Source organism: Loxodonta africana, chromosome 9, assembly GCF_030014295.1.
Source record: "Loxodonta africana isolate mLoxAfr1 chromosome 9, mLoxAfr1.hap2, whole genome shotgun sequence".
Lineage (NCBI taxonomy): Eukaryota > Metazoa > Chordata > Mammalia > Proboscidea > Elephantidae > Loxodonta > Loxodonta africana.
The window spans coordinates 62,466,122-62,754,479 of record NC_087350.1 but is presented as its reverse complement, the minus strand read 5'-3'; the positions used below and the strand labels follow the sequence as shown (position 1 = coordinate 62,754,479).

Genomic DNA, 288,358 nt, shown 5'->3' with positions numbered 1-288,358 from the left:
AGTCAGAACCAACTCCAAGGCACCTAACAACAACAATGTGTTAATATGGCAGGACTCAATCTACAAGATTAGGATGTGTCTTAAGTCAATCTCTTTTGAGATGTAAAAGAGAGACTTGAGCAGAGAGACAGGGGAACCTCACACCACCAAGAAAGTAGTGCCAGGAGCGAATGTGCCCTTTGGACTTGGGGTCCCTGCAATGAGAAACTCCTAGACCTGGGGAAAATTGACGACAAGGACCTTCCTTCAGAGCTGACAGAGAGAGAAAGCCTTCCCCTGGAGCTGGCGTCCTGAATTTGGAAGTCTAGCTTCCTAGGCTGTGAGAGAATACACTTCTGTTTGTGAGAGCCATCCATTTGTGGTATTTCTGTTACAGCAGCACTAGATAACTGAGACAGAAACCCTATAGGGTCAAAATGAGTAGGAATCGACCCAACAGCAGTGGGTTTAGTATGGTACACTTAGACTATTTTTAACTTTTACTATCAACATAGCTATTATCAACAATTTTTTTAATCTGACTAGCCCTTCAGATAAATTCATAGAAATATAACTACTAGGTCAAAGGATATATTCTTTTTTAAAGGCTGTCACTGATACATTTTGCCAATTAACTTTTCAGAAAGATTATGCAAGTAAAGTCTCCCATCAGCAGGGTATATGAGTGCCAATTGCCCACCCCTTCATGAATATTTTGCTAAGCGGAGGGGAAGCATTATTCTTTTTATTGTTTTCCAATGTGAAAAGTAAAAAACAATACTATGTTACTTTTTGTTTTTTGATTACTGATAAAAATGAATATTTTTTCATGTATGCTTTTCTACAGGGTATTTGTCTTTTCCTTATCGATTTACAAGAACTCTTTATGTAATAAAGATACTCATACTTAGATCCCAGACTTTTTTTTTCCCCTTTAGCTCAACTTCAAATTTAGGAAGATCTGTCTGGATTTTGGTATGCTTGTAAAACAGTCCAAGTGTGTGGCAAAAAGTCAGAAATTTTCTTCCGCAGTACCACTGGGTGAAGGAGCCCTGGTGGCGCAATTGTCAAGAACTTGGCTGCTAACTGAAAGGTCAGCAGTTCAAACCCACCAGCCACTCTAAAGGAGAAAAGGCCTGGCAATCTCCCATAAAGATGGCAGCCTAGGAAACCCTACAGGGCAATTCTACTCTGTCCTGTAAACCAAAACCAAACCCATTGCTGTCGAGTGGATTCAGACTCACAGCAACCATAGAGGGTTTTCAAGGCTGTAAATCTTAACAGAAGCAGACTACTCGGTTGTCCCACAGAGCAGGTGGTAAGTTCAAACCGCTGACCTTTTGGTTAGCAGCTGACCTCTTTAGCCACTGCACCATCATGGCTCCTTACTCTGTCCTATAAAAAAAAAACAAAAAATTTGTTTTGTATAGGGTTGCTTTAAATCATAATCAACTCGATGGCACACAGCAACAACAACTGTTTGGTGGGTTCAAACTGCCAACCTTTAGGTTAGCGGTTGAACAAAAACTATTTGTGCCACCCAGGGACCTCTTAACAAGTTGTAGAAGGACCAAAAAGTCCCAGGAGAACAGTGAGGTAACAGGGAGAGTAACTGCAGTAGGCGAAGGCTGCCCCTATGACTAGGCGGAGCAAACTGAAGAGGTTGGAGTTATCAGAGCCTAATAACCCAGAGGAGGGGCCACACAGTAGGTCCCAGAGCCCTGAGGAGGAGATGCTGCTCTGCTGCCGCTGGCACCTCACAGGAGGTGCGATAAGGCTGGTTCTGGCAGGGCTGGAAGAAGCTGGAAACTGGAACCAACTCTTATTTCTAGGATGAAGCGCTGTTGCTGTGGTGACACAGACAAGATTGGCAGGCAGACAGGAGTAAGCAAGACCCTTCTTCCTCCTCCAGCCTTGCATCCTTCCCCAAAACCCACTCACACAAACCCTAAGCCAACTAGCTGGCAAAGGGGCCCTAGCATCACAGAGTCGAGCATATACTGTGCATTTGGAGGCCATATTGGCACAGCCACTCTAATGACAGAGGGAAAAGGGGCATGATGGTCTGAAGACCTCTACCAGAGGTGACACCCTTCACATCCCACTGGCCAGACAGAGCAAGTCATGACACCAATGTGGTAGGAGAGGATTATTCTCCCCCATGAAGGGGTATCCAATATTTGTGGACAATAAGTACAAAACAATCTATCACAACTTCTAATTCAGCTCCCAGGTTTGAGCAGGCTTTTACCTGGTGAATATCAGATTGTGTCTTCCTCCTTCATCAGCACCTGGTTCTAAAGTACTCTAATGCCTTGTTACCCCAGCATCTGGTTATGAGGTACTCTAAGACCTTGTAACCCCAGCACCTGGTTCTGAGATATCCTAAGGCCTTGTTACCTTAACACCTGGTTCTCAGGTACTCTGAGGCCTTTGTGATGGTTAAGGTTGTGTGTGAACTTGGCTGAGCCATGATTCTCAGTGGTTTGGCAGCCATATGATGTTGCAATCACTTCCATGATGAGATAAGATATAAGCCATGATGGAATCTGCTGTGAATAGCCAGTTAGCTGAAAGGCAGTTTCCTTGGGTGTGTGGTCTGCATCAAATATAAGTGGATATTCTGGCAAGGCTCATGGGCTTTTGCTAGCTCTGGATCCTATAACTGGCTCCCGTTCTTCTTACCTCCACTTCTTGGGACTTACGCTAGCAGCTTACCTGCAGTCTTGCCTGCTGATTTTGGGATTCGTCGATCTTCACAACCTGTGAGCAAGAGCCCTGCTCTCTGACCTTAGGGTCCCCAGCCCCTGCCATTACGTGAATCAGAAAAAGCCTCTATCCTGACCCACACAGACTTGGGACATTCCAGCCTCTACAACCGCATAAGTCATTGCCTTGGTATAAATCTCTCTACATATACATTTATACACCGTACTGGTTTTCCTTCTCTAGAGAACCTTGCCTAAGACAGCCTTGGTACCCCAGTACCTGGTTCTGAGGTACTCTAAGTCTTTGTTACCTTTATACCTGGTTCTGAGGTACCCTAAGGTCTTGTTACCTCAGCACCCAGTTCTGAGGTACTCTAAGGCCTTGTTACCCAAGCACCTGGTTCTAAGTTATCCAAACTGTGGCCCAGAGCATCCATCATCTAGGAATCCATTAGAAATGCAGAATCTCAGCCCCTACCCCAGACCTCCGGATTCAGAATCTGCATTTTAACAAGGTCCCCAGGTAATTTGTTTGCATTAAGTTTGAGAAGCTCTTCTCTAAGGCATAACTTGTCCGGTACTCTTTCTTTCCTGAAACAAAAGGATAGTTTGCCTTGAGTTTAAGCCTGGATAGGTTTTCCTCAAGAAGCCCTGGTGATGCAGTGTTTAAGCTCTCTGCTACTAACTGAAAGGTCAGCAGTTCAGGTCACTATGAGTTAGAATTGACTCAACAGCGATGGGTAAATGGGAGATTTTCCTCAATTCATCTGCATTAACATTGAATTAGTGTCAGTTCCTCTTAGATTCTGCCCTTAATTTGAGAGTCCATCCTAGTTTCCAAGTTGGTGGGAATTTTCTTTTTCTCCTTTTTTCTGCCAAGTCATAAGGATTTAGTGAGAAGTTGGGAGGGACCCCACCAGGGGTTGCTAGCCAATTGCCATGTTTTTGCAATTTCTTGACTCCCAGTCCATAGCTCTCACTTGCCTGGCCTCTGACTGGTAACCTTGTTTGAACATCCTTTCTATAACCCTTTTAAGAAGCTTGGCAGTGAAGGTGGGGGTCCCTGGGACTTACTCCAAGACCGAAATCCCTTGTTGGCTCCATGTTTTCTCTGCACCTGTGCCCAAGCACCCTGTTCTATCCTGGCCCTACACAGGCAGTGCAGTGACAAGAGGCAAGTATGCCCCCTGGAGGTGGGATTGCACTAACCCTCAAACCCAAACACTGTAAGGTAAGTTAAATAAGAACAAATCTCTTTGCCTTTACAGCATGTAAGCCCACAGATGTCTGCAGCAGTTGACTGTACAAAGCCAATTTAAAAAGAAAAAAAAAATGCTTTTAATTTCTCATATGTTATGGATTCTCCTCAAAGCAGCAGACTTGGGCAGCTTTCAGTAGCAAGGCTGTTGAGGCCAGTCAATTGAGCATTAGGGTGAGCTTTTCTCTTCCTCAGGGCTATGTCCAGACTATGTCCAGAGGTGGCTCGGTTATTTACAGAGGAAGGACCTAGAACCCCGTGGTCCCACCAGACTGTGAACTCTTGGAGGACAGAGACTAGGTCTTACTCTTTCTGTACACATGGAACAGTTTCTAGTACTGAGCAATTACTCGGCTCTCTTCAGTTAGGTTTCCCACAAACAGATCCTGAGGTGAAAATTCCTTGGCACGTGGTTTAATACAGAAGTAGTTCCAGCAGAAACCTATAAGGGACTAGGGGAAACAGGGAAGAGGAGGAAGATAATCAAGCAGGGCCAGGACTAGAGGATGACAAGGGAGGAACCTAGGCTGCAGAATTTAAGGAGCTTCACTAATGAGCCTAAGAATGAGTGTCTCTTTAAATTTTGCTCCCTAGGTGTGTCGCTTGCCTCTTCCTAGTCCCAGCTCTGTGAGCAAAAATGTGATTTCAGACAGAATCCCTCAGAGAGCAGCTTCGCTTGATCCTGCAGGTGAGGTCTGGAATGTAAACTACACCTCAAGTTTTCCAGATCAGAGGTCAGGTCTGGAACTTTCTTACTCCTGCATTCCTCATTCTCTAGCTAAAGGCACCCTGGGGGTCAGGAGAAGGTCCCTGGTGGCATAGATGGCTTGTGCTTGACTACTAACCCAAAGGTTGTCAGTCCGAACGCACTCACCCATGAAAGAAAGACAGGTGATCTGATTCTGTAAAGATTCTAGCCAAGAAGACCCTATGATGCAGTTCTACTTTGTAACATATGGGGTCACCATGAGTTGGAATCAATTCAACCACAGCAGGTTTGGTTTTTTGGTTCTGGGGGTCGGGACAAAGTAAATTTCCAAGAACAGGCCACCTAGAAAAAAATCACAGTGTCAGCCGTTGGAAGGGAAAGCACACCTAAGAGGGAGAGGGGCACAGAAATAGTAAAAAAGGGTCTGGGTGGAGCACCAATTATAGGCCTCGCCAAGGTTTGTTGAATGAATGAGTGAATAGAAGTAGTAAGGAATTTATGAGTGAATTAATAATTGAACAAATGAATGAATACATTAAAAGATGAGAATGTGAATTAAAATTTTGTCCTTCAACCAACAAGCTCCTATCCCACTCAGCTAGAGACTTGCATGGAGCTAATGTTGGTCTGGAGCTCTGGTGATACAGTGGTTAAGAGATATGGCTGGTAACCAAAAGGTCAGCAGTTCAAATCCACCAGCCACCCCTTGGAAAGCCTATGGTGCAGTTCTACTCTGTCCTATAGGGTCTCTATGAGTCGGAATCAACTCAACAGCAACAGGGTTTTTTGGTTTTTAATGTTTGTTTAACACTTAGTGGCAAGGGTGGTGGTAGGTATTCTTTTAACAGTGTCTGACATTTTCTGTCGCTGATGGATACTTGCAACGTCCACTGACCCCATTTAAATGCAGGTAGACATAGCAGCCAAAAACAGAACAGGGTAAAGTGTCCTTCCATTCCCTGGGAGCATCCCCTGAGAGAGAAGAAGGAAATGTGGAATGAAGTCTCTGGCTTGTTAGGGCCCTAGCCCAAGTACTTGGCCCCCTAAATCCCTCTGTTTGGCCCATTAACTAAAAGATTGAAACCTTTTGCCTGTCAAGTCAATTCCTACTCATAGTGACCCTATAGGGCCCCTGAAAGTAGCCCAGCATATTTTGTCACCGTTTAAATCCAATCACATCTCCCTACTGATTGTTATTATGTTCCAAAATATTTATTCATTTGATAGCTCAGAATGATTGCCTCAGTTCCCAGCCTCTGAGACTGGCATTGCAGAGGAGCAGACACATAATTCCCATCCTTGCCTGGCTCTCCTACTGCCAGGGGAGAAGTGGTGCTACCATCAGTCTTGGGGGCAACACACAGACATGTGCCCACCACAGCCCCTTTTGCTTTTCCTGTCCATACTTTCATTTTCTGTCAGGGGCATCATCATGTCCTAGTGGCCCAGGCTTAAAATTCAGAGTCATCTATTAATTTATTCAAACACTTACTGAGCACCTACTTTGTGTTAAGCCCTGGTCCTGCCCTGTAGCTGTACCATAGTTGACCTTTACAAGAATGCCTATGCAGTGCCTAGCATAGAAAAAGCTCTAAATAAATGCTTGTTGGATGGATGGAACAGATGGATGGATAGAAGGGTGGAATCTGTTGGTTATGATGTCTCTTCAGTATCCTTCTCCCCATCTTCTGGAAATAGAGCCTTCCGTGCATATGGGGTACATATTCCCTCCAGAACACTTAATTGTGCTAATGAGGAACCTGTACATAGATTAAGAGGCAGTTGTTCCCGCAGAACAAGGGGATACTGATCGGTTTAGAGTCAAGAAAGGTGTGCGTCAGGGTTGTATCCTTTCACCATGCCTATTCAACCTGTATTCTGAGCAAATAATCCGAGAAGTTGGGCTATATGAAGAGGAAGGGGGCATCAGGATTAGAGGAACGCAGGATTAACAACCTGCGTTATGTAGATGACACAGCCTTGCTCGCTGAAAGTGAAGAGGACTTGAAAGACTTACCAATGAAGATCAGAGCCCACAGCCTTCAAAATGGATTGCACCTCAACATAAAGAAAACAAAAATCCTCACAACTGGACCAATAAGCAACATCATAACAAACCGAGAAAAGATTGAAGTTGTCAAGGATTTCATTTTACTTGGATCCACAATCAACAGCCATGGAAGCAGCAGTCAAGAAGTCAAAAGATGCATTGCATTGGGCAAATCTGCTGCAAAGGACCATTTTAAAGTGTTAAAAAGCAAAGATGTCACTTTGAAGGATAAGGTGCGCCTGACCCAAGCCATGGTATTTTCAATTGCATCATATGCATGTGAAAGCTGGACAATGAATAAGGAAGACTGAAAAAGAATTGACACCTTTGAATTGTGGTGTTGCCAAAGAATGTGGAATATGCCATGGACTGCCAAAAGAACGAACAAATCTGTCTTGGAAGAAGTACAACCAGAATGTTCCTTAGAAGCAAGGATGGTGAGACTGCATCTTACATACTTTGAACATGTTGTCAGGACGGATCTGTCCCTGGAGAAGGATATCATGCTTGGCAGAGTACAGGGTCAGTGGAAAAGAGGAAGATCCTCAATGAGGTGGATTGACACAGTTGCTGCAACAATGAGCTTAAGCATAACAACGATTATAAGGATGGCACAGGACCAGGCAGTGTTTCGTTCTGTTGTGCGTAGGGTCGCTATGAGTCAGAATTGACTTGACGGCACCTAACAACAATAACGTATTCCCTCTAGGCCTGAACTTGACCCCCTGCACTCTCTACTCCCTACCCTGGCCATGTGTCCCAGGCCTAGCTAATCACACTACCCCAAACTTCTTGCCCCAGAGATTAATCTCATGCAAGGGCATGTGACACAAGTAAGACCAGAGTCCTCCCTGGGGCTTTTTGGCTAGCACCAACAGTAGACAAGTTCTTTTCCTGGTGTTGCTAAGCCAGCAGGATGTTGGTATAATGCTGCTGGAGGCTTCTTACTTGCCACAAGGAGAAAGACTGACTGGGGGATAAAAAGATGGAAAGTGAGAGAAGGGAGAAAGAGAAAAAGGAGGAGGAAGAAAGGAGTAAAATGGGAATGAAGAAGAGGAGAAGGAGGAAAAGGAGAGATACTCAGGGATATAATTTAAGCCCCCAGTGTGAGAAGCCAGTTATACTGTTGTTTTTTCCAGCTACATGAGCCAATGAATTCTATTTATTTTACTTAAGACAGCTTGAAATGGGGTTCTTTTGCTTGTAACCAAGAGAATCTTATCAGTGCAGAGTGAGTAAGTACATGAATGAATGTTTGATTGAATGAATGAATGAGTTCCATAAAAATAAAACTAGTCAGTGTTCTTGCTTCCCTTGAGAACTAGACCTACATATATAAGGATTTAATGAGATGTTCCTGGTTTCCACTGGAGCCCGTTTGATTACTTCCATTATGTCTAGTGTTGACTCTAGCTCTTGAATTGTAAATGAAAAGTGAAGAGGAGAAAACAGACCAGTAAATACAATGGATTTCTGGGGCAGCTATTCAAATCTGGCTGCAGATTTCTGACTCTAGGAATTACCGTAAAATGAGAACTCAAACTAAAAACCAGTAAAATGTAAAATTCTACCAAAGGCTTATTCCCCATCTCCCACCCCCCATGTTGTGGGTTGAATTGTGTCCCTGAAAAAGATATGTTGAAGTCCTATCCCCAAGTGCTTGTGAATGTGTTTGGAAATAGGGTCTTAGCAGATGTAACCAAGTTAAGATGAGGTCATATAAGAGCAGAAAAAAAAGTTGCCATCTAGTCAATTCCAATCCATAGCGACCCTATAGGACAGAGTAGAACTGCCCCATAGGGTTGCCAAGGAGCACCTGGTGGATTCAAACTGCTGACCTTTTGGTTAGCAGCCATAGCTCTTAACTACTGCACAACCAGGGTTTCCTATAGGAGCAGGGTGGGCCCTAAATTCAATGAATAGTGTCCTTATAAGAAGAGAGGGATTTGGATGCACAGAGACACAGAGGGTACACATAGGCAGAAGAGAGCCAAAAGATGGAGGCAGAGATTGAGGTCTTAAACCAGGGAAAGCTTGACCACCAGAGGCTAGAAAGAGGCAAGAAAGGATTCTTCCCTAGAGACTTCGGTGGGAACATGGCTGTAATGACACCTTGATTTTGTACTTCTAAACTCCAGAACTGTGAGAGAATAAATTGCTGTTGTTTTAAGTCACCCAGTTTGTGGTCATTTGTAATGGCAGCCCTAGGAAACCAATACACCCCATTTAAGCAAAGTACTGGGAGCATGTAGGTATACAAATGTGACCATACCTAGTATTATGCTCCCTCCTCCCCATAACTTTCTCTTCATCCAGAATTTTTCAAGGGCTCCTTAATGACACAACAAACACAGCCTGGAGGGTCATAGAGGGCTTCCCAGATGAAATGATGTCTGAGCTGCATCTTGAAGACTGAGAGGGACCCAGGTACAGAAAGGTGGGAAGAGCTTCCTGGGCACGGGAACAGCACGAATAAAGTCATCGAGGCATGAAATGAAATAGTATGATGAGTTCTGAGCTAGTATAGACAGTGGGAGTGGCCAGAAATGAAGTTGGAGAAATTGCAGAGGCTCGTTCATAAAACTCCTTGAAAACCATACATAAGTTCCAGAATTTGGTGTTTCTCTAATAATCCTCTATGGCACACCTGCCACCAGAAGCTCCTCCGGTGCTTTTAAACAATGCCAGTTGCAGGACCCCACTTCATATCTACTTATGAGAGAACCTGTTGGCGTGGGATCCCAACCCTGAATTTGTATCAAGTGACCCGGGTTATTTGGATGCTCACTAAAGTTTACGAATTGTTCCTGTAATTGCTGGGGCAGCGTATCAGTTAAGACTGAGTCTGACTTTAGTAACAGAAACTGAGATGTAATTACTTAACCAAATAAAGATTTATTTTCCTTGCAATACAAGAAGCCTGGAACTAGACAATCTTGGGTTACCAGAGCTGTTCCACGAAGTCATCAAGAAAACAGGCTAGCTTCCTGCTCTTCCGACCTTAACATATAACTTGCATCTTCCTCGTGTCAAGATGACCCCTATTCCTCCAGTCATCAATCCATGTGTCAGACAGAAGGAAAGAGGAGGTGGGCAAAGGGTGCTTTGTACCAGTTGAATGAATCCCTTTACATTACGAAAATAATAGCTTCCCTAGAAGCCCCACCTCATAGCCTTCTGCTTACATTTCATGAATCAGAACATGGCCACAAAGCTGCAAGGGAGTCTGGAAAGTAATATTTTTTAACTGAGTACACTGCCATCAAGCAAAATGGAGAATCTCTCAGAAAAGGGGAAGTAGAGTTTGGATATTAGTTTAATAAGAAAGAAGATTGTATAGGGAGCCATGGGTAGGTTTCCACTACCGTCACTGCAGAAAGAATGAATTGACAATGGACAAAATAGCAGAGGGATCTGTAGAAAGCTGCTTCAGCCAATCTAGTAAAAGATGATGGTGATCAAGACAGGGTAGCGGCCGTGTGGATGGAGTGGAGAAATACTTAGCAGATAAAATTGACAAGACTTCATTGGTTGCATGGGACCAAATGGGGGAATGGTCACCATGGAGATGATACAGGGTAAAGGAAAGGAGGATAGATAAGGGAGGCATCAAAGAAGTCAGTAAGGTTTCTGACTTCAATCCTTGGGCAGGTGATGCCATCCATGCATGAGACTGGAGCCACAGAGAGAGGATCATTTAGTTTGGGACAAGAAACACGAACTCTTAGCGCTTCAGGGGGAAGGGAGTTTAAACTACAGGGGTGAATGTTATCGTCAAGGATCATAAGGTCAGGAAAGCACAGAGCTTTAGGTACCCCCACACCAAGGCTGCTTGGATCCCCAGATGGAAGTGCTGGTAGTCTTCGACTTACTACGCATTTGAGTTAAGGACGAACCGCACTTACGACAGTCTTTTTTTTTTTTTTTTTGTATGTCTCTTCATTGGTAATATTTACGACATACTATGCTGCAACATGTAATTTGCTGATGTTATATTCAGACGTTCACTTGCAGGTCAGGACTTAATGGATTTTGAAGCGTAAAGAAATGCTAATAAAGAAATAAATAATGAGGGAGAGGAAGGAGAGGTGTTGTCAAAAAATTTTATAGTAAAAGCAATACATGGAAGGTCAGCCCAATTGGACTGGACCAAAAGCAAAGAAGTTTCTGGGATAAAACGAATGCTTCAAAGGTCAGTGGAGCAAGGGCGGGGGTTTGGGAACCATGCTCTAAGGGGACTTCTAACTCAATTGGCAAAATAATTCTATTATGAAAACATTCTGCATCCCACTTTGAAATGTGGCATCTGGGGTCTTAAATGCTAACAAGCTGCCATCTAAGATGCATCAATTGGTCTCAATCCACCTGGAGCAAAGGAGAATGAAGAACACCAAGGTCACACGACAACTAAGAGCCCAAGAGGCAGAAAGGGCCACATGAACCAGAGACCTACATCATCCTGAGACCAGAAGAACTAGTTGGTGCCCGGCCACAATCGATGACTGCCCTGACAGGGAGCACAATAGAGAACCCCTGAGGCAGCAGGAGATCAGTGGGATGCAGACCCCAAATTCTCATAAAAAGACCAGACTTAATGGTCTGACTGTGACTAGAGGAATCCCGGCGGGCATGGTCCCCAAACCTTCCGTTGGCACAGGACAGGAACCATCCCTGAAGACAACTCATCAGACATGAAAGGGACTGGACAGCGGGTGGGAGAGAGATGCTGATGAAAAGTGAGCTAATTATATCAGGTGGACACTTGAGACTGTGTTGGCATCTCCTGTCTGGAGGGGGGATGGGAGGATAGAGTTGGAAGCTGGCAAAATTGTCACGAAAGGAGAGACTGGAAGGGCTGACTCATTAGGGGGAGAGCAAGTGGGAGTAAGGAGTAAGGTGTATATAAACTTATATGTGACAGACTGACTTGATTTGTAAACGTTCACTTGATGCTCAATAAAAGTCAATAAAAAAAAAATTTATAGTAAAAGAATTAGCTGAAGTTTTTTCTAAACTAAATCAGGGGCTTCAGTTGCTTGAAAACATGGACCCAAACTCTGATCGCTTTGTTAAAGTCAAGAGGCAGATTTGGGAAGCAGTAAGATGTTACCGTGAAATATCTGAAGAAAATAAGAAAAGGATCATACAGACAATTCTCACTAATTTTTTGACTAGAAACACTATCCCTATTCCCAGGGATAATCCAGAAGATCCAGAACCTTCCACCAGTGAAGTTATTACCACAACTGACAAAATGCCAGTGTCGTTTGACTCTTCAACATTGGTATAAATTTTTATGATTTGTGTGTTTTTTATGTATGCATGTGCCCTGGTGGCACAGTGGTTAAGCATTCAGCTGCTAACCAAAAGGTCGGCAGTTTGAATCCACCAGGTGTACCTTGGAAACCTTATGGGGCAGTTTTACTTTGTTCTATAGGGTCCCTGTGAGTTGGAATCAACTTGACAGCAATGGGTTTTTTTTTTTTTTTTTTTTAATGTGTATGTTAAAATATATCTGTTCTAGATAGACACTTGTTACTTTTGGTGATGTGAAAGACAAGACCAAATATGGGTGAAGTCAGCACAACTTGACCAAGGTAAATAAGAAGTACACAAGAAAAAGGGACAATTTAGGTAAATGCTATAACATAAACAACTTTCGACAACAGTAAAAACAAGCAAACAATATGTGTGTGGTTACATGGGTAGATATGGGTGCATACACGGTTATAGAATGGCATCCATGAGTAAATGCTTGAGCATGTATAGGTATATCTGTAGGCATATGTATTTGTGTGCTACGTCTGTGTGTCCTACATATATATTCACATATATAATAAGCCACATAGGGGGCACAGTTACGGAGGCTTCCTAGACATATCCAAACAACTTGCAGGATTGGTGTACTGGGTTAGAAGGCTTGGGACCATAGTCTCAGGGGTTACCTTAGTCAATTGCCATAACATGGTTTACAAAGATAATGTTCTACGTCCTAAAGTGGTAAGTAGCGTCTGAGGGCTTAAAAGCGGCCATCTAAGATACAACTATTGGTCTCTATTCATATGGAGCAAAAGAGAATGAAGGAAATCAAAGACCCAAAGAAGAAACTAGTCCGTCGGATTAATAGCCCACACGAACCACAGCTTCCTCTAGCCTGAAACCAGAAGAATTAGATGGTGCCTGGTCACCATTACTGACTGTTCTGACCAGGGACACTATAGAAGGTTCCAGATAGAAAGGGAGAAAAATGTAGAACAAGCCTCCAGTTTTTTAAAAAAGGCCAGACCTACTGGACAGATAGAGACTGGAGGAACCCCTGAGTCTATAACCCTAAGATAACATTTGAACTTGGATTTGAAGTTATTTCTGTAGGTCACCTTTCAGCCAAATAATAGATTGGCTAATAAACACTATCACCCATGAGTAATGTGCTCCCTTAAACAACTAGCTATATGAGACCAAACAGTCAAAAGCAAAGATGAGAAGGCAAAGAGGGGGAAAGGAAGTCAGATCAACGGAAACAGAACAAGCAGAATGAAAATAAGAGAATGCTGACACATTGTAAAAATTGTTTGTATAAAAATTGTTTAATGGGAACCTAATTTGCTGTGTAAACTTGCACCTAAAACACAATAAAATATTATTTAGAAGAAAATTAGCCAAGAGTTGATCTTCTCCCTCCTACTCTCTTTATGGAAACCCTGGTGAAGTAGTGATTAAGAGCTATGGCTACTAACCAAAATGTCAGCAGTTTGAATCCACCAGTCGCGCGTTGAAACCCTATGGGGCAGTTCTACTCTGTCCTGTAGGGTTGCTATGAGTCAGAATTGACTCGACAGCAATGGGTTATTCTCTTTATAAGTCTCATTGTACCTGGTTTCTTTGAGCCATTTGCTTTTTCTGGAATCAAAATGACCTCCCTATATGCATACAGAATAACTGCTCGGAATAAGCCTTATGTTAAAAAAATATATATATATATATCTAAGTTTATATGTAATGTTTTCAACTCCTAAAGACAAATAAAGATTGGATTTATAAAGATACTGATAATAAAAGGCAATAATAATAAAAACTATTAAAAAAAAAAAGTATTCGACTTACGTGGCTCAAAACTGACTTACGTCAGAACCGACTTACAGTGGAGTTGTCGGAATGGATCATCGTTGGAAGTTTGGTAGTGCCTATTGAGCCATTTCAAATTGTCCTTGAAACCTTTGGCCAACAGGGAGCAGACACAGAAAGCTCCATCTTCCAAAGTCCCACCCTCTCGCTAGTCCAGGATAAGGGCTACCGCTAGAGGAAATCTGAGACTTTGCTCTCTTCTGGACTGAAAAAACAATAATAGCTAAGCACTTTAAATAACTCGCACAACTGTTCTCTTTTACAAATGAGGAAACCAAGGGTCAGGAAATGAAATGGCTTTTTCAAGGTTACACAGTTAGTCAGGGTCAGAAACAGTAGGTGAACCCAGGCTTGATTCCAAAGTTCTAAATCTTAATCATGATATGATACCTTTTACCTAGCCCTAAGCGTTTTCTACCTTGAGTTCCAATTATTTATGTCCTTGTCTTATAGCCCCTATTGAACTGCAGCTCTCTGAGAATAGGAGGTTACTTTAGACCTTTCCTCAGTAACTGTTGAATAAAAAATTAATGCAGCCTCAATTTATCGCCCTAGGTTTAAGTGCAGATGTGCTCCCTAACTTCATGGATTCTTTCCTACTTCATTGGCCCTAACACACTCTCAAGGATCGGACTTAGTCCTTTGTAGTGTAGAGATATTTGTGAAAATTCTGTTAGTCATTATCTTGCTTTCTTTTCAGGTAAAAAAAAAAGGCAAATGCCAATTTGTTAATGAACTGCAAATACTGTTATAAGAAACCACTGTACCAAGTGGTCACTGCTGATTCAAGCATAAGAATTTTAGTTCTTAATAAAACTAGTTTTCTTAAACAAGACGAAGCAGTTGAATCAATAAGAGTGGGCCCCTGCCTCTAAAGAGATTGCATGGGGCATTGATAAGCCACAGAGATGTAAGTTCTTGCTCCGCCTGGGCAGAGATGGACCAGTGGGGAAGAGACCCTGTTTCTGAAGATGGAAGCAGGGGAAAGGAAAAGGCTTTGTCAGAAGGCTGAAATGTAGACCTTGTCTAAGACTCCTACAGGGCATGTCCCACTTGTTCAGATGACACATTGTGACCTGCCTCAGACTGCTGGCTTTCCCTAGGCCTTTAGAAGGACCCCATCAGGTATTACGAACATAACTTCTGATGCAAAGCCCATCAACGCTGAGGGAAAATATCTGAAAGCAGGAGTAGGAAATTAAAAGAATTGAAGCACTGGAGCCACTATTTCCTTGTTTTCAACCTGTTGCTGTCAAGTCAATTCCAACTCATGGTGACCCCATGCATTATTACAGAATAGAACTGCTCCACAAGGTTTTCTTGGCTGTAATCATTACAGAAGCAGATTGCCAGGCCTTTCTTCCACAGCACCATTGAATGGGTTCGAACTATTTCTTGCCCTTTTTTTAAGAGCTGACTTCTCCATCCCATTTGCCATTACGGTTAGCCTGGGAAGGGTTGGAATAAGCTCTTCTTTTCTACCCTGAATTCCTCTAGCCAATTCAGACATCAGCCTCCAGACTCATACGAATTAAAATCTGGTTTGCTCTTCAGAATACCCTTGTTAAATTAATTTAGGGAGCATAATAAATCTGGAGTGAAATATGTTTGCTGCAAATGCTAATGTGCTCGATGAGAATATCAATTAGATCTCTGAGGCATAGAAATTATGGCTCTTAAAGATCTCAAAGGTCATTCTGTGCCTGCTCCAAAATAAGAAGACGAGTGGTTTACCTGCTGGAGACGTGGATGACAGGGCAGTAAAGGGACAAATATTTAAGACCAGTGGCGTGTCAGGCACTGCACTGAGGACTGAAAAGTCAGGACTTTCTCAGATACCAGAACCCCAGCCGTGAACCTTAAGTTACTTCTGGCAATAACAATAATAATAGCTTCTACTTATTGAGCAATTACCATTTCCTAGATACTGTACTAAGTCCCCGGGTAGTGCCAACGGTTAAGCGCTCAGCTACTAACCAAAAGGTTGGTGGTCCAAACCCACCCAGGGTCGTCAGGAGAAAAACATGGTGATATGCTCTACAGAGCACAGTTCTACTCTGAAACACATGGGGTTGTCATGTATGAATTGGAATTGACTCAAAGGAAACTGTTTTGGGTTTTTTTTTTTTTTAGATACAGTTCTAAGAGCTTTACAACTATTAGTTCATCTAATTCTCGCATCAGCTCAATGAAGTCGGTACCGTTATTACCATTTTATGGATTAGGAAATCGCGGCATGAAAGATTTAGATAACTTTCCTGGCTCTACTTCTGACCAAAATGGAGTTACAGGGACCAGATTTACGGTCCCTCCTGAAACAACAACTCTCAAGACATTGGGCACCAGTCAACAAAGAACAGGGCTCCCTGAGAGATGGGAAACAAATAAAATGAGTCTTATGATGGCCCCAGCTGACCACTTGGAGGAAGTTCCCACCTGGAGAAAGTTCCCACCCACAGAGCAGATGGGGGTCCAGGCAGACCCCAGCATACTCCTTAAGTTAAGGATACAGAACTGGGAGTCCAGAAAAGTAAGGTGGCCAGCGTTTGCAGCGCCAAGTTCCAGAGAGGAGGGAGCTGCACAGCAAGTGAACTCTGGAGCGCTACAGAGGGTCACTCTCACTAAGTCCTCACACACATGCTGCAAGTGTGTGAGGAAGACCTGCCCAAATGAATTCGAGGGAATATTGCGCCGAGTTCACAGAGGGCTGGGAATAGTGCCTATTCCCAAAAGCCCGAGTGAAAAAAATCTCACAATTTATGGGGCATTAGTTGGAATAACAGGAAACATATTGCCTCAGTAGTAGGGAAAATTGGTACTAGACAAAACACAGCTCTCTCCACCTGCCTAAAAAAACTTGAAAACAGAAGCCCCGGAAGGATCAAATTGCTTTCACTAATTCAACCACATCCCAGAACAAAAAAAAACAAAATATATTTTAGAAATGTGTGTGACCTGGCTAGGCAAAATATTTAAGTGGATGGGCTAAATGCATAAAAAGTTACAAAGTTACACATTTTGTCATTTCTGGTTATGTTGTTGTTGTCAGGTGCCACTGAGTTGGTTCCGATTCATAGCCACCCCTACGTACAACAGAACAAACACTGCCTGGTCCTATGCCATCCTCATAATCGTTGCTATGCTTGAGCCCATAGTTACAGCTACTGTGTCAATCCATCTCATTGAGGATCTTCCTTTTTTTTGCTGACTTTCTACTTTACCAAGCATGATGCCCTCCTCCAAGGTCTGATAACATCACTCGTCATCCTCACTTCTAAGGAGCGTTCTGGTTGTACTTCTTCCGAGACAGATTTGTTCATTCTTTTGGCAGTCCATGGTATATTCGAGATTCTTCACCAACACCTTAATTCAAAGGCATCAATTCTTCTTCGGTCTTCCTTATTCACTGTCCAACTTTCACATGTTAATGAAGCAATTAGAAATACCATGGCTTGGGTCAGGCACACCTTAGTCCTCAGGGTGACATCTTTATTATTTTAACACTTGAAAGGGGTCTTTTGCAGCAGATTTTCCCAATGCAATATGTTGTTTGATTTGATTGCTGCTTTATAAAAATTTTATAGGATCCCTATGAGTCGGAATTGACTTGACAGCAATGCATTTTTGGTTTTGGTCCATAGGTGTTGATTGTGAATCCAAGTAAAATGAAATCCTTAACAACATCGATCTTTTCTCCATTTGTCATGATGTTGCTTATTGGTCCAGTTGTGAGGATTTTTGTTTTCTTTATGTTGAGACGCAATCCATACTGAAGGCTGTATGTAGTCTTTGATCTTCATCAAAGTGCTTCAAGTCCTTCAGCAAGCAAGGCTGTGTCATCTGCATATTACAAGTTAATAATTAGTCTTTCTCCAATCCTGATGCCCCATTCTTCTTCATATAGTCCACCTTCTCAGATTATTTGCTCAACATACAGATTGAATAAGGATGGTGAAAGTATACCACCCTGACACACACCTCTCCTGATTTTAAACCTCGCAGTATCCCCTTGCTTTTTTTGTACGATTACCTCTTGGTCTATGTACAGATTCCTCATAAGCACAGTTAAGTGCTCTGGAATTTCCATTCTTCAAAATGTTATCCATAACTTGTTATGATCCATGCAGTCAAATGTCTTTGCGTAGTTAATAAAACACAGGTAAACAGCTTTCAGCCAAGATCCAGGGTACTTGAAGTACTTGACGAACTGCTACAACCATTTTTTAATTATCTTCAACAAAATTTCACTTGAGTTTGATATTAATGATATGATTTGATAATTTCCACATTCTGTTAGATCACCTTTCTTTGGAATGGGCACAAATATGGATCTCTTTTAGTCGGTTGGCCAGGTAACTTTCTTCCAAATTTCTTAGCATAAAAGAGTGAGTGCTTCCAGCCCTGCATCCATTTGTTGAAACATCTCAACTGGTATTCCATTAGTTCCTGGAACCTTGGTTTTCATCAATCCCTCAGTACAGTTTGGACTTCTTTCTTCAATACCATAAGTTCTACCTCCTGAAATGATTGAACGTTGACCAATTCTTTTTGGTACAGTGACTTTGTGTATTCTTCCCTTCTGCTTTTGACGTTTCCTGAGTTGTCCCATATTTTGCCCGTAGAATCATTCAATATTTCAATTCAAGGCTTAAATTTTGTCTTCAGTTCTTTCAGCATGAATAATGCTGAGTTCTTTCCTCTTGGTTTTCTATCTCCAGGTCTTTGCACATTTCATTATAATTTGTCTTCTCCAGCCGCTCTTTGAATTCCTTTGTTCAGCTCTTTTACTTTATCATTTCTTCCTTTCACTTTAGCTACTCTACATTCAAGAGCAAGTTTCAGAGTCTCTTCTGACATCCATTTTCGTCTTTTTTTCTTTTCTATCTTTTTAGTGACCCTGTGCTTTCTGCATGTATGATGTCCTTGATGTCACCCCACAACTCGTCTGGTCTTTGGTCATTTGTGTTTGATGTGTGAAATCTATTCTTGAGGTTATTTCTAAATTCAAGTGGGATATATTCAAGGTCATATTTTGGCTCTCATGGACTTGTTTTAATTTTCTTCAGCTTCGACTTGAACTTGCATATGGGCAATCGATGGTCTGTTCTGAAGTCAGCCCCTGGTCTTGTTCTAACTGTTGACGTTGAGCTTTTCCATCGTCTTTTTACACAGATGCATTCAATTTGATTCCTGTGTATTCCGTCTAGCAAGGTACTTATATTTATGTAAGTATACTAAATTAAAATCGTCTTGATTCAAAGATCCATCCATCCACCCATTCATTCATTTTCTAAAACCAAACCCACTGCCTTTGAGTCAATTCCAACTCGTAGAGATCCTATAGGACAGAGTAAGCTGCTCCATAGAGTTTCCAAGGCTGTAACTTTTACAGAAGCATACTGCTACATCTTTCTCCTGAGGAGCAGCTTACGGATCTGAACCGCCAACCTTTCAGTTCGCAGCCGAGTGCTTACCCACTGTGCCTCCAAGGCTTTTTCATTCATTTCAGGAATATTATGCTATCTAGCATGGAAAAAGGTAAAACTTACAATCTCTGGCATCCAATAAAAAAAGAGCAGTATACAACAAAGCAGGAAAATAAGAAAAAAGTCACTGAACCTGACCCAGAAATGACTTCACAGATAACATTAGTAAATAAAAGACACTGAAGCAGTCATCATAACTATTCTATATATTCTAGAAGCTAGAGGAAAGAATGACCATATTAAATACATATGTGGAAGATATTAAAACAACCCTCCACCCCAACTAAAGTTCTAGAGATGAAAACTACAATGTCTGAGATAAAAATACATTGGCTCCCGGACAGAGTGGGAGAAAAATGTAGACCAAAAGATCAAATTCACAAAAAAAGACCAGATTTACCGGTCTGACAGAGACTGGAGGTACCCCCAAAACTATAGTGCCTGCACATCCTGCTAACTCAGAACTGAAGCCACTCCCAAAGTCCACCTTTTGGCCAATGATTAGACAGCCCTATAAACAAACAATAACACACGTGAGGAAAGTGCTTCTTAGATCAATCAAGTATAGGAGACCAAATGGGCCACATCTGCCCAAAAACAAAGATGAGAAGGGACAGGAAAACTGGACGAATGGAACCAGGGAACCTGCAGTAGAAAGGAAAAGGGGGAGAGTGCTGGCTCAAAGAGGGGATTACAGCTAATGTCACAAATAATTTTTGTATAAATTGTTGAATGAGAAACTAATTTGCTCTGTAAAGTTTCACCTAAAGCACAATTAAAAAAAAAGTATGTTCACTCAAATTAATAAAAGAAACTGTGATTTATTTTATTAAACATCCTATTAACCCTTGTCTTAGGCTGGGTTCTCTAGAGAAGCAAACCAGTAAAATGTATAAATATATATGTAGAGAGATTTATACCAAGGAAATGGCTTACAGGATTGTAGAGGCTGGAATGTCCCAAATCCATGGGTCAGGATAGAGACTTCTCCTGATTCATGTAGTGGAAGGAGCCAGCAAACCCAAGACTGGCAGGCCAGAGAGCAGGGCTCTTGCTCACAGGCTGTGAAGATTGATGAATCCCGAGATCTGCAGGCAAGACTGCAGGTAAGCTGCTAGCTCAAGTCCCAACAGCCGAAGGTTAGAGAACAGGAGCCATGTGCAGGATCCAGTGCAAGCAAAAAGCCCCCCGCCGCACCCAGCCTTGCCAGAATGTCCACACATATTCAATGCAGGTCGCACGACCAAGGAAATTCCCTTTCAACTGATTGGCTACTCACAGCAGATCCCATCATGGGGGTGATCACATATCAAATCTCAACATGGAAGTGATAACAACATTATATGACTGCCAAAACACTGAGAATCATGGCCAAGTTGACACAGAATCTCAACCATGAGAACCTTAAAAAAAAATACTAGGATTCACAGCAAGTTAGACATCAGAGAAGAAAAGGCTACTGAAGTTGATGGCATAGCAATAGAAACTATCCAAAATTAAACACAGAAAAAAGACTTAAAAATGAATGAGCACCAGAGTGCTGTGGGACAACTTCAAACATGTAGTTCCAGAACCACAATGAAATACCACTTCACAAGGACTGTTGTTGTTAGGTGCCGCTGAGTCATTCGCCACTCATAACGACCCTGTATACAATAGAATGAAATCCTGCCCAGTCCTGCACTATCCTCACGATCATTGCTGTGTTTGAGCCCATTGTTGCAGCCACTGTGTCAGTCCATCTCATCAAGGGTCTCGCTTTTTTCCACTAAAAAAAAAAAAAAATCCATAGCTGTTGAGTCAATTTTGACTCATAGCAACCCTATAGGACAGAGCAGAACTGCCCCTTAGGGTTTCCAAGGAGCAGCAGGTGGATTCGAGCAGCCAACCTTTTGGTTAGCAGCCTAAGCTCTTAACCACTGTACCACCAGGGCTCCTTTTTTTTTTTCCTCTGACCCTCTACTTTACCAAGCATGATATTTTTCTCTAGCAATTGTTCTATATTTTGAGTGCCTTCCAAGCTGAGGAAAAAAAAAAAAAATTTTTTTTTATATACCCAGCCTGAGGGGCTCATCTTCCAGCACTCTGTTGGACTGGGTTCTGTGGTTATCCATAGGTTTTCATTGGCTAACTTTCAGAATTAGATCACCAGGCTTTTTTCCTAGTTTATTTTAGTCTGGAAGTTCCATTGAAACCTGTCCACCATGGGTGACCCTACTGGTATTTGAGATACTGGTGGCGTAGCTTCCAGCATCATAGCAACACACAAGCCACCGTAGTATGACAAACTGACAGGCAGGTGGTGGTTACACTAACTAGGATGGCTGTAAACTAGTATTTAGGGGAAGATGTATCGCATTAAATGCTTATGTTAGAAAAGAAATTTCTAGAAAATACAAACTAATTATTGTGACAGAAACATATCAGAGGCTGTCTGACAATAGGGGTAGCCTGGAGAGATGAGAGGGGCATGAGGAAACTTTCAGAGGTAATGGATATATGTTCTTTATCTTGGTTGTGGTGATGGTTCCACCTGTGTCTACGTATGTCCGAACTTTAAAAAGCGTACACTTGGAACATGGGCAGTTTATTTTATGTCAGCCATGCTTCAATAAAGCTTTTACACAAATAAAGAAGGTACAAAAGCAAACAAACAAGTTGTCTAAGTTCACACAGGGTGCAGTGGTGATCCCGTGGTAGAATTCTCAGCTTCCATGCGGGAGGCCCAAGTTCAGTTCGTGGCCCATGTACCTCAAGTACAGCCACCACCTGTCTGTCAGAGGAGGCCTGCATATTGCTATAATGCTGAACAGGTTTCCTCAGAGCTTCTAGACTAAGACAGATTAGGAAGAAAGGCCTAGTGACCTGCTTCCAAAAATCAGCCAGTGAAAACCTTATGGGTCCCAGTGGTCTGACTCCGCTGTGCATGGAGTCCCTATGAGTCAGGTGGCCATCTCAGTGGCAGCTAATAGTAGCCAAAGTTCATACAACTAATAAATACCAGTCTGGCTCCAGGTGCTAAAATTTAATCACTCCTTTATACTTTAAGGTAGCTATTATTATTTCCAATTTATAGATGAAATAATGAGACTCAAATAGATACTGTGACTTTTCCAAGGTCACATTGCTGGTAAGTGGCAGAGCTGAAATTTTCACCCATGTCTGTTTTACTCCAAAGCCAGTGCTTTTTCTATCGCACTCTCTGGGTTTTGCTGTTTATTTGACGTCCATAGCCACCACGCACACAGCCTCTGCTGTCCCATGGGACTCTGTGTCGCCTTTCTCCACAATCCCCACCTCTTCCTCCAGACACACAGCCCACCCTGGACTCCCAGTTCTCAGCCATGGACCATTACTCAGCTGCCTACCCTTCTGTACCTGGAAACACGGGAACAAATCAATCTGTTAAGTGCCCGAAAGAGAACAGGACTCTGAGTAATTGCCAATGCATCTTTGTGAACCGAGAGCTTGCTGGGCACTTGGAAAGCAGCCCCTGCCTGCTTTAAAGAAGTAGGCACTCTGAATGGAAAAAAAAAGACCAGCATGTGTGCGGCACTTGACAGTTACAGATGCCTCTCTCCTCTCTCTCTTCACAACTCAGTAAGCTGGTCTCATGCCTCTCCTCATTGGTAGATGAGGTCACTGCTGGTGAGGGAGGTTATGAAGTGTGAAAACACACTAACAGCCAAGCTTGCCTGCAAACTCGCCCTTGTCAGCTGAGGGAGGTTGCTTCGAATTTCAGATCTAATTTAGGTCACAGCAGAATGAACATATGACCACTTTGTTCAATATAAGCATGAACTTTATACAGTCAGAGCTGCTCAAAAATAACTGCCTGGATTTCTTGAGTGGTAGTGAGCATTCAGTCATAAGAGGGATTCAAGCAGAGACTGGAGCGCTGCTACTAACAATTATGTGGAGGGGATTCTCGCACTGGGTGGAAATTGAGCCTGACGCCAGTGTCTTCCTACTTTGTTGGACTCTTAATAACATGGCCCTGGGTGGTGCAAAGGGTTAATGTGCTCAGCTGCTCACAAGAAAACTTCTGGCTTGAGTTCACCTAAAGGTGCCTACGGAGCCCTAGTGGTGCAGTGGTTAAGAACTCGGCTGCTAATCAAAAGGCCAGCAGTTAAATCCACCAGCCACCCCTTGGAAACCCTATAATGCAGTACTGTTCTGTCCTATAGGGTCTCTGTGAGTCAGCACTGACTCGACAGCACCTAACAACAATAAGGACAACAACAGAGGTGCCTAGGAAGAAAGGCTTGTCCATCTACTTCTAAAAATCAGCAGCTGAAAACCCTATGGACACTGGTCTCATCCTGTCTGGGGCAAGAGAGAATGAAGACACGAGGGAAAGATTAGTCCAAAGGGCTAATGGACCACAACTGCCACAGCCTCTACCAGCCTGAGTCCAGCACACTAGATGGTGCCTGGGAACCACCACTGACTGCTCTGACAGGGATCACAATAGAAGGTCCCAGACAGAGCTGGAGAAAAATGTAAAACAAAATTCAAACTCACAAAAAAAGACCAGACTTACCGGTCTGACAGAGACTGGAGAAACCCTGAGAGTATGGCCCTGGACATTCTTTTAACTCAGTATTTAAGTCACTCCTGACGCTCACCCTTCAGCCAAAGATTAGACAGACCAGTAAAACAAAATGAGGCTAAATGCACACACCAGTCCAGGGGCAAGGATGAGAAGGCAGGAGGAGACAGGGAAGGTGGTACTGGGGAACTCAAGGTCGAGAAGGGGAGAGTGTTGACGTGCCGTGGGGTTGACAATCGATGTCACAAAAAAAGAAAACCGCATGGAGCACAATTCCACTCTAACACACCTGGGGTCTCCGTGAGTCAGAGTCAACTCCACGGCAACGAGGGAGCTCACTCTTTTAACACTGATGCTGCCGTGGGCTCTGGTGACATGTGTAGGTTAGGGGTGCAGAGGGGTCCTCTGCCCTGTCCTCTGTCTCCTGTCCTGACGAATTCAGCATTTCTCAACCACTGGACCGTGATGCAAAGCTTTAATCATTATTTAAAAATGTTTTTGTTACAACTGAGAAAAGAGGCAGGTCTGTGACGTTTGTTGGATGGAACAATGAGTCGAGATGCAGGGCAGAGCAGGACATGCCTCTCCCACTACTCCGAGGCTGCATTTTATGCAAATCTGAATTTTGTGAACTATAAATGTTGTGATATGAAACATATTAATTCAGCTTTCATTTTGTGTGCAAAATTTGAAATAATGCAAGTTTTTCCCCAAATTGCAAAAAAAAAACTGCACCCTGGAAAGAATAATTTTCAAACTGGAAAGGGGCTTGGGTGAATGGTAAACTGGGTTTACGCTACTGACCCATGGCTGAGCCTCTTCATCAGGTAAACCAAAGTACCCACTTTCCTTGGCCAGGATCTCTCTTGCATCATGTGAGATCCTCAAGAACCGCGTCCGTTGCAGTGCCCTATAAGAGGTAAGAAGAAAAGGCAACATTGAGCCAGCTCTCTTAGTTTCCTAATGTTGCCATAACAAAAGGGCTACCAGTGGGGAAGACCAAAATTTATTTTCTCACAATTTGAGAGGACAGAAATTCAAATCAGGTTCTTGGCCATGTCGATTCCTTGTGTGGGCCTCTCTCCTACTTGCTGGTGTCTACTGGTGATCCTTGGTGTTCCTTGAAGTCTGTCTTCCCACTGTGTGTATCTCATTCTAATCTGCTCTTTTAATAACTTAGAAGTGATTAGGTTTAGGATCCACCTTCCCCTGGTACAATGTCTGATTAGTCATCTAGTGCTGCTATAACAGAAATACCACAAGTGGATGGCTTTAACAAAGAAAAATCTATTCTCTCACAGTCTAGTAGGCTACAAGTCCAAATTCAGGACGTCAGCTCCAGGGGAAGTCTCTCTCTATCTATTAGCTTTTGAGGAAGGTTCTTGTCATCAATCTTCCCCTGGACTAGGAGCTTCTCCTCGTAGGAACCCTGGGTCCTGGCACTGCTTTCTTGGTGGTATGAGGTCCCCAATTGTCTGCTTGCTTCCCTTTCCTTTTATCTCTTGTAAGATAAAAGGTGGTGCAGGCCAAGTTCCAGGGAAGCTCCGTTTACATTGGATCAGGGATGTGACCTGAGCAAAGGTGTTATATCCCACCCTAATCCTCTTTAACCACAGGAAAGAATATGATTTATAACACATAGGAAAATCACAAAATGGAGGACAACCACACAATACTGGGAATCATAGCCTAAACAAGTCCACACATATTTTTGGAGGACACAATTCAATCCATGACAACCTCATTAGCATAACAACAGAAAACCTCTATATCCAAACAGTGTCATATTTGCAGGTACCAGGTTAAGATTTCAGCACGTATTTTCAGAGGACACAATTCAATCTATAAAAAGCTCAAAGGAGGTACTGTGTAAGTTCCGGAACATGGAAGAATTTGGCCTCTAGAGCTGCGTTGTCCACTAGAAATGCCATGCAAGTTGTAATTTAAAAATTTTTAAAGTTTCTACAAATTCAGCTTGTGTGTTTATTTGACAGAAGTGTGAAAAGGAATCATTTAAGATGAACTTACTGTTCTTAAGAAAGTGAAAAGAAAGCGAAATTAATTTTAATAATATATTTTATTTAAACCAAAATATCCAAAATGTTATTTTGACATGTAAGCCATATAAAAAATTATTTTTGAGATATTTTACACTCTTTCTTTCAAACTAAATTTTCAAAATCTAGTGTGTATTTTACACTTACAGTTCATCACAATTTAGGCTAACCACGGTTCAAGTGCTCAGTAGTTACTTGGGGCTACTGGCTACTGTATTGGCACAGGTCTAGAGAATCCAGAGGATGTGGTCAGGGCAGTAAAGAGGCTTACTTGGTGAGGGACATGCCCAGGAAACAGTGTGATAACTGCCTCTTTCAATGATGTTTTAAAATGTCTCCCTCTAGCAACCATTGTACCAGAATTACTGCTCCCCTTATTTTATTAGGAGCCTGATGGCACTGTGGTTAGGAACTTGGTTCCTAACAGAAAGGTCGGCTGTTAGAATCCACCAGCTGCTCCTTGGAAACCCTATGGGGCAGTTCTACTCTGTCCTATAAGGTCTCTATGAATTGGAATTGACTGGATGGTAACAGGTTTGGTTTTTGGTTATTTTATTAAGGAGTCCTATGGTGCAATGGTTAAAGCACTCTGCGCCTAACCAAAAGGTCAGAAGTTTGAACCCAGTAGCTGATCCTTCGAAGAAAGATATGGCAGTCTATGTCCATAAAGACTTACAGCCTTGGAAACCCTGTGGGGCAGTTCTACTCTGTCCTACAGGGTCGCTATGAGTTAGGGTCAACTCGATGGCAGTGGGTTTGTTTTTTTTGTTTTGTTTTATTAAGTCTTTAAATCCTTCCAAATGGCCTGCCCCAAACTCCAATATTCAAAGACACCTTCGCACACAAGAAGGTTGAGAACCACTGGGTATAATATTGGACAAGCCACAAGTCAGTTAACTTTTACGATAAACTCCTCATCTATGAATGGTGATATATAGGAATACTGAGAAGATAAAATAAGACAACTGATGCGAAAATATCCTAGGTAATTTTTAGGTCCTTTACCATCATCTTAAAGAAGCGAGTTGTTTAATTTAATTTTTATTATAAATGATTAAAATTAGATTCCTTGGCTGTATCGCCGTGTGTACGTGTGTATATGATTTTACATTTAGTCATACCTTTAAAGAAGGGATTTGAACTTAAAACAAGCAAAAACAAAACAACAGAAAACCAAAATACACAAAAAAAACTGAAATGAACTACGTGTATTAATTGAAATTTCAACAAAACAAATTCAAATAACTTTTGAACTTTAACTGAGAATTGAACTAATTCAAGAAAAGCAACAACAATAAGAACAAAATGAACCAGCAAAAGACCCAGTGAGTCATTTTTTTTTTTGAATCTTCCTCTTTGCTGCCTGATGTGACAGTCTCAAACACAGGAGGAGACACCAGGTTGGGCAGTCCAGGTTCTCTCCAACCATTAAAGGGCTCCTCATTCTTTTTTTTTTTTTCCTAAGGCGCGCGCACACACGCACACACACACACACACAGAGTATTTATGTCAATCTATCTCATTGTTTTTTTTATCTCATTGAGGGTCTTTCCCTTTTTTGCAAGCCTCTCCTGTCCCTAAACTAGTGGGAAGATATTATCAGTTCCTGCGACTGTAATGTCAGTCTGTGCTTAGAGGCAGAGTGATCGGAAAATCATGAGAAATTAATGGGGGCTGAATGTGAAGATGTATGTTACTACGATTAACTCATTGGAACAAAAATTCTAGAAGTAGAATAGCTGGTTCACAGAGGCTGCACATTTTTAAGGCTTTTTAGAACCCATTGTAAAATTGTGCTCAAGAATATGCCATCCCCAATTAAGATACAACTATTGGTCTCTTACTTCTAGAACAAAGGAGAATTGAGAAAACCCAGAGACCCCAGAAAGCAATCAGTCCAGAGGACTAATGGACCACATGAACCACCGCCTACATGACCCTGAGACCAGAAGGACTAGGTGGTGTTCTACCCAGCTACCACCACTGACTGCTCCGACTGGGATCACAACAGGAGGCCCCAGACAGAGTGGGAGAAAAACTGCAGATTAAAAATCAAATTCTCAAAAAGACACCAGGCTTACTGGTCTGACAGAGACAAGGAAGCCCCATGACTATGGTCCTAAGACACCCTTCTGAGCTGGAACTGCAGCCATTCCCGGAGACTGCCTTTCAGCCCAACCATAAACAGGCCCATAAAATAAACAGTAACACCCGAGAGGAGCCTGCGCCTTAGAACAATCAATTATATGAGATCAAAAGGGCAACATTTGCACAAAAGCAAAGATAAGAAGGCAGGTAGGGGTAGAAAATTAGGGCAAAAGGCAACAAGGAACCTAGGACAGAAATGGGGAGAGTGCTGGCACATTGTGGGGAATAAAACCAATGTCATGAAACACTTTATGTATAAACTATGGAATGCGAAACTAACTTGCTCTGTAAACTTTCACCTAAAGTACAATAAAAAATTAACAACAACAAAAAAAGAATATGCCACCAGCTGTGTATGAGGGTGCCCTTTCCCAACAACATCATTAAAAGCAAGTGTTGCTATTTTTCTTGATTCTTGCTAATACAAAGAGTGAAATGGTATATGATTTAATTTGTAATGTTTTTTTGGACATTTTTTTCCACGTTTACTGGCCATTGTGTTTACTCTTCTTCGTTCATGGTTTTAGTTCATAGCTGTTTTCTTTGTGTGCTGTCAAGTGCGTTTCGACGCATAGGGACCCTATAGGACAGAGTAGAACTGCCCCATAGGGTTTCCTAGGCCGTAAATCTTTACAAGAGCGGAGTACCAGCTCTTTTCTCCTGCAGAGCGGCTGGTGGGTTCTAATCGCCAACCTTTCAATTAGGAGCCAAGCAAGCGCTTAACCACTGTGCCAGGGCTCCTCCATCGTTCTTCAGGGATTAAATTTTTCCTTATTGGTTTATAAGAGATCTTTGTATTGTAGATGTAGTAACTCTTTACATATACATAACAAATATTTTGGGAGTTTCTTTTTGCCAATGCATTATTTGACTTTTAAGGTCGTATGTTTTCAGAATTGTCTAAAAAGTAATGAACGACAATTTATTCATCCAATAAACATGTACTGAGTGCCAACTATATGCAGGCTCTGTGCCAGGCACTGGTGTTAAAAGAAACAAGGTCCCTGAATGTTAGGATAAGGAGCTTGAATGTCATCTGGAGAGCCATGGGTTGCCATAGAAACAGTCTGGGCTGGAAAGGGGCCTGGTCAGAATTAGGTATAAATATCAAGCCAGAGACTAGAAGCAAGAAATCAGTTAGCTGGGCAAATGAACCTAGCCAAGAAAGACATTTGACTTCTAATGGGGCAATCCTCTCCTCAATCTTCTCTGGGAGGGTTCTGGGATAAGGTGGCACTGAACCTCTTGGCATGCATAAGCCTTCCTGGAAAGATTAGCTGCTTTTGCTGACAGCCCGAGTTTAAGAGGCACAAATGAAGCGCTCATTGCCACGGTCTCCCAACTGAGCTTCCTTGGCTAGGGAAGCCGCAGCCTGATGATTCCTGGGATTGCCTATACTGGGGAAGGAGGAAAAAGCAGAGGCAAAGAAGTTGAGGTCTGTAATTCCGTTGACTTCAAATCATCAGGCTCTTACCAAGCATCTTCTGTATACAAAGCCAGAGATGAATAAGACATGGTCCCTGCTTTCAAGTACAGGGATAAGACAGGGGCCACGAGTAAGATAAAACTTGGCATAAGCATCACACCATATAATAGACACTGAAACAACCGTTGTGATTGTTGTGTGCTATCAGGTTGATTCCAACTCATAGTAACCCAATAGGATAGAGTAGAACTGCCCCATAGGGTTTTCAAAGTGGTAATTTTTATGGAAGCAGATTGCCACAACTTTCTCCTCAAAGAAGCTGGTGGGTTCAAATTGCCCACCTTTCAGTTAGCTGCCAAGCTCTTTAACCACTGTGCCACCATGGCTTAAGGAAAGCATCAAGGGACTTTTGGGAGTGGGCTCCAAAAGGCTGGGCTGTATTTCAGTAGAAAGGGGTGTGGGAGAGAAAATTAAAAAATTTCAGGCAAACCATGGCTTTTCAGCTCAAAACAAAACCAAAAAAACACAAAAACAAAAATACCTGTTGCCCTCCAGTCAATTCCGACTCATAGCGACCATATAGGACAGAGTGGAACTGCCCCATAAGGTTTCCAAGCAATGGCTGGTAGATTCGAATTGCCGACCTTTTGATTAGCAGCGGAGCTCTTAACCACTGCACCACTAGGGCTGTGCCAGGGCTCCAAGAAAGGTATTTTGTAAGAAGTATTCAGAAGTAAAGCTGGAAAAGGAAGTGGAGCCCAATCTGGTTAAACTGGTAGACCATGACCTGGCGCCATTGGCTGCCATCTTTGCCACCACACCAGGAGGTGCTGGCCAAGACTGAAGCCCCCGTAGAGGAAAGCAGAATCAGGAGCTGTAGAAAGACTCTTAATGACGCGACTCAGATAGAACTCTGAGATCTTCCATTACTTCCGTAAATTTCCTTTTTTCCCTGAACCAATTAGTTGCGACTTTGTCATTACAACTAAACAATCCTCGTCAATATTATTCCCCTCCACTCTCCCTCCCCCTGCAAATGCCACCCAGCCCAAGTCTCACACCTTCCCTTCCCCCACATCATCTCAGCTGCCTGCTATCCGCTAGGAATGCAAATTTCACAAACCTATAGTGCCACAGCGGAAACCCTCGTGGCTAGTGGTTAAGTACCACGGCTGCTAACGAAAAGGTCGGCAGTTCAAATCCACCAGGCACTCCTTGGAAACTCTAGGGGGCAGTTCTACTCTGTCCTATAGGGTCGCTATCAGTCAGCATCGGCTCCACAGCAACGGGTGTTGGTTTTATAGTGCCTCAGCCAAGTCTGAGATGAACAGAGCTGAGTTTGATAATGAGCTCGTGGGCACCATGTGAATCACTTCGCGGTTACTCAAAAGCCCATTCAATGTCTCCAGTGATAATAACTACACTGCTCTTGGTATTGTGTCTGTCACCAGCTAAAGGATGGCGATATTTCCACTCAGGATCTTGATATACGCGTGGCTCTGGAAATCATGCGTCTCCCGAGACTCGCAGCGCAACGCAGCAGATGGTGAGCTGAATGCGCTCGGAGCATCTGGGAAACAGAAGTCCATTTCTCTCTGAGGGCCTGCTCAAGTCTGAACCCCATGATTTTCAGAGATTTCTGGTGCAGAAAGTTTTATTTTTTTTGGTCCTTTTGAAGTTGCCACTGCTTGCTGGAATTGGCATCTCCAGTGTGAGCGGGAGGCCTGCCAGGCATTGACGGGCAGAGGAATAGCTGGGAAAGTGGCGTTTGCATATCGGGTCCTCTCAGATCTTGGCTCTGCAACACCTGCTGCTTCAGAATTTCCATAAGAGCTTTTTTAAAGTCTAGGTAAGACGGGGAGCAAAGGCCCTGAGATCAGAGGGTGGCTGTTTGAAAAATAGCGAAGAGACTGGTGTGGTTAGGGGAGAAGCAAGTAAAAGTAGGCTATATTATAAGGGAGGTAATAGGGGGGTGAGTGTAGAACCTAGAGACTTAGACAAGGAACAGAGGGGTCCCCAAATCTGCAAACAAAGTAATAAGAAATGGGCCAGGGCACAGAAAAAAGCCCTTCCCCAGAACAATGGGGCAGGGTATCTAAACAGAGTCTGCAAGCTTCTTTAAAGTTGCCTTTCAGAAGCAGGTGGAGAAAACCAGGCCCAAGGACATGCACAGAACATCCACCTGTGACTGCTGTGTGACCTTCCACCAGGGGCAGTGAGGGGCTACAGCCCCAGTTGGGGAATTGAACCTGGATAGCAGGAGACTGCGCAGGCGTGACACTCCATAATAAGTCCTGCTACGAAGGCCTCCAGGACAGGAGCCATCTTGGAAAGCTACTGCATGTGCACCTTAGTTAACATATCCCCACCTGTGCCTATGAATAAACATGAATCTCCCCCCACTCCCCCCGCCAGGAACTTCTAAAAACTTGGGCCTGTCTTTTGTTGTGAGATGAGGGTAGGAGCTGCTCTAGGCCCGCCTCCTCTCCGCTTGCAAGCCTCTTGGATAAAGCTTTGCTTGTGTGGAAAACTACATGCCTTACCTGCTCATTCTTGACCAGTGAGAGGCAAGAACCTTATTCTGGTAATATAGGTTTCATTTCAATTTCTATCTCCTGCATGATTCTCAGTCAGCAGGTCTGGGGTTAGCTAGAAATCCTTGGGTGGCACAAATAAACTTTCAACTACAGCATCCTGTGTTTGAATTAAAATCAGTTAAATGACTGACCCTCTCAACATGACCTCAGAGAGGGTTATTGTCATCTCTGTCCTTAAGCCTTCTCTAACTCTGAGCTCTGAGAAGCAGCCAGCAGTAGCAAAATGAAACCAGAGCTGCCAAATGCTTTATCTTTCCGAAGAAAGAGGCTAGCGAACTCCAGTGCCACTGGAAGTCGCTGCTGGGGGCTGGCTGTCAGCAGGCGTGTCCTGTGCCTGTTTTCAAACCAGTTTCCAGGAAGAACTTTTTTCATTTGAGAAGTTGAGGGAGCAGTGGTGGAAAGGAACTTGTGATATCACATGACGCCCACCTAGTTCTTCCTTCATTCCTAAATGGGAGCCATTTGTTAAGGTTAACAAATGTTAGTTATAAGTATCCGTATTATCATTGTCAGTTATTTTCAAACTTTTGTATGCTACTGAACTTTCTTCCTCCCCTGGTGAAATTTTAGATGGATGCTTAATATGGAAAATAGATCAAAGCCAGCTGCTGTGGTGGAAAGAGGGGAAACGGCCCAGGCCACCCCTTTGATCCCTAAAGTGTCTCTCCTCCAGGCCTCTGAGACCCCTCACTGGAACACTCCCCCCCCATGCCCTTCCCAGACTATTTTTGTAGAATCAGAGGCTGTTAGAGACCAAAGTGTAAAAGTCACTGACCTAGCACACCCCAGTAACTTTCTGTTTAAGGAAACTAACTGAGGCCCCCCCTCCCCACAAAAAACCAAACCAGATGCCATCCAGCAGGTTTCGACTCATAGGGTTTCCAAGACTGTGACCTTTCAGAAGCAGCTTGCCAGGCCTTTCTTCCAAGGTGCCTCTGCGTGAATTCAAATGATCAACCTTTCCGTTAATAGTCAGGCACTTAACCATTTGCAGCACGCTGGGACTCCTGAGGGCCAGAGAGGCCAATAGGATACAAGCTGGAAGGATGAGGGCTGAAGAGTGAAAACCCTTATGGACCTGAATTATCGGCGTGAGGTGCTATCCTCCCTCCAGCTCACTCAGCCTCCCAGGCCAGACTCTGCAGCAGCCTTCTCTTCGTCTTGATAAGTGGGGAAGCACCTGCCCACTGAGGGAGGGGAAGAGCCTGTTCCCATATCCCCACTTCTACCAATGAACTATCAGCAATTCAGGGGCTGCTGGGAATTTTAACACCAGTAGGGTGGGTGACCCAGTTTGGGTATCTGTAAATAAACTTTTTTCCTTTCCCAGGGTTGAGTGAGTCTGGATGGTGGGCAACCCTCAGAGTCCGTTACAGCTCCTTCCCTCTGGCCCTGCCCCCTAGTATACCACATACCCACGTAACTACTCAGAATCAGCTCTTTTCAGCCCAGTGTGTTGGCAGGACTGAGTGATGGAGCCTGCAGACCATTGCTCAGGGGAGGATGGTAGTGAGTCACTGTGACAGCTCTGCCCCAGCCTGGCCACTCTGTTCCAGGCTGTGCCGGGAGACAGAGAATAATAACAACCTTTGGACTAGTCTCTTAAAATAGAACTCACGGAGCCTGGGGAGTTTGTGGAGCTAGATTACAATTCACCATTGGACTCTGGCTTTCTGTTTGCCCCCTGGGTAACGGGAGAGTGTTGCCCTAGACCATCTACCAGCTACCTCAGTTCACAGTGTGTGTTATGAACCACGTCTATCCCCATCTGGTACTACTGCCTTCTGGCTGATTTCAAATAACCTTTCTTATGCTACTTCACAAAAACTCACAGGCTGCAACCCTTCTGATGTTCTAAATCTTCAGGGGTTGCAGAAATTTTCAGAATCTGACATAAGCCAAGGACATACTCTACCACAAATGAATATCCGCAGTTATGCAAAATGTTCCATACAATACCAGGGGCTCACAGAAGCCCCTGAAACCAAATCACGGACTCCCGGTGAAGAATTCCTGTTCTGTAGGCTGTGTTTGTTGGGTAAACCTATGAAACTGAGACGAAGCTCTTCTAAATTCTCTCCCACACACCCTACATAAAACCAGGGAATTTTTTTTTCTCTTTGATTCTTCTCATTTATCCACCAAACATTTATATAGTGTTATCCTGCTCTTGGAAACCCGGGCAGCGTAGTGGTTAAGAGCTATGGCTGCTAACCAAAAGGTCAGCAGTTCGAATCTACCAGATGCTCCTTATAAACCCTATTGTGCAGCTCTACTCTGTCCTGTAGGGTCACTATGAGTTGGAATTGACTCAATGGCAATAGGTTTTGTTGTTGTTGTTTTGTTTTGTTTCGTTTGTTACCCTGCTCCTAGTAAGAATATCAGTGTTCCTAGGAGGGACAGGCAAGAAGGGGCCTCCACTTGGACTGTCTGCGAGAAGGATGTGGCCACTGGAGATACAGATGCACTCAAGAACTGACCTACTTGGGGTCAGTTAGCTTTACCTTTAAAAAGGCTTCAAGCTTGGTTGTGGAAGTAGGCATCAGAAGGGTCGCAGCTTGTGAGTTTTTGTGAAGTGTTGTAAGAAAGGTTATTTGAAATGAGGCACAAAGTTGTAACACCAGACAGAGATAGATGTGGTTCGTAACACACACAGTGAACTGAGGTAGCTGATTGATGTTTGATGTGTTCTGTGTATTCTTACCGACAATGTTGAATTTTACTGGAGCCCTACAATCCCAAGGCGCCTAGTGATCTGCTTCTGAAAAATCACAACCCCGAAAAACTCTACGGAGTGCAGTTCTACTCTGCAATCAATTGGGGCTGTCAAAATCCACTGGTTTGGTTTGGTATGATCCTGGAAAACAGCAATGGTTAAAGAAACGTACCACACCTTTTTTATGTTTCTTACTGCGAAGAACCACCCTTCCCCATATGACTTAGATAAGATTTGCTGTTGCCCTCCTTGTTTACCTATGATAAGGCCAAACAGAGACCACCAAAACCAAAATCAGACCCACTGCCATCAAGTTGATTCTGACTCATAGCGACCCTATAGGACAGAGTAGGGTTTCCAGGGCTTTGAGTCTTCATGGAAGCAGACTGCTACATCTTTCTCCCACTGAGTGGCTGGTGGGTTTGAACCACCAACTTTTTGGTTAGCAGTCCAATACTTAATCCACTGTGCAACCAGGGCTCCAAATTCCCATTCTTTGCCTCATAAAAGATTTACTCATAAAGGATTTACTGAACTGTTTTGTTTCCACTGGTCAATCAGAGCAAAATACTTGTTAACCAAACTTTGCTTAAGATTCTCGCCTTCCCTCAACTTCAGACCCTTGAACTTTGACTCCCTTCAGTTTCAGTCAGCATACACCCCCTCCTTAAAGACCCCACCTGAGAGTAGGCTGACATCTCTGATCTACTATCCAATCACACTACTCTTTTCAAAAGGTCAGCCTACTAATACTCTAAAATGTTGAGACCCTTTAATACTTGGTGAAACAGCCCTTTTAAACTTTACTTACAGCTCTTTATGTTGTTAGGTGCCATCAAGTCAGTTGTAACTCATAGCGACCCTATGTACAACAGAAAGAAACACTGCCCGGTCCTGCACCATCCTCACAACTTTGCTATGTTTAAGTCCATTGATGTAGCCACAGTATCAATACATCTCATTGAGAGTCTTCCTCTTTTTCACTGACCCTCTGCTTTACCAAGCATGATGTCCTTCTCCAGGGACTGGTACCTTCTGATAACATGTCCAAAGTACATGAGATAAAGTCTTACCATCTTTGCTTCTAAGGAGCATTCTGGCTTTACTTCTTCCAAGACAGATTTGTTTGCTCTTCTAGCAGTCCCTGGTATATTCAATATTCTTTGCCAACACCATAATTCAAAGGCATCAGTTCTTCTTCAGTCTTCCTTATTCATCATCTAGCTTTCTCATGCATATGAGGTGATTGAAAATATCACGGCTTGGGTCAGGCACTCTTAGCCCTCAAGGTGACATCTTTGCTTTTTAACACTTTTAAAGAAGTCTCTTGCAGCAGATTTTCCCAATAAGTCATTTGATTTCTTCACTGCTGCTTCCATGGGCATCGATTGTGGATCCAAGTAGAATGAAATCCTTGACAGCTTCAATATTTTCTCCATTTATCATGATGTTGCTTATTGGTCGAGTTGTGAGGATTTTTGTTTTATGTTGAGGTGTAATCCATACTGAAGACTGTAGTTTTGATCTTCATTAGTAAGTGCTTTAAGTCCTCTTCACTTTCAGCAAGCAAGGTTGTGTCATCTGCAGGTTGTTAATGAGTCTTCCTCCAAACCTAATGCTGTGTTCTTCTTCATATACTCAGGTTTCTAAGATTATTTGCTCAGCATACAGACTGAATAAGTATGATGAAAAGATACCAGCCTGAGGCACATCTTTTCATTTTAAACCATGCAGTATCCCTTGTTCTGTTTGAATGACTGCCCCTTGGTCTATGTAGTGGTTCCACATATGCACAACTAAGCATTCTGGAATTCCTTTTTTTTGCAATGTTATCGAGAATTTGTTATGATCCGTACAGTTGAATGCCTTTGCATAGTCAGTAAAACACAGGGAAAAGTCTTTGTCGTATTCTCTACTTTCAACCAAGTTCCATCTGACATCAGCAGTGATATCCCTTGTTCCACATCCTCCTCTGAAACCTGCTTGAATTTCTGGCAGGTCCCTGGTGCTGAACTGCTGTAACCGCTCTTGAATGATCTTCAGCAAAATTTTACTTGCATGTGATATTAATAACATTGTTCAATAATTTCTACATTCCGTTGGATCATCTTTTTTGGAAGGGACACAAATATGGATCTGTTCTAGTCGGTTGGCGAGGTAGCTGTCTTCTAAATTTCTTGGCATAGATGAGTTAGCTCGTCCAGCATTGCCCCCTTTTGTTGAAACATCTCAATTGATATTCCGCCAATTCCTGGAGCCTTGTTTTTTTTCAATGCCTTCACTTTTTTTTTTTTTTTTCAGCACAGCTTGGACTTCTTCCTTCAGTTCCATCAGTTCTTGATCATATGCTACCTCCTGAAGTGACTGAATGTTGACCAATTCTTTTTAGTATACTGACTGTGTATTCCTTCCACCTGCTTTTGATGCTTCCTGCATTGTTCAATTTTTTACGCATAGAAACTTTCAATATTGCAACTCAAGGCTTGAATCTTTTCTTCAGTCCTTTTAGCCTGAGAAATGCCCAGTGTGTTCTTCCCTTTTGGTTTTCTACTCCAGATCTTTGCACTTTTCGTTATAATACTTTACTTTGTCTTCCTGAGCCCCCCCTTTGAAATCTTCTTTTTAGCTCTTTTACTTTCTTCATTTCTTCCTTCTGCTTTAGCTACTCTGTGTTCAAGATCAAGTTTCAGAGTCTCTCCTGACATCCATTTTGGTCTTTCATTTCTGTCTTTTTAATGACCTTTTGCTTTCTTCATGTATGAAATCTTTGATGTTATCCCACAACTCATCTGGTCTTAGGTCATTAGTGTTCAATACATCAAATCTATTCTTGAGAGCTCTCTAAATTCAGGTGGGACATACTCGAGGTTGTATTTTGGCTCTCATGGACATGTTTTAATTTTCTTCAGTTTCAGCTTAAACTTTCATACAAGCAATTGTTCCACAGTCAGCCTGTGGCCTTGTTCTGACTGATGATATTGAACTTCTCCATCATCTCTTCCCACAAATGTAGCCGATTTGATTCCTGGGTATTCCATCTGGTGAGATCCACATGTATAGTCACTGTTGATGTTGTTGAAAAAAGGTATTTACAATGAATAAGTCGTTGGTCTTGTAAAATTCTGTCATGTGATCTCCAGGGTTGTTTCTATCACCAAGGCCATATTTTCCAACTACAGGTCCTTCTTCTTTGTTTCCAGTTTTTGCATTTCAATCACCAGCAATTATAAACGCGTCTTGATTGCATGTTCGATCAGACTGCAGAAATTGGTAAAAATCTATAATTTCTTCATCCTTGGTATACTGCTTGGTGGGTAAATTTGAATAATGGTCTTATTAACTGGTTTTCCTTGTAGGCATATTGAATTATCCTATCACTGACAAAGTTGTATTTCAGGATAGATCTTGAAATGCTGTTTTTCATGATGAATGCAACGCCATTCCTCTTCAATTTGTCATTCCCAGCATAGTAGACCCTGTGATTGTTTGATTCAAATGGCCAGTACCAGTCCATTTCAATTCTCTAATGCCTAGGATATGGATTTTCAAGCATCCCATTTCATTTTTGACAAACTCACAATTTTCCTTGATTCATACTTTGTCATTATTCCATGTTCTGATTATTAATGAATGTTTGCAGCTGTTTTTTTTTTTTTTTTTTGATTATGCCATAACAGCAAAAAAAAGGTCCTGAAATCTTGACTCCATCCTCATCATTAAGGTTGACTCTAATTTGAGAAGGCAACTCCTCCCCAGTGGTATTTTGAGTGCCTTTTAACCTGAGGGGCTCATCTTCTGGCATTATATCAGACAATGTTCTGTTGCTATCCATAAAGTTTTCACTGGCCAATTTTTTCAAAAATAGATTTCCAAGTCCTTCTTCCCAGTCCATCTTAGTCTGGAAACTCTGCTGAAACCTGTGCACCATAAGGTAACTCTGCTGGTATTTGAAATATCAGTGACATAGCTTCCAGTAACACAGGAACACACAATCTACCACAATAAGACAAACAGACTCATGGTGGATAGCTCTCTCAAAGCTCTCTCTAGAAGGCCTAATTAAAAAAAAAAGGAAAGAAAAAAAAAACAGCTGCCATCTAGTTGATTCTGACTCATGTTGGCTCTATGTGTTGTACAGTAAAACTGTCCTCTATAGGGTTTCACTGGCTGATTTTTTTTTTTTTTTGGATGTAGATTGCCAGGCCTTTCTTCTGATGATGCCTCTGGATAGATTTGAACTGCCAACTTTTTTTGGTAGCCAATCGCTTAACCATTTATACCACACAGGAACTCCTGGAGACCCAGATAAATGGTCTAAGGACAGATCTACATGGCAAAAGCCAGACTCTGAATCATCCTTCACCCACAACCACAGAGGCAGTGACTCTGGGTCATGTGCCTCCTGCCTCCTTCCTTGAGATGCATCAGGACCACCATGTTGCTCAATTCCTGGGCTACCATTCCCAGTGTGTTCTGTGGAGTCCATCTTCTTTAATTCCTAGGGAGTAGGAACTCAAGGTGCCATTCCTGGCACCTTGTCTACCTGGTCACACCTAGCCATGACCTGTTAATGATTTTCTTTTCCCATGTTCAGGTAGTAGATGAAAAGTCTAGCAATTCAGCAGGCTAAATAGAGGTCCAACTGTGGAACAAAATGCCATTCACATTTCTTGCAGATACCCCAATGGGAGCTACCCTCTCGTTGTGACCTTAGGGAGGGGGCAAGGGGGGCTTTCCTCTATGAACACTACAGTATTCACAAAGCCAACCACCTTCACTTCTCTCAGTTCCCTTCTTCTATCTCTTGGGGAGGGTGTGGGTCAGCTCTGTCTTTTCTCAATAAGATCTGTGGGGATGCATGCTCTGAGAAGGGAACACTATAAGTGAATTAATGACACATCTGCCATGGGACCCTGCTATTTAGAGGAAAGAGGACTATGTCTGATCAGATGTGTTCATAAGCAAATGTGAGGCTCCCCCAAAGGACCGCCTAGAAATATTAGGGGAGAGTTCACTGGGTCTGGGGTCCTGAATTAAAATTTGAATGAATCATTTATCTATAGACATATCTGTATATTTATTCAACAAATATTTATTGGGTACTTTCTTTGTGTTAAACCAAAAAAAAAAAAAAAAAAAAAAATCCAGTGCTATTGAGTTGATTCTGACTCATAGTAACCCTTTAGGACAGAGTAGAACTTCCCCATACGGTTTCCAAGGAGTACCTGGTGGATTCGAACTGTCAATTTTTCGATTAGCAGCCATAGGTCTTAACCACTAGACCACCAGGGTTTCCATTTCTTTGTGTTAGGCACTGGCAATTTCAGCCGAATCTGGTAAAAGATAAAAGACATTCTTTTGGCCTAGCCCAAGGTCACCCCCTAGTTCAATCCTTCCTCCTTCACTTCTGGATAAAAACCAAAAACCAAATCCACTGCCGCTGAGTCCATTCCAACTCATAGTGACCCTATAGGACAGAGTAGAACTGCACCATAGAGTTTCCAAGGAGTGCCTGGCGGATTCGAACTGCCGACCTCTTGGTTAGCAGCTGTAGCACTTAACCACTACACCACCAGGGTTTCCACTCATAGTCACTCTAGATCAATTCCTTCTCTGTACCCTGAGGGAGCATCAGCTCTATACCCCTATCATAAATCTGGGACTGTTCACTTGCATCAGTTAGTAATGTTTTGGCTACAAGTAACAAAAAGTTCAACCAACAGTGGCTTAAACAAAACAGACATTTCCTATCTCAATAAGAAAACTAGAAGTAGGAAGCTCCAGGGCCATCCTGAGGTCCAGTGAGGTCATCCAGAGTCCAGACTCCTTCTACCTTTTTGAGACAGATAGGGTTAACTGTGCTGGCGGAACAAAGGAGCTGTTAAAAGATTACCATCTAGAAGCTGGGTAAACAGGAACCACACCCTGTCAACATGAGATAAGGTTGAAACAATTACTATCTCCTTCTTAGTGTTTTGGGGGTTTGGTCTTAGTGTTTTTCTAGTCGCTTCCCCCTTTACAGCCTCCACATATGCAGAAGAACAAAGTGTGATTGCTGTTTAATCTTCCTTAGCCCTCTGAAGATGGTAATGTAGTGCTGAAGATCAGTGGGCTTGCACTATATCCCATAATAAGTGATGCCAAGGACTGCCGAGAGGACTCCATCTTGAATATCAGTGGGTTCCATCTTGGATTCCAGATGCAAGAGCAACCTAATTAACATGCATCACCATTCTGAGAAGTACCCACCCCTTGAAAGAAGCCCACTAAATATTCATTACTCTATTGCCGCCACTGAAACTTCCACTTTCGCTGAAAGTGAAGAGGACTTGAAGCACTTACTAATGAAGATCAAAGACCACAGCCTTCAGTATGGATTACACCTCAACATAAAGAAAACAAAAATCCTCACAACTGGACCAATGAGCAACATCATGATAAACGGAGAAAAGATTGAAGTTGCCAAGGATTTCATTTCACTTGGATCCCCAATCAACAGCCATGGAAGCAGCAGTCAAGAAATCAAAAGACGCATTGCATTGGGCAAATCTGCTGCAAAGGACCTCTTCAAAGTGTTGAAGAGCAAAGATGTCACCCTGAAGGCTAAGATGCACCTGACCCAAGCCATGGTATTTTCAATTGCATCACATGCATGTGAAAGCTGGACAACGAATAAAGAAGACCAAAGAAGAGTTGACGCCTTTCAATTGTGGTGTTGGTGAAGAATATTGAATATACCATGGGCTGCCAAAAGAATGAACAAATCTGTCTTGGAAGAAGTGCGGCCAGAACGCTCCTTAGAGGCAAGGATGGTGAGACTGTGTCTTACGTACTTCGGACATGTTGTCAGGAGGGATGAGTCCCTGGAGAAGGGCATCATGCTTGGCAGAGTACAGGGTCAGCAGAAAAGAGGAAGACCCTCAACAAGGCGGATTGACACAGTGGCTGCAACAATGAGCTCAAGCATAACAATGATTGTGAAGATGGCGCAGGAGCGGGCAGTGTTTCGTTCGGTTGTGCATAGGGTTGCTGTGAGTTGGAACCGACTCGACGGCACCTAACAACAACAACAACATTGTCTCCACTGAACCCATATAAGCCTTAGCCTTGCTTCCCTTTTTGAGTCAGTCTTTTGGAAAGGCTTAGTGCCTCGCTGACTCCTTTGGTTGGCTCAAGCAAAATAAAACTTGCTGAAGATAGAGTTTGTCTTTCACGTGTGCTCTTACTCGGGAAAAGACAAGGACCCTTTGTGTCAGACTATCGATTGGTAACATTTTGGCTCCTCCTCCTAAGCTGTTAGTTTATGTTCACACTTGTCATCTCAAGTCACAAAATGGCCATAACAGCTCAGTCTAATATCCTCTGTTGTCATTTTTGTTGTTAAGAATATACACAGCAAAACATACAGCAGGTTAACAGTTTCTACACGTACAATTCAGTGATGTTGGTTATATTCTTCAGGTTTCGGCATAATATCTTCAAACCAATCAACCAAAGAAGAAAGAAGAGATACATGCAAAATGGCTTCTCTTTCTGAGGCTCTGTATTTGGTCTAGGAATTTAGGACCCCAACTAGGCTTCCCCTTAGGTCTCTTCAGCCAGAACTGGGGCTGGAATCGATCACTCACAAAGGAGAGATGGTCAAAGTTAGCCCACTCTGGAGCCCAACAGTCATTCCCCGACCTCCACCTCTTCCCTGGGATGTTGTAAGGGCGGAGAACCCTCCTTGACCCCCAGGGATGAGTCACCATATGTCTAAGCCAGCTCTGGCAATCCCATTCCCCTTCTAGCCTGTTTGCTCCTCTCTTTTTAAGCCCTTTTAGCCTAACCGTTGAGGCTTGCAGATCTCATGGCTGAATCATTCTGGCTATTGCAGTAGTCCCTCCCCCCGCCCCACTCCGCCCCAGCCCTGCAATAATCCCTTCAAATAGTCTCTCCTTATTTAAATCGAGATTTGTTTTTTGACACAGGCAGTTCCACTCAGCTGGTACAGTTTTCTGCATTCACCTAGTGTTTCTTGTGGATGAAATCATACCTAAGCAAATGTGAAATTTGCACTAAAATTGTTTTTCAATGTGTCAATTACATTGGAACAAATTTGTATTTTCAAAACAAGCATTAGAGCAGAACTAACTGTAGATGTTTGGCAGGTCCATACCAAGAGATCAGACATGCCCAGAACATTCTGAACCTTAGAGGTGGACACCGCTAATTCACACGCTAGTATCCAAATTACGTGTTTTTTTTAAATTGTGATAAACATATAGGTAACAAAACATTTCATGATATCTCTTTAAAACTTATGGGATGAGAGATGCCAGGTTAGTATTTGGTAATGTTTGCAAAACTCCATGACATTTTGATCATTTCCTACTCTTATCTCTATCTTCAAGTAAAGCCTTTCTTCATAGGGCTGCCTCCCAGAATGGACCTCACATTCATAAAATCACAGAATCTCAAGGTGGGAAGGGATTTAAAAGTCACCTAGTCCAACTTCTTTATTTTACAAATAAGTGATATTGCTGAGGGTGAGTTCCTTGAGGGCAGGGTCTAGGCTGGATTCAAATCTAAGATCTCTATGCCTTGTTCAAAGAGTCCTGGTAGCACAACTGTTAAGTGCTTGGCTTCTAACTGAAAGGTTGGAGGTTTGAACCCACCCAATGGCTCTGTGGGAGAAAGACCTGGCAATCTGCTCCTAAAAAGATTACCAAACCAAACCTGTTGCCATTGAGTCAGTTCTGACACATTGTGACTCTATAGAACAGAGTAGAACTGCCCCATAGGGCTTCCAAGGCTGTAATATTTACACAAACAGACTGCCACATCTTCCTGGAAAAAGTACAGCCAAGAAAACCTTAAGGAGCCATTCTATTCTGTCACACAGGGTAGCTATGAGTTGGAATTGGCTTGATAGCACCCAACAACAACAAACCTAGCTCAGGACCTGGCACAATCAGGTACTTAGTATGTGTTTGCTTTGTTGAATCAGAATGAATTACAAACCTGAAGGAGCATGGGAGACTGCCTGGGTCGAGGCGCAATCCTTGTCTAATGAGTTGAGCCTGATGGCTGGTATGAGTTCTCTCCATAGCAGACCCTAAGACAAGGATATGAGCACAAGCCATTTATTTGGAAGGTGCAGGGGAGACTGGTAGGGGAGTACAAAAATGACACAGAGCCACTTTCCTCAGTTCTGGGGGAAAAAAAGCCTCAGGCTGACAGATGCAGATAAGTGCAGCTGGAAATGAGCTGCAGTTCCCTAAAAGGTCACAGGGATTGGATGGGGCACAGATGTCAAGGTTGCAGGGTCAAGTGACCAAAAGCATGGCCACCTGGAGTAAGGAGCTATGTCTGCCCACTTGGCCCATAAGTGAGTTGAGGGAGTGGCAAACACTGAATGTAGTCTAGATTCCTCTTGTAGACTGTGGTCTCTCATTCCACAGGATCACACCGTCTTTCCAATATACTCCCATAATTATAACTGGCTAACATCCCATGCATTATCTCACTGACTCCTCCCAACAGTCTTCTAGGAGAGACACAGGGTCCCATTACCCAATAAGCAAGGTATGCACAAGCCCAATTGTGCCTTCTTACCAATCTGCAGTGTACAATTTTACCTGTCCCCACCACATCAAAATTGTGGTGAAACCCATGTGAAATTGCTCACCACAGATTAGCAAGTAAATACTATTAAGCCCGTGTGTACTTTGTTCGATGCAAGCCAGTGCATACCATGTTTAATGGTTAATCTGAGCATGTCTTCATTTTACAGATGAGGAAACTGAGGCTAATATAAGAGAGATAATAATAATACCTATCTGGGACTATCTTTTTCAAAAGATGTTATAAGTACTCAGAAAAAGTTGTGATGATGTTAATTCATGTTTGTTGTTATTAGTTGCCATCAAGTCAGCTCCAATTCATGGCAATCTTATGTCTTACAGAATAAAAGGTTGCCAGTCTTGCACTATCTTCTCGATTGTTATTATGTTTGAGTCTGTTGTTGTGGCTTTTCTGTTAATCCATCTCACTGAGGTTTCCCTCATTTTTGATGACCCTCTACTTTACGAAACATAATGTTCTTTTCTAGTAATTGGTCTTTCCTGATGTTGTGGCCGAAGGATGTGAGTTGAAGCCTTCCCTCCTCACTTCTAAGGAATATTCTGGTTGTATTTCTTCTAAGACTAATTAGTTTGTTCTTTTGGCAGTCCACAGTATATTCAACATTCTTCTCCAATACCTCAGTTTGAAAGTAATAAAAGTTATGATGTTGACAACTACATAGAAGGTAATATCACACACTCCCGGGAGGTTTATTCATCTCACAATCTAGTGCCTAGCAAAGTGCTTTCCACGTAGAAGATGGTCAACAAATGGCGTGTTCAACGAAATTGAATCCATCCTTGCCATATTGCACATAAGTGCCAAGATCATATTTTCCAAACCAAGAAGTTCTGATTTACAAACTTATTTTTCTGAAAGGTCTTGTGAAAGAAAAAATGCATGGGACGATTAAAGAGATTATTTTATTCAGGCTACTGCAATAGGGAGAGCAGCCCAGATCTGCTTCTTAAAGTGTCCTGGCAGGGTGGTTTTACCTCAGACTTTTACAGGGAGAAGTAGACAAGTTACAGGTGGGATGATTTATAGTTAGAATTGTTTTGTGATTAGGAGAAGTCTCCTTCGAGTGAACAGTATATGCCTATCTTTTTGTCTATCTAGTTTCAGGGTGACAAACAATTCTAAACTCAGTTAATCACTCATGGGACAAAGAACGGGAAGTTGGAAGGCCTGTGTTTGGCCTTGTCACAGGTAAACAAGGGAGTCATCCCTGAGTCTTATGGAAATCACGAGAAAGAGTGGACAGGAAGTCTTATCCAAACCATATGGAAAAGGGTGATTCTTCTTTCTCAGGAAACCATTTCCAGGAACACAAAAGGATGCAGGATTTTGGAGAACAGGAGTTTGGGCTGGCTTCTTCACTGCAGCTGTTGTTGTTTTTCAGGAGCACAGGGTTCAGATGAAGTTCAACATTGTCAATCTCATGAAAAAGTATAAAAATTAAACTATAAGCATCATGCGGAAATCTCAGAATGCTACTATTCTGTCCTTGACTATGAGGATATGAGAACTCTCTACTTTTTCTTTTTCTATTCAGTTCTGATACCAGCTGCCCACACAGCACTTCTTTCTCTGATCCCCTTATAAATTAAAAGGACACTGTTTTTTTTGGGGTCCTTCAGACAAGGTGTCTATGTGGTGCAAATGGGCTGCACTTGAATAATAGCTGAAAGGCTGGCAGTTCTAACCCGTCAAGAAGTGCTGTGGAAGAAAGGCCTTCAGGTCTGCTTCCATATAGATTACAGTCAAGAAAACCCTGCAGAGCCAGCACAGTTCTCCTCTAACACTTGGGGCTGCCATGACTTGGAATTGACTCAACGGCAGCAGGTTTGGTTTGGTTTGGTCCTTCAGGCTGCCAAATAGGCAGACACCAGTCTCAAGTTTGGAGTCCACACAACACTTTCACTTCTGACCTGCTGTCCACAAAGTTGGGGTTTCCTGCTACCTCTTCAAGATGCCAGCCACAGGCTCCTCACTTCTGACCTACTGGCTCCCACTACCTCTTTGGGTCCGATAATTCACTGGAATGACTCAGAACTCATAGAAAGTGTTATGTTTACAATTACAGCTTTATTACAGCAAAAAAGGATATAAATGAAGAGATGCACAGGACAAGGACTGGGAGAGTTCCCAGCACAAATCTTCCAGGTGCATTCATGTCGTTCACCAACAGGAAGCCCGTGGAGCTTTCCTGTCCAGAACTTTTATTGGCTTCGTTAGATGGTCATGGTTGATGGGATCTGCTCCCTTCCTGGCCCTAAAAGCAGCTGATGTTAGGCCACAGTGGTCTTTCTGGTCAGGCCAGCCCCCAATCATTAACACAAACCCTCAGGTATGATTACCATAACAAAAGCATCTCATTTACTCAGGAAATTCCAAGAGTTTGGAATCCTCTCTCAGGAACTAAGTTCAAAGGCCAAATTACTTGAGGTAAAGAAATTCTTCACCCCACGCTACACTTAATCACATATTAAGCCTCATTTACATATAAATAATAATAATAATAATAATAATAAAATAAATGAAAACTATTCACATTTGCTCTGGCCCCTTCCAGTGCAGATGCAGCAAGAATGATCTTTTGGAAAGACAAGTGTATTCCTGTCACTCCCCTCCTGGCTTCCCATGGCTTTTAGGATAAGGATCAAAGCCCTCAGCAAAGTCTCCAGGCCCCACTAGATCTGGCCCCTGTCTGCTCCTCCTGCCTCATTTCACAGCCCTCTATCCCTCTGTCTTTGCACTCCAGCCTCGCTCCTCTTTCTGGAACATTCCATGTTCTCTTTTGCCTTGTTCTTTCTACCTCAAAAGCTCTCCAATCCTTCCTGACCTCACACTGGGTAGCTACCCCCTTCTCATTCTTTAGTCTAGATCAGGTTCCTTTGTTGTAAACCATTAGAGGTCAAACTTCTTTTCCTTTAAAGCAGCATCGTCCTATGGAAATATAATGTAAGGCACAGGTGTAATTTTAAATCTTCGTTTAAGCAGATTTTTAAAAGTAAAAAGAGGAAGTTAATTTTAATAAGACATTTTATTTAACCCGATATATGAAAATATTATCATGTCAACATGTAAGCAGTATAAAGATTATCAATGAGATATTTTACATTCTTTATTTCTATTTTACTAAGGCTTTGAAATCTGCAGTGCATTTTACACTTAGAGCATATTTCAGCTAGGACTAGCCACATTGCAAATGCTCCATAGCCATATGTGGCTAAAAAAAAAAAAAAAAAATCGAACCCGTTGTCTTATCTAACAGCTGTATCTAACAGCTACAGATCCAGGATCTGCCTGGGTAGCATTTGCTTCTCTGCTGCTTTCCCAGGAGCTAAGCAGCATGTCTGGAACGCAAATCAAGGAAACAAAGAATTGCAAATTATTCCTAGAAATTAACTACAAATGAGTTTGAACAAAGCCATAAGCAAAGAGGTATTAATAGCAACACTTAACATTCGTTAATTCATTTTAAAATGTTTATTGAGCACTTGATGCGTGCCAGCCCTGAGCTACGTGCTGTTACAACGGGCGAGCAAAACAGACAAACTCATTGTCCTTGTGAAGCCTAGAGTTAATGCAGGAGACGGCTAAACAGTAATGCCCACAAATGTGTATGTAACATCAAAGTGAGCTAAATGCTCTAAAGCTGGGCTATCTAATATGGTGGTCACCAGCCACAAACCTCTCAAACCAGATCATAGGTTCAGACCCCTCACTTCTGAAAGTCTTCACCCCATCTCGGGCCACTAAAGTTTGGTTCCCACCCATGGGAGAGAAGCTCTGGGGTCACCCAGAGGACAGGGGGCTGATGATTCTGAGCATGTCAGGCGAACCAGATTTGGTCTTAACCGGTTCTGTGGTCTGCAGACCCCAGCCTCTTATTTTCTTATCTTGGGCAGAAAGTTGGTCGAATGCCTAATAAACATCTGGAGAAACCAGTTAGAAGGGGAGGTGGCTCATGCTACTCTCCTTAGAAGTTAGGAGTTGGTAATGGTGCCCAGAGGCTGGGGTCTCACTGGGGCTGGGGTATTTTGTTTCTCCATGAGTTTCCCATGGGACAAGTCAGACCATTAACCTTAAGGGTCAGAAATCGCATTTTGTCACAAGACTACTGTTAGTCCCCATGGAGCCTTTGTGTGAGTTATAAAAAGTTGCCCCCTCTGGGCATAGGTGGCTCCAGCTGAAAGAGCAGAGCATGGACTAGATTTTAGCACAATCTTGCCTCTTTGTGCAACCTGCCGGATCATATGCAGTGGCCCTGCAAACTCTCTCAAAGCAGTCACTTTGTCTGAGGTGAACTTTTATTAAGCAAATACGCTAGGTTGATGTACAACACCAAAAGGCCCTTATCACAGAAGTCTAGAGATCTATGTTCTCATGAGTAGTAAGTATATCCTAAGCTATTTACATACATTAACTAGTTTAATAGTAAAATAACCCTATTAAAATATTATTATATATTACATAATAATACATGTTATATATTCTTAACTCCATTTTTAACGTATGAGGACCTGAGGCTCAGAGAGGTTAAGTAACTTGCCCATGGTCACTCAGGGAGTAAACGACAGAGCTGGGATTTGAAACCAGCCTCCCATTGCTCCTTGTGTGGTCTGAACAACTACAGCTGGGAACAGGCACAGCCTTTTCTTAAATGTGCGAATACATTCCTTCGTGAGGGGAACAAGGCCTGGAATCCACCCTGTGTCCTGCAGAGGAGATGACTTTGTGACTCTTTGCTGTGGCCTGCTGGTTTATGACCTCAAGACTTGCCCCAACAGGCAACTGCCTCTTTTCCCTGTTATTGTGGGACACTTCCCCAGCACACCCAAGTTATGACAATAGACACCCACTCAGATAATCAGAAAATCCAAACTGGTCTGAAAATTTCAGAGAAGGAATTGTGTAATGTTTTTCTCTTTACACAACAAACTTTTGAAATGCTGTGAGCAAAAAAAAAATGCTGGAATGTGTAGATATTTAGATTCTCTAACAAAGCTAGCTGTTAAAGGAGCCCTGATGTGAAGGCTTTTGTTATGTGGAGGGGCAGATTTGTAAATGAAACACTCACCCCCTGGCCAGATAAAAACAGCAGCTTCCATTTCCTGGCACTCACTACAGACTAGAAACTGTGCCTAAGGCTTCGTATCTCTCATCTCTCTCTTTTTGTTCTGCAGGATTTTATCTTAGAAAATTAATAGAGAGATACTCAGGTTTGACATGCATAAACTCATTTAGTTTATTGCAAGGTAGTCATGGCAAGGCACACAAGCAAGACCTCATAACATTCATTTAGATGCAGAGAATCAGAATGAACAATTACAATGTTAGTTCGATGGTTAGAGTCCCAATCTTTAGACTTAAGGCTTTTTTACCTTTTACTAGAGGTCTCGGGAAGCAGGCTTGACCACAGCTAGAACTCAGTGGAAGTCCCTCATGGCTAGCGTCTGAGGTTGGCAGCAGTGGGCAGAGTCTTTGCAGGCTCTCAGTCTTCAGAGAGAGTAACAGACTAGAGAAATATCCTTTTGCCTCTGCCTTCTCTCAGTTGAGTGATCAAAAATTCAGTGTTTATATGTGAAATTTTCACCTTGGCTAGCATGATAAGAGCCAGTATGACATTAAAGACTAGCATGTTAGAGAGTAGCCTAATGTCATGTTTTTTTCTTCAAGGTTAGGGAGGTTGTTTAGATTTATGTCTCAAGGCTAGTTTACAAAAATTAACTATGTTACATCTTTTTTTTTTTTTAATCACTGCATACCTGGTCGAAGTGAGCTTAATTTAAAGATTGTTTACCATATTCTCCTTATACTTCACATGCTTCTGTGTCTAAGCTTAGAATTTTTCTAAATAACTTTCTAATGACTTAATTTCTAATGATTTATGGTTAATGTTAGAAAGCCTCACAAAGGAGGGCATATTTCTAAGTTCATATTATGAGTAATTATGCATATATATATATATTTTTTTTTTTGAAAGCATAATACTGACTTATACCTTATGGGATTCAAAAGCCTCATAGAAACATACAGAACACGTTTTATAATAGCTTTATTGAGATATAATTCACATATCATACAAGTCTCCCTTTTAAAATGTACCATTTAGTGTTTTTAGCATAGTCACAAGGTTGTGCAACCATCTACTACTACCTGGTTCCAGAGCATGCTCATTACCCCTGTTAAAAATAAAATTTCTACAGGGTTAAGTTCGAGTACAAACTCATAGCTTTATTTCCAATTCATGAATTGGGGGCATCTGCTCTGGAAGTCAGACAAGAGCTCCAAAGGACAAGCAGAAGAGACCAAAGATAATGGGCAAAGTAACGCTGGGCAAAAAGTGATCGGTTAATTCTAAGTTACTTTCCTTATATGGCATACTGGGGACTTCTGTAGCCAGGTTATATGCTATAGCTGAGGCGGTAAGATCAGATTGGTTGATTTAGGTTTCGGCTACTGGGAAGATCAGGCATTTACAGGAAATGGAAACTAGTTAGGGGTTTTGTTTGTGGACATGGGGCTTAGCATAAATGGCTCCGTCTTGGGCCTAGTATAGTCAGGCTAATACCCAAAAAAGAAACCCCATATCTATTAGCAGTCACCTCCTCAGCCCCTGTCAACCACTAATCTATTTTCTGTCTCTTTGGATTTGCCTATTTGAATATTTCATATAAGTGGAACTACACAATATGTGGCCTTTTGTGTCCGGCTTCTTTCACTTAGCATAATGTTTTTGAGTTTCATCCACATTGTAGCATGTATCAGTACTTCTTTCCTTTTTATGGCTGAATAATGTTACACTGCATGTATATACCACATTTTATTCATCCATTCATCAGTTGATGGCCATTTATGTAGCTTTTGCTTTTTAGCTACTATCATTTTTAAATCTTCATCTAACCTCTGTAAAATATGTATTGCTATCCCCCATTTTTTTTTTTTTTTTTTTTATCCCCCATTTGGAAATCCTGGTGACGTAGTGGTTAAGTGCTATGGCTGCTAACCAAAGGGTCAGCAGCTCGAATTAGCCAGGTGCTACTTGGAATCTCTATGGGGCAGTTGACTCTGTCCTATAGGGTCGCTTTGAGTCGGAATTGACTCAGTGGCACTGGGTTTGGTTTTTGGTTTATCCTCCATTTATTATTTGGTTGATTGATTGAATGTATTGTGTTTTCTTGTTGTTGTTATTGTTGTTAGGTACTATCAAGTCCGTTCTGACTCATAGCAATCCTATGTACAACAGAATGAAATACTGCCTGGTCCTGCACCATCCTCACAATCATTGTGACGTTTTAGCCTGTTGTGGCAGCCACTGTGTCAATCCATCTCATTGAGGGTCTTCCTTTTTTTTGCTGACCTTCTACTTTACGAAGCATGATGTCCTTGTCCAGGGACTGGTCCCTCCTGATACAGACAAATTTGTGTTTTCTTAGAGCATCAAAAATTAAAATCTTCCCAAGATTCACTGACCAGCCTTAAAAGTCCCATAGACCAATCAAGTCCTAGAGCTCATATGACAGGAGGCTATGGAGTTCTTTCCAACCTCAACGAAATGAATATGTCCTGCGCTACAAATCCAGCACCCTCTTGAGAACACAGATACCATTCCTATTAAGAAAAATTCTGGTGTAATTTTATGTTCTCAGTACTCGGTAAACTCTAAGAGGTCATTTGGTCCTTTGCATTTAGCCCAAGATTCCTGCAGAAGAGCACAGTGGGTCAGAGGTTCCACTGGCGGCCCTAGCTCGGTTCAAATACCTGGGCTGGCACTTAACCCTTTTGTTACCATTGGTACGACCATGGATTTCGATTCCTACTGACCCTATAGGACAGAGTAGAACTGCCCCCCAGGGTTTCTAAGACTGGTGGATTCCAACTGCTGACCTTTTGGTTATCAGGCAAGGTCTTTACTACTGCACAGCTAGGGCTCCATAATGGTACACCAACCATTTTTTATGCCTCTGAGCCTCCTACATAGCGTGTTATTCCGGTTCTAAAGCATTTAGCCTCAAGGTGGGTCCTTTCTGAAGTGCATGAAGCTCAGCAAACCCCAGTTGATGCCTCACTGTTATGTAGGTTGAGCATTCCATTCATTGAGTGACGCTTCTTGGATATGTTAGTTTTGTAAACTTTTGCCTTTTTTTCCCTTTATTTCTGTTAGATAAGACTTGCGAGGATAATTATAGCTCTCCTGTGTGATAGGGAGCCCTGATGGGTTTGTTTTGGTTTTTCTGTGTCATATATAGAAAACCCAAGGTTCCCCCATGTAACCTAATGGAAAGGCCCCAGCAATAAATTATTACTATAGATTTCATAGGTATATTATCATAGCACAGATCAGTGATGCCAAGTGCCACTAGCCTCATTGGTGGATTATATTAAATTTAGACACACTCATTTAGTAAGCATACATTCCAAGGCTAAAAGCACATGCCATTAAAAAAAAATAGTAACAAAAATTTGGTAACTAAAGGGTGACTGTGGGGAAGTTATTTAACCTGTCTGAGCTTTAGGTTGGTCATTATAAAATGGTACTAATTAAATTATTAAAATGGGAGTTGCTGTGAGGATTAAGTCAAGTTTAGCACAGAGCCTGTCCTATTGTAAACTCAACCATTTCTTTCCTACCTCCCTGTACATGCCAAGTTGCCTTCACCCCCGTCTTAGTCATCTAATGCTGCTATAAGAGAAATACCACAAGTCGATGGCTTGAACAAAGAGAAATTTATTCTCTCACTGTCTAGTAGACTACAAGTCCAAATTCAGGGTCACCTCCAGGAGAAGGCTTTCCCTATTGGCCCTGGAGAAAGGTCTTTGTCATCAGTCTTCCCTTGGTCTGGGAGCATCTCAGCATAGGAACCTCAGGTCCAAAGGACATGCTCTGCTCTCAGAGCTGCTCTCTTGGTGGTATGAAGTTCCTAACTCTCTACTTGCTTCCCTTTCCTTTTATCTCTTGAGAGATAAAAGGTGGTACAGGCCACACTCCAGGGAAACTCCCTTTACACTGGCTTAGGGATGTGGCCTGAGTAAGGGTGTTACATCCCACCCTAATCCTTTTTAATCACAGGCAGAGATTATGATTTATAACACATGGGAAAATCACAAAATGGAAGACAACCACACATGGCCTAACCAAGCTGGTGCATATTTTGGGGGGACACAGTTCAATCCATTACACCCTCAGCTCCACATATGTTGGTCTTTTTCCCCTAATTATTTCCCTCTCATCTTCCCAGACTGATTTTCTGTGTAACTTTTCATTCTCCAGATCTCAGTTTAAATGCCACTTCCTTGAGAGAGCCTCTCTGGATACCTGCACATGCTTCACTCTTTTATTCCTTCTTAAAACAGCCTGCATTTTTTTTTTTCTTTGTAATTTTATCAGTTTGCAATGTTCTATTTATTTTAGTGAGTCCAAATTGTGTGCACCATGAGGGACTTTTTCTCTTTTTAAAAATTGTGGTAAACATGTATGCGCCATTTCAACATTTTTCACATGTACAATTCAGTGACACTGTATTCATCGTGCTGTCCAACCATCACTATTGTCCGTTTCCCAATTTTTCTGTCACCCTTAACAGGGTGACGGAAAGAGCTGGACTGCCAACCAGAAGGTCTGCGGTTGGAATCCACCAGCCCCTCCTTGGAAGCCCCATGGGGCAGTTCTATGCCCAACAGGGCCGCTATGAGTCAGAATCAACTCAACAGCAAGTCTTCTAAGCGATGAGGGACCTTTTCTTGCTCTCTGATATATCCTCACCACCAACATGGGCTACAATCGTAGAAGGCATTCATTATATATTTATGGAAAATAGTCTTTTCCTTGTAAAGATAAACCTCAGTCCAAAGCGGTTAAGCGACAGCAAATCATGGCCTACCTGAAGTCAAGTCTCTCTACTCCTGGTTCAGAACTCCAGCCATGGCGCCTGCCGAGCATTTTCCTAACCTATCCTGTAATGTACTTTGCGTAAAGAAAAGTTACAGAAAGAGAAGGAAAGCAGTGCAAAGTAGCAGAAAGAGATTTGGCTTGGCTCCTCCTCTCCAGAGTTTAATGTGGACATTTTGTAAATTCAGACCCTAGGGGAGCACTGGTGAAGAGCTGACTGCTAAACAAAAGGTTGTCAGTTCAAATCTTACAGCCACTCCTTGGAACCCACATAGGACAGTTCTATTCTGTCCTGTAGGGTCGCTATGAGTTGGAATGGACTCTATAGCTCTGGGTTATAGGTTATGTTGTAAAATAAGCAATTATGGCAATAACCACCCGGCTGGAGGGGTGGAAGGGCCACGCCAACCAAACAACAAACCATAAAAGCGATTTGAAATGGCAGAAGTACTGTGAAGCCGGAAAAGGGCCAAGACGGACGCTGCGCACGCGCAGTCCAGGCCCTCCGCTCTTGCCTTCTCCGCCCCGCCCCATCGCTCCGGAGTCACAAGACGCCAAGCGTCCTCAGGTGACGCGACGCCGCGGGGGTCACGTGACGTCGGGGCGTGGCGCAGGCTCAGGGCGCAGCCGCAGATAATGAGCCTCTGGTCAGCTGACCCGCGCGGGCCGTCGAGCTGATTTAGGCGGGTCGGCTGGGCCTCAGGGTCTCCGTCGCCATGGCCAGTCAGTCGCAAGGCATCCAGCAGCTGCTGCAGGCGGAGAAGCGCGCCGCGGAGAAGGTGTCCGAGGCCCGCAAGCGTGAGTTTCCGTCCCGGGAGGCGAGGCGAGGCGAGGCGAGGCGTGGCGTGGCGTGGCGCGTGCCTGGGGGACGTAGTGGGCCGCGGGAGGTGGCGGTGGATGAGGCCTGAAGGCTTGCGGGGTGTGGGGCTCAATCTTGTCGCTTTCAAAGCTGTCTGCGGCCGAGGCTCCCGAAGGCCTGTGGGTCGACTGGAAGCCGCCATGCGGGCTAGGAGACCGGGCGTGGAGACAGTAATGGCTCACTAGCTTCGTTCTTGGGGTTTGGGAAGCCTGTGAAGTGGGCAGTTCAAAACGGAACTGGTTTTTCCTGGTCCCACCTGGTCCCACGGGCTTCTCCGCCTCAGCGAAGGGAGCCATCAGCCACACAGCTGCACAGTCTGAAAGCCTGATTCCTTTTCACTTCTCTCTCATTCGCCAGGTTTAGTCATTTCACCCCCCCACCCTCACCCACCAGCGTTTTAGTCTAGGACATCAACTTGTCTCAGGCTCCAGGAGCAGCCTAACTCGTTAATTCCGTACTAAATTTTCTTTTTTTAAATGTGTTTGATACGTGCCAAGCATAGTGCCCGATGCATGTGTGATCTCCACTCTCCTGGTATTTGAAGTCCCAATGAAGGAAGCAAGCAGAAGGAAACGCTGCCGGCCCTGTGCCGTCCTCACAGTCCTTGCTGTTGGAGCCCATTGTCGCAGCCACTGTGTCAGTCCATCCCACTGAGGGGTCTTCCTCTTTTTCACTGATCCTCTGTCTACCGAGCATGATGTCTTTTCTGATAAAAAACAAATTTGGGGTTTCTTAAAAAAATTTTTTTTTTTTAGAACGTCAAAAATTACAAGTCAGGGAACATAATTTAAAAAATTTTAAATCTGGGGATGGGAAGAAGTCTTTTCTTATTCTGGTGACTGAAAAGTTCAGTTATTTCAGAGTTACCTTGATACAGTAAGTCCGGTCGTTCTTTTGATATAATATTTACAGAATGACTTTTCAGAAGTCCTGTGATGATCAGAAACAAAAGTTGTATCTGTTGGGAAGGACGTGAGAGTATTTGGGGGATGTGCAAGACCTAGTGCTGGGAAAGAATTAGTTGGAGCACCGTGGAGGTGGGAGTCATGTTTTACACATTTCTGTGTCTCATCAAGCTTGGCACACGGCCTTAAAGATCACAAGTGGCAATTACATATTAACTAAAAGAATGGACTTGTTTTAAAGGAGTAAGTTTATGGCTAATATACATCTCAGAGTTTGCAATAATTAGGAACAGAAGTATTCAGTAGAGCTCCAAATTAGCAAAAACTGGAAATATTGCCTTTCTTGATCTATAATTGTGGCTGACTTGAAAGCCCAGTTAAGAAATGGGAAGAGGTGGTGTGTGACATGGTAAAATGGTCCAATCCAATTTTTTTCATGAAATGACTGCTTTGGACCTTAAAAGTTAAAAAAAAAAAAAAAAAAGAGGGGAGGGGGGTTGTGTTATGGTTTATTTATTTGGAGTGAAACTAAGCCCTGGCTCCCATACTTAAGGCCCAAGACAAATGAGATTTAAAAGAAGGGTAATTTTCAGTTCAAATCTTTATTTTTTGGTGGTTGTTTAAGCTTATCAGGATTGAACTCAAGATAACTTGCTGAAAGGCAGAAGAATGGTATTATCTTGAGTAATTAATTCAGGGAGCTGTGAGAGTTGGGGGTGATCCGGAAAGTGGTATTGTGAAATTACGTGGAGCTGCATAGGTCAGAATTGACTCGATGGCAACAGGTTTGGTTTTTTTTTTTTTTTGGCTGCCTAATATTCTGGTCATAAATGTTGTTTGTAGATTGTTGGTTTGGGAAAACCTTTGGTGTTGAATGTAGCCCAGTATAGCTGATGGGGAAGATAGCATTTGGGGCTGGGGTTGAGGTGGGCTGTTGGAAGACAGTAGGCCCTAATAACAATGGTGTAAATATAGAATTGCAGAAATAGCCCTTTAAGCGGTGCTTAAAAATCAAAAACCACACCCATTGCTGTCAAGTTGATTCCGACTCAGCGACCCTATGGGACAGAGTGGAACTGCCCCCCGTAGGTTTCCAAGGAGTGGCTGGTGTATGGAACGGCCGACCTTTTGGTTAGCAGCTGAACGATGGTGATTGTTTCAGCCTAGCCTCATGGAGTGTTGATATCATTAGGGTCATCGCTGGTCCAAAATCCTGTTAATCAGGAGGTGGAAGGTGAAATTCAATTTCATTCCTCTAAACGGGCCGAGTAAGCTTTGGGCAATTGATATACAGTGATGTATAACAAAATCTAGTTTTAGATGTGGATGGCTTTTGCTCTGAATTAAATAAATGCTCAGATTGATCATCTAGGATGCTTCTTTTTTTTTCCATTTAGGTATTTGAGAAGTTTGATTAATGAGCAGAGAGTCGAAGCATAGAGTATGTGTTGGTTGGTCTTGTGGGCTGTTTTCACACAGGCTGCTAAAACCTAGAGAATTTTTCCAGCTGTACGTTAAAATACTCTCTTCTGGAGTAGTTGGACAATTTGACGAATGTAATCAGTGTCACTGAATTGTATATGTAGAAGTCGTTGAGAAGATGTATGTTTTCTTATGTATATTTTCACCACAGTTAATAAAACTTCTAGAAATCGGCACACTCCTGTCTATCCTCATTTCTCTCAGACGCTTGTGTAGTCTTACAAGCCAGTGTTCCCCTTTCAGCATTCCTTCTCAGTCACTGCCTTCATTACTTACTTCCTTGTGACAGATGTGGTTTAGTTTCCAATATTACATCATCTGCTCCATTAGTTACATTTTAGGTTGATATCCCTTGGGAGCAAATTAGTCTCCTTGCTAAGTTTCTAAGCAGAGCTCCAAGTGTAATCAGCAGCATACTTAGGTGTTTGTTTTCTTGGGAGGAGGAAGAGTTCCCCAGATGGCTCATGTCACCCATTGTATGTTGGTTCTTGGTAGCTGAGACTGTGAGAATATTCTGACATAGTCTAAAAATGTTTTCCTTTCTATCTGACCTGTAGTTAATGGAAGGCATTCCTTTTATCTAGTCACTTCCTAGTTAAGTAAAGTCTGTAGGAGGCATGAACCTGTGAGCTTTGAATTTCCTCTCTCCCGCTTTCCCATACCCTCCTCTTGGGACTGTGTCTTAAAACTTTTTTCTTTAGTTACTGTTAAAAAAAACTTACCATCCCAGTCTCTGCTTGCTTCTCTATTTGTCATTTAGGCACTTCCTGATGTTGTTCTCTCCTTTGCAACCAGGAAAGAACCGGAGGCTGAAGCAGGCCAAAGAAGAAGCTCAGGCTGAAATTGAACAGTACCGCCTGCAGAGGGAGAAAGAGTTCAAGGCCAAGGAAGCTGCCGTGAGCCCCCATTTATTTTCATTACTGCATTAGTTTCTGGAAGTTCCGCTTTCCCCCTGGCATTCAAGATAGCCAACATAGCTGAAAGAGTCTGATAGAATTTATTATTATTCTGTATTTTATGGGCTGCTCAGGCTCAGTTTCTTTTCATCATGATCAGTTAAAAACATTGAATCCTAGTCTTCATTTATTCAGTTGTTTAACAGATACCTATTGAGCAGTTCACTTGTGCCAGGTACTGGCCTGGGTGCTGGTGAACCACCTGTGAATGGAAAGAGACATGGATCCTATGCTCATAGACCTTATAGTCTGGTGGTCAGGGAAATGCAGCTTTTAAAATGTAAGTCATGCATTTTAAAATGTGAAAAGTGCTGTGAAGGTCATAACAGAAATGAAATGGAACCACACTTTAGTGTAATATACATACAGAGGGATTTATCAGTAATGTGTCATGCATACAATAAAAAGAGATCACAGAAGCAGGGAAGGAATGAAGAAGGGATTCACACAGAAAAACTATCAGAACTCTTGGATGCAAGTAACAGAAAACAATCAAAACTGTTTCAAGCAAAATAGAATTTATTGGCCTTCGTAATTAAAAACCCAGGTGAAAGGTTTTTACCTTGATCCAAGAGCTTAAATAATGTTCTGAGGACCCTATTTCTATCTCTCAATTCTGCCTTTTGTGCTGTGGGCTTCACTGTCAGTCTCAAGGCTTATGTTGTGGTCTCCAGTAGTTCCAGGCATATATCCTCCCAGGTTCAAGTCCAGTGATTAAAGAAGGTACATGGTTCGCAGTTAACAGTGTAGATTTCACTCATCTTTGCATTGGGTGGTTAAAGTGCTGTTAAGACTTCAGTGTTTCTCTGGCTGTTGAATTGGGAGCTGATTGGTGCTGTAAATTGTTAAGACTGCCCTCAAAACAATGAGGAAACACTGTTGTGTAAAGGCAGCCTTCTCCTCAGTTTTACACTGTGCACTGCAGTCGCTTTTAGAGACAGTGTTGCACTGTCTGGTTGCAAGGTTGGCCACCAAAGTGATTGGATCAGCTGATGCTCTCATTAATCCTGGGAATACCTGGCTTCCTCCACATGCCCTTCAGTCAGGAGATTCCATTGCTTGGTAAATGTTGCTCCTGGCCGCTCAGCACCGTCCTGACATTCCCCCTATGTCGTTGCTCCCAACTCCAGGCTCTGGGGTCCCATGGCAGTTGCAGCAGTGAAGTGGAGAAGGAGACCCAGGAGAAGATGACTATCCTCCAGACCTACTTTCTGCAGAACAGGGATGAAGTCCTGGATAACCTCTTGACCTTTGTCTGTGACATCCGCCCAGAAATCCATGAAAACTACCGCATAAATGGATAAAGAAAAAGGAAACACCTGTTCCATGGATTGGCATTTTAGATGGCTCCCTCTCATGGAATAAGAAGCTTTAGCAAAGCTAGAGTTATGTTCTTGTGAAAAGGCGTTAAATTATTTCTGTGTATTATAAGTAGCTAGCTTTACTTTTTAGAGAGTAGCAAACCTAATACTTTGTACAAACTTAGAGTTTATCCAAAGATTTCATCTTTTTTATCTCATTTCATATAAATTTAATGGGTATACACTGCGTTTTCCTATGCTTCTTAGCTGAAGCAACATATATAGCTATGTGACTTTTGTTTCTTAGATATCTAGTACAAAAAACAATTCTTTGAAGAAAGAAAGGGGTTAAATATTTCATTCCCCTAAAGCTTTCTTGAAGGTCAGGGGCTTTATCAATGAAAAAGTAGTAAATAGCTTTTTTGTAACTTGTGTAAACAGTAGCCAGCCTTAAAATAATCCTTTCTGTTTAAGGGGTAGAACAATGAACACTAGTGTAGTTGTTTGGGCTGCTTTTAGTTTCTCTTAATAGAAATTACTAGATAATAGAATCTAAGTCTTGTCACTTGTAATTACTTAATGTACTGGTAATCACTTAAAAGTAAAGATTCTTTGGAATGCATTGTTTCCCTCTGGTGTATCTTTTGATAATGCAAAGTACACTTCGACCCAGATACCCAGCAGAATTGCACGTGCATCACATACACACATTCATAATAGAAAATATTCATGATAGATATCTTAGTAGGAAGGAAGTTGACTGTGACTTAACCCAGCAGCCTTTTTGAAAAACAGCAAACAACTAGTGAGTCTGTAGTTGTCTTTTCTCTAGAACACCCTGTACTGGAGCAGCCGTGGGCTGTCGAGCACAGTTCCTTCTTACTGGACTAAATGATGTATATAATACCTGTAGTAACTTCACACTAGTGTTTACGTTAAATGCCAGGTGACCATCTAGTAGCCAGGTTTCTTTGGCTGCAAAATAATTTCTGGTAGGTAGAAGCAGTTGAAAGAGAACATTATGGAATTTCCTTGCTTGTTCTGAAATAGTATGAGAATTGGATGGCCTTTAAAAAGTCTATTTTATGCAACAGGATGGGTTGATCTCAGGTCACTTTCATCTCTAGTTATTGTTCATTTCTTTGTTCCTCTTTATAGTAGAACTACTCGGAAGAATTTTCTGTACTAGCTGTCTGCCATCTTTTACTCTCAAAACCACTCTAATTAGGCTTGCCACTCCTTTGAAACTGCTTGTTCTCGTCAGCAGTGAAGCCCAAGTTGATAAATCCTGTTTGACTCTTTCTTCATTATTCTTTGACAGGGTTGACCATTCCTTCCTTGAACCACTTCTGTAACTTCCATTATGCAGTGGTGTGCTACCTTGCTTCTTAGTCTCTTGCTGATTCCTCATTTTTTCTTGGGCTTCTCTACATTTCATGGCTTTAAATACAATTTATACTGAATACTCCCAAATTTATATCTGTAACCTCCCTCTCCTGAACTAGATTCATATCACATTGCTTATTTGATATTTTGACTTGGATGTCTAGTAAACATCTTCAGCTTACCATGTCCCTAACTGTATACAGGTAAGACTTCACTCTTGTTGCTAAATACAGCTACTCTTAGCCTCTACTTTTCTGCAAAAAACAGATTTCCCAACCGTGAAAATGATGAATCATGAAAAACACCTGTATTTACTGCTTTAGACCCATTACCTTTAGCCTGGTTGCCACCAGTATTTGTATCCTGGATTAATAGGGTTGTATTTATTTACATAACTTTGACTCTTCCAGCCAAGCAGCTGGAGGTTGCTGAAGTCGCAGAAGCCAACATAGGAGTATTTTGAAAGGGGAGTGATCAGTGGTCAGTTGAGAGGCCGAGATAAGATCTGGAAAGTGCCCACTGGGTTAACAATAGCCAGGTGACCTGGGAGAGAGGAGCCTAAAGAATTGTGGTGGAGAGTGAGTATAAAGTGAGGAAGTAAAGAGATGCAGTAGTGGTTGGTGGGAGGAGGTGGTAACAGGGTTTAAATGCTGAGGGGGAAGGGAGTAGAGAGGAAGAGTGTTCCAGGCAAAGGTTTCTCTGGGTGGGGCAGGATCCAGGGCACTGGTGGAGGGATTAACTCTGCAGTCCTCGACCCTAATTGTTCCCAGGGAATTGTGAAGATAGTTGGTGCTCAGGCCCCCCCTGGACCAGTTGATTCAGCCTTGGGGTGGGGCCAGGACTATGTTGTTTTTAAATTTCCCTGGGAATACTAAAAAAAAGGGGAGAGAAAATGTTTAATTTTGGCAGAACTTGAGAAATTTGCATTTGTGTTTTAAGAGGGCGCTGGTGATTCAGTGGTAGAGTTCTTACCTTCCATGCTGGAGACCCAGGTTCCTTTCCTGGTCAGGGCATCTGCTGTGCAGCCACCACCCTTCTGTCAGTGGAAGTTTGCACTTTGTTAATGCTGAAGAGGTTTGTTTCAATGGAGCTTCTAGGCTAAAACTAGGAAGAAAGACACGGTGATCTACACATAAAAATCGGTTATTGAAAACCCTGTAGAGCACAGGATAGAATGTTGTTGCTGTCAAGCCTATTCTGACTCTTGGTGACCCTGTGCGTGGGGAGTAGAAACTGCTCCAGAGGGGTTTTCAAGGCTGTGACCTTCCAGAAGCAGATCATCAGTCCTGCCTTCCGAGACATCTCTGTGGATTCCAACCACCAACCTTTCAGCTAGTAGTTGAGTGCTTAACCATTTGCGCCACATGGAGACTCCTCAGGATGGGATGTTGGGTGCTGTCGAGTCAGTTCCGACCCAGACCCTGAAATCTCAGTTGCTTAATATAACAGGTTTGTTTCTTGCACAGTGCCATACAAGTTCAGCGACTTTCCAGGGCAGCTGTCTTCCATGCATTGGGTCAGTGATTCAGATTACTTCCACCTCAGCCTATGACTTCCACAATTGTAGAGGCAAACCTGCTCCAATTCTTAAACGCTTCATGACTTGTTCTCAGCCCAGTGGCCAGCCTGGGGCCATGACCAACCTACCTGCAAGGGAGACTAAGAAGGAGATTTCATGAGTATTCACGGAGCATAAAATGTCTGCTACAATTGTTAGCAGTAGCTTATACATGGCATGTAGTGTTTTAAGAACTTTTAACTAATCCTCATAGGCAAAACCCTGGTGGTGTAGTAGTTAAGAGTTTGGCTGCTAACTAAATGATCAGCAGTTCAAATCCACCAGGCGCTCCTTGAAACTCTATGGGGCAGTTCTACCCTGTCCCATAGGGTTGCTATGAGTCAGAATTGATGGCAACAGGTTTTGTTTTTTTTAATCCTCATAGCAACTCTCACAAGATGAGGCACAGAGAGGTTAGGAACCAGCCCAAGGATGCACAGTGATAGAGCCAAGATTTGGAAACTGTCAATCTGGCTTTAGCATCTGTTGATGAACCAGTGTGCGTACGTTAAGCTCATACTGAGTTTCATAGTGTATCTCACCCATATGATTCTTTTTTCCTTAGAAACAAAACAAAATAGTTGCCGTAAGCCAAATGACTTGTGGTGACCCCATATCTCTCCCAAGCCCTAGGCTGATGCTGTTCACTTGCCCTCTGAGCAATTTCCCATCCTGTGGACCTGATGTCTAGGGAGAAGGATGTCCCTAATATTGCCTATAGCCAGTATGGAAACTCTGACCATTCTGTTTGGTGCCACAGCTCAGATCTACTCAAGCTTTCCCTGACGTAAGGCATAAAATAAAGTAAGGCAGACCCCCTGTGTAACATCTTATACAAAGTCCTTGAAGAATTACCACTTCATGGATGGATGGCAAAAAAATTGAAGCTCTGAAAGGTGAAATAACTTATCAGAGGCTACACATGGAATCTCTGCATGTTTCTTTAGCGAGGGTCATGTAACGTCTAGCCAGAGTCCTTGGGTGGTACAAACATTTCATGTGTTCACCCGGTAACTGAAAGGCTGGCGGTTTGGCTCCACCCAGGGGTTGCCTCATTCATCTCGTTTTCAGTTGTGCCACATCAGCAAATGAAGGTCCTGAAAGCTTGACTCCATTCATGTCATTAAAATCGACCCTATTTGAGGAGGCAGCCCTTCCCCAGTCGTCTTTTGAGTGCCTTCCAACTTGAGGGGCTCATCTTCTGGCACTATTTCAGACAATGTTCCACTGCTTTTCATAAGGTTTTCACTGGCTAACTCTTTTCGGAATTTGACTGCCAGGTCCTTCTTCCTAGTCTGTCTTAGTCTAGAAGCCTAGCTGAAAACTGTCTGCCATGGGTGACCCTGCTGGTATTTGAATACCAGTGGCATAGCTTCCAGCATCACAGCAACATGCAAGCCCCCAAAGTGCCACAAAGTGACAGACATGTGGACAGAGTCACTATACCAAAAAGAATTGGTTGACGTTCAGTCATTTCAGGAGGTAGCGTATGATCGGGAACCGATGGTATGGAAGGAAGAGATCCAAGCTGCACTAAAGACACTGGCGAAAACAAGGCTTCAGGAATTGATGGAGTACCAATTGAGATGTTCCAGCAAACGAATGGAGCACTGGAAGTGTTCATTTGTCTATGCCAAGAAATTTGGAGGAGAGTTATCTGGCCAACCAACTGGAAGAGATTCATATTTATGCCTATTCCAAAGAAAGGTGACCAAACGGAATGCAAAATTTATCAAACAATATCATTAATATCACACACAAGTAAAATTTTGCTGCAGATTATTCAAAAGTAGCTGCAGTAGTACATTGACAGGAAACTCAGAAATTCAAGCCGGATTCAAAAGAGGACGTGGAACCAGAGATATCATTGCTGATGTCAGATGGGTCCTGGCTGAAAGCAGAGATACCAAAAAGAGTTTTACCTGTGTTTTATTGACTATGCAAAGGCGTTCAACTGTGTGGATCATAACAAATTATGGATAACATTGCAAAGGGTGGGAATTCCAGAACAGTTAATTGTGCTCATGAGGAACCTGTACGTAGATCAAGAGGCAGTCGTTTGAACAGAACAAGGGAATTCTGTGTGGTTCAAAGTCAAGAAATGTGTACATCAGGGTTGTGTTCTTTCTTCATACTTACTCAATCTGTAGGCTAAACAAAGAATCCAAGAAGCTGGACAAATTGAAAACCGTGACATCAGGATTGGAGGAAGACTCATTAACAACCTGTGTTATACAGATGACACAACCTTGCTTGCTGAAAGTGAAGAGGAGGCTTGAAGCACTTAACTGATGATCAAAGACCACAGCCTTCAGTATGGATTACACTTCAACACAGAGAAAAGAAAAATCCTCAGAAATGGACCAGTAAACAACATCATGATAAAAGGTAAAAATATTGAAGCTGTCAAGGATTTCATTTTACTTGGATCCACAATCAACACCCATGGAACCAGCAGTCAAGAAATCAAATGACACATTGCATCGGGCAAATCTGCTGCACAAGATCTCTTTAAAGTGCTAAATAGCAAAGATGTCACCTTGAAGACTAAGATGCATCTGACCTAAGTCATGGTGTTTTCAATCCCCTCATATGCGTGGGAAAGCTGGACAATAAGGAAGACTGAAGAAGAATTGATGCCTTTGAATTGTGGTGTTGGAAAAGAATATTGAATATACCACAGACTGCCAAAAGAATGAACAAATCTGTCTTGGAAGAAGTACAACCAGGATGCTCCTAAGAAGCAAGGATGGCGAGACTACATCTCACATACTTTGGACATGTTATCAGGAGGGACAGTCCCTGGAGAAGGACACCATGCTTGGTAAAGTAGAGGGTCAGTGAAAAAGAGGAAGATTCTCAATGAGATGAACTAACATAGTGCTGTAACAATGGGCTCATGCATAGCAATGGATGTGAGGATGATGCAGGACTGGGCAGTGTTTCGTTTTATTGTACTTACAGGGTTGCTACGAGCTGGAACTGGCTCAACAGCACCTAACAACAACAACGAAGGTTGCCTCAGATAAAAGGCCTGGTGATCTACTTCCAGAAAATCAGCCAGTGAAAACCATATAGAGCACAGTTCTACTTTGACAAACATGGGGTTGCCATGAGTTGGAGGTAACTCCAAGGCAGCTGGTCTGTAACTTTTAGCAAGACAAGTCTATGATGTGCTAGGAACCTATCATGTATATGAACATACAACAGCCCAGGGGGATAAGCACTGTGATTCCAGTTCTATGGATGAGAAAGCTGAGGCTTTGAATGTTCAAGGTCACAGAGCAAGAAAGTGACAGAGCCGGAATCAAGCCAGATCACCCCACAGGCTGCCTCTGAAAAGCTGCTATCCTCTGCCTTCAGGCTTTGGCAGAGGATGTTGGTGGGCGGGGTAGTCAGCCTTGTGTAACCCTGATAAAGCTTCTGGGTCACAGTGAGCGACATCTGTAACTCACATTCTGCATTTGGCACATTTGGCCTTTCTTCCACGTTGAGAAGAGCGATAGTACCAAAAGTAAATGAAAGCCCTGCAGCGGAAAGGACATGCCCTGATGAGTCCTGCTGCCCCTCCATTTTTCACCTCTTTTATTTTCTCTCTCCTGCAGGGACAGTCTGGCAGATCTCAGAGTGTTTTTCGCCTGTCAATTCATCTCTTATGACTTCAGTGGCTCTGAAATTACTGAAAAAGCTTCTGCACAAGCAGGCAGTTTGAGTTTTGTTTTGGCTCTTTTTTTTTTTAATTTCTTCCTGTGCAAGTAGGCAGGTCTTAAGAGGCAGGCTAGGTGCATTCTTGTCTTTATTGAAAGATCAGATTCTTTTCTTTATTGAGAGATCTGGCAGGTGGTTCGGGGAGAAGAAGCTGCCAGGTCAGCTGCATTCTTGTCTTTATTGAAAGATCAGATTCTTTTCTTTATTGAGAGATCTGGCGGGTGGTTCAGGGAGAAGAAGCTGCCAGGTCATCATGTCAACATCTATCTTCCCTGACTTAAAAAACTTGAAGTGACGCTGACTGGCTCCTGGGTCAAGTTTGAACTCAAGGCCATAGCTCACTGTGTTTAGAGGGATGACTGATGAGAACGAGTGGGCTTGGAGAGTCAGGGGGAAGACAACACTTTTCTTCCTCCTACCGTACAATAACTTAAAAAGGGAGAAGTGGCAGTATTCCAGAACAGATCGCAACAGTTGAAGATGAGATTAGGAGGGGAGCTAGGCTGGTTGCTCCGAGAGCATGATTGGATTGTCTACTATTGTATTATGAGGTTTTAAAGGGGAAAAGACCGGACTGTACAACTCTCTGGTTAAAGGACCAATTACCTTCAATTACTGCCCCCCCTCCCCAAACATAGGTTGAGTTCTTCCGCTTCCAGAAGCTATTCCCTCTGTACCTGTCCTGTAGCCTTGTACCTAGTGTGGAATCCCTGAGGTCCTCCAGGGGATTGTTTGCCTTCCTGACAGGAATTCAGAGTTCTTGTTTTTTTTCTGGTTTTGACCCAGTTTCCTGACAAACAACATGTGATTTGTTTTAATCTCAGTACACCTCCTGACAAGGACAGCAGTGTGTTCAGTTCCCAACGTTCATACACTGTTAGCCTATGTTGTGTATATGCTATAGTGGTGTTATCACTTGGTGGATATAACTTCTTAGAGTTGAAATAGATGTAATGGAACATTCTGTGGAACATGTTTTTGGAAAATAATTTTTAAAAAACAGCTCACAATTTAGAAAACATCAATTAAAATCCAGGAATAATTCAAGGTGATTGATATACATAATCTAATTCTCCCACCATCTCTCTGACATAGGTGTTCTTTTTCTATCTGACAAATTAGGAAACAAAGGCTCTGAGAGATAAAGTCACTTGCCCAAGGTCACAGACCTAATTAGTGACAAAGCCTGGATTTGAACCCAGGTCTGTCTGACTTCCCAGTCTGAATTGCTGTATGATTTAGTTCAGTTTGTTTAGGCCGTGGGAATGTTTCAAGCAGTATGTTTCTAAGAGTTTAGTAAGTCAGTGAATCTAAAATTGGCTGGCTAGTTCCAAAATCCAAGATCTAATTTAAAAAAAAAATTTTTTTTTTGTTGTGCTTTAGGTGAAAGTTTACAGGGCAAATTAGTTATCCATTTGATAGTTTATACACAAAGTGTTTCATCACCTTGGTTTTTTTCGCTACAATGAATGCGTGAGCACTCTCCCCATTTCCGCCCTGGGTTCTCCATTTTCTTTCGTCCTGATTTTCTACCCCTTCCTGCCATCTCATCTTTGCTTTTGGGCAGGTAATGAATGCCCTTTTGATCTGGTATAATTGGCTGTTCTAAGGAGTACCTCTCGGGTGTTATTGTTTATTTTATGTGCTTGTCTGTTGTCTGGCTGGGAGGTGGGCTCTGGGAATGGCTTCATTTCCAGGTCAGAAGGGTGTCTTCGGGCCATCATCTCGGGGTTGCTCCAGTCTCTGTCAGACCTGCAAGTCTGGTCTTTTTTGTGAATTTGATATTTTGTTCTACAATTTTCTCCTGCTCTGTCCAGGACCCTCTGTTGTGATCCAGTCAGAGCAGTTGGTAGTGGTAGCTGGGCACCATCTAGTTTTTACGGTCTGGGGGTCATGTAGTCTGTGGGTCATGTGGTCCATTATTCCTTTGTACCAATTGCTCCCTTGGGTCTTTGGTGTCCTTAACATTCCCTCACTTCAGACAGGGAGAGACCAATAGTTGTATCTTACATGGCCACTCAGAAGCTTTTGAGACCCCAGATGCTACTCATGAAAGTAGGATGCAGAGTGTTGTCTTTACGCACTGTTGTGCCAATTGATATAGATGTCTCCTGAGTCTATGGTCCTTTGTCTTCCAGCCTAGGGACTTCATCCTGTGAGGTGTTTGGTTATGTTAAAGAGATTTCCCTGACTAACCCCCTTGTTTGCTCTATTGTCTATATTAATATATGAGCCACACCTACAGTCATGTATGTAGAAATATCCACTACCAATCCTGTGTTTACTGGTTGATGTGTTCCTTTATATCCTCCCGCACCTCTTGATATACTACCTACCTGTTTGTCCATTCGTAAATTATTGTTTGTTGATACTATTGCATTCCTCTCAGTGTCCTCTCTTGCCTTGGTCATGTTGTACTGTTGTTGTTAGGTGCTGTTGAGTTGGTTCCGACTCATAGCAACCCTGTGTACAACAGAACGAAACACTGCCGGGTCCGGTGCCATCTTTACAATGGTTGTTAATGCTTGAGCCCACTGTTGCAGCCACTGTGTCAATCCATCTCGTTGAGGGCCTTCCCCTTTTTGGCTGACCCTCCACTTTACCAAGCATGATGTCCTTCTCCAGGGACTGATTCCTCCTGATAACATGTCCCAAGTATATGTGAGATGTTGTCTCGCCATCCTTGCTTCTAAGGAGCTCTCTGGCTGTACTTTTTCCAAGACAAGATTTGTTCATTCTTTTGGCAGTCTGTGGTATATTCAATATTCTTTACCAATACCACAATTCAAAGGCATCAGTTCTTCAGTTTTCCTTATTCATTGTCCAGCTTTTGCATGTTGTACTGAATTCCCCCATATTGTGTACTGCCTTTCCCTTCACCAATATTACTTGTGTCTTCTATCTAATTGCTAATTTTCCCTCCCTCCCCCTCCAAGATCTAGTTTTTGATCTTCACTTTTTCTCTTATGCATCCAGTGTTTCTGAGACTCTCCCCTGTACCGTCTGCTGCCACACTTAAGGGTCTGCAGGCTAGGAGAAGTTCATTCCCTCTGGTTACTTCATCTAGGGTACCTAATAGTGTCATCAGCTAGTTCTCAGACATACACCTGCAAACCTTGTGAACCAGATAGGACAAATGAGACAACTGCTGAGTAAGGGTGGCTTTGGCTGAGGTTTGTGGTTATTTGGATTTATCTGTAGTTGAGGCCCCGATGATTTCATTCATATCTAGTCAATCACTAAAAACATTTAAGAAATGCTGAGGGCAGGGAGTTTGAGGCACAACTATGAACTTAGGCAGAAACAGCCCTTATGCCCAAAAGGCTAATTATTCTGTTTTTGGGAAAGAGGGCATTGCTTAATACCCATACCATGTGATATATGTGACCATGGGTAACGAGGGTTATTATGGGAATGGGGTACTGACCTAGGGACTTTCCTTGCCTAGGACAGGAAAGGACTCCCAGAAGAGGGGCCCTTTCATTTGCTATCCGAGAATGAGCTGGTCACCTGATGAGGTGGAGGCAGGGTTTAGAGGTTACCTTCCAGATGGAAAGGGAAGGCAACCACCAGAACTGGAAGTGAGAGAGAACATGGTATGTAAGAGGAATTGAAAGATGGCCTCTATTCTTAGAGCTTAGAGTTTTTAGGGGTTAGGGTGTGTCTTAGTTATCTAGTGTTGTTATCTAACAGAAATACCAGCAGTGGATGGCTTTAACAAACAAAAGTTTATTCTCTTACTGTCTAAGAAGTCCAAATTCAGGGCACCAGCTCCAGGGGAAGCCTTTCTCTCCCTGTTGGCTCTGGAGGAAGGTCTTTGTCACCAATCTTCCCCTGGTCTAGGAGCTTCTCAGTGCAGGAACCTCAGGTCCAAAGGACACACTCTGCTCCAGGCTTTGCTTTCTTGGTGGTATGAGGTCCCCCGTCTCTCTGCTCTCTTCTGTCTTTTATATCTCAAAAGATTGATTTAAGACACAACTGGATCTTGTAGATTGAGTCCTGCCTCATTAACATAACTGCCTCTAATCCTGCCTCATTAACATCATAGAGGTAGGATTTATAACACACAGGAAAATCACAGCAGATGACAAAATGGTGGACAACCACACAATACTCGGAATCATGGCCTAGTCAAGCTGACACACATTTTGGGAGGACACAAGTCAATCCATGACAGAGTGGAAGTGGGTACACATGAGTCCAGGAACAGGCTGGGGGTGGGGGAAGAGACTTGGGTCTATCACATAGGGCCTTGCGAATCCATCAAGATATTGGTACTGAAGTCAACCTTGCCTGCTTTCCCAGCAAGACTGGATTTTATTAATTTTTCTCCATTCTACATGGAGCCCCATTCTCCTTTGCCATAGTGCCAGACCTTGCCAAGCACTGGAGTTTCAGACAAGCCAAAGGCAGGGTGCCTTGCTGTCCAAGAATGCAACTCATTTTCTGCTAAGCACTCTGTATACACCATCTCATTTAATCCTTACAGCCTCCCTGTTTAGCAGGCATTGTGATCTTCCTTTTATAAATGAGGGAATGGAAGCTCAGAAAGGTGAACTGACCTGTCGAAGGTCATGTGTCAGTAAGTGGTGGAGCCTGGTCGGCAGTCCCAAAAGCTGGTATCTTCTGTGCCTCCCTGGGAGATTGGTGTACCAACAAGAAGTTCATCCTGCAGTGACCAGCAATGAGAGTGCAGAGTAAAGGTAGCCTGGCAGAAAAGGCAGGAGTATTGCATCTGGCTTCATGGGAGGAGGGAGGCCTGTCTGGAGTACTGGCAGGTATGATCATGGCAGCATAGCCTGTGTGAGCAAGACTGGGAACCACCTGTTTCCAGCAAGAGGGGAAGGCTGAGTTAAATAAAGATCCTTTTTGCAATATATGGACATTCATGTAACTCTCGGTGGTCCTGGGTGGCACAAATTTAGTAAAGTGCTCTGCTGGTGGCGTAGTGGTTAAATGCTATGGCTGCTAACCAAAAGGTCGCCAGTTCGAATCCACTAGGCACTCCTTGGAAACTCTATGGGGCAGTTCTACTCTGTCCTATAGGGTCGCTATGCGTCGGAATCGACTCGACGGCAGCGGGTTTGGTTTTGGTGGGTTCTACTACTAAGCGAATGGTTGGTGGTTCAAACCCACCCAGAGGTGCCTGGACGCAAAGCCTGGTGGTGATCTGCTTCAGAAAGGTCACAGCCTTGAAAACCCTATGGAGCAGTTCTACTGTGCACATGTGGCGTCGCCATGAATTGGAATCAATTTGAAGGCAAACGGTTTTTTGTTGATTTTATACAGCCCTTAAAAAGAAACCAGGCAGAATGGAGTGTTCTGGCCTGACGTAAATCCCAAGGTTATTTGTTCAAGGAGAGGCCCAGCAGAGTAGAGTGGGCTCCCTTTTGTATAAACGCACACGGAGACACACACCTCTGTACATATGTGCTCTATGGAAAAATACAGAAGGTTTGTGGTTTCCTCAGGGGAAGGGACTTGCTTTTCATTGTAGGCCTTTGGAAATTATGAGTGAAGGTAGTCGGGGTGACAGCTAACATCTAGCGAGTAGCTGTGTCTGCCGGTTGTGCACCCTTCACACAGCTCCAGGGAATAGTTATAATTAGGTCTGTTTGGTTCGTACAGAAAACTCAGGCAGCAGAGAGGCGAAAGAATTTGCTTAGGATTATATAACTAGTAACTGGAGAGCCCTGGACTACAGCTCAGGTAGTAGTCTGACCCCGTAATCGAAGCTCTTACTCAATAACACAGTGCACACACAATTTTTCATTAAAAACAAGCCCCTGAGAAATCTCTGGTCTCAAAGAAGGCCTCATCCAGACTCTCCCGTTAGTTTTGGGCTGCTCCTGGGGGTAACACGCTTTCACACAGGGAGACCGAGGGTCAGAGCCCTGAGGGGCGTACCGCAGAGCCCCAGGTACACGTGGACGGGGGAGGTGCAGAGGCTCTTTCCAGGTGTCCCAGGAGGGTGCAGGGCTGATGAAATGCAGCCTCCTAGCTCAGCGCCCGGGAAAAACGTTCCTCCAGGCCCCGGAGGCGAGCCTCCCGGGGCGGCTCCTCCCGGTGGGGTGACCGGGCGGGGGCGGCCCGATCCCGAGGGGCGGGACCGGGGAGGGCGGCAGTGCGGAAGACGGGCGGGGCGCGCAGCGGCCATGCCCCTAGGCTGCGGCAGGCGGCGCGTTGGGGCTGTGGCGCCCCCACGCTCAGGCGTATGGGGCAGCCACCGCGGCCGCAGCGCTGGCGGGTGAGTGTGCGCGGAGCGGGGCGTGGGCGCGCGGGGTCGGGGCGCGCGTGCGCGCTGGGCTAGTGCGGCTTGGGTCCCTGATTTGTGCAGAGCGACTCCCGTGCTGCGTGGCCGTGTGGGCGCCTCCAACTTGGCTTGCGTTTGGAGCCCTTACGGTCTGGGGTTGGCACCTCGGGGTTGGTTCGGGTTCTTCCGTGCGCCTTTGGGCTTCCTTCCCCTTCTTGGCGTGCGTGGGAGATGCTCTCGGGAGGCTTGTGAGCCCGGGGCCTGGGAAGGGGTGAGGGTGATTTATTGGGGTGAGGCGGGACGCCCAGGCAGCAGACCTGGGACAGGACTTGAGGACAGAAACTGGCAAGATACACCTGCCCAAGACTAAGGTAATGTGTGGTAGGACCTAGGACCTCCTGGGCCTGGAGGAGCCTAGGGTTCCAGTTCAGGCTCCGCCCCCACTGGCTCGACCTTGGATAGGTCAGTTTCTTTCCAGGCTCTCAGTGGGCTCAAACATCGCAATGATTGTGAGGATGGCAAAGGACTGAAGGACCTGGCCGTGCTTCCTTCTGTTGTACATCAGGTCGCTATGATTCAGAACCTACTTCGGTCCTAACGACAAAAACAACAATTTCCTCATCTGTAAAATGGAGAGCTTGGACCACTGGTTCTCAAGGCTTTTCCACCCCGAAACTGTGACAGGTCATGTTAAGGTCTCTGGTTAGAACTTTCCAGTTTAACAAACAACCAAAAATGAAACCTGAATTTTGAAAACTCTAGGTTCTCTCTCTCTCCCCCACTCTCACCACCCCACCCTCCTCAGAGGAAACTCAGTGAGGCACATGGTTCCTAGGGGAGGCAGTGTCTGCTGGGAGACCTTTGCTCAACAGGGCTTAAAAATAATTTCCTTTGCAGGGGCTCTCCTAGCTAAAACAGAGGGCCGGTGAACCTGTACGAGATGGATAACTGGAAGGCCTGGTTAAAATGCAAAGAATCAGCAAAGGGAACTCAGAGAAGCCAGGGAATGGATGACTCAAGGAGTCTCAAGGCTATGCTCACTCCCTCTGGCCTACCTCCATCCTGGCAGTGGTCTCTTCCCGTTTCTCCTCAGGACTGGCATGGGGCTGAGTAGAAGTGGGCGTGGGCTCAGGAGGGCACACTGATGAGTAATGGGTCATCTTCTGCCCTTTACCCATCTTATGCGCCTCCAGCCTTCTGCAGCCTCTTGGTCGGGTGTGGCATCATGGGGAATGCACAGTCCCACGGTGCCCCATGATTGGATATATCCTGGCCTCTGGTCTATAACCCTTCCTAGTTGGCAGTGGCTTATCTTACCTGCATCTTTGCCAAGGATTTGCCTCCCTCCCTCCTGAGGTTCAGCTTAGATCTTCCATCCTTCAGAAAGCCTCTTTAAGCCTTCTCCTTCCCCAAGGTGCTGCAGACCACTCCCTCTTACTACCTTGTTTGGTACTTGTTTATCTTTCCCACCAGGTGGTGACCCCCAGCAGGGAGTGCTGAGCAGGGCTTTATATTTTATTTCTGTTTTCATAGTTGAGAAAGCACAGGGCCTGGCACTAGCAGATCCTTAGGAAATGTCTGTAGAGTAAAAATAATGGCAGCTGTATTCCTCCGGTGATTCCTATTTGCCTGGAGCTATTTTTAGCGGTTTACATGTATGAACTCCTCAAGTCTCACAACAACCCAAAAGTTGCTATCATTACCCTCATTTACACATGAGGAAACTGAGGCAGAGAGACCTTAAGTGACTTGCTCAGGGTCACACAGGTGGGAAGTGGCAGGACTGGGCAGGTTACTTTTAGTCATTATACTAAACAGCCTCCGGATGAATGAGTGGATTCTCTGGATTGGGACTTTGTGGGAGGTTAATTGCTCCAACTGGGTGATGGGATTGCTTCCCAAATATAATACCACATCCTGGGATTATTTGAGGATAACCAAGGGATTACCTTGAGTAGCCTGAATCTAGTTTTGTAAAGCACTAATGGAAACTTTGGAGTCCTGGTTGTGTAGTGGTTAAGAGCTTGGCTGCTAACCAAAAGGCCAGCAGTTCAAATCCACCAGGCACTCCTTGGAAACCCTATGGGGCAGTTCTGCTCTGTCCTACAGGGTCCCTGTGAGTCGTGTGAGTTGGAACTGACTTGACGGTACCTAACAACAACTGTGGAACCTTCCCATACAGTCCTGCCTGTGGTCCGTCCTGCCTGGAGGGGGTAGTGGTGGGTTCCTGGGTCCCACAGGCCTTCCTGAGACTCCAGTACAGCTTCCCTGGGCTACAGGCCCCTAGGTAAGATGTCCCTCGGGTCCTTGTTTGGAAGGTGGATCGAAGGTAGGGATTCTATCCCATCTGGTATATCTGGTTTGAACCCCTGCTGAGGATTTGCCTTTCTAACGAGTTCTCTGCTGAGAATTTGTATTTCTAACAAGTTCCCAGGAAGTTATGTGTCAGAATCACCTTGATCTTTTCACAATACCTTTCTGCTTTCCAGCCTTGGCATGTGGTACAGGGCACACTTGTTGGTTAAATGCTCATGCTTTGTAGATTCTTGGTTTGGAGAGGGGCCCAAGTGATGGTTGGGGAATTCGGGGGATTACAGTCAAGGCTGGCAATCTATGCAGTCACAGAGGGCCCCGTGCTTAGAAAGGCCCCAAGTTTGGTTTCATGCTCTGCTGTTGCTATCTTGAAATTCTTAGTACTTTTGAACAAGGGGCCCTGCATTTTCATTTTGCATGAACCCTGCAAATTATGTAGCTGGTTCTGCCTGAAGAATTGAGAGGAGGTAGATAGTGGTGAGGGCATGAAGGTCAGGTTACCATTTTTTAGGGGCCTGAGCTGTAGTGATCAGCCTTCGGCCATCTCAGAATCAAGCAGATGTGTGCTGCCTGGAAACACTTCGAGTCTCTGCTAGCACTGCTCACAATGTGCAAAAGATGATTTTGGTGGGCTTTTCGTCAAGATAGCAGAGCTGAAGCACCACCCCAGGGACTGAGCCAGGATTTTCCCTGGTGAGGAGTGAGTCCCAGGCCCCCAGGTGGACATATAACAGAGGGGAAGTATGTAGGTTGTGGTCAGAGTGTGTGCAACCAGAGACTCAGTTTCGTCAAGGAAACATCTACCGACAGCTTTTGCTGACAGAAAGTGACGGTATTAGCTTCCTGTGGCTGCTGTAACAAAGTGCTACAATTTGGGTGGCTTAAAAGAACAGACATTTATTATCTCATAGGAGGCTAGAAATTTGAGATCAAGGTGTTAGAAGGGCCATGCCCTCTGAAGGCTCTGGTGGAGCGTTCTTCCTTGTCTCTTCCTAGCTTCTGATGGTTACTGGCAGTCTTTGGCTTGTAGACGTGTCACTTGTCACTTCCATCTCTGCCTCTGTCTTTACATCGCCTTTTCCCTTGTGTCTCTGTGTCTCTTTTCTGCTTATAAGGACACCAGCCATATTGGATTAGGGCCCATTCTACCCCAGCATGACTGCATGTTAACTGATAACATCTTCAAAGACCCTATTTCCAAACAAGGTCCCTTTAACAGGACTGGGGGTTAGGACTTCAACCTGTCTTTTTGAGGACATATTTTAACTCATAAGAGTGGTGAGGTGTGATACCCACTGTGACTCTCAGTGACCTGGCTTTGAAGTCTTTGGAAGCTTCTCGAGACAGCTTTACTTGCCCTCACCATCTACTTTTTTTCCTTGTAGATAGTAGGAACTGTTTAACTGAATGTTTCCATTTTAGCTTTGGCCACCTGGAAGCCCAAAACCAAATACTTGGTTCAGGAGTGGTATGGTAGCTGGGTCAAACCTCAAAACAACAATAGCTCATATTTATGGAGTGTGTATTTTCTTTCAGATGCTCTCTTATGCTCTTAATATGTATCGTCACATTGATTCTTTTCAGCAATACTGTGGAGAAGGTACCAGGTTTTAAGATGAGGAAGCTGAAGCTCTATGAGGCTTGACTACTTGCCCAAGTTTACATAACCAGTAACTGGGAGAGCTGGGATTTAAGCTCATTAGTCTGACTCTGGAGTACATATTTTTACATGTAAACCTCTACTGTCTTAATATTTGTGTTTTGTTTTTCATGGTTGTGACTTTTTTTCTTCAGTATTTTGCATTATATTATGGAAAGCTACTATTTGAGATCCTTTGTGTAAACAAGGCTCCCCACCATGAATATACTTGTCCTATGCCTGGTTCCCTGGGGTGCCTCCAGTACAGGAACACAGATTCCAAACGCCTGGGAGTGTGGCCTAGGTAGCACATGAGCTCCTTGCAGGCCCGTGAACGTGCCTGAGCTGGAGGAGACCCAAGACCAGATGGAAGTTCTCAGTTGAGGGTCTTGGAGGGTTTTACTTCCTCCTCCTCATTCCGTCTGAGCATTTTCCTCATCATGATCAGAAAGACAAACCAAAAGTCTACTTCTAACTCTCCCTGACCCTGTGGGGACTTTGGCCTCAAGACTCAGAAGCCCAGCCCTCCCAGACCCAGACCTGAAATTCTTTTTTGTGCTGTTTCTGAAGGCAAGTGAAGCTAGTCGGCTGTTCCAGAATGAACTGCAGCTCCAAGAAGGGGAAGTAGAAGCCCAGGTGACTCTCCGCCATGGCCTGTGAACCCCAGACGGACCCTTGTGGGTCAGCCAGCCCACTGCCTACATCCTCTCCTGGCTGGAGTGCCCTGCCTGTGGGGAGCCCTCCTGGCTGGAGGCAAGGTAAGATCATGACACTTCACTTGTCTCAGGATGCTGAATTGGCTCACACAATGATTGGGTGGTGGGGGCACAGAAATTCCTTTAGGTAAGAGTGGGCATTTTGGGATCCATTTCCAGGCCACCTCAGTTTCTGCCAGTCCTACCCAGTTCTCTCTACTGCCATCTCTTCAGACCAAGCCATCATTACCCTCTGCTTAGACCCTTGCTGTAACTTCCCAGCTGGACTCACCTTGTTCCGTCTTGCCCCTTCCATCCATTCTCTACATGATAACCAGAGACGTATTTATCAAATGCACATCTGACGGTGTCACATTCTACTTTAGGGTTTCCCACTGGGCTTAGTGAAAAGAGCCATCCTCCACCAGCTTATAAGGCCTGCCTGAATGGCCCCCTGCCACCCCTGTTCCTTATCATGTCCTACCCCAGGACCTTTGCACCCACCTTTCCTTCCACTTGGCATGCCATTTTCCTCCTTCCATTCCTTCTTCCATCAGCTTAATTTCCATTTATCCTTTAGGGCTCAGCTCAAATGTGCCTTCTATGAGAAATCCTTTCTTGATGGCCCAGTGAAAAAAGGGTTTAGCAGCAGTAATAATAGTAGCAGCAGAACCTGTCTAACTTTAGAGGGGATAGTACGAATCAAGATCAGCCCAAGGCTGATGGAGATCAGACATACCTCTACTCTCCAACCTTTTACCCATCCTGACACCAGCTGTTCTTCCCATGGCACTCTCTGCTTCTCTTCTGGGTTTGATAATCTGTTGCAGTGGCCACACAGAGCTCATAAACGATACTTATAGTTAAGTGGTTTATCAAGGAACAGGGTACAACTCAGGATTGGGATCAACAGGCTACAGCTTTAGATAAGGATCAGGAAACATGTAGGGAGAGTCTCCCTTCTTCAGTGCAGGACAGCTCTCTTAGCTCCTCTCAACTATGCAGGCCTCTTCTCAGCTTCCTGAGGACAGGCTCCTCTTGGCCCCCTCAGGAAGGCTCCTCTTGGCCCCCTCAGGAAGGCTCCTCTCAGCCGTTAGAGGAAAGGCTCCTCTTGGCCTAGCTTTCTGTTGCCTCCAGCTCTGCTGCTGGGCCCCTTCCAGGCCTCTTACTGTCTTCAGTGTTACATATTACTGTGACCCATGTTACAGTTCTTTAAGGAGGTTCCTTGCTTCCTGTCTCTCTGCTTTTTTCCTCTTGCTTCTCTTCCTGTTTCTTCCTGTCTCAAAAAACTCTGTGGGGTTGGCTGCTTATATACACAACTCCTTGTCAATTTCAAGGCATGACCTCTTCCAGGAGAGGGGGCACAAACTGACCAATCCCCTCTTGATAGGCCGCAGACACTTCATTTGCATAGTAGGCTAGAGTTACTTCATTTGCATAGCCTATTGACCAGTCACTCAAGGTACATACAAGTCACAGAGCAGTCTGCAGCCCATGGCCAGACAAAAAGTATCAAACCAAGTTGTTTACAACTTACCCAGAAAATGTCATTCAACCTGGACAAAAGGGCTTAGGGGAAAAATCTCTTAAGCTGTTTTTCCAAAGAACCAAGGCAAAAGGCCAGATAAAGGAACTCATTTCACCACACCCAGCCTATGTCAGGTCCCTTTATATTCCTACTTTTCCCCATGGCACTTATCATGGTCTGTAATTAAATAATTTCCTGAGTAGTAAAGTGTCAAATGCCTGGCTTCATCACTGGAATGTAAGTTTCATGAGGGCAGGGGCTCTGTGCATCTCTTATTTGTCTCTCTATGCAGTATCTAGCGCAGGACTTGGTCTGTAGTAGATGCTCAATAAGTATTTTCATGAATGAATAAGCGAGTGCCTTGGGATAGGTACTGAACTTTGGGATCCACAGAAATGTGGCTGGTTACTTAGAGGATTTGAAATGACTATTTAAAAACAAAGTTTTTAAAAAAATTACTACCCCTCAAAATGTCTGTCAGTTTGTCGTACTGTGGGGGCCTGCATGTTGCTGTGATGCTGGAAGCTATGCCATCGGTATCCAGATAATAGCAGGGTCACCGATGGTGGACAGGTTTCAGCTGAGCTTCCAGACTAAGACAGACTAGGAAGAAGAACCCAGAAGTCTACTTCTGAAAGGAACTAGCCAGTGAAAACCTTATAAATAGCAGCGGAACATTGATATAGTACTGGAAGATGAGCCCCTCAGGCTGGAAGGCACTCAAAAGATGACTGGCGAAGAGCTGCCTCCTCAAAGTAGAGTTGAGCGTGATGATGTGGATGGAGTCAAGCTTTCAGGAGCTTTATTTGCTGATGTGGCATGACTCAAAATGTGAAGAAAGAGCTGCAAACATCCATTAATAATTGGTACCTGGAATGTATGAAGTATGAACGTAGGAAAATTGGAAATCATCGAAAATGAAATGGAACGCATAAAGATCAATATCCTGGGCATTAGTGAGCTGCAATGGACTGGTATTGGCCATTTTGAATCGGACAGTCATATTGTCTACTGTGCTGGGTATCATGGATTGAATTATGCCCTCCCAAAAATGTGCGTTTCAGTTTGGCTGGGCAAGATTCCCAGTATTGTGTGATTTTCCTGTATGTTGTACATCCTGCCTCGATGATGTTAATGAGGGCATACAGCGGCGGTTGTGTTAGTGATGCAGGACTCAATCTACAAGATTGGATTGTGTTTTGAGGCAATCTCTTGAGATATAAAAGAAGTGAGCAGAGAGACGGGGGTACCTCATACCATCAAGAAAGTAGTGCCGGTAGCAGAGCTTGTCCTTTGGACCTGGGGCTCAGTATCATCAGTCAGAACAAGGGCAGGGGTTGACTGTGAAACAGATAATCAATTGCTCATATGCAAGTTCAAGTTGAAACTGAAGAAAATTAGAACAAGTCTACCAGAGCCAAAGTATGACCTTCAGTATATCCCACGTGAATTTAGAGACCATCCCAAGATAAGATTTGATGCGTTGAACACTAAGTACCAAAGACCAGAGGAGTTGTGGAATAACATCAAGGACATCACACATGAAGAAAGCAAGAGGTCATTAAAAAACAGGAAAGAAAGAAAAGATCTAAATGGATGTCAGAAGAGACTCTGAAACTTGCTCTTGAATATTGAGTAGTTAAAGCAAAAGGAAGAAATGATGAAGTAAAAAAACCGAATAGAAGATTTCAAAGGGGCAGCTCGAGAAGACGAAGTAAAGTATTATAATGACATGTGCAAAGAGCTGGAGATGGAAAACCAAAAGGGAAGAACACGCTCGGCGTTTCTCAAGCTGAAAGAACTGAAGAAAAAATTCAAGGCTTGAGTTGCAATAGTGAAGGATTCTATGGGGAAAATATTAAATGATGCAGGAAGCATCAAAAGAAGATGGAAGGAATACAGAGTCATTATACCAAAAAGACTTGGTCGATGTTCAGGCATTTCAAGAGGTAGCATATGACCAGGAACTGATGGTACTGAAGGAAGAAGCCCAAGCTGCACTGAAACAATTGGCAAAAAAAAAAAAAAAAGCTCCAGGAATTGACGGAGTATCCTGGATGGATGCAGTGCTGAAACTGCTCACTTGTTTATGCCAAGAAATTTGGATGACAGCTACCTGGCCAACCAGCTGGAAGAGATTTGTACTTATGCCTATTCCCAAGAAAGGCGATTGAACCAAACGCAGAAATTATCCAACAATATCATTAATATCGTATGTAAGTAAAATTTTGCTGAAGATCATTCAAAAGCAGCTGCAGCAGTATAAGCAACAGGAAACTGCCAGAAATGCGGGCCGGATTCAGATGACTACGTGGAACCAGGGATATCATTGCTGATGTCAGATGGATCTTGGTTGAAAGCAGAGAATACCAGAAAGATGTTTACTTGTGTTTTATTGACAACGCAGAGGCATTCGAATGTGTGGATCATAACAAATTATGGATAACATTGTGAAGAATGGGAATTCCAGAACACTTAATGTGCTCATGAGGAACCTGTACATAGATCAAGAGGCAGTTGTTCAGACAGAACATGGGGATACTGTGTGGTTTAAAGTCAGGAAAGAAAGGTGTGCGTCAGAGTTGTATCCTTTCACCATACTTAGTCAGTCTGTATGCTGAGCACATAACCTGAGAAGTTGGGCTATGTGTATGAAGAAGAATGAGGCATCAGGATTAATGGAAGACTCATTAAAAACCTGTGTTATTCAGATGACACAACCTTGCCTGCTGAAAGTGAAGAGAACTTGAAGCACTTACTGATGAAGATCAAAGACCATAGCCTTCAGTGTGGATTGCACTTCAACATAAAGCAAACAGAAAACCTCACAACTGGACCAATAAGCAACATCATGATAAATGGAGAAAAGACTGAGGTTGTCAAGGATATCATTTTACTTGGATCCATAGTCAACATCTATGGAAGCAGCAGTCAAGAAATCAAAAGACACATTGCATTGAGCAAATCTGCTGCAAAAGACCTCTTTAAAGTGTTGAAAAGCAAAGATGTCACCTTGAAGACTAAGGTGCGCCTGACCCAAGCCATGGTATTTTCAGTCGCATTATGTGCATGGGAAAGCTGGACGATGAACAAAGAAGATGGAAGAATTGATGCCTCTGAATTGTGGTGTCGGTGAAGAGTATTGAATATACCATGGCCTGCCAAAAGAGCGAACAAATCTGTCTTGGAGGAAGTACAACCAGAATGTTCCTTAGAGGCAAGGATAGCGAGACTACATCTTACATACTTTGGACATGTTGTCACGAGGGATCAGTCCCTGGAGAAGGACATCATGTCTGGTAAAGTACAGCGTCAACGAAAAAGAGGAAGAACACTCAACAATATGGATTCACACAGTGGCTGCAACAATGGGCTCAAGCATAACAACGATTGTGGGCATGGTGTAGCACCGGGGCAGTGTTTCATTCTGTTGTACATATAAGGTCGCTATGAGTTGGAAGTGACTTGATGGCACCTAACAACAACTGTTATTAGGAAAGTAATTTATGTACACAATAATAACTTCTAGTAGTAGAATGGTATGAAATAATTTTCTTCAGAACTTTGGAGACATTGCTGCACTGGTTTTGGCAAGCCAGCTCTTGCTCCTTTGTAGGAGATTGCTTTCCCCTGCCCCCTACTTCTTTGGTAGCTTTTAGGATTCTTTTTTTACCCTAAGTGTAAAAGCAAGTGTTTCTAAGTGCAGGACTTGTGTTCTCACTTTAAGGAACAGACGAGAGACACTATTGTCAGGAATCCAGGAAGTCATGGCTGGAAAGGCAGACAAAGATGCCCTGAAAGGTCTCTGCATTGCTTGGGCAAATGTGTTCCTCGACAGGCAAAGAGCCAGGCCAGGGAACAGTACAGATTGTCCACTCCTGGAGTTCCACGTCAGTGTGGTTTTTTCATTTGATGCTGTGAAATGGGGAGTGCACTACCTTCCTAGGACTGCCATAACACAATACCACAAACTGGATGGTTTATAAGAACAGACATTTATTGCGTCTGTTTTGGCAGCTAGAAATCCAAATCAACTTGTTGGCATGCTCCTTCTGAAGTCTTTAGGGAAAGATTCTTTCTTGTCTATCCCAGCTTGTAGTAGCCCCAGCAATTCCTTGTAAATGTGTCTTCACACAACCACATCCTTTCTGTACAGGGTTTGTCATAAACCTAATGACTTGTGGGATAGAAAAAGAACAGATTAGACACAGAAGCCAACACAAATTGGGGAGAAAAGATGCTGTGTGGAGATTCTCCAAGGAAAACTGAGACGGATGGTAGAGAAGCCTTCCCCTTCTAGCCTCCTAAACTGTGAAAAAATAAATTTGTTTGTTAAAGCTACCCACTGGGGTTGAGATCCAATTGTGAATAGGATTGAACTGGGTGACACTAGGGGGAAGTGTTCCAGAGAGAGTGAGCAGTGCACACAAAGGCCCTTTCTCTGTTGTGTCTCTGTGTGTCTTTTCCTCTTTTAGAAGGACATCACTAAGAGTAGATTAGGACTCACCCTGCTTGGTATGACCTCCTGTTAACTTAATTGATAACATCCTCAAAGATCCAAATTCCGTAGAAAGTCATGTTCACAGGTACCAGTGGTTAGAACTTCAAGACGTCTTCTTGAGTAGTACAGTCGGATCCATGACAGAGAGCTAGTCTGAGGCTCTGTTTGGCTGTACTGCCTGCCTTTTGTGCACTATCTTCCCCCTTTGCTTCTTCTCTTTCTTACTTTCATTTCCTGTGTTTACATTAGGCAAGTTCCTTTTCCTTTCAGAAGCTCAGTTTCCTCTTCCATGATAATGTTGTTGTTAGGTGCCGTAGAGTCAGTTCCAACTCATAGGGACCCTCTGCACAACAGAATGAAACACTGCCCGGTCATGTGCCATCTTCATAATCGTTGTTATGCTTGAGCTCATTGTTGCAGCCATTGTGTTAATCCATCTCATTGGGGGTCTTCCTCTACTTTACCACACATGATGTCCATCTTTAGGGACTGATCCTTCCTGATAACATGTCCAAAGTATGCAGTCTCGTTATCCTTGCTTCTTCCAAGATAGATTTTTTCATTTTTTGGCAGTCCGTGGTATATTCAGTATTCTTCACCAACACTGTAATTCAGAGGCTTCAATTCTTCCATCTTCCTTGTTCATGGTCCAGCTTTCCCATGCTTACGAGGTGATTGAAAACATGGTTGCTTGGGTCAGGTGTGCCTTAGTCTTCAAGGTGACATCTTTGCTTTTTAATACTTTAAAGAGGTTTTTTTTGCAGCAGATTTGCTCAATGTAATGCATCTTTTGATTTCTTGACTGCTGCTTCCATGGGTGTTGATTATGGATCCAAGTAAAATGATAAATGATACCCAACTTTTAGGGCTGTTGGAAGACTGAATGAAATCAGGGCCTGGCGCTAATAAGGGGAAACTGTTACTATCTGCCATCATGTTCTTTTTGTCTAGTTTTCCTTACCTGTTTATTTTTAAATATAATTTTGTAATTTTACCTTTTTGCATTTTATTTTCAAGAAGGTACCTGAAATTCTTTCTGGAACAAGGCATAGGAGGAAAAAAACAAATGCATATAAATGGGTGTGACTTTATTGTAACTTCTTAGTTCTGCCAAGCTTTCATTTAAATTATAATAACAGTAAAAGTGGCCAGTTATTCACTATCCATTTCATACCTACCTTAATTAAAAATTACTTTATTGCTAAAAAATGCTGACCATCATCTGAGCTTTCTGTGAGCCTTTTTTGCTGGTAGAGGGTCTTGCTCCGATGTTGATGGCTACTGACTGATCAGAGTGGTGGTTTCTGAAAGCTGGGGTGGCTGTGACAGTTTCTTAAAATGAGACAACAATGAGGCTTGTCACATTGATTTGACTCTTCCTATGACAAATACAATCACCTTAATTATATTTGGTTCGGTGGCAGAGTTCTCGCCTTCCATGTGGGAGAGCCGGGTTCAATTTCTAGCCAGCGCTCCTCATACACAGCTACCGCCTGTCTATCGGGGGAGGCTTATGTGTTGCTATGATGCTGAGCAGGCTTCAGCAGAGCTTCCAGATTGAGATGAATTGGGAAGAAAGGCCTGGCGGCCTACTTCCTAAACTCAGGCAATGAAAACCCTGTGGATCACATGGTCCAATTCCCATCCAATCATGGGAATGGCACAGGACCACGTAGTATTTCGTTCTCTTGTGCCTGGGGTTGCCATGAGCTGGGTGCTGATTCAGCTACAGCTAACAACAGCAGCAGCAGCCATGACAACAATTATTTGGGAATGAAAAAGTTTTCTGTGGTGGATATGATTATTCTCTAAGTGAGAAAACAAGCCCAGGAGTTTAGGTCACTTGCTCCAGCTTACTTTGTTAGAGAGAGGGTGAGCTACAGTTTGAACCCCAGAGCTACCAACTTGTGCTTTCCCACCTCACCACCTTGCCTCTGTTATCCTCAGCCTCTTGCAAACAAACAAAAAACCAACCAACCAACCAAACAAACAGAAAGAAAAATCAAGTTCTTTTTGGCAGGGGGTAGAATTCCATGGCACCCTTGAGATCATTGGTGATATCCTGGAGTGTAAAAAAAGAACTCAAACAGGGTTGGGGAGCAGAACTCTTTTGTATTAATTTATCTGTACATGAGTCGGAATCGACTTGATGGCAGTGGGTTTTTATACATCAAACATTTATTTAGTGTCTGCTGTATGCCAGGCATGGAACCTACTTCAGAGGATTCAGTGCTGGGCAAAATGCATGTGGGAGCATATAACCTGGTATGGAAGATAGACTTTAATAGGTTACGTACATATGTATTCATCTTTGATATGTGTGAAGGAGATGAGCAGGGAGTTATGGGTGGGTTTAGTAGAAGGATTTGACCTGTTAAGAGTTGAGAGTACAGGTGTACCTTGGAAATATCGTGAGTTTGGTTCCAGATCACTGCGATAAAGCGAAGATTGCAATAAAGCGAGTCACATGAATTTTTTTTGGTTTCCCAGTGCATGTAAGAGTTATATTTACACTATACTGTAGTCCATTAAGTATGCCATAGCATTATGTCTAAAAAAAAAATTACCTACCTTTATTAAAAATTACTTTATTGCTAAAAAATGCTAACCATCATCTGACCTTTCAGCGAGCCTTTTTTTGCTGGTAGAGGGGTCTTGCTTCAATGTTAATGGCTACTGACTGAGCAGGGTGGTGGTTTCTGAAAGTTGGGGTGGCTGTGACAGTTTCTTAAAATGAGACAGCAGTGAAGTTTGCTGCATTGATTTGACTCTTCCTGTCACAAAAGATTTCTCTGTAGCATGCGATGCTGTTTGATAGCATTTTACCCAGAGTAGAATTTCTTTCAAAATTGGAGTCACTCCTCTCAAACCCTGCCACTGCTTCATCAACTAAGTTTATGGAATATTCTGAATCCTTGGTTGCCCTTTCTGCAATGTTCAGAGCGTATTCACCAGGAGTAGATTCCATCTCAAGAAGCCACTTTCTTTGCTCATCCATAAGAACCAACTCCTCGTGAGATTGTAGCAATTCAGTCACATCTTCAGGCTCCACTTCTAGTTCTAGTTCTCTTGCTATTCCTAGCACATCTGCAGTTACTTCCTCCACTGAAGCCTTGAACCCCTCAAAGTCATCCATGAGGGTTGGAATCAACTTCTCTCAAACTCCTGATAATGTTGATATTTTGGCCTCCTCCCATGAATCTCGAATATTCTTAATGGAATCTAGAATGGTGAATCCTTTCCAGAAGGTTTTCAATTTACTTCACCTAGATCCATCAGAGGAATCACTATCTATGGCAGCTATAGCCTTACAGAATGTATTTCTTAAATAATAAGACTTGAAAGTCAAAATTATTCCTTGATCCATGGGCTACAGAACAGATGCTGTGTTAGCAGGCATGCAAACAACATTAATCTCCTCGTACATCTCCATCAGAGCTCTTGGGTGACCAGGTGCATTGTCAATGAGCGGTAATATTTTGAAAGGGATCTTTTTTTCTGAGTAATAGGTCTCAACAGTGGGCTTAAAAATATTCAGTAAACCATGTTGTAAACAGATATACTGTCATTCAGTTTTCGCTGTACCGTTTATAGAGCCCAGGCAGAATAGAGTTAACAATTCTTAAGGACCCTAGGATTTTTGGAATTGTAAAAGAGCGTTGGCTTGAAATTAAAGTCTCCAGCTGCATTAGCCCCTAACAAGAGAGTCAGCCTGTCCTTTGAAGCTTTAAAGCCGGGCATGACTTTGCTTCTTTAGCTATGAAAGTCCTAGATGGCGCCTTCCAAAATAAGGCTATTTCATCTGCATTGAAAACCTGCTGTGGAGTTCTCTTAGCTGGATCTCCTGGATAACTTGCTGCAGCTTTGCTGCTGCACCTTGCACTTCTATGTTATGGGGACGGCTTCCTTCCTTAAACCTCGTGAACCAACCTCTGCTAGCTTCGAACTTTTCTTCTGCAGCTTCCTTACCTCTCAGCCTTCAAAGAATTCAAAAGATTTAGGGCCTTGCTTTGGATTAGGCTTTGGATTAAGGGAATGTTGTGGCTGGTTTGATCTTCTGTTCATACCGCTAAAACTTTCTCCGTGTCAGCAATAAGGCTGTTTTGCTTTCTCCTCCAATTCAGCAGTTTCTTCATGTACAATCAGTGACGTTGATTACATTCTTTGAGTTGCGCAACCATTGTTACCCCCCTTTTCTGAGTTGTTCCTTCCCCATTAACATAAACTCACTGCCCCCCAAGGTTCCTATCTAATCTTTCAAGTTGCTATTGTCAATTTGATCTCGTGTATGAAAAAGAAAACCCAAACCAAACTCATTGCCGTTGAGTTGATTTTGACTCATAGCGACCCTATAGGACAGAGTACAGCTGCTCTATAGGATTTCTAAGGAGTGGCTAGTAGATTTGAACTGCTGACCTTTTGGTTAACAGCTGTGATCCCATATAGATAGATCTTAAAAGAGCACAATGCTCAAGACAAACATCCTTTACTAGTTAAACTAAACTACTGTTTGGTTTTAAGAAGAGTTCAGGGATATCTTTGGTTTAAGGTTTAAAGATTACCTCAAGGCAATAATTTCAGGGGTTCATCCAGCCTCTATGGCCCAGAAAGTCTGGCTTTTATGAGAATTTGAAACTCTGTTCTACATTTTCCCCCCTTTGATCAGGATTCTTCTATAGAACCTTTGATCAAAATGTTCAGTAACGGTATCTGGGCACCATCCGGTCTTCTTTCAGAGCTCCGCAATGGCCAGGTCCTCACAGTTCTCCGGATCGACAATACCTGTGCACCCATCTCGTTTGATCTGGGAGCTGCAGAAGAGCAACTGCAGACCTGGGGTATTCAGGTGAGTGATGGTTTTATTAAGTCCCTGCTGTTTTCCCCTCCTCTTTTCCTTCCTCTCTCCCTCCCTCCCTCCCTCCCTCCCGCCTTCCTTCTATCCATCCTTCATCCGTTCAGTTACTCACAAAAATATTTATTAAACATTTATTTTCTTGCTAGATATGGTGAGATATAAGGAAATGTATTACAACAATCCTCTCTTCCAAATTAATTCATTTCACAGAAGTGCATTTTTGGGTACCCACTATGTGCCAGACACTCAGCTGGGCATTTGGCATTATAGAGGGGAATAGGCCACGGTGCCTGTAAGGGAGATGAACATGCATCAGCTAAATCAGGACCGCATGACATAAATGCTGCAGGAGAGGAACGTACGAGGCGTTGAAGACACCGAAGAAAACGATAAACTCAGCCTGGGGAGACAGTGGTTATAAAAGCTTTACTTAGCAGACACTTGATCTGGGATCTTGAAGGGTAAACAGGAATTTGCTGGGTGGGCAGGGGGAAGGGCATTCGAGGAGAGGATCTGTATATGCAAAGGGAAGGACACATGAATTCAGTAGACAATGGTGCAGTACCTTCAGGCGTGGTGATTGGAGGCATAGGCTGCACAGACCATAGATTTGGATGCAGACCCAGCTCTGCTGTTCCCTGGCTGTGAGACTTCGGGCAGATGACTTAACTTCTCTTGAGCCTCAGTCTCATTATCTGTAAAATGAGGACAATATTAATACCTGTTACGTGGGGTTTTTGTGAGGATCAAGTGCAATAATGCCTGTAGAACACTTGCACTGTCTGTGGCGTGTAGGAACTACTCAATAAGTCGTAGCTATTGCTGTTGTTACTAAGTCTCACAAGTGTGATTGTCTCTCTTTCCTGGGCCCCCAATATGACTAAGCTTTCCCTTGTGCTGGCCAGGGAGGATTCGTTACTGATGGGGAAAATACACAGCTAATTTTACCCTGAAGACTTTAGAACTGGCATCTTTAAAACTGAATTGCAGGCTTTGGGGGCAGTGAGTTTCTGTTAGTGAGGGAGAAACAACTCAGAAAAGAAGGGTGAGAATAGTTGCACAACTTGAAGGATGTAATTGGTGCCACTGAATTGTACATGTAGGAACTCTGGAATTGGTGTATGTTTGGCTGTGTGTATTCTCAACACAACAAAGTAAATTAAAAAAGAAGAAGAAATCAGAGTGAGCATAATGAGAGGTGGCCCTCCCAGTCACACAGCCAGAAGCCACTACCCTCTTACAGTTTCACCACGGCCAAACCCAGCCCAATGGCACTCACAAATCATTCCTTACCTTTAGGAATTGCCTTCAATAACAGAGAACATTAACCTTTATCTTTGACATTCTGAAGAGCTAATTTTGTTGAAGCAAATAATGTCCTCCTAAAAACAAACACAGAAAACCCAAATTGCATTATTTCAAACAACATTTTATTACCAATAAATTTAAAACTTTCCATATTGACAATGCTAACTCCACATCAACCCAATAGCTGGTTTATCTTTCCATGTTTCCTTCCAGTCTGTTTACAGAAGAACATCTTTCTTAAACAGCTGTCTTCAGATTGGGTTTTCTTAACTGGTTAATGATCAGCATACTCTACCGTGTTCCTAAATATCATTTTAATGGTTAAAATCTTTTTTCTTAAGAAGTGCAGTCTCAGAGGGCCTATATGCTTTACAGACATTTTTCCTGTCCATTGTTTGGGCAGAAAGACACACATGTTCAGTATTTGGACTGTACTGATAGTTATTGAAAGGAGCCCTGGTGGTGCAGTGGCTAAGTGCTTGGCTGCTAACCAGAAGGTTGGTGGTTCGAACCCACCAGCTGCTCCACGGGAGAAAAGACCTGGTGATCAATACCCATAAAGATTACAGCCAAGAAAACCCTATGGGGCAGTTGTACTCTGTCTTCTAGGGTCACTATGAGTTGGAATCGACTTGATGGCACACCACCACAACAACATAAGTTATCAATATTACAGTATTAATGATAGCACCCATGTATGGAGTGTTCACTGTGGGACCAGCACTGTGCCAAGCTGTATACATTTATCGTCTCATTTAATAATATGCACCTCAGCCGTATGGGAAATCCTGGTGGTGTAGTGGTTAAGTGCTACGGCTGCTAACCAAAGGGTTGGCAGTTCGAATCCGCCAGGCACTCCTTGGAAACTCTATGGGGCAGTTCTACCCTGTCCTATAGGGTTGCTATGTGTCGGAATCGACTTGATGGCACTGGGTTTGGTTTTTTTTGTTTGTCAGCCGTATGAGGTGAGTACTCTTACCCTCATTTTACAGATGAGGAAACGGAGGCTCAGAGAGATGGGGTTACTTGCTCCAGGCCACACAGTGTGTGAGTGGCAGGGCCAGAGCTTGGGCCCAGGGCTGTCTGCCCCAGGGCCTGTGCCTTAACCCTTAGGCTCCCCTGTGTCTGCTGTGAGGATCCCTCCTGAGGAAGTCCTCCTGGATCTTGGGCTTTCCCACCTCCCCAGTGATGCTTGTCCTTCCCTGAGCTGCACCCTATAACATCTACCTGTGCTCTGAGCTCTTTATTGAGCTCTCTGGGGTGGCATGGAGTGTGCCTAATCCCCCTTCCACGTGAGACTCACATGAACTGGAAACGACATGCTTGCTGGCGGGGAGCAGATGGGGCGTGGTTCTCCCCGGCTGATTAATCTCTCTCCGCGCGTGGCTGAGCAGGTCCCGGCTGACCAGTACAGGAGCCTGGCTGAGAGTGCCCTCCTGGAGCCCCAAGTGAGAAGATACATCATCTACAACTCGAGGCCTATGCGACTGGCCTTCGCTGTGGTAAGGAGGGAGGCTGGCCCGCACACTCACCCCTGCCGTGGCCCCGTGGCATGGCTGAATTCAGCATGGTGTCCAGGAGCCTGTTGGTGTGGGTAAGGGCCTTGGGGGCTGGTGGTACCACATGGACCTAGATTTGGTGTAAGAGGAAATTTGTGGGAGAGAGTTGTAACCAGGTCCCCACGTAAAAGATGCAGAGCAGGATTTGCAGTGGGCTGAGCGCAGGATTGGTGATCTGGAGCTTCCCCCACCTCTGGACTAGATGTCTGGCCTTCGCCACAACTTTTCCCCTCTCTGGGCCTTGGTTTCTCCATCTGTTCAGTAGTCAGGTCCATTTCAGCTCTGATCACATGTATGTATACATGTTATGAATATATGCATACACACACACACACACACACATGCATATATGGCAGAGCCAGGATTTGAACCCAGGCAGCCTGGCTTCGGCGTCTGTGTTCTCAATCACTATGATTTGCTGTTTCTTTGTATGTAAAAATGGTCAAATAGCACACGACTCCCATGTCCCGCTTCTGATGAGATGGGAGGCAGCAATTATTAATTCTGTATTAAGTGCTGGACTGTTACATATTTTACCTTGTTAACCCTAATAACAGCCCTGTGAAGTAGGTATTGTTATCCCCATTTTGCAGATGAGGACACTAAGGCTTAGAGAGGTGTTGTAATTTGTCAAAAGCCACAGAGCTGGTGAAAGATCAGTGTGGGCTTTGGACTCAAATTTATCTCTCTGAAGGCTGTGCCCTTCCCACTACAAGGTTCATGTTTTATTTAAAATCAGGGGAAACAGGATTAGGAGTAGTCAGAATAGCTACATTCCTCTACTTTGCTTATAAACAGGGAACACGAGCCCATTTGCACACACCCAGATGTCTGCTCTGGGCTGTTACTGGCCTTGTGAGCTGGCTGAATCCAAGGAGGGTGTCAGAACCATCCGAAGGGTGTCTCTGAATGGACCTGCTTCTTTTGAGGGCTGGTGTTCCTGACCACGGCTTTCCCTGGCCTCTTGCAGGTTTTCTACGTGGTGGTGTGGGCCAATATCTACTCTACCAGCCAGATGTTTGCTCTGGGGAACCACTGGGTGGGCGTGCTGCTCGTGACTCTGGCTGCGGTAACCCTGACCCTGACGCTCGTGCTCGTCTTCGAGAGACACCAGAGGAAGGTGAGAGGAGAGGAAGCTGATGAACGGGAGGTCCCTGCCACACTCGGGCCAGAAGGCCTGTGCAGGCACGAAAATCTCAAGTCCAGTTTTTCCCTTTTACCTTCCTCCAACCACAAAAATTCACACTGGCCCATGTGCCCAGTGACCAGAAGAAATCGAATTACACGCGTGATTAAATTCTCTCTGTCTTTCCTATCTAATCTCTGGGGTTTGTTTTTCTGGAAGCAGGCTGTGTTTTGAGAGAAGGTCTGGGAGGAGGGAGAGGAGCACTGACGGCCAGTATTCCTCTGACAGCCTCAGTTACGGAGCTCTCTGGGTGCCAACGACTACATCCCTGTGTGCAGGGGTGGATAGCTAGTAAGCAAGGTAAGCAGGAGCTGACTTGTGCTTACTTACTAATCTGTAGTAAACAATTTCACATGGATTTCACCCACATTAAAGTGAAACCCATGTGAATTTGTTCATTACAGGTTAGTAAGTAAGCACAAATAAGCCCGTGCTTACCTTGCTTACTGAGTCATCCGCTTCTGTCAGGACTTGTAAATTTAAAAAGAGGCTTTGATTCTGTAGGAAGGTACTGTGGGGTTGGGAGAGAGACAGCTGCCAGCCATACCTAGAATCAGAATCTTTGATGTGGTAGAACAACGTGAGCTTGTTCACTATAGGTTAGTAAGCCCATGCTTGCCTTGTTCATTGGATAATCCACCTCTTTCGGGGGAGGGAGGATTACTGAACCTGTTTTGCGGGGTACCTGAGGTGGGGCCAGGGAGAGGGGATCTAGGTTATTCCCTTTGCAGTGGACAGACACCAACCTGTCCTCTATGGATAATCATGTCTCATTTCATCCCAGCAACAACCTTTTAGACAGGGAGTGGGTGGTCGGAGAGTCTAAGTAATTTGTTCTGGATCCCCTAATTGCCGACCACGTTCGGAACGGAGATCGATCCCTCCCAGCTCAGTGTGTGGTTCCTTTAACTTCTGTCTTTCATTACGTATTGAGCACTTGATTTGTTAAATACTTTAAATGCTTTGCATACATTATCATATTAAATCCCCCAACAACTCTCTGGCTAGAGGTTGTTACACTCATTTTACAGGCCAGGAAACTGAGGCTCAGAGAGGCTCAAGGAGTTACCCAAAGTCTTGCAGCTAATAAATGGCAGGGAAGGAATGCAAAGCCAGGACTCTCAGATTCCAAGCCAAGCTCTTAGGCAATACCCTGCTGTATGAGTTTTCTATGCCTGCTGTAACATATTACCACAAACCTAATGCTTAAGACCACACAAATTCATTAGCCAACAGTTCTGTAAGTTAGAAGTCTGACACAGGCCTGCCTCACTGGGCTAAAATCAAGGTGTCAGCAGGACCATGTACCTTCCTGAAGCCTCTAGGGGCGAATCCAGCTTCTAAATCCACCTGTGTTCCTTGGCTCCTGGCCCTCTTCCTCCCTCTTTAAAGTACTCAGCAGTGGGTCAGGTCCTTCCCACATGTCCTTCTCTGACCCCTGCCCTTTTGCCTCCCTCTCCCACTTTTAAGATCTCATGTGTTTATATTGGGCTACCTGGATAATTAAGAATAATCTCCCTAATTTAAGGTCAGCTGATTAGCGACCTTAATTCCTCTTTGCCATGTAACATAACATAGTCACAGGTTCCTGGGTATTAGGACGTGGACATCTTTGGGGTGGGGGACATTATTCTGCCTCCCACACTTAACACTGGCTTTCCGGCTAACTGGGAAGCTCTTGCCCACCCCCCACACACCCGCCTCTGCCCAGCCCCTGGCAAATTGCTAGATTTAGAGATCGCTTAGCAAACGCTCTGGAGTGCTTGGGTAGCTCATGTGGTTAAGCGCTCGACTATTAGCTGAAAAGTTGGAGGTTCAAATCCACCCAGAGACACCTTGGAAGACAGGCCCGAAGATCTGCTTTTGAAAGGTCACAGCCTTGAAAACCCTATGAAGTAGTTCCACTCTGCACACATGAGGGTCGCCATGAGTTGGATTGGAATCAATAGCAACCAAACAACAAAAACAACAAGCAGACACTGTGCTCTTGCCTGATCCCTATGGGGAGAGTGGGGCCGTCAGGGAATGTGCTTGGTGTTTGGGGTATGAATGCCATTTAGTGCCTGTGTTCATAGGGACAAATAGGAACTTTACGGCTTAATCATTCTGAAAGGATCGTTGTTGGGCTTTGCTGTGGGGCTGATAAAATAATGGCTGTGCTTGGGCTCTGTTTGTGCTTGGCCTGTAAAAAATGAATTGAGCAGGCAGCTCCTGCTACAAGAAACTTCTCTTGGGGAGGGGCAAAAGCAGAGTGTTCCGCTTCAGCAACGGCAAGTCAAAAACCTGGCAGCTGGTAGGTGCTTCACGGGTGCGGACGTAATCAGTGCAGTCCAGGTCATGCCAGGGAATGCCTGCCATGTCCGTCTGCCTCCTTCTCTCTTCTCCTTCCTCTGTTCCACTGGTATTCATAGAGCCCCTGTGAGTACCAGGTAATGTGCTAGCCCTCGGGGCACAGAGATGAACAGTATCCCATGCCTTTACTTGTAGGTGCAGAATGGAGGCCCCAGGTGCCTATCAATGCTGTGCATTCATTTAAGGAACCCCTCCAGGATCCTTTCCTCCCTAATACTGATCACCATTTGATGAACACCTACTGTGTGCTCTGTGCTTGGGGCCTGATATCTCTGCCCAACAACAACTTTATAAAGAGGCAGGATAGGTTAACCTTTGCTAATTCTGCAATCTGGGTACGTTATTGCTGAAACTTTCGGAGCCTCAGTTTTCTCATCTGTAAAGTGGCATAATAATTGTAGCTCCCTCATAGGGTTATTATAGGAATTAAATGACTTAATACATTCAAAATGCTTTTAATAGTACCTGATATAAAGCAAATGCTTCATAAGTATTAACTGTTGCCAGTTTTGGTTTTCCTAGTGAGGAAACAAACTCAGAGAGGTTAAATAACTAGGCTGTGGCCACACAGTCTTCCACAGCTCATTTGGGTCTTAGCCCAAGGGCCTCTTTCTCCCTGGATCCCTTGTCATACAAAACCATGAAGTTCTTCCCCCCCCCCGCCCCCGTTATTCTTCCTGTAGCATCTTACCTGCATCATGAGCATCCCTGGCAGCATGGAGGCCAGGCCACAGGACTGGGTGTTTGTCATTACAGGCCAACACCAACACGGACCTAAGGCTGGCGGCTGCCAACGGAGCCCTCCTGAGACACCGGGTGCTGCTGGGTGTGACGGACACGGTGGAAGGCTGCCAGAGCGTGATCCAGGTACCGTGTCTCAGTGACCTATCCTTGAAAGTCTCCTTTTGAGCTGGGCTAATGGGGAAAGGCAGTGCCATGTTCTCCCAGAGTTCATCTGCACGGTGTCCCAGGCGTCTGCTAATGAGATGACTCTCGGCACCCCTCACTTCCTCCCTGCTCCAGTATTTCTTCCCTGAGACCCCTCTGTGCGGTGACCAGCAGTGTAGAACCTTCATGTAGCCCGGCTGGATTCGAAGCTCAGGCACTGTCTGAGCCATACTCCTCATTCAACGTTCGTTCAGCAAATAGACGGGGCCTTCTTTGGGTTGAGCCCTCTGTGTTTTTTTGTTGTTGTCGTTGTGAAGGCACTTTTATGTATGTGTGCTAAATGTATATGTAACAAAACATCTGACATTTCAATAATCTTCACATATACAATTTAGAGACACTGTGTTCATCACGTTGTTCAGCCATCACCCTTATTTGTCCTGAGATTTTACCATCATCTAACAGAAGCTCAGCATCCCCTAAGCGTTGTGATCCCTGTTTGTGCTGAGGAGCTGCGGGGCCCATGACAAGGTCCCTGTCTGACGGGAGCTCACAGGCTTCTGAGGGGGACAGATGCCCAGACAGTTAACAGTAGCCTCTATGGCCTAACAGCAAGGGGAACAGCCTGTGAGAAGGCAGAGTTGAGGCAAGATAAGGATGTTTTTGAAGAACTGTGAGGAGCTCACAGTGGCTGGAGAGTCCAGGAGGGTGACACAGGGAGTAAAAATGAGGCTAAAGAGGCAGGTCAGTTCCCAAAGGCCTTGTCCATCTAGCGATGTAGTTTTCTTTGTCCTGAAGGCAGTGAGGAGGCCTGTGCAAGGTCACACAGTGGTCCGGTATGCAGCTCAGGCTGGATGAGCCTCAGGTCTACTGATCCTGGCTGTGCTCTGTCCACTGCACCACTGTTTGAGGACTGCCTAGTGGGGCCACATGATGTCCCTGCACCACACCTGCATTGTCACTGGTCATTGTCCACATCCAGTGGGAGGCCAGGGGTGGGTGTGTGGGTTGGACCTGGGAAGAAGCTCCTCACGCACATGACTTGTTCATTTCACAAATATGTATTGAGAGCCTGCCACGTGCTAGGCAGTGTTTCAGGCTCCGAGGCTACAGCAGAGAACGAGCATACAGATGGATCACTGTGTTTACGGAGCTTCTCCCACCAAGATAGTGTAGGGCATAAGGGCTGTCTTGCCCTACATCAGGAGGTGAACTAGGGAGTGTCACAAGACTTCTGGCAGTTTGAGTGTGACGTGGTGGACTGGGAGCTCCTTGATGTTTGGGAGTCCTTTCCAACCCTTTGTCTCTGAATCCTCTTTATCAATTTGCACATAGGAGTGGCCTGGCTGGTGTTAATTGAATGCATGTTTGGGTGGATGATGGAGTGAGTGGGCATATCTTTTAAAACAACTAGGTTCTTTCAGTTTCATAATACTGTCTTGGGATGAAGTGATAGAATGCCTAGAATTTGCTTCAAAATCATTAGAGGTGAGGTGGCTGGAGGGGGAGTTTTGGGGGCAATAGGTGAGGGTGGAAATGAAACAAGAGGGGAGCCCATGAAGTGATAACTGTTGAAGCAGGATGACAAGTTGTTGAGAGTTACTTCATTTGCTCTATTTTTGTATATGTTTGGAAAAATTCATAGTGAAATGTAAAAAAAATCATTTAAAGAAGTCCCTTGGAGGTGAGATGGTGGGAGAGACAGTAGTTGGAAAGAGGGATGTGCCCTTGGGTCTCGATGGATCAGTCACTGGAAGGAAGGAGATCAGGGTTCTGGTGGAGGTTAGTGGACAGAGGGGTGGGATTTGGGCCATTGGTTTCTTTTTTTTTATTTTTTTATTTGTGTTTTAAGTGACAGTTTACAAATCAAGTCAGTCTCTCATACAAAAATTTATATACACATTGCTATATACTCCTAGTTGCCCTCCCCCTAATGAGACTGCATATTCCTTCTCTCCACCCTGTATTCCCCGTGTCCATTCAGTCAGCTTCTGTCCCCCTCTGTCCTCTCATCTCCTCTCAAGACAGGAGCTGCCCACATAGTCTCATGTATCTACTTGAGCCAAGAAGCTTAGTCTTCACCGATATCATTTTCTATCTTATAGTCCAGCCCAATCCCTGTCTGAAGAGCTGGCTTTGGGAATGGTTCTAGTCTTCTAGGGTCCTTCTAGTCTCAGTCAAACCACTGAAGTCTGGTCTGGCCATTAGTGTCTTTAACAACTTTGTTATGTTTGCAGCAGGTGAGGGCCTGATAAGATGTTGTGATGTGTGCGTGTCAAGGGTTTCAGCCAGGTTAAATTTAACCTGGCTTTCTGGGATCAGCTGAGGTGAGGTGGAAGTAGAGGATGGGGGTGAGGGCTTCTTAAATGCTTCTTCCCGAGCCCCCCAGAGCACCCATGTCTCTTACCCCTAACCTGGCTGTGGGCAGTGAGGGTGACAGCACTGAAGGGTTTCACTCATTTGCATTCGAGTTCCAGAATGAAGGGTACCCCAGCCACTGAAGATTAAGATGATGCCCTGATATGGATACATGGCATCCAGGAAGGGTTTGGATTCTGTCTGGGAGGTTTACTGACTTGTGGGAAATGTGAGGCCACCCATAGCCATTTCGAACTAGGTTTGGCATTTTTCAAATCTGAATACCAAGCCATTTGTCTACTAGCCCTACAAATGAGACTTAGTCACCACGTGGTACTCTCTGAGGGAACCAAATGGTATGTTCCTGCCAGAGAGCAAGATAAAACCAGTGTTCCTTGAAAGGAAGGCCTCTCTAAATTCAGACTGGTACTCTGGAAAGCCAGTTAGTCCACCCTGAAGGAATTTATGCATTTCCTTGTAATTTCACCTGCTTGGCTAGTGCACGTTACTTTAGGGGACAAATATATTACTAAGAGTGTGCATTAAATCCAGTTTTTATAAGCAAACCAAATGGGTCTCAGGGAGAGACCTCCAGGTCAGGGCTGATTCTGAGCAATGGTGTCATGACTTCTCCTCCTGTCCCCAGCTCTGGTTTGTCTACTTTGACCTGGAGAACTGTGTGCAGTTTTTGTCTGACCATGTTCAAGAAATGAAGACTAGCCAAGAGGTAAGATAAATCTCAAGTGAAAACAAATAAGTAGATCACCAAAAAATAAAACAAAAACCCCAAACTCCAAAAAGCAGGAGGCCAAATTGTGTAAATTATTTTACCTCTTTAGTGGAAAAATATCTGAGAAAAAGTTACTTGGAAGGAAGGATACCTGTGTGGAATTTAGTGGTTGTTTCTGTCTAGGGAATTATGGCTGTTTTTATTTATTTATTTGTTTTAACTAGTCACATTTTCTACATTTCCTGTTTAAAAAAACAAACCTGTTGCCGTTGAGTCGATTCCGACTCAGAGCAACCCTCTAGGACAGAGGAGAACTACTCCATACAGTTTCCAAGGAGCGCCTGCTAGAGTCGAACTGCCAGCCTTTTGGCTACCAGCTATCTCTTAACCACTGTGCCACCAAGGTTTCCACATATCCTGTAGTGTCCCTATGTTTCTTAATAATAATAATAAAAACTCTAGCAGAGGACAGTATCATATATTTAGACGATTTTCAAACTTGGTCAAAGTGCCTTCCTACCCATTTTGAAGAAATTCTCTGGTTTATGGGAGACCTTGCTCTGATTTTACAGATGAAAATACTGAGGCTCTGGGGTGTCCTGAGGTCATGGAGCTGGTGGGTGATACCTGAGTTTGGAGCCCAGGCCTCCTGTCTCTGAGTCCTAGGCTTCTTCCCTGGATGAACCTTTCCCCGGGTCCTGGAAGTGCTGCAGTCGGGTCTTGTAGTCGGGATTGTGGTTTAGCCCTGGTTCTGGCCCTTTAGTTCTTGTGTGGCCTTAGTCAAGTCCTCTGAACCTCAGTTTATTTCTCTGAAACATATCAGTAAAGATATCCACATCCCAGGCTGCTTTGAGGAGCAAATGAAAGCACGGAATGGAAAGTGCTTTAGAAACTATTAAGGATAGTACTCTTGTGGGAAATTTTATGATTTCTGTACTTGGGTCAGTTCTAGATACTCCTGTGTCAGCATCTGAATCTGTAGATGGTCTTGTCCTCTGCTGGGAGTAACTCAGCCTCTCAGATGACACCCAGGGCCCCTTTCTGGTTCCTTTGCAGTCCTTGCTGAGAAGCAGATTGAGCCAGCTCTGCATTGTCATGGAAACTGGGGTGAGCCCCACGACGGCGGAGGGGCCCGAGAACCTGGTAGAGGAAGCTCCCCTCCTGCCCAGTAATGCTCGTCCCACAGAGAGGCCACTCATGCAGTCTGAGCTTCATCAGCTTGTTCCTGAGGCTGAGCCAGAGGTAATGGACACCACAGCCAATCAGGGCCATCTTCTTATGGAGGGGCGGCTCAGTTCTAGATTCTGGTGCACATGGCTTCTCGGAGTTGGTAAAGACCATATATATCTTCTAGCCCAATAGTTTCCAATCTTTTTTTCCTTACGTCAGCACATTTTAAAATAGTTCGTAGGAATCACTTTATATTTACTGCTTTTTTTTTCTTTCATTTTTTTTTACCATGGATATTCTTTTTTTTTTTTTTAATAATTTTTATTGTGCTTTAAGTGAATTTACAAATCAAGTCAGTCTCTCACACAAAAACCCATATACACCTTCCTACTCACTCCCAATTACTCTCCACCTAATCAGACACCCCGCTCTCTCCCTCCACTCTCTCTTTTCATGTGTGTCCTTTTCACCAGCTTCTAACCCCCTCCACCCCATGGATATTCTTTTGATAGTTGCTTTGGATGGATAGTTGCATGTTGATAGATCATAACCTATTTAACCATGAGCATTATCTATCTATCTACCAATTCGCACATCCACCCATCCGTCCATCTGTCTGTCAATTGTCCATCCATCCATCCAGTCATCAGTTCATCTGTTTACATGAATTGCAGTTGGATATTTGAATCTTCTATGCTTCTGTGTTGAATTTCAGTTCCTCCAGCCCCAGAGATCTGTTGAGTCCTGCCACCCAAGCTAATCTGTTGAGTATGGCCAGGTGCTGGGAGATCAGAAATCTGATAACATGGTTTGCGAATTGTACTACCTTTTTTTCACTATGAGGAGAGACCCACTGTCACGGAAGCACAGCAAAGGGTGACCTCAAGTCTGGCATGATTTAGGAGAGCATTTGTAGTTTCTTTTCAGCTAAGTGGTTTGGGAATTAAAGGTGCAAACCAGCCTAAACTTTCCCTTTTGCACTGGTTGAAAGTGGGGGGCCTGTAGACAGAACTATTTAAAAGAGGAAATAATAAATTTATCAGGCTCTTCACTTGAATCGCTGACTGTTTAAAGAGCAGAAAAGATGGCTAAGGTCACGTACTTTACTGTGGCATGCATGTCTGGGATTATGTGAAATAGCCCGTTAAAGGCAGGTCTTTTAAATCATTTTTTTAACTGCATCCAAACCTAGAGTAATACAATTTCCTGTCATGAATATAAGTCTCAGTGTGTGTGCACATGTTTTTCAAGTAGCTGCCCTTACAATTTGGCTAGGAAAAATGTAATCAATGGCTAAATCTCAGCATGAAAGACAGAGTAATAGTTATCATAACATTTTTACAGATTTTTATCGTTCAGAATACTCTTTAGCATATCCTCTGAGGTATGGATTGTTTTCTCTCCTTCGCTGATGAACAAAATAAAGTTCTGGGAGACCAGCTGACTCGTTCAGGTTCATGGAGCAAGGGAGAATGTGGCAAAACCAAGGACAGAAGCTATGCATATTGATTCTATGTAGGCCATCTTCTTGCCTCAGCTCTTTGCTTCTTACATTATTGATTTTGGAGTAAATGGGCAAGAAAACCAATATGAGTTTGTGAGCAGTGGAATATTTGAAGTTTTTAGTATCTTCCAGCACAAAGGACAATTCGAGTGAAAAGCTAATCCTACAGAATCAAGGGGCCTGTCTGCTTTTTTGAATAATAATGATGATGATGATGCTAATGGTATTGACCACATATTTTGAGTCTGAGGCACATTAAACCAAAAAAAAAAAAACCAAACCCAGTGCCGTTGAGTCGATTCCGACTCATAGCGACCCTATAGGACAGAGTAGAACTGCCCCATAGAGTTTTCAAGGAGCGCCTGGTGAATTCGAACTGCCAGCCTCTTGGTTAGCATCCGTAGCACTTAACCACTACACCACCAGGGTTTCCTGAGGCACATTAGCACCTTTAATTCTCATTCCAATTCAGCTGAGGCAGATTCTATAATTACCCCTCATTTATTGATGAAGAAACAGGCTCAGCAAGGTGAAGTAACTTGCCACGACTCAGTCGTAGAGCTGGTTGGGAAGTGGCTCTGCTAAACTTCCCATCTGGTATTTTTGACGCTAAAGGCTGTTCTTTATTCCTAACTCTACAGCCATAAATAGCCTTGATGTCACCCACTTGTTATTTTATTAAATTCAAATCAGTACTTGGAAAAGCCTCTTAGTCCACCCTTAAGGAATTTATGCATTTCCTTGTAAACTTTACTTTAGGGGCCAAATATGTTAATAAGAGTGTGCATTACATCCAATTTTTATAAGCAAACTCTTTTAACATATAAGGAGTACTTACTGCATAAAGGAAACCTACCAGGTATCTTGCTTTTGCTCTAATGGGAATATTATATGGCACAACCTCTCTCCACTCTTCATTTAGTGCTTTTCTTGAAGTGAGTTGGGTTGACCTCATGGACTTCACAGACTCATACCATGTTTGGTCAGTGAAAATGAGGGAAACCCTCCATGGATGGATTGATGCAGTGGCTGCAACAATGGACTCAGACATACCAAAGATTGTGAGGATGGCCCAGGCCTGGGCAGTGTTTCGTTCTGTTGTACGTAAGGTTGCCATGAGTCAGAGCGACTTGACAGCAACTAACAACAAGAACAGACATTTGAAGCTGGAAAAAGTGTGTGTCTGCGATTGACTAGCTATAAATCAATGATTGATTTCTCTAGCGCTTTGAGGTAGCGTAGCTCTTTTGTGCACATTATTAACATCAGCAGTTGGGTTATGGCTTTGGGGATGAGGGAACTGGGGCTGTCGTAGTGAGTGGGTTGCAGAGCTGGAATTCCAGACCAGACCAGGAGTCTTCCAAGAGCTCCAGGTGCTGGCAAGTTTCTTTCCAGTGAGCCCCACTCCTGGGTTCAAGGGCGTGAGGACAGTTTGGCTTTCCTCTCATGTATTAGCACCCCTCCCCTCAAGGTGCCTCTCTGTGACCCTCACTGCCTCCCTGCTCCTTCTAGGAAATGGCCCGGCAGCTGCTGGCGGTTTTTGGTGGCTACTACATCCGGCTCCTGGTGACCTCCCAGCTCCCCCAGGCAGCGGGGACACGACACACAGACTCTGCGAGGGCTCCGTGCCCCTGCCAGCTTATAGAAGCCCACATCCTGGGCACAGGATGCTGCCCATTCCTGGCCAGGTGACCCAGGTGTTAACAGCAATGTCTGAAAAAAACCGATCCTGTTTGCTTTGAGAGCTTTCGTTCAAAGACAGAGGTATCCGCCTTCCTCCAAAACTGAAAGTGAGAAGTGGGGGAGGCCTCAGGAGCCCGAGATGGCTGATGGTGAGCCCTAGGCGAGGAGAGAAACATCTGGGGGCATCCGAACTGTGTCCGCAAATGTCAGCAAATCGTGCTCGTGTGCAAGAACCTGCACCGAAATGGCTTCTTGACATCCCATGCTGGCCTGTGGTCTTTTCAGAAGCTGATGGTTGCTGAGCTGGCCCCACTTCAAGCTACTCTCTGAGCCTCTTAGAACCGTGGATGTGGATGGCAGGGTCAGTCTTCCAGCCCTTTCATTGCACGGTGAGTGCAGGAGATGTGAAGATGGCCCGTCTAGGGAGCTCAGTTGTCCAAAACTTGGTCTCAGATGATGTTCTCATCTCCAGTCCCTTCATTCAGAGGGGCAAAACTGAGCCTCAGCAAGACACTTCTCTTCATGGTACTGCCTCAGGCCTCTAAAATTATAAGATTACCTCTCCCCAATCTGAAGAAAAGAAATAAATTCTCAGAATTTTATCTATTTTTAAGGCATTCTTCCCCAATATTTTATCAAAAACTGACACCTATGCTGTTGTCTGCTAACACACATGCTTACAGGAGCCAGAAGAAAGGTAAGGGGCTGGTGGCTGTTAACAGGAACGTTCAGAAAAGATGACCCTGTTTGATTTGAGAGCTTATTTTGATCAACAGCATGCACGCTGTGGTTGAGATTTTATACTGCAGACTTGGAGCAGCAGTCGCCTTTGCGGTCAGTACCCGTGTCCTGGAGTGTCATGGAATGAAGTGTAACCACTTACTCATGGCGTTCCATGAAGAACTCAGGCTTCCCCACGCTCTGCCCCTGAGCAAATTTGAGACCCATTGCTCTAAAGGCCAAGTTCAAAAGCCTTGACCTGGCATTTAAAGGCTCACCAGCCCTCAAGAGATGGCCTTCATCTGTCATTTTGGCTTCATCTCCCACAAAACTCCTCTGTAAGTCGAAACTCTTTCCTGGACTGACATACGTGTTCCTTTGCACCTGTTGGACTCCTGTGTATGCTTCGAAGCCCAGTTTTATTTGTCTCTCATTCAGGAAGCCTTCCAACACTGCTGTTCTCTGCCTCCTTTAAGTTATCGATGCAGCTGCCGCCTGATGTTTTATGTTATTGCTTCTATTTTCCTGTGCATATGCTTGTATTCCTAGCTAGAGTGTAAGTCCCCAGGGACAAAGACTGCATCTTATCCTTTTTATGCATGGCCTGGACCTAAGGAAGAAAGTATCCTGTGAATTCATTGCTTCGTCATGTCCATAGCAGCTTTTGCATGTTGCTGTCCAGACTCAGTTGAAGGATGAGGTTGGCACAGACTTGGGTTCTGGTCCTGTCTCTGCCCTTTTTAGCTGTGTAACTTCTGGCAAGTTGCTTCCTTTTGTTGAGCCTCCGTTTACCCATCTGTATAATGGGTTGGTGGATTAGATGATTCTTAATGGCCCTTCCAGGGCCAAAGTTTTGGGAATTTCCAGGTTATTCAGCTCCCTTTGGAAACCCTGATGATGTAGTGGTTAAGTGCTATGGCTGCTAACCAAAGGGTCAGCAGTTCAAATCCACCAGGAGCTCCTTGGAAACTCTATGGGGCAGTTCTACTCTGTCCTGTAGGGTTGCTATGAGTTGGAATCGACTTGGCAGCACTGGGTTTGGTTTTTTTGGTTTTTCAGTTCCCTCTTGGCCTCTAGCCTGTCTGGTATGTGCAGAAAAGTCCTACAGCCCTACATGGCCGAGGTGTCCCAGGCTGGATGTGCCTCTAGGTGGAACACTGGCCTAGCTATTAGGAAACCTGGATTATTGTCCCAGATCAGCTGTTTCCTAGCTGTGTGACCTTGGCCAGGTCACCTAACCTCTCTGAGTATCAATTTACTTCTTTACAAAAATAGATCTGGTGAAAACGCAACGTAACAATGCAGGGAGTATGCAATGTAATAGATGAGTCTGACTGCACGCTTTTCCTGTGCCGGAGGAGAAAGACGTGTGTAGACCAGCCCCTGGAAGCGCCTGTTTGCGGTATTTATCTTCCACAAAGCCTGAGGGCAATTTTAATAAATGAGAATTTATTCCTGGCGCCATCACTATCTTTCTGACCTGACACAGAGGAAATGTTGTCTGCAAATGTGATCACTATAAGCCCATATTTATCATCTACATAAAACCCCGGTAAGTGTAATAAAAATGTGTTTGTTAGAGGACAAAAGAGCAGCTTTTCAGTTTTTAGGTTCGTTTAAAGAGCCCTTAGGAGCCCTGGTAGCGCAATGGTTAAGCGTGAGGCTGCTAACTGAAAGGTTGGTGGTTCAAACCCACCCAGTGGCTCTGTGGGAGAAAAACCTGACAATCTGCTCCCATAAAGATTATAGCCAAAGAAACCCTATGGGGCGGCTCTGCTCTGTGGCATGGGGTCACTATGAGTCGAAATAGACTCAATGGCACACAACAAAAACAAAAGAGCCCTAGACGTGTCATTTCCTCCCTTTTCCTCCCTTCAGAGGTTCTGATAGTCTCACCTGGTGGGTGGGCATCCAGAGTGTGCCCGTGCTGTACATTTCTGTCCAGCTGTGCCTCAGTTTCTTCATTTGTAAAATCTGTGTGATCCGTGTCTTGCCTACTCATGGGGATCAGATACCATATTTGGAAAGCTCTCAAGTTTTTTTTTTTTTAATAGACCTTTTTTTTTGGAGCAGTTTTAGGTTTATAGGAAAGTTGTGCAGAAAGTCCGGAGTTCCCACATGCCCCCCCAGCACACGGTTTCTCCTCTTACTGACATTTTGCGTTCCTGTGGTATGTTTGTTACGATTGAGCCAATATCAATATGTTATTATTAACTGAAGTCCATAGTTTACATTAAGGTTCACAATTTATGTTGTACCATCCTGTGGGTTTTGACAAATGCATAATGTCATGGGTCCGCCATTACTGTATCCTGTGGAATAGTTTCACTGACCTGACTCTCTTAAGTTTCAAAGGTCTGTGCTGATGGTAGGGGTCAAGGTGGTGAGACATCATGAAGTGGCAATGAAGGGAGTAGCTCAGAGCTTGGATTCTAGTGTCAAATCTTATTCAAATCTGGGTTCTGCCCCTTAGGAGAAACACGATGTTGGAGAAGTCACTTCCCATTCTTGGGTCTCAGCTCCTCATCTATAGGATGGGAATACCCGCCAACCAACCCACCCAGTGCCATTGAGTCAATTCAGACTCATAGTGACCCTATAGACAGAATAGAACTGCCCCCATAGGGTTTCCAAGGAGCGGCTGGTGGATTAGAGTACCTGTCTCATTCGATGTCCTGAGGATTAAGTGAGATCATGAATGTAAAGTACTTATAACATAGTAAGAGCTCAAATTGTTGCTATTTTTCTCTTTTCCCTTATATGCAGTAAGGTGGACGATCTGTATATATTTTTTGATTTAGTGGGTCATTAACATTTCATATGTTTATTCAGTCTGTGTCAGACCTCAGTTACTCCAGCACCATGGGGTATGTTGTATGTGAATAAAGGTTCTAGTCAAGTCTCTCTGAAGTTCAGTACTGGGAGGCAGTGTAGCAGGGAGGGTAAGAGCAAGCTGGTGACTTTGGGCTGGGTACTCACCCTCCTCGGGTCTCTTTCCTCACCTATAAAGAGGGTGGTAACAACAAAGCGGCATTAAATGAGGTGCGTCAAAAAACATGTGTTCTTGCTCCTGCCTGAGGCAAGGTGAGAAGGCAGAAAGGGACAGGGGCTGGTTGAATGAACACGGGAAATGCAGGGTGGAAAGGAGGAGTGTGCTGTCATGTTATAGAGAGAGCAACTAGGGTCACGTAACAATGTGTGTATAAATTTTTGTAGGAGAAACTGACTTGAACTGTAAACTTTCACTTAAAGCACAATAAAAAAAAACACATTCTTTAAAATGTCTTGTACATTCATCTTTCCATTCCCACGGATATTAATCTATTGCAGACCTATAACATTATATGTTGGAGACCTGGTGGCACAGTGGTTAAGAACTCAGCTTCTCACCAAAAGCTCCTTGGAAACCTTACAGGGAAATTCTACTTTGTTCTATAGGTCACCATGAGTTGGAATCGACTTGACGGCAGTAGGTTTTTTTTTTTTTTTTTGGTTTTTATGTAAAGCACAGGCCTGGTTCATAGTAAGCGCTCAATAAATGGCAGCTTTTCCTTGGCAGCTGTTGGACGCTTTGTCCTGTCTGTGTCGATTATAGCTCAGGTTTTTAATTATGTTGCTCAAATCTCTATTCTTACCTATTTTGGTTTGCTCCTTCTATCAGTGATGGAGATAGAAGAATTTCCAACTCTGAGTGTAGATTTTCTGTTTCTCCTTTTACTTCTGACAAGTTTGTTCTTGTTTTTTAAATTAAGAGATAATTCATGTACTATAAAATTCATCCTGTTTCAGCATACAATTCGTGAATTTTCATGTAATCACAAGGTTGTAAACTGTCATGACTATCTAATCCTAGAATATTTTCATCACCCCGAAAGGAAACCCTGTACTTGTAAGCAGTGATTCCCTTTTTCCCCTTTCTCTAACCCTTCACAACCATTAATCTTTTTTTTCTGTCTCTGGATTTTCCCATTTTGGACATTGGATATTCACGGAACCTTACAATATATGGCCTTTTGTGTCTGGCTTCTTTCACTTAGCATAGTGTTTCCAGGGTGCATCCATGTGGTAGCATGGATCAGTATTTCATTCCTTTTTATGGCTGAATATATTCAATTGTATGAATATAGCATGTTTTGTTTATATGTGTTCATATGATAGACATTTGGGTCATTTCCACTTTTTGCCTATCATGAATAGTGCTGCTATGAACATTCTGGAACAAGTTTTTATATGAACATGTTTTCAGGCCACTTCTGTTAAGTTTTGTTCTGATAAGCTTCATTATGTTGTAGCTTACAAATTTAGCATTGTTGTAACTTCCTGGTAGGTTGACCCTTTTATTGTTAAGAAATGTCACTTTTTAAGTTTTCCTCTATTAGCCTGTTTTATATATACATATTTTTTTTCTTTTAGTAGTTAAGGTAGATTACAACATCCTTGAACTTATTGAAGTCTAACATAAATGAATACTTTTGGTACTTCCTGGACAACTCAAGGACTTTAGGATACTTTTAGCCTATTGTGCTCTCCTTGCCATGGATTTCAATTCTATTTAAACTACAAAATGCATTATTATTAATGCCTTATCCAGTCAATCTTCATTTAGATCTATCTGCATGTTTAGTTTTTATTACTCCTTATTATTTTTGTTGTTGTTGTTGTTGTTACTCTTTGTTTCCTCTTGAATTCCCATGCGTCCGTCTAGGCTCGTTCTCCTTCTCCTAGAACTGCCATTATTATTTTTCTTTAGTATTAGAGATAGTGTTTTCTTTCCAGTCCAGATCTTCTGGTGACACATAATCTCAGTTTTTATTTGCCGAAAAAGCCTCTATTTTGTTTTTATTTTTGAAGATATTTTTGGTGAGTCAAGAATTTGAGAAGATGGCACAGTTATTTTCTTTTAACCCTTTGAAGATGTCATTGCATTCCATTGTTTCTGTTAAAAAGTCAGCCATTAGTCCTGCTCTTGCTGCTTTTAAAATTGTTTCTTTGCTTTGATTTGCAGCAGTTGTATTCTGATAGGCCTAGGTATACCAACGACCAAACCCGCTGCTGTCAAGTTGGTTCCAACTCATAGTGATCCCAGAGGGCGGAGTAGAACTGCCCCATCGGGTTTCCAAGGCTGTAAATCTTTACAGAAGCAGACTGCCACATCTTTCTCCCACGGAGCAGCTGGTAGCTTTGAACAGCTGACCTCTTGATTAGCAGCCAAGCAGCTTAACCACTGTGCCACCAGGGCTCCTTGCCTAGGTATAGCTTTATATATATCCTGCTTGGGTTTCATAGCACATATTGAACCTGTGACATGACATGGTATCTTTTATCATAGCGTCTGCCTCCTCCTTTTTCATCTCCTTCTGGGACTGTAATGGTATGTGTGTTAGACCTTTTCACTGTGCCTCTAAGGCTCTTTTCTGTATTTTCCATTCTTTAGGCTTTTTGTGATTCAGTTTAGATATTTTCTACTGACTTATCTTCTAGCTCATTAATCCTGCCCTCTTTTGTGTTTAATTGGTATTTAATCCTGTTTATTGAGTTCTTAATTTCAGCTATTGTAATATCTAGTCCTAGAATTTTCATTTGATTTTTAAAAAATAGTTTCCAGTTCTTTGATGATAATATCCATCATCATCTATTTTCTTTAATATTTAATTGCACTTATTTTATCGTCTCTGTGGACTCCAATATCTGGTTCTTCTGTGGATGTGTTTTCTATCTTTTCTCTTGCTTTTCAGTCAGTAGGTCTTACCTTCTGGTAGTCCTGGTAATTTTTTATTGAAGACTGGACATTTTATATGAAGAATTAAAGACACATGAAGTCTTTGAATCTTCATTCAGAGAGGATTTGCTTTTCTTCTGGCCAAAGGAGGGTTTGGATAGATTGGGTTGTGGGCTGCAGATCGAGTGAAACAAACAAACCAGACCAAACTCATTGCTGTCGAGTCAGTTCCGACTCATAGCAACCCTACAGGACAGAGTAGAACTGCCCCATAGGGTTTCCAAGGAGCGGCTGGTGGATTTGAACTACCGACCTTTTGGTTAGCAACTGATCTCTTAACCACTGTGCCACCAGGGAGGGCTAGTTTATTTCTGGTTACCCCTTAGTCTCAGGGGTAGCCCTCGAGGGGATTTAACTGAAAACTTGTTAAAAAAATTCTTTTTTAACCAGGGCTCCTCCATGGCAAGTTCAGTTTTTATCACCCAGCCTTGTGAGGCTTCTGACAGCTCTGCTAAGCTTTTCAGCCCTGCTTAGGAGTTGGTAGGATCCGTGAGGGCATCAGCAGGTCCAAGAGCCCTCCTCATCTCTCTGAACTTCCTTTCTTTCCAGGATCTTGGCCCTCAAGTCCTCACTGCATTGCTAGCTCTCTCATGTGTTCAAACAAATTAAAACGAAAGTTTTTTAAGCTGCTTTCAGTGTGAGGCATTGGTCTGATAAAAGCTCGTCTGCCATAATCTGCAGTAAAGTCCAACTGTAGTTTCTAGCATTATTGTTATTATTATTATTTGAAAATCCTTCAAAGAAGATGTCACTTGAGGCCAAAAACCCTTTGACAAGTTTACAGGATGGGAGCCTCTTCCCATCCCTTCTGTGAAGAGGCTTCTGAGCTATCGAAGCAGGAAGTGACATTTACAGAGCATCTTTTATGTGCAAAGACCTCCTGTATGTGTGGCAGGAAACAGGTGAAGACATTTTTTTCCCGGGGAAGGAGAATGGGACTGTGGTGAGGAATGCATTGGGTAAGAGGGATGTGGGTCAGAGGATGGGTCCTGAGGATGCAGTGTGAGAACAGGCAATGGAGGAGGACATGGGTCAATGAGGCCCCAGGAACGTGGGCAGTATCTTTACCCATTTGATGCTGGTGGGGATTCTCCTTGATGGGGACCAGGTGCTACAGCATAATGAACTGACACTTCATACACACACACAGATACACACACACGCACACACAGAGCAAGCCCCTTGCTGCCTTCAGCTCTCATTCTTTTACTGTCTCCCGCTAAATATTTCCAGCTTCCTGAATATGGCTACCTGGGTGTCTCATAGGAGGAGGACCAGCTTGCCGTAGCCCAAACGAAATGATCTGTGTGTTGTCGACTTAGCCTTGCTACTGCCTCCTTCTCAGTTCTCTGCATTGCAAGAGAAGCCAGGAACCTCTTTTCCCAGAATCTTCTTCCCTATATAATTCCAAGTTAGAATTTACCAGCTCTACATGGGAAGTATATTATAGCCCTGGGCCTCTTTCTTCCTCCTCACTGCTGCCTGCATTTGAGCCTCTGTCACTGACTGTCCCAATTGGCAGGAGAGCCTCTTATTGGATATCTGTGTCAGGGCTCAGTCAGAAGAAAGAAACCACACAGTAGTTTAAACAAGAAATTTTTAATACAAAGAATTATTAACTAACAGATTGGAGTAGCAAGGAGTTGGTAAGTAAAGAGAACTCTGTAGGAATAGCAGATAGAAGGAGCAGCCACCATCCCTAGGGCTGAGATAGAACACCCAAGGAAGAACCCCCGTACGCCCACCCCCTGCTGAGAACCAGACCTTGTTGGGGAGAACACGGCTGTGGCTGCCCCACAGTGACTGGATGGCAGAGGTCTCTGCGGTGCCACATTGGCAGAATGTACTAAAAATCTGGCCTCTGGAACTTGCCAGAAATTTGCACTTGATGTTGTCAAGGAAAGCTGTCCACGGAGACGTGAAGTGTCCATGGAGAAGTGGCTCAGTGCAGGTGCTCCCCTGTTTGTGGTGGGTAGGGGAGAAGCTGCTGGCTGCTAAGTGCTGCTGACCACCGTGTACAGCAGGATCCATGTGCTAGAAAAGGACTGTGCCTCAGGAGCCTGACGTTGGAGATGTCGCCTGCACTGCGGGAGCTGGATGCTGGAGAAGCCATCTGTGCTCTAGCCTGCTGAGATGAACACCCCAGAACCAGGAAGGAAAGTCCTCTCCTCCACCAGTGTTTCTCCAGCACCCCCTAATGACAAGGCTTACACTGCACCAGTTGGCCAAGAAAAAGTACTTAAAGGGCCCATCTCCATTTTGAAATCTGGACCCTGAGTGAAAGAAGGGTTAGTTTGGAGCTGAAAGCAATAACTGGCACAATGTCACTCTACTGTCATTGTGCTAGGCAATATAGTCAAGTGGTTAAGAGTGGACTCGAGTCAGGCTTCCTGGGTTCAAGTCTCAACTCTGCTACTTCGTGTAACCTTACGAGATTTATTTAACTGTCTCAATTTTCTGATCTGTGACACTGGGTAATAATGGCATCACCCTCATCGGGGGTATTGTTCTGATTGAGTTGATGTTTGTAAAACATGCAGAAGAGTATCTGGCCCAGAGTAAGCAATATACCAGAGTTTAAATATTATTATTACCAGTCACACTCAATTCTATCCTTCAAGTTGCAGCCAGGGTGGGCTTTCCATTGCAGGTATGGATTTTAGTCCATAGTACAGAGGCATAAGACATCCTATTCCTTTATTCCTCTTTTGTCTGAAGTGGGAAGCAGGGATAGGGCATATGAATATAAGAAGTTGTCTTCTTAATAACTTACCCAGTTCATATCGCAAAATCCAGAAATCTGGCTGCATCACTTTGTTGCTTAGAACCCATCTGTGGCTCCCCAAGTCCCTTCACCTGGATACGAGGCTCTTGCTCTGCCCACTGGATCTCCCACCACACCTGGCTCAGGCTTTCACTTTAGTAATTCCAAACGTTTAAGTTCTCTACCCTTGCACCCCACCAGGTTGTGTCTCTGTTTTCCTTTTGAGATACTGTTTTCTTCCTGTTTGCTTGGCTAATTCCTCTTCAACCTTCAGAAAACTCTAGTAGCATCTCCCAGCAGTGCACAAGGCTGATATACTGCACCAGCTCCCCCAGGAATCCTTCCCCGAGCTCCCAAGTTGGCTGCAAAATGCTCCTCAAATATTTACTCCCAAAGTTGTTGTCCCATTATATTGAAATTATATGCTTTGGGCCTGGCTAAAGTTGAAGGCACTTGGGGTGTCCTGAATGTTGCTCATGTTTGCACACTGTTGTAGCACAAACAGGACTGTCTGTCTGTGCTGGCTGTGCACCCCACCATCTAGGGCTGCTGTTTGCAGAGGTTTGCACACCTGGCCTGCTCTTCTCTATGGCGCAAGCACCAAACGGAGTCACACAGTAGGTGAATTTTACCCTCAAGTTCTAGAAATTTATCACAGTACCCCTTTATAACTGCCAGTTACACTAACAGGCCTCTCCTAAGGACTTGTGTTGATAAAAAGTTGTTAGTTAGGAGTGACTGAAAATATTTTTAAATGACAAAACCACAGACCTTTAAAAGAGGTGTCTGGTACTAATTGCTCTACGTTCACGGGTACCTCAGACATAGGGCTAGGGTGGGGGAAAAGAAGAGGAACGCCATACTGTGATGCAACCAAAGGTTTTAATTGGCGGCAGCTCCTCTTGCAGTGGCTTTTTCAGGAGCTGAAGCGACTCATTGGTGGCACAGGGATGGCTCAGACATCTTCTCCTCCAGGGGAGTTTGCGAATCAGTCTTCATGACTCCTGTTCACTGCCTTCTTCCTCTAGGGGGCGCTCCAGCAGCTGTGCAGCCTCAGAGAACTGCGTGGGTGCTGCAGACTACATTCTTCAGGGCCTCCCATAGGTACACAACTTGAGCATCCCCCAGTTGTGGGAGGGGTCATATGGGTGTCTATTGTTCAAAACTCTTTGGCGAGAATCTGCATTCAGATCTGAAAAAAAAGAAGGAAAAATTATTCTGCGTAAAGGCTTTGAATTACACATGAATGAACTGTCTTGGTTATATCTATTCTGGTGATTTCTCCAATTATTAATGGCCATTAAAAAAATTCTGCTTGAGCTAAGAATGACCCCCACAATGGGTTAAGCAATGGAGATTTTGGGGTTTACTTGTTATCTCAGCATAGTGTAGCTGATTCTGATTAATACACATATACAGTTACCATTTGTTGAGTGCCTTCTTTGTGTAGGGCCATATTCAAGGCACTTCTATACATTACCTTATTGCATCTTCTGAACAACCTGAATGGTAGCTAATGCATTATAATTATCACTATTTTACAAATAAGGATGCTGAAGCTCTGAGAGTGTCTTGCTCAAGCTCAGTTAGTGGTAGAGACAGGGTTTAAATTGATATGTAAGGCTCTAAAGCCAGTGATCTTAACTACTACTTATATAGTCTTTAGGCAGTATCGTTTACAGGCTAGGGTAACTACTCCCCTTCCACACCCCCAAAAGCTGAAAGAAATCCATGAATGTCACAACAGGAGGTGGCTGGGGGACTGAGGTTTAGAGAAATAGCTCAGGAGTTCTTGCAAACTACTGACCCAAGCAGTGGTATTTTCATTTGCCTCATATGCATGTGAAAGCTGGACAGTAAATAAGGAAGACTGAAGAAGAATTGATGCATTTGAATTATGGCATTGGTGAAGAATAGTGAATATACCATGGACTGCCAGAAGAATGAACAAATCTGTCTTGGAGGAAGTACAGCCAGAATGCTCGTTAGAAGCAAGGATGGTAAGACTTCGTCTCATATACTTTGGACATGTTATTAGGAGGGACAAGTCTCTGGAGAAGGACATTATTATTGATAAAGTAGAGGGTTAGTGAAAAAGAGGAAGACCCTCAATGAGATGGATTGACACAGTGGCTGTAACAATGGGCTCAAACATAGCAGCGATTGTGAGGGTGGGGTAAGACTGGGCAGTGTTTCGTTCTGTTGTACATAGAGTCGCTATGAGTCAGAACTGACTTGATGGCACATGACAAACAACACCACCACTATATCCATGCCAAGAACCTACCGAAAGTCCGTGGATGATGCTGTTGGGATGTCCTTGGACTATGGGGGTCAACATTGGTAGAGGACCTCTGGCTGCCCATGCAACAACAACAGAAGATCTTTGAAGCCAAGTTTTAGTGGGCTGTGGAAGGAGGAAATGGCATGGGCTTCTGGTCTACAGCCCCATTCCCAGAAGCCCATTGGTATTTAGTAGTGGGCCATCCTGGGCCAGCCTCTCTCAAGGCCTCACATCCCGCCTCTCTCCCAAACCTTCTGTGGCTCTCAGTGGCCAGCAGGTTCAGGCCCTTCTGCCTGGGCCTACCTCTCTGAAGACCAGTTCTTCCTCTCACACACTAAGTTCTCTTACCCGTGGGAAGGACTTGGCAGCTCTATTCTGCCAGCCTTTACCTGCAGGGGCTCCTTGTTCAATCAACAGTTCTTGAGGTCTGGTGCAGTTCTTTAGGCAGGGCTGTTTCCTGAGTGAACATAAGACAGTGGCTGAAAAATTCTGGTCTCTTCTCTGCCAAATCCTATGACATCAGAACCAAACCCCAGTACGTGCAGTAGCGTACACTGATAAGCTCGTGTTCAGGTGTGTGCTCTTGGGCAGATTCCTTAGTCTCTTTGAGCCTTACTTTCTTATCTGGAAAATGGGAATAACTTGTGATGGTTAATTTTATGTGTCAACTCGGCTAGGCCATGGTGCCCAGTTGTTGGTCAACCCGTAGGACTTGGCTCTCCTCACCCATGTGCCGTGTGGACTGATGGCTTTGTGGACAATTAATGGGTTTGCTTTCTGGCCGCCTCTTGTGGGACCACCTCCCTGTGCCACCCTCCTCATCCCAAATCTGTTTTTCCTCCTGCCATGTTTTCTATTTTGGGGACAGGTTCCAGTAGTCACCGTGTGTCTGGAGGCAGAAATGTGGACCCCCACCTTCTCCTCCTCCCCTCTGGGCCTTTATTTCTCCACCTCACACATTAAATCATTCATCAAGCCCTTTGATTCTACCTCATAAATATCTCCTTAATCCATTTGCACCCTTGTCATGGATTGAATTGTGCCCCCCCCAAAATATGTGTCAACTTGGTTAGGCCAGGATTCCCAGTATTCTGTGGCTGTCCTCCATTTTGTGATTATAATTTTATGTTAAAGAAGATTAGCGTGGGATTGTAACACCACCCTTACCCACGTCACACCCCTGATCCAATGTAAAGGGAGTTTCCCTGGGGTGTGGCCTGTACCACCTTTTATCTCTCAAGAGATAAAAGGAAAGGGAAGCGAGCAAAGACTTGAGGACCTTGTACCACCAAGAAAACACTGTGAGCAGAGCACATCCTTTGGACCTGGGGTACCTGTGCCTGAGAAGCTCCTCAACCAGGGGAAGATTGAGGACAAAGACCTTCCTCCACAGCCGACAGAGAAAGAAAGCCTTCCCCTGGAGCTGATGCCCTGAACTTGGACTTTCAGCCTACTTTACTGTGAGGAAATAAATTTCGCTTTGTTAAAGCTATCCACTTGTGGTATTTCTGTTATAGCAGCACTAGATGACGAAGACAACCTTCCATCCACATTGCCCTGACCGCCACACCCTCTCACTTGGACGATCCAGGTGGACCACAACCACATCTTCCATACTGGTCACCTGGCTCACCTGTAACTGGAAGGTCAGCCCCAAATGCAAACCCCATCAGATCACTCCTCTGTCTCAAACTTCAATGGCTCCCCAATTTTTCTGCTTAGAACATTCTTTGTGATCTGGCCCTGGCAACTTTCCCGGCCACATTCATTCCCAGCTTCATTCACTCACTATACCTTGACTGTAAGGAGCTGCCGGCCATGACTCATCGCCTCTTATTCTGCCATCACTGTGCCTTTGCACAAAGCTGTTCCCTTCTGGAACACTTCCTTCTTGAACACTTAGCTCAGGTGTCACTTCCTCTGGGGAGCCATCCATTATACCTAGGATGAATTCTAGGCCTTCTCCTTTATGGTCCCATAGTTCCCTTGCTTCCCCGTATCATGGTCCTTACCCCATCGTTGCACAGTGTCTGCCTGGCCCATAGCAGATGCTCAATAAATACTTGTCAAATGGACTGTACCATCACTGCCTGTTTATTTGCCTACCAGAGTCTAGACTTTAACCTGTGAATTTTTTTTTCATTTGCTCGGCATATATTTACTGAGGACCTACTCACTGTGTGAGGTGCCAGGGATACTGCGGTGAGCAAGAGAGTCTCTGCTCTCAGGGAGGCAGGGCTGGGTCCACTTCACCTTGGGATTCCAGCACTTAGCACAGGGCTGGACACAGAGTAGGTGCCCTCTCAATATCAGTTGATTACCTGAGTCTTTGCTGACTGTTGGACAATAGCAGTATACTCACCTCTATCCCCTTTCTCCCTTCCACTAATGGGTTTTTAACTCCCTGCTGATAGAAATGGATAGAAACATCCCCATTTGAGACTTCCTCATTTTCCCCAGTGGCTTCAGTCTTAGAAGTTAACGGCGGGAAGAGAAACAGCCAACATGTGAAGGACACAGACATTCATTGAGCATCTCAGACTAGTCCTTTTAAATCTAGGAGCCCATTTAACTTATCACCATCGTATAAGGCAGGCCTTGCCCCACTTTTCATGGGGAGAACTGAGTGTCAGAAAGGTGACCTTTCCAAGGTCTCACAGCTAAGAGGAACAGTTGGGATTTTAACGTACTTTTGTCTGATGTCAGATCCCGTATTCTCTACGGCTTCACTCTACAGGCAATTCCAAGGAAAGAGATGTTCAGAACCACCTTCTTCCTTTGAGACTTGAAGGCAGGTGGTTTTTAAATGAAAAAGCCCCACTGAAACTCAGCAAAGCAGCGGAGTAGTTAAGAGCGCATGTTTTGGAGTCAGATGGACTCAGGATCTAATTCTTGCTGCACCTCGAGGTGTAATTTAGAGCAATTTAACCTCCTTGAGCCTCAGTTTTCCCATCTATTAAATGGGGATGGTAAATCTGGCTCCAGGGTGTTGTGAAGATTGGGTGAGGTAAAGATATAAAGTGTTTAACACGGTGTCTGGTACATAGTAAGTCCTTAATAACGCTAATGATGGTGATGTAGGGGTGAGGCTGGCTGGGGAGGGCGGGCTGTGGTGTTTCATGCACTACCAGTGCCCCCCTCTAGAGGGAAGTAGGAGCCAAAGAAAAGGGCCCTTGGGTTATTCCCCGTGTGTTGTGAACTTTAGGTCTGAGGAGCCTATAGAACTTCTACCAGAACAAGAAAGATCAAGGAGCTCAAACAGGAAGGCTTCTGGAGCTGGAGAAGCCCTTAGTCATTCAGCACAGCTGGGAAGGCAGACCCAGAGAGAGAACAATGGGCTCAAGGTAAGTCAGGGTGGTTCTTGTAGTGAAGTCAATAGGTGTCCTGGGAGTGATGGAGACATTGTCCTTTTTAGTACAGAAAAAATACCCCTCCCACTCTTAGGTCTAACCTTTGAGCTTCACTCACCTGCAGCTGGCAGAGCAGAGAGGAGGCTGTCTGTGATGTCACAGAGCCAGAGAACAGGGAACGCTGGGGGAGAGGGGGCTTGGGCTGGACCTCAAAGGCAGGAAGGAGGGAGGATGAAGTCTGGTGACACTCTCTCCAGTGGCCCTTCCCTCTGTCCACGATGCCATGCTGACCACCATGCTGTCCACCAGGGCAGTGGAAGAGAAATCCTGGCCCTTTTGTGAAGGCACCTTGAAGACGGCCAGGGCAGAAGGGGCAGCAGAGCACAGCGCTTAGACATGGGGTCACATTCGGCCTCCTAAGGCAAAAGTACTTCACAGCTTGGTGTCTTCATCTGCAAAATGGGAATAGGAACAATTATATGTCTTATATTGACTCGACAGCACTGGGTTATATATACAAAAATATAACTATATGTCTATTTATTGTATTATATATATAAATATATATTTAATATATATTTATTGTTATAAAAATACACATAACACAACATTTGTTGTCCTGTATATATTTTTTAGAGTTAAATGAGGTCATATAAACATATGAACATGCTGCCTACATGTAGTAACCATTCAATGAATAGTAGTTGTTAATAATATGCACAAAAAATTAAGTGACATTTTCTTTCCAAACGGGCCCTCCAAAGAAAGGGTATCATGTTATATTTGAGTCTTTACAAAATCTCTCATTTTATAGGCACTCTTTCAATTCCTTTATTTAGGACATCCCAGTACTATCTGGGAAAGCCAAATTAGGTTAAAATGTTCTCAATCAGTGCTATTTTTGGATGCTTATCGAGGGCACCTGATACAATAGAAAGAAGAAAGCAAAGAAATTCAGCACACTTTTTGGAGATTATTCCAGATGGTGGGGCAGTGGGAGGGGATGTGACCTTATGCCATAAGTGTTAGATGCTAGAAAAGACAGCCTTTATATCCCGTTGCCGTCGAGTCTGACTCCTAGCGACCCTACAAGGATGGGGTAGAACTACCCCATACGGTTTCCGGGGAGGTCCTGGTGGATTCAAACCACTGATCTTTTGGTTAGCAGCCGCAGCTCTTAACCACCATGCTACTAGGATCCTCCGGCCTTTATATGATTGCTTGAAAAGCAACACTCTTAAATTGGTAGTAGTGAAGGTTTTCAATCTGGCTGTAGATGAGAATCACCTGAGGTGCTTTTAAAACCCTGAGCCTGCCAGTGCCCTAGTCCCCGGTAAATTAGAATCTTTGGGGGTGGAGCCTTGCCTCAGTACATGAACAAAGCTTTCCAAGGGATTCTTACTTGTAATCCAGGCTGAGAACTGCTAAATTGCATTGTGGAGATCGCTAATGATACACTTAAGCAGCGGTTCTCAGCCCAGGCTGCATTTTAGAATCTTGGCAGGAGCTTTAAAAAATGCCATGCCTGGCACCCACCCACACCATGGAGCCCTGGTGGTGCAAATGGTTAAGCTCTCGGCTGCTAGCCAAAAGGTTGGCAGGTTGAACCTACTTAGCAGCTCTGCGGGAGAAAGACCTGGCTGTCTGCTCTCATAAAGATTACAGCCTAGAAAACCCTATGGGGCAATTCTACCCTGTCACATGGGGTTGCTATGAGTCAGGATTGACTCAGTACACAACAGTTAGCACCGACTCCAGGCCAGTAAGGTCACTATGGGCATAGGGGGTGTAGGCGCTAGTATTTTTTCAGAGCCCCCCAGGTACTTCACCCCCAACTTCAAATGATAATAATTGGCAACGTTCATGAAGTGCTTCCTCTTACCAGCACCACATTTACATCTTTTCAAGCTGGTTGAGTTGAGAACCACCGACCTACAGAGCAAATAAAACCTTTTTCTTGATGCTATATGAATGGGTCCTAAGCTTGGAATGAACTTTTCAGTATCAGAATTTTAAATGGATTCAAAGTATTATTTTTCAAATAACTAAGAAATGAAGATAATATACTCTGTAAACCCATATTAGATGAAAACTGAAGAGGCTGATGTTAATGATGTGTGTGAAACATTTGAAGAGAATTGAGAAAATGAGAGTGTGAGGAAAGCAGTATTTCCAAATTAATACGTGTTATATAATATGCCCTCTTGTAAATAAAAAACAAAATGAATCTTTTGTAGCTAGATGCTTATTTCATCCACAGCACTAAAGGTTTATATACATGTATCAGGTATCTCTTTTCTTCCCTCCCTTATTCCATTAGTTATTATAAATTGTAAGACTTAAACTTGGCTAGCATGTTTTCTGTTGTATGTATGTTAGTTGCATCATGTTAGGTGCAAGTATGATTTTTTAACTGTCTTTATTTAGAGATTATGTATGGTTTAAGGTGATGTATACAGGTGCCAAGTTGACAAGGGGTAGAGTGTGATGGTTAAGGTTATGTGTCGAATTGGCTAGGCCATAATTCTCGGTGGTTTGGCAGATATTATGTAACCATCCTCCATTTTGTGATCTGATGTGAGCAGCCAATCAGTTGAAAGGGGAGTTTCCTGGGGGTGTGGCCCGCATCCAGTATGTATGAATGTTGTGGTAAGGCTCATCTTCTCTAGACCCTACATCTGAGTCATCATCCTCTGATCTCTGGTTCTTGGGATGTGAGCCAGCAGCCTGCTGTCTGACCTGCTGATTTTGGGTTCATCAATCCCCTGCAACATGAGTTAGGAGAAGCCTCCAGCCTGACGCCTGACCCCTGGATTTGGCATTTGCAAGTCTCTACAACTGTGTGAGCTATTTCCTTAAAATAAATCTTCCTCCCTCTATATATTTTGTATATACACTTCACTAGTTTTGCTCCGCTGGAGAACCTAGCCTAAGACAGTCCAGAATAGGCAAATCCCCAGAGACAGCAAGAAGTTGTGTTGCCAGGGACCGAGGAGAGAGGGAGATGGGGAATGACTGCTAATGGTTCTGTGGTGATGAAAATATTTTGGCATTAGATAGCGGTGATGGTTACACAGTTCTGTGTATATACTAAAAACCACTGAATTGTACACTTTAAAATGACAAATTTTATTGCATGTAAATTATATCTCAATAAAGTTGCCATTAAAAAAAGCTGAATTTAAAGAGTAATCCAACTTGAAAATGGGCAAAAGATAGAGTTATTTCACCAAAGAGGATATACAGATGGCAAATAAATGCATGAAAAAATGTTCAACATCATCAGCTATTAAGTAACTGCAGATTAAAACCACGATGAGATATCGAAACCTATTAGAATGGCTAAAATAAAAACTGATGGAAAAAAGCTGGAGAGAATGCATGGCAACAGGGTCATTCATACATTGCTGGTGGGAATGTAAAACAGTACGGTCACTCTGGAAAATAGTCCGGCAGTTGATTCTGACTCCTAGCGACCCCATGTGTTGCAAAGTAGAGCTGCACTCCGTAGACTTTTCAAGGCTGTGGCCTTTCAGAAGCAGATCACCAGGCCTGTCTCGGGATAGGTCTGAGCTGCCCACCTTTCAGTAATCGAGCACTTTCACCTTTTGTGCCACCCAGGGACTCCAAACTTACCATCCGATCCAGCAATTGTACTCTTTGACATTTTTCCCAGACAGGTGAAAATTTATTTTCAGGCAGAAACTAGTACATGAGCGTTCATAATGGCTTTATTCACAATAACCCAGAATTGGAAACTTCCCAAATATCTTTCAATGGATAAAGGGTTAAACAAACAGTAGTACATCCAGACAATGGAATATTACTCAGCAATAAAAAGGAACAAACTAGTGATGTGTACAGCAACTTTGATGAACCTTAGGAAAATTATACTGAGTAAAAAACCCAACCTCAAAAGGATACATACTTCATATTTCCATTTATGTAACATTCGTGAAATGACATAATTATAGAAATGGAGAAGAGGTGAGTGATTGCTGCGGAGAGGATGTGGGTATGGCTAAAAAGGAGTAGGACAAGAGAACCTCGTGGTGATGGTTCGGTTAAGTATCTTGACTGTGATGGTGGTTACATGAAGCTACACGTGTGATAAAATTGCACACGCTAACAAAGGAGTGAATTTGTAACATGAATTCTGAATAAGCTGTGGATTGTACCAATGCTAATTTCCTGAGTTTAATATCGTGGTATAGTTATGCAAGATGTTAACATTGCTTGGATCAAGTAGACACATGAGACTATGTGGGCAGCTCCCTTTTGGAGGGAAGATGAGAAGGCAGAGCTTGACAGAAGCTGGCTAAATGGACACGGAAATAGAGGGTGGGGAGAAGGCATGTGCTGTCTCATTAGGGGGAGAACAACTAGGAGTATACAGCAAGGCCTATATAAATTTTTGTATGAGAGACTGACTTGATTTGTAAACTTTCACTTAAAGCACAATAAAAAAAAAAGATGTTAACATCGGGGGAAGCTGGATGAAGGGTTCATGGGACTTCTCTGAACACTTCTTTGCAATTTCTTATGAATCTGTGATTATTTCCAAACAAACCGCAAACCCAGTGCCGTACAAAAGTTTTTTAAAAACCCAGATTTATCTTCCTCCAAAATTTGTTCCTCTTCCTGAGTTTCCTAATTTCGCATTCGCTGAGTTGTCCAAGCCAGACATATGGGCATCAGCCCAGATTCCTTCTTACCCTTCACTCTCAACATCAAATAATAATAATAAGCAACATTTATTAGTGCTTCTTCTGTACCAGGTATTACACTTACAGCTTTACATGGCTGATCTAATTTATTCCTCACATCAACACTATTATTATCTCCAGGTTATGTTTATGATAATCCACTGCCATTCTCCAAGGTCCAACTGTTTTTTTGCACAGGCCAAATAGGTGAGTTGAATGGGAATGTGGTGGGGATCACTACCCCTGCATCCTTCAAATCCTTGATGGTGGCAGTAATCTCAGTAATCCCTCCAGGAATGTGATACTGCTTTTGCTGTACTATTTCCCAAGGTAGGGGCAGTTCTAACGCCTTCCACTTGGCTTTTCCTACCATGATAGCCCTTACTCCATGTGTCAGGGATCCAATGTAGTTCTGCCAGTTGCTAAGTATGTCTATTCCAATTATGCATTCTGGAACTGGGGAAATCACTACTGGATGTGTTTGGGGACCCACTGGACCCACTGTCAGATGGACTTGAGCTAAGACTCCATTAATAACATGACCTCCATATGCCCCTTACTCTGACTGGTGGGCTACAGTGACGTTTTGGGTCTCCTGGAATTAGTTTCAGTTCAGAGCCAGTGCCCAGTAATCCCTGAAAAGCCTGATAATTTCTTTTTCCCCAATGAATGGGCACTCTAAGGCTGTAGATCCCTTTAGGGAAGGCTGGGAGGCCGATTAACGGTATAAATTTTTGGCAGTGTAGTGGGGTCCTTCCTCAATGGGACCAGGCCTCCTCTTCATTCAAGGGCTTGTGGGTCTGTAAACTGGGCTCAAATCTGGGAATTGACTGAATTCACGTTAGACTGCTGTTCACTTGACCTAGAATTCTTCTGCTTGTACAGAGCAAGTAAATATTTAGTAGATTTTCCATGTATTTTACTCCTAGGGACATTAAGACTAAGTAGCCAGTGCCATAAGTCCAAACAAGTCAGACTCTTCTGATTATTGCTCTGACTCCACTGTCCATTGCGGTAACCATGCTCACTTTTTCTTTGTTGATTATGTGCTGCCATTTCGCCCTAGCACCGTGGGGTCCAATCAGCCCCATTGTAGCTAGGTGTCTTTCACTCAGTTAGGGCAGCTCCCACTGTCAAAGCTGAATTATATAAAATAGCAACACCAGCAGCCTTCAAGGATGCTGGGGCTCCCTTCACAAATTTTTCTTCACCATTGGAGTAAAAGGTGTGTGCTCTGGCCACTCCATGGGTGGGTCTGTGGGTCTAACCTGATAAATCCACTCTAACATGCCAATTTCCCTAAACCTTTGGATACCTTCTTCTACAGTATACCAAGGCATGTCTGACACTTCACCTTGATTTTGTGTAGGTCACTGCTTAATCCATGCTTCAGTGAATCAACCAAATAAACTATTAGGTCCTTTTCTAACTTCTTGAGCTGAAACATTGAATGAAGAATCTGTGTTTAGCGGGCCCGTATGAATAAACTCAGATTGATCAAACTTTATGTTCCTTCCAACATTATCCCACACCCTTAATAGCCAACTACACACATATTCCCCAGGTTTCTGTTTGTATATATTAAAAAAATCAAGCAGTTCTATTGGAGTGTAGCCTACCTCCTCCTGGGTCACACTTTGTACTTTACATCTTGGGGCTTGCTGGAACTTAAGTCTAGTTATAGGTCTGGAAGCAAAAATGGGTGGTGGGGGCGGTTCTTGGGGACATTCAGCAAAGTCTTGTAAGGCATCTGCCTGAGGTGATATCCCAAGCAATGACCCAGGTGTCGCCCCAGATGATATCTCAGACAAAGACTCCTCAGGCACAGCTGGGTTAATCTCATCAGATGGAAGTGGAAGGGATAATGATTTTACTGCAGAGGGCGGAGACAAAGATGGAGTATCACTTTAGTTGGGAGTAAGAGGCCTGGTTCTGTTGGTACGAGTGATTCAATGGAATTTAGAGGCTCAGTGTCCCTAGATTTATGATTATCTGCCCATATGTCCCCATTCCAAGTTTCAGGATTCCATTTCTTCCCAATCAATGCCCTCGCGTTAACTTCAGACATTATTAAAGGCTGGGAATTTAATTGGTGTTGTAATTCAGCCACTTTTGTGACAAAGACTTTGGGTTTGGTTTTTAGCAATATCAGCTCTGTTACTGCAAGAAATAAAGCTTTCTTTCAGGGCACAAGTGGAAACTTTCGGATCTTGTGTAGGGTGCTTGAGCTGTGACTCTGAAGCTTTGAACCCAACTCTTTCTTTCATCACTTTGTCTAGCGAAATTAGGACCAACCAACCAGCTTCCTTATACTTCTCATTCTGACAAAATTGTAGAAAAGGTATCTGTCATGGGTTGAATTGTGTCCCCCCAAAATATCTGTCAAATTAGCTGGGCCATGAGTCCCAGTATTGTGTGATCGTCGACCATTTTATGTGATTTCCCTGTGTTTGTAAATCCTATCACTATGATGAAATGAGATGGATTAGTGGCAGTTATATTGATGAGATCTATAAGGTTAGATAGTGCCTTAAGCCAGGCTCTTTGAGATATAAAGGAGAGAAGTGAGCAGAGAGACAGGGGAACCTCATATCACCAAGAAAGCAGTGCTGGGAGCAGAGCATGTCCTTTGGACCTGAGGTTCCTGGACCGAGATGTTCCCAGACCAAGGGAAGACTGATGACAAGGGACTTGTCAGCCAACAGAGCCAGAATGCCTTCCCCTGGAGCTGGCACCCTGAATTTGGACCTCTAGCCTACTGGACTGTGAGAGAATAAACTTCTTTTTGTTAAAGCCATCACTTGTGGTATTTCTGTTATAGTAGCACTAGATGACTAAGACGATATCAAATATGCAATAACCCAGAGCCTTGTCTCTCACAAACATTTGATCCATTGGTGGTGATGTTTTGTGTGTTTCTATTGCCACCTTACACCATGGATTAGCACTACCCTCTTTGCTACTGGAGGCAGAGTCATCAACACCCTTAAGACTAGCCAGACTTGAGAACCGATTCAGAAAATTCATCCTTACGATTTTGCTCTTTTAGAACCACTTTCAGTACCAAATGTCTTAGGCTGGGTTCTCTAGAGGAGCAAAATCAGATATATATAGAGAAAGATTTATTTCAAGGAAATGGCTCATGCAGTGGAGGCTGGCAAGTCCCAAATCCGTGGGCCAGGCATCAGACTGGAGGCTTCCCCTGACTCATGTGGTTGCAAGGGCTGACCAAACCAAAACTGGCAGGTAATACTGCAGGCTGCTGGCTCACGGACCTCTGAGAGCTGGTGAATCCCAAAATCTGCAGGTCAGATGGCAAGCTGCTGGCTCACGTTCCAAGAACCAGAGATCAGAGGATGACAAGTCAGATGCAGGACTGAGAGAGGGTAAGCTTTGCCAGAACATCCAAATATATTGGATGTAGGCTGTATCCTCAAGGAAACTCCCCTTTCAACTGATTGGTTGCTCACAAAAAGAAGGATAATTATATAATATCTGCCAAACCATTGAGAATCACGGCTTAGCCAAGTTGACACGTAATCTTAACTATCACAGAACATTTCTTACAGATGGAATCATACAATATGTACTCTCGTGACTTAACTACTTTCATTTAGCACAATGTTTACCAAGTTCATCCGTATAGCAACAATTCATTTTAATTGCTGAATAATATTCCATTGTATGGTTAGGCTACATTTTGTTTATTTATTCATTTGTTGATGGACATTTAGGTTGTTTTCACTTTTTGGAAATTATGAGTAATGATGCTGTGAATACCCATGTACAGGTTTTTTTGTCAACGTGTTTCCATTTTTCTTGGGTTGGACCCCAACTAAGCTCAGTTTAGATCAGCCAACTTCCATGCAACTCACAGATGTGATTGCTCTGGGGTAGTTTGTTACCCAGTAGTGGTTAACTGATACACAGGGAATGAGATCTCTTTATTTATTACAAAGCACTGTCCACATAAAAGGAATGATTGAGGTCACTCACTCTACTTGTTTTTCAATTCACTTCTGTTTATGAAGAAGTATGCTAATCAATTAGAGAATCTTGGTACTTTTGGTAAGTGCAGACATTGAAGCAGTATTTTTCCATATTTTGGGGCACAGTCCGCAGGTGAGAAGTGAGATGATTTGAGGTGAAACATGGACATGGCATTATACAGCACTGAATAACATCATAAAAGAGACTGACTCTCTTGTTAGTCCTTTCAGTTACATAAAAGAAGTCTCAGGTCCTACCTAGTCCCTATTGCCTACAAACAGTTGCCAATTTCCCTTTGTAGCAAAGAGAAAACAGCCTGCAGCCTGAGAGTCTTTGGGAGGCAACAGCATCAAGCCAGAAGTTAAGCACATTCTTTTGTTTATATTTATTTTTATGTTGATCTTTTCCATTTATGATAAAAGTGATATGTGCTTTTGTTTTAATGTGAAAGAATGAAAGGTTTAAAGAGAACTTTTAAGAAAATAATAGTATAGGTGGTGGGCAGAATAATCACAAGTGATATGTAAATAAATGGAGTTTAGGAAGCATTGATTTGATATGCACCGTTTTATCCATGGCCTTGAGTGGTATCTTTACATATAATGAATATTATGGGAGGAATTTATGTTTCTCTGGTAAGCAGCTCGTGGAACAGCATCATTACGGATGTAAATTCATCTCTTGTTCATGCTTTTTGAACTGAAAATTCTTTCAAAGAATTTAGGAGTCTCAATTTTCAGGAATCCTAACCCCTGGCTTCCCTTCAAAGCCCAGAGGTAGTAGTCACAGATAAAACTCTTCTGTGGCTCTTACATAATCAATACTTAATGGCCTTTTGGAACAACTCTTCTCTGTAATCTCACATTTTAAAAATAGGCTTGACTTTTGGATCATTTCTAAATGAAAGTATACCTTTCGATTACACTGGAGACCCAAAAAAAATTTCCAACATCGGTTTGACACTTGTGGGAAAGTGAAGAGCAAGAACGCTTCACTGCTCTTATTGCAGGTTTTGGTATTGAAATTTTGTCACACAGGCTGACTTCTGAATGTGGTCAGGGTGGGTGTCAGCAGTCATTTAATCTGTCCCTTATTACTCAGATCTGACGCCAAGTGCAAGGCTTGCAGCAGGAAGACAAAGCTCACATCACTGTACAGGCTGTGGTCAAGGAGAACATCTCTGAAACTCAATGGTTTCTCTGAGTAATTACTGAATCATCTCTTGATTACACTGAAACCTCGCAGTGACATTATTTATTGTGGAGCAGAGCCAGAGAGCATCATTCGGTACATTCCTGGGCAGATCTGAAAGGGCTTAGGTTCCAAAGAGATGATTACAAGTCCTTCTCACCCACTGGTGGCCCATAGAACAATGTTATGATGGTTGGTCATCTCTCACCTGGTGGGCAATCCCTCTTGGTACCAGATTTTGTTCTCCCTCTCTCTTTTGGGAGAGTGGGCAGAAAGGAGGAACCACTAAGCATTGTCGAGCAGCATGTAATCCAGAGTCAAACAGTGGGCTTCCCCCATTCCCTCCATGAATGTTTCCTCCTTGTCACCAAGTCACCTGGTAGCTCCATGGCCCAAATATTACTCACTCTGAGATGGATTCAGGCTTCTGCCTTTACCACTCAGGGAGGATTATTTCGCTTCTCTGAGTCTCATTTACTCATCTCTAAAATGGGATCCACGCTGCCTGAGTGGCTCAAATTGTTAAATGCTTGGTTATTAACTGAAAGGTTGGTGGTTTGAATCGTCCAGAGTCACCTCAGAAGAAAGCCCTGGCTATCTATTTCCAAAAGATCACAGCCACTGAAAACCCTATGGAGTACCGTTCTACTCTGAAACACATGGGGTTGCCATGAGTCAGAATCAACTAGATGACAACTTTTTTCTGTTTGTTTAAAACAGGACCCACGACTTCTGCCTTCCCCAGTACAAGACTAACCTGCATGTGTGTAGTTGTTTGTTGAATGGTTCTGTGCAATGTATCTTGGAAGGACATTGTGCCTTCCCCGTGTCACACCACACTACCCTCGGTGCCTTTATATAGCCCCCAACCTCTCGAGTGCTTCCGCGCATACACAGGCCCCACCACACAGCGTGACCCAGGACGGAGATGGTGTAACTGTTAATACAATGAATAAATGGACATACCGTGGCCCTACCCTTTTCATGGCAATTCCCCACTTTGTCTTATAACTGATTTCAAGGCAGTTAGCCACCTTCCAGGGATATGGTAGAGATTATTTCTTAAGAGTGTTCTAATGGAATCCTAGAAAGTGGAATCAAAATTCTCAGAAATCAATAAAATAAGACAAATCCTCTGGCTTTGGCAGAGATGCTGGGACCCTACAGGAGGATTTATGGGGTTCTCCTGATGAGTCAGCAACATGCTGCGAATTAGGGGATCCCTGGGACCGCCTTGCTCACATATAAACCTTTTAATCATTTTATGGGGAATCAGCAAAACAGCACCATCTATGAGTGCTAACTACATGTCAGGCACTCTTCTTAGTTCTGGAGACAGATTACCTAGGATCAAATACCAGCTCGGCCCCATGCAAGCTGTGTGACTTTGGACACGTTACATAGCTTCTCTGAGCTTCAGTGTCCTTGCCAGTAAACATGGTCTTAGCACTTAACTCTCAGGGTTTTTTCAGGTTTAATTGAGACATCACACTAAAAATTCCAGCCTCAAAGTAAATACTCAATGCTTGATGTTGCCGTTTTGTTGTTATTATCATTCACACGTTTGATTCAGGGCAGTGGTGAGTTTTGTGGCAGATGGAGCATTCTGTGGCCCTGGGCTTCAGTGCCATTTGGATTTTTTTTCCCACAAGGGGGAGAGAGAAATATCTGAGTGTTAAAGTAAGAGGATTTCTGAATCAAATGAGTCTGTTTTATACGAGTAGAATAATTTTGATCATAGATCCAGTAACAGCAGTTTCAAAGTTGGTAAAGACAAAGCCATAGACCTAGGCTTATTTTGGAAGAAAATGTTCTTACATGTATTAGGTGGAGGATGCTTTTACTCTATTAGCTTTGAATGCCTCATGATATTGACCCGCCTCACAAGGGAATGGGTATTTCTTTCATTAGAGAACTGTAAGGCTTTATCAAATGGCCTTAATTAAACTAGTGTCATTGAGTGGTGCAAATGGTTAAAGTGCTCAGCTGCTAACTGAAAGGTTGGAGGTTCAAGTCCACCCATAGGCACCTCAGGAGAACGTCCTGGTGATCTACTTCTGAAAATTAGACATTGAAAACCCTATGGATCACAGTTCTACTCTGACGCACATGGGGTTGCCAGGAGTCGGAATCAACTCCATGGCAACTGATTAATTAAACTATGAGAAAAGATTTCTTCCCCTCTTTATGAAATGCACATATGGGCTATTAACTTGATGGTTGTAAATTCCGATGTGTTTGTTCTTTATTCTTACTCCAAACAGGGCTGCATAAATGTTGCCTGGCTGGACTTGGACTTTAGTGAAGTCTGCCCACTCCATTCCCAAGTCCTTCTGGATCTCATAGCTTCCTTACACTGGTGGAGGGCAGGAGCTGAGCAGCAGATCTCTGTTCTCTGACCACTGCTAGGTGCCCGAGGGTTATTCCTAGAAAGCTCAGAATCGTAGGCACCAGACAGCCACTTTTCTGTAACTTGAAAAGCAGCAACTGACGAGAGCAGATAGATCTCTTTCTTTGCTGACACAGGTCCGTGCTGGTGTTTGCCTTTTTGTTCACTAAATGCTTTCAGATTGAACAGAGGTGTCACCTGGGTATGTAAATAGGCATACTTTTGCCAGCATCTGATGGAAGACCAATTCCTTCAAGTACCTTCACCCTATGATTTCTGGAAAGGAAAGAGCCAGAAATAGCTTAAGAAACTACGCAGACCAACTCCTCCCTTACCCCCCATTGTATAGTTAGGAAAACTGAGGTCCAAAGAAGGAAAGAATTTGCCCAAGGTCACAAGTTGACTTCCTGATTGAGCTGTGATATGGACCTAGGTCTGCCTGATCCAATCCCGCTTTCCTCTTCTAGCAGAAACCGCTGCTTCCCATTTTCTATCCTCTTCTTCTCCTTTAATGACAAAACCTCGAGTTTTTGGTTGGGAATATGACCATCTGGAATAAAGATTGTATGGTCCAGTCTTCTTTGCAATAGCAGTAGCTATGGGACTAAATTCTGGCCAATGGCAAATAAGCAGTAGTGTCTGGTGTAACTTCTGAAAATGTTCTTTCTTTCCTTCCTCCTTCCTGCTAGCTGGAATTTTGATGTGATGGCTGGGTCTTGAGCAGCTATCTTGGATTATGGGATGAAAGCCAAGTGATGAGGATGGTGGAGCATCTAGGTAGCAGGATCCTGGGTGCCTGACATTGAAGAACGCTATACTATATGACTTCTGGAGTGTCCACCTCTGGGCTTTTTATGAGATAGAATAAAACCTTGTGTGCTCAACACCGGTTGTTTAAAATAAATTATCTTGTCAGTTGCACTTTGACCTAATCTTTACTGATGTTCCACTGTCTCAATCTGCCCCCTATTTTCTCCAGTTCAGTTTTCTTGTTCTCAGGGTGACAGAAATTAGTCCTGGGAATTCTTCTGGGTGATGGTGGGCAAGATCCTCCTAGATGAAGAGATGCTTTTTGTATCTCTCCCATAAATTGTGATCCCTACAGGGAAAGGACCATGATTGATTTTTTTTTTTTCCCTGTGGCCTAAAACCTAGTATAGGGCCTGACACATTGGCGACGTTGGTAAATGTTGTTGAATCTTGTATCAGTTACTTATTGCCACAATGATGCTGAATAACAAATAGCCACAAAACCTCAGTGGCTTATGACAATGACTATCGCTCATGTGTCTGGGATGGTCACCTACGTAGCACTGCTGAAACTGACTGGGCTAGGTCCCATGTCTGGGGAGTTGCCTGGCTACTGGATGATCTGGAATGGCTGTGACTGGGACTACTGGGATGACTTGACTCCGTTTCACCTGTCTCTCATCTTCCAGCAGGCTAGCCCATGTCAATGGAAGAGCCACAGTGATAAGTCGAAACATGCATGTCATTTTTTTTTTTTTTTGCCTCTGCTTGCGTAATATTTGCTAACATCTCATTGGCCAAAGCAAGTCACACGGTCTGGGCCAGAGTCCGAGTGGGAGGGCACCTCATTGTTACCTGGCAAAGGCAGGGGTACAGGGAGGGATGAGGATTGGGGTCTTAATGGAGTCAATCTACTACAGATGGATGACTGAATGATTGGAAGGATGGATGAAAACAGAGGGGAAAAAAGGGCAGACTGGAGGAGGAAGTTCTATTTACTGTGTCCAATACAAGTGGAAAGGAGGAACTGAGTTTCTAATGTTCCCTGTGGCTAGCGGCCCTGGGGCCATCTTGGCTTGGGGACTGCCTATGGTACATGGGGGCCTGGAGCTTTGGTGCAGACTCAGACCTAGGCTGTGGGGTGTCTGTATTATTCCCCTTGCTTTTCTGCTGGGGAATCTTTGCTTCAGAGTGAGTCATTGTGAAAAGCTTCACAAGCTTTACCTTGTGGTTGAGAAGAGTCTGTTTTGAAGATGAGAAGCCTTTTCAGAAACCCTGAGAAGCCCTGGGTTCATAATAGGAGCCCTAGTGGCGCAGCGGTAAAGAGCTATGGCTGCTAACCAGAAGATCAGCTGCTCACTGGAAACCCTATGGGGCAGTTCTACTCTGTCCTATAGGGTCGCTATGAGTCAGAATTGACTTGATGGCAATGGGTATATGTTTGTAGGGAGCCATGGTGGTACAGTGGTTAAGTGTTCAACTGCTAACCAAAAGGCTGGCAGTTCGAATCCACCAGCAGCTCCTTGAAAACCCTATGGGGCAGTTCTATTCTATGAAAGTCACTATGAGTTGGAATTGACTTGATGGCAATGAGTTTTTTGGTTTTGGAGTTCATAACATAAAGACAGTTGTGCTGTGGCCTGACAACTGAACCAGGAAGTAAAAGACCTGGGTTTCAGTCCTGCCTCTGCCAAGCCAAAAAACAAATAACATCAGAAATATGAGTTTCTCTTGAGCAATTTCTAAGTACTATAGTACTTGTCAGCAAGAGAGAAAAGTTTTAAAGAATACGTTTTCTCCCAGTTTTCAAGATTCTTCGAGCACCTGATAGTGTGTATATATATATATATATATATATATATATGCATATATATATATATTTTTAAGAAGACAGAAGACAAGAATTTCTCTGGTGCTAATAAATTTGATAATTTAGCTTTTTCTTATACACATTAAAGACCCTTTATTATTAGTGTTTCAGATACCTTCAAAATCATGTTTGAATATTTATGGAAGTCATAAAATGATGGTTAGCGTGAAAATTAGAGTCATAAAATGATGCTTAATATGAAAATTAAAGTAAAATGTTGTTAATGTGGAAACTAATAATGATTTTAAATTTTGTAATAGTTGACGCCAGAGATTCAGCAGGAAGTGTAACTAAGCTTTCCTCAATAAAGGAAGAAAACCAGTGTTAGGATCCTTTTCCTCCTGTAGTAAATACTTTGTGTGCTTAGTCAGCTTAACACAAGCAAAATTAGGTTCAATTCCTTGACATCTGCAGGCCCTCCTAGTTTTTCACGGTCAAGGTCAACAGCCCAAAGCAGGGCCACTTCTGAGGGGTTGAACCCCAGAGCCCTGTGATGGATTTTTCTGATCCTGTTTTAGAGCAAAGCAGAATGTAACCATCATCAAATCCCAGAACATCAGAGGAGGGGTCCCTGAGGAAAAAAATAATGTATCCAATTGCTTTCCCCCATTCTGAAGTTCTGGGGGGTACTGAGGTTCAGAGGAGGAAAGAGACTTGTATTATGTGAGTCTCAGGGCCCACCTGGAACACTGGATCCTCCATCTGGTTTTCCACACCTTGCATGGGATCACCGCCTCCATCCCACACAGCTTGTGTCCATTTAAATGGTTAGTCACCAGTTCCTAGATGCACTAGCTCAAAATTTTTCTCTCTTGCCAAAGCAGGTATAGAGATAAAGATGTTAGATGGTGTTGCCCCAGGAGAAGGTGGAGTGAAAGCTGTTTTGTTTCCTCATCACTTGAGTAAACTCAGCCTACCTCCCAAAGTTTGCTAAAGGGATGCAGAGCTGTCTCATTCTGTGTCAACCCTTTTATCCTCTTCCTCCATGGCTTGCACTAAAATATATTGAAGAGCTGCCTTGTTTTTCTTGGTGCCTGGTTTCAGAGATGCCTTGTTTTTCTTGGTGCCTGGTTTCAGAGATGCCTTGTTTTTCTTGGTGCCTGGTTTCAAATGTCACCTCATTATGAATTCAGGATGGACAAGATGGTAGATGTCCACACCATGCACTGGCAGCTGTGGGACAGGAGGGCTCCCTGGGAGCGCCACAAAGCCCCTTTGACCAGAGGCCAAATAGACCTTAGAGTGTGGCCCAGGGATTCGTGTCCTGACGGTTTGATTCACCTGGGACAAGGATGCCTGTAGCCAGAAAGAAGGCTTCTAATAGAGGAGATAATCTCGAAATTCGCCTTCTGCTTCTTTGTGTCAAAACCTTGCAGCTGAATCTCGCTTCTGTAGAGAGAAGCGATGGTCCCTGTCCCGGCTGCCTACAGTGACCAGGATTGAGGAGGCCTCTGATACCAAAATTCACAACTACTTTTTTGTTTAAAAAAATTTTTTTTATTGTTGTAAAAATATAGGTAACACAACATTTGTCAATTCAACCTTAAAAAAGAAATTCTGTTGTGCTTGAGGTGAAAGTTTATAGCACAAATTAGTTTCCCATTCAAAAATTTATACACAAATTGTTTTGTGATATTGGTTGCAGTACCTGCAATGGGTCAGCACTCTCTCCCTTTCCTTCCTGGATTCCCTGTGCCCATTCGTCCAATTTTCCTGTCCCTTCCTGCCTTTTCATCTTTGCTTTTGGGCAGATGTTGCCCAGTTGGCTTTGTATATATGATTGAACTAAGAAGCACAATCCTCACATGTGTTATTGTTTGTTTACATACCTTTGGCTGAAGGGTGAACTTCGGGAGTTACTTCAGCTCTGAGTTAAAATGGTGTCCGGGGGCCATAGCCTTGGGGGCCCCTCCAGTCTCTGTCAGACCAGTAAGTCTAGTTTTTTTTTGTAAATTTGCAATTCAACATGTTTTACACGTACAATTTGGTGAGATCAAGTTATCAATCACGTTGTACTACCATCACTATTATCCTTTGCCAAAATTTTCCACCCCTGTAAACAGAAAGACCGCTTCCTAAACAATAATCCCCCCAAATGCCTCTTCCTCCTGCCTCTGGTAACCTCTATTAAATGCCGATCTTCGTATATTTGCCTATTTTGGTACTTCATATAAGCGAGATCACACAATATTTGTCTTTTTGTGATTGGCTTGTTTCACTCAGCGTAGTGTTTTCAAAGTTCATCCATGTTCTGGCATGTATCAGGACTTCATTTCTCTTTACTGCTGATTGATATTCCATTGTATGTTGATACCAAATTTTGTTTATCCATTCATCTGTTGATGGACGTTGAGGTTGTTTCCACATTTTGGCTATTGTGAAGAATGCTGCAGTGAACATTGGTGTATATGTGTCTATTTGTGTCACTGTTTTCCAGCTGCCATGGAAAAAGTTTGGCAGCTCCTCAAGAAGTTAAACATAGAGCTACCATATGACCCAGCAATGCCACTCTTAATTATATACCCGAGACTTGAAAGAAGCAACGAGAACAACTACTTTTTAAAATTTATATCTTATATTCTTCTAAATACAATGAAGTCGCTATATCCTGATGATTGACCTGGAAGCCATCCAGGGTGCTGGGGTTTGGAATGACCCTGCAGAGATCCTAAAATCCCACGGTTTTCTCTCTGAATTTCATAGAGCTTCAGGGGTCCCAGCGTTGCCTTCGAGATAACCTCAGGGGAACAGGGAAAGGTTGAACAGAAAGGCCCTGGCCCCTTGCACAGACTTCAAGCTGAGCAGATCTGTTCTTATCAGTCTTACAAGTTGCAGTTCTGTGTAAGAGGGTGTTTGAACAAAGGGTTCTGTCGTTGCCAAAGAAGCCAGAGCTCCACCCCTTTTACAAATGTGGCCCACGCTTGATATCTGAGAACTTCTGTTCTTAAAGACTCCCAGGGAGGTGTGAGGGGTGGTGAGGGAACATAATTCCCCAAGATCTTACTTGTCCAGAACATCTCAGCGATGAGTGGGCTTTTGCAATAATTTTCCTTGCCCCCTTCTATGAAGACTTCCTTCATATCTGGTTCTTGGCCCTGGCTTGAACTCCTGTAGATACAAAAATCCTGCTTTTTTGAGCACACTGAGTAATGACTGGTCTTGGCAGCAGTCTCATTTTGTCCAAGTTGGTAAGAAATTAATGTGATGTACAAACTAGATGCGACTGTGTCAATTTACAATCTATATAAATAATAAAAAAATTATCTGTCATCACATGATATAAAAGTATTGATTGAGTTTAGAGATTATATCTTGGATGGAATAACCCAATCTATATAAATAATAAAAAAAATCATTTTTTATCTGTTATTACATGATATAAAAATATTGATTAAGTTTGGGAATTATGTTTTGGATGCAATAACCTAAATAATCGTCTCTGCGTCTATATTAGTTTTTTCTTTTTTTTGCTTCAAGATACTGCATAAGTGAGAATCTGCACCCACCCCCCAAATCAATGGTTTATGATAGCATATTTTTCTCACTCATGGGTCTACAGGTCAGTTTAGGTGGCTCTGTTGGGCTTAGCTTCAATCATATATGGCTGTAGCTCTAGGATGAGGGTTGGCTCAAGTGGGCTTCACATGCCTTCATTCTACGAAGGGGCAGCACCTACCTGAGGGAAGATTTTCTTATGGCAAACAGCAGGAGTCCAAGAGAGATGAGCAGAAGTGTGTGATGCCTCTTAAGGCCCTGGTTCAGAACTGGCAATCTGCCACGTTTACCCGTGTCCAGTTAGGTAAAACAAGTCACATGGTCATGTCCTATGTCAATGGGCTTGGATATATACTTTACCTGTTCTACTTGGATGCACTCTCAGGTCACAAGGCAACAAGGATGTCTAGTCCCAATAGTAATTACAGGGAAGGGAAGAATTAGGAATAGCAATCCAAGGCATACATTAAATTCACTTGCTAGAGGGTACTGGGGAGCAGCTTAAAGAGCTAGCCATTTACCTCCCAGAGTAGCTCAAACTGAATTACAGCGATAGCCCATGTTCTGCTGCCTCTGAGAGTCATGTTACACAAGAAAACAAGTAGTAATATGAGCTCCAAATGAAAATCATGGTGCCAAGCACTCTGAAATGTAGGTATTGATTTTCATGTGAGCTGTTCCCCTCATGGTGACTCTACTTACTGTGCTCCAGGGTGGGGTGCAGCCAGTCCTGGTTGAGACCACATCCAAGCTATGCAATCTGATTTTTCCAAAAAAAAAAAAAAAGGATTGGAATTCTAAAGATGGCAGATCTCATAAGTTATATGTCCATTTGTCTTATTTTTATTCTCAGGGAGTAGACTGAACTGTAGATTTGGCTGTTTCTATCACCCTCATCTTTTACCTATAATAATGCCACTCAGTATGGGAGAAAAAGGAGTGAAAATAGGATCCAGATAACAACGGGAAGTGGAGAGTGTTCTTCCCATCTCCTGTGCACGTGGCAGATGTTGCTAACCATGTGTTCTCCTTCCTGCTGAGCTCACGTGCACCTGCAGTCTTCTCAGCAGGGCTCCAGGCCACACTGCCAATTCATTCACCTGAGATGAAAACTATTTGGCATCTGTCTTAGTTATCTCGTGCTGCTATAACAGAAATACCACAAGCGGATGGCTTTAACAGAGAGAAGTTTCCTATCTCACAGTCCGGTAGGCTGGAAGTCTGAATTCAGGGCACCGGCTCCAGGGGAAGGCTTTCTGTCTCTGTTGGCTCTGGAGGAAGGTCCTTGTGATGCATCAGTCTTCTCTTGGTCTGGGAGCAGCTCAGCGCAGGAATCTCAGTTCCAAAGGACTGCTGCTTTGCTCCCAGCACTGATTTCTTGGTGGTATGAGGTCACCATGTTTCTCTGCTCACTTCTGTCTTTTATATCTCAAAAAAAGATTGGCTTAAAACACTACCTAATCTTGCCACTAATCCATCTCTTTACATCATAACAATAGAATTCACAACACATAGGAAAATCTCATCAAATGACAAAATGGTGGACAATCACACAATACTGGGAATCATGGATAACGGAGTTGACACATATTTTGGGGGGACAAAATTCAATCCATGATGGAATCTTCATCCAAAATGAAAGCTTCATGGAGCCACAGGCAGAGTTTCTGTCCTGAGAGAACTCCAAAGAAAGAGGGAGGTTGAATGCAAAGAGCTTTGACCTGGTTCAGACCCAGGTTCTAATCCGGGCTCTGATGTTCAACTCCTGTGTGACCTTAGGCAAGTCATTTCTCTTCTCTGGCTTCAGTGTCCCCATTGCTACAACTGATATCCATGAGTTCTGGCTCAGCTGTGTGTCCCCAGTCAAGTCATCTGTGCTTTCAGTACCTCACTTTTCACATCTGGTAAAATAGGGTGGAAGGATTGGGATGAGAAAGCAATTTATAATTTCCAAAGTATCAGAGACAGGTAAAGGGCTGTCATCCAGAGTCTATGTTTTAATCAGGTCTGAGGAGCCAGGATTCTGCTTTTGATGGATTTTTCAGTTGACCTGGTAGAAGGCAGAGGACTGGACCTCAGGAGCTTTGTGGAAGCAGGGGGGTCCCTTCCTGTCTGAGTTTTGATGTTTTTGCAAAGGTTCTGTCCAGAGAAGGGGAAAGCTCCAATTGCACATTGCTGTGAGTGTGCATGTTGGGAAAACCAAACGAAACCAAACCACACCACACCAGACCACACCCCATACCACACCACGCCACGCCATGCCACGCCATGCCACACACCACACCACACCACACCACACCACACCACACCACACCACACCACACCACACCACACCACACCACACCACACCACACCACACCACACCACACCACACCACACCACACCACACCACACCACACCACACCACACCACACCACACCACACCACACCACACCACACCACACCACACCACACCACACCAAACAAAACCAAACTGATCCAGCTTTCTGAATCTCTCTGAGGAGAGAAAGCAGGGATGCCCTGCAAGAGAATGTGGCAGAGGCCTGAGACCACGTCACAACACAGATACTCAGTCATCTCAGGACTCAGAAAACACACAGAAATTTGCCCTGCGGGCTGTTTGAAAGTCACTTCTCGGTGCTGGGAAACGAGCTCAGTATCTCTGTTTGTGGGTTCTCTGTGCCGAGGGTACAATTCACTGGGGTTCTGAGTTTCCCACTTTGACTCTGCCGGGCTACCACCCTCCCCTTCCTTGGACTGTCATGAGCCCCTTCTGGTGGGGACGATTTTTATACTGACATTTTTTGTACTTTCCTCTTTTTCTGTGTTTTCCTCAAAATTTATTACACCGGGCCAACTTGGCACAGGAAATACAGTGATGGCCCGAGGCCTTGGGACCCATAGGGCCCAGGGCCTGAAATCATCAAAGAACTTTTAAAGAGAATTGAACCCAGGCCAGAAAGGAGTCTGTGACTCATGGTGGGCAAGAAGCTGCGGTCTTTTTTGTTTTGTTGCAACCCCCGGGGGAACTGAAAGCAGAGTGACCCCCTGTCACTGCCCTGGTGTCAGAGGGCCACTCAGGGAGGGTGGAGGGAAATGATTTCTCTTAGGCAGCTGCCATGGGACAGGTGTTTTGTTTAAGGCATCTCATTTGAATTTGGTGAGCACTGTGAGGAAAGCATTAAGGCCACATGGGTTTTGCAGGTGAGGATGAGATCAGGAAGGGCTAGGGAACACTTCTACCAGAGGAGGGCTCCAGCGGTCAATCTCTCCCAGGCAGGGGAGTGAGTAGCCCCTTGGCACCCTCCTTTCCAGCCCCTCTCCCTTCGTGTGCTGTAGAGGATACAATATCACCCCACGCTGCTGTGTGTCTTTAGGAAAATACCTCTTCCTCTCTGAATCTCAGTTTCTACTTCTGTAAAATAAAGTTCTTGGTACTAGGCCCTTTTGAGCTCAAGAATTCTGTATTCCATGCCCTCTTCCTAGCGATTACATCAGTGTTCCCTAACTTGAGAAAAGGTCATATAACTTCCTAGAAAGTTAGTATCCATTTCCAGGAGTGATTTTACACAGTCAGCAGCAGAGCTAGCAGGTAAGACCATAGAGGTAAAACCTAGGTATTGTAGGAAAAATTGTGAATGATTTCGAAATGGATTGAAAAGAGTACTGGGTGTCTTTGAAGAAAAACTAGATGTTTCTATGGGGTCTCTGTGCGTCTCCAGAGTTCCTACAACACTTCTGCCAGGGTCTTATTGACCACAACTATGTCACACGGCCCCTCCCAGCTACAAGGGAAACTGGAAAGATGAGGATTTTGAACGGGAGTGGGTACTTTGTGGCCCCAAACAGAATTGAGGTTCTGACAATAAGCAGAAGGGGGAGAGGGCATTGGGCAGGCCGCTCACAATGTTTACTGCACAGCGGGGGAGGCTTCTGTTTTCCTGGTCACTTCTGCTCAGAGGTTTTCTCTCTGCTCAATTTGTTCGTGCAGCCAGGGATGAATTACTCAATAAGCAAGGTAAGCTCGTGCTTAGGGCATCAACAAAACTGGGGTGTCAGTTGTCCAAAGCAAAGAGCCATAAATGCCAAGCGGACAGAAGACAAGAAAAAGTGAGCACTGCAGTGGAAGGAAACTGGCAGGGCACTAAATGAAACTGATACCAGCTCCAGTGTGTGAGAATGTGCCCGCTGGGAACAAGGTTCACAAGGATCACAAGGGCGCCCACACGCAAGGTTGCTTAAGCTACGAGGCCCCTACCACTTCAACACCTTCGTTGGCGCCTGTCTCCTACAGTCCCCTCCTGTGTCACTGAAACTCCTTATCTCAGAGGGTCTCTTGGGAGTATACTATTTCTTTCAAATAGACAAGAGGTGGGGGTGGGCTGTTGAGTCTAGCTTTTGCTACATGCACCCAATATGCAATGGGATCCAATATGAGTGATGATTGAGCGAGGATGGATTATATTAATAGATAACAGCTCTCTGATCCATTTTGAGAGAACTGGCTGCACATCCACTTCTGCTGATCCAGCAGCTCCAGCCAGGGGGGCCAGCAATGCTCTTTGCCATGCTACACACACAAGGGTATGCTCTTGTGCACATCCTGGTAGACAACCAATGGGAACCCCAGTTCCAGGTGATGTGAAAAAGCAAGGGAATTTGAATAAGTTGACCATTGCAATGAATTCAATCAAGTTACTTTCAACTGTATAACATTTATGTACAAAATTATGTCCTAAGTTTTGTAAACAATAATATTTATAACTTTAAGATATGTTTGGCACACACACAGATGAAATCTAGCATGTATTTAGTATGATACTAACATGGGTAAAAATTTAATACTAACATAGCAAATGTCCAAAAATACTGGAAATACTAATATTTATCTAATATGAAAAGTTTTCATTTCTGTATCAAGTGAGCTTCATTTTTTATTGTCAGGTGTGGGCTACATCCATTAAAAATTTTATAATATAGTTCGTCTCATTCCGCTAAAATGTCATACGCCTTTTGTTCAATCGCCAATATTATAGTTACATTTGAAAAGAAGTTACAACATAGATAGCTAGGACACACACACACACACACACACACACGCGTGTATATATATAACTCAAATGCGTGAGCAAGCAGGAGCGGGCACCACAGATTACCAGTGTTTAGGACCGTTACCTGCCTTAATCCAGCCCTGCACGCAGCTCATGGGTTCTCTCTCTGTGTGCTGACCTATTCTGTCCTGCTTTCCCCAGCATCTCTTCTGCCATTTCCCTCTAAAACCAGGCCCTTGTGGGCAGTACATTTCACTAGAGGTTCAGTGGGCATGGAGGGAGGTTTAGATCATGGTTAATGTCAATCACTTACTGCTAGCATTAGACTTTCCTGATCTTACCATTCTGTCTTTACCACACTGTCATGGCGCTCTGCCATCCTGTTTCTCCTCTAAACCCCTTCACTTACCCATGATCAGGATCCCCAGCCCCCTCCTTTTATTAAGTGGAGCAACTGAGGCTGACAGCACAGGCCACGTGGCAGGGGGTCTCCTTTTGCACACCCAAAGACTCTGCAATGGGCAAGGGTCTTCAAACACCTACCCCCCCACTGCCTTTTTCACTTGTGCAGGAGGGCTTGGGAAAGGCTTTAAAATGTCCGTCTATTCCTTTTTCTCTCCCTACCAGCCATGCCAGCTAAGAGGACACTACACAGGTTTATCTTCTCTCTGACAGAAATTATATCACCTGGCCTTAGAAAGCAGAAGCTGGTTCTGATTTTAAATAACACGTTTTTCTTTTATGCATTCATATGCAGCATTTGCACCATTAAACATTGACAAAGCTACTAACCAAGCATTTTGGTTAAGAACCAGGGGTTAACAGATTTTTGAAGACAAAGAAAGTATTTTTAATCCTGGAGGTGAAGTAGCCTAAGAGTTAGATCTGAATATGACTGACAGTCCTAGTCACTGAGTGACCTTGGGTAAGTGTACTCAACCTTTTTGGACTTCAGTTTTCCCATCTGTGCAATGAGGGGATTGCATGGATCAGGGACCCACCAACCATGGCCTGTGGGCTGAATCTTGTCTGAGACCTGTTTGTGTATGGCCTGTTGTGTATGTGAAACTACGAATGGTTTCTATATTCTTAAAGGCCTTAAGAAAAATAAAACACAGAAGAATATGCTACAGAGACCAAATGTGGCCTGCAGTTTTCGACCTATTTACTACTTACCTACTACGGTGCCCTGGTGGCAGGGTGGTAAGAGCTGCTAGTTTGAATCCACCAGCTGCTCTTTGGAAACCCTATGGAGCAGTTCTACTTTGTCCTGTAAGGTTGCTATGAATTGGTATCGACTCGACTGCAGAGGGTTTTGTTTTGTTTTTTAAACTACAGAAAAAACCTGCCTATCTCTGGATTAGATAGAATGGTGTCCAAGGGTCTTCCCAATTCTCGGAGAAGTCTTGCCAGCCTTGCAACTCTCAGGGTCTAGAAGTCTAGGGTCCTGGCAGCCTAGGCCATTCAGGTATTTTATTTAAGTTCAGGGCCTCCGTTGACTCAAATAATGACAATGACTTCCCTCATTCCTGCGTTCTCTCCATTTCTATATCTAAAGGGAAACGAGAGGAAGCATGACTAATCAGAGGTTGGGGCTGGAAGCTACGATGATGACGGACTTTATGGTAAACCTACTGACGTGGTCTTTGGAGAGAGTTCCGTCAGCAGGTGGGCAGGGCAAGCAGGTCAGATCCTGGAAACTACTGAGCAGAATGTTCCGACTTTCTAAGCCGCAGTTGAATGCCCATCAAGAGCAGACAAGAGCTTCGGGGCGTCACGTAAGGCCGAAGGCAGCCTGTCTAGGGGCAGGTGTTGGCAGGTCTGAATGCTGTCAGCTGGCAATGCAGGCACCAGACTCTGGCTTGGACGTGCTGGCAGGATTGAGTTCTGTCTGTTCCCCCAAGCACTGAGGATGGTGAAGGCTGGTCTCAAACTCCACCCTGGACAGGGCTCTTTGTAGGGGACTGGCAACATTGGCCTCACTCTGCTGCTGCGGTAATTCAGCGCCTGACCCTCAGGGCCTGAAAAACCAGTCTTTTGGTTCAGGGCTTGGAGGCGACCCAAGTGTTTACTTCTGTTCATTTCCACTGTGACCTTGGGGAAATCACTTCACTTCTCTGAGACTCACTTTTCCAACAGTAAAATGGTGCTAATGAGTCCTAGCCTACAGACTTTCTTGGGTTGTTGGGAGGGCAAAGGAGATATTATATAAGACATTTTAAATCAGTAATAAACAGAACAACATGATAAGATCTCAAAGTTTCAAGTGGAGCATTTTTTTTTTTTTACTATTGTTTATTGCACACTTACTTTAGTATATGCAAGGTACTTGGGTAAGCCCTTCATATAATTTACTCATTTAACCCTCACAAGGACCCCATGGGAAATATGTTGTTATCCCTGTTTGTGGATGGGGAGACTTGCAGGGGTCACTTGCTGTGGCACTGGGATTCCAGCCTGGGTCTAGGGATGTAAGGGCCACTTCCCACAACGACTGAGCTCTATCACTTCTTAAGACCTGCCACATTTTTAAAGCCAATCAGACTTCTGGAACTGATACTTCTAAGTTGTTCTAAGGGTTCCTGTGTTTTCTCATTTGGCTCCCTCATAGCTTTTGTGGAAATGACCAGCATTGCTTTCAGGTGGCCTCCTCTTTGCTATTCCAGAGAATTTTATCTTGGCTCTTGACTAATTGCATGGAGGCCTGTTCCTATTAAAGCTTTTGACTGGAATGTTTCTATCGTTTAGTAACATTTCAAAACAAAAAATCAAATCCATTGCTGCCGAGTCGATACCTACTCATAGCATCCCTATAGGACAGAGTAGAACTGCCCCATTGGATTTCTAAGGAGCGGCTGGTGGGTTCGAACTGCCGACATTTTGGTTAGTAGTTGAGCTCTTAATTTTTGTACCACAAGAAAAAAAGACCAATGTTCCTGGGAAATAAACAACCTCTCCCCCCCTCAAAAATCCAATCCAGCTTAAAATAATAGTAGCAATGAAAAAACAGGGTTAAGATGGGATTTTGATGTTCTAGTTTAGGTGGATTTTTTGTAGCATTCAAGATTTCAAAAATTTTTGATTTTATATTATCTCTCCCACTGCTAGTTTTCATCTCTTTTCTGCCTGCATTTTGGGTAATTGTAGAATAAAAGCATTTCAGAATTATAGTTTTCCAGCTACATCTGAATAACAATTATCCTTTTATTAAGTCATACTGCAGAGGTTTCTAATCCATTTTTATTTCCATTTTTTTAGTCGAATATTACTGGAGCCTCCTGAGTTCTGGAAAGCATTACACCAATTGTCCAGAAGAGAGAACGGAAGCTCAGGGAGGTAAAATGACTTGCTTACGATCACACAACTACTACACAGCAGAGACAGAATTTCTAAGACTCAGCACACCTAGCCACCTCCTCTGGGGAAGCCAGCCTACCTTGATTCCATGGGAAATGATAATAACAGCAGCGACTACCACAGACACTGGCTAACTCTGTACTTTAGTTACTTCTCTTAAACTTCACAACAACCCTGCAAAATAGGTTATTTATTATTGCAATTAAACAGATGAGGAAACTTGGAGAAGTGCGACTTTTGCCCAAGTTTACTCAGCCAGTAAGAGGTAGAGGCAGCAGGGCCAAGAAGAACCTGTCCTAAGGGGGCTGAACCTGTCCTGAAGGGGCCGAGTTGTGCCCTGTTGTTTCCTTAATAAACCACTCAATTACAAAAAAAAAAAAGGAAGCAAAGGCCAGATTCAAACCTACCTCTGCTTGGCTTCAGAACCCATGTTCTTTTTTTTAAGTGACATTAATTACGTACCTCTTGCTGTGCAACCATTACTACTATTCACTTCCGAAAACTTCCATCACCTTTAACAGAGGCTCAGTGCCCTTTAAGCAATGGCGCCCTCTTTCCCCCTCCCTGACACTGCTGGTAATCACTAATCAATTTTGGCCTGTATACATTTTTCTATTCTAAATATTTCATATAAGTGGGATCACAAAATATTTGCCCTTTGTAGCTGACTTATTTTACTCAGTATAATTTTTTTAAGTTTATTTTGTTGTTGAGAATATACACAGCAAAATATACACCAACTCAACTGTTTGTACACATATAGTTCAGTGGCATTGATCACATCCTTTGAGTTGTGCAACCATTCTCATCTCCTTTTCTGTGTGTTCCTTGCCCATTAACATAAATTCACTGCCTCCAAAGGTTCCTATCTAATCTTTTGAGTTGCCGTTGTCAATTTGATCCCATATAGATAGTTCTTAAAATAACGTAATGCTCAAGGCAGACATTTTATACCGGTTAAACTAAACTGTTACTTGGTTTTAAGAAGACTTCAGGGGATTTTTTTGGTTTAAGGATTAAAGAGTATCTCAGGGCAATAGTTTTAGGGGTTCATCCAGCCCCCATAACTCCAGAAAGTCTGGAGTCCATGAGGATTTGAAATTTCTCCCCCTTTTGATCAGGATTTTTCTGTGCAATCTTTGATCAAAATGTTCACTAATGGCAGCCGGGCACCATCCAGTTCTGGTCTCATGGCAACGGAGGCAGTTGTTCCTGGAGGGAATTAGCCACACATTTCATTTCTTCCTCCTATTCCTGACTCTCCTTCCTCTATTGCTCCAGGCTAATAGAGACTCATTGTCTTGCCTTGGATGGCCACTTTACTCAGCATTATGTTTTCAAGGTTCATCCATGTTGTGGTGTGTATCAGGACTTCATTCCTCTTTATAGCTAAGTAGTATTAGTATATTATATAGTATTAGATTATATGTATGTACCACATTTTGTTTATCCATGCATCTATTGATGGACATTTAGGTTGTTTCCACCCTTTGGCAATTGTGAATAGTGCTGCAATGAAAACTGATGTATATGTACCTGTTAGCATTCCTGCTTTTAATTCTTTTGGATATGTGCCTAGGAGTAGAATTGCTGGGTCCTATGGTAATGTTTTTGCCACTGTCTTCTATGCTGTCATTGGCCAAGGCACAGCCAGGAAAGGTTTAAATGAGGGCGAGGAAGGGTGTAAGTTATCTTGGTTCCCAAATCCATTGGGATTTTATCTGGCCTATCAGAGACCTAAGGAGTGAGTTTGGTGGGTGAACTTAATGCAGGTTTGGTGATCAAGACTGAAGGAGTGTCCAGAACTTCTAACATAAGGAAATTGGTGTATATTAAGCCTACATTTAAGGATGGTCTGAAAATACCAGGGAAAGATCGTCAGCTTAAGCAGGTGATGTATGTGTACGTGTGTGGATGTCTTCTCCCTTTTTCTTTCTTAGCAGAAGAGCTGGAGTTATTAAGCACCTCCTATATACCTCGTGGAAACCCTGGTGGTGTAGTGGTTAAGTGCTATGGCTGCTAACCAAAGGGTTGGCAGCTCGAATCTGCCAGGTGCTTCTTGGAAACTCTATGGGCCAGTTCTACTCTGTCCGATAGGGTCGCTATGAGTCGGAATCGACTTGGCGGCCCTGGGTTTATAAACCTTGTGCTCACTGCAAGATGCATATTTATTGTCTCTCCATTTTAAAGAGGGAAAAATGGAGGCTGAGAGATGTGCAGTGACTTGCCCAAGATCACACAGCTGAATGGGACAGAGCTGGGGTTTGCGTCCAGGTCTCTCTGGTATTGAGCAATTCTACTCCTAGGCTCTCTGGTATTGAGCCACCCCACTTGGTGCCTTTGTCTGACTTTTCATTCACTCCAAGGACTCTTCTCTTTCAAGTAGCTCTCACTGCCACATTTCTAACCTGACTTGTTCCTGGCCCAGCTGCAGAACAAGTCCATGCTGGGCCCTGGCATAAGAAAATTCAATTCCCAGAGCCAAGATGCTACTCCTGTGACTGTGTCCAGTTTGGGACAGTTAGCTCCTGTTTTCTAACCATTGTTCCTTTACCAACACCTTGTTGACCTGGGAGGGCTTTCCCCTTAAGCATTAATGGTAGTATTAGCTCACAGATACACACTCTTTATTGTGTGCCAAGCACATGCATATCCATTCACCATTTGAACTGGGAAGGCTGAACTATTTTGTGGGTGTTGCCTCTTTCATGGTGGGTTCCTGGGTTCTGGTCTAAGCCCTGCTGATAATCTTCATATGACCTTTGTGTTTCTGCTTTGCAAATCTTTACTGTCCCATCTGCAAATGACAGGGATCCTTGGAGAACTTCTAAGGGACCAAGCTAAGGCCTCTTAGGTTTCTGTGTAAAATTCTAAGGTCTTCCTTAGAAAGTGTGATCTATGTTAAATGACATTATTTACTATTATAAAAAACCAGTTGCTGGGAGTCCCTGGGTGGTGCAAATAGTTACGTGCTTGACTACTAGCTGAAAGTTTGGTGGTTTGAACTGACCCAGAGGTTCCTCAGAAGACAGGTCTGGTGATCTGCTTTCAAAAAGTCGGTCTCTAAAACCCTCTATAGAGCAGTTTTACTCTGCACACATGGGATCTCCATGAGTCACATTAGACTCTATAGCAATTCCATGGCAACTCGAACAACAACAACAAAAACCAGTTGGTGTCACGTTGATTGAGACTTATGAAGACCTCGTGTGTGTCAGAGTAAAACTGTGCTCTGTAAGATTTTCGACGGCTGCTATTTCAAAAGTAGATCACGAGGCCTTTCTCCTGAGGTGCCTCTGACTGGACTCAAACCTCCCAGTTTTTGGCTAGCAGCCGAGCATGTTAACTGTCCTTCCCAGGAATATTATAAACACATCCAAAACAAACAATAACAACGTTAATGATAGAAATGCTCCCAAAAGTTTTTTTGGGGGGAAGAGGACATTTTTCCCCCATTTTAGCGTTATCTGCACCCCAGTATAATTGCTTATTCTCCTCTAATCCACCCCCAAGAAATGGGGAAGAGAACTATCACCTTGGACCAAATCCAGCGCGATGTCTCCCTGCCATCATGAGCTGAGTGCCTAAGAGCACACTGGAATGAAGACACGTTTTCCACCCAGGGGACTGCGGCTGTTTCCGCTACCAACCTCATCATCCCTCTCCCTCTCTCCGGGAGCTGAATTCTTGGACGATTCTGAGAGCTCGTTTTAGGGAAAAGCCTGTAATTCTACCCGACAGCAGAGCTTTCTTTTTGAACCAGCTTTGGAAAGAGCAGCTGAGGGAAAAGATTGGTCCCTTTTCATTGCCATATGCATTTTCTTTTTCATTTTGGTTGTTGATTTCAGAAGCATCCCTCCACCTGCCACCACCCACCCTGACCTCTCTGCTTCCTAGAAGAATAAGTCTGAGATGGTAAGTGAAATGTGAAACCTGGAACATCTTACCCGGCTGCAAGGAGAGCGGCAAGTTTCGGGCTCTGTTTCATTAGTGGCCACCTTGCCCCATAGGGTCACACAGCATCTCCTGGCCGGGATGGGGATGTCTTTCTCATCTCTTCTGAAGCAGCAAGAATCAGCTGCCCCCTTTCCTAGGCCCGGTTGAGCTCTGAAGGTTTGCAGAGAAACCTAGAAGTCTGCTTTTTGTTCCCAGAGGAAGTCCCCCTTGAGGCAAGTAGATGTGATTAAGAAAAGTGCTGAGCTGGCCAAGAATGGTCTGTTGAGACTGTATGGTAATTACTAACGTGCTGCCTGCCCTGCCCACCGAGCCTAAGGCTTCTAGCCTTTCCTGGTTTGTGCTAATAACTGGAGCTCTTACCTATTTGGTTCTTAGGAGGCCACAGATAACGTGGTAAAATACCACTTTCATAGTGTCCCTGCCTTGCTCAAGAATACTCAGTGGTTTCTTGTAAAAGTTTTTGTTTCTTTGTAACAAATTACCCCAAAACCTAGCAGTTTATTTATTTATAAATAGTGTTTTATTGTGTTTTGGGTGAAAGTTAATACAGCAAATTAGATTCCTATTGGACGATTTTTACACAAATTGTTCAGTGACATTTTGTGTCAATATTCTCTTTATTTGCTTTCTGGTTATTCCATTTCCAGTACTCTAGTTTCCCTGCCCTTTTATCTTTTCACCTTCCTAGCAGTTTAATGTAGCAATAAACACTTATTATTTTACAAAGTCTGTGGGTCAAGAATTCAGGAGCTACATACTTGGGTGGTTCTGGCTCACTGGTCTCTCATGAGTTACAGTCAAAAGTCAGCGGAGGCTGCAGTCATCTGCAGGCTTGACTGGGGCTGGAGGAGCTGCTTCTAAGATGACTCCGTCACATGGCTGCCAAGTTGGTGCTGGCTGTTGGCAGGAGACCTCAGCCAAACTATTTTGAAAGGCTCGGCTCGTATAAAAAATTCTTTTGATGTCTTCCTGTTAGCTATTCAACAAACATTTCTTGAGTATCTGCTAAGTGTCAGGCACCATACTAAGTTCTGTGAAAATGGGTGTGGATTAGATTCAGTCGACCTCAAGAAGGTGTGTCCTCACATTTTAGCAGAGGGGACAGATTCATCAACAAACACAGTAGCTGTGACTTATGTTACCATCTTCGGGTATAAACATGATCACAAAAATTACTAGACGATGTGTTTTAAATGAAAAAAGTTATCAGGAATAATGTGGGATGAGTGTTCCCCACATATCCTAAGAAACACATTTCTAATACTGTGGAAACGCTTGTGTATCGCTTTCCTATTGCATCCTCCTCCTATCACCTCTTCACCCTGCAAGTAACCAGTTCCTTGGATTAGACCTCTATCACTCTCATGCATTTCTTTTATACTTTTATTATACGAGTTGGTACATATTCCTAAGCAATGCGTAACACTGCGTTTCAGGCTTTTAAACTACTTGTAAATTGTATCACACTGCATGCCTTTTTTTCTACAACTTGTTTTTTTTTTTTAGCCAACATGACATTTTCACATGTGAATACTTTTGTTCATCCATCTTCACTGCTGTATAGTATTCCACTAAGTGGATATACTTTAATTAATTTATTAAATCTCGTGGGTTGTCCATAATAAAAGAAAAAAAATCAGTTCCAGGAGCTCACCCTGCTCCGATTGGCAGGAAGTTCCCTACCTCTCTCCTGAAGCTCCACCCTGCCTCCCCTAAATGTCTAGGATTCTTAGTGACTTTCTTAGCCCTAAGGGGTCAGTCCTGCTCAAGTGTCCAATCAGTCTATGGCTGTCTTTGCTTCTGTGATAGTTACGCTGTGTCACTGCTCAAAACTTGTTCCACATGGTTCTTTGTGTCCTTATTTCCTGACACGGTGGACTTCTGTAAAAGCAGCTGAACTTGTGAGTCTGTCACAGAGTCTGAGCAATGGGCAGTGCTGATGTCCTGCAGGGACATGATACATCAGGACTGTCACTGGCAGGTCACAGGGACAAGAGGCTCCCTGACCAGTGTCCCGCCAGCTTGGGAGAACACTGAGCCAGGTAAACCAATCAATAACCGTGGCTATGCTGAGCCAGGTAAACTGATCAATAGCCCTGTCTACAGACGGCCCTCGAGGTTGAAATTCTGTCGCTGAGGCCTCTGGAAGCACAACCTTTGGAGTCTGCTTTCATTAACTGGAGGAACAACTTCATTTTTCAACTGCAATCTCAGCCTCTGAGCTTCAGTTCCCTCATTTGTAAAGAGTGGGTTATGACAGTCACCCTTTATACTACATGTGGTGAAGAAAATCAGTCACTGATTGTTTAACTGCTCTCTCTCTAGTCCAAGCCTGAAGCCCCTACATGTCTGTCCTTTCTCCGTGGGGCAGTAATTCTTGCCTTGACTTCCGTGTTAGGTGACTGCTCAGCCCGCACAGGAACTCTCCAGTGAAAGGCATGGCTGAAGAACTGGTCTTGGAACAAGGAGACCTGGGCTTGTGCCCTACTCCTTCCACATTCTAGCTGTGTGAATTCCTTTGTCCCTTAACCTCTTTTAGCTTCAGTTCCCCATCGCAAACACAGGGAAAATCACCTCTTTCCCTGTAGAACTGCTGTGAGACTAGGACAATGAACTCGAAAGGATACGAGTAAGGGTGGGTCTCTTTGTCTTAGAAGGCAGTGTATTTTGTTGTTGGGTAGCTCTGACTTTGCAGTTGTCTGAGTCTGAGCCTGTTCCCCACTGTTCTCAGGCTCTGTCTGGAAGCTTTGTGGAACTGACCCTGAACAGCCTTTCATGAACTGGAAGACTCTCAGCATATTCAAAACCTCCCCAATGAGTCTTCTCTTTGCCAGGAAAAAGTTCCCTAATTTCCGCAAAAACAACTTTATGGGCATAAAATAGCTTCCATAAAATAAAAGAAGGTTGCAGAAGGTAAACTGCTTGCGAAAGTATAAAATGCCATGTAGTTTTAAGGTGATATCATTGCTAATGAGGTAATTTATTATTATCACGATGGTGAGAACAACTTCCTCTGATGGGGTTAGAGGTTGCCAATGACTTCCATGTCCCTAAATCCAGGGAATACTTTTCTTTCTTTTTTAAATATTTTATTGTGGTTAAGGTGAAAGTTTACTCAGCAGAATAGGTTTCCACTTAACAATTTCTACACAATTATTCAGTGATATTCGTTACATTTTTCACAATGTGTCACCATTCTCATTCATTCCGTTCTGGTTGTACCGTTTCCAGTACTCTACTTTCTCAGTTCCTTACCTTCTCATCATCACCTCAGAGTCATTTTTGACCATTTGGTCTTATACAGATGATTAACAAAAAAATTTTTTTTTTTTTTTATTATGCTTTAGTTGAAAGGTCACAGAGCAATTAGTTTCTTATTCAAAAATTTATGCACAAATTGTTTTGTGACATTGGTTGCAATCCCTGCAATGTGTCAGCACTATCCACCTTTCCACCCCGGGTTCCCTGTTTCCATTTGTCCAGTTTTCCTGTCCCTTCCTGCCTTCTTGTCTTTGTTTTGGGGCAGGTTTTGTCCTTTTGGTCTCCTATAATTGATTGATCTAAGAAGCACATTCCTCACAGGTGTCATTTTTTATTTTATAGGCCTGTCTAACCTTTGGCTGAAAGACGAACTTCGGGAGTGGCTTCAGTTCTGAGTTAGAAGGGTGTCTGGGGGCCATAGTCTCAGCGGTTCCTCTAGACCTTGTTAGACCAGTAAGTCTGGTCTTTTTTGTGAATCTGAATTTTGTTTTACATTTTCCTCCTGCTCTGTCCAGGACCCTCTATTGTGATCTTGGTCAGAGTGATCAGCGGTGGTAGCTGGGCACCCTCAAGTTCTTCTGGCTTCAGGCTGCTAGAGGCTGTGGTTCATGCGGTTCTTTAGTCCTTTGGGCTAATTGTTTCCTTGTGTCTTTGTTTTCTCCATTCTCCTTTGTTCTGGGCGGGATGAAACCAATAGGTGTATCTTAGATGGCTGCTCGCAAACTTTTAAGACCCCAGATGCTATTTACCAAAGTAGGATGTAGAACATTTTCTTTATAAACTATGTTATGCCAACTGACCTAGGTGTCCCCCAAGGCCATGGTTGCCAGCCCTCAGTCCCAGTAAAGTGGATGCTTGAGATACTTGGTCGTGTATAGGAAGCTTCTATAACTGTGCGTACTTTGTGCTCTGCTATATGTATGAACATATATGCTGCACTACAAATATGTATGTAAAAATATCCACAGCCTTACCTATATATGTATAAGGGTATACCTCTATACTCCCTCCTCTCCTTCTTCTACCTATGTATCTGTTTGTAAATTATTGTTTGTTTTTACTGTTGTTGTAGGGCCATATATATTATTTATTGTGGTTGCCTTTTTTTCTTTTCTTGTGTTCCTCTCAGTGTCTTCATTTGCCTTGGTCATATTGTGCTGACTTCCCCTATATTGCATATTGCCTTCCCCTTCACCAAAGTTAACATTTGTCTACTATCTAGTTAGTGACTTCCCTTCCTCATCCTTCCCTCCCTGGTAGCCATCGAAGATTGTTTCTTTCCGTGTGCGAACCTTTTCTTGAGTTTTTATAATAGTGGTCTCGTACAATATTTATCCTTTTGTGATTGACTTATCTCACTCAGCATAATGCCCTCCAGGTTCATCCATGTTGTGAGATGTTTTGCGGATTCATCATTGTTCTTTATTGTTGCGTAGTATTCCATTGTGTGTATGTACCGTAGTTCGTTTATCCACAGGAAATACTTTTCAGTGCTCACTGACTTGATTTCTCACCTGGCCACACTTCTTAAAACATTCTTTTCTCTTGACTTCTGCGACTCTTCCGATTTTCCTCCTATATCCTTGGCAGCTGCTTTTTAGCCTCCTTTGCTGTCTCTTCTTCTTCAGACCGGCCCTTGAATGTGATCCTCAAGGATATATCCTAGACTTTGTCCTCTTCTCCCTCCTCACAGTATTCAGGAAAGCTCATCCAAGCTCATCTACTCCAATGGCTTCAGTTACTGTTTATGTGCTAATGATTTCCAAAGTCATCTAGGCCAGGTTTCCCTCCTGAGTTTTGGCCCTATAGCTCCAACTCCTTGCTATACAGCTCATTTTGTGTGTCTTGTGTGCATGTCACGCTCTGTGAATCCAAAAAAACTCCATGATCCTTTCTTCCACACCAAACTTCTTCCCGCTCGTATGCCCGATATCTCAGTGAAAGTCACTACCATCCACCCAGTTGCCCAAGCCAGAAAAGTGAGATTCACCTTTAACCCTACATATAAAGAATGACCAAGCCCTGTCAATACCCAATGGCATCACCGTACCCCCGACACTGTCAGAGGGGGTGACACCAAAATTTTTTTTTTTTATAAAGAATGACCAAGCCCTGTCAATACCCAATGGCATCACCGTACCCCCGACACTGTCAGAGGGGGTGACACCAAAATTACCCCAGGGTGGGCTGTGGGTATGCTGGTGCTGCCGGGGCAGGGGCCGCCAAGGCAGTGGCCTCATTAGGGTTGGCTTCACCTGTCACCCAGTGTGGTAACTCATCACCAACCCCCCGTTCCCCATCACCTGTCAGTCAGGGTGTAGGCAGCCAGGCTCTGGTGCCTGCCATTGGGCATGGAGGATGGTCTCCACCTTGGACAGTGGGAGAGGGGTGGAGCTTTGTGTGGCGCGGGGCTGGAAGGGGCTGGCCTCGCTGGACTGCGCTAGGCCCTGTGTAGGGGGGCGGGGCAGGGCAGGCTGTTACGCCCATGGGGGGGAGGGGATGAGGATGGGGGAGGGGATAAGGAGGGGAAAGGGATGGGGGAGGGGAGGGGAGGGGGGTTCACCGGCTGCCCCTGCCCACCCTAGTAGGGCAGGTGGACACCATGAGTTACTGCACTGGTTGACACCAACCCTATCGGCCCCTCTGTCAATACCACCTGTTTCCTCCATTCCCGTTGGCACTACCTCTGTCTAGGACATCAATAGCTCATTATATGGCAAAGCCCCTAGTCAAGCCTCTCGGTTTCCAGTGGTGCTCACCTCTAACTCAATTTCTACACTGCAGTCAAAGAGAACTTTCTAAAGCACAATCTGCTCATGGGGATTTCTGCCCACATGGCTCCCTCCCTCACCAAACTGAACTCTGGAAACATCATGGAAGGAGAGGGAACCATGGAAGTGCTGAAGAACTAGCATAAAATCTACGGGGAAATGTTGGGGAGGAAGAAGGAGGTCATCACTGGGCCTGCGGAGAAAACAGGAGTTGAGGGGAAAGGAGCGTCATCGGGGGACAGGTTCTGGCCTGTCTTCCACACTTTGTCTCAGGGATCATTGTCTGCCCAGGCCAACTGTGAGACAGAAAACTGCAATGGTCTCTTGGACAATCACTGCACTTCAAGCCAAGAACAGGAAATGAACGGTGTAAGGATTGGAAGGGAGGAGATAGAGCTGTCATCATTATTCACAAGTGCTATGATCGTCTCCAAAGAAAACCAACGAAGTCAGCACACCTTGTTTTAGAAAAAATAAGAAGATTCAGCAAGATTGTGGGATACAAGATCAACTACTAAAACCAATAGCATGTCTCTACACCAACAAATACAACTATAAAATATCAAACAAGATGCCATTCATGGTAGCTACAGAAATTGTATATGCTATGCCAAGGAATAAAAAGGTTCTCTACAGAAGAAATATTTAAGTTCAATTAAAGAACATAAAAAGAAGATTTGAATAAATGGAGAGATATTTCATGCTCCTGACAGAATAACATTGTAAAGATGTCTATTCTCTCCAAATTAACTTATGAATTCGATGCAACTGCTATCAGGATTCCAGATGGATATGTTGAAAACCTTGGCAGACTTATTCTGAAACTAATAAGTATAACAGCCCACAAATAGCTAAGCTAATTTTTAAAAGGAGAGGGACTTGTGTCCTCAATTTTATGACATATTACAAAGTCATAATAATAAAAAAATCGCGTAGTTCTAATGGAAGGACAGGTAAGTAGAGAGATAACTAGAGGCCTTCTGGGTGGACTCAAACCTCCAACCTTTTGGTTAGCAGCTGAGGGCTTTAACCATTTTCACCACCCAGGTATCACCCAGGAATTTCTTTGGCATTTCGTGTTTACTTGGTGGAAATTCATTTACTGTACCCTACAGGTTTCTGTAGGTATGTTATCCTTCAAAAAAAGTTTTTAAAAGGGTTGAATGTTAGCAACTTCTTTTTCTGCATTTACTTAAATGTGTATATGGGCTTTTCTACCTTGATCTTTTACTCTTGTGTGGTACGTTAAAGGATTAACTGAAGGAAAACCCTTGTAGTACTATTTGATCCTGAGATATATTTTATACATGGTTGAATTCAAATAGCTAGTGTTTTGTACAAGATTAAAAAAAAATCTATGGCCATGTTTAAATTAGTTTTACCTTTTATTTTATCGTGCCATCCCTATCAGGTTTAAATAAAAAAAAAATATCAAGGTTATAATAGCGTTACAAAAAGAGATAGGTAATTTTTGCTCTTTGTTCTATCCTGCGAAACAGCTGTTGTAACCTCATTTTATGATTGCCTGAAAACTTGGTGTAAATGAACGGTAAAACTCTATGGCTTCAAACAAAAAGTAAATCAAGGAAAAGAAAAAAGAGGAAGGCACTCGTGAAGGCCTTCTTTGAGTATGTTTTCTGCACCCAAGGTCCACTTCCCAACCCCTCAAAACAAACCAAGTCAGATCGTCACTCCCCTGCTTAAACTCTTCAGTGGCTCCCCGTTGCCCTCCAGAAAAAGTCCATTCTTCACCATGGCCTTCCAACCTCTTTGTCTTCTGGCCAGGCTCAGCAATCTTCCTCCTGAACCTGGAACAGTGGTTCAAACATTTCAGCTTCTATCTCACTCCTGGGTTTTCCTTGGAATGATTCCTTTCTCCACATACCCAAACCTGGTGAACTCTTCCTCGCCCTTCAGTTCCCAGCCCAGAGATCACCTCCTCCAGGAAGCCTTCTGAATCTCTCCTACTCCACCCCATCCCACCCATCCCACCCCACACAGAGACATCTCTTCTCTGTGCTTCTCCTACCCTCTTGTACTTCACCCCCCCGTCCCTCGTCTTTGCCATCATGAGGACCCCCTCCTCCACCGGGCTTGGAGTCATGGGATTCAATTGGATTCTTTGGAATGAATGACACTCTGACTCTTGAGTGAATTTCCCACAGACTCGCATCATGGAAATCCCCGTCCTCTAATTAAACATGCAAAGAAACGGGAGTCAGCCTTTGATTTGAAGGCCAAACCTCTTTTGAGAAGATGACAGCTCTCAAAATTACTTCTAAACACTAGAAAACTTCTTTGGGTATGAGGTGGAGTTGGGTGAGAAGGGGAATGTGTTAGCCAATGGGAGGCAACTTCTTCCCTTGCTGCTGCTCCCAGGCTGGCTGTAACAGGCTCCCTCACTCTTAAGTCAGGGTTTAAAGTCTCTAACCTTAGGTATTGGGAATCCCTGGGAGGTGCAAACACTTAACGTGATTGGTGGCTAACCAAAAGGTTGATAGTTCAAGTCCGCCCAGAGGCTCCTGGGAAGAAAGACCTGGTGATCTGCTTCTGAAAAAGCAGCCATTGAAAACCCTATGGAGCACAGTTCTGTTCTAACACATATAGGGTCACCAGGAGTCAGAATTGATTCAACGGCAACTGGTTGGTTAACTTTAGGTATTACCTCCTGCCCTTCTTTTTTCCCTGAACGGGCCTGTTTGAAAAACTATCTGACTCTTCATTGAGCTCTTGTGGCTTTAGCCCTCGTGATACAGCCTGACACCTTAGAGAATAACAGCCCTTCCCTGCATGTATACAGAGAGAAACTGAGAGCCAAGGAGGGGAAGGGGCTTTCCAAGTCCACCTCTAGCTGGGGTGAAGGCAGGTCTAGCTCTTAGGACTCCTGTTGTCATGTGGAGACTCTTTTGCAGGATGTGTGCTAGCTAGCCCAGCTTTGATGCCAGGACCCCTCTTGCTGGGCTGCCATCGTCCTTCTTTCATGCCCCCTCTGTCCTCCCAGTCTTTCATAGGTGGGCTCTTCTTCTTATCTCTGAAGGCTTCATCTGTCCAGTCCTCTGGCTCCTCTTTCTAACATTCTAAAGGTTGGTGTTCTCTGAGGTTCTGCCGTTTATTCCCTGCCTCTGTCCCCTTTCTTTCTTCTCTCTTCTGTTCTTTGACTCTCTCATATCTTCAGTTCTAGCCTCTTTCTAGATGACATCTCCATTTTTCATCTCGTGACCTTCATCTAGCACCTCTGGCCACTTCCTAGATTTTTGTACTTGGCTCTCCTGCTGTCAAGAATGGATGTCCTCTCTTTTCTATTCAACCAGAAATCTCATGCCTCCTCCCCACTTCCCTGTTTCAGATCCTTGGCATCCTCACTTCCCCAGCCGTACTGCCTTGAACTTTTCAAGGCCCTGTGACCCTCTACTCCCCACCCCCCTTCTGGACCAGAGAGGAGTGGGTGTGAGTTGCAGCCTTAGGGAGTGGTTCGCAAACTCAGTCGAATAGTCAAAAAGCACGGCTCCTCCAGCCGCAGGATTTGAATACATGGCAGGAGTGGCCTCTGTGAGTCATGACAAATGAAACCACACGGCCCCCAGCTCTTCTGTTTTTCTTGGAATCGGTTGTGTGGGTGTGAGTGCCCCCTCACGAAGCTCACTGAACTGGGGATAACAGCTGACCTGCACAGAGCCCTTTGCATTTACAAAGCACTTTCACATACCCTGACTCATTTCCACCCTATGACACCGTGAGGTAGGTATTATCATTCCCAGTCAAGAGGCTCTGAGTGACTTGTCCAAGGTCGTTACTTGTAGGTGGCCAAACTGGGACTCAAACATAGACTTACTGCTCACAGGTAGAGGGAAGAGCATGCATGGGACACTTCTCGCTGCCTGGCCTTTGTCATTTGTTATCTCAATATATGAGTATAGGTGAGGCTTGGCTAAGTGCAGTGATTCGCTCTGGTCTCCAGATGGTTCGTGCTGCCATGAGGGTCTGAACACACAAGGCTCTGACTCTAAGGTCAATAGATGCATGAGTCCACTAGCTGCACGGCCTCCCAAACCCCAGGCCTTTCCCAGAGGGACGTCCTTGGATGGCGCAAGTGGTTAAGTGTTCGACTACTAACTGAAAGGTTGGTGGTTCGAACTTACCCTGAGGCACTTTGGAAGATAGTCCTGATGATCTGCTTCTGAAAGGTCACAGCCTTGAAAACCCTGTGGAAGCAGTTCCATTCTGCACACTTGGGGTCACTATGAGTCGGAATTAGCAGCTAACAACCACGACAAACATAATAATAATAACTACATCTTATGGAGAAGGAAATTGAAGTGCCAAGAAATAGGCTATTCAAGGTTGCAAAGTCTGTTGCAGACATAGACTTGTGACCCCAAAGTCTACGCTTCCTTCGGGACAGGTGATGGGTTCCGTATAGCTCCTCAGGGAAAAACAAAGACTAGGGAGTGGACTCTCCAAGAAACAGATTTCAGCTCAACAAAATAACTTTCTGTCAAGCAAGGTGTCTGGCAAAGGACAGACTCCTCTGTTTGGAGGTGAGCTTCCTCCCCTGGGAGCTACAGGGAAACCCCCACCCCAGTTTTTCTTCTAATTCTAGAGAGAAGCAGGGTTTGGGGCCCAGGAAGGGAGGAGAGGGTGGCTGGGATACCTTTTGCTGGCTTCCTGATCTCATCCTGCTGGAAGGGTGTGGAGAAGGGGGGAGCTCACTGCACTAGGGAAGCAAAGGGCTTCTGTGAGCAATGCTCGCTTCTGCTTTCTTTCCTCCTCCCTTTCTGAGGAAACTTCAGGAAGCCCCAGGGATTGGTTGTTGGCAGAGGCCAGGGGAGTTTGCCAACGATAAGTCAGAATGGTGGAGATGTGAGACCCTTCGAGATCATTCTACACATGAGGGCCGGGAGGACCAGAGAGGGGCTGTGCTTTGCCTGGGATCATAATACAAGTGGAAGAGTGGTGAGACTAGAACCCAGATCTCTTGGCTTCCAGGAGTAGCTCCTCAATCCCCACCCCTCCCTTCTACACATATACTAAGCACCTACCTGTGCTAGGCACGCTGCCAGCAGGGACAAGACAGGCCTGTGCCCCCACCTTAGTGGATTTCATCTCATGCCCATCTCCCTTCAGAGGCCTCCTGTCAACTGCTCCAATGTACCACACTTTGCGGCACCAGGGCCTTTGTCCCTCTGTCCTCTATGCTGCAGGCCCCCGTCTTCCTGCTCTCTGCATGCTGACTCCTCGTCTCTCACCTCCTCACTGTGCCCTTCCAGGAAGCCCTTCCCAGCACCTTAACCAAGCACAGTAGCCTCCCTGTTCTTTCCTCGAGCAGTTGTTTTGTTTCCTTTGATCACCATATTGCCATCGGCTTGCACCAATCTGCTTGCTTATCTTCTGCCTCCCCACTGAGCCCTACAGCCTTCAAGGGTGATTACCCTGTTGTATATATCCCCTCAAAACATCTCTGGGGACCAAGTGAACGATAAGTCTGCTTTCTCTGGTTTGAAGAGTCATTGACAAGAGATGACACAAACAAATGAGTTATAAATTGGATAACAGCTATGAGAGAAGTTTATAGGACCCACTGAGGGCATGTTATGGGGTGTGGGGGCGCTACTCTCTGCTCAGTCTTCCACTGAGGCACTCATGACACTGCAGGGTGTTATCATCAGCATCATCCATAAAATTGGAATAATGGTACTGGCGGCCTCTTTCGGGCAGCCTGAGGACAAATGACACTTTACCTGTAGGAGGGCCTAGCACAGCGCCTGGCGCAGAGCAGCTTCCCATGAACGCTAGCTATTACTGGTTTGGGGGCTGTCAACTAGAAGTAGGTACAATGAGTGGTCTGTGGGGGTCTCTTGCTCTGCAGATTTGGTCTGAAGAAATATCCAGCAATAGGGGAATGGCTATATGGACAGTGGTTTGTTCATGCAATGAGCTTCTAAGCCATAGTTAAAATCAATGAACTGCAGCTATACATAAAATTGGAGGAATCCAAAACATAACGGTAAGTGGAAAAGGCAGATGTAGGATGATACCAATATAAAAACATACAGAATCTTGTACATGAATGCTCATAGCAGCACTACTCACAATAGCCAAAAGGTAGAAACAATCCAGTGTCCATCAAGCAATGAATGGGTAAATAAAATGTGCTATATCCGTACAATGTAAGATTATTTAGCCCTAGAGAGGCATGAAGTATTGATAAGACTACAACACTGCAGAACCGCAAATATGTTCCGCTGAGTGAAACATGCAGATACAAAAGGCCACACATTGTATGATTCAAACCAAAACCTGGCGATGTCAAGTAGATTCTGACTCATAACAACACTGCAGTTTTCAGCGAAGCTTCCAGACTAAGATGGACTAGGAAGAAAGGGCTGGCAATCTACTTCCAAATATTGTATGATCCCATTTTATGTGAAACATCTAGAATAGGCAAATCCATAAAGACAAAAATCAGATTAGTTGTTTTCAGGGGCTGGGAAAAGGGGGAAATAGGGAATGACTACTAAAGGGTATGATGTTTCTTTTGGGGGGTGATGAAAAAGTTCTGGAATTAGATAGAGGTAATGGTCCCACAACATCGTGAGTGTACTAAATGCCACTGAATTGTACACTTTCAAATGGCTAAAATGGTAACTTTTAAGTATATTTTAGCACACAGCATTGGTCGTTCAATGGTAGAATTCTTGTCTCCCATGCAGGAGACCCAGGGTTGACTCCTGGCCAGTGTACTTCATGTGCGGCCACCAGCTGTCAGTGGTGACTTGGATGTCGCTATGATGCTGAACAGGTCTCAGTGGAGATTCCAGACTAAGGTGGACTAGGAAGAAAGGCCTGGCAATCTACTTCCAAATATCGGGCAAGGGAAACCCTATGGATCATAAGGAAACATTGATCCAGAACTGATGATGGGGATGGTGCAGTACCGGGAAGAGTTTTCTTTCATTGTCCCTGGGGTCGCCATGAGTTGGGTGTGACTCAATGGCAGCTAACAAAAAATATTTTACTGCAATAAAAAAATGCAGAAGACGTGTGTGTGTACACATACACAGTGTATAAAAACCTGCATGGGAACTATATACACCAATATCAAGATTATGTATCCCCATATCAGAAGATAAGAAAGGAGTTTCAATTCTATCTGCAACATTTATTCCTTTAAAATGCCCTGGAGTATATATGGCAAAATGTCAACATTTATTTGATCTGGGTTAGGGTGTGAATGTTTATCGTATGATTCTCTGCGTTCTTCTGAGTGTTTGAAATATATCCTAATAAAAAAAGAAGAAAGCCCAGCAGCTTTCTGGGCACCTCCGCTGCACCCCAGGAGCAGGTGACCTAGGGAAGGAGAGAACATCAGATTTCATTGTGTTTTTGCCTGGCTGCGTCCCATTATTTTAGATTCTATGGAAATTAATGATGCAGGGACTTTCCTGTTTTCACGCAGACCTGCAACTTTGACTCTGATCAATGGATTCCATCCTCTAGAGGCACAGGGATGGGCTGGGGGTTTTCATCTCAGCTAATTGCTTTTTTTTCCTCTTTGTCTGGCGGAAGATGGAGCTTTCCTTTCAGCCCAAACTATTCAAAGCTAAGGCAGTAAACTTGTTTTCTCAGTTTGTGATTTTTAAAATGAGTTATTCCGTCATCATTATGAGCAATTCTCCAATCCATAGGACCTCTCAGAGATGATGAAGCGGGAGAAGGAGGAAGTGCGGCGCTGATTTTAGATGTTATGGATTAGGTCGCTGAGCAAACGCATTCTGCTAGCGTGTCTGGGGATGAGGCAGGAGATGGTCGTGGGTTGTTTTCCTTCAGTAAGATTTAGTACTTTTCTGGATCCTGTTATTTTCTCTGCAAATCAAAATGATCATCCTTGTTGTTTCAGAAGCATGTATGGAATAAAGTTAATAATTATTTAAACAAAATTTAGCAAATTTTTAATATCCAATAACAAGCATAACACCACGTGAGTTGCCATTGCTCAAACCTTTCTCGTACAGCCCTTTAAGGTCGTGATGTCCGACAAATTCATTTTACAGACAAGGAAACTGAGACCTAGTGTGGCAACAAGACTTACCCAAGTTCCCACAGTCTGTTTTCTAGCTCAATGTCAAATTTCTATATGGCCTATATGATCATCTACCTCATGTATCCGTCATGTCTTTTGTCTTTTGCTTCAAAATGTCTTTAGTTTTTTTCTGAAAAACAAAGTCCCCCCCACGCCCTCAAGGAAGAAGTTTCCCCATTAATAAGATTTTTCAGAAGGATGATTGTGATGCTGTGAAAAGAATGTCTTAGTTTCCTAATGCTGCTGTAACAAAGCACCACAAAATGGGTGGCTTTAAACGAGGAAAATGTGCTGTCTCACAGTTCTGGAGGCTAGAAATCTGAATTCAGGGTGTCGGCAGGGCCCTGTTTTCTTAGAAGTCTCTAGGGGAAAATTCTTTCTTGTTTCTCCCAGCGTCTGGTAGCCCCAGGCATTCCCTGCATCTTCACAGGGCCATTTTCCCTCTGTTTGCCTCTCTGTATCTCTTCTCTTTTATAAGGACACCACCCAGATGGGATTAGGACTCATCCTACTGTGGTATAACCTTACGTTAGCTGCTAACATCTTCAAAAACCTTATTTCCAAACAAGGTCACTTAAACAAGTACTGGGGTCAGGACTTCAACATATCTTTTTGGTAACACAATTCAATCCACAACAAGAGCTTTTGCCCCCCAAATTCCATGTCAAAACAATTTTCTTGGCATCACCTGCTTCCACCGCCTCTGCCTGCACCAGAAATGATGTCAGGCCAGCTATTAGCCCAAGTGGACCTCTGACGTTCCCTGGAGTTTTTACTGCAGTCAGGAAGGAGCCATTGAGAGTGGGTTTGGTTCCCCTCAGGCAGGGCCCCACTAAAACTCTTTGTATATGGTTTGAAATGCGTGTAGTATAATCAAGCCCCAGGTCCTTCTCTATCCTTGTACAGGATCCTGGTACTCTGTAGGAAATCCTGGTGGCGTAATGGTTAAGAGCTACAGCTGCTAACCAAAAGGTTGGCAGTTCAGATCCACCAGATGCTCCTTGGCTACCAACTTCCTCACAGTTTAACAGGCCCTGGGTAGAAGAGAATGTCAAGAAGCAAGCAGTTTCGATGGCCACATTTTTTCTTTCCTGCCCTCTCTTGCCCACCACCCCATCCCTCACATTTCCTTTCAGCCATGAACATACAGCCCATGGACCGAGACTCCCGTGGCCTTGGTCCTCTTCCAGTCCTATTAGCGTGGATTTTACGGGATGATGAAGCCCCTTCTAGTGACTGCTCTATTTTTCTTTTTAAAAAGTGCTTCAGTATTACTGCACGATTAGAAGCCACCTTCCCAACCACTTCAAAGTCTGCACAGCCTCTTGGCGGTAGTTCAGGTCCAAATTGCACGTCTGCAATTCTGGAATCCACGGAACTCCACAAACTAGAAGTTCTGCTTGGAAAGTTCCTTTGTGTTGTTCCCCGCCCCCAACCTCACCTGAACTGATATGAGGCTGTGTGTATTCTTTATTTACCCGACTTAACAGGACTATGCATGTGTATTGCCGCAGATATTAGCGTGTTTAGTGTAGGATGCTGCCCTAGACTGCTGGGCATGATAACACAATATAATTAATGAAAACTATGTATAATTTTTCTAACTTTGGAAAGGTTTTGATTCCTAAAATACCTCAGACCCTAAGGGTTCTGGATAAAGGATTGTGGACCTGCATAATGTACCACAGGTTGCTTGGCTGGTCTCTTGTTGCTGAGTGTTTGAGATGTCTTTATGCTATATCATATTAAGTGTCAATTCTCACCATCCCCTCCTTGCTTTGGGATTATTTCCTTGGGATGCACTCCTCAGAATGGAATAAGGGCAGGAGCATTTTGTAGATCTTGTGTCTGGTGCCAGATTGGGCCTCCCGAGCTGTCAGATTTGTGAGCTTCATCCCAGCGTGGTCATGGACTCCATGCTCCAGAGAGGGGGACATGTATGTAGACACTGTCCTACTTGGATGAGGCTGCGAGGTGAGCAGGCTGCAGGACTCTATGCAAATGATCAGTTACCCTGTGAATGTTTGTTTGGGATTTCCTGGGTGCAATATGGTCTCCCCAATCTTGTTGGCTGGCTGATGTCCAGGCAGTTGGCTGACTTTCTAGGGGACAGAAGGTGAGATGTAGTGATGGAGGCCTTTATTGCTTCACAAGGCTTAAAAGCATGACAGTTTCCTTCTTAAATGTAGTTCCAAGGATGAGGGTGAGAAAGACCCCTCCCTCCCTCCCTCCCTCCATCCATCCAACCATCTGTCCATCCGTCCATCCTTCTTGGGATATTTATTGACCCTCTAGCCCTCACCTAGGAATAAGGGATAAATCAGCGAGCAAGACTTAGATAAGGTCCTTGCTGTCATGGACACATAGTATAGTGATAGTGGGGCATGGGAGATGGACAATAAACAAACAAAAAACACAATGATACCAGATAGGGTTAAGTATCACGACAAAAATAAAACTAGGTGATGGGATTAAGGGGAGGCTGCTAAGTTTGGAAATGGCAGTCAAGGAAGACTGCTTTGAGGAGGTGATGTTTGATATGAAGCCTGGTGGCAAGAAGGAAGTAGTCATGCAACAATCTGGGGGGTGGGGAGGGAAGCCTTCAAACAAGAAATACCAAGTGCAAAGGCCCTGAGGTGGGAAGAAGTTGGCATTTTGAAGGAAGACATGAAGGCTGCTAGTTATTGGCAATGGAAAGTGGAGAAAATAAATGAGACCAATGCTTTCAGGGAATTAAAGAAGAATTTGAATGAAGAAAAACAAGAATAACAGATAAACCTGCCAAGAGGATCCTCATTCAGCTTTGTGACCCTAGGCCAGACACTCTTCCTTTCTAGTCCCCAGATGCCCTCTGGGCAGTAGGCGGGTTGCCTGAATGGTCTCAATAAAGCCATTATACACCGATGTTCTGATCTTTTCCATCTACCAACACTCTCTTTTATGTGTACTTCCTCTCCTTTCCTCATAACTGGGCCAATAAGCAACATCATGATAAATGGAGAAAAGTTGTCAAGGATTTCCTCTTCCTTGGAGCCGCAATCAATGCCCATGGAAGCAGCAGTCAAGAAATCAAACCATGTATTGCATTGGGCAAATCTGCTGCAAAAGACCTCTTTGAAGTGTTAAAAAGCAAAGATGTTACCTTGAGGACTAAGGTGTGCCTGACCCAAGCCATGGTATTTTCGATTGCCTCATATGGATGTGGAAGCTGGACAATGAATAAAGAAGACTGAAGAAGAATTGACGTACTTAAATTATGGTGTTGGTGAAGATTATTGAGTATACCATGGACTGCCAGAAGAATGAACAAATCTGCCTTGGAAGAAGTACAGCCAGAACGCTCCTGAGAAGCTAGGATGGTGACACTTCATCACAAGCACTTTGGACATGTTCCCAGTCCCTGGGAAGGACATCGTGCTTGGTAAAATAGAAGGTCAATAAAAAAGAGGAAGACACAAGACACTATGGCTACAAAAACAGGCTTGAACATAGCGACAATTGTGAGGCTGGCACAGGACTGGGCAGTGTTTTGTTTTCTTGTATATAGGGTTGCTCTGAGTTAGAACCAACTCAATGGCATCTAACAGCAGCAACTCCTCTTCTCATGCTTGGTCTGATCCAGAGTTGTCCGACACAGTAGCCACTAGTCAGGTGTGACTATTAAAAAAAACAAATAAACAAACTGCAGTTTCTCTGTTACACTAGCCACATTTCAAGTCTCAATAGCCTAATGGGGATGTTGTTGTTGTTGTTGTTGTTAGGTGTCATCGAGGCAGTTCCAACTCATAGTGACCCTATGTACAGTGTAAATATAAAACATTCCCAGCATTGTATAAAGTTCTCTTGGGCAACACTAATCTAATTTATAACATAACCAGGTCTATCATCCTCCAAGGAGCACTTGGTGACTTTTCTTCTATCTTCTTATGACATGGGAGAGTGCACCAGACTGGTAATTCAATTCAGTCCAGCCTTGGTCTGTGGAAATAAACTAGTCTTGATAGCCCAGCGTGGATGTTAAGTCAAACCTTCTTTTCTGGGTAGTGGTGAGTCATCAGTGGTGTCTAGTGCTGTTATAATTCCTCCCCTCTACAAGAAATGGATCCAGGGTAGCCTTTGTGGATGGCTTTCTTTCTGTTACTAATTTCTAGTCTTAGGTCCTTTGTGGACCTCTTTTTAATCAGTAACTGTGGAGTAGACATAAGGAAAAAAAATCTTACGGCAATAACATTAAAAATCGGGAGGCAGGAAGCCATATGTCTGGTCTAACCTTGAGTAACCTGGATTTCAAAAATGTTATATTGTTATACATACACCATTATGTGTGTGTGTGTGTGTATAGTCCCTGTGTGTGCAAATGGTTAAGCACTCAACTACTAGCTGAAAGTTTGGTGGTCCGAATCCACCCAGAGGTACCTCGAATGCCTGGTGATCTGTTTCTGAAATGTCGTAGCCTTGAAAACCTTATGGAGCAGTTCTCCTCTGTACACGTAGGGTTGCTGTCTTAGGCTGGGTTCTCTAGAGAAGCAAAACCAGTGATGCTAATATATGTGTGTATATACATAAGGAGAGAGAGAGAGAGAGATTTAGCTCAAGAAAATGGCTCATGAGGTTGTAGCAGCTAAAACATCCCAAGTCCATGGGTCGTAGGTCAGGCATCAGGCTAGAGGCGTCTCCTGACTCACATAGCTGCAGGGGCTGATGAACCCAAGATCAGAAGGTAAGACAGTAGGCCACTGCCTCACAGGCTGTGGAAGCTGAGGAATCCCAAGATCAGTAGGCAATTTGGCAGGCAAGGGGCTCAAGTCCCAAGAACTGGAGGTCAGATGATGATGAGCCAGATGCAGGATCAAGAGGAAGCAAGCAAGATTTGCCAGAATGTTCATATACATTGAATGCAGGCCACATTGCTGAAGAAATGCCCCTTACAACTGATTGGCTGATCACATCGGGTCACATCATGGAGGATGACTACACCATCACATAACTGCCAAACCGCATCATTAACTAACTGTGATACGACTTCATTACATAACTTCCAAACTCCATCATTACATGACTGCCAAACCACTGAGAATCATGCATGGCCCAGCCAAGTTGGCACACAACCTTAACCATCACAGTTGCCTTGAGTCAAAATTGACTCAATGGCAACTATATATAAAAGTGACATCATATTGGCATGTAGTGTTCAATGAGTTGGTTCTTTTCACTCAACATTATATTTCTAGGTTTCATCCATGTTGGTTGTAGCTAGCATCTCATTTCTCTCTGCTGCATAGTATTTCACCATTTAATTATTCCATAATTTATCCATTTTCTGTTGGGATATATTTGAATTATTTCCAGCTTTCCCTGTTATAAACAATACTATTTTGAACATTCTTGTACATGTCTCCTATTGTATATTGGAAGAGTTTCTCTTAGGTATATGCCTACGATGCTTTTATAATTAAAAAATTTAATGTATAAAAATGTAAAATATGCTTGAAAAGGAATTCTCTATTTGATTAAAATTAAGCAAATGGATTTCTTTTGTTTGAAACAATTTAGAAATCTTAACTATAGCACCAGTCTCAGGATATCCCAGAAGGCCAGTATTTTATATTATTAGCACTTTCTGTAAATTATCTCATTTCTTGGAATGGAAAAGGTAATTAAGAATCTGTAGTTTGGTAGCTTACACTATCAAATAAGCTTAAAAAAGTCTTATTTGAGATGCTACAATCTTCCTTTTATTTTTATGTTCATATCCTGGTTTTCTGACTAAAAAAAGTAAATGAGGATATATAATACACACTGAGGATGTATCTCCTCCATTTATGGGGAAGAATACTGAGACTCAGCAATATTAAGCAATTTACCCAAAGTCACACAAAATAACTGAGAATCAGCCTAAAGCCCATACATACTTTATTGCATGGTGCTGCAGGTCATGGGGGTTTGTTGCCTCCTGCCCTGATGCCCACTGCTCGAACTGGCAGCTGTCCTGGAGAGAAGAGCCTACCACACCACTCACCAGCTGCTGTCAAGTTGACCCAGACTCATGGCAACCCCATGTATGTTAGAGTAGAACTGGTTTTCAATGCCTGTGATCTTTCAGAAGCAGATTGTCAGGCTTTTCTTCTGGGTGGACTTGAAACGCCAACCTTTCAGTTACCACGCGAGTGCGCTAACTGTTTACACCACCCAGGGACTCTGAAGGGCTTTATGGACCGGTTGGATTCTGCTTTGCTTTTCTAGACTCTAGACTGTTCTTTCTTCATGGACAACCCCCTGTGGGAGGGATTGGTTTAAAGGATATTTCTGTAGTTTACCGAGAAATCAGGGATTCTGTTGTTCTTTTCTCTTAGAATTATCTAGTCGTGTTTGAGGGTGTATTCTTTCCAATTTTCAAGACTTTGCTATAGTTATAGCTCGGTTTGTTTGTTTCAAAATCAAAATATTAACATGGTACATTCTAGAAAGAAGTAACGTAAATTTTTGTCAATATAACTGGGTGGGGAAATTACCTATTCTTTGGTGGCATCCAGCTATGGTGCTACTGTTGACAGCAGGAGCGAACTGTGCTAAAGGGTCAGGGACCTGTGACCCTGACCATGTGCAGTGAGGATTTGACTAGGGTTTGTGTCCTGCCGAGAGAATGAAGTGCACACGGCCCTGGATAGAGGTCGAAGGACTAGCATCTTTTCCGTGCTCTGACATTTGTCCTTGACGTGTCCTTAGGAGAGTCACTCTCCCTCTTGAGCCTTTAGTTGTCCCACCTGCAAGTGAAGATGTTTGACTACATGGCCTCAAAGATCCATTGTACTTTCAGAATTCCATGAGTTCTGATTTTGTAGCTTTGTAGACCATTGTGGGGGAGGCAGTGGTAGAATTCTCACCTTCCATGAGGGAGATCTAAGTTCAATGCCTGACCAATGTGTCTCATGTGTAGCCACTACCCATCTGTCAGTGGAGTTGAACAGGTTTCAGCACAGCTTCCAGGCTAAGATGGACTAGGAAGAAAGGCCTGATGATCTACTCCCAAAAAACCAGCCAATGAAAACCTGTGGATCACAACAGTCCAATTCCATTGTGCATGGAGTAGCCATCAGTCTGGAGCCGACAGATGGCAGCCAACAAGCTCATTTGAAGTCCATTTCCCCTTAGGTCCGCTAGAGGGCGATATGTCCCATGTTTTGGCCTCATCTCTGGCCTGATCTGGAGAACTAACTCCTGTGCTAAGTGCCCTGGAAAGGGGAAGACAAGGCCAAGTCTCTGCCTGCTAGGGAGGTGACATGAATACAGACAGTGTTTCATTTTTCCCTTGGATCTGCAGTTGACAAGCGTTCTGCACATCCATTGTCTTTTGAGTCTCATGTCAGTTCCCTGGGTCAGATGCTATTATCTCATTTCACAGTCCAGGGAAATGAGACCCCAGAATTAAAGGGGCCTGCCCTGGACTAGGTGTGTAGCCAGTGGTGAATCAAGACTTATCTCCACATCCCTGACTCATCCCTCTGTGCCTTTTCCACTGCATTTCAAGGGGATGTCTCTCTTCCTAAGGGGCTTCTGTGGAGCTGGGAAAATGGTTTACACACAAGTTGATTAGGACAAAATATGAAACCAAATTATCAGGGGTGGCAGCCAAGCTCTCTGGGGATTAAAACTTCTCTCCAGTGAAGCTTTTCTTTGGGAATTTGACAAAATTATCTGTAATGTGGTGGCCAATGGGAACTATGATGGTCAGGGTTCTATACTGCAGAGACCAGAATCTACTCTGGCTCATTTAAGTAGCAAAGGAATTTCTGAAAGGGTGTTAGGAAACTCTCAGAATCTCCAGGAGGGCTAGAGAGCCAGACTCGATATTATGTAGCCAGAAACCATGACTGATACCACTGTGGGTGTTTTCCTAGGAAAAACACCACTGCCACAGCTCTTTGGCACTTACGATGTTTGGGACTGGGTGCTACCATGAAAACTAATGTTGACTGACTACCTACTATGTTGTGGGAGGTTGAATAATGTCCAGGCCCCAAGATATCAGATCCTAATCCCTGGAACCTGTGAATGTCACCTTATATGGCAAAGTCTTCGCAGATGTGCTAAAGCTAGCATCTTGAGTTGGGGAGATTATTCTGGATTATCAAAGTGGGCCCTAAATGGAGTCCTATGAAAGAGGGAGGCAGAGGGAGGTAGAGGGAGGCAGAGAGAGGCTTGATACACACAGAGGAGAAGGACATGTGAAGCTGAAACAGTGAGAGATTTGAAGATGCTGGCTTTGAAGATTGGAGTGATGTGCCCACAAACCAGGGAATGCTGGCAGCCACCAGAATCTGGAAGAGACAGGGAACAGATTCTCCTCTACAGTCTTTAGAAGGAGCATAGCTCTGCTGACACCTTGATTTTGGTCCTGTGATAATGATTTTGGACTTTTGGTCAAATACATTTCTGTTGTTTTAAGCCATGAAGTTTGTGGTAATTTGATATAGAAGCCACAGGCAGGACACTGATACATAGATGTTGGACCCAGAGTTGGACACAGGTCTTGTCTCATTTAATCCTTATGATAGCCCTGCGGGGTAGGGACCATTACCCCCAATTTACAGATAAGAAATGAAAGCTCGAGGAGGTTATACATGGCTCAATTAAACCCAAGTGTCTCTGACTTCAAAGTCTGGGCCCAACAGAACAAGAAGATAGAGAGTGTGATTGACAGTCTTTTGGCTGGAGCTAGGGACACCCTTAGTCCTTAAAAGGACAATTTCTAGAGAAGAGAGACTTTCCTGGTATTTCTTACTGCCATTGTAATTCTTGTATCTTTTAGTAATGTGGGAAGAGGGAGAAAAAAAAGAAATGTTAAATTCTAATCTCTATTTATTTGGAGCATAATTCTACTCTGATACATATGGGGTCACCATGAGCCAGAGTCAACTTGACAGCGACTGGTGGTGATGATGGTCTCTGGCCCCTCTGACAAGAATAGCCCTGAAGGAAGGGACTATTCCCTACTGGACACTCTGTGGGAATTACTTGGATTTACTGCTTTCAAATAAAAAAATAGGGGTGGGGCCAAGAAGGCTCTAGGAGCCCTGAACAACAATGGTAAAGTTAAGAAACCACACTGAGTGGCAGGGAGAGGGAGAGACAGTTCAGAAACAGTGAGGAGTTGCTGGACCTGACTTGGTGGGAACTGGAGCCCCTCAGCCCTGACACTCTGGCACGACTGTGGCTGGGCTGGTGGTAGCTTTCTGGATGTGGTTTTCTTAGCCACAGAGAGTAAGCAGCAGCGTCTACTCACACCTCTGGATTCAGCAAAGAACGGTGCTCTCGGTCAGCAAAAGTTAAGTGCTTGTGTCTGATTTACTGCGTGGCTCTAAAAGCAGCCCTTTTGAAAGAACTCTCTCCTATTTATCTGATCCTTTCTCCCTCTGCCCTAGCCCCCAAGCCAGCTTCAGTGGCAGTTAATTTCCCTGAGCCTGCGATAGTTCCTGCTGCGCATTCTGAGCCATCATCCTGGGCTTGGAGAAGGAACAAATTAACTAATGGGGGAAAAAATAATCTGCCGGTTCCCCTAAACTAAGAACTCAGGGCACAAGTGGCTCCTGTCCAGGCACAAGCAGTCCACAGACTCTGAATGCCTTTCATCCCTTCATGGACCTGTGTGGTCTCATTTCAGCAGCTAGGCTCTTGTTGGCACAGTGCAAGGGTGTTATGTGCCTGAGGTCTGACTTTAACTGTTTCAATTGTCTGGTGGAGAGGTGGGTTTTTGATGTTTGACACTGCTCTGCCTATTAAGCAGAGTCCTCACCTACCCACATCAGGGACCTGAGGACTGGTGGCTCCACCTAAGCATCCATGACAGGGGTCCAAGGATAAGTGGTGCCTCCCAGTCCTTACAGCTAAAAGCATTGGGTGCCCATGGTCCGGCTGCAGAGACCACCCGCCTGTGTGCTCTAGGGAACAGGGATGCATGTTCCCCACAGACACTCGGGGGACAGTTGTCAGCCCCCTGCATTGCTCAGAGTGTAACCCCCTGCTGTAACCAGATACCTGTGCATACACCAATCACCACTGTTCCTTTAAGACTGTAGGTAAGAGCCTGCACCACGCACTTGGTGACTGACTCCCTGGACACCTGAGCTCAATCCATACAAGAAAAGTGAATGGACTCCTAGGCTCATATACCTGGTAAGAGCTCTAACCACCTGGTGACACGACATTAGAGCTTCAAAGGTGCTAATAATCAAGCTAGTTCGTTCAAGCAGCCTATCTGAGTGTATCAAAACAAAACAAAGCAAGAAGCTAGGATACAGTAAGCAAACATAAAATAAATTAATACAATAACCTATAGATGGCTCAGAGACAATAGTCAATATCGAATCACATAAAGAAGCAGACCATGATCACTTCAGTGAGCTCCCAAAACAAAGACTCTGGGACTCCACCTGACAAAGAGATATTTCTGGAATTACCAGGGGTAGGATACAAAAGATTAATATATGGAATTCTTCAAGAGATCAGGAAGGAGATCAGGCAAAATGCAGAACAAGCCAAGAAACATACAGATAAAGCAGTCAAGGAAATTAAGAAGGTTATTCAAGTGCATAATGAAAAATGTAATAGGCTGCAAGAATCCATAAAGAGACAGCAATCAGAAATTCAGAAGGTTAACAATAAAATTTCAGAATTAGACAACACAATAGAAAGTCAGAGGAGCAGAATTGAGGAAATGGAAGTCAGAATTCTTGAGATAAAAGATAAAACCACTATATTTGAAGAAAAATCAGATAAAAGAATTAAAAAAAATGAAACCCTAAGAATCATGAGGGACTCTATCAAAAGAAATAAGCTACAAGTGATTGGAGTACAAGAACAGGGAAGAAAAACAGAAAATAGAGAGAATTATTGAATATTTGTTGGCAGAAAACTTCCCTGATATTGTGAAAGATGAGAAGATATCTATCCAAGATGCTTATCAAACCTCACACAAGGTAGATCCCAAAAGAAAGTCACCAAGACATAGTATAATCAAACTTGCCAAAACCAAAGATAGAATTTTAAGAACGGCTAGGGATAAACATCACCTACAAAGGAGAGTCAATAGGAATAAGCTTGGACTACTCAACAGAAACCATGCAGGCAAGAAGGCAATGGGATGACATATATAAAGCCTTGAGGGAAAAAAGTTGCCAGCCAAGAATCATAGATCCACCAAAACTGTCTCTCAAATATGAAGGCAAAATTAGGACATTTCCAGATAAACAGAAGTTTACGGAATTTGCAAAAACCAAACCAAAACTACAAGAAATATTAAAGGGAGTCCCCTGGCTAGAAAATCAATAACAGCAGATAACAACCCAAGACTAGAACACAGGACAGAGCAACCAGATATCAATCCAGGTAGGGAAATCACAAAAATAAATCAGGACAAAAAAACTCATAACAGGGAAACAGCGATATCATTATGTAAAAGATGACAACATTAAATTAATAAAAAGGGACTAAAAAATGTAGCCATGGGTATTTCATATGGAGAGGAAGTCAAGGTGATATAGAGAGATAACGTTTGGTTTAAACTTAGACAAATAGGGGTAAATAATACAGTAACCACAAAGAAGACTAACAGTCCTACACATCAAATAAAAAAATATGGGACTCGGAAGAGACCATGACATAGACTCACCCAATCCCATTTGTTTATAAACAGGAAAACTGAAGCCCAGAGTAGGAAATTATTTGCTCAAGGTCATATAGTGAGATAGTGGCTCTCATACATTAAACAAACATTTACTGAGTGTCTACCCTGTGCCAGGCCCTGGATACAGTGTAAGACAGACAGCCTCCCTGTTGCCATGGAGCTTTACGTAAACAGAGATCTCAGCGGTAGCCTCCATCCCTGGTTTTCCAACTCTAACTTCCAGAGCAAAAAAGAAAGAAAATAGAGAGAGAAACATGAACTCGTACAGGGTCAGTGGAAAAGAGGAAGACCCTCAATGAGATGGATTGACACAGTGGCTGCAACAATGGGCTCAAACATAACAATTGTAAGGGTGGCACAGGACTGGGCAGTGTTTTGTTCTGTGGTACATAGGGTAGCTACGAGTCAGAACTGACTTGATGGCACCTAACAACAGTAACTTGTACATTCAATAGTTTCTTTCAACCATCTCCGGCTGTTTTGTGTAAAGGTTGGTGTGGTATCTGTGTGATAGAGGAAGGGCTTCTGATCCACACTGACTTTGGGTCTTCACAGGACTCTGCTAACAAGTGTTGGGTCTGATCTGGACCTCTGTGGTCCTTTTTAGCTGTCTCAGCACCCGCACCCCCACCCTGTGTCACCTCTGCTGCCCCTGCAGCCTATGCTGGGCCCCAGTCATGTACCTCACGCGGCCTGTGACAAGCATGCCTCAGCCTCTGCTACAGAATCTCCTCTCTCCTCCCAAGATGGCTCCACTGGCTGGCTCATTGTGTATAAACCCAGCTACCTCCCCTTGCCCTAGGTTGGATGCAGGAATTATCTGGATACCTTATACCCCAGAGGAAGCCGGCAAAGTGCAGGAGTGCTTCCTGTCCAATAAGCTGCTCCACCTCTGGCTTTAGCCCTGCCCCTGTGTTTCTTAAAAAGCCACCTCTTCTCTGCACCGCAATGCTCCTCTGAGTGGGCATGGGCCACCCACACGGGAACATCCTCCAGGCCCTAGCACAGCCTCCTCTGCTTTGGATTCTCCTTCATCTTATCAAACAGACATCCCCATCCAGGCTTTAGTCCAGACAAGGGAGGTCAGGGCATGACACACAATCTGTCTCCTTGGTTCCCCTGACCCTCACTCTGCCAGGGCCAGAAGGAGACGGCTTTCTCCTTTCTCTTCCAGTCTGATCATTGGGAAGGTTAATCTGTTACAAAACTACTCCATCGTGGATGGAACTGAAAGTCATTGCCTTCACTTTGGAGGAACACTCGGTATAGAATTCTAGGTTAGCAGTTTTTTTTTTTTCCTCCTGTTGCTTTGAAGATGTTATTACACTGTCTTCTGCCTCCCATAGATTCTGGTGAAAAGTCAATTGTAAGTCTTAGTATCAGGCCCTTATCTTTTTTCCTCTGGCTGCTTTTAATATTTTCTCCTTGATTTTGATTTTTAGCAGTTTGATCATGATCTTCCTAGATGTGATTTTTTTTTTTGTATTTATCCTACTTGAGCTTGACTGAGCTTCTTCAACATGTGGGTTAGTAACCACCACAGTTTTGCAAAATATCTTTTCAAACATTACTGATACTTCTTTGTTTCTCACTTCTTTCTCTGATTCTTATTATGCGCATATACACATTGCTAAGATATTTCCAGTTATAAGATGAGTCACTGATTTAATAATAGCTTTAGTTTTTTTTTTTTTTGGTCAGGAAAAAGTAAAACTACATTAACTATCACATTAATTGAAAAATATGTGTTAAAATATCTTTTTGACTGTATCTTTGAATCAAAAAAATGTAGTGTGTGTGTGTGTGTGTGAATATTCACGTTTGACTATGCTTAAGAAAAGGTAAGGAAGAATTCATCCCAAATTTTTATCAGAAGTGAACAGGAAGGAGTAAATAAGAAACTTTCACTTTTTAGCTAATATACTTCCATATCATTCTGTTTTTAAAGTAAATAAACAATTGTTTTTTTGGAAAAAAGAATTGTTCACTAAACAATCTTCTACTTCAGGTAGGTTGTAGAATAGGTCATGGCAGTTCAATACTCCCACTGCAACAACTATAAAAAGATGAATTACAAAAAATCATATATATATTTCAATTTTTTGTGGTTTAGGTGAAAGTTTACAATGCAAATTAGTTTTTCATTCAAAAATTTTATACACAAATTGTTTTATGACATTAGTTGCAATCTCCACAATGTGTCAGTGCTCTCCCTTTTTCCCTTTCTACCCTGGGTTCTCAGTCTCTACTCATCCGGTTTTCCTGTCCTTTCCTGCCTTCTTGTCTTTGCTTTTGGGCAGGTGTCACCGATTTGGTCTCATATACTTGATTGAGCTAAGAAGCATGTTCTTCATGTGTGTCACTGTCTGTTTTATAGGCCTGTCTAATCTTTGGCTTTGCATATGTCATTAGAATACTTTTCTTTGTCTTCTTGAGCTTCTCTTTGAAATTTTCAGCTCAGGCTTTTTATTTCATCATTTCTTTCATTCACTTTAGCTACTTGATGTTCAAGAGCAAATTTGAGAGTCTCTTCTGACATCCATTTTGGTCTTTTCTTTCTTTCTTATCTTTTTAATGACCTTTTGTTTTCTTCACATATGATGTCCTTGATGTCATTCCACAACTCGTCTAGTCTTTGGTTGTTAGTGTTCAGAGCATCAAATCTATTCTTGAGATGGGCTCTAAATTCAGATAGGATATAGTGAAGGTCATAACTTGGCTCTAGTGGACTTGTTCTAATTTCTGTTAGCTTCAACTTGAACTTGCATATGAGCAGTTGATGGTCTGTTCCTCAGTCAGCCCCTGGCCTTGTTCTGACAGATGATATTGAGCTTTTCCATTGTCTCTTTCCACAGATGTAGTTGATTTGATTCCTGTGAATTCTATCTGGTGAGGTCCATGTGTATAGTCATTGTTTATGTTGTTGAAAAAAAGGTATTTGTAATGAAGAAGTCATCGGTCTTGCAAAATTCTATCACGCAATCTCCAGCATCACTGCTATTACCGAGGCCGTATTTTCCAAATAATTCTTTGTTTCCGGCTTTCTCATTCCAATCACCAGTAATTATCGATGCATCCTGATTGCATGTTTGATCAATTTCAGACTGCAGAATTTGGTAAAAGTCTTCAATTTCTTCATCTTTGGCCTTAGTGGCTGGTGTGTAAATATGAGTAATAGTCGTATTAACTGGTAGGCGTATAGATATTGCTGACAGCGTTGTACTTCAGGATAGGTCTTGAAATGTTCTTTTTGGCAATGAAAGCAATGCCATCCCTCTTCAAGTTGTCATTACCCGCGTAGTAGACCATATGATTGTCTGATTCAAAATGGCCAATACCACTAGCCATTAATGCCTAGGATATTGCAGTTGATGCCTTCCGTTTCATCTTTGATAATTTCTAATTTTCCTAGACTAATACTTCATACATTCCACGTTCCAACTATTACTGGATATTTGCAGCTATTTCTTCTCATTTTGAGTTTTGTCACATGAGCAAATGAAAGTCCCAAAAGCTTGACTCCATCCGTGTTATTAAGGTTGGCTCTACTTTGAGGAGACAGCTCTTCCCCAGTCGTATTTTGAGTGCCTTCCAATGTGAGTCACTCATTTTCTGGCGCTATATCAGACAAAGTTTCACTGCTATTTATAAGGTTTTCACTGGCTAATTCTTTTCAGAAGTAGACTGCCAGGTCCTTCTTCCTAGTCTGCCTTAGTTGGGAAGCTCAGCTGAAACCTGTCCACCATGAGTGACCCTGCTGGTATTTGAATACTGATGGCAGAGCTTCCAGCATCACAGCGACACGCAAGTGCCCACTGTACAACAAACTGATAAACGTGTAAAGTATTATAATGACATGTGCAAAGACCTGGAGTTAGAACACCAAAAGGGAAGAACAGGCTCAGCATTTCTCAAGCTGAAAGAACTGAAGAAAAAATTCAAGCCTTAAGTTGCAATACTGAAGGATTCTACGGGGAAAATATTAAACGATGTAGGAAGCATCGAAAGAAGATGGAAGGAATACACAGAGTCAGTATACCAAAAAGAATTGGTTGATGTTCAACCATTTCAGAAGGTAGCATATGATCAGAAACCTATGGTACTGAAGGAAGAGGTCCAAGCTGCACTGACGGCATTGGTGAAAAACAAGGCTCCAGGAATTGATGGAATACCAACTGAGATGTTTCAACAAATGGATGCAGCGCTGGAGGTACTCACTCATCTATGCCAAGAAATTTGGAAGACAGCTATCTGGCCAACTGACTGCAAGAGACCCATATTTATGCCTATTCCAAAGAAAGGTGATTCAATTGAATGTAGAAATTATCGAATATGATAAATCCAAGTAAAGTTTTACTGAAGATCATTCAAAAGTGGCTGCAGCAGTACATCGACAGGGAACTGCCAGAAATTCAACCTGGATTCAGAAGAGGAGATGGAACCAGGGATATCATTGCTGATGTCAGATGGATCCTGGCTGAAAGCAGAGAATACCAGAAGGATGTTTACCTGTGCTTTATTGACTACGTGAAGGCATTCGACTGTGTGGATCATAACAAACTATGGATAAAATTGCCAAGAATGGGAATTACAGAACACTTAATTGTGCTCATGAGAAACCTGTACATGGATCAAGAGGCAGTTGTTCAGGCAGAACAAGGGGATACTGTGTGGTTTAAAGTCAGGAAAGGTGTGCATCAGGGTTGTATCCTTTCACCATACTTATTCAATCTGTGTGCTGAGCAAGTAATCTGAGAAGCTGGACTATATGAAGAAGCACGGGGCATCAGGATTGGAGGAAGACTCATTAACAACCCGTGTTATGCAGATGACACAAGCTTGCTTGCTGAAAATGAAGAGGACTTGAAGCACTTACTGATGAAGATCAAAGGCTACAGCCTTCAGTATGGATTATAGCCCAATATAAAGAAAACAAAAATCCTCACAAATGGACCAAAAAGCAACATCATGATAAACAGAGAAAAGATTGAAGTTGTTGAGAGTTTCATTTTACTTGGATCCACGATCAACACCCATGGAAGCAGCAGTCAAGAAATAAACGACACATTGCATTGGGCAAATCGGCTGCAAGAGACCTCTTTAAAGTGTTAAAAAGCAAAGCCATCACCTTGAAGACTAAAGTGTGCCTGACCCAAGCCATGATGTTTTCAATCTCCTCATATGCATGTGAAAGCTGGACAGTGGGTAAGAAAGACCAAAGAAGAATTGACGCCTTTTAATTATGGTGTTGGGGAAGAATATTGAATATACCACGGACTGCCAAAAGAACAAACAGATCTGTCTTGGAAGAAATACAGCTGTAATGCTCCTTAGAAGCAAGGATGGTGAGACTTGGTCTCATATACTTTGGACATGTCATCAGGAGGAATCAGTCCCTGGAGGACATCATGCTTGGTAAAGGAGACGGTCATCAAAAAAGAGGAAGACCCTCAACGAGATGGATTGACACAGTGGCTGCAATGATGGACTCAAGCATAACCACAATTGCGAGAATGGAGCATGATGGAACAGTGTTTCGTTTGGTTGTACGTAGGGTTGTTATGACTCAGAACTGACAATGGCACCTAACAACAACCACAATCTTTGGCTGAAAGGTGGACTTCAAGAGTGGCTTCAGTTCTGAGTTAGCAGGGTGTCCAGGGGCCATAGTTTGGGGGTTCCTCCAGTCACCGTCAGATCAGTGAGTCTGTTTTTTTTTGGAATTTGAATTTTATCCTACGTTTTTCTTCCACTCTGTCCAGGATCCTCTATTGTTATCCCTGTTAGAGCAGTCAGTGGTGGTAGCCAGGCACCATCTAGTTCATTTGGGGGCTCAGGCTGGTGGAGGCCATGGTTCAGGTGGTCTGTTAGTCCTTCAAACTAATATTTTCCTTGTGTCTTTGGCTTTATTCATTTTCTTTTGCTTTGAACTTGCGAGGAACAATAAATGTATTTTAGATGGCCACTTGCAAGCTTTTAGAACCCCAGACGCTACTCCCCAAAGTAGGATGTAGAACATTTTCTTTATAACTATGTTACACCGATTGACCTAGATGTCCCCTGAGACCATGGTCCCCAGCTTTTAGGCCCATTAACTCAGTCCCTCAAGATGTTTGGATGTGTCTAGGAAGCTTCTGTGACTTTGCCTCCGTCAGGTTGTGCCAATTTTCCCTTTATTGTCTGTTGCTTTTCCCTTCACTAAGTTACCATTTGTCTACTGTCTAGTTAGTGATTTTCCCTCCCCTCCATTGTAACTATCAATGATTGTTTTTTCTGTGTGTAAACCTTTTCTTGGGTTTTCATAATAGTGGTCTCATACAATATTTGTCCTTTGTGATCGACTGTTTTACTCAGCATAATGCCCTCCAGATTCACCCATGTTATGAGATATTTCAAAGATTCATCAGTGTTCTTTATCACTGCATAGTATTCCATTGCGTGTATGTACCATAATTTGTTTATCCATTCATCTGTTGATGGGCACTTAGGTTGTTTCCATCTTTTTGCCATTGTGAGTAATGCTGCAACGAACATGGGTGTGCATATGTCTATTCGTGTGATGGCTCTTATTTCTCTAGGATATATTCCTAGGAGTGGGACTGCTGGATTGTGTGGTATTTCTATCTCTAGCTATTTAAGGAGGTGCCATATGGTTTTCCATAGTGGTTGTACCATTTTACATGCTCAGCAGCAGTGCATAAGAGTTACAAACTCCCCACAACCTCTCCAATATTTGTTATTTTTCTGTTTTTTTTTTTTTTTTTTAAATTTATTAGTGCCAGTAATGTCAGGGTGAGATGGTATCTCATTGTAGTTTTGATTTGCATTTCTCTAATGGCTGTCTTAGAAGAGGTACAACCAGAATGCTCCTTAGAAGCAAGAATGGCGAGACTGCATCTTACATACTTTGGACATGTTGTCAGGAGGGATCAGTCCCTGGAGAAGGGCATCATGCTTGGCAGAGTACAGGGTCAGCGGAAAAGAGGAAGACCCTCAACGAGGTGGATTGACACAGTGGCTGCAACAATGAGCTCAAGCATAACAACAACTGTAAGGATGGCGCAGGGCCAGGCAGTGTTTCGTTCTGTTGTGCATAGGGTTGCTATCAGTCAGAACCAACTCGACAGCACCTAACAACAACAACAACAAAATGGGTAGTGATCATGAGCATTTCCTCATGTTAGACACTTGACTGTCTTTGGTGAAGTGTCTGTTCATATCCTTTGCCCATTTTTTAAATTGGGTTATTTGTGTTTTTGTTGTTGAGGTATTGTAGTCTATAGATTTTAGAGATTAGGCTCTTGTTGGATATGTCATAGCCAAATTTTTTTCCAGTCTGTATGTTCTCTTCTAACTCTTTTGATGAAGTCTTTTTTTTAAAAAATTTTTATTGTGCTTGAAGTGAAAGTTTACAAATCTAATCAGTCTTTCACACAAAAATTTATATACACCTTGCTACCTACTCCCAACTGGTCTCTGCCTAATGAGACAGCCTGCTCCCTCCGTCCACATTCTCTTTTCTTGTCCATTTCGCCAGCTTCTAACCCCCTCTACCCTCTTATCTCCCCTCCAGGCAGGAGATGGCAACATAGTCTCAAGCATTCATCTGATCTCTTTTGGTGAAGTCTTTTCATGAGCATAAGTGTTTAACTTTTAAGAGCTCCCAGTTATCTAGCTTCTCTTCTGGTGTTTGTGCATTGTTATATATGGTTTGTATTATATTTATGCCATACATTAGGACCTCTAGTGTTGGCCCTATTTTTTCTTCCATGATCTTTGTCATTTTAGGTTTTATATTTAGGTTTTTGATCCATTTTGAGTTATTTTTTGTGTATCGTGTGAGGTATGAGTCTTGTTTCATTTTTTACAGATGAACATCCAATTTTGCTGGCACCATTTGTTAAGTAGTCTGTCTTTTCCCCCTTTAATGAACTTTGGGCCTTTGTCGAAGGTTAGGTGACCCTAGGTAGATGGATTTACATGTGGGCTCTCAAGTGTGTTCGGTTGCTCTATGTGTCTGTTGTTGTACCAGCATCAGGCTGTTTGACTACCATGGTTGGATAGTAGATTCTGAAATCAGATAGTGTGATGCCTCCTACTTCGTTCTTTTTCTTCAAAAATGCTTTTCTTATTCCGGGCCTCTTTCCTTTCCATATAAAGTTGGTTAAAGAATGCTGTTGTTATTTGGATCGGAAGTATGTTATAACTGTAGATCGCTTTGGGTAGAATTGACATTATCACTATGTAGATCTTCGTATACATGAGCATGGTATGTTTTTCCATTTATGTAGGTCTCTTTGGTTTCTTGCAACAGTGTTTTGTGATTTTCTTTGCTTTTTACGTTCCTGTTTGATTTATTCCTATTTTATCTTTTTAGGGGCCATTATAAATTGTATTATTTTCCTGATTTCCTTTTCGATGTTCTCTTTGTTGGAGTATAGGAATTCAGCTGATTTTTGTATGTTGATTTTGTCTTCTGTTACTTTGCTGAATCTTTCTGTTAGTTCTAGTAGTTTTCTTGTGGAATCTTTGGGGTTCTTATGTATAGGCTCATATAATCTGCAAATAGAGATTGTTTTATTTCTTCCTTTCCAATTTGGATGCCCTTTATTTCTTTTTCTAGCCTTATTGCTCTAGCTAGTACTCCCAGCACAATGTTAAATAGGAGTGGTGACAAAGGGTATCCTTGTTTTGTTCCAGTTCTTAGGGGGAATGCTTTTTAGCCTCTCTCCACTGAGAATAATGTTGGCTGTTGGTTTTGTATAGATTCCCTCTATTATGTTGAGGAATTTCCCTTCTATACCTATTTTATTGAGAGTTTTTTTTTTTTTTTTTTTAATCAGGACTGGGTGTTAGACTTTATCAAATGCCTTTTCTGTATCAATTGAGATGATCATGTGATTCTTTTCTTTTGTTCTATTTATGTGGTGGGTTATGTTGATTGATTTTCTAATGGTGAACCATCCTTGCATACCTGGTATGAATCCCACTTAGTCATGATGTATTATTTTTTTGATGTGATGCTGAATTCTGTTGGCTAGAATTTTGCTGAGAATTTTTGCATCTATATTCATGAGAGATAATGGTCTCTAATTTTCTTTTTTTGTGGTGTCTTTGCCTGGCTTTGGTATGCTGGCTTCGTAGAATAAATTCAGGAGTATTTCTTACTTTTCTATGCTGTCTGTTCTTATTCAACTCAGTACAGCCTTAATTTCAGATTTTTTATTTATTTATAGGATGTCCATATAATTCTTTTTTGTATATTTCAATTCTCTCTTGGATTCTCCATCTTTTCAACTAGTTTGTCTAACTTTTTTGTTTTGGTTTCCTTGAAATATCACTTATAGACATTTTTAAAGTCCCTATCTGATAACACCAATATCGGCTTCTATTATTTTTTATCTTGATCGTCAGTCATATTTTCCTGTGTTTTTCAAGTTTTGTAATTTTTACTTGAAAAATGCAGGAAAATATGATTGATGATCAAGATAAAAAAATAATAGAAGCTAATACTGACATGTAATACAATATGAAGCCCTGGAGGTACAGTGGTTAATAGTTACAGTGAGCTACAGCTGCTAATCAAAATGTTGGCAGTTCGAATTCACCAGTCTCTTCTTGGAAACCCTATGCGGCAGTTCTACTCTGTCCTCTAGGGTGGCTATGAGTTGGAATTGACTTGATGTCAATTTTTTTTTGATAATACAATGCATATATATTCATTGTGCTCTGCATTATACATGGCGTTCTGAAACTTGCTTTTCCTAGTTCCACAATATAGTATGAATAGTTTTCCAGATCGGTATATATGGTTCTATCTTATTTAAACAAAATGAAATGAAAGGAAACTAAACGAAACAAAACAAACAAACAAAAAAACCCACTGCTTGGTATTCCCTCTTTCTCTGTCTCTTTGCACATCAGGTACTAATTTTTTCACGAACGGAGCTTTGTAGTTGTTGTTCCTACTTGCCGTTGAGTCAGCTCTGTCTCATGGCAACCTTAGGTGTAACAAAACAAAACTTTGCCCAGTCCTGTGCCATCTTCATGATCAAATGAAACTTTCAAATTTTCCACTATCAGTGCTATAAAGAATGTGTCTACCTTCATCAATGCTTGAATATTTAGCATCAACATTTTTTAAAGAATTTACTAAATGCCAGTCACTGTACTAAGTGCTTTTACACGTGCTAAATCATTTACCTGTCACAACAGATCTACGAGGTAGGTGCCACAATTATCCTCATTTTACAGCTGAGAATGCCAGGTCAAGATAAGTTGGGTTACTTGTCCAATATCACCAGAGTGGGTGGCGAGTCTGTAATGAGTTCAGATATGTCTGACTCCAGAGCCCGAGAGCTTAACTACTATGGAATTTTGTATATTAAAGGAATTTGAGGGGCAAAATATATGCACATTTAAAAAATTTCCAGTAGGTATATCCAAACTACCTGTCCAAAAACCCTACAAGGCCTTTCAATCTGTAATTTTGCTATATATGTGGGCAAAATAACAATTCCATCTTTTGATAAGAATTGTGTATCTCTCCCAAGGAACATGTATTTCTTTACTTTGGCACCCAGAACTCTTCCATTTTGACCCTATAGTAGCCATCTGGCATAATGTTTAAGAGCTACAGCTGCTAACCAAAAGGCTAGCGGTTTGAATCCACCAGGCTGTCTTTGGATACTCGATGGGGCAGTTCTACTCTGTCCTATAGGGTCACTGTGAGTTGGAATTGACTTGATGGCAATGGGTTTAGTTTGGTTTTTTAGTAAACATTGATACTGTTTACCAAATATTTCCCGCTTTTTCATTTCTGGGTGTATAGTAGGATTGTACTTCCTCCAACTTTGAGGTTAAGTGTGGTGATATTACTTTCTTTGGCTAAAGAAATATAAACATAAATGAGGTGTATCAGACTCTTGGGGGTCTGCCATGGACATGTAGTGTGAGCCAGAAAGAAACTCTGGTTGTGATAAGCCATTAAAATTTTGATTTTGTTAGTGCAGTGTAACCTAACTTATCCTGACTGATACAACCGAATATACACTTCCAATTTGCTCTTCTGTGGCTTTTTAGCATAGAACTTTTATTCCATTCAGGTTCCTTAAGAACACATTGTATTTTCCTTTCTCTGACCTTTTTCCCTGTCACCCTTCTTTCTGTCTTTTTAAATCTTACTTATTTGCTAAAGACATAATGAAGTTATACCTCCTCCAGGAAACCTTCCTAGACCATTGTAATCTACAAATGTGAGTTATAGTGGCTTTGAGATAAGACAGATCTAAATAGAAATCTATTCTCTGCTACTAATCAGTTGATGGACTTTGTATAGGCAACTTGACTGTGTGTGTTTGAAGGCTGTTATATTCGTTAAGAAATGTTAGTTACGGTAATGAATAAACCCCCAAATCTTGGTGGTTTATTGCAGCAGAATTTTATTTCTCTCTCACCTAAAGTCCTGTAGGGAAGCAGTCTGCTCCATGTAGTGAATCAGGGGATCAGACTGAGAGTCTCTGTCATCTTCAGCATGTGGCCTCCAGGGTTCTCCTGGGTATGACAAAGAGAAGACAGTGAAAGATCATAGAGAAAGTTTTCATTGGCCAGGTCTGGAAGTTGCACATGTAACTTCTATTGGTCAGGACTCACACCCATAACCATACCTAACTGCAAGAGAGCTTGGGAAATGTAGTACACATGTATGAACAGGAAGAAGAGAAAATAAGTTTGTTCAACAGCTTGACAGTCTTTGCTATGTTAGATTTCTTTTCCCACTAAATGTGGCAATAATTTCTGTCTCATAGGCTTGGCGTGAGGATGAGATGAGATACTATATGGAGAGCATGAGTGCAGTACCTGGCATATTGTAGGTGCTCAAAAATTTAGTTTCCCCATATTTTTAATTTATGCCCTTAATCTGGCTCTCATTCAGAAAACTGTCTTGCCTTCCGTCATCACTGATTTTTCCATCATGTCAGGCATGATGACTGACATATAGTAGATGTCCGTTACAAATCGGTGGTTGACTGTTTGCATTTGCTAAGAAAAGCAGAAAAATTTGAGGCCTTCAGGCTCCGAAAGTCCAGAAATGACAGATGTCAGATAGCATGGGTTGAACTAGACTCAACTCTGAGCAGACAGAAGTGGTTTAATACCTGTGGTGACAACATCACATGTTACTTCCTTTGCATGAGTGCTTGAAGAAGTGAGGGGAGTGGACATCAGCTGTGACACTAAGACCACAGAAGCTGAGGAATCACGGGTGTGCGAGGTGAGGCTTGGGAGTAGGTGGGGGCAATTCTAACATTAAGAGGAAATGCTGACTTTTGACTGGTGCTACCTCCCTACATACAGGGTCCATTTTAACCATGGGTGAAGGGCTGGGAAGTTGTAAAGAAAGTTCAGGCCCGAGCCCTGCCTGGTGGGGAATTTGAGATGGACAGAAATGACTATGGGTGGTTATCTCTTGGATTTTTCTTCATTTCCCTAAATAGGAAGTGCAAGCTTCCAGGGGGATATTAATGACGATCAGCCCCAGGCTGGTTTTGGGAATTGGGCTTTTGGGGTTTATCTTGGTCCTAAGGGACCCCCGTAGTCAAAAGGGGTTCTCTACTAGCTCCGTTTCTTCCTGGCTTTGTGGCCCTTCACCACATAGACTGTCAGCATCTGCGTTTATGAGACGGGGAGAGTGCTATCTGTATTACAGGGTTTTTGTGAGCGGCACAGATAATGGGTAGGAAAGCACCTAGAACAGTGTCTTGGTGTAGTAGGTTTTCAATAAAAATTTTTTAAAGGTATAAAGCCATAATATTTTTGCGTACCTACCATGTACTAGGCACTGGGCATACTGAGATGAATTATTTGTGTGATCTCATTAATATCCTGGCTTCAAGTGCCATCTGTGTGCTTATGACTGCCATGTCTATTATTTCCTCCTAGCTCGCTCTCCTGAATTTCAGTCCCATGTATTCAAATGTTTATTGAACATCTCTGCCTGGCTTTTCACCTCAAATTCAACAGGTACAATATTAAATGATTCTCAGCTTCAAATTCTTTATCTGGGAATGAGGAAAATAATACTTATTCTGAAGGACCGGTGGAAGAACTAAGAAACTCTCAATTTGCTGGTACCTAAACATCTTCCAGATGAAGAAATTGAAGTTGACAGTCATTTAAATTGACCTGCCAAAGATTGTCTAGAACTATGAAAGTAGATAATTATTTTACAGTGTGAAAGCAACATAGACTTGAGAAAGGTACAGAAATGGTAAAAGGAAGGTGGGATTCCTCCAATCTTGGAGGGAAGTTGGTTTAAAGAAACCCTCCTGCAGGAGTTAACATCTGAGATGGATTTTGAATGACGAAAAGGAATTTCCCACCCCAGGGAGTGCTGGGGTAAGGAACCCCAGAAAGAAGGAGGGGGACATGCAAAGTCTTGATGATAAGAAAAAAAAATGTTTACGGAATAATAATACAATTTAGGCTGCTGGAATTTTTGATAACTATTGCCAAATTTTCCTCCTGAAAGGCATGTTCCAATTTATACTTCCTCTAGCAGTACATGGCAGTGCTGTTTTCTCTGAACCTTGCCTGCCTTAGACGTTCACTTAAAAAAAAAATTGCCATTTAGATTTTTGGAAAATACCATCTTAGTGTTTTACTTTGCATTCTTTGATTGCCAGTGAAGTTTAAGTAATTTATTATCTGTTTATTGGCTAATTTGCTTTCTTCTTTTGTATATTTGTCCTTTGTCCATTTTCCACAGGGGTGTTTGTGTTTCTTCTTCTTCTTTTTGATTGTACTTTAGATGAAGATTTATAGAACAAGCTAGTTTCTCATTAAACAGTTAGTACACATATTGTTCTATGACATTGGTTAACAACCCCACAACATATCAACACTCTCCCTTCTCCAACTTGGGTTCCCTATTACCAGCTTTCCTGTCCCCTCCTGCCTTCTAGTCCTTGCCCCTGGGCTGGTGTGCCCCTTCAGTCTCATTTTGTTTTATGGGCCTGTCTAATCTTTGGATGAAGTGTGAACTTCAGGAGTGATTTCATTACTGATTTAAAAGGGTGTCCGGGAGCCACACTTTCAGGGTTTCTCCAGTCTCTGTCAGGCCAGTAAGTCTGGTCTTTTTTTGTGAGTTAGAATTTTGTTCTGCATTTTTCTCCAGCTCTGTCCAGGACGCTCTATTGTGATCGCTGTCAGAGCAGTCAGTGATGGTAGCTGGGCACCATCTAGTTATACTGGACTCAGTCTGGTAGAGGCTGTAGTAGTTGTGATCCATTAGTCCTTTGTATCTTTAGTTTTCTTCATTCTCCTTTGTTCCAGATGGGGTGAGACCAGTGGAGTATCTTAGATGGCTTCTCACAGGCTTTGAAGACTCCAGATGCTACTCACCAAAGTAGAACGTAGAACATTTTCTTTATAAAGTATGTTATGCCATTTGAACTAGATGTTCCCCAAGACCATGGTCCCCACAGCCCTCGGTCCAGCAATTCAGTCACTCAGGGTGTTTGGATGTGTCTATGGAGCGTCCATGACCTTGCCTTGTACAAGTTGTGCTGGCTTCCCCAGTATTGGGTACTATCTTACCCTTTACCAAAGTTACCACTTATCTATTGTCTATTTAGTGTTTTTCCATTTCCACCCTTTCTCTCCCTCGTAACCATCGAAGATTGTTTCTTTTTGTGTGTAAACCTTTTCATAAATTTTATAGTAGTTGTCTCATACAATATTTGTTCTTTTGTGATTTATTTCACTCAGGATGTGTGTTTCTTCTTGATTTGTAAGAATTCTTTCAATAGTAATTTTATGAATAATTTTCCTAGTTTTCGGTTGATTTTTTCATTCTAGTTTTTGATTTATAGAAAGTTAAAATGTTCATTTAGTCAAAATGGTTTTTACTTTGTGGTTTCTACCATTGGTGTTCTTAGAAAGGTCTCCACCTGATTATGTAAATATTTATCCAGATTTTCTTCTAGCATTCCTATAGTTTCATTTTTAATTCCCACCTAATTTCATATTTTTCAGTTTTGGTGTGCTTGTAAGTTGGAAGCTAAGCTTATCAGAGTTATTAGAAAGATCAGAATGAAGGCCTTGGGTTTTAATGTATTTTTGGTACCAAGTTTGTGAGCTTGAGTGCACACAATTGTAAGTTGCCTGAGGTTTCTCTTTCCCCTTTCTTACCTCAAATCCTCCTCTCAGTGACTTCTTAAAAAAAAAAGTTTATTTTATTTTTGTTGTTGTTTTCGAAAATACTCACAGCAGGCCATACACCAATTTAATAGTTTCTACATGTACAGGTCAGTGACATTGTTACATTCTTCCAGTTGTGTAGCCATTCTTACCTTCCTTTTCTGAGTTGTTTCTCCACCACTAACATAAACTCACTGCCCCTCTAAGGTTCCTACCTAATTTCTTGAGTTACTATTGTGAATTCGATCCCAAATAGGTAGATCTTAAAAGAGCATAATGCTCAAGGCAGGCATTCTTTACTAGTTAAGCTAAACTTTTTTTTTTTTTTTAATGGATTAGGCTTTTTATTTTTTTTCTAAATTTCATATATTTAGTTGTTGGGACACACAGCAAAACGTACACAAATCCAACAGTTTCTACATGCACAACTTAGTGACATTGATTACATTCTTCGAGTTGTGCAATCATTCTCACCCTTCTTTTCTGAGCTGGTCCTCCTTCATTAACATAAACTCACTGCCCCCTAAGGTTCCTATCTAATCTTTTGAGTTTCTGTTGCCAATTTGATGCCATATGCCAAAACCAAACCTGTTGCCACCGAGTCAATTCTGATTCATAGCGACCCTCTAGGACAGAGTAGAACTGCCCCATAGAATTTCCAAGGAACAGCTGGTGGATTTGAACTGCTGACCTTTTGGCTATCAGCCAAGCTCTTAACCACTTTGCCAGCAGGGCCCCGATCCCATACAGATAATTGTTCAGAGTGTAGTGCTCAAGGCAGGCCCCCCCTTTTTTTTTTTACTAGTTAAGCTAAACTGTTGTTTGGTTTTAAGATGGCTTCAGGGGATATTTTTGGTTTAAGGTTAAAAGATTATCTCAGAGCAATAGTTTCAGGGCCAGTGATTCTTAATAACCTCTGAATAAAGCCAAAAATCAGGAGGTCCAGAACCTGGCTCCACTGCTGTTTTGGACTTATCCACCATTTTAAATCTATGCAAATCTCCCTCCCTGGCAAACTCACCTTCTTCCCTAATATTGAACTCCTTTTCCCGTTCCTATAATTTTCATGGTGTTCCCACAACTGGAATGCCTATTCTTTTCCTCTCAACATACCCTTCAAAATCCCCAGGCCCCACCTCAACAGGTCTACACACATTTATTGAGCTCTGACTACAAGCCAGACCTATTTAGTCATGTGGCTTCAGGCTGCCCTCAAACAACAGGTGAAGTGGATGTGATGACACCTTATACTCATCTTACAGAGAACCCTGAACTTGGTATCTCCACCAATGAAGAAAGCCAGGGGAGGCTGAAATGGGGTGGAAGAGGCTCTTGGAATTTCTCTCACATCACTTAATCAGAGTGGCTTTGCTTTATCTGTTTTATATAGTAGAATTCCAACTTAGCTGGGGATAAAGTTACGCTGTGAAAACCCCTTTGGAAGGCATGGCTCCTGGAGAATACTCTCAACATTGGCAGTACACTCCTCTCCATTTACTGGGCATGTCATATGGGCAATACATAGCTATATCTTTAAATGATGAATCACCCTCAGCTCACACTCTTACAGCCAGCATGAACTGAGGTTGTCTGAGGACCTCAGCAGCCTCACCCTGGTGGAAGGACCAGTAGAACCCTCACCTGATCTAACTTGTTGATGCTGTGTTTTCCGAAAGTATTTATGGTTGCTTGGTATCTTGGCCACTGACTGCCTTGTTTTCAAAGCGTCTTACATTTCATTTACATAAACAGCTCTGCTATTAAAATGCTTAAACCACAGCCCTGTATAGTCCATTGTCTTCTGTACTTCAGCAAATCGCTGGCATTGTGCAGTAATATGTCTTGGAGAGGATTTGAGGCCCACCGTTCAATTATTGCTTTGAAGTTCTAGGAGCAGGGACTTCGTCACTTTATGCCATAAATACAAACCTTGGTGACACACCAGTCCATGAAAAATGTGGATCCATAGGTTTAAATCAAGCTGTTTTGGCTAAAAAGAATGCTGTCAAGGTGTTTTTTTCCTCTTTTTATCCTAAATGTTCAGAGTTTAAGGCTATTAAATCAGCAAGGTCAAGAGAAAAAGTTTCTTAGTTGAATAAACCGAAAAGCCATTTTATTAAGTGTTGTGTGAACTGAGTAATTAAGATTCCCAATCCCTTGTTAAAATACCCAGTGAATTTTAGAAGGCGAATTCCCTTGTGATTCACAACGTATCAACAGAAATGATCCACGGGCTTGATGTCATTTTAAGAGGCCAGTGCATCCAGTTCATTCTTTCCATCAATATTTATTGAGTGCTTACCTCGTGCCAGGCAGTGTTCTATGTACATTGGGCTATAACCACTAACAACGTAAGCAGAGGCACTATTCTTAAGGAGCTTACATTTTAGTGGGGTGGGGGTAGGGGTGGGGAAGATAACCAGTTGTTGTTGTGTGCCGTTCAGTCGATTCTGACTCATAGTGACCCTGTAGGACAGAGTAGGGTTTCCAAGGAGTGGCTGGTGGATTTGAACTCCTGACCTTTTGATTAGGAGCTGAGTTCCTAACCACTGAGCCAGACGAATAAAACCCCCCCCCAAATGTAAATAATGTGATTTCCAATAGTGATACATGCTAGGTATGGGCAATGGGAGCAATGGAAGAGTGAAGGAGGCAGGGGGTGGGAACCAGGATTAGGTTTGGGGAGGGCCTCTCCAAGGAGGTGACTTTGGAGCTGAGACTAACTGATGGGAAAGAGAGATCCATATAAAATTCTGGATAGAACATTACAAGTAGAAGGAACAGCAAGTATAAAGTCCCTGAGAGTCCCTGGAGGAGCGCAGTTGGAATAGCGGTCAAAGCAGGGTAAAACCTGCTGAACCAAACCCATAGATTCCGATTCATGGTGCCCCAGGGCACAGAGTAGAAATGCTCCACAGGGTCTTTTTTTGGTTGTAATCTTTATGGAAGCAGGTTGCTAGGCCTTTCTCCCACGGTGCTGGTAGGTGAGTTCAAACTTCCAACCTTTAGGTTAGGAGTTGAGCACAAACCATTTGTACCACCAGGGTGCCTTAAAAGTCAGGCAGAGGTCTCGTTGTGTAGGGCCACGGAGACCACAATCAGCATATCCCCACAACAGGGATTTGATTCTAATGGCAGTAGGGAGCTATAGGACATATCATTATCAGGATTTATTTATTTATTTTATTTTTTTAAATTAACTTTTATTAAGCTTCAAGTGAACATTTACAAATCCAATCAGTCTGTCACATGCAAGTTTACATACATCTTACTCCCTTCTCCCACTTGCTCTCCCCCTATTGAGTCAGCCCTTTCAGTCTCTCGTTTCGTGCCAATTTTGCCATCTTCCCTCTCTCTCTATCTTCCCATCCCCCCTCCAGTCAAGAGTTGCCAACACACTCTCCCGTGTCCACCTGATTTAATTAGCTCACTCTTCATCAGCATCTCTCTCCCCCCCGCTGACCAGTCCCTTTCATGTCTGATGAGTTGTCTTCGGGGATGGTTCCTGTCCTGTGCCAACAGAAGGTCTGGGGAGCATTGCCGCCGGGATTCCTCTAGTCGCAGTCAGACCATTAAGTATGGTCTTTTTATGAGAATTTGGGGTCTGCATCCCACTGATCTCCTGCTCCCTCAGGGGTTCTCTGTTGTGCTCCCTGACAGGGCAGTCATCGATTGTGGCCGGGCACCAACTAGTTCTTCTGGTCTCAGGATGATGTAGGTCTCTGGTTCATGTGGCCCTTTCTGTCTCTTGGGTTCTTAGTTGTCGTGTGACCTTGGTGTTCTTCATTTTCCTTTGCTCCAGGTGGATTGAGACCAATTGATGCATCTTAGATGGCCGCTTGTTAGCATTTAGGACCCCAGACGCCACATTTCAAAGTGGGATGCAGAATGTTTTCATAATAGAATAATTTTGCCAATTGACTTAGAAGTCCCCTCAAACCATGTTCCCCAGACCCCCGCCCCTGCTCCGCTGACCTTTGAAGCATTCATTTTATCCCGGAAACCTCTTTGCTTTTAGTCCAGTCCAATTGGGCTGACCTTCCTTGTATTGAGTGTTGTATTTCCCTTCACCCAAAGCAGTTCTTATCTACTGATTGATCAATAAAAAACCCTCTCCCTCCCTCCCTCCCTCCCCCCTTCGTAACCACAAAAGTATGTGTTCTTCTCAGTTTTTTCTATTTCTCAAGATCTTATAATTTTTTTATAATAGTGGTCTTATACAATATTTGTCCTTTTGCCTCTGACTCATTTCGCTCAGCATAATGCCTTCCAGATTCCTCCATGTTATGAAATGTTTCAGAGATTCGTCACTGTTCTTTATCGATGCGTAGTATTCCATTGTATGAATATACCACAATTTATTTACCCATTCATCCGTTGACGGACACCTTGGTTGCTTCCAGCTTTTTGCTATTGTAAACAGAGCTGCAATAAACATGGGTGTGCATATATCTGTTTGTGTGAAGGCTCTTGTATCTCTAGGGTATATTCCGAGGAGTAGGATTTCTGGGTTGGTAGTTCTATTTCTAACTGTTTGAGATAACGCCAGATGGATTTCCAAAGTGGTTGTACCATTTTACATTCCCACCAGCAGTGTATGAGAGTTCCAATCTCTCCGCAGCCTTTCCAACATTTATTATTTTGTGTTTTTTGGATTAATGCCAGTCTAGTTGGTGTGAGATGGAATCTCATCGTAGTTTTAATTTGCATTTCTCTAATGGCTAATGATCGGGAGCATTTTCTCATGTATCTGTTGGCTGCCTGAATATCTTCTTTAGTGAAATGTGTGTTCATATCCTTTGCCCACTTCTTGATTGGGTTGTTTGTCTTTTTGTGGTTGAGTTTTGACAGAATCATGTAGATTTTAGAGATCAGGTGCTGGTCGGAGATGTCATAGCTGAAAATTCTTTCCCAGTCTGTAGGTGGTCTTTTTACTCTTTTGGTGAAGTCTTTAGATGAGCATAGGTGTTTGATTTTTAGGAGCTCCCAGTTATCTGGTTTCTCTTCATCATTTTTGGTAATGTTTTGTATTCTGTTTATGCCTTGTATTAGGGCTCCGAGGGTTGTCCCTATTTTTTCTTCCATGATCTTTATCGTTTTAGTCTTTATGTTTAGGTCTTTGATCCACTTGGAGTTAGTTTTTGTGCTTGGTGTGAGGTATGGGTCCTGTTTCATTCTTTTGCAAATGGATATCCAGTTATGCCAGCACCATTTGTTAAAAAGACTATCTTTTCCCCAATTAACTGACACTGGGCCTTTGTCAAATATCAGCTGCTCATACATGGATGGATTTATATCTGGGTTCTCAATTCTGTTCCATTGGTCTATGTGTCTGTTGTTGTACCAGTACCAGGCTGTTTTGACTACTGTAGCTATATAATAGGTTCTGAAATCAGGTAGAGTGAGGCCTCCCACTTTCTTCTTCTTTTTCAGTGATGCTTTGCTTATCCAGGGGTTCTTTCCCTTCCGTATGAAATTGGTGATTTGTTTCTCTATCCCCTTAAAATATGACATTGGAATTTGGATCGTGAGTGCGTTATATGTATAGATGGCTTTTGGTAGAATAGACATTTTTACTATGTTAAGTCTTCCTATCCATGAGCAGGGTATGTTTTTCCACTTAAGTATGTCCTTTTGAATTTCTTGTAGTAGAGCTTTGTAGTTTTCTTTGTATAGGTCTTTTACATCCTTGGTAAGATTTATTCCTAAGTATTTTATCTTCTTGGGGGCTACTGTGAATGGTATTGATTTGGTTATTTCCTCTTCGGTGTTCTTTTTTTGATGTAGAGGAATCCAAGTGATTTTTGTAGTTTATCTTATAACCTGAGACTCTGCCAAACTCTTCTATTAGTTTCAGTAGTTTTCTGGAGGATTCCTTAGGGTTTTCTGTGTATAGGATCATGTCATCTGCAAATAGTGATAGCTTTACTTCCTCCTTGCCAATCCGGATACCCTTTATCTCTTTGTCTAGCCTAATTGCCCTGGCTAGGACTTCAAGTACGATGTTGAATAAGAGCGGTGATAAAGGGCATCCTTGTCTGGTTCCCGTTCTCAAGGGAAATGCTTTCAGGTTCTCTCCATTTAGAGTGATATTGGCTGTTGGCTTTGCATAGATGCCCTTTATTATGTTGAGGAATTTTCCTTCAATTCCTATTTTGGTAAGAGTTTTTATCATAAATGGGTGTTGAACTTTGTCAAATGCCTTTTCTGCATCTATTGATAAGATCATGAGGTTTTTATCTTTTGTTTTATTTATGTGGTGGATTACATTAATGGTTTTTCTGATATTAAACCAGCCTTGCATACCTGGTATAAATCCCACTTGATCAGGGTGAATTATTTTTTTGATGTGTTGTTGGATTCTATTGGCTAGAATTTTGTTGAGGATTTTTACATCTATGTTCATGAGGGATATAGGTCTAAAATTTTCTTTTTTTGTAATGTCTTTACCTGGTTTTGGTATCAGGGAGATGGTAGCTTCATAGAATGAGTTGGGTAGTATTCCGTCTTTTTCTATGCTTTGAAATACCTTCAGTAGTAGTGGTATTAAGTCTTCTCTGAAGGTTTGGTAGAACTCTGCAGTGAAGCCGTCCAGGCCAGGACTTTTTTTTGTTGGAAGTTTTTTGATTACCGTTTCAATCTCTTTTTTTGTTATGGGTCTATTTAGTTGTTCTACTTCTGAATGTGTTAGTTTAGGTAGGTAGTGTTTTTCCAAGAATTTATCCATTTCTTCTAGGTTTTCAAATTTGTTAGAGTACAATTTTTTGTAGTAATCTGTAATGATTCTTTTAATTTCATTTGGCTCTGTTGTGATGTGGTCCTTCTTGTTTCTTATTCGGGTTATTTGTTTCCTTTCCTGTATTTCTTTAGTCAGTCTAGCCAATGGTTTATCAATTTTGTTAATTTTTTCAAAGAACCAGCTTTTGGCTTTGTTAATTCTTTCAATTGTTTTTCTGTTCTCTTTTTAATTCATTTAGTTCAGCTCTAATTTTTATTATTTGTTTTCTTCTGGTGCCTGATGGGTTCTTTTGTTGCTCACTTTCTATTTGTTCAAGTTGTTGGGACAGTTCTCTGATTTTGGCTCTTTCTTCTTTTTGTATGTGTGCATTTATCGATATAAATTGGCCTCTGAGCACTGCTTTTGCTGTGTCCCAGAGGTTTTGATAGGAAGTATTTTCATTCTCGTTGCTTTCTATGAATTTCCTTATTCCCTCCTTGATGTCTTCTATAACCCAGTCTTTTTTCAGGAGGGTATTGTTCATTTTCCAAGTATTTGATTTCTTTTCCCTAGTTTTTCTGTTATTGATTTCTAGTTTCATTGCCTTGTGGTCTGAGAAGATGCTTTGTAATATTTCGATGTTTTGGACTCTGCAAAGATTTGTTTTATGACCTAATATGTGGTCTATTCTAGAGAATGTTCCATATGCACTAGAAAAAAAAGTATATTTTGCAGCAGTTGGATGGAGAGTTCTGTATAAGTCAATGAGGTCAAGTTGGTTGATTGTTGTAAGTAGGTCTTCCGTGTCTCTATTGAGCTTCTTACTGGATGTCCTGTCCTTCTCCGAAAGTGGTGTGTTGAAGTCTCCTACTATAAATGTGGAGGTGTCTATCTCACTTTTCAATTCTGTTAAAATTTGATTTATGTATCTTGCAGCCCTGTCATTGGGTGCATAAATATTTAATATGGTTATGTCTTCCTGATCAATTGTCTGTTTTATCATTATATAGTGTCCTTCTTTATCCTTTGTGGTGGATTTAAGTCTAAAGTCTATTTTGTCAGAAATTTATATTGCTACTCCTCTTCTTTTTTGCTTATTGTTTGCTTGATATATTTTTTTCCATCCTTTGAGTTTTAGTTTGTTTGTGTCTCTAAGTCTAATGTGTGTCTCTTGTAGGCAGCATATAGATGGATCGTGTTTCTTTATCCAGTCCGTGACTCTCTGTCTCTTTATTGGTGCATTTATTCCATTTACATTCAGCGTAATTATAGATAAGTAAGTTTTTAGTGCTGTCATTTTGATGCCTTTTTATGTGTGTTGTTGGCCATTTCATTTTTCCACATACTTTTTTGTGCTGAGATGTTTTTCTTAGTAGATTGTGAGATCCTCATTTTCATAATGTTTAACTTTATGTTAGTTGAGTCGTTACGTTTTTCTTGGCTTTTTTCTTGAGTTATGGAGGTGATATTCCTTTTTGTGGTTACCTTATTATTTACCCCTATTTTTCTAAGTAAAAACCTAACTTGTATTGTTCTATATCGCCTTGTATCACTCTCCATCTGGCAGTTCAATGCCTCCTATATTTAGTCCTTCTTTTTGATTATTGTGATCTTTTACCTATTGACTTCCATGATTCCCTGTTATGTGTATTATTTTATTTATTTATTTATTTTTTAGAATTAATCTTAGTTTGTTTGTTTTTGTGCTTTCCCTATTTGAGTTGATATCAGGACGTTCTGTTTTGCGACCTTGTATTGTGCTGGTACCTGATATTATTGGTCATCTGACCAAACAATCTCCTTTAGCATTTCTTGTAGCCTTGGTTTGGTTTTTGCAAATTCTCTAAACTTGTGTTTATCTGTAAATATCTTAATTTCTCCTTCATATTTCAGAGAGAGTTTTGCTGGATATATGATCCTTGGTTGGCAGTTTTTCTCCTTCAGTGTTCTGTATACGTCGTCCCATTCCCTTCTTGCCTGCATGGTTTCTGCTGAGTAGTCTGAACTTATTCTTATTGATTCTCCCTTGAAGGAAACCTTTCTTTTCTCCCTGGCTGCTTTTAAAATTTTCTGTTTATCTTTGGTTTTGGCAAGTTTGATGATAATATGTCTTGGTGTTTTTCTTTTTGGATCAATCTTAAATGGGGTTCGATGAGCATCTTGGATAGATATCCTTTCATCTTTCGTGGTGTCAGGGAAGTTTTGTGTGAGGAGATCTTCAACTATTTTCTCTGTGTTTTCTGTCCCCCCTCCCTGTTCTGGGACTCCAATCACTCGCAAGTTATCCTTCTTGATATAGTCCCACATGATTCTTAGGGTTTCTTCATTTTTTTTTAATTCTTTTATCTGATTTTTTTTCAGCTATGTTGGTGTTAATTCCCTTGTCCTCCAGAAGTCCCAGTCTACATTCTAATTGCTCGAGTCTGCTCCTCTGACTTCCTCTTGCGATGTCTAATTCTGTAATTTTATTGTTAATCTTTTGGATTTCTACATGCTGTCTCTCTATGGATTCTTGCAACTTATTAATTTTTCTACTATGTTCTTGAATAATCTTTTTGAGTTCTTCAACAGTTTTATCAGTGTGTTCCTTGGCTTTTTCTGCAGTTAGCCTAATTTCATTTGTGATGTCTTGAAGCATTCTGTAAATTAGTTTTTTATATTCTGTATCTGATAATTCCAGGATTGTATCTTCATTTGGGAAAGATTTTGATTCTTTTATTTGGGGGGTTGGAGAAGCTGTCATGGTCTGCTTCTTTAAGTGGTTTGATATGGACTGCTGTCTCCGAGCCATTACTGGGAAACTAGTTTTTCCAGAAAATCTGCTGACTGGCACGCTGGCTCCTGGCTCTGAAAACAATCTCTGTCTCCCCGTATTTGTTCGTTCTCCGTCTCTAAATCTGTGTTTGTTGTTCAGAGTTCGTAGATTGTTGTGTATGTGATCGATTCACTTGTTTTTCCGAGTCTTTGTTGCAAGAGGGATCTGCGGTAGCGTCCACCTAGTCCGCCATCTTGGCCCCGCCGCATCAGGAATTATTTTGATTATTTCTTAATCACCTATATTCCTGTCCAAGGATGTAACCTCCACAAGGTGTGGGATTTTGCCTTGCATGTGCACTGCTAATATCCCCTGTGCATAGAGTAATGCTGGGCTCAATAAATTTTTTTTTTTGGATGTTTTATTGTGGTTTGGGTGAAAGTTTACAGAACAAATTAGTTTCCCACTCAACAATTTACACACATTTTGTTTCGTGACATTAGTTACAATGCCCTCCACATGCCAGCACTCTATCTACTTCCTCCTTGGGTTCCCCGTTTCTATTTGCCCATCTTTCCTGCCCCTCCCTGCCTTTTGAACTTTGTTTTTGGGCAAATTCCGTCCTTTTGGTCTTTCAAGGTTGGTCATTCTGAGGAGCACATTCCTCACGCGTGTTATTGTTCACTTTATAAGCCTGTCTATTGTTTGGTTGAAAGGTGATCTCTGAGAGTAGGTTCAATTCCAGGTTTGAAGCGTGTTTAAAATCCATCGTCTTGGGCTCAATAAACATTTATTGAATGAATGAATCTAATCTAATTGTTTTCAAAACTATTTTTTTCCCCCAGGAGTATAACCATTTTCTGTATCAAATATTAGACAGCACGTCAAAATATAAAGTAAGTCAAAGTGAGGTGTACTGATTGCGCAGTGGCAGGGTGCCCAGATCCAGTTAGTTCAGTGTCCTTCATGCCCCATAGAGGCCAATAAGATGCGCTGCGGCCACCCAGGGCTCCATGGGACCCAGTTTGAGAACCACTGTACAGATAGGAAGAAGAAGATTCAAACCATAAATCCATGATATAGAGAAAATTGGAGCTCAAGATTCCTTATTCCTGGGCCAGGGTTTTCTATAATGAGTCTCACTTCCTGGCAGTGCTAGTCACTCCACTCATTCATCTAAAAAAAAAAAAAATTTACTCCTTAAATATTTATTGAATACATTTTAGGTATTAGGCATTGGCTTGGTCATCTAGTGCTGCTATAACAGAAATACCACAAGTGCATGGCTTCAGCAAAGAGAAATCTATTCTCTCACAGTCTTGTAGGCTACAAGTCCAAATTCAGGGCGTCAGCTCCAGGGGAAGGCTCTCTCTCTCTGTCGGCTCTGGAGGAAGGTCACCATCTTCAATCTTCCCTTTGTCTGGGATCATCTCAGTGCAGGAACCTCAGGTCAAAGGACATGCCCTGCTCCCGGCACTGCTTTCTTGGTGGTGTGAGGTCCCCATGTCTCTCTGCTTGCTTCTCTCTTTTATGTCTCAAAAGAGATTGGCTTAAGACACTATCTAATCTTGTAGATCTCATCACTATAACTGCCACTAATCCATCTCGTTACATCATAGTGATAGGATTTACAACACATAGGGAAATCACATCAGATGACAAAATGGTAGACAATCATACAATATTGGCCAAGTCGACAGATATTTTGGGGGGACACAATTCTATCCAGGACAGGCGTCAAAAAGAGATTTAATTATTTAAGTATTAACCCAAAGGGATATCTTTAGACCAGTTCCCCTTAGGTGTCTCTGAGTCTCTAGCCCTAAGCTCCTCATGCTTTTCAGGGCAAACACATTGGAACATAATTGGCAGAAGGCCAGCCATGTACCCATAGCTCTCCATTTCCTGTTTTTGTGATTAAGATGCACATTCCATAAATATGCACTGGGCTCCTGTCATGTGACAGACACTGGGCATACAGTCCCTGCCCTTACAGAGCTCACAGACCAGTGGAAGAGGCCAGTACACATAGTAATGGCAGAGTCGGAAAGTGTTACAGGTGAGCTAAGTCCTGCTCGGGAGCGAAGAGGGAGAGGCTAGCCTAGCTGGGGCGTATGAAGTCAGAGAAGACTTCCTGAAAGAGGGGGCATTTTATCTGAGTCCTAAACAATGAATAGGAGTGAGCCAAAGGAGGTTGAGGGAGAAGATGGAGCTGAAGGTGGGGAAGGGCATTCTAGGCCTTTGAAGCAGCTTGTGCGATGGCATCCAGTTGCCCAAGAGCTATTGACTGGGTTTCAAATGGCTCAGAGTGGCTGGGTTCTAGAACACAGTGGGCAATGTGGAAAGGAGGGCTGTACACTTCTGTTGTAATTCCTGGTTTTATTATATCAGAATCGATATGGTTAAGGACAAATATTCTTAGATCTGATCTCCAAATTAGTTTTACTCCTCTACTTGATTGGCATCACCCAGTCAAAAAGCAACAAGATTGTCAAGGTGGGTCTTTCTGCTCCTTTTCCAAATGTACAGGACAGTGAAGTCACAGACAGGGCAATCGGTCCATTGTAAAGAAGAGTGAAGAGATTCTCTGTATGTGTGTGTTGCGTGTGTGTGTGTGAGGGGTTGGATGTGTGTGCAAGTATGTGCATAGTTGTGTGTGTGTTGCACACATTGTGTATGAATGAGGGGTGAATGTGTGTGTTTGCATGTGAATGTGGTGAGTGAATGTTTGTGTGTGTGTTTTGTGTTTGTAGTTGGAGCTGGACTGGAGAAGGGTGGCAGCCAACCCAAAGAAGCAACAATTAATGCCTTTTCTGAGGTTCCACTTTGTTCTAGGAGCTGAGGGGTTAATACTGATTTTGCAAAACTGGCATCTTTGGCTGGAGAAGCGCTCCATAGCTTATCTCACTCTTGCCAGGATTCTTGTCTCACCCTTGTAGTGAAATTTAAATTAACTTGCTTCGATGGTCTTCAGTCCACATGGCAGACTACACAAGATAGAAATGTGCTCACATTAGCAGAAAGGAAAAAAATGTATGCAGGCTTGCCCACAAAAGCTGATTCAAACCATTTGTGAGCTGATACCCTGCCAAGAGAACTTTGACTTTCCTTCTTGAATGTTTTGCATAAATGGCCAGGAAGGCATGAAAGCTTTAGATAGCGCTCAGCCTGTGGAAATAGAAGTCTGGGATACAGATAATAATAATAGATAACATTCACAGAGAATTAAGAGTGTGATAAGCAGTTTATACATGGGGTCTCTTTTAATGCTCACGATAATCCAACAAGGAGGCATAATTACCGTAGTCCTCATTTTGCTAATGAAGATACTGAGGCTCCGAGTGGTTTCCCATGGCCACCCAGCTGGTAGAACCTAGAGATCTTTCGTCACTTGCCCACAGTTACTCAGCAGCTGAGGGATAGAGTGGAGAGTGGAACCCTAGTAGTATGACTCCAGTCCTTGTGTATGCAACCACTGTGACCATGACCTCCCATGCTTACCCATTATCAAACTTTTCTACGGTTTATAATCACAGTGGGGCTTTGTTTGGAAAGATGCTTGCTTCTTAACTTTTTAATGAACTAGAGTGAACACTTTTTTTTAGAGAAAACCCCTCAAGGATCCACATTTTCAAAAGAATTTGCTGTTGGAATGGCCTATGCAGTTAAGCACTTGGAATGGTTCTAAAATGCTTTTGATGCTGAGTCCATGGACTGGCTGGAGATCACCATCAGGCATATTTGGAGACACGCTGCTTGGCTCATGTGCTGCGCAATTGTCCAGAGGTCACGTGGTGGAGGGTTTTGGGGGAGTAACTCTGAACACATATCGAGTCTTCTTGCCAGGATTAGAGATAGGCTTTCCCTTGTTTCTGTGTTAGAATTGAAAGATTCTGACATTCTCAAAAAATCTAAGTTGTAGGAGTTCCAACTTCCAGCTGGAGAGAGAGAACAGATGGTCTTCACTGGTTAGGTTGTTCAGCGACTCCCAAAGTTGGCTGGTGCTCATTGTACCTGGGACTTATGGGGAGGCTGAGCTCTTGGATTCCTAATTACAGGACTGCTTGTTCTTGAGTTTCTCTTCTGTTTCACCTTGTGATTTACTGAACACCCACTATGTGCCAGTGTTGAGATAGGAACAAAGAAGAATATGGCATATTCCCTGCCCTCATGGAAGGTGATGTATATAAAAAAAAAAAAAATTTTTTTTTTTTTTTTTTAAAGACACCAAAAATTTGACCAGAAGATATGAGTCAGAATCGACTCAGTGGCAATGGGGTTTTTTTTTTTTTTTTTTGGTATGGTTACATAAAATGATAGGATGGTGCTTGTAAAAGCTCGGAGCCAGCTTCTAACCTGGTGGTGACTGGAGAGTGGGAGGACATATCAGGAAACTTTGTAAATGACATTTCATCTGAGACCTGAATTAAAAGGTGATATTGGCCAGGTGAAGAAATGTGTGTGTGTGCTGAATATTCAAAGTAGAGGGGACAGCATGTGAAAAATCACAACTAACTAACTCAGGTGGACCGTAAAACAGTTTGCAAAGGGGGAGTGGTGGGAGGTGAGACACTGGTATACATGTACGAGGTAACACAGGGCCATGCATGGGAGGAGATGGAATTTATCCTAAGGGCAACAGAGGGTGACACTGGGATATTTCCATTTCAGAACAATTGCTAACTACTGGGTGGGGACTCATTGGAGGGGCCAGACTGCAGGCTGAGAGTCTGCTTCGGAGTCCATTGCAGTGGTAGAAGCTCATTAGCATAGAGGAAATGGGATTGCAGATAAAACAGATGGAATAGAGATGATCCGGAAGGATTCCATCCATGTCATGAAGGAATTTTCAGACTACAGTGTGAACCTCTTGATAGTAAGGCCAAGATCTTTTTTTTTTAAATCTGAGTGTAATCTACGTACAGTGAAACACACAGATCTTAAGCGTACTGTTTGATGAATTTTGACAAATATAGACATCTCTGAAATCCATATCTCTATCAAGATATAGAACATTTCCATCATTCCAAAAAGTTCCCTAGTATCCCTTCTCAGTCAAGGCCTGGCTCTTCCCTGCCCAAAGGAAACCTATTGTTCTGATTTCTATCATAGCAGATTAGTTTGACCTATTCTACAACTTTATATGGGTGGAATCATACAGCATGTACTTTTTCATGTCTTGTTTTTTTTCACTCAACAGAATGTGTTTTAAAAATTTTTATATGCAGTAGGTAAAAGTTTACAGAGCAAATTAGTTTCCCATTTGATAGTTTGTGCGTAAAGTGTTCTATGACATTGGTTTTGTTCTCCACGATGTGTCCGTGCTCTCCCCATTTCTGTCTTAGGCTCCCCATTTCTGTCTTAGGCTCCCCATTTCCTTTAGCCTTTGATTTTCTACCCCTTCCTGCCTTCTCATCTTTGCTTTTGGGTGAGTGTTGCCCTTTTGATCTTGTATAATTGATTATTCTACGGAGCATGTTTCTCTCAAGTGTTGTTTATTTTATGGGCCTGTCTATGGTTTGGCTGAAAGGTGGTCTCCAGGAATGGCTTCAGTTCCAGTTCAGAAGGGTGTCTTAGGCCCATGGTCTTGGGAATTCCTCCAGTCTCTGTCAGACCAGTAAGTCTGGTCTTTTTTGAAAATTTGATTTTTTGTTCTACATTTTTTCTCTTGCTCTATTTCGGACCCTCTGTTGTGATTCCGTTCAGAGTGATAGGTAGTGGTAACTGGGCTCCATCTAGTTCTTGTGGTCTGGGGGGTCATGTAGGCTGTGGTTCATGTGGTCCATTAGTTCTTTGGACTAATTGCTCCCTTAAGTCTTTGGTTTTCTTCACTCTCCTTTGCTCCGGATGAAAAGAGAACAATTGTTGTGTCTTAGATGGCTGCTTGCAAGCTTTTAAGATCTCCAGACACTACTTGCCAAAGTAGGATGCAGAACTTTATCTTTATGAACTACGTTGTGCCAATCGATGTAGACGTTTCCCGAGTCTATGACCCTTCGCCTTTGAGCCTAGGAACTTCATCCCATGAGGCGTTTGGTTATGTCTAAAAAGTTGTCCTGTCTGTGGCCCTCGTGTGCTCTATTGTCTATATTAGTATGTAACCAGCACTTACAGTTATGTATGGAGAAATATCCACCACCAAGCTTGTACCTGTAGGTGGATGTGTGCCCTTACACCCTCCCACATCTCTTGGCATGCCTATCTACCTATGTATCCATTCATAAATTAGTGTTTATTAATACTGTTGTTGCAGGTCAACATGATGTTTTTGAAATTCATTTTGTGGTTGAGTGCTGAGTAGTATTCCACCATATGAATACTGCCATTTGTTTATTATTTGTCTTGTTGATGGACATTTGGGTTGTTTCTAGTTTTTGGTTATTATGAGTAAGTCTTCTCTAGACATTCTTTTTGGGGATACATGTTTTCATTTTTCTTGAGTAATTACCTAGGAGTAGAATGACTGGATCAAAGGGCAGGCATATGTTTATCTATAAGAAGCTGCCAACTGTTCTCCAAAGTGGTTGTACCTTTTTACACTCCCACCAGCAATGTGCAACCATTGCAATTGCTCCATGTCCTGGACTACATTTGGTGTTGTTAATGTTTTTAATATTAGCCATTCTAGTGGGCATGCTGTGATATCTCACTGTAGTTTTTATTTTTATTATTCTGATGACTAATGGGCTTAAGGACTTTCTCATGGGATTACTGGCCATTAATATATTTTCCTTTGTGACATATGTTATTGGCCATAGTAAGATATATTGACTAATTTATCTTCCTTTGTGACGTACGTTCAATTCTTTTGCTTATTTTTTATTGGTTTGTCTGACATTTTTGTTGAGTTATAAGAGTAGTTTATGTATTCTGAAGTCCAACTTATTATTTTTTTCTTTTATGATTAGTGTTTCCTATGTCCTGTCTAAAAGATCTTTGCCATTCCCAAGTTTGGCACAATGTGCGCCTTTGTTTTTGTCTTTTATGTATAGGTCTATAATCCACTTTAAATTATTTTTCTGTGTGTGGTGTGGGGTATTATTTTCCATATACATATCCAGTTGTTCCTGCACATTTTGTAGGAAAGACTTTCCTTTTTCCTTTGAATTATTTGGCCCTTTCTAAGAAAATCAATCGAAGATATAAATGTGGGAGTATTTTTAGGTTCTCTATTCTATTCCATTGATCTCCTTATCTATCCTTGTGTCAACACCATACCATCTTGATTACCATAGCTTTACTATAACTCTTGAAATCAGGTAAACACTCCAAATATGTTCTTTCACAATGTTGTGTTGGATATTCTAAATCCTTTATAATTTCTTAGGTATTTTAAAATCAGCAATAAATTTCTGTTAAAAAAAGCCTACTAGGATTTTGGTAGGGAATGCATTGGATTTATCGATCAATTACATGAAGAACTGACATCTTAACAACACTGAGCTTTGTAATTCAAGAAGTGATATATTTCTCTCTTTTTTGTGTGTTGGTTTTAAGTTCTCTAAGCATTATTTGGTAATTTTCAGTGTAGAGCAGAAGTTGGAAACCTTTTTTGGTAAATAGCCAAATAGTAAATATTTTAGACTCTGTGGGTCAAGAGAGAAAATCAAGGATATTATTTAGGATATTAGCTAATAAGAAAGAAAAAAATTTCCACAAATATTTTTATTGACAAAATTCAAAATATTAATTGAGTACTTTTTTTTTTTTTGGTAATTCAGGTAGATGAATGAGAAGGATGAAATTCTCTATTTGGAGGCACATTTTGCTTAACCGAAGTTCTAAGTTAGTATTTCCTGTTATACTCAATTGCAGATGTTTACCTGTGAACCCTGATCTGTAATGAGATTTTATGTATTTTATTTATTTATTGTTGTTGTTGGTTTTTCTTTTTTTTTATTAACTTTTATTGAGCTTCAAGTGAACGTTTACAAATCAAGTCAGACTGTCACATATAAGTTTATACACACCTTACTCCGTACTCCCACTAGCTCTCCCCCTAATGAGTCAGCCCTTTCAGTCTCTCCTTTCGTGACAATTTTGCCAGCTTCCCACTCTCTCTATCCTCCCATTCCCCCTCCAGACAGGAGATGCCAACACAGTCTCAAGTGTCCACCTGATATAATTAGCTCACTCTTCATCAGCATCTCTCTCCTACCCACTGTCCAGTCCCTTTCATGTCTGATGAGTTGTCTTCGGGAATGGTTCCTGTCCTGTGCCAACAGAAGGTTTGGGGACCGTCACCGCTGGGATTCCTCTAGTCTCAGTCAGACCATGATGTATGGTCTTTTTATGAGAATTTGGGGTCTGCATCCCACTGATCTCCTGCTCCCTCAGGGGTTCTCTGTTGTGCTCCCTGTCAGGGCAGTCATCGATTGTGGCCGGGCACCAACTAGTTCTTCTGGTCTCAGGATGATGTAGGTCTCTGGTTCATGTGGCCTTTTCTGTCTCTTGGGCTCTTAGTTATCGTGTGACCTTGGTGTTCTTCATTCTCCTTTGATCCAGGTGGGTTGAGACCAATTGATGCATCTTAGTTGGCCGCTTGTTAGCATTTAAGACCCCAGACACCACATTTCAAAGTGGGATGTAGAATGTTTTCATAATAGAATTATTTTGCCAGTTGACTTAGAAGTCCCCTTAAACCATGGTTGCCAACCCCCCGCCATTGCTCCGCTGACCTTTGAAGCATTCAGTTTATACTGGAAACTGCTTTTGGTCCAGTCTAGTTGAGTTGACCTTCCATGTATTGAGTATTGTCCTTCCCTTCACTAAAGCAGTTCTAATTAATCAGTAAAAAACCCTCTCCCACCCTCCCTCCCTCCCCCGCTTGTAACCACAAAAGTATGTGTTCTTCTCAGTTTATACTATTTCTCAAGATCTTATAATAGTGGTCTTATACAATATTTGTCCTTTTGCCTCTAATTTCGCTCAGCATAATGCCTTCCAGGTTCCTCCATGTTATGAAATGTTTCACAGATTCGTCACTGTTCTTTATCGATGCGTAGTATTCCTTTGTGTGAATATACCACAATTTATTTAACCATTCATCCATTGATGGACTCCTTGGTTGCTTCCAGCTTTTTGCTATTGTAAACAGAGCTGCAATAAACATGGGTGTGCATATATCTGTTCGTGTGAAGGCTCTTATTTCTCTAGGGTATATTCCAAGGAGTGGGATTTCTGGGTTGTATGGTAGTTCTATTTCTAACTGTTTAAGATAACGCCAGATAGATTTCCAAAGTGGTTGTACCATTTTACATTCCCACCAGCAGTGTGTAAGAGTTCCAATCTCTCCGTAGCCTCTCCAACATTTATTACTTTGTGTGTTTTGGATTAATGCCAGCCTTGTTGGAGTGAGATGGAATCTCATCGTAGTTTTAATTTGCATTTCTCTAATGGCTAATGATCGAGAGCATTTTCTCCTGTATCTGTTAGCTGCCTGAATATCTTCTTTAGTGAAGTGTGTGTTCATATCCTTTGCCCACTTCTTGATTGGGTTGTTTGTCTTTTTGTGGTTGAGTTTTGACAGAATCATATAGATTTTAGAGATCAGGCGCTGGTCGGAGATGTCATAGCTGAAAATTCTTTCCCAGTCTGTAGGTGGTCTTTTTACTCTTTTGGTGAAGTCTTTAGATGAGCATAGGTGTTTGATTTTTAGGAGCTCCCAGTTATCTGGTTTCTCTTCATCATTTTTGGTAATGTTTTGTATTCTGTTTATGCCTTGTATTGGGGCTCCTAAGGTTTCCCTATTTTTTCTTCCATGATCTTTATCGTTTTAGTCTTTATGTTTAGGTCTTTGATCCACTTGGAGTTAGTTTTTGTGCTTGGTGTGAGGTATGGGTCCTGTTTCATTTTTTTGCAAATGGATATCCAGTTATGCCAGCACCATTTGTTAAAAAGACTATCTTTTCCCCAATTAACTGACACTGGGCCTTTGTCAAATATCAGCTGCTCATACATGGATGGATTTATATCTGGGTTCTCAATTCTGTTCCACTGGTCTATGTGCCTGTTGTTGTACCAGTACCAGGCTGTTTTGACTACTGTGGCTGTATAATAGGTTCTGAAATCAGGTAGAGTGAGGCCTCCCACTTTCTTCTTCTTTTTCAGTAATGCTTTGCTTATCCGGGGGTTCTTTCCCTTCCATATGAAGTTGGTGATTTGTTTCTCTATCACCTTAAAAAATGACATTGGAATTTGGATCGGAAGTGCATTGTATGTATAGATGGCTTTTGGTAGAATAGACATTTTTACTATGTTAAGTCTTCCTATCCATGAGCAAGGTATGTTTTTCCACTTAAGTATGTCCTTTTGAATTTCTTGTAGTAGAGCTTTGTAGTTTTCTTTGTATAGGTCTTTTACATCCTTGGTAAGATTTATTCCTAAGTATTTTATCTTCTTGGGGGCTACTGTGAATGGTATTGATTTGGTTATTTCCTCTTCGATGTTCTTTTTGTTGATGTAGAGGAATCCAAGTGATTTTTGTAGTTTATCTTATAACCTGAGACTCTGCCAAACTCTTCTATTAGTTTCAGTAGTTTTCTGGAGGATTCCTTAGGGTTTTCTGTATATAAGATCATGTCATCTGCAAATAGAGATAATTTTACTTCCTCCTTGCCAATCCGGCTGCCCTTTATTTCTTTGTCTAGCCTAATTGCCCTGGCTAGGACTTCTAGCACGATGTTGAATAAGAGTGGTGATAAAGGGCATCCTTGTCTGGTTCCCGTTCTCAAGGGAAATGCTTTCAGGTTCTCTCCATTTAGAGTGATGTTGGCTGTTGGCTTTGCATAGATGCCCTTTATTATGTTGAGGAATTTTCCTTCAATTCCTATTTTGGTGAGAGTTTTTATCATAAATGGGTGTTGGACTTTGTCAAATGCCTTTTCTGCATCAATTGATAAGATCATGTGGTTTTTGTCTTTTGTTTTATTTATGTGGTGGATTACATTAATGGTTTTTCTGATATTAAACCAGCCTTGCATAAAAAAAAAAAATTGCATACCTGGTATAAATCCCACTTGATCGTGTTGAATTATTTTTTTGATATGTTGTTGAATTCTATGGGCTAGAATTTTGTTGAGGATTTTTGCTTTTATGTTCATGAGGGATATATGTCTATAATTTTCTTTTTTTTTATTGTCTTTACCTGGTTTTGGTATCAGGGAGATGGTGGCTTCATAGAATGAGTTGGGTAGTATTCCGTCATTTTCTATGCTTTGAGATACCTTTAGTAGTAGTGGTGTTAACTTTTCTCTGAAAGTTTGGTAGAACTCTACAGTGAAGCCGTCCGGGCCAGGGCTTTTTTTTTTTGGGAGTTTTTTGATTACCCTTTCAATCTCTTTTTTTGTTATGGGTCTATTTAGTTGTTCTACTTCTGAATGTGTTAGTTTAGGTAGGTAGTGTTTTTCCAGGAATTCATCCATTTCTTCTCGGTTTGCAAATTTGTTAGAGTACAATTTTTTGTAATAATCTGATATGATTCTTTTAATTTCAGTTGGGTCTGTTGTGATGTGGCCCTTCTCGTTTCTTATTCGGGTTATTTGTTTCCTTTCCTGTATTTCTTTAGTCAGTCTAGCCAATGGTTTATCAATTTTGTTAATTTTTTCAAAGAACCAGCTTTTGGCTTTGTTAATTCTTTCAATTGTTTTTCTGTTCTCTAATTCATTTAGTTCAGCTCTAATTTTTATTATTTGTTTTCTTCTGGTGCCTGATGGATTCTTTTGTTGCTCACTTTCTATTTGTTCAAGTTGTCGGAACAGTTCTCTGATTTTGGCTCTTTCTTCTTTTTGTATGTGTGCATTTATCGATATAAATTGGCCTCTGAGCACTGCTTTTGCTGTGTCCCAGAGGTTTTGATAGGAAGTATTTTCATTCTCGTTGCATTGTATGAATTTCCTTACTCCTTCCTTAATGTCTTCTATAACCCAGTCTTTTTTCAGAGGGTGTTGTTCAGTTTCCAAGTATTTGATTTCTTTTCCCTAGTTTTTCTGTTATTGATTTCTAGTTTCATTGCCTTGTGGTCTGAGAAGACGCTTTGTAATATTTCGATGTTTTGGATTCTGCAAAGATTTGTTTTATGACCTAATATGTGGTCTATTCTAGAGAGTGTTCCATGTGCACTAGAAAAAAAAGTATATTTTGCAGCAGTTGGGTGGAGAGTTCTGTATAAGTCAGTGAGGTCAAGTTGGTTGATTGTTGTAAGTAGGTCTTCCGTGTCTCTATTGAGCTTCTTACTGGATGTTCTGTCCTTCTCCGAAAGTGGTGTGTTGAAGTCTCCTACTATAATTGTGGAGGTGTCTATCTCACTTTTCAGTTCTATTAAAATTTGATTTATGTATCTTGCAGACCTGTCATTGGGTGCATAAATATTTAATATGGTTATATCTTCCTGATCAATTGTCCCTTTTAGCATTATGTAGTGTCCTTCTTTATCCTTTGTGGTGGATTTAAGTTTAAAGTCTATTTTGTCAGAAACTAATATTGCTACTCCTCTTTTTTTTTTGCTTATTGTTTGCTTGATATATTTTTTTCCATCCTTTGAGTTTTATTTGTTTGTGCCTCTAAGTCTAATGTGTGTCTCTTGTAGGCAGCATATAGACGGATTATGTTTCTTTATCCAGTCCAAGACTCTCTGTCTCTTTATTGGTGCATTTAGTCCATTTACATTCAGCATAATTATAGATAAGTGTTTAATGTTGTCATTTCGATGCCTTTTTATGTGTGTTGTTGACAATTTCATTTTTCCACTTACTTTTTTGTGCTGAGACGTTTTTCTTTGTAAATTGTGAGATCCTCATTTTCATAGTATTTGACTTTATGTTTTTGAGTCTTAACGTTTTTCTTGGCTTTTATATTGAATTATGGAGTTGTTATACCTCTTTGTGGTTACCTTAATATTTACCCCTATTTTTCTAAGTAAAAACCTAACTTGTATTGTCCTATATCGCCTTGTATCCCTCTCCATATGGCAGTTCTATGCCTCCTGTATTTAGTCCCTCTTTTTGATTATTGTGATCTTTTACATAGTGACTTCAATGATACCCTGTTTTGAGCATTTTTTTTTAATTAATCTTAATTTGTTTTTGTGATTTCCCTATTTGAGTTGATATCAGGATGTTCTGTTCTGTGACCTTGTGTTGTGCTGGTACTTGATATTATTGGTCATCTGACCAAACAATCTCCTTTAGCATTTCTTGTAGCCTTGGTTTGGTTTTTGCAAATTCTCTAAGCTTGTGTTTGTCTGTAAATATCTTAATTTCTCCTTCATATTTCAGAGAGAGTTTTGCTGGATATATGATCCTTGGCTGGCAGTTTTTCTCCTTCAGTGCTCTGTATATGTCAGCCCATTGCCTTCTTGCCTGCATGGTTTCTGCTGAGTCGTCTGAACTTATTGATTCTCCCTTGAAGGAGACCTTTCTTTTATCCCTGGCTACTTTTAAAATTTTCTGTTTATCTTTGGTTTTGGCAAGTTTGATGATAATATGTCTTGGTGTTTTTCTTTTTGGATCAATCTTAAATGGGGTTCGATGAGCATCTTGGATAGATATCCCTTCGTCTTTCATGATGTCAGGGAAGTTTTGTGTCAGCAGATCTTCAACTATTTTCTCTGTGTTTTCTGTCCTCCCTCCCTGTTCTGGGACTCCAACCACATGCAAGTCATCCTTCTTCATAGAGTCCCACATGATTCTTAGGGTTTCTTCATTTTTTTAAATTCTTTTATCTGATTTTTTTTCAGCTACGTTGGTGTTAATTCCCTGGTCCTCCAGATTTCCCACTCTGCATTCTAATTGCTCGAGTCTGCTCCTCTGACTTCCTCTTGCGTTGTCTAATTCTGTAATTTTATTGTTAATCTTTTGAATTTCTGCATGCTGTCTCTCTATGGATTCTTGCAACTTATTAATTTTTCCACTATGTTCTTGAATAATCTTTTTGAGTTCTTCAACAGTTTTATCAGTGTGTTCCTTGGCTTTTTCTGCAGTTTGCCTTATTTCATTTCTGAGGTCATCCCTGATGTCTTGAAGCATTCTGTAAATTAGTTTTTTATATTCTGTATCTGATAATTCCAGGATTGTATCTTCATTTGAGAAAGATTTTGTTTCTTTTGTTTGGGGGGGTTGTAGAAGCTGTCATGGTCTGCTTCTTTATGTGGTTTGATATCGACTGCTGTCTCCGAGCCATCACTAAGATAAAAAAAAAAAAAAGATATAGTAGTGATTTATTTTATATTTGCTCACTGAGTCTTATCTTGTTTTGTTTTCTTTCAATATACGTGGATGGGCTACTAGATTGTGCTGTCTTGTTTGTTGTAGCCCTTGACTTACTTATGACCTATTACCAGCTGGTCTGGGCTGTTGCCAGATATATATGCCTGAGTCTATTCACTATTCTTGAGTAGAATCTGATTTTGGGTCATCAAGTGTGTGCTGCACTCTAACACCTATCCACCTCGAGAAGTAGTGGTGATAGTTGTGTGCACCAGATTCTATTAGCAGCTGGGGTTCACACTCCGGGGGGGGCAGAATGCTGACAGGCTTCCTCAAGTGTCAGTGAGGTAGGTGTGTCTCTCTTTCTATAGCACCTTGGTGGGAGGGCTCTGCAGCTGTACCTTAGGCCCCCAATGCAAGTACCTCCACTGATTGGTAGGTGTCACCCTCCTTAGACCCCCTAAGGCAAGAGGCTAAGCGGTCTGGGGGGAGCTTCAGCCCTCAGTTCCCTGTTGTGAGTCAGTTAGGGCTCTGTTAAATAAGCAGAGATATCAGACCTGGGGAACTTGTTGTTCCAGTAAATCTGCTAAAAAAAATGCAGTCAGATCCCTATCAGAAATGCCTTTGCATTATAACAGCCACCTTGTTCCCTGTAAGGATGAAAGCCCGAGATTTGGATCATATATGCTTGGCTGGAGCTGGTTCTGTGTTTTTAGTCCAATTATGGAAGGATTTTTGGTCCCTGGGTTTTTTGTGGTTGCTTCTCTCAGGCCGGAAGAATGGGTTAGGAAAAGACCAAAAAAAAAAAAAAAAAAAAAAGGGAAAAGAAAAGCCGCGGAGCCGGAGCTGTTCTTCCTCTGGCTCAGGAAATTCCAATGTTAATGAAGCTGCCTGGGAAGGGGAGGGGAGGGTTCAGAAAAACAGCAGAGAATAGCACCCCGGAATATAGCCAAAGTTGCTTATCTTGCTTGGGATGACTATTTTATCTGAGATTCCCGAGGGGAGTGTCGCCTATGTGTGCTGGCTGTGTGGAGATTGTCCCCGAGGGTCTGGCCCGCTGAAGCCGCGGTCAAATCCTCCGCTGCCAATCCAAAGCCCAGTGTCAAGGTTCACCTGCTGGGACCCTTCACTCTCGGCTCCAAAATCAGTCGCTGCCTCCGGGGGACTTCTCCTCCCGCCAGCCGCATCACCGCGCCGCCCCCGCGGACCGGCTGGGCCCCCTCCCGGGTTTAGTTCAGGGGAGTAGGGCTGTGCCCCGTGTTTGCGCCGTGACCAGATGCCGTGTTCAGCTCCCCTGTGCCCAGTCCAAAGCCCGGCGCCAAGGTTCCCCGGCTGGGATGCTGCACTCCTGGCTCCAAAACCAGTCACTGCCTCCTGGGGACTTCTCCTCCCACTAGCCGCGTTGCCACGCCGCCCGCGCAGACCAGCTGGGCCCCCTCCCGGGGTCAGTTCAGGGGGCTAGGGCTGGGCCCCGTGTTTGCGCCATCACAAGATGTTGTGTTCAGCTCCCCTGGGCTCAGTCCTAAGCCCGGTGCCAAGGTTACCTGACTGGGATGCTGGCTCCAGGCTCTGAAAACAGTCGCTGCTTCCCCGTAGTTGTTCGTTCTCCGTCTCTGTCACTCAGGTCAACTTTTTAAATCTGTGTTTGTTGTTCAGGGTTCGTAGATTGTCGTGTATGTGATCGATTCACTTGTTTTTCCGAGTCTTTGTTGCAAGATGGATCCGAGGTAGTGTCTACCTAGTCAGCCATCTTGACCCCGCCTCTCTGTATTTTATTTTTGAAAAAAAAAACTTTTTTTTTCCACACAGGTAGGTACTGAGAATACTGATACGAATCCACAAGCCATATGCCCTTAATTGAAAATATTCAACATCGGGAAGACATTTTAAGAATTCTATTGGAGTCTTCTCTTGGTATTTTCCTTTTAGCATGCTATTTCCATGCAGATTGATGACTTCTAATTGAAAGTTAAGTGGAAGCTCCTCAACTGCACAATTAAATGAATTTTGAAATACGGACGTTTCCTTTGCACTTACATCAAGATTTGAAAAATGTTACTGAAACTTTAGCTTGAGCTTGGAAAATATATCTGCTGCAAATTTATGTGGGCATAGACATCTTGTTTCTTGTTTTAGCTTTTAACGACAAGAGTAATGCATAAAGCAGCTTGACATTACTTGTGATTCAAACAAGGTTAGCTGTAGCCAAAGTGACTTCATTGCAGTATAAATTTCACAAAAAAGTGCTGTTTTGTTTTCTAATTTTAAGTTGAATTCATTAAGAAACAATATTGGGTCTGCAACAAAAGCTAATTTCCAAAGCCATTCAAGGTTCAATAGTGGTCGAGGGCAGTTTTTCTCACTCAGAAAAATTTTAACCTCATCCCTGAGCTCAAGAAATTCACAACACAAGTTTAACACTGCTAAGTCATTGAACACGTGTGGTAGGGCACATCAAGATAATCACTTTTATTTCTGACAAATAATCATGGAACTGACGTGGAACTTTATTCACATGGGAGTGAATGAAATTCACCATTGGCATTACTGGTTCAATAACACTTGATAGATTCAAATATTATCTGCAAAGTATTTACTGATGAACAATATAATGAATGACCCTTGGCTTCAAACACCTTACTTTTTCACAAGCTTTGTAATTTTGTCCAATGAAGAGTTTTTCTTTTCCACACACATTTTTCCACAATCAGTTGCAACAAATCTTAGCAGGTTCCATTTCAAATTGTACTGAGCTAGTGTTTTCTCATTTTTTTAAACATTGCCACCTGTAATTATTCCACAAAGACTATTCATAGAGGCCAGTTCTTCATTCATTTCAAACTTGGCCTTGACTCCTTGAATAAACAGCAACTAAACAGTATTGGTAACACTTGTCAACCCATCAAGAGCCAAGGAAAACCACTGAACATCATTTACGTTGTTTTTAATCGACTATTGATGTTGCTTCCAATGTCCTCAACTCTCTGAGCAACTGTTTTCACCAAAAGATTTATAGCCTTGAGTAAATGTATTTTCTTTGCTCTGGACGCATTTCATTAGCTGCTACAATCAAACACAATTTAATTAACTCATCATTGGTAAGTGGTTTTCCTTGCTTGGCTAACAAATGAGCCACTTGAAAACTTACTTTAGTTGGTTTCATTTCCATTTTTCATATTTGTGAAGAAATTCTGCTGTAAGGAGATGTTTTATTTAAAATTTTCTAATTTTTCTGACAATCACTTTCTCATGAATTGGAATATTGTGACGCGTGTTTATTCTAGTAATATTGACATATATTGTATTCTTTTAGCTATAGTGCCACACAATCCCTTGCCACCTACTTGATAACACTCCACTGGGCCTTACGGTATGACATTTGAAATCTGCTTTTCTCTTCTTTTCTTGCTTTAGCATTATGGGTAAACACTGGTAATAAAAAAAGAAGTTGTGACACAGCGATAAGCATGAGACTCAAAATGCTGTTGTGTTGAGTTGTAACTGCAGCACTGAAATTCGCAGTGCACCACGTAGCAGTGAAAAGCCATGAGAGTGACAACTGTGGTCTCTGTCCCAACTACTCAACTCTGCCATTATTGTGCAAAAGCAGCCAGAGACAATATGTCAACAAATGAGCACAGCTGTATTCCAATAAAATATTTTTATGGACACTGAAATTTGAATATCCTATAATCTCCACACTTCCGTATTCTTCTTCTTTTGATTGGTTTTCAGCCATTTAAAAAATACAAAAACCGTTCATTCTTGGCTTATGGGCTATACGAAAATTGGTGGTGGACCAGATTTGGCCTGCTGATGACCTCTGCTTTAAACAGTCAATTGTTTTTAAAAAATTAACAAATAAGGAAAATTTTCTTTTTTATTTCCCTTGTTCTTTACCATTTCTGGTGCTCTCAATCCTTTGTGTAGACCTTTGTTTCATGTGGTGGCATTTTTCTCAAGCCTGATGAAGTTCCTTTAACGTTTCTTGTAGTGCAGATGTATTGCTGATGAATCAATTTTCTGCGTTTGTATATTCTAGATGCTTTATTTAGCCTTTGTTTTTCCCTCTTAAATATTTTCATATTCACGAAAACAAAAGAGTAAGAGCAGTACACAAGATAAAGACAACAGTAATAATACTTTAAAGAAATCTGAAATACCAACTGGCATTATGCAATTGTTTGTTTATATTCTGTCTTTTCTGTCAACATTTCCAATATTTCTCATTTCCAATTAAGATTTGTACTGTTTATTAGAAAGATTGGAAACCCTGGTTGCATAGTGGTTAAAAGCTGTGGCTGCTAACCAAAAGGCTGGCAGTTCGAATCCACCAGGCGCTGCTTGGAAACTCTATGGTGCAGATCTATACTGTCCTACAGGGTTGCTATGAGTCGGCATCGACTCGGTGGCACCCAGTTTGGTTTTCCTGATTCATTAGAAAGATTTTCCGTCTTCCTTCCTTAGTGCCAATATGATGCCTGTAAATTTGTTTATATGCTAATGCACATTCTAAGAGGGTGTGTGTTGTGTGTGTGTTTGTCCTCAATCCAAATATTTTAAAAAAAGGGAAGAAAATCTGGAGTCCCTCGTTCTTCTTTCATGGGTCTCTATGTTAGGCCCTCTCAGTTTCTCCATCTTCACAAAGGCTTTGTAGAGCTAAGGTTTGCTTTCAGTCTTAACCCAGCAATGTGTGACCTTTTCAGCCCCTAGTAGCTGTTGTCTGTGAGGCTTCTGCAGGAGTTTGTCCGTGCCCTTGCACAGCTTAGTAGTCAACCAAAGGGGCCTGTATGAGGATTCCTGGAGCCTGTCTGCACAGCCTCCTTCTCTCCTGTACCCTGATCCACAAATTCTAGGTGCATTTCCTCCTCTTCGTAAGGCTGCTACTGCTGTCTCTTTGGGTTCCACTTTCTTGGGCCACTGTTTGGAAATTGCACTGGCGGAAAGCTGAGGTGAATGTGGAGTGCATCTTGTCTATTTCCCTTCTTTCAAAGGTCACAGGCTTGTGTGGTTTGTCGCCCAGTACCCAAAGCCAGTTGCTTCAACTATTTTCTCCAGTTTTATAGCTGTTACAACAGGAAGATAAGTCCTTTAGCCACTGGCTAAAAATGGCTAGAGATGGACGTTCCAATAGTTTGTTTTCTCAGAGGCTAGAGTAATAGCTAGAGCTAGGTGCTTGATGTTAGTCGAATGAATGCATAGTCATTTTGTTACGTGACGTGGCTAAGGTCCCCTGGGAGAGCAGCACCTAGATCCCAGGTCAATACACATATTGGGTGTATTGCTTGGGCCTACATTTTCTTCTCCCTGTGGTTCTGAATTGGGGTCAGATCACTGAACTTATACCTTTACTGGAAAGAAGGCTGAAGTTCCCCACTAATGACTTCTCCTTCCCTCCGTCACAAAATTGATTCCCACTCTTGTAATGAAATCACATTTAACCTTCTGGTATTCACTTGAAGGGACTGTGGGGGAAACACAGAATTAAATAATTATGTCAAGGTCAGAAATGTGAACCACAGAAGAGAAAAAGCCTCTGAAAGCTGAGTTCTCTTGCTTATAAAAGGTGGGGCATAAGTCAATTTTCTTTAGCTCTCTGAGCCTCAGTTTCTTCATGTGTAAAACAGAAATAATTATAATAGAAAATAATACCTATTTTCTAGATAAGGTTAAATGAGCTAAGGGTAAAGCACCTAGTTAGTGTCTTACTGCCACAAGGGAGGTTCTCAATACTGATGAATGTTACTCTTCTTTTTCTTTTATCCTTTTTTATTTCCTTTTCTTTTTATTTAGCTGTTTTCTTCCTTCCTTCTCCTTTTTTTTTTTTTTTTTAAAGTGGGAAGAAGAGGAGAGCAGGGCAGCATATTTTATTATAGTTGTTAAGAACATGGCATTTGTAATCAGCCACACTTGGGTTCAAATTGACTCCACAGATCATTACTTTGGGGGCTTTGGAAAAGTCACAGTATCTCTTCAAGGCTCAGTGTATTCGGCTATAGATTGGAGATGATAACTCCTGACGACCCCTCCATTTTCAGCTCCTATTTTCCTCCCCATGGAGCTTTTCAGAGAAGGGTCTGGTGATTTTCCATAGAATGACAGATTATGTTTCTCAGTTCAAGAGAGAAAGAAAATCTAGTTGAGTGTCACTCCTGAAAAAACGCACGGAGTGCTGAGGGGGTGCTGGATCCCTTGCAGTGGTTGCAGAAGGAATGTTTCCCATCTGAGAGTGTGGAAGGGGCCCTAAGGGATTGGTGGGGTGGTTGTCACCAGAAAACCAAGGAGAGACCAAGGTGCTATTCATGTATTTTGGCAAAAGGGCAGCTAGCATCAGGCCACTTGCTCAGCCATCTCGTTCTTTGCCCCTGAAGGTCCTAGTAATTAATAGTACCCACAAAATGAATCATGTTTGCTATCAGCCATTAACACAGTTACTATATGGAGTCACCAGTCCAAATGTTAACTAAAGCAAACACTGCACAGGGTGCCTTCGAGGAGCCCTTCCCTGAATTACCCATATGGAATGTGGATCCTCTTGTTGCTTTCTATTTTTTGCTTGTGTGTTTCTTTTAGATCACTTATCACAATGTGTTATTCATTGTTAACTCCTTTATTGCATTCCTCTCCCCCCAAACCTCTATCCAGTAGCTTGGTAGCTCTGTGAGAGGAACAGGCATGTCTATTCACATGGCATATAGAGGTGCCCCTAAATATTAGTTGAATGAATGACCAAGTTCTCCTCAGCCCATCATTTACCTTACCCCATTACATTATGATTTTTTTTGATGTGCTTTAAGTGAAAGTTTACAATTCAAGTCGTTTCTCATACAAAAACTTACACACACATTGTTATGTGACCCTAGTTGCTGCTCCCTACAATGTGACAGCACACTCCTTCTCTCCACCCTGTATTTCCTGTGTCCATTCAACCAGCTCCTGTCCCCCTCTGCCTTCTCATCTCATCTCCAGACAGGAGCTGCCCACATAGTTTCAGGTGTCTACTTGAGCTAGGGAGCACACTCCTCAATCTAATCTTTATTTGAAGAATTGGCTTTGAGAATGGTTTCAGTTTTGGGCTAACAGAGAGTCCAGGGGCCATGACCTCTGGTGTCCCCCCAGTCTCAGTCAGACCATTAAGTCTGGTATTTTTATTAGAACTTGAGGTCTGCATCCCACTTTTCTCCTGCTCCATCAGGGATTCTCTGTTGTGTTCCCTGTCAGGGCGGTCATTGCTGATAGCTGGGCACCATCCAGTTCTTCCAGTCTCAGGCTGATGGAGTCTCAGGTTTATCTGGCCCTTTCTTTCTCTTGGGCTTATATTTTCCTTGGGTCTTTGGTGTTCTTCATTCTCCTTTGCTTCAGTGGGTTGAGACCAATTGATGCATCTTAGACAGCCACTTGCTAGCTTTTAAAACCCCTACATTATGATTTTATAGTTTTAATAATTTTGTTTTGCTTCTTTAATGTGGAAGAGAAGAAATACAAAAAGGAGAATTTCGAGGTCATTTTCTGATAGAATGACAACTGCTGTTTATTATTGAGCACCGATCAAGGGCCAGACACCTTCATGGGCATTATCTCATTTTGTCCTCAAAGGGCACCATGAGGCACATACTGCTATATTCCCATTTTGCATATAAGAAAAGTGAGGCTTAGAGAGGGTAACTCAGCTGTCTGAGATCTCATAGCTGGAATGCGACAGAGCTGAGAATGGAACACAGACCTGTCTAGCTTCAGTCTACCCCCCAACTCCTGTGACATTTAGTAAAATTGAGAACTAAGCTCTAAAAAAGCAATGAGATGAAAATGGAGCCAGTCAACCAGCTTTCCTTGTGGGAGCTATGCACAGAGCTTAGTGAGAAAGGCTTTGATGATGGTGCATCATGGGCTCCCCCCCTCCCTCCCAGGATGAGTGCACAGCCTGTAGAGGAGAGGGCTCTAGGTAAGTTGTTCCCTTAAAGCAATGAGACCTGATCTTACTCGTCTGTAGTATGGCAATGATAAGAATGACTGTTCTGGCCCTGCTTAGCTTCAATCCTAGACTTTTAGGGCTTGAAGTAGACTTTGAGAACCTCACTGAAGCCCAGAGAATTTAAATGACTTGCCCAGATCACTCAATGAATTTGAGACAGAGATGTGGGCAAAGTTGAGAAGCAGAATAGGACAGTGGGTGAAAGTTTGGAGTTAGAGTGACTGATGGGTCCAAATCCAGATGCATAGCTCTCTGGCTGTGTGGCTTGGGACAAGTCACTGTGCATCACTGAGCCTCAGAATTCTTATCTACAAAATTGCATTGATAATAGTACCTACTCCCCAGGGCTGCTGTGATGATAAAAGGCTGCCCTGGGTGGGTGGTGACATTGCAGAAGACCCTGGGGCCAGTGGAGAAGGGACCCAAATGATTCTGTGGTCTGTGGCTGGGGCTGGACCAAAGGCTGGGTATGATCAGAGGCTGGGCTTCCCAGCTTGGGTAAGGTTGAGATGACAGGATAGTGGTGATATCACTGTTCCTATTACAGGTACCAGGAATGGGGCATCCAGAGTAGTACCTGGCATTCAAGAAGGGAGAGCATTCTTAGGTCCCTGTCGAGATCAGAGTGGTTGTTCAATTAAGGTTTATTGCATTGAATGGAAGGCTCAGCTATCCTTTAAGATTTGTGTGTCCATTGCTAGAAATTCCAACCTCTATGGGAGGTGATATGGTTTACTGACTTGGAGTCAGAAAATCGGGATTTGATTGAGGATTAAATGAGATGACGCAGGTAAAGTGCTCAGAATTTTAAGTGTCTAACAAGCTCTGGTTATTTACTGCTAACAATAAACTCCGAGAGTTGGGCACTTTTATCCTGCCTGGTTTCAAATCTTGGCTTTCCTGAGTAACCTTGGGCAAGTGGACTTGTTCTCTTAGGCTTCATTTCCCTCATCTGTAAAACGGAATGATAATACCAACATCACCACAGTACGAAATAAAATGAAGTATATGAAGAGTTGAGCTCAGTGCCTGACATAGGTAAGAACACAAGAAATGCCAGCTGTAATTACTGCTGTTAAGGCCCCTGACCATGCCAGCATTAGCTTTCAAGGGTGGTGTCTCCTGGTTCTGTGAAATGGAGAGCAGGTGCTAAGTCCTGCTGAGAGCCAGAGGGGCCTGGTGGCAGAGGGGGAATGACAAGTGATGTTAATAAAAGGACAAATATTGTATGATTCCACTTATATGAAACACCTAGAATAGGCAAGTCTATAGAGATCAAAGTTTATTAGTGGTTACCAGGGGAGGGGAAAGGAGGACTCAATGCTTAGGGGACACTGAACTTCTATTAAGGGTCATGGAATAATTTGGGAACAGATAAAGGGGTTGGTTGAACAGCACGATGAACATAAGTTAACATCACTAAACTGTACATGTGAAAAATGTTGAAGAGGCGAATGTTCAGTTAAGCATATATTTACCACACACACAGAAAATGGTGTTAAATGAAAAGTAGACACAAACCTGGAGTTCACATCTCAGTTCCAGTTACCTGTGAAAAGTCCCATGTGCCAGCTGGAGAGCTTTCAAGGACATGGGGAGTTTTGCTTTCTCCTTCGTTTGAATCTTGGAGAAACCCTCTTCTCTCTCCCCACATACTTGAAAAAGGGAAGCTCATTTGAAACTCAAGTACTACAAACCTGAAATTATTGGCTGTTTCTAAACTGCACATGGCAGTGACTTTAACTCAGTTTATCACCTCTACTCCTGTTTCTCAGGGGAGAAAACTGAGACACATAGAAGTGAAATGGTTTGTTCGAGACCTCATGATTTGCCAGCTAGCAGACCTGGAACACAGGTCTGATGACTTCTGATCCACTGCATCTTCTACAATTCTACCCTGGGATCTTATTATTAGTATGTGTGAACAAATAGATAGTAGTCAAAATATCTAACAACTAGATGCGCACGAGCACCAGCCAATCAGAATCGGGCTGACTGAATGTTAGATGGACTCTGATTGGACATTGGATGTCCCTTATGGACACTGGATGTCCCTTATGGACAACGGGACAAACATTCTGAGAAACAATTGGCTAGCCTTGTGTCCTTGCTCTGAAGCTCCTAGGGATGAAGAATCTTTTTGGGAATTGATTGAAAAAGCTGTCTTTGGTGACCTAGATCACACTATTAAATTAATATTTTTCATCCAGAGAATTGGCACTATGGCTTTTGCAGATTTTTTTGTCTTTGAGTAAATTTAGAGCAGATAGTTTATTCCTCAAACAAGTGTAATAAATGTTTTGTTCTTATCACTCCAGGAGTGGTTACAAGCTAAATGTAGAATTGGATTTCTGAAGGATAGTGATAAATCTTTAGGCTCCCCATTGGAAGAGAAATTTTTGAGACTGATGTTTTGGAGGAAAGCCATACTCCCTTCCCTTAGTCCAACTCTGGTTCTACCTACAAATGGAAACAAATGAAATTTCTGATGTTCGACCATTTTTTGACCAACAGAAATGGCAATATGATATGGTCTAAGCTGCTCTTGACTGATGACCAACAGTGAACCCAGCTACTGCCCTGGAAAAAGGAAAGAGGTGGTGGGGGAATGAACCCTTTTGATTCCTGCTGATTGCTGCTTGCATGACAGGCAGCGGGCGGGGTGACATGTCAGAGACGGAGCTGGGTCCAAATTCTGGCTCTATCAAGAATTCACATGGCTCTCTCTGGCTTCTCTCTCTCTCTTTTTCCTTTTCAGCGTTGTTGGATGTGAGATTAAGCAATTTAACTACAGTAAATTTTCTCCTTCCCTCCCTTCCCCTTATCTGTCCAGAGTGGCACGATCTGTAGTATTTCACAGTCAATTTGTTATAAGATTTACTACAGTCTGTGAAAATCAGTTGCACTTTTCATTCAAGTATAGGGAGAGCTAGATGCATTCTTAAAATCCCAGGAGGTTACCCACAGGCCTTACTCTAGAAATAAAAATGAACGAGCAAACAAATTAACAAAAGAATCAACCTCATTGTTGAGATTCCGTGGCCTTCAATGCCAGTTTATTAAGTTACATTTATTAAATACATTAACACATACAATATTTCATTCACAGAGATTAGAATTTATATAGCAGTGCCCAAAGATGGGGTACATACCAGTCAAGTACATATCCAACAACATACAATATGCATTTTACCTTGGAGTTGTGACGTTTTAACATAAAACATAAAACCAATGAAAGCACATAGGGTTTATCACTAAAACCACATAAACGCCTACATTTGTTCTATCTTATACCCCTAACACAAAAGAGGGGAAGTTACATCTTTTAATGGTTTTAAGAATAAAATTATTTGATTAAGTTCAGCTGTGGCACAGTGATTACGCACTCGGCTGCTAGCCAAAAGGTCAGTGATTGGAACCCATCAGTGGCTCTTTGGGGGAAAGATGTGTCAGTCTGCTTTTGTAAAGATTTACAGCCTTGGAAACCCTTTGGGGCAGTTCTACTCTGTCCTGTAGGGTTGCTATGAGTCAGAATCAACTTGTTGGCAATTGGTTTAGTTTTTTTTTGGTAAGTTCAGGTACTTTATATGCTTAACGTTGTGTGTTTCCTTCCTCCTGAATGTACGTACTAGGATAGCAGGGCTTGTTATATTCTCTCTTGAATCTCTAGAATATAGGTAAATGCTTTCATGTAACAGTTGTTCAAAAAGGAACTGATTAGTGGATGAAGTTGAAAGAGCACTGAGCTTGGTGTTAAAAACCCATAATCTATGGCCGTCGAGTCGAATCCGACTCATAGCAACCCTATAGGACAGGGTAGAGCTTGGTGTTAGGAGATATGAATTCTAGTCCCAACACTACTGTAGCTACTGTCTGGTACTGGGCCAGCTATGTCACCTCTCTGAGGCAGGGTTTTTCATCCTTCAAATGATGTAACTTGGAGTAGACAAGCTCTGAAGATGCTGCCAACTCTAAAATTCCATGACATTTTTTATTGGTCAAGATCTCAGAGTCGCTTCGTGTTGGATACTCTTTGAACAAGTGGGAAATAAAAGCCAATTCTAGGTTGGAAGCCACTGAACACTTGACCAAGCCTACCAGGTTCTTAATGATAAGTAGAGCACATGGAAGTCAATTAAAAAATGGCCACATCATCACAGTTTTGAGAAAGACCTCAGAAATCCTTTGGCCCAACTTTTCCACTTCGTCTCAATGAAGGAATAGCTTCTACAAAACCCCTGAGATAGGTTCTTTGCTTGAATATCTCCAGGGACTGGGAAATCACTGCCTGGTGAGATTCTTTTGGACAGAGAGTTCCTTTGGGTTTCAAGCCAGAAATGGTGGCCCTGTAACAGCTAATCATTAGCCCTAGCTCTTTCCTCCGAGGACACATGGAAGAAGTCTCCTACCCCTTCTTAGTTGTCCTATACTGAGTATCAGCCCGGATATCTCTCACGTTCTCCTTCAAGTTCTCCTCTATTCATTTAAATAAATACTATTTGCTAAGTGTAGAGGGTAATTGAATGTGCCCAGGAATATGATTCAGGAAGACAACATCCTAGCTCTGAATCTGCCATTAACTCATTGTTTGGCTCTGGGCAAGTAACTTCTCCTGTCTGGCCTGGTATGGCCTTCTTAAAAAATGGGGTAATGAAAGGGGAGGGGGCAGAAAACGTATCTCAGAGCTTGGGAGGTTGTAGATATGGTTATTAGAGGGGGCAGGGCATGCATTTGGCTGTTCTGACTCATACCCTCCCACCACTGGAACAGGGGTCAACGACCTACCCATTCTCCCCAGGCCCAGCTGCCAATGTGATGCAATAGCTGTTAATATCCAGGATGATGAGGTATACTTTAAAAAAAAATCTGTTAAAAAATGACAAAACATTTCCAGGACTCTGGACTGGAGGAAACCAAGGAACTTTGAGGCAAGAGACTTCTGCATGCGTTTTGCCAAGGTGCAGAATATAAACAGTCCCATCCTGAGGACTTAATCCCCAATGTCACAATCATGGAAACGCGACTGGGAAAGAACTTGGAAAACACCTTGCAAGCGAATATTGGCAGTGTACGTGCTTCATGCACAGTGATCTAGATGGACTTTTATAATCCAAAGGGATTAATGACGAACTCAGAGGTGGAATTTCCTCTGGGTGACGTAGCTTAGACTGAAATGGGGCCAAGGGCTCTGGCAAGCCCTGTTAGTGAACTGAGACAGACACTTTTCTGGATGTGAAGAGTGTGCCTTTCCCCATCCTACTGTACCTCAGTTAAAAAGAATTACAAATGTTAGTAGCATGAACAATTCTGTTCTGTTAAGTAGATCTAAACCCTGCTAGGTCAAAAATGCTAGTGACCCCGTGCACTTTGATCATGATACCTGTATTTGCTGAGGCAGGCAGCTTTTCCAAGTATCTTTATGAAATCTCTGAGTCAGCCATAAAGTACAAATATTTTCAAGAGTGTTGATGACCAAAATGTGGTCCAGCAACTATTAACTTCTCTCAACATACAACTTAAATAATGGATTCTACCCTAGAAAATGGTGTCTTTATTTTTTCCCCTTTTATCTGCGAAAAATTGTCTTTGAGTAGCTATTTAAAAAACCACTTACAGGAACCACAAATCATTTTGTTAATGAGCACCCTTCCAAGAATGGCACCCATTTTCCTAGTGAGAAAACATCCATGTGCCCAAAGTTAGCTAATTAATTAGCTAATACAACTAAAATAAATAAAAGGATCTGCAGACCGTGGAGGTGCTGGGCAGTGAGAATGAGCACATCCAAGACAAAAATAATTTATTTCTGTATCCCCAAGGCCAGTAGGTACTCAGTAACTACTTGTGGAATTGATTTGAATTCAGCCTTTTGAGACATATTTATCTAGTATTTCTCCCCCCTGCCAAATAACGGTTTTCCACAGTATGCTCCTTCTCCCTCCCCCAAATCCTTGAATGCATCCTGTTAACCCTTTTTAGTGGACAGGTTCTTAAAAAGCGTTCTTCCACCTTGGTTTTAAAAATAGTGCTCTAATTTTTGTCAAGGAGATAATGCCTTGGAAACGGAAGTTCTGACTTGAGTCTTATTAGAAATGTCTGGCCGTGCCTTTCTGAGCATTGTGGAGAATTAAAAAAAAAATAACAGTGAATACTTGAGCTAAAACATGTTCTTAAATAAACTATGACTCGAGCAAAATAAATATGGCAAGGAGTTTCTCAAAGCCTCAAGACTCTTAGGATGTTAAGAAATTCCTATTACTTAGATAAACTTCCAAATCCACCAGCTCCCCTATGGAACAGGGGGCAAGTCTGAAAGCCCTTGGAACAAGGGTTCTTTTAGTGGAGAAGAAGACAACAGCCCAGTCCAGCCTCTTACTGTGCAAATCCTTTCCTGCACCCAAGGTCAGGTCTACATAGGTTGTGCCCAGTGTAGACAGAGAGAACATTTTATTTTTTTAAATGAGGTGTTAGCTGTGATCATGGAGACAAACTACAGTCACTGATAAAATATTCCTGGTCTTTTAATAAATATTGTCCTAGGAGTTGGTTAAGCAAATGCTCTCTTACTTAGCTAGTTTTATAGTTACTGAGAAATTTTTCTTTTCTGCTTTAAGTAAAGGGTAATTCCTCTGTCTGCGATAACCTTTCCCTGTGGCCATCTGGTGTCCGCCCACCTTTTTCAGGGCTCACTCAAGCTTCACTTCCTCTATGAAGACTCTTCCGAACCTCAGGTGGAGGTGACCCCACCCTTCCTCTGTTACCACTGTGCCCTGGGCTGACTGTTTAAAGAAGCTGAATTGAGAAAGAGGCCTGGTTTAAGTTAGCCTAGAGAGCTTAGGAATATGCTTAAAGCCTTAACCTCTAGAAGAAGCCAGAAATTAATTTTTATTTAATTATAAATCAACAAATATTGATTGAGTCCTGCTACGCCAGTCACTGCACTGAGGAGCCATGTCATGCAACTCTCTGCCTCTATAGTCTCTTAGCAACAAGGTTAGGAGTGACTTCAGGGCCAAGTTTGCTCCCAGACCCACCTCTGAGTTCTCCTATGATAATGAATATTTATAACAGAGGCCAAAGTTCTGGAGCTTACTCCCTACATCACAATGAAATGCTCATAGATTTTGTGGACTGCTTGAAGCTAACACATTTTGTTCCATGATACTTGCAAGAACTTTGGGAAGCAAACTGCTGGATGCCATGATTCCTGCTTTATAAACAAGTCAGCAGAGGCTAAGAGAACAGAAATGCCTGTCCCACCCTCAGTGCTGGAAAATCGTACCAACTAGAGAATATAAACTCATTGAAACACATGAGGGACCTTCTCAATGTCCAGCATCTCCTCCAGGGAAGAGCCTTTGTCTAGGTTGATTAGCTAACCCCATATTTAAATTCTTTTGAATATTTCACGGGAAAAATAACCACAACACTCTGCATATAAAGCTGCAAATCAAATCTCAAAGCAGATCTAAGTTCACATTTTCCAGATTTGGTGATTGACTCCCACCCGCCCCCCCAGAGAATAAGTTCGTGGTCTCCTAGCATCAATCAAGTTTGTTTTATAACTGTGTCATTAGCTAGAAACCTGTCTTCAAGTTTTCTGAGTGACCTAATCAGCTAGACATCTTACATAAGCAAGAGAACTCCAGAAAGCTTATGTAACAGTATCAGATGATATTTTCTTAGGATTTGGAGTTAATCCTGGGAGTATGTTGAGTGATATTTGACCAGGAAGCATCTAGACATATTCATATGGGTTTGGAGTAGAGTCCTTCTTGCTCTTCGTAGTATCTACTGCAGTTCCCAGAATATACCAGATGCTCAAGAAAACTGTGCTGGATAAATGCTATTGTTGTATTTTCAATATGCATGTAGAACTCATACTTGCTTATTTTGATACCTGTGTCCATAAGAAAAGGAAGGGTAGCTTTTCCCACATGCCATATATGGCATGAAAACCAATTCCATTTTTGAGAAGGTTCCTGAGCGATACCAGCTCTCTCTTCACTTTTTAAACAAGGCATGAATGTATATGCTTGGGGAAACTGATTAAGGATTCCACTTCTGAAGGGTTTACTTTGTTCTCTAGGGCTTTGGACTTTGTTTAAGGTTCCTCAACTGAAGCAAATGCTTCAGGATCCAATTGGACAAATGGCCCAATGAGAACAAATGCATAGTAGGAAGTCATGGAAATGTTCCTCTTCAGATCTTGACCTAAATAGATATACATCCATCCACTGATCAGTGTTTTAGTGTTTAGAAACTTGCCACTCCTCCAAGCCACCATGACAATGTGTCTGCTCTCTTCTGCCCTTCTCCAACTAGCATTCTTATTAATAAGCCATGTAAAGTGTTAGCTTCTGGGTCCTAAATTTCATAGCTAAACCACTGCCTCTGTGGAATACCCCCATTGGCCCCAAGAAAACTCCTACATATGAACAAAGAAAAGGAACTAGGAGGCAAGGGACCTTCACACAATGACATCTGTACTGCCCCTATAGCAAGAAGGCTCCAAAAAAGGTTTTATCTTCTTTTGTGTAATCCACCAAGGAGATGTCACTGACGTTCACCACCAGTTTATCCCCCTCTTGCAAGGAGAACACAGCCCCCAGGTAGATGGGTTGGAACCAGTTGCTGCCTATTTCACACACTGACTTGGTCCCCGTTAGTAGTTTTGTTGGCTCAGGGTAGCTGTCTGTTACCTTGGTGACGATCACGATGATGGAGTCTGGCTTGCTTGATGGTCTCCCTAGGCTGATTTCACCACACTCGGATGTGGTCCCTCGGAATGTGACTTGTGAGTAAACAAAATAGTCTCCTGCCTCGGGGATAACCAGGAATTTATTTGTGTAGTTCATCCGGTTCTTGGTGAAGGCCAAGCCAAGCTCGTGCTCCCAGTGCAGAGTTGGGAACTGATTTTTCAAGTTCTGTGTGGGAGTTTGTCTTACAACTGCAAAGACAAGAGAGAGGTTTAACTTGTTCATGTTGGAACCTGTAGACATTGCTATAAAGAGTCTCCTATCACTTTTAGAGAAGAGTAAAGTGGCTGAAGAAAACCAACAGCTAGGTGCCTTGAGGAAGAAAGAGTGCAGGATATGTGAGTGAGCATACCGTTTTGTTCAAGGACAGCAGCATCTTGAGCTGGGTGACCTTGGAGAAATTACTTTGCCTCTCTGAACCTGAGTTTTCTTATTTCTCATTAAAAAAAAAAAAAGAATAATACCTATGGAAAGGATTAAAAGATATGGTGTATGTAAAACATCTAGCTATTATGAATTGCCTCTAAACTATATTCACTTTTATAACCTTTTTGTTTTTAATGTGCTGTGCTACAAAGAGAGGATATTTCAGAGACAGAGTGAGTTAAGTATTCCCTATCATTCTATTTCAATGCCATAGTCCAAAGCATAGGAAATGCAGGAGGTGATTAATAAAGAGCCAACATGGAGGATGTATACTAGAACCAGAGATCTAGAATATTTTAGAAATGGTTCTCATACAGAGACAAGGCCAAAATAGAAGCCAATAGTTGCCTGTGGAGTGAAAGTGACTTGGGTTTGGGGCCACTTGGGCCCAGTTCCCATCCTGGCTCTGTAACACTCTAGCTTACTGATCAACTGTGTAGGTTCCTTCTCTTGTCTGAGCCTCAGCTTTCTCTCTGTGAACTGGGGATAAAGCTCTAACATGACATTTTTGTCACAATGGCTGGATACAATTATGTTCAATAAATAATTATTTCTCCTCCAAAGCAAACCATCAGCTTTCATTTTAAAGTATTAAAAAATAAGTCTATTTCAATTTATATATTTTATATTTTCTTATGTTCGCAATATTCACAAGTACACATTATACAGAACCTATAAATGAATGCTTTTATGAAGTATGTCTATAGCAGAACAGGAAAAATGAATAGAATCAAATCATTGATTCAAATCATTGATTTCCAGTAAGATATTCTGCAATAAAATGAATATTTCTCAGAAGTCAAAACGTATTTTAATTTCCTGCAACTGCTTTTGAAATCTATTAACAATTACCGTTATTTACTGACAGCCACAGTTTTGGGATAGGTTATGTTTAAAGAGACCATTTAGCAATCTTCATACCAGGTAGGTGACCAGAAACGTGGTTCTTAGATCTTTCTAAAGCTTTGTTCCCTTTGCTGGCTGGACCTAGGGTTTCTTTTGCAAGGGACACATGTCCAGAATGTGTGTGGTCTCCTCTGACCCCAGGAATAAAAGACCCCTGAAGAGCTCTAATGCTGTTTTACAACATCTGTCAAAGGCACTTCTATTACTCACTCCTGCAAGTCTCTACTCTTCTTTGTGGATGATACAGTGGATTAAAAAAAGAAATTCCTCTCAGATGATGCACAAGCATAATTCAATCTTTAGACCAGGAGTAGTTTTGTGAAGTTGTTATGTAATTAGCTCTGTCGACAAAGCACGTGGGGGTTTGAGTAGGAAGTATGCTCTAATGGAGACAGTGCAGTTATGATAGTCAAGCCTGGATCTCAACTCTTGTACTTCCTAGTCATGTGACTTGGGAACAAGGGAATTTCGTTGCCTGAACCTCAGTTTTCCCGTCTGTGGATGAGAATGACTAATCTCTGTTTTACTAGGCTGTTACATGATTAAATGAGGTAATTGATGTGAAGTGTTTACTACGGTACCTGGCACATATTGGAAGCTCAGGAAAAGCTAGGTCCCCTCCATTTCAACACCCACCATTTAACACAAGATGGCATCTCCACACTCAGAATTATTTATTTAGTGAAAAATAAGTCCTCAGAATTATTTTAGGATTTGCTTTCTCACCCTGTTTCAATCCCTCCCATTCTTATAGGCAAGTGGTGACTGACGAAGACTCTCAGCATCTCCCTGATTTTCACTTAAGACACATCTCAAATAGTTCCCTTTTTGTCAAACATTAAGGCACACATCTTGAGCCATAAGGCTGTCCCTCTGTGAGCTGCAAATGTCCTTATAGATTGGGAGAATATGCTTGGTTTTAACTCTCTGGTTTTTCAAAAAAATTTTTTTCTTTAACATATCTTTTTGCACTGTGGTGCTTTTTCCTCCAGAGTCCCAAAGGCCTGTGAAACTCCAGGAATTTCCACACTAGACTTGGGAAGCTGGACAACTAATGATATTATGAGATTCCTCTTAAACTTCTTCACATAAGTAAAAACTTTGTGGAAATACCTTCTTGAGTGTAAACGTCCAAGAACTTCATCTTGAATAGGGCATAGATGGAACTCACACATTGGCAGCTCAGGGCATCTTTCACCTGTGCCTAGGTTCAGAATTACTTCAAGCTCTGAGTCTGAGGAAAGCCATTTCTGAATGATTGAGTGTGTGAGTAAAAGAGAGAGATTGGAGAGAAAGGAAGAGGGCTGATAGGATCTGAGAGAAAACACCCAAGAGACGTGAGACTTTGGGCTGCTCGCAGGGAGGAAGACGTTTGAAAGCCCTCGATTAAGAGGAGGAGTCTGTTACCAAGCGGTGGTGTTTCCAGTTTGAAGCCACTAGAATAAGTTTTGGCAAATTCTCTGAATGAAATCTTGGGACTACAACCCATGGTCTTCTGGAAAACACATCAAAGATAGTTACCTGTCAGGTGTGCCCTTGGCTTAGCTCCATCAGCTCTGGGAGGTGTGTCTGTAATGAAAGGAGAAACATGCTTTGTATCGGTCAAAGGGTGACTTGCATGAAGACAGCCCTTTGGGAGCTGCATGGAGCCTGTGATGGGAGAGAAACACTCCTCTCCTTCAGTTGTGTGGTTCCATTCCTTGGGGGTTTTTGGATTGGACTGTGGTGCCTGCAAACACCCCTGGGGACAGAGGGAGGCTCAGGAGCTAGAGTCTTGAATGCAAATGAATCTTGGCCACATGACTTTGGGCAAGTTATCTATGTGTCTGAGACTCTGTTTTCTCATCTCTGAGATGGGCACAGCAATCCTGACCATGGATGGAGAGTGCTCAGCATGATTCCGGGCACATGGTCAGTGCTCAACAAATTATGGCTTGCCTTTCCTTTTCTCTTTTAGCCATCTGCTCCTGCTGGTCCTGTGGGGACTAATTAGCCTTGTGTCTTCTTCTTGGTACATTTAACTATGTCCACTGGTGCATATGGATGGCTTAACAGAGCTGGGAAGGGGAATGGGTGGGAACCAGTCTGTAGCTATGTGATGTTGGCAGGTCCCTTTCCCTTTCTGGGCCTCTGTTTCCCCATTATTATTCTAGAAGACCTTAGAATTTCCTTTTGGTTCTCAAAAATGATTTTTATTGGATAAGCACATTCTAACTGGAATGATGATGTTGATGATGATTATTCCGATAAAAAGCAAAAATTCGTTGAGTACATTTAACCTGCCAGGCACTGTTCTAAACCCTTTATAGGAATTAACTCCTTCAGTTCACACCTGGTGGCACAGTGGTTAAGAGCTCAGCTGCTAACCAAAAGGTCAGCAGTTTGAATCCCCCAGCTGCTCCTTCAAAACTGTATGAGGCAGTTCTATTATATCCTATAGGGTTGCTATGAGTTGGAATAGACTCGATGGCAATGGGTTTTTTTTTGTTTTTAGTCCTATTGGAGAGGTAATTTTAAATCCATTTTTATAGGTGAGGAAAATGAGGCACAGATAGATGAATTTTTTTTTTGCCCAAGGTCACACTGCAAGTAAATTTGAGAGCTGGAGTTGGAGCTCAGTTTGTCAGTCCCACACACCATGTACTTGACCATGGAGCCTTTTGCCTTCTCGGTGCCTGGGGAGAAGCTTCACTTCTCCTCTGGGTTGGCGTCCCTTGGCTTAGCAACTTGGTAATTTCAGACCCACCTTTGAACCTCCTGCATACCAGAACTACTAGAAATGCCCTTGTTGCCCACAAGAAAGGCATTAAAGACGAATACACTTACAAGCTCGCTGATGTGATGGTCCAAACTCTTGTCCCTCTGGAGCCTGTTGGGAAAGACAGATACGGTTCAGGCCATCCGTGTCATCCCAGCCCCAATACCCACACAGCTCACAGCATAATTAAGATGCTGCTGCTGCCCAGCCTGGGTGCCCTGAGATGAGAGAAATGGCGATGCAGATATTTTGTTTGATGAGAATCTTTCACCCACGCTTTCTTCTTTCCTCATCCAGTAACATCTATGACCTTTCTCTCGCTTATGCTTGTCTCTGAAACTTAACTTTAAAATTCTGTCCTCTGAACTTTTCTTGTTCTTTTCTAGGCATCCTGTCATTACTTCTATTATTTGAACAGGTAATGACACTTGCTTTGTTTTCTTTTGAAAATTGAAACTATTTTAAAAAAATGATACCAAAACAAAACAAAACAAAAACCCAAAACCCCCCCAAAACCAAAGAGATAATGGCCATGTTCTCCTGATCAGCCTTAACAAGTCTTCCTTATTTCCACGTGATACGTGAAGACTTTATTACTGCCAATCCTAGCTCGTGAGCCACGTCAGATGCCACGTGTGGAAATGCAACTATGTTGGAGACCGAAAGACCTGAACTTGAATCTTGGTTCCATCCTTTATTAACTATATGATCTTCAGCCAGTTACTTTTCCTCTCTGAGCTTTAGTGTTCTTGTTTGTAAAGTGGGAAAAATAACATCCCTTACCGTAAATGACTCCCAGGCTTAAGTTGACAGTCAAATCATAAAGCATATGGATCAGTGCAAAGAACGCATGAATAATGGAACCACCAACTCACGTGCCTGAATAAAAAGCTCAAAAGCAAAACTCAGTTCTTAGTTTAGGAATAAAGTCACCATTTTAAATTTTACAATGCTTCCAAAAAGCCTTCTCTGATGTAACTTTGAATCAACTCAGAGTCTTCTGATCTGCTCATTGTAACTAGAACAGCCCCCGCTAACAAATCCACCCTTATGTCATCATCATCACTTGATTAGTTCTGTCTTAAAACACTTGTGCCTGTGTGTGTGAGAGAGAGAGAGAGTGAGTATTTGTGAATGGGGAATAGTGTCTGTGTGAGTATAAATGAATTAAAACTCAGTGGGAGAGAGTGCGAATTGGTGTGTTTTTGCATCTGTGTATCTACATGTGTCTGTGGTGTGGTGTGGTGTGGTTTGCAGGGATGTCTCTCCATATGCATGTGTGGTCATGTGGGTGTGACTGTGTCATTGCTGAGTCTAGTGAGTAGGAGAGAGCTGGTCTGTGAGTAATAGCGATCTTGTGAGAGCCTAGACCTCCAGGCTCTTTGTACTCTCAAACCACACTACCTAACCTCTACTGAAAAGCTGCCTGAGGGCAGAAATCTTGTCTTTAAACTATTAATTGACTTCATTGTCTCTCCAGCTCCTTTCCGTTTCCTAGTTCTCTTCATGGCACCATTACTACTTCCCCTCAGTTACCAGATGTGAAATCTGTGTCCTTCTCCTTCCACACACCCAAGGGTTGTCATTTCTATTTCTGTGCTTTTTTCTCATTGTGCTTCCATTCCAGGCCTCAGCATTCTCTTGGATTCTTCCAAGAGCCTCCCAGCAGGTCTTCCCGCCTCTGGTTTCTCCCTTTCTTGGATCCATTTCTTAGCCTGCCTCCAGAGGATTTTGTTAAAGCATTACTCTATAAAGACAACTCTGCCTCAAAACCTTCAGTGGCCCCCCCCATGGCCTTCTAGACACAGACCCAAATACTTATCTTGGCATTTAGGTCCCAGTTTACCATTCTAGTCTTGTTACCTATTATTTATAGTCGCCTCCAAGTCCCCTGTGATTCAGCCATAAGAGACAAACACAATGACTGATTCAAGGGATCTAAAAAATGAAGTAAGTGTAGCCACTGTTCATTGAATAGGTACCGACACCATGCTAAGCCCTTCACATGCATCATCCCCTTCTGCTTTGCAAGAACCCTTTGAGGAGGATGCTATTCATGTCCTCATATTGAAAATCAAGCTAAGAGAGGTTAAACAACTTGCCCAGGGTCTCACACATGGAAAGTGGAGGAGCAGGATTTTAACCCAGGCGAGTTGGCTTCAGAATCCCAAGCTCTAAACCATCACACCCTACAGCTTCTTGATAAGCTCCTCATCTGGACAAGTTCCATGCACTGTGACAGTGGGGGCAAGCACAGAATGCAGAGGACCTGGATTCACCTAGGGGTAAATCAGGGGAAATTACCCCTAACAGTTCTTACAGATGTTACCTAGGTAATAAAAGGGGTAATGACCATTCCAGACAAGGCCATCAATTTATGCAAGAGTAACGAAGCTCAACAGAGCATGGGGGCAGTTAGGAAATGGCAAGGATTTCTGCTGACGATGAATACACTATGTACATCTTAGCTGAGGAACATGAGTACAATGGTCTTTGGAAACCTAAACCCAATTAATGTGGCTTTGATGGGTCTCTGGGGTGAAGAAGCAGCCCAGAAATGAGCTTACTCTGTATCTTGTTTCCTTATTTGCTATTGACAGAGCTGATGAAGGAACTAGCCCTTTGGCAAGGCAGAAAACTGAAGGTGGGATTCTCAAAGAGAACTGGGGAGAGCTTGACAGCATTCTCTTATGTAGGAAAGTGTACTTACCCTGGTTGGTTTTCTCCTGCTTCAATTAGCTCTCTGTTTAGAGGCCTCTTGAACATTCTGCTTATCTTTGGCTAAGTAGACACTCAGCTAAGTGTTTGAGGGGTTCTTTTTTTTTTCTTGACTCACAGACCCCATTGTAATTAGCATGTATCTGGGATGTGAAAACATTTTCCTTATCTGTTCAGTTGAATTTCTGTAAGTTGCGTATACATTTTATTTTCACATATGAATGGATATGTATAGATCTGAGTGGTCCAGAATGTCATAAACACCGGGAGACTATGACAGCACTAGCTGGCAAGTGTGGAAGACCTCAACATTCCAAGAGTTCACAAGAAGAGCATCAGTTGGGGCTCCCTCTTCAAGAACAACATGTATAGCTCTACACCGCTGCTCTGTTAGTAAAGACTCTGTCCCTTGTGGAAGGAGATTGTTGTGGCGACTGGAAGAGGGGATGAGTGAGGGTATTTGAGAGGAGGAAATAGTAGCTTATTTGGGAAAAGTTTGTGCATTTGAGCTAGCTCAATGCCTGCGCTCAAGATGGTTGGTGGTAACACCAGAACAGTAAAATACCTTACTGTTCTTTAATTATTGACTTATCTCCACCATTTTTGGCTTACTCTGAGGTACCAAGGAGACTATGGCTCCTTGAGGGGTGCCAGTCACTGTAACATCAGCACCCAAATTGAATAGACGTGGGGCCCAAAAGCACCTCAGAAAAATGGGATTTATTTCTCCTTAAATACCTTCTGAAGCCACTGGCTGAGAACCAGGGTTCAATTTTATTCCCCTGAGCATTTATTATTCCCTGAAGTGATATTACTTACTTGTACGTCTATCACTTTTCTCTCTCTAGTAGAACTCAAGCTTCACGCAGGCAGACGCCTGGGCTGCCTGTCCAGCTTACTGCTGTATTCCTGGTGCCTTGGACAGTGCTTGGCATTTCTGTTGGATTACCCAGCTGGCAAACTCCGCAGATGCTCGGGCACCAGAAAGACAGGGGCAGAAAAGAGAGGAGGATGGAGCGAAGTTTGGTCTCAGTGACTTCAGCCAGAGTTTTGCAATTCAAACATTTAGGAGTATTGGTTTAAACTGAAAAAAATTTTAACTACAAAGAGTTGGTTAGCCATAATCCTTCAGTACTGGGACCTCTAAAGTTCATCATTAGGCTCTGCCTGGACCATAGTCACAGACCTAGAAATAACTGTTGAAAGTTAAAAGGCTTGGCCAGGAGACAGCCAGAGATGGCAAATGAGTATGCCCGTCAGCAGACATCTTGGTGGTGTACCTGGTGCCATCAGGATTTATGAGCCCAAGTATAGCAAGTTGGTACTTTTTGACCCTTAGTTCCTGTAAGACAGGGAATTTATACTTACACTTTCATGGAATTTTCTTACTTTTCCTCACTTTTTTTTTTTTTTTTTTGTATATTGACTGGTAATCCCTGACTCAAATAACTATGACCCTTTTTAACCCTACAGGTATTTTTAGAATTACTGAAGTTCCTCAAACTGGGAAGAACGAAGGATGGAGGGAAGGAGGAGACTAATTGAATGTTCACCAGGGACCAGGTACTGTGTTGGGCATTGATGTGTATTTCTCATATAATCCTTCAAGGAGGGGCCAACCTCACCTTTTTGTAGCCCTTTTAAGCCTATAACTGAGGTTTAAAGAGGCCAAGTAACTGTTCAATATCAAAGAATAAATGGAGAGTTGGGAGTCTGAAACTTTAGTCCAAGTACAGACCCTGGCGCATTTCGGGAGCTCCACAAACATTGGCTGAATGCTCAGTGGATGAAGGAGCTGAAGTGATGTGGTCTTTGAGATTCTCTTATCAGCATTTCGCCAGAAAAATCTCTTGAGTGTATTTTAACTAATGACCCAGTTAGCCTTTACGCCCACGTTTTGTAGTCACTCTCTAGTATATTCATAAACAGGAAGAGACATTCATTACTTTTTGTCATAAATGTTGCAATTGCAAAGGCATAAATGTTTTATGACCCATAACATTGCCCCAGCACTTTTAGAAGAAATACACCAATATTTGGCCTCTTCTGTCTTGTGCCTCCCTGTTTGTACTTGCGTAAGGTTAAAATTAAATTACAAATGCTTTATTCTGAGGTCATTTTATTTCATCCTCTTCCAAGTTGCCCTGGACAGGACTTTACATGCAACATTCAGCATGTTACAGAGCAAAGAATGCAGTCTTGTCAGTCTAGCAAATTTGGAAGTTGTAGCTCTGTTATTTCCTTGCTTTCTGACTTTAGCATGTCACCTGACCTCAGTGAGACTCAGTTTCCTTATCAATAAAAGCAAACAAGAATTCTTCCCTCTCAGGACTATTGTGATGGCTAAGAAAGGCCATGCACATAAAATGGGTACCCCGTTCATTTCCCTTCTTTCTTTTGCCTCAATAAGTGCTTATGGTATGTATCCTGGTTCAGCGCATCTTCCCTTAAGTCTTGTGCCTTCAGTTGTAGACTGCAGCCACCTTCCTGTCTCTTTAAGTCAAGTGGTGAAGTTGGATACTTTGGGAGCGTTGGGGGGCTTCTTCCTTTTCCCAATAGACGGATATTCAATTACTTTCTTTAGACCACAGTTTAGGAGACCCTGGGTGGTGCACTCTACTACTAGCTGAAAGGTTGGCAGTCCAAACCCAATCAGAGGCTCCCCAGAGGAAAGGCCTGGTTATCTGCTCCCGAAAGGTCACAGCCTTGAAAACCCCATGGAGCAGTTTCACTCTGCATGCATGGGGCCACCATAAGTTGGAATTGACAAGATGGCATCTACCAACAACAACAGTCTACAGTTTTCTTCTGGACTCCTGCCCTTGCAGAATGCAAATTGGTTGGCTGGAAGATGAGCTCTTGCTGCCACTGTGCTGCGGTGGCACTGGGGTGTGTGGTCTGTCTGAGGACTCAGAACTCGAGCTGCTGTTCAGCGAACGATGTGTGCGTTCACTTTAAGGAGTGACTGAAAGGATTCTGAAATCCCTAGCTACAAGCTGCCAGGATGTTTGAGGTTCGAATTCACAGCTCTCCCTTCTGTAGCACACCTTCACTACATCTGGTTTCTCTGTCCTTTGCCCACAGCCTGACCTTTGTAATGTATGGGGCTTGTCTTGGGCGCTTGCCATGCAGGAGCTCCTTGGGGCTACAGCAGGGGTAATGCCACTGTGGGATCAGCATTTTGCAGTTTACAAAACACTTTTTATCTCAACTACCTGTTTTCTCCAGACAATGCTGAGACAATTGTCATTATTGTCCTCGTTTGAAAGAAGAGGAAATAACTTAGTGAGATAAAAGGGTTTGTCCAAGGTGGAGTGGGTACAGAAATAATGTCTGGTGTATCTACCTTATGACAATAGCTTTCTGAATATCTTGCAGAATTTTCTGCACAGCAATGGAAAGAAAGGGCATTAGCCTCCTTCTTTTCCAGACAGGGAAATCTAAGGCTCAGGGAGGTCTGATACCTTGTCCACTCTGTCATGCTGCACTCCTTCCAGCAAACACTTAGTGAATGTTTTCTGTGTGCCAGGTATAGCTCAGTGCTCTCAGGGGGTGCAGGGGGCTGGCATATATTGAGCACTTACTATGTGCTGGAAACCCTGGTGGCATAGTGGTTAAGAGCTATGGTTGCTAACCGAAAGGTTGGTAGTTTAAATCCACCAGGCACCCCGTGGGAACCCTATGGGGCAGTTCTACTCAGACATATAGGGTCACTATTAGTCAGAATTGACTCGCTGGCAATGGGTTTGGTTTTTTTTTTTAATATGTGCCAGACACATTTCAGAATGTTATTGTGAAATCCTTCTGACCACACTGGGAGGTGAATAATCCGCCTGAGCTTATACCCAGAGGCAGACAAGCATAGTGGCTAGAAGGGACGTATACTGTGAATTTGAATCCCAGCGTCACACTCTGTATAACTTTGTGCAAGTTGCTTAACTTCCCTGAGCCTCAGTTTCATCATCTTTAAAATGGGGATGAAAGTAGTATTCTCCTCATCATTTGATTTTGAAGATTAACTGAGATGATGCCTGTAGGAATGATAGCAGACACAGAAGCCCTGGTGGCACACAGTTAAGAGCTCGGCTGCTAACCAAAAGATCGGCAGTTCAAATCCGCCAGCTGCTCCTTGGTAACCTCATGGGGCAGTTTTACTCTGTCCTATAGGGTCGCTGTGAGTCGGAATGGACCCTGTAGCACCAGGGTATTGCACGTGTGTCATCTGCCAGGCACGTGCTAAGTACCTTTTATGCATGATCTCACTTACTCTTCTTGAAACTGTAAATATGAAGAAGCTTAACACATTGCCTTCCATACCAGAAGTTATTGTAAGGTCACAGCTGTGAAGTGGTGAGGCCATGGCTTTCCCTCCAATCTGTGTAACTCAGCAGCTGGAGCTCACACCACTCAGGGACCCTGTTGTTCTGGGTGGAGACCAGCTAGGTCAGAGGCAGGTGCAGGGCGAAGAGGGCTATAGCAGACAAGGACCAGGAGCCTTGCATGGATTTTCAGGAACAGGGGCGGAAGTGAGATTGGCGTGAAGCAGGAATGAAAGGGGGATGAGAACATGGAGAGAGTGTGTGCTGATGACTCTAGAAACTGGACCTGTAAGGGAAGAACTGTGATGCAACCCTGGGCGGGAACTCCTTCTATGGCATCTCTGACAATTCATTCCATGGTATTGAATGCCCAGTCTGTGCCAGGCTTGGGGCTGAGACTGAGCCTGGTGCCTTTGTTATGCTTGGAACACAGACTGTGCGGTGGAGCGGTGCTGAGGGGAAGACAGGCTTGGCCTCAGGGAATTGTGGTTCACACACTGGTTCACACTGGGGCCTGGGGATTCCTCCTGAAGGCAGTGGAGATCCACTGAAGGCCTCAAAGAAGGCCCGGGCCAAGGTGGAGCTGGGCAGAGAATGGATCAGGGGCTGGGATGGGGTCGGGGGCAAGACTGGGGTGGGGAAGGAGGCACTAAGACAGCTCATAAATAGCAGAGACCAAATAAAACTCTCCAGCATCAAAGCATATTCTCTCTGGCCCAGCGCTGGTAGAGTCCAGAGCAGGTGGAGGCGTTGTCCTCTATGATGTAATTTCCCCAGGCAAGGAAGTACCCTGACCATAACAATAGTAGTAATAGAAGTAATCATAACAACAACAACTACCATTTGTTAACCCTCCACCCCCTGCCAGACACTTTAAACACCTTATTTTTAATTATGCTAATTTCACACATAAAGAAGCTGAAGCCTAGGAAGGATAGGTAACCTGACAAAGTTCACATGGCTAGGCCAGTGTTCAAACTGATTAGAGCTTTTTGCCTATGATTTTTCCAAGATACAACTCTGCATAACATCTTCCAGGTGCCTAAAGGTCCTGAAACAGTCTACCATCTTTATATTTTTCTGTAGGGAGCCGTGGTGGTGCAATGGTTAAGCGCTTGGCTGCTAACCAAAAGGTTGGCAGTTTGAACCCCACCAGCAGCTCCATGGGGGAAAGACCTGGCCATCCGGCTCTGTAAAGATTACACTTAGAAAACCCTATGAAGCAGTTCTGCTGTCACATGTGGTTGCCTATGAGTTGAAAGCGACTTGACGGCATCTAACAACAATAACGACAGCAACGGTAACGTATTTTTTCTGTAAGGCAATACATACATTTGGTACAGGAGGGTGTAGTTTTTAAAATGTCTCCTCCCCTTGTTGCCCAGCCACTGAGTGCCCCTACCTGGACTCTAGCAGAGTTACCAGTTTCTTCTGTGCCCTTCCTGAGTTATTATGGACGGAGTCCTGGTGGCACAAAGGTTAAAGCAATTGACTGCTAACCGAAAGGTCGGCAGTTGGAATCCACCAGCAGCTCCTTAGAAACCCTATGGGGCAGTTCTACCTGTCCTGTAGGGTTGCTATGAGTTGGAATTAACGGCAATGGGTTTTGAGTTATAGGCATTTATAAACATATTCACACATGTGAGTCTATATTATTTTTTTTAAGAAACTGAGGTATACCGTGTCATAGAGGTTGTTCTGCGTTTTGCTTTTTTCACTTAATGATACATCTCTGATTCTTACACTGCTCCTCAGAAAAACATGGGCAGCCCTAACTCCCCCTGGCCCAGGTAGGTCATTCTGAGGATGGAATGGGATTTGGTGTGTGAAGCTCCTCACTGGAAGCCTGGCACAGACGGAGGCTCAGTCATTGGTCCTGGTTGTGGCTGGTCTCGTCCATAAGTATGAGGGATGGCCTTCTTCATCTGGCTCTTAGGATGGCAGTCTGGCACTGAGTAGCAGGCCACCTGGCCTGGGTTTGAATCTTGGCTCTAACACTGACTAGGGGTACAGGCATGGGCAAATCCCTTTAGCCCTCTGAGCCTTATTTTCCCTATCTGTAAGGTAAAGGGCTTTAGTCTGGATGACCTTAAAAGGCTCTGTTACTGCCAACAGCCTGGGACTGTCTGGTCAATTTTTATTGGTAATAGAATGGGGCCTGTGACCTGGATCTTAGACCCAGCTTTCTAGCCATGGGTGCCTTCCTTCCCTCTTCCAGGAGGCCTTTCCTGAGCCACCCTTACCCCAAGGCTGGGCTAAGAGATGATCTGGAATCTCACAGCACCTCTCAGTTGAACTAGCCCATTTCCTTGTCTATATCATGCAGCAGACTTGGAGCTCCCTAAGGCCAAGATCAAGCCTGCAGCTCCGGAGCTGCAGGGTACCTGGCAAACAGTGTCCATCACAGTAGCCATGAGCATGTAGCTCTCCTCATACTCTCAACGTGCAAAAATGCTCCAGCACGTGCCTCACTGATATTGTTGGATCATTGATACTAGTACCTCCTCCTTCTGGAAAGAAATCTGAGACTCCCAGCAATGAAGCCCTGTGCCCTCAGCTGGGTTTCAGACACAGATTTTTTTTTTTTAAGAGCCATAACATGGTACTGTTATGTCCACCCACGCTCTCCTCAGTGACCTGGATTCCTTTCCCTCAATCTCATTTTCCTTCTCCTCTGTGCTGCCTAGTCTCCTTTTGTGCCTCCAGATCCACTTTTCGCCTGCTCTGAACCCTGTGAGGCTGAGTTTTGGCCACTGCTCCTACCTGGCTCCTTTGAGCCCGGCTTCTGGTTGTCTCTGGTCAACGGGGTCAGAGGGTAGGAGGAGGGAGGGGGTGAAGTTTTCCCTTTCACCCCTCCCTACTCCCTCCCAATGACTGCCTTTTTCTACTCAGACCGCAGCTCCTCTGGGGCCAGGCCTTCTCCTTGGCTTCAGTTCTCACCGGGCTCCTCTAACGTTCCTCCCTCCACTTGCCCCTTCAGGACCTTTAAGGGTGGTGACCAGCTTCCTTCCCACCATCACTAGCCTAGGAGCAGTTCATCAGTGCTTGTGGTTCCCTTAACTCTGCCAACATCTCAGCAAAGAAGCTTTCCTTTAAACTCCTTTCAAACCCTCTTCTTTAAACTTTCCTCTTCTTGAAATGCACTTCTTTGAGTGCGCCAGCCAGCTGTTCCTTTCAGGACCCCGATTGCTACATGTGTCCCAGTCTCATTTCCTTTTCACTTTCACTTTTTTCTGATGCACTGACAAGTTACATAGACTGGCGAAACCGCAGCTTTGAAACGTCCCCACGCGTCTATCCTCCAGGAAGAGGGGTCTAGCTACAACATAATGGGCAGCATTATTCATTTCTTGAACACTTACAGCAGGACAGGCATTGAGACAGACTCCGGGGGTGTAGCAGTGAATAAAGAGACTCAGCACGGTTCTTCACGGGGCTTACCATCCAGTGACAACTTGTGTTACAAGCTTGCTCCATGACTGTGGGCAAGCCATTGGTCCTCCCTGGATTGTGCCCTGCACTTGTTGGTCTTCCAGATCTAAAGAGCATTCTCTGGTTTCTGCTGACATAGGGGATCTCATCAATGGGCTTGGGCAAAAGAAGAGTTGCCCCTCAGGACCCAGGAAAGCTCAGGTTCCTGGAGCGCAGAGGTGTATTAACCAGCAACCTCAGTACTGAGGGGCTTACAGTAAGCAAGGTATACAAAAAAAAACCCAAACCCAGTGCCGTCGAGTTGATTCCGACTCATAGAGACCCTATAGGACAGAGTAGAACTGCCCCATAGAGCTTCCAAGGAGCACCTGGCAGATTCGAACTGCCGACCCTTTGGTTAGCAGCCGTAGCACTTAACCACTACCCCACCAGGGCTTCCAAGCAAGGTATGCACGGGGTTAATTGTGCTTACTTACTCATCTGTAGTGCAGTTTCACATGGTTTCATTATGTCTTTGATGTGAAAAACAGGTGAAATTGTGCAGTACAGGTAAGTAAGTAAGCACAATTAAGCCTGTGCGTACCTTGCTTATTGGGTAATCCGTCCTGGCCTGGAGGCCACTCTATGCCTCGTTCAAGAGCAAGTATCTCTTTCTGGCTAAAGACAGAGACAAGGGCTCCAGAGGGCCGAAGGGGTCCTCCAGTTTGGCTGTGTAGGAGCCAGCCCCATGATGGTCAAGGGGTCGCAGCCTGACCTCCTGAGGTCTGCAGTCCTCCTCTAGCACAAACAGCATTTCCGGTTGTCTGGATGTTTCTGCTTTTTGCCAACAGTGGCATGTGGTCATGAGTGCTACTGCCTGAATCACAGCTTATGGGCTGATATACACTAGCCTTGGCTGGCTCATGGCTTCTCTACTTTGAAGTTGGCCAGGGTTGTATGGAAACCAGTTTTCCAGTTAAGCCAATTGGGAAGCTGATTTTCTCCACTGGAGTTTGATATTTTGGCTGAAATTAAATCAGTCACCATCGATTATGTGGTGCATTTTTTAAAAAGGAAATTACTGGAATAGCACTTTCTTTGGACTTGCAGGTACGTTTTTGCTCTTCCTAGTCCAGAATGACGAATTTTCTCCTGGCCACCTATACCCCCTCTGAGTATCATTCTCCCTAGACCCTTTATTCTTATTTTGACTAAGAGCTCTCCATCCCCCACAAAATCTGAGAGATCAACAATCAGGCAAGAGGTTTTTTCTTGAGCTTTAAGAAAAAAAATTTCTATTGGTTATTGGTTAAGTAAATTATAGTGCAGGAACATACGGGAATATGATATAGCCATTTACATCATCACTCAGATGGGGATTTATAGACATAAATAAAATCATAATGTAGTAAGAAAATCCACATCTTTCAGTCAAAGTTTAGACAGGCCTATAAAACAAACAATAATACATGTAGTTCAGCCATGTATGCCAGACTAAATGGGGACACCAATCCAGGGGCAAGGATGAGATGGTAGGAGGGAACAGGAAAACTGAATGAATGGAAATGGGGAACCCAAGGTTGAGAAGGGGAGAGTGTTGACATGTCACAGGGTTGGCAGCCACTGTCACAAAATAATTTGTGTGTTGTTTAATGAGAAACTAATTTGCTCTGTAAACTTTCACCTAAAGCACAATTTTGAAAAAAAAAAATACAGTAAGAGAATTCAAATAATTCCATTTTATTAAAAAAAAAATGGCATTGTTTACCCCAAAATGTTAACAGTGGTCATCTCTAAGGGGTTATGGGTAATGATAATTTTCTCCATCTGTATTTTCTAATTTTTTTAAATAACCATGTGTTACTTACATTAATTTAAAGTTTTTTTTTTTAAGAGAAGAAATGTTCCCAAATTATCAGCATGTTATCATAATTATTTAAAAATATGGGTCTTGAGGTTATTCCCATATAAACATAAAGAGGGACAATTCATTCCCTGGAAAAACTGAGAATAAAAACCAAACTGACCCTGTTCACTCTCGCATTTCCCTGTCCCTCACATCCCCCATTTCCTTGGCATGTAGACAGCAAGGCATGGGGTGGATCAAGAGCTCTGTCCAAAGCTGAAGAACCTGCCGGGCACCCACAGAGGGTCTGCGGATCCACCAGGTGGAGGAGAATCTGCCTTACCTGGAACATGCAGGCCTCTCCCTGGGCCCGGAGCTGGCCCACAAGCAGGTAGGTGGTGAGCCCTGCGAGGATGGGAAGCAGCACCAAGCAACAGGTAAGAGCCCAGAGCACTCGGCCGCTCCTGGCCTGCAGCCCAGTTCTGGCCCTGGGCCTGTGGCTGCCGTCCTCTGGAAGCATTTCCACACTGGCTGTCTCCATGAAACCCAGATCCTCCGCCGTGCTCTTGCTGGCCCTGGAGGCGCCACTGACTTCTCCTCGGCAGAGAGACCCCCCATTAAATAGAAGACCAGTTTCGCACGCATGGGTGAATTAATCATCTTGCCTACTCCTCCCCTTTTCTCTCCCCCTGGACAACACGCTGTGGCCCTGCCTTCCTAGGGAATGCACCGCCTACAACAGAAACCAAGTTTGGTTTAAGGAAAAAAAAAGAAAAGCTTTGCCAAGTGTATTTATATACAGTGTGCTCATGTGCTCCTTCCTTCATTTACAGAAGGAAGTTAGGAAAGTCCCTGGAGGAGGAGATAAAGAATTCAAGTCAGTGGGTTGGACCATTAAAATATACCTGCTTCTTGTGCTGGAGTCCTGCCAGTTGGGCCCTTCTGGGAGCATGCTTCTTCTGGAAGTGAAAGTGAGGGAAGGGGAAGTGTGTGGCTTGCAGCCTGGGAAATGGAAAGCATGTTTGCTTCAGCAATTTGCAAAGTGCTGCCAAGCCCTCGGTCTTTTAGAATCTCAGAGAATGCATTCCCATTTTACAGATGGGAATACTGAAGCTCTGAATAGTGAAGGGACTGGCCCTAGATCACCCAGGAATTAAGATAGAAGAGCTAGGAATATGACCTCTTTCTTCTCAATCCTGGTTTGGGGTTCTTGCCTGTACCATACAACTGCTCTTGCAAAGAAGGTGTAATTCTAGCCTGCGTTGAGCCACTGTCTAAGCAGAGAGCATGAGGTCATAGAGGTGACTGTCCATGATTGGAAGACATTGACTCCTACTTACTGTTGTTGTTTGGTGCTGTCAAGTTGGTTCTGACTCACAGTGACTCTATGTATAACAGAAGGAAACACTGCCCAGTCCTGTGCCATCCTCTCAATCATTGCCGGGTTTAAGCCCATTGTTGCAGCCACTGTGTCAATTCATCTCGTTGAGGGTCTTCCTCTTTTTCCCTGACCCTCTACTTTACCAAGCATGATGTCCTTTTCTAGGGACTGGTCCCCCTGATAACATGTCCAAAGTATGTAAGACAAAGTCTCACCATCCACACTTCTAAGGAGGATTCTGGCTGTGCTTCTTCCAAGACAGATTTGTTTGTTCTGGCAATCCATGGTATATTCAGTATTCTTCGCCAACACCGTAATTCAAATGCATCGATTCTTTGACCTTCCTCATTCATCGTCCAGCTTTTGCGTGCATATCAGGTGATAGAAAGTATCATGGCTTTGGGTCAGGCGCACCTTAGTCTCCAAAGTGACATCATTGCTTTTCAACACTTTAAAGAGGTCTTTTGCAGCAGATTTGTCCAATGCAGTGCGTCGTTTGATTTCTTGACTGCTGCTTTATGGGCGTTGGTTGTGGATTCCAGTAAAATGAAAGCCTTTAGAATCTTTTCTCTGTTTATCATGATGTTGCTCATTGGTCCAGTTGTGAGGATTTTTGTTTTCTTTATGTTGAGGTGTAACCCATTTTGAAGGCTGTAGTCGTTGGTCTTGATCAGTAAGTGCTTCAAGTCCTCTTCACTTTCAGCAAGCAAGGTTGTGTCATCTGCATACCACAGGTTGTTAATGAGTCTTCCTCCAATCCTGATGCCACATTCTTCTTCATATAGTCCAGCTTCTCAGATTATTTGCTCAGCATACAGATTGAATAAGTTTGGTGAAGGGATGCAACCCTGATGTACACTTTCCTGATTTTAAACCGTGCAGTATCCCATTGTTCTGTTTTTGAACGACTGCCTCTTGGTCTACGTACAAGTTCCACACGAGCACAATCAAGTGTTCTGGAATCCCCACTCTTCGCAATGTTGGCCATAATTTGTTATTATCCACCCAGCCCAATGCCTTTGCTTGGTCAATAAAACACAGATAAACACTTCTCTGCTTTCAGCCAAGTTCCACCTGACATCAGCAATGATATCCCTGGTTCCACGTCCTCTTCTGAATCCAGGTTGAATTTCTGGCAGTTCCCTGTCGATATACTGCTGCAACCGCTTTTGAATCATCTTCAGCAAAAATTTACTTGCATGTGATATTAATGATATTGTTCAATAATTTTTGCATTCTCTTGGATCACCTTTCTTTGGAATGGGCACAACTATGGATCTTTTCCAGTCAGTTGTCCAGGTAGCTGTCTGTCAAATTTCTTGGCACAGACAAGTGGGCAGTTTCAGTGCCGCATCCATTTGTTGAAACTGCCGTTGATACTCCGTCAGTTCCTGGAGGCTTGTTAGTTGCCAGCGTCTTCAGTGCAGCTTGGACTTCTTTCCTTCAATACCATCAGTTCTTGATCATATGCTACGTCCTGAGGCCGCTGAATATCAATCAATTCTTTTTTGGTACAGCGACCCTGTGTATTTCTTCCATCTTCTTTTGATGCTTTCTGCATCATTCAAAATTTTGCCTGTAGAATCCTTCGGTATTGTAACTTGAGACTTGAATTTTTTTTTCAGTTCTTTCAGCCTGAGAAATGCCGAACATGTTCTTCCCTTTTGGTTTTCTAACTCCAGGTCTTTACGCATTTCATCGTAATACTTTATTTCGCCTTCTTGACCTGCCTTTTGAAATCTTCTGTTCAGCCCCCTTATTGGGCCCTCATTTGTACCAAGGTTAATTGACTTCCTTATGAGTCCAAAGTTAATTCAGCATCAGTGATACGCCTTGCCCACAGCAGAGTGTCACATGAGGCCACAATATGCAATAAAAATTAACATTTATTAAGTGCTTATTTTGTGCCAGTCACTGTTCTGAGAGAGTTCAATGTATTAAGGAAATTATTCAATCTTCAAAGTAATCTTATTATTTAGTAAGGTTGTTTTTCTGGCTTTACAGATAAAGAAAAGCATAGAGATTAAGTGTAAAGCAGGATTCGAACTCAGACAGGCTGGCCCCTGGAGTGCAATGGTTAAGTGCTCAGCAGCTAACTGAAAGATTGATGGCTTCGTGGGAGAAAGACTTGGTGATCTGCTTCCGTAAAGGCTGTTGTTGTTTTGTAGGTGCCGTTGAGTCAATTCTGACTTGTAGTGACCCTATGTACAGTAGAACTGCACACTGCCTGGTTCTGTACCATCCTCAAAATTTTTGCTATGTTTGAGCCCATTGTTGCGGCCACTGTGTCAATCTGTCTTGTTGAGGATCTTCTTCTTTTTTGTTGACCCTCTGCTTTACCAAGCATGATGTCCTTCTCCAGGAACTGGCCCCTCCGGATAACATATCCAAAGCACATGAGATGAGGTCTCGCCATCACAGCTTCTGAGGAGCATTCTAGCTGTACTTCTTCCAAGGAGGTGTTATCATTCCAACTTAACACACTAAGAAACTGGAGCTCAGGGAAGTTACATTAAGACTAATCTTTTTTTTTTTAATATCAGTGGAGTCATTATAATCAGCAAGTTGGGGAGTCTTGGGAAGGTTTAGGACAGAGTGCTGGCTGGTTCTGACTTTACTTTAAAAGGAGCATCCTGGCAGCTGTGTTGAGAGTAGCCTGAGGGGACAAGAGCGGCATCAGGGAGACCAGCTTGGAAACTACTGCAATAATCCAGATGAGGTATGACGGTGGCTTGGATGAGGGCGGGAGCACTAAAAGTCACAAGAAATAGTGGATTCTGGGAGTATTTTGAAGGAGAGCAGTTAAATTTCTTACTGAGCTAGATGTGCGGTAAGAGAGAAAGAGAAGAGGAAAGGCTGAGTCTCAGGTATTTGGCAGGAGTGATGGAAGATTGAAGATGCCCTTAATGGAGATGGGTTGAGACAGCACCATTTAAGATGACTTTTAGATGACCAAGTGGAGATGAAGAGTAAGCAGTTGGATGATGAGCCTGGGATCCTGGGGAGAGGGTTGGGTGGCAATATTAAATTAGCAGGGATGCTTAGCACAGCTCCTATCACACAGTGCTCCAAAGAGGGGGCTCCTCTTGTGATTATCCAAAGGCCTTGGGGCTGAATTTTAGAAAAGCAGTAAGTTGAACCATATAAAATCACTAATATCTGACCATTTTGACCTATAATAATAGCAATTTCATAGGGTGCACTCTAATAGTATACTCCATACGCTTTGTCTTATAGAACACTTGGAGTGGGGTCTAAAACAGCACCCCATAATCACATACAGAAATATTTCTGCAGCCCCATATATCCAATCTTAGCACTACAAACAGGAGCTTGTACTTCCAAGTCAGCTTTTGCTGCTAAATGGATTATACAAACTTTCAATGTTTAGAGCTTTTTGGATTTTGGATGGTAGGCTTATATTATTATCGTTGTTGTTGTTACTATTATTATTACCATTTTGCATGGCTTCATGGGGCTGAACTAGGCCAGTGAGTGGAAGTTGCAGAGAGACATATTTCAGCCCAATGCTAAGACTGTATTAATGCCATTCCAAGATAAATCATACTGGTTCCAGAGGTGAAAGTTCTCTAACCCAAGAGTATGTATAGGATCTGAACAACCGCTTACTTATTGGTAATATTTTAGAAGAAATTCAGTTATTGGAGAGGTGATTAGAGTTGAGGTCTTTTACAGGTATACGTCTTACTAAGACGGGATGACTCTCAATCATTTCCATTCTTCAGGCCTTATTCTATCTGTAAAGTGGGGCCAGGGAGTTAAACTTTGTGATCATGGAGGATGCGTCAGGTATTTATGTTTTCAGAGTATTTGTGCTCCTCTGTGTCTTCCCTTTGCCTCTGGTTGCTTCCCCCACCCATTTCTGTATATCCTTGCTCACACCCTGGTTTGCAGGGTAACTCTTTTTCCAGACTGTGCCATAGCAATTTCCCCTTGATGTGCAATGATGGATTAGCACGGGCAGCTGGGATGGGTCAGTTGATCTTTCCCTGTTTCTTCCCAAATTGGGAAAAAAGATAATTTTTCAGTAATTATTTCTTGCCATCTAAGTACGATTGGCTTATGCAATATTCACAGCCTTTCTGCAAGGGCGTCAAGTCAGGGCATAGGTCAGACTTCCTGGAACGCTGTTCATGGCTGCAGGGCCTCCTCTGTCTGCCTTTCCTGGGAAATGAGCCACTCCATGGAAGGGAATTTTTCAATGGCTGACATAGCCCTCTAGGAGACATTGTAAAAAATGCAGCTGTCTTGAATGGAACTTTTTCTAAATTAGAGTTTAAAACTTTAAAATAGTTTATTTTTTGTGATTATAAAACTGACCTATTTTGACTTCAGGAAACTGAAAAAATAGAGAAAAATAAAAGGAAAAAAAATATCTACATGCTCTAAACCAAGGGTTTACATTATTACTTAGCTTCAGCCAACAATTGCTGTTCAGTTGTGAGGCCTGACTGTGGATGTAGGCATTCTCTCATTCTTAGGGCACCTATTCTGTGGTCCAGACTCTACCAGAAACTAGAAGTTAAGATATGCTCAAGATCTGGTGTTGGAACTCATCCTTATTTTGTTCATGGTTGTAGGCCCACTTCTCAGCACAGATATCAGTGACTGTCAGTGGATCCCTAATAAATCTTTGCTGAATTAGAATCTTGCTATCAAGAACCAGAGGGCTAGTCTATGTAGCTGCATTCACAGTGTCCCCCCCAAAAAATAAAAACAAAAACCAAACCTGTTGCTGTCGAGTCAATCCTGACTCAGAGTGACCCTGTAGGACAGAGTAGAATTGCCCTATAGGGTTTTCAAGGAGTGGCTGGTGGATTTGAACTGCTGATACTTTGGTTAGCAGCCGTAGCTTGCCATAGCTCTTAACCACTGCACCACCAGGACTCCTTCACAGTGCCAGCCCGGGGCAAACTCTAGTTCCTTCCTCGAGTTTGTCTAGTCCACACATCAATTAGTGAAGTCTTATCACACAGCATTATAATGTTTTATTGACACAGCTTTCCCGCCCATGAACCGGTGAGCACCCCAAGGGTAGAGACCAGGTCTTTTTCATTGCCAGGTCTCCCAAGTTCTGGGCATAGGGTAGATGCTAAATAAATATTTGGGGTAACACCATGAATTACATCTTGAGGTAAGTGCCCAGTGAGTGAGACCTCAAAATGTAGACGGTTTTATCACTGATTGGGAGGGATAGAGGAGAGTTTCAGAGAGGAGAGGCTGGTTTGGCTTTGACTTTGGGTTGGATCTCATGGGTGGAAATGAGCAGGGATGATATTCAAAGTGATTAACAACTGGAATTGCATGCCTGCTGATCCATCCTAGGCGACTACGACTGTAAATAATCAACTTGTTGTTTCTAAGCCTACTTGCTGCAGATCAGCCTGAAAGACAAGGAGGGGGATGGGTCAGGATAGGACAGAGGCACCAAATAACAAACAAACAGAACCTGTTGCCGATAAGTTGATTCCGACTCATAACGACTCTTTCAGACAGACTAGAACTGCACTATAGGGTTTCCAAGGAGCTAGTGGATTTGAACTGCTGACTCTTTTGATAGTACCCAAGCTCTTAACCACTGGTAGAGGTAAACAAACAAAAAAAAAAAAACAAACCCACTGCTGTCGAGTCAGAGGTAGTGAGGGAATAAATGTTTTAGAATCACTGCTTTTATTCCAGTCCTGTATCAGGAGTCTCATGTACACAATTTTCCTTGGTTCTCACACAACCTTGTCAAGTAGGTGTTATCATTCCAATTTTGCAGAGCAGAAAACAGATCCAGAGGGGTGAAGGGATTTGTTCAGAATTACTCAGCAAGCGATTGGCAGGGCTGGAGCTGAAGTTGAACCTAAAACAGCCGCCCTTGAGTCAGCTCTGACTCTTGGTGACCCCATGTGTATCAGAGTAGAACTGTACTCCATCGGGTTTTCAATGACTGATAGACCACCAGGATTTTCTTCCAAGACTCCTCTGGGTGGACTTGAAACCGCCAACCTTTCAGTTAGCAGCTGAGCATGTTAACCATTGGCACCACCCAGGGATTCCCCAAGTTGCACTCAGGCTCCCCAAACTCATGAGCTCATGCTGTATTCCTTCTGCTGCTCTGTCACAGTGCCACATGGGAAAGGCATGGCCAATGGGGTCAGAATGAGAGCCAAGCAATGTAGGTGGGGAGTCATTAAGCACAGCTGAGAGATTCCGTGTGGGAGAAACGGGAGATAAAGACTATAGTGCAGCAGCAAGCAGGGCAGCTCCTAAGGGCTGGGTTTGGTAAAGCTCCCTGTTAAGGCACCCTGAGTCAGGGACATTCTATTTAGAGTCTGTAAGCCTCTGCCCTTGTATCCAAGAACATTCACACTGACTACACCCTTGTCATGGCCTTTCTGGGGGAATGTCTGTGGAATTTTACACAGAGCTTGGCAAGGAAAGAGGGAGAGCAAGGGACTGCTCTGGAACCAGGGCCAGAGACAATCATTTTGGAATTTAGAGGTGAGAAATTGAAGACAAGGTTTCAACCACTGGGGCTGGGCTGGAGATGGGTAATGTCTGGCGAGAGGAGGAGCTCCACTATAGGGATGAAAAGAAAGTGGTTAAAAAATAAACCATCAGAGGCTGAAGACATGGTTGAACAAGTAAAATGGCTTTGGTTCGAGCTATAGTGAGAGAGAAGCCCGAGGACAAGTTCCCTGGGGGGCTACATTTCATCAAAAACATCCTAGTGGTGTATTGATGCAGGCAATGTCTGTTGAGGAGAGAAAGAAAGAGGATTGGGAAAGAGGAAGAAAGATGCACAAAAACAGAGAGACAGACCAAGAGGGAGGCAGAAATATACCAGCACAAAAGAAATACAAATGTAATGACAAAGAGGCACAGAAAATAACCCAGAGATTTAAGGAAATCAGGGTAGTAACAGAAAATCAGAGAGAGAGAGATGGACAGAAACAAAGATAAGGGGAGACAGGGACACACACACCCAATGTATAGCTGTGTTTAATGGAGGAAATACATGTGAACTTCTGAGAAGGATTGTATCTTGGCTTATCAGGACTTACTGGAAGGATGGCTCGCGTGGCTTAAATGATATACCGAATAGTCCTAAGTCTCTGTGCTTTCCGCTTGGACATATGGAAACCCCTGGGTAAAATGCCACCTATAATATAGACTTTTCATGTAAACCTCAAGGTTGCAAGGGACCTTAGAGCCATTTCCCACTCTCCCATCTCCCTTCTCAAACCTCCGCTGGCATCTCTGAGGTTATCTCCAACGGCCAATCGCTCAGTACTAAATGTTAGAACATTCTTCCTTAGACTGAGCTGCTCCCCTATCACTTCCACAATTTGGGAGCAACACAGTTGAGCAAATCTACTGTTGCTTTCCCACTGAGCCCATCTGAGTGTTGATGACAATAATCGTGTTCTCACTACATTCTCTATTCTTCAGGACAATCATCTGTAATTCCTTTCTTGGTGTTATTGGTCAGGACGTGGTAGATTATGCTGTAGTGACAAACGATCCTAACATCTGAGGGGCTCTCGGGTGCAAATGCTCATTTCTTGCTCGTACTATGCGTTCTTTGCAGGCCACGGCAATTCTACTCCAAATCATATTCACTCCATAACCCAGACTGATTGAGTACCCATTATCTAAAATACTTCCAATTGTGGTGGTTGAAGAAAAAGAGACCACGGGTGAGCCATACCAAACCAAAAAAAAAACAAAGCCACTGCTATCGAGTTGATTCCGACTCATAGTGACCCTTTAGGACAGAGTAGAATTGCCCCATAGAGTTCTCAAGGCTGTAAATCTTTATGGAAGCAGACTGCCACATCCTTCTCTTGCAGAGTTGCTGGCTCTGAAAACTTCTGCCAGAAGTGAGTGACACACATCACTGCCACTTATGTTGCATTAGCCAGAGCTTTATGTCAGTGAGGTAGGGAAGGGATCTGCACCCAGGAAGGGGCAGTGAATATTTGTGAACTAGAACACAGTCTATCACAGCTGACTTCTCCCTACTCCAGTGTCCAGCTCTCTAACTAAGCTAAGCAGTTGCTGTCAATTCTGACTCACGGTGACCCCTTGTGTGTAGAGTAGAATTGGGTTCTGTAGGGTTTTCAGTGGGTGCTTGTTTAGAAGTAGATTGCCAGGCTTTTCTTATGAGGCATGTCAGGGTGTACTTGAACCAACAACCTTCCAGTTAATGGCCAAATGCTTAACCATTTGCACCACTGAGGCATGGAGGTGGGGAGTTCTTGATGTTTTAGAGCCTGTACAGGACAAAAAACTAGCAGGGGGCTCATGTTAACCACTCGCAGGTTACCAGGTGATCATACTCATGAATGGTCCTCTTCTATCTTAGAATATATGGCCACCAAGTTTTCTGAGGCCATGGAAGAGGGAAAGAGAGGAGGCAAACTTTTAATCTTCTCTTTCTATCCAGGTTTTATTGGGCCTTTATCCCTCAAAGCCTTTTTTTTCTTCCTTTCCTTTATTATTATTATGTAAAAAAAGTTTTTGTGTGTGTGCTTTAGATGAAGGTTTACAGAGAAAATTAGTTTCTCATTAAACAATTAATACACATATTATTTTGTGATATCGGTTGCCAACCCAGAGACAGTTAACACTCTCCCCTTCTCGACCTTGGGTTCCCCATTTCCATTCATCTAGCTTTCCTGTCACCTCCTGCCTTCTCGTCCTTCTGCCTGGGCTGGTGTGCCCATTTAGTCTCGCATACATGGTTAAGCTATGTGTATTACTGTTTGTTTTATGGGTCTGTATAGTCTTTGGCTGAGTTAAAAGGGTGTCCAGAGACCATACTCTTGGGGTTTCTCCAGTCTCTGTCAGACCAGGAAGTGTGGCCTTTTTTTATGAGTTAGAATTTTGTTCTACGTTTTTCTCCAGCTCTGTCTGGGATCCTCTATTGAGATCCCTGTCAGAGCAGTCAGTGACGGTAGCTGGGCACCACCTAGTTGTGCTGGACTCACACTGGTGGAGGCTGTGGTAGTTGTGGTCCATAGTATTTTGAACTAAGCTTTCCCTTATGTCTTTGGTTTTCTTTGTTCTCCCTTGCTCAAGACGGGATGAGACCGGTGGAGTATCTTAGATAGCTGCTCACAAGCTCCTCAAAGCTTTAAAAAAAACTTTACTTTCTATTGCTTGGCATCTAGGAATAGCTGGCTCTTCTGAAGCTTTAGGATGGGAAGGGCCAGCATACATTTATTGGATTTTGAATGAGTGAGAAATTAATCTTTGTTGTGGTAAGTCATTAAAGTTTCAGGATTTGTTTTTTTTGGGCAGTGTTGATTAATGCAGAAATTGTTTCTAGAAGTGGGGTGTTCCATAACAAGATAAAAATCCATGGCATTAGTTTAGTGACCAGGTGACAGCTGATGGGAAACTGAAACTGGAGATTGGAAAGACGGAGGTCTGGGTTATGCGGTAGCAAAACATGTGTAAGGTTGTTGCCAACAATGTTGTGAAAGGCAGAGCATGAGCTTACCGAATTTGTCATTCCAGCGAAAGAGGTATGGAAATTGAATGATGGTAGGGTAGCTGCATTTGACAAGGTATCATGAGCATGGGATGAGCTCAGGAAATTACTAGATAGTTTGCAAACAGAAATTAAGAAGAATACAGAAAGTCCAGAAATGTGGGGCCTGGAAGTTGGAAAAGTAGACTGCTTCTTGACACCACACAATAAGAGACAGGCTGTAAAAAGGATTTAAACGACAAAGGCCCAGTAAAACCTCTTAGCTGGAAAAACGGCTCGGGCCAAAGATCAAATTAGAAGTGCAGCCTTCCCACTGATTTTTCTATTTAGGGTCAGGATAGCTGCTATTGGGGTAAGAGAGAGAGAGAAGCAAGGAGGTGACAAAACAAGAAAAAAGAGAGCTTTGAGAATGATGTCTTAAAAAGAACTTTGGCTATAGTCACTGGCAAATAGATCTGACTGGTAGCAGATTGACCGGAAGCCTATTAAGTTATTGAGTGAAATGGAATGCCAAAGAAACAATGAGCCAGACCTAAAAATCTGAGATTTAAACCAATCTTTTGGAAACCCTGGTGGCGTAGTTGTTAAGTGCTATGGCTGCTAACCAAAGGGTCAGCAGTTGGAATCCGCCAGGCGCTCCTTGGAAACTCTATGGGGCAGTTCTACTCAGTCCTACTCTGGTTTGGTTTTTTGGTTTGGGTTGCCAACTTCCCCATGAACAAAAGTGGACTGAGGAAACTGTGCAGCCACCAAGGAGGCATACTCTCTAACACTCACTTCATATGTGTTCAGGAGGATCATGAAAAAGGCAAAACCTCCCAAAGGGTAGATCCAGTGGTTATGAGAACAATGGACAAGGGTGTGCTTCCCAGAGAGGAGGTTCACAGCCCCATGCCCAGAGTAGGAGTCTTCACAGTGTCTGCCCAGAAGAATGGCAGAACTGCTCTGGATCAGAGACTCTTGTATGTGATTCTTTCCAAGCAGATGTATTTACTGTGGTTATCCTGTTCATGCCACCGTTTGTTGTATCTTGGATGTGTGATGTATGTGTTGGGGAGTTGGGGTTGCTGGGAGAGAGGGATACATAATCTGTCCTTTTAGATCATATGTCTAGGGAAGTGATTCACAACTGGGGACAATTTTGTCCCCCAGGAAACATCGGCAATATCTGGAGACATCTTTGGTTGTCACAACTGGGTGTGGTAGTAAGTACTATTGGCATCTAGGGAGTGAAGGCCAGTGACGCTGCTGAACATCTTACAATGTACGGGACAGTCCCCCACGACAAAGAATTGCCTGGTCCAGAATGTCAATACTACTGAGGTTCAGAAACCTTGCTCTAGGGAATAAGAGTGCCACATTCCAACCTAACAGCAAGAGGGCCTGGTATGGGGTTGGTGCTCTTGCCTTCATTCAACAGATACTTACCGAGCACGTGTGGATTTGGGGGCTGGCGGGCTGGAGAGCAGGGTTTTGTCAGGATAATGAATGCTACCTGTTTCAATAGATTACCTCCTCAAATCTCAGGGTCGGTCTCAACACAATAAAGGTTTATTTCTCACATCAGGTCAGGGAAAATTCTGTTTTTCTCCTGAGCAACAGATGTATTTTTTTCTTCTATAGACATTAAGAACCTGGTAATGGATTGATTTTTCCTTGTTGATTTGGTTACTGGGAAGGTCATTGTAATAACTGTTCATTGCTGTTTACTGATGTTCCCTGGCTCATCTTATGATTTTTAGGGTAATGAGCCCATTATTCTGATTACTTCGTGCCCCTCTTCTCTGGACACATACACAATATTGAATGTTGCCTCTAAAGACTTCTGGGAATGATGCAAGCTTTCAACTAAATGAATGAATCCAAAGAATTCTTGCTGGCAGGTGGCTGATTGGAAAGGGAAACAAGGCAATCAGTAAGTGCCCCACTTCTTCTTTAAAAAGGAAAGTGGAGCTTTTAGTCTTGGCTTGAATATATACAGAATCGAAACTGAAGTTTGGGCTTGGCATCTTCAAATAGCTTTTCTTTTTTTATTCCATAGTTTTACTTACTCCTTTCAAGTTGTTGTTTTAGCAACCCAGCATCCCATCTGCATTAGCCGGGAGAGGAAGGGGACAGAAGACCTTTTCTCCAAGGCCTTTTTTGGGGAATCACTCAATGCAAATATCTTTGTCTCAGAAGGAAACTGCCTAGAAGTCAGCCCTCTGCCCACCCGTGAAAAGTCAACATTTGGAGTGAGTGTTTTCCTTTTGCTTTTCTGTTTCCAGATATGAAATAGACAAAGAGTCAGGAGACTAGTCACAAACTTGCTATGTGACCTCAGGTCTTTTGCACCTGCTCTCTGGTCTTCATGAAACAGCGGGCTAAGAACCCACCCAGATCTGTTGTTCTTGACCCATGGGTCTGGGATGTTCCTGTGGAACGTACTTTCTGATCATCATTGAGTGCAAATTTTACTGACCTCCAACCCTGGTCTGCTTCCTATAGGCATGGAGGGAAGGCTGAGTTTGGAGGCCCGGGCTGGTGTGTCTCACTGGCGATAGCCTTGAGGGGTGGGTCAAAGTGTGAACCCTGGAAGCCCACTGCCTGGCTTCCAGACCTCGCTGCAACCCTCTATTGTGTAACCTTGGGGAAACCGTGTAGCTTCCTTATACCTTAGTGCCCTTATTTGCCACAACAGTAGAACCATGTGTCCTGAAGAGTAAATGACTTAATGCTGGTAAAGTACTCAGTACATTGTGCAATACACATTCCTATTGCTGCCCTAAATTGGGCCAGTCGTTGCTGAACTGGATTTTGGGGTTGCTGAACTGGGGTTTGGACACCAGAAGACTGAGCCAGGATGTGCTCCTCTATCTTCTAAGAGGTCAGAGAATAATTTTTCTTGACACTCTTTCAAGTGAGATGGCCAGAAGAGTGTAGAAATATTCTCACAGTAAGCTTCTGAACAGTCAGCTCTCATATGTCAGTGTCCTCTTCCCTCCATTCAATTCCTCCTCAAGACACAAGTGCCTTCCATTTCTGGGTTTCTATGTCTCTTCTGTAAAATGAATGAATTCAATTAAATCATCTCGAATCTAAATTATTTCATCCCATCCCAGTTTAGATATTTTGTATTAATTTAAGCAAGTTCTCTCAACCTTGGCACTGTTGATATTTTTGGGCCAGATAATTCTTTTTGTCTTGTGCATTGTAGGATGTTTAGCAGCACCCCTGGCCTCTACTTGTTAGATGGCAGTAGCACCTCTCCCCCAAGTTTCAACAGCTAAGATACCTCAGACATTGTCAAATGTCCCCTTGAGGGCAAAATTGCTTGGGTTAAGTACCACTGATTTAAGAGTTGAAGTAGTCATTTAGCATAACTCAAAAGTAATAATGCCAATCACCTTTATTGAGTACTTCTTTATAACAGCCACTGTGCTAAGAGATTTCCATGCCTGAATCATATTCAGTCCTTATAATATCTGAGTGAAGTGGGTATTAATATCCTCTGCTTTGCAAACAGGGTGATGAGCTGCTAATAAATGATGAAGCTGGGATTTGAACCCACGTTTTCCTGATGGTAGAGCCTGTATGGTTCATCATTGCAGAAGTTTTGAAATACAGGCATGGTCTTTGAAGAGCAAGGTGATATGATATATTTAGTAAGAGGACAGGATTTGGAGGCAGGAAGACCTGACTTGGAATCTCAGCTTCACATTGATAGGCTGATCACCATCGCCTCACTGAGCCCCACTTCTGCCAACATTAGACTGAGGTAATACCAGCCTTGCAGGTTGTTGGAGGAGTAAATAATGCAGAGAGATGCCTGGCATGCCAGGCCCTTTTCCAGCTAAATGATATCCTGGACAACAATGGAGAACACTGTTGACATTTCTTTCCTTCCTTCCCCACCACGCTGGGTGTGGTGTGAGTGCTCCTGGGGTGGATGAAAACCTCATGCCATGGTGTATGACCTCCTTCTTGGTCCTACCCTCTCTTGGGTGTCTAGGCCTTTCTTCTGAGCTGCAGAGCAGCATAGATTGTTGTCTACTGGATGACCCATACCCAACACATCCGGAACTGAAATGGTCATCTTGTCCCCAATCTGATCCTTCCCCTATGTCTCTTTTCTCAGTGACCAGCTGTCACCTAAGCCAGGATTCTAGGACTCTTTCTTGACTTCTCCCAACTCTTCACTTTCCATAATCAAGCAGTAACCAAGTGCTGTTCATTCTATCCTAGCTATCCTATGAAACTGCCTTTCTCATCCCCACTGTCTTTCCCTGGACCAAGACACCACAGCTTTCACCTGAACTGCTGAAAGAGCTTCCTAACCAGTCTCCCTGCCTCCATTCTTGTCCTCACAATCCATTCCACCAGCACAGCCAGATGATCTTTCTCAACTGTAGGCCTGTCCAGATCTCCATCTTCTTGTCAGGATAAAGCTTACCTCCTTAACTGGGTGCACACAAATCTTCTTGCTCTGGCTCCTGTCTTCTTTTCCTCCTCACCCTTGGTCTCTCTCCCCTTGTTCTTTTTTTTTTTAGTTACAGCCATACTGGACCACCCACCTGTCTGGCCATCTGACTATGCTTTCCCCTTCCCTACCACCTTGGCTTTGACCTAGATAACTTCTTCAAGTCTCCACTTAGAGTTCATTTCCCTTTGGGAGCCTTCTCTGATGCCTAAACCCAGGTCAAACACCTCCTTGGGGCTTCCCCACTAAGGCATTTACTGTGCTGTATTGTAACCATGATGAGGCATTTGTGGTTCAGTGGTAGAATTCTCTCCTTCCCTGCGGGAGACCCAGGTTTATTCCCAGCCAGTATACTTCATGTGCAACCAGTACTCATCTGTCAGTTGAGGCTTTTACATTGCTATGATGCTTAGCAGATTTCAACAGAGGTACCAGACTAAGACAGTTCAGGAGGAAAGACCTGGTGATCTACTTCTGAAAATCAGCTGATGGAAATCCCATGGATCACACGACCTGATCCTCAACAACCAAACGTGGGGATGGTGTAGGACCAGGCAGCATTTTGTTCTGTTATGCATGAGGCTCCCATGAGTTGAGCCAACTCAATGACAGTTAAAAACAACATTGGAATCATCTGTTGACATGTCTGTCTCCAAAACTAGACTGAGATTTTCAAGGGCAGTAAATGTGTTTTTTTCGATAATCCCCAGTGCCTAGCACAGGCCTTGTTACAATAAATGTTTATAGCATAAATGCATAATATGAGGTATTGCATGAATTAAAAAAGTAGTAGTGAGAAGGAGAGAGAAAACCAAGACAGTGAGGCATAGACCCTGATGAATGGGTGATCCGTGACTAGTCCTGAAACTGTCTCCTCTTCTTATCTTAAAATTTCCAGGAATTCAACTGGAGGTGATTATCCTGTCTGGTGGAAATATGACTCAAAATAATTTTATCTTTGACATTAAGATAGATTTAAAAAAAAAAAAAAAAACCCATGTTTGTGCCTGATAAGGAGCCTATGTTAACTTTGTGTGGTCTAAATGTCAAATGAGGAGGGTCAAGGAACCAGGAGCTCTATGACCTATGAGTCACTCTTAGCTTAGCTGTTTGAGAATTTATTAATGAGTTTCTCTGATGATGTAACTTGAAAAACCAGATGAACTCTCAGTATGAGCTGGCACAGGATTTCTTAACCTGGACACAATTGACATTTTGGACTAGATAATTCCTTCTTGTGGGGAACTCTTCTGTGCTTTGTAGAATATTTAGCAACATCCCTGACTTCTACTTACTGGACACCAATAGCTCCCTCCACCTCAATTGTGACAACGCAAAATTCTCCAGACATTGCCAGATATCCCCTGGGGGGAAAAAATCTTTACCCCCATTTGAGAACTACTCCCTAGAGGAATGAGAATAGGTGCCCATCTGATGGAGCCAAAAGAGCATTGGATGAGAGTTGGATTTGAAGTCCATTGCCAAATCTGACATTTAGTGAACACATTTTTGTTAAGCTCCATATGAGTTCAAGATCAGGGTGTATGACTTTGGGGAAAGACCTTCACCTCTGTGGATTGTAGCCTTCTCATCTATAAAATGAAGTGATAGAATAATACAAGTCCAGAATGTTTTGGATAATTCTGAGATCAGTTTTGGTCTTAGGATTGACCTGGAGGGTGTGGCTAGCTCAGACCTCAGGATGGGGATCTGTGGGCTGAAGGGCAGAAGAAGATTCAGGCCCTTGCTTGTGTAGGTCTGCCTGCCTCCACAGACCAGCTTGGCCCTCTCCCTACACTTCTCAAGATCCCCCTGGGAGGACTCCGTCTCATTAAGTCACTTCTTGGCTGCCCTTCATCACCAGTAGCATAGACTGTCAGAGGTATAAAGTGGTTGGAAACATTTGGACCAAGCTCTTGTTAGAGAAGGGGAAACTGAGGCTCAGAAAACTTGGTTGATGTCACAGCGAGCTAGACTAAGACCCTTTCTAATGTATTTTTTTTTTTTGGATAAGAACTGGTTTTTTTTTGGATAGGATCTTTTTTTTTTTTCTTGCCTTACTCTGGAGCCCCACCTCTACGTCCGCTCAAGCTGGTGGAAGTCCTTATTGTAGACTTCACCTGTCATTTCTTTTTATTTCTTTGGTTTTACACTTACTGCATTCCACTTTCTGCTGGTGATAGCTATATAACATAAAAGTTGGATCATAACACTTTAGCAAGGAATAATGTGTTTGTGTTACTTCCCAAATGAAACATTCGGCTTTTAATTGAACTTTAATCCAGTGAAATGAAACTTATGATTGGAACTTGAGGCACTATGCTAGATTTATAAAGACTTTTAGAGCAGCTTGGTTCCTTTGGAAAGTTTCCCCATCTTTTGAAACCATCTATTCTACCATCCGTCTATTCTACCTTTGTTTAGCGTTGAACGCTGGGATTATCTCCTATCATGTGATTTAGAGAAAAGAACCTTAGAGACAGGTTCAAATTCCAGTTTCCCCCTTTAATGTGTGAGTTGACCACATAGGTAATATACCATTTTTGAATGGTCACTGTGGGCCTGTCATATTACATATATTATTAATTCTTACAACAATTATGGGAAGAAGGGCTTACATAGTATAGATGAAAAAACCTAGTCTTGAATAGTTCAAGTTAGGAATAGCAGAGTCAGGATTTGAACCCAAGGCAATCTGGCTCCAGATTATAAGTTACTAAACTGATATTAAAAAAAAATGATTAGGCTTAACGTACCTGCCCTTATCTTTGGTTTCTAAGTATGTTAAGTTGGGATGATAATACCTACTTGGAAGAAGTACAGCCAGAATGCTCCTTAGAAGGGAGGATGGAGAGAAAGGGAGTCTTACATACTTTGGACATGTTATCAGGAGGGATCAGTCCCTGGAGAAGGACATCATACTTGGTAAAGTAGAGGGACAGCAAAAAAGAGGAAGACCCTCAACAAAATGGATTGACACAGTGGCTGCAAGGTGGGGTCAAACATAGGAACGATTGTGAGGATGGTGCAGTGTTTCACTCTGTTGTACCTAGGGCCGCTATGAGTTGGAACCAACTTGATGGCACCTAACAACAAGAACTGCTGTTAGGATAACATAAAATAATGCCTGTGGAGTACCTGCCACCTTCTAAGTATCTAATAGATGTTTAATATTCCTGTCATTAGCACAAATTGCTCAAGTCAGTTTTAAGTTGGCAAACTGCTAAGAGAATTTATAGACATACTCACACTTAATTTTGCAAAAACTATGCAAGGTCAGTATCCCCATATACCCACTAAAGAAACTGAGGCATAGAGAGGTTAAGGAAAGGCCTGAGTTAAAATAGTGAGGAAATGGCAGAGTCAGGATTTGCATTCGTACTTGGCTGACTCCAAAGCTGTACTCTTACCATCTTGGCTATGTTCACCCCTCTATCTACTCTAAGCCACAAATGAGCTTCAGAAAATCTCTGATACCCTAAGTTATCCCTTTGGCATGGTTTGCACCCTTTGAGACTAAAATAAACCAAAGCTTCTTCTTAATTAGTAGATTTCTTCCCATTTAGGAGGTGGGTGCCTTGAGGGTCCATGTGAATTCTATTAAGACTTGAGGATGTAGGAACCAATTCTTTCTTGGTGAATTTCTAACACAGATTCAATTTATCCCTCTTTTACACTGCCCAATATGGCCTCAGAGACTGCAGACTTATCTTCAGCTGAATTGTTGTGAGATCTAATTAAAGTTGTTCATGTCTGGACCCAAAGTACCCAGCCTGTCTCTTGCCCTGACACATTTTCCTCCTTGAGCACTTTGTGACTTATAGCTTCCTGGACACTCTGAGCCCTTTAAACTGTCAGGCCCCTGTTTCCCTGCTCTCCACTTCCAAATCTTACCCAGACCTGTCTTCATCTGGTTTAAATTTCTTCTCTCTAAAGATGCCTGCAAATTTGGAAACGCTGGGTGAGGTCAAAGTCACATTTTTCAGAACAAAATTATGGGACTATTTTATCTTCATCTTTGGATCCATGGAACCCTGGTGATGCATTGGTTAAGAGCTCAGTTGCTAACCAAAAATCTCGGCAGTTCAAATCCACCAGCTGCTCCTTGGAAAACCTATGGGGCAGTTCCACTCTGTCCTATGGGGTTGCTGTGAGTTAAAACACTTTTGATTTTTTGGTTTTGTATCCATAAAAACCATGGTGCAAAAGTTGTGTTGTTGGTGTTGTGTGCCATTGAGTTGATTCCGACTTATAGCCACCCTGTAGGACAGAGTAGAACTGCCCCATAGGGTGTCCTAGGCTGTAATCTTTGCAGGAGCAGATCACCAGGTTTTATCTCCTTCAGAGCAGCTGGTGGGTTCCAACCAACAACCTTTTGGTTAACAGCCAAGTGCTTAACCATTGCACCACCAGGGCTCCTTGGAAAAACCGTAGGTCCTAGTAAATGCCTGGTGATAAAACAGGAAAAATGGATGGACATAACGCAGAAGTTGTGGAGGCAGATAGGGCTAGATGCTCAGTAAATGAGTGAATGAATGAATGCACTCACTGTTCTTAGAGAGTGGAAAGGAACCTTGGGGACTGCTGCTGGGAGACTCCGAAGCTGTCTGTGGTCTTATTAATAACCAAATGCGTGACCTTGGGCAAATGCCTTACCCTCTCTGGTCTGCTGGTTTGTCTGGAAAATAAAGTTGGTGATATGGGCGGTTGTGAAGAGGGTTAATGATAATAATGGGATTTGGAAACCCCTGGGAAATGAGTGGTTTCCTGAGGAATATATTTTGTAAGTTCCCTATAATTTTATTTGTTGAGTATATTTAGGGGAATATTCCAATCTTCATAGGAGCCCTGCTAAAGGTAAAGAAAACTGCTATGGAACATGAAGGAAGGGGTCTGAGGTTGGGTATATTTGGGTGGTGGTAAGAGAGCCTTAGGGTTTTGAGAAGTTAACTTGTTGGGTGCTCTAAACACCTCTACAACATGTTCGTAAGGAGATTGTCCAGTCTTTGCTTGAACCACTCTTGTAATGAGAAGATGTTCACCTCCTGGGTAGTATTCTCTATTACTGAAAACTTTCAACATTGAGCATCAACTCATCTATCTCATTTCTACCCTGCCTTGGCCAGAGAAGGAATATTATTGAAGGAGATCATCTTTAGAATCCTTGTACAAAATACTTGATTAATGAAGGCATTACATAAGCAAGCCATTCTCCTGATTAAAATTGATTTTTATTTTTTCTTATTTGAGTCTCCAGCAGTATTTCAAGCTCCATGTCAGACAGAAACAGAAATGTGGTTGAGCTCAAGAAAGATTTTTGTCAAAATGGAGTTCTGGGAGCCAGATAATTCTAATGTCAGTAGTGCTGTTGAGGTGGTTCCATCCATGCTGAGGAGTCCATTTGGGACAGGAAGGGCATGGGCTGAGAGAGCAGAATCCATTCTTGGTGGTGGGAATGGTGTAAAGCATTGTCCTAAGATGAACTGTCAAGAAGTAAGAAAGAACCTGCTGCAGTGAGTGTGACTAGAGGGCTGGAAAAACATTGCAATGGATGACTGCAAATGTAATGGGCTGCTTACTGTCCTCTTTCACCCCCACTTCCCTTATCCTCCTCCTACTTCATGCCTCTTCTTCCTGGTTTCTTCCATTGTCCCCTCTCTAAACTGACTTCTTTCTTTCCCCACCCAGCCCCTTCTCACTCCAGGTTTCTGCCTCATTCCCCACATAGAAGCAATACCTTAAGTTTTTGTAATGTTTGCAGTACACAAAGTCAGCTGGAATACATTATCTCATCAACCTCACAACCACACTTGTGAGTAGGTGCTGTCCTCATTCTTCAGATGATGGAAATGAAGCTAAGGGAGACAAAGTCACTTGCCCAAGGCCACATAGCCATGCAGTGGCAGAGGCAGGATGGTCGCCCATGTTGTTTTCTCTGTACATCACTCCAACACTCCACCATTACAGGTTAAGTCCTTGATGTTCCAGGCACTTGCCCTGGGTTTGCCAGGAACACAGGGGACCAAATGATCTCCTTACAGGATGGCTTATAGGATCATTCTTGCAGGGTGGCTATCTTTTTCTGGAGATATTTTTATAGAGACTCGAAAGCATATTTGTCTCTCTGAAAAGTACCCTGGATTCTAAGGGGGTCCTGTCCTAAGTCATTGGAGTCTCTTAATGTTCCAGTTCCCTGCATATGCCCAAACTCCATTCTGTTGATACTGAAACTATGGGCTGAAGTTGGCTAGGATCAGGGATGTTCTGAAGGCAGCTTAAACCAGTTTGCAAAAGTTGATTTTTTTCAAATTTTCAAGCTGGTTGTTAAACACAGCCATTGTTGAAAATTATATAAACTTATAATGAAATGAATTATAATGGAAACAAAAGTAATAAAAACAGAAAACTCATCACTTTGCTATTTTACTACATTTACTATTATTTATATTCTTGAGGTTATTTGTATCTATTGTACCTGTGTGGTGGAAATACTGTATAATTGTTGTACATTACTTCCCAACTCTCTATTCAGTGACCTCACATTGACAGCTTGAAACTGGCCATGGATGGGGGGAGGGAGGATATTTACATCGCTGAATAGGCAAAGGCTACAAATTCCGTCCTTCTTTCTCCCCCAGAAAACTGGTTGTTCAGCATTTACCAGCTGTCGTGGGTTGAACTGTGTCTCCCCAAAATACCTGTCGACTTGGCTAGGTCAGGATTCTCAGTATTGTATGATTGTCTACCATTTTGTCATCTGATGTGTTTTCCCTATGTGTTGTAAATCCTATCCCTATGGTGCAATGAGATGAATTAGTGGCAGTTATACTGATGAGACCTACAAGATTAGATAGTGTCTTAAGCTAATCTCTTTTGAGATATAAAAGACGGAAGTAAGCAGAGAGACACGGGGACCTCATACCACCAAGAAAGCAGTGCTGGGAGCAGAGCGTGTCCTTTGGACCTAAGGCTGCTTCACAGAGAAGCTCCTAGACCAAGGGAAGATTGATGACAGGAACCTTCCTTCAGAGCCGACAGAGAAAGCCTTCCCCTGGAGCTGATGCCCTGAATTTGGACTTGTAGCCTACTAGACTGTGAGAGAATAAATTTCTCTTTGTTGAAGCCATCTACTTGTGGTACTTCTGTTATAGCAGCACTAGATGACCAAGACACCAGCACACTACTGGGTAAGATACATAAGGGTTGTGGTAAATGACATCTAGAATCTTGGATGCCCTGATTGGTCCTTCCTTCTTGCCAGCATGAATTTGGGCAGAAGGGAGAATGGTGTCTAGAGAAGAATGAAGGTCATAGGCATTAGGAGGTAATACACTATTGTCCTCGCTTCCTCCACCTTCCTGGTCATGATATCATCTGCAACTGTATATAGCATTTAACACCTGCTATTTTATTTTATAGATCAGGGTTGGAGCCCTGGTGGCGCAGCAGTTAAGAGCTTGGCTGCTAACCAAAAGGTCGGCAGTTCAAATCCACCAGTTGCCCCTTGGAAACCCTATGGGACAGTTCTACTCTGTCCTTTAGGGTTGCTATGAGTTGGAATTAACTTGATGGCAACAAGTTTGGCTTGGTTTCTATGAGTCAGGTGCTGTATTAGACATTTTACATGCCCTGTTTTAGTTCTCATAAAAAACCGATTTTACAGATAGAAACCTGAAGCTCATGGAAGTGAAGTGAACTGCCCAAACTTAACCAGAAAGAAAGTGGCAGGATCAGGTGTTGAGACTAGATCTGTCTAATCCAAAGTCAGTGGTCTTTCTGAAATGTTGGTGGAAACGGGAGTCACTGGAATTCTATGGACCACCCTACACATCTGTTCTCACCTCCAGAAGCTCTTTCGTTGCTATGGATCACTAATACGCCAGGTGACTTTCGTTAAAATTAATCATCACTAATTACAAACAGAAACCAAATTTGAGGCTCCTATTCATTTATTGAAACAATTTCTTTGAGTGCATATTATATGCCAGGCACTATAGTAGGTGCTTGGGATCCAGCAGTGGGCAAGACAGACAAGATCTCTGCTCTCGTGGAGCTAATGGACTAACAGGGAGTCTTAAGCCTGGTGAAACACTCAAAGATCTGGCATCTTTTTAAATTGACCATGGCAACTGGAAAGGTTGGTTGAGAAGCTTAGCGGGCAGTGAGCTTAAGATAATGGTGGTGGAATAATGTGGAAAAGGATAGCAAGAATGGTAGCACAGCTTGAAGAATGTAACCAATGTCACTGAATTGTACACATGGAAATTGTTGAAATGGTGTATCTTTGGCTGTGTATACTTTCATCACAATAAAAACAAAACAAAACAAAACAAAAAATCTGGCATCTTCCCACTGCCAGTCGTCAACAAACTGGGTGACAATCATGTGCTTTTCTGCTGTCACCAGCCTGGACCTGGCAATCTCTGCTTCTGGGCTTAGTAAAACAATCTTTTTCTCCCCTCTTTCAAAACAAGATTAGTCATCAATGGTCAAAGTCAGTACTTCTGCAAAGAAGGAAAATTGGAGCTGGGACACTGTCCACAGTTTGTTTCCGCATCAGGGGCAAGGAGATGGAAAGAGACGCACGCATGATTTCCTCAAGTTGTGGTTTTCTGTTTGGTTTTGTGGTTTATATTCCTATTTTTGGCAGTCATCCTGGCCATAGATTAGCCAGTCGTGCCAGTGGGTCTGTTCCACCCACCCGTGGGATAGATTTTGCAGTCATTGTTGAGATGTCTGATTTATTATTACATCTTTCTCTTTGGGGAGGGGAAGCAAAGCTAGTACTTGGGGGATTTTTTTTTTTTTTCTCTTTTTCTTCTTCTTCAAGGGCAAAGTCTCAAATCCTTTTCTACAGCCAAACACAGATTGCCTAATGGTGATATTTCCTGAAACTGGTATTTTGGTCGGGAAACAGATAAGAGGACTCTTGCCAGGTAGAAGGGGTACAATTATATTGATCTCCATAGTGTTGATTTCCTCAAGCTAGCCGGAGTTATTCTCCATATCTTGGTGGTGGTAGAAAACAGTTTTGAAAACCTGGAAGCTTACAGAGGAAAGTCCCTCGGAAAACCTGGTTGTTGAATGTGTCTGACCACAGCCTTATTCAAGTGTGATTAGTTTTCAGTTATTTGAAGATTTGGGTTTTCCATCCCTGCTTCCTCTCCTCCCCTTACAAAGGAGATGTGAGCCTTGATTCTGTATGAAAGGTATGCCCAGAAAATGGCATACATTCCAGTGGCATGTTGAGAGAGGGACACTTTGGCACTAGGAAATGCCAGGCTGGAAATCTAGAAATGAAATAGAGGAAAGCACCCGGAGGAGCAGTTGAGGTGTGAGCATGGAGAGTCCCCACCTGGCAGGAAGGGGTTGCAGCAATAGGTGTGGTCTGAGCCAGCCTTCTCTCCATCCTCAGCCTTCCTCTTCTCTCTCCACCAGGGACATAGATAGACCTTCCTTGACAGGCCCTGAAAGAATGGTCCAGTTTTAGTAATCCAGGCAAACTGGGCTGTTTCCTCAAGCTGGAATCACATGCAGGGAGAGGCAGCCTTTCTGTCCTCCAGTCACCTTGACCTTTGCTTTGCTCTTGATTGCATCCATACCCTTCCCTTTGAAATTCTTGTTCCTTTGGCTCCCAGAGGCAGCTCTCACCTTTTCTCCACGAGGGTCAGTTTACTATTCTGCAGTTCTGCCACCCAGCAAAACTCCTATGTTTTGAAAGATGTTATCTATTAATACTTCATTTTCCTAGTTTATATGGATCAAAAACCTAGGGAAGACATAGTTAGAGCTTCTGAACTTCATGTGATAATCAAAAAGACCACCACGAGTTCATTCAGCACTTACTTGAGGAAAACCTGTTCTTGCCCAGCACTGAGCCTGGCTTAGGGCATACAGTGATAAGCAAGACAGACACAGTCCCTGCTTTCCTGGAGCTTTGAGTTGAACAAGGAAGAAAATCAAACTAGAAGAAACCCAGTGTCTAAGAGCATTTGTATCTCTGACTCCACGTGGGCTTACATGCCACCCCCTCCCTTGTTTCCCCACCTCAATAAAAGCTCTTCTAAAGTCTCTTTTTCTCATAGGGACTTATCTCCTGAAATTTTCATGTTTTCAAGTCACTGGGTGATGCCAACAGTTAACTGCAAACTGAAAGGATGGTGGTTTGAGTCTACCCAGAGGCGCCTTGGGAGAAAGGCCTGGAGATCTACTTCCAAAAAAATCAGCCACTGAAAACCCCATGGAGCGCAGTTCTACTCTGACACATGTGGGCTCACCATGAGTCAGAATCGACTCAATGGCAACCGGTTTTAGTGAATATTACCCTTGGCTGGGCCACCATCATTTTAAACTCATTGTGTCCAAAAGCAAGCCTATTCTTTTCTCTTCTCTTCTCTGACATTGTTCTGAGTGGCACTGAAGTTCCCTTAACTGGTTAGCCAGACTGATTTTCTGGGTCATCTTTAGTGTCTCCCCTGTCTTGTCTAGATCACCAAATCTTGTAGAATTTCAGAACACAATCCCAAGCTTTCTCTGCATTATAATCACCTCCCTGGCTCTAACTTCTTGTTGCTTCAGTCCATCATATATACACACCCCCAGGTTAATTTTCCCAAAATGCAACTTTATAGAATATCACAGTCACCATTTATTGAGCACTTACTATAAGCTAGGTTCTGTGCTAAGCATTTTATAGTCATTGCCTTTTAGAATCCACTCAACAAGTATTTGAGATGTGTAATATTATTAGATTCACCTAAATAACAGGAGCTTATGTGAAGTGAGGAGCCCTGACGGTGCCGTGGTTAAGAGCAATGGCTGCTAACCAAAAGGTCAGCAGTTCGATAGTTATTGAGAAACAGATTTGAGCCTAGTCCTATATGATTTCAAAGACTGTGCCCTTTTACCACTGTGCTAAATGGCCTGTAGATTTTTTCAATGTTGGTTATCAAATAAAAAATATGCAGTGGTTCCCTGTTGCCTAAAAAATACCCAAGACCAAACCCATTGCCATCTAGTCAATTCCAACTCAAAGCAACCCTATAGAACAGTGTAGAACTGTCCCCTAGAGTTTACAAGGAGTGCCTGGTGGATTTGAACTGTCCATCATTTGGTTAGCAGCCATAGCACTTAACCACTATACCACCAGGGTTGCCTAAAAGATAATGTCCAAATATATGATCAGGTTGTCTTGTTGCACATTCTCTCTTACCATTTTCCAGCATGAACTTGCTGCTTGGGACAGGCCAGGTTCCTGAATTCCCCTTAATGCTTGGCCTTTCCATTTTTGGTCACGCTGAGAACTGCTTGAAAAGTTAAGCAAATTGGTATAAGCTCAGTTCAGAGAGCAAGAGAAACTGTTCGACTCTCCTTAAATTAGAGCAAAACAAAACAAGAAGTAAATTTAAAATGGCAAATATTATGAAATGAATTTGCATCCCACACTATTGACTTGTGGCGATGTGAGGTCAAGAGCTGTTAGGACACCTGATAATTGCAGGAACTTAAAAGGACAAGAAGGACAGAGATCTCTGTATGTGGGGAGACAGACCAACGCAGGCAGGCTTCATTTACATTCTGGAGCCTCACAGCTTATGTAAGATTAAAAAATAGAAATACAGACTTTTACATGTTAATTTGAATGTATAAATTTAGCAACTTAAACCTTTTAACATCAAAAAATACATTGACCCCCGGACACTCTATTAATCCAGAACCAAAACCATTCCTGAAGCCCACTCTTCAAAGATTAGACTGAACTGTAAAACAGGAAATAATAACTCCTGAAGAGTGTGCTTCATAGTTCAAGCAGATACACGAGACCAAATGGGCAGCTCCTGCCCAGAGGCAGGATGAGAAGGCAGGAAGGGACAGGAGCTGGTTTAATGGACACACGAAGTGGGGGAAGTGTGCTGTCACATTATAGGAGTCCAACTAGTGTCACATAACAATATGTGTATACATTTTTGTAGGAGAAATTAACTTGTGCTGTAAACTTTCACCTAAATCACAATAAAAGACAAGAACATCACCCCAAATATATATGTGTGTGTGTATATATATATAAAGACGTTTGTGCTATTCACAGGATGAAACAGACTTTATAAAAAATAGTACTCTATATGCCCAAATGTAAGACAAGGTCTTTACCCACTCCATTCCCTGATTATCCTGAGAAAACAGGGAGTTTCCTCACTCCCAAGGCCTTGTGGAGTGTCTCAGATTATGGGCTGCTTTCACAATTTTTTTTTTTTTTAAATACACCTTATTTTCTAGAGCAGTTTTAGGTTTACAGAAAAATTGCACAGCAAGTGCAGAGAGTTCTCACATACCCTTCTCCTCTCCGACACAGTTTCTTCCATCATTAACACCTTGTGTTAGAGTGGTACATCTGTTACAACTGATGAATCAATATTGGTACTAAATACTTAACTAAAGTCCATAGTTTACCTTACGGTCCACTCTTTGTGTTGTAAGGAGCCCTGGTGGTGCAGTGGTTAAGAGCTCAGCTGCTAATCCAAAGGTCGAAGGTTTGAACCCACCAGCCACTCAGCAGGCCAAAGATGCAGCAGTCTGCTCCTGCGAAGATTTACAGCCTTGGAAACCCTATGGGTAGAACCTGTCCTATAGGGTCGCTATCTGTGGGAATCAACTTGATTGCAACGGGTTTTGGTTTTTCTTTGTGTCGTGTAGGGCTAGTGGTTTTGACAAATGCATAATGTCCTGTGTCCACCATTATAACATCACGCAGAGTAGTTTCACTGCCCTTAAAGTGCCGTGTGCTTCAATTATTCATCCCTCCCCTCGCCCCAGGGCCTTTGGCATCCACTGCTCTGTTTACTGTCTCTATAGTTTTGCCTTTTGCAGAGCACAATTTGTTTATTTATTTTTAGCCATTAATATAATGTTGGCGAGAGAGAAATTAGGCTGAAATGATCTCAAGCAATGCTAGCGTTTACAGATGTAAACACTAGTGTAGTCAGTTAGGATGAGGCAAAGGAATCTAATGCAGATTCAGTAATTTTTTTCTGGGTTATGCCTTCCCAACTGTAAGTGTTGAGTGAAAGTGTAAATGAGCTTTTAATAGATGCCTTTATAAAACAGTAGAACTAAGTGGTTATGTTTGGAGAACACATATATGTACTGGAAGCCAAATGGAAAAAATCTAGAGTTCTGAAAAGGGTATTTGTTGCTTGGGATTACGATTGAATTTACATTTCATTATATTTACATTTCAAGTTCCCTGGACTAAGTGTACGCAACCTCCTTCCCCCATCCCCCCACCCACACACTGTTGGCACCTTAAAACTGTAGGAGAGGGCTGGATGAGATGTTCAAAAGGGTCTTCTATTAGTTAAAATTCTGGGCCGTTCTTTCATTCTTTTTCCTCCCAGGTCTCAAATACCAAATAATCCTCCTTTTTATCACATGCTCAGGAACCCAGATCCTAGGCCCTTAAAGCTCCCATCCTCTATTCCAGCCCTTCCCAACTGGGCTCCTTATCTGAGCCATAAAACCAAAAAAACCAAACCCGTTGCCGTCGAGTTGATTCTGACTCAGCGACCCTGCAGGGCAGAGTAGAACTGCCCCTTAGGGTTTCCAGGGAGCCCCTGGAGGATTCGAACTGCCAACCTTTTGGTTAGCAGCCGTGGCTTTTAACCACTGCGCTGCCAGGGTTTCCAGTCTGAGCCATGGAACACAGAAATGATTGGAGTGACTGTTTTCTCATTTCTCCCAAGAGTGGTGTACGTACTAGTACCATTCTAGATGCAGAGAAGAAATTAATGGATACCTTGGGGCCTCTCTATTTTATGCCTTGGGGTTTCTTTCTTTCTTTCCCAGCATTTTCTGTGCAGCTAATATTTGAGTTACACAGAGAAGAAGGCATAGACCCTGTCCTCAAGAAATTTACAATCTACTGTGGAAGACAATTGCATAAATATATCATTTTAAAATAATGTCCCAAGCTTTAAAGATTTAACAGAAGGGAAAAGTATTGGGTCCTATTTGAGTGCGTAGAAATGTACAAATATTGGTGGGTGGGGGCCAAGAAGGTCTTCTTGGAGAATAGAACAAGAGTCTCGTAGGAGGATTAGGAATCATCCAGGTGAAAGAGAGAGAGAGAAAGACATTCCGGGGAGAGGAATTAGCCTGAGACGATGACAATGAACACAAAGACAGCAACAACAACAAAACTATAGCAACAGCTACTACTATTACAATTAGCTAACATTTACTGAGTACTTACTATGTGAATCTGGGAGCCCTGGTGGCCAGTAGTTAAAAGCTTAGCAGCTAACCTTTGAAAAGGTCAGCAGTTCGAATCCACCAGCCACTCCTTAGAAGCCCTATGAGGCAGTTCTACTCTGTCCAATAGGGTTGCTGTGAGTTGGAATCAACTCGACCGAAATGGATTTTGTTTTTGGTTAATTTTTTACTGTGTGAACCAGGGGGTGTTCTAAGCAATTTATACCTACAAATTTATTTGAACCTTACAATCCTATGACACAAGTGCTATCGTTATCACCATTTTACTCATGAAGGAGCTGATCAGGTGACTAACTGAGGGTTCTGCAGTTAAGGAAGTGGTGGTAAAATGAACCTAAGCAGTCCGACACCAGACTCCGATGTGCTTAATCATCACACTAGAGTGATTCCCCATGCTTGTATAGGGAGATTTAGGAGTTTGTTGTTATTTGAGTGTAAGAATAAAGGCTGGAATTAGTCAGAGATGGAGTTAGCATCCATTAAAGGTCAGGTCATTGAGTCCTGTTAATCATTTATTCTTGTGGAAGAAGCTCCAGGAGTCTCCTCCCTCCCCACCCCCATCCCTTTTTTCCACCAAGCCATCTCCTTCCAGTTGAGATGCACCAAAGATTGTATGTTGCTTGGGTATATCAGTTGTCTATTGCCACAAATAAGCTGTGTAACAACCAACCACAGAACACTTATTTAGCTCAGGAGTTGGTGGAATTCAAATGAGCAGGGCTGGCTACAATCTTGGCTGTGCTCGCTCATGCATTTGCGGGCAGCTCTGTCAGCTGGAAACCCTGGTGGTGTAGTGGTTAAGTGCTACGGCTGCTAACCAAGAGGTGGGCAGTTCAAATCTGCCAGGCGCTCCTTGGAAACTCTGTGGGGCAGTTCTACTCTGTCCTTTAGGGTTGCTATGAGTTGGAATTGACTCGACGGCAGTGGGTTTGGCTTGGTTGGTTTCTGAGTCAGTTAGGTAGCTTTGCTGATCTTGAATAATCTCACTCACAGGTTTGAGAGTTGGCTGACTATCTGATGATCTACACTGCATTCAGATGGAATGACTGGGTGCCTCTGCTCTTGTTCCACGTGGTTTTCATCCTCCAGCAGGCTAGCTGTCCTCATGGCAATGGCAGTTGACATGCTCAGGCCCTTTTGCAAGCCTCTGATTGAATCTTGTTTGCTCACATTCCATTATCCAAAGCAAATCATTAGGTCAGCCCAGATTCAAAGGTTAGGGAAACAAACCAAAAAGCACATGGCGAGGGCATGGATACGTGGATGAGTGAAAAATTGGGACGTTAATCCAGTCAATCTATCATATGTGTTCAACTGCTCTCCATCTACTACTATAGGCCATTTATATGATCACTTGAAGGAATCACTGGACAACTGTGTTTATTAAAGGGAAAAAAGAGTGGAGGAAAGAAAACAGGACAACTTTCATTCTGGAGTGGGAAGAAAGAGATGACATATTCTAGAAAACAGTTAAGATTTTGCATTAAGTTTTTAAAAATAATTTTTTATTAGAAGATAATTTTAGATTTACAGAAAAATTACAAAGATAATACAGAGAATTTCCATATACCCTTTAACCAGTTTCTTCTATTATTAACATCTTACATTTGGATGGTACCTTTGTCACAATTAATGAACCAATACTAATAACTGTTTTTATTAACTAAAGTCCAGATTTTATTCAGATTTCCTCAGTATCTTCCCGATGTCCTCTTTCTGTTCTCGGATCCCATCCACAACACCACATTACATTTAGTCATCATATCTCCTTAGGATCCTTTGGTCTGTGATAGTTTCTCAGATTTTTCTTGTTTTTGATGACTGGGACAGTTTTGAGGAGTACTGGCCAGGTGTTTTGTAGAATATCCATCACTAGTGGTTCCTTTGATGCTTTTCTCATGATTAACCCGGAGTTCTGCATTTTTGAGAGGAAGACCACAGAAATAAAGTGCCATTCTCATCATATCATATCAAAGGTCATGCTGTCAACATGACTTATCACTGTTAGCCTGTATTGAGTTTTAATTTAAAAATGAACATCATTTAACAATTTATTTTTAATTGCATAAACTATACAAGCAGCCCTGGTGGCACAGTGGTTAAGAGCTCGGCTGCTAGCCAAAATGTTGGCAGTCTGAATCCACCAGCCTCTGCTTAGAAACTCCATGAGGTAGTTCTACTCTGACCTATAGGGTCGCTATGAGCTGGAATCATCTTGATGGCAACAGGTTTGGTTTTGTGTTTAAACTGTACAAGGAAGAGCACATTTACAAATGTGTTTTCCTAATTCGTAAAGAATCTGCACTGTTTGAACTACTGCTTGGGTTAAATATAAGATGTGTGAGATCTTAAGTCAGTGGATTAACTATGGAAAGCATGATAAATAAGTTTAATTTACATAAGAAACATAAGGTGAGTAAATACAGCTTCCCCAAGCAAACAAAAGAAGCATCTTAGTGACTCTGAATGCCAAGGCAGCATAGCTTTAACTTTTTTGTTCCTCCTGACTAATGCTCCCTCCCACACCAGGTTACTTCTAATCCTTGGAAAATGGTATTCTCTACCTTACTTCTTTTCATTCTCAAATGTACTCATGTCAAGAGTTTCTTTTTATTCTTTCAGGATTTTTCATTTCCTGCCATAAAAGCATTTGGCTACTGGATTCAAAGATAATATTAATTAAAGCCAAATCAAAACATTGGGGCACATAACTCTGTTTCCATATTCCAGAGGCAAAGACAAGAAGGCAATGTGTAGGGTGAACATTCAAGTTCACTTATCCAAAAAGTTCAATCGTGATGTGGAAATGGAGTAGATGATGTTAATAGATAAGTTTGCCATGAATCAGAGCTGATTCCACAGAGGCTGACAACAGCACACACCCAGAGTCAGCCACCCAATTGAAAAGATGAAAATTACAAGTGGAATTTTTTGCAGAGCAGTATTTCACTGAAGAAAAAATTATTGCTCATCACCAAAAGAATTAGCGAATAAAATAGCTAGGAGTAGACAGAGAAGACCCACTAGATATTTGTTTTCTTAGTTTCTTAGAGCACTTTAAAGAAAATTTTTCATAATAGGTTTTTTCTTTTCATAATAGCTTAGTAAAAATTACATGAAAAATTTTATTGTTTGAAAAGTCATTTCAAAAGTAATAAATGTTTATTGTAAATACTTTAGAACAAAAAGATATACAATGATAAGTTAGCATCTTGTCACTCTCGACTCCCAGGTTTCACTTTAAGTTTTATATAGCCAAATTCATTCCTGTTTTCCTTTGTGGCTTCTACCTTCAGCATCATATTTAGAAAGTGTATATCACTCAAAGCTACCAACAATCATGAAGATGGTACAGGACCCGGTAATGTTTTGTTCTGCTACGCATAATGTTGTCATGAGTTGGAGCTGACTTGACAGCAACCTAAGAACATCATTACCCCAAGATATTATGAGTATTTATTTATATTTTTCATATTGATTTTACAGTGTATTTTTTACAACGAAATTTTTAATCACATGGAATTGACTTTGGCCTGTGGTGTGACCCTGGTGGCATAGTGGTTAACAGCTACATCTGCTAATCAAAAGGTCAGCAGTTCAGTTCCACCAGGCGCTTCTTGGAAACTCTATGGGGCAGTTCTACTCTGTCCTATAGGGTTGCTATGAGTCAGGATCGACTCGATGGCAACGGGTTTGGTTTTGGTTTTGTGTATGGTGTGACGTAAGGCTGTGTTTTTTTCTGAGTTGGTAGCTAACACTTGAAGCAGAATCCAAGAGAAACAATTATGCAGCAATAAAAGGAGAAAAGATGCCTTATCCGGAGAGAATGCTAAGAATGTCACAGGGAAGGCCTGCTTCTGTGCAGAGAAAGTGAATGCATTCATGATTTCACCAGTGGAACCCACAACTTTTTATAGAACTGGTTTAAACAAAGAGCTTCTGTGATGAAAAGGGAACCCACAGGGCCGTTCCTAACAGACTCCCTCAGCTGGATCTCTGCCACCATGTTCTGCTGCAACACCCAGAGAAGAAGGAAAGAGACAATTCTCCCATGCATATCAGGTTTGGAGCCTTTTTCAATTTTTCTTGGGTGGAGCTACATCCTCTTTCAGGGTAATTGTCTTTGGAGCCTTTGGTGAGCAGCCAATCCTGGGACCTGTGAGGGAAGATCATGACTCTGAAATTTTATGCGGTTCAGGCAGTGCCAAATGGAAACTAGGAGCAACAATCTTGGGGGAAAGTAGGGTAGTAAGTTAGCTGGAAGCTGGTCTGGAAAGTCCGAAATCTGTTCTAGCTTCCATTTTACTACCCATGCCTTACGTGAATTTTTCCAAGTCATTTACCCTAAGGAATCTCCAAGACCCTTTCCAACCTTAAGTCTATGACCCTTCTGGGTTCTTTTCATTGTCATCCTCATAGGCCTCAGGCATCCATTCACTCATTCAGCAAATATTTACTAAGCAGCTCCACTGTAGGTAGCAATTGTTCTTACAACTAGTCCAAATGGCATCGTAAAGTCTTCAAGAAACTAAGACTCCAAATATAAGTGGCTTAAATTTAAGATTAAAAAAAATCTTACATAACAAGATGTTTCAAGATAGAACTATTCCAGAATGCATCATCTCTGCTTCTGAATGATATCAAATCTCAGAATCTTTCTACCTCTACTCTATGCCACCCCCAGCATGCTAGTTGGGTCCCATCATCTTCTCAGTATAGTTTCAGCAGCTTCAGACGTTGCATCCTCACACATCAACATCTATTGTTGTTGTTGTTATTGTCGTTAGGTGCTGTCAAGTTGGTTCCAACTCATAGTGACCCTGTGTACAACAGAATGAAATACTGCCCAGTCCTGCATCATCTTCACAATCATTGCTATGTTTGGGGTCATTGTTGCAGCTACTGTGTCAATCCATCTTGTTGAAGGTCTTCTCTTTTTCACTGACCCTCTACTTTACCAAGCCTGATGTCCTTCTCCAGGGACTGGTTTCTCCTGATAACATGACCAAAGTACACGAGAAAAAGTCTCACCATCCTTGCTTCTAAGGAGCGTTCTGTCTGTACTTTTTCAGAGACGGACTTGTTCGTTCTTCTGGCAGTCCATAGTATATTCAATATTCTTTGCTAATGCCATAGTTCAAAGGCATTAATTGTTCTTTGGTCTTCCTTATTTATTGTTTAGCTTTTGCACGGATATTGAGGAAATTGATAATACCATGGCCTAGGTCAGGTGCACCTTAGTCCTCAAAATGACAACTTTGCTTTTTGTTATTTATTTTTTATTGCGCTTTAGGTGAGAGTTTACAGCTCAGGTTAATTTCTTACACAAAAATTTATACACATATTGTTATGTGGCCCTAGTTGCAATCCCTATAATGTGACAGCACACTCCCTCTTTCCACCATGATGTTTCCCATGTCCATTCAACCCGCTTCTATCCCTTTCTGCCTTCTCATCCCGCCTCCGGACAGAAAAGCTGCCCAATTAGTCATGTGTATCTACTTGAACTAAGAAGCACACTCTTCATGAGTATTATTTTATGTTTTATAGTCCAGTCTAATCTTTGTTGGAACAATTGGCTTCAGGAATGTGTTTAGTTCTGGGTTAACAGAGAGTCCGGGAGTCTGGTCTTTTTATGTGAATTTGAGTTCTGCACCACACTTTTCTCCTGCTCTGTCAGGGACTCTCTGTTGTGTTCCCTGTCAAGGCAGTCATTGGTGGTAGCCAGGCACCATCTAGTCCTTCTGGTCTCAGGCTTATGGAGTCTTTGGTTTATGTGGCCCTCTTGTCTCTTGGGCTGGTATTTTCCTTGTGTCTTTTGTGTTCTTCATTCTCCTTTGCTCCAGGTGGGTAGGAAGCAATTGATGTATCACAGAGGGCTGCTTGAAAGCTTCTTCTTCTTCTTCTTTTTTTTTTTTTTTTAATTGTGCTTTAAGTGAAAGTTTACAGTTCAAGTTAGTTTCTCATAAAAAATTTATACATACATTGTTATGTGACCCTAGTTGCCCTCCGTGTAACATCATGGCACACTCCTCCATTCCAGCTGGATTTCCCAGGTCTATTCAATCAGCTCCTATCCCTTTCTGCCTTCTCATCTAGCCTTGGGACTGGAGCTGCCCATTTAGTTTCATGTATCAACTTGAGCTAAGAAGCTGTCTCTTCGCTAGTATCATTTTCTATCTTATAGTCCAGTCTAATCTTTGTTTGAAGAATTGGCTTTAGGAATGGCTTTAGTTTTGGGTTAACAGAGAGTCTGGGGGCCATGTCTTCCAGGGTTTCTCCAGGCTCAATCAGACCATTAAGTCCAGTCTTTTTACTAGAATTTGAGTTCTGCACCTCCCTTTTCTCCTGCTCCACCAGGGACTCTCTGTTGTGTTCCCTATAGCTGGGCACTGTCTAGTTCTTCTGGTCTCAGGCTGATGGAGTCTCTGGTTTATGTGGCCCTTTCTGTCTCTTGAGCTCATATTTTCCTTGTGTCTTTGGTGTTCTTCATTCTCTTTTGCTCCAGGTAGGTTGAGATCAATTGGTGCATCTTAAATGACTGGTTGCTAGCTTTTAAGACCCCAGACGCCACTTACCAAAGTGTGAAACAGAACACTTTCTTAATAAACTTTGTCATGCCAATTGACCTAGATGTCCCCTGAAACCATGGTCCCCAGGCCCCCTGCCCCTGCTATTCTGTCCCTCGAAGTGTTTGGTTGTATTCAGGAAACTTTTTAGCTTTTGGTTTAGTCCAGTTGTGCTGACTTCCCCTTTATGGTGCGTTGTCCTTCCCTTCATCTAAGATAATTTTTGTCTATTATCTAGTTAGTGAATATCCCTCTCCCTCCCTTCCCGCCCTTGTAACCATCAAAGAATGTTTTCTTCTGTGTTTAAACCTTTTCTTGAGTTCTTATAATGGTGATCTCACACAATATTTGTTCTTTTGTGACGGACTAATTTCACTCGCATAATGCCTTCCAGGTTCATCCATGTTGTAAGATGTTTCACAGATTCATCATTGTTCTTTATCATTGCACAGTATTCCATTGTGTGAATATACCATATTTTTTTAAATCCATTTGTCTGTTGATGGGCACCTAGGTTGTTAGAATCTTTTTGCTATTGTGAACAGTGCTGCAGTGAACATGCGTGTGCATATATATTTATTCGTGTGATGGCTTTTACTTTTCTAGGGTATATTCCAAGAAGTGAGAGTGCTGTATCATATGGTACTTCTATTTCTAGCTTTTTAAGGAAGTGCCAAATCGATTTCCAAAGGGGTTGTACCATTTTATATTCCCACCAGCAGTGTGTAAGTGTTCCAGTTTCTCCACTACACCTACAACATTTATTATTTTGTGTTTTTTAGATTAATGATAGACTTGTCAGAGTGACATGATATCTCATTGTAGTTTTGATTTGCATTTCTCTAATGGGTAATGATTGTAAGCATATCCTTATGTATCTGTTCGCTGCCTTAATGTCTTCTTTGGTGAAGTGCCTGTTCATATCCTTTGCCCATTTTTTAATTAGGCTATTTGTCTTTCTGTGGTTGAAGTTTTCAGTATCTATGTGGCAGTTCTACTCTGTCCTACAGGGTTGCTATGAGTCGGAATCAGCTCGACGGCACTGGATTTGTAGATTTTAGAGATTAGACCCTGATTGGGTATGTTGTAGTCAAACATTTTTTCCCAGTCTGTAGGTTGTCTTTTTTACTTTTGGTGGAGTCTTTTGATGAGCATAAGTGTTTGATTTTTAGGAGCTCACAGTTATCTAGTTTCTCTTCTGATGTTTGTGCATTGTTAGTTATGTTTTGAATTCTGTTTATGCCATGTATTAAGGCTCCTAGTATTGTCCCTATTTTTTCTTCTATGATCTTCATCACTTTAGATTTTATATATAGGTCTTTGATCCATTTTGCGTTAGTTTTTGTGCATGGTGTGAGGTATGGGTCTTGTTTCATTTTTTTTGCAGTTGGATATCTAGTTATGCCAGCACCGTTTGTTAAAGAGACTGTCTTTTCCCCACTTAATGGACTTTGGGTCTTTGTCAAATATGAGCTGCTCACAGATGGATGAATTTTGATCTAGATTCTCCATTCTATTCCGTTTGTCTATGTATCTGTTGTCGTACCAGTACCAGGCTGTTTGTACTACTGTGGTGGTATAATAGGTTCTAAATTCAGGTAGTTGTGAGACTTTCCACTTTGTTCTTCTTTTTCAGTAATGCTTTACTTATCTGGGGGCCTCTTCCCTTTCCATATGAAGTTGGTGATTTGTTTCTCCATCTCATTAAAAAATGTTGTTGGAATCTGGGCTGGGATTGCATTGTATCTGTAGATAGCTCTGGGTAGAATAGACATTTTTACAATGTTGAGCCTTCCTATCCATGAGCAAGGTATGTTTTTCCACTTATGACAGTCTCTTTTGGTTTCTTGCAGTAGTATCTTGTAGTTTGCTTTGTATAGGTCTTTTACACCTCTGGTGAGATTTATTCCTAAGTATTTTATCTTCCTAGGGGCTATCGTAAATGGTACTGATTTGGTGATTTCCTCTTTGACGTTCTCTTTGTTGGTGTAGAGGGATCCGACTGATTTTTTTTTTTATGTTTATTTTGTATCCTGATACTTTGCTGAAATCTTCTATTAGTTCCAGTATTTTTTGTGTGAATTCTTTGGGATTTTCTTTGTATAAGATCATATCGTCTGCAAATAGGGATACTGTTACTTCTTCCTTACCAATTTGGATGCCCTTTATTTCTTTTTCTTGCCTAATTGCTCTGACTAGGACCTCCAGCACAATGTTGATTGAATAAGAGTGGTGATAAAGGGCATCCTTGTCTGGTTCCCATTCTCAAGGGGAATGCTTTCAGGCTCTGTCCATTTGGGATGATGTTGGCTGTTGGCTTTGTATGAATACCCTTTATTATGTTGAGGAATTTCCTTTCTATTCCTATTTTGATGACAGTTTCTTTTTTTTTGTATCATGAATGGGTGTTGGACTTTGTCAAATGGCTTTTCTGCATCAAATGATAAGATCATGTGGTTCTTATCTTTTGTTTTATGTATGTGATGGATTACATTGATTGTTTTTCTAATGTTGAACCATCCCCGCATACCTAATACGAATCCTGCTTGGTCATGGTGAATTATTTTTTTGATATGTTGTTGAATTCTGTAGGCTAGAATTTTGTAGAGGATTTTCGTGTCCATGCTCATGAGGGATATTGGTCCGTAATTTTCTTTTTCTGTCGTGTCTTTACCTGGTTTTATTATCAGGGTTATGCTGGCTTTGTAGAATGAGTTTGGGAGTATTCAATCCTTTTCTATGCTCCGAAATACTTTTAGTGGTAGTGGTGTTAACTCTTCTCTGAAAGTTTGGTAAAACTCTCCAGAGAAGCTGTCAGGGCCAAGGCTTTTTTTTTGGTTGTTGTTGGGAGTTTTTTAAATTACCTCTTCAATCTCTTCTTTTGTTATAGGTTTATTTAGCCGTTCCACCTCTGGTCAACCAACTGGGAGAGATCCATATTTATGCCTATTCCCAAGAAAGGTGATCCAACCAAATGTGAAAATTGTCGAACATAAAACAGTGGTCATGTGAGCTACTTTGACTATTGGTGTCTTTGAAGCTCTTACGTCCTGTCACCAGGTTGTTAGAGCTGTTACTAGGCATGTGAACCCAGGAGTCTGTTTATTTTTCTTGTGTGGATTCGGCTCAGGTGTCCAGGTTGTCAGTCACCGAGTATGTGGTGCAAGCTCTCACGTACAGTCCTGGATGGACAGGGCTACATAGTGGTGATTGGAGTAGGCACAGGTATCTGGCTGCACTAGGGGGCTATGTGCTGAGCAAGTAGGGTGTCAACAGCTGTCCCTGACTGCCTGGGTGGAAGGTGTGTCCCTGTTCCCTACAGCAGGTATGTGGGTGGGTTTTACAGCTGAACTTTGGGCAGTCAGTGCTGTGGGCTGTAAGGACTGGGAGGCACCACTTATTCTCAGACCCCTGTTGTGGGTGGCTAGGTGCAGTAGGTGTAGCCACCATTCCTCAGGCCCCTGGTATGGGTAGGTGAGGACCCTACTTAATGGGCAGGGCTGTGTCAAATATCATGAATCTACCACTCCCTCTTAGCTGTTGCAGTTGAAAATAGGCTTCGGGTATATACTCTGTTGTACTGTGCTAATGAGGGCTTATGAAATTGGCCCACACAGGTCTATGCAGGGATGAAAAGCATTCCAAGTCTGTGGGCCCCCTTATGCCTGTGGCTAGGGAGAGGAGTTTTGCCTGCCTTGAGTCCCTGGCTTCAGGGAACTGGCAGATTGTTTTTTCCTGTTTGTTAATTTTTCCGTTTCCAAAGCTGGGAGAATGGCTTGGGGCATGTGATGGATCTCATTTCTGGCCCAGGAGATGAGGCAGTTGCTGAAAGAAGACCAGACAGGAGCAGAGCAGGGAAGGGGTGGATAAATGGGAGAGAGGTATTTCCCAGAGGGGGGAAGAGTTTTTTTTTTTTTTTTTTTTAATGCCACTCTATAGGTTAGACATTTGCACTAACTTTCGCAGATTCATGGCTGCTACTCTCTGGTTCTGGAGCCTTGAACAGACTCTCTGCTGTTCAGTTTCTCTGGGTGTGGAAAACGCGTTCGGAGTGCTACTTTTTACCTCAGCCTGCGTGCACTGGTTGATTCAGCTTGCAGGGTGCCAGCAGGGTCAGTCTGGGAAATCTTCGCTGCCTCTGAACTGTCTCTCCCTCCCCCTGCCGCTCAGTCTGACTCCTCAACTTTGTTTTTGATGTTCAGGGCTCCTAGGTTGTCATATATAATTGATTCACTTGTTTTTTCAGGTCTTTACTGTAAGAGGGACTACAGGAAGTGTCTGACTACTTGGCCATCACAGCCTGCCTTCGATATCTTTGGTTTTTAACACTTTAAAGAGGTCTTTTGCAGCAGATTTGCCCAACGCAATACCTGGTTTCCATGGGCATTGATTGTGGATCCAAGTAAAATGAAATCCTTGACAACTTCAGTTTTCTTTCTTTATCATGATTTTGCTTATTGGTCCAGTTGTGAGGATTTTTGTTTTCTTTATGTTAAGCTGTAATCCATACTGAAGGCTGTAGTCTTTGATCTTCATCAGTAAGTGCTTCAAGTCCTCTTCACTTTCAGCAGGTAGGGTTGTGTCATCTGTATATTGTAGGTTGTTAATGAGTCTCCCTCTAATTCTGATGCCATGTTCTTCTTTGTGTAGCCCGCCTTCTGAGATATTTGCTCAGCATACAGACTGAATAAGAATGGTGAAAGGATACAACTCTGATGCACATCTTTCCTGATGTTAAACCACTCAGTATCCCCTTGTTCTGTTTGAACAACTGCCTCATGGTCTATATAGAGGTTCCGCATGAGCACGATTAAGTGTTCTGGAATTCCCATTCTTTGTAATGCCATCCATAGTTGGTTATGACCTATTCAACCATTTCAGGAGGTAGAATATGATCAAGAACCGATGGTACTGAAGGAAGAAGTCCAAGATGTACTGAAGGCATTGGGGAAAAATTCCCTTTCTATTCTATAATTATTTTGGCCTGATTGGCCTAAGGTAAAAAGAAAGGAGATGTTAGTTAAGGAGTCAGATTTTAAAGAACAAGTAGTATACCTGGGTGTTAAGATTCAAAGCTGGTGAAAATTGTACATATTTCATGCTATCAAAACGGAGATGGAATAGAGTTCGAGATTTGGGAAAAGGAGCAGGTCTTTGGATAAGGGATTATCCCCGGTGCTGTGCCTTATGACTTGTATTTCCCGAGCACGAACTTTCAGTGCAAACCATTGACATGAATCAAAGGAAATTCAGGTAGTCTCTGAGGGAAACTTCCCAGAGCAGGGCAACTGTTAGTGAACCTTCCTTCCCTCTTTCTTACCTTCTTGCTTTCCCAGCTCTGGTCCTTTGGAATGGAGCACTGATGGCAAGGAGCCCACAGCTGCCAAGCGTCAGGCCAGAGAGCCAGGACTCAGGGTCTAGTCGTGGTTCTCCAGCTTCTTATTCTCTATGGGTCCTGGAGTGGGTGACTTGCCCCCATCAACCTCACTTAGTATCTGCACCTCTAAGTGGGCAGGTTGGAATGGGTATACCTAAAGGTATTTTGTTAAACACACATAGGGCCAGACTTCACTGTTAGAGATTCTGACTCAAAGATGAGTTGTGAGTCACTGCTCCTGACCCAATGCAGTTGCACATATAATCCTAGATGTCTTCCATTCGTGGTATTTGGTATGACTCACTCATCTATTGGAATGTTGAGAAACTTAACCATGTTTCTTCTTGCACATGATTGTCATCC

The 288,358-nt window shown here is 42.8% G+C and overlaps 3 protein-coding genes and 2 long non-coding RNA genes across 6 annotated transcripts; 3 read left to right on the top strand and 2 right to left on the bottom strand.

Moving 5' to 3' along the window:
• Positions 1–54,969: 54,969 nt before the first annotated feature.
• Positions 54,970–60,440, top strand: ATP6V1G1 (ATPase H+ transporting V1 subunit G1). The gene is made up of 3 exons (XM_003407786.4): positions 54,970–55,113; positions 58,357–58,457; positions 59,648–60,440. The coding sequence occupies exons 1-3, from the start codon at positions 55,032–55,034 to the stop codon at positions 59,819–59,821; spliced, it is 357 nt and encodes a 118-aa protein (XP_003407834.2). The 5' UTR covers positions 54,970–55,031; the 3' UTR covers positions 59,822–60,440.
• A 12,176-nt stretch (positions 60,441–72,616) lies between these two features.
• TMEM268 (transmembrane protein 268) lies at positions 72,617–104,399 on the top strand. Of its 2 annotated transcripts, none has more exons than XM_003407785.4 (9): positions 72,617–72,717; positions 77,246–77,433; positions 88,136–88,245; positions 90,957–91,064; positions 92,092–92,241; positions 95,416–95,526; positions 98,552–98,632; positions 99,692–99,877; positions 102,822–104,399. In XM_003407785.4, the coding sequence occupies exons 2-9, from the start codon at positions 77,325–77,327 to the stop codon at positions 102,999–103,001; spliced, it is 1,035 nt and encodes a 344-aa protein (XP_003407833.1). In that variant the 5' UTR covers positions 72,617–72,717; positions 77,246–77,324; the 3' UTR covers positions 103,002–104,399. The 2 variants fall into 2 exon arrangements, with proteins under 2 accessions (XP_003407833.1, XP_010586004.1); XM_010587702.3 differs by lacking the exon at positions 72,617–72,717 and adding an exon at positions 72,819–73,094.
• Positions 104,400–108,364: 3,965 nt separating this feature from the next.
• On the top strand, positions 108,365–242,189 carry LOC111749837 (uncharacterized). Its single transcript, XR_002785021.2, has 3 exons — positions 108,365–117,883; positions 144,590–144,667; positions 238,331–242,189. It is a non-coding gene; the product is annotated as an uncharacterized LOC111749837 (long non-coding RNA).
• Positions 228,806–247,491, bottom strand: TNFSF15 (TNF superfamily member 15). The gene is made up of 4 exons (XM_003407784.4): positions 246,777–247,491; positions 234,208–234,250; positions 232,903–232,950; positions 228,806–230,240 (listed from the first exon to the last, which is right to left on the bottom strand). Exons 1-4 carry the CDS (start codon positions 246,972–246,974, stop codon positions 229,786–229,788), a joined length of 744 nt encoding a protein of 247 aa, XP_003407832.2. The 5' UTR covers positions 246,975–247,491; the 3' UTR covers positions 228,806–229,785.
• A 23,079-nt stretch (positions 247,492–270,570) lies between these two features.
• LOC135232452 (uncharacterized) lies at positions 270,571–274,114 on the bottom strand. The gene is made up of 2 exons (XR_010323046.1): positions 272,994–274,114; positions 270,571–271,248 (listed from the first exon to the last, which is right to left on the bottom strand). It is a non-coding gene; the product is annotated as an uncharacterized LOC135232452 (long non-coding RNA).
• Positions 274,115–288,358: the final 14,244 nt, after the last annotated feature.

Coding starts and splice junctions, on each gene's coding strand:
- TMEM268 (XM_003407785.4), top strand. CDS start 77,325: ATGGCCTGTGAACCCCAGACGGACCCTTGTGGGTCAGCCAGCCCACTG. Junction 77,434..88,135: donor CCCTCCTGGCTGGAGGCAAG/GTAAGATCATGA, acceptor GTCTTCTTTCAG/AGCTCCGCAATGGCCAGGTC. Junction 91,065..92,091: donor TGCGACTGGCCTTCGCTGTG/GTAAGGAGGGAG, acceptor GGCCTCTTGCAG/GTTTTCTACGTGGTGGTGTG.
- ATP6V1G1 (XM_003407786.4), top strand. CDS start 55,032: ATGGCCAGTCAGTCGCAAGGCATCCAGCAGCTGCTGCAGGCGGAGAAG. Junction 55,114..58,356: donor GGTGTCCGAGGCCCGCAAGC/GTGAGTTTCCGT, acceptor CTTTGCAACCAG/GAAAGAACCGGAGGCTGAAG. Junction 58,458..59,647: donor TCAAGGCCAAGGAAGCTGCC/GTGAGCCCCCAT, acceptor TCCCAACTCCAG/GCTCTGGGGTCCCATGGCAG.
- TNFSF15 (XM_003407784.4), bottom strand. CDS start 246,974: ATGGAGACAGCCAGTGTGGAAATGCTTCCAGAGGACGGCAGCCACAGG. Junction 234,251..246,776: donor GAGAGGCCTGCATGTTCCAG/GTAAGGCAGATT, acceptor CTTTCCCAACAG/GCTCCAGAGGGACAAGAGTT. Junction 232,951..234,207: donor ACCATCACATCAGCGAGCTT/GTAAGTGTATTC, acceptor CTTTCATTACAG/ACACACCTCCCAGAGCTGAT.